At 44.5% G+C, this 288,358-nt stretch overlaps 1 protein-coding gene across 2 annotated transcripts; it reads left to right on the forward strand.

The window, feature by feature from the left end:
- The first annotated feature begins 8,968 nt into the window (after positions 1 to 8,968).
- PRDM6 (PR/SET domain 6) lies at positions 8,969 to 151,297 on the forward strand. 2 transcript variants are annotated; one of them, XM_075541445.1, is made up of 7 exons: positions 8,969 to 9,656; positions 18,494 to 18,801; positions 88,233 to 88,360; positions 91,815 to 91,939; positions 101,840 to 102,182; positions 111,316 to 111,492; positions 147,606 to 151,297. In XM_075541445.1, exons 1-7 carry the CDS (start codon positions 9,107 to 9,109, stop codon positions 147,637 to 147,639), a joined length of 1,665 nt encoding a protein of 554 aa, XP_075397560.1. In that variant the 5' UTR covers positions 8,969 to 9,106; the 3' UTR covers positions 147,640 to 151,297. The 2 variants fall into 2 exon arrangements, with proteins under 2 accessions (XP_075397560.1, XP_075397559.1); XM_075541444.1 differs by lacking the exon at positions 147,606 to 151,297 and adding an exon at positions 119,106 to 123,691.
- The last annotated feature ends 137,061 nt before the right edge of the window (positions 151,298 to 288,358 follow it).

The raw sequence follows: 288,358 nt of genomic DNA on the forward strand, positions 1-288,358 counted from the left end.
CCTACCCTTGTGGGTTTCTGAGACTATAATTCTTTATTGGAATAGAAATCCTCATTGTTCTCCCTTGGGAGAGGTTGGTGGTTTTGAACTGCTGAGTTTTCTGTGAGAAGTCCAAAGCATAACCTACTACACCATCAAGGTACTTTTTTTTTTTTTTTTGCAGTTATTTACAGCTTAGAAAGAGCAGATGAGAAAATGGTAGTGTGTGTCCTCCTGGGTCAAGGAATGGCAAGTCGAAGATAGAATAAATATGTCAGCCTGGTTCTGCAAGGGAGCCCTGGATGTGTAGTAGTTATCCATTGGGCTGCTAACTGCAAGGTGAGCAGTTCAAAGCCACCAGCCACTCTCAGGAGAAAGACGGCTTTCCACTCCCTTAAGGAGTTTCAGTCTCGGAAACTCACAGAGGCAGTTCTACCCTGTCCTATAGGGTCACTATGAGTCAGCATCCACTCATTAGCAATGAGTTTGGATTTTGGTTTTGGCTTTTAGAAATCGTTGCCAGGTACTCAGAGCAGGGGCCCTCCATGTCCTTAGAAAGTGAAAGGGCCCTAGTATTTATTCCAAATTTCAAATGGATACACTCTATCATATTGGTCTCACCCTGATGAAAATTCAAGGCCTACAGGATTCCGTTAACTGTGTAGCATTTGCTAAGGATTCAAAGGAACTTGGAGGAGATTCTTCCCAAGGAGATTGTCTCTTGCACACAGTATGTGCTTATTATACTTTTTAAAATGTATGTGATGGCATTTATCAAGCACCTACTCTATTCCTCTTATTGTGTTATATGTTTGGGTTTTTTGGCTTTGTTTTAACTTTTTATTGTGAACTATGTGAAGGTTTACAAAGCAAACCATCAGCTTTATATGAAACAATTCATACACCTTTGGTTATAACTCACCCGTTGCCACTCCCTCAATGCACCGTGACACATCCTACTACCTTCCTGTGTTTCCTGTTCCCATTTCTCCTTTCCCAGCCCTCTACAATTTGTCCTTGGGCAAATGCTGCCCTCTTCATCTTATACGGTTGATTATCCTACCCTGGGGATGAGTTCAATCCCTGACCTGAAAGGTGACCAAGTGCAATAGTCTTGGGAGCCCCACCAGTCTCAAGCTGCCCGTAATCCGGTGTCATGTACGATCCTGGGTTCTGTTCCTCCTTTTCCTCCCACTCTCTCCGGGTCCTTCGGAAGTGCTCCTTTGCAAAGCAACTGGTAGTGGTAGCTCTGCACCATCTCGTTCTTCTGGTCTCGGGAGCATGAAGGGTGATGCTTGAGTGGTCCTTTAGTCCACTGGCTTACGTGTGCCCATGTGTCTTTGGTTTTCATCACTCCTTTCCTCTGGAGGGGGGACCAAGAGTTGCACCTGAGGTGGCTGCTCCGAGGTTACCAGACTCCAGGCACTGGCAGGAGAACACAGAACATTGTCTTTGGAACTACTCCAGGCCAATTGGCCCTTGTGTCCCCTGAATGATCATCGTATCCTATGTATAACCTTTCCTTTGAAAGTGACTTCGGTTCAGCTTCTCTATTCTTATAGATGCTTCTAAAACCGGGTGAAAGACCCATGGAGGAGGTAGGGAAGGACACCCAGCATTCTCCATTAAGGGGTCATTCTTCACTTGTCAAGCCTTTGACACAGAGCAGCTCTCTGGCCTGGAGCAGCCCCTGCGAGGTTGTGGACTCTGAGGCTTTCGAAGTATCCTAGCGGGTTTCCCAGCCAGCGGAAAGGATGGTGGTTTTGCTGGGAGAAGGAGGTGGCTCTGGGCATGGGTAATGGACTGGGGAGCCTTCCTCTTCGAGGTCAGCAGGTCAAATCCAAAACAGGCCTGTGGTGACTGGGGAGCATTGTTGGAGTGACAGCTGTTGGGTGAGCAGGGTGAAAGCAGGGGAGGGTTCGGCTGCATTTCAAGTGAACAAGTGAACAGGTGCTGTCTGTGGCAGGCCTGACCGGCGGGTGGAGGGGTGGTGGTGAAAGGAAGTGGTCAGAAATAGGCTGAGTTTGGGTCTCTTTGACCTGGCAAAATGAGGAGCCTGCTTTCTGAGTATGGTTGTGACAGGAGGCAAACTACGGAGATGGCCTGGATGAACTGCCCAGGTCTCAGCAGAGGAGTGTGTGGCAGCAGAATGGTGCTGCTCAGGCGACTTCATCTGCAGGGAGAGCTCATTTCCTGTGCGCGCTACCCTGTGGCCTGCAGGCTTCACCCCTCACCTCTTTTCTCCCCTCTGAGTGGCTGCACTGTTTTCCATCACTGAGTAAGGACAACAGAGGAAAGATGCACAGGGATCGATGGCAAGACCGCACTGATTAACGCACATGGTGTCCCTTTTCTGGGGCTCCGTCTCTCTACACCAGTGGTTCTCAACCTTCCTCATGCCGCCACCCCTTAATACAGGGCTTCATGCTGTGGGGACCCCCCAACCATAAAATGGTTTTCGTTGCTACTTCACAACTGTAAATTTGCTACTGTTAAGTATCCTAATGTAGATATTTGATATGCAGGAGGTATTTTCATTGTTACAAACTGAACATAACCAAAGCATAGTGATTAATCACAAAAACAATATATACTGAAAATACTTGTACAAAAGCCGAGTTTTTCAACACATTTTTAATGCAGTTTTGTGGTAAAATTAGGTGCCTTGGCTGATATTTCGGTCGGCTTATACTCGAGTGTCTATGGTAATTATATATTGTGAAATATTTCTTTCTAATTACAAATAAATGAAATTCTGTCTTGAAGCATGGTGTAGCGTGGGTAACAGTCTTCACACCGGGTAATCGTATGTGGGCATATCTGTATGTGCTTCTGGTGGTCTTAGACCCCTGTGAAAGGGTCCTTCGACCCCCAAAGGAGTTGCGACCCACAGGTTGAGAACTACTACTTTAAATAGTTGGGGAGCCCTGGTGGCTTAGTGGTTCTTGTTGGGCTGTTAACCAAAAGGTCAACAGTTTGAAACCACCAGCTGCTCCTCTGGAGAAAGACAGGGCTTTCCTCTCGCATCAAGAGTCAGTCTCGGAAACTCCCAGGAGCAGTTCTACTCTGTCCTGTAGGGTCACTATGACTTGCATTGACTCGGTGGCACTGAGTGGCTCTACAGTTCAGGGAACTCTGATGATGTCGTTGTTTAGGCAAAGTCAGCAGTTCAAACTCCCCAGACTCTCTGTGCAAAAGCAGCAACTATTTGCTCCAGTAAAAATGTACAGGCTCAGAAACCCTAGAGAGCAGTTCTGCTCTGCTCTATGGGGTCACTAGCATTTGGGACCAACTCTGTGGCACAGCACACACATTGATACAGTAGACTCCCAGCATCTGGGATATAAAGTAGGTTGTGGAGAGGGAGGGAGGGTCAGATGCGGCAGCTTTTTCATAGAACATTGGAGCCCTGATGGTGTGGTGGTTAGCATTGGGTTGATAACCGCAAGGCCAGCAGTTTGAAACCCCCAGCCGCCCTGAGGGAGAAAGACATAAAGATTTGATGTCTAGGAAACTCACAGGGAAGTTCTACCCTGTCTTAGAGAGTCACTATGAATCAGCACTGACTCGATGGCAGCAAGTTTGCTTTTTGAGTTTTTATAGAACATACAGGATAGAAAGCAGCATTCATTCCACTGCCTTACTTGAAGGTTGAAAAACTGAAACCCGGATTGTTTGGCGATGGATCAGGTCACCGTGGCAGGCTGTATGGTGCCAGCAACAGGGATGATGCCAATGGATGTCAACTGTGACTGAATGCACCGACCGGTTATCCAGTCATTCCCAACATCTAAAGGGGACGAGGTGGAAATCACTCACACACTCACTGCCTTGAGTGGATGGTGACTCATAGTGATCCTTTAGGACAGGCTCTAAAACTGTCCCTGTGAGTTTCTGGGACAGTAACTCTTTATGTGATAAGAAAGCTCTGTCTTCCCCTTGGAGCACCTGGTGGTTTAAAACTGCTGACCTTGTGGCTGTAAGCCCAATGGGTAACCACTATTCTGCAGGATCTCCAACTTTCTATGATGGAGCTACCAAATCCGACCGTCCCTCCATACTTTACGTCCCGGACGGGGTGAGTCTACTGTGTCAAAGTGTGTGCTGTGCTACAGGGTTGGTTCCAACTGCTAGTGATGCTAGAGGCAGAGTCGAACTGCTCTCTAGGATTTCTGAGCCTGTGAACTTTTGCTCTTCACCCGTAAAGAGTCCCAGTCTTGGAAAGCCACTGGGCAGGTCTACCCTCTCCTACACTGCTGCTCTAAGTCAGTGTCAACTCAATGGCGGTGAGATGAGCTGTTGAGTTGATCATCTGATCATTAAATGAATAGTTATTGTTCACTATCTCGAACTACCTATGGAATATAACCTGCTTGAAGATCTGGGCTTTGTTTTGTCTTAATGCTATGTTTGGACTCCTTGTTGGGCTGCTAACAGCAAAATCAGCACAATGACGGTGCTTTCTACTCCATAAGGCTTTAGTCTCAGTAACCCGCCCAGGTAGTTCTAACTCGAGCTATAGGGGCGCTATGAGTGAGAATCCATTTAGAGGCAATGAGTTTGATTTGGGTTGCTATAGTCCCCTAGAATTCCATTTGAAGGGACAGAGTATGCCCCAGTGGCTGTCTGTGCCCTGCAGAGAGTTCATTTAGATACCAGCTCTGGGCAAGTTTCCAACAAACTCAAGAGGTGGGGATGTACTCTTTCTAGAGCTTTCTTCCTCTTTGCCTGCATGCCAACTCCCCAGTTGGATGGCTCTGCCCGGCTTCTAAAGATGGAGCTTAGTGCCTTCTCCACACGTGTGGCTCTAGTGATGAAGAAGGAGAAAAGACTACTGGAGACCAGAGTTCTTATGCTGTTTAAATGCCACGTTTTCACCCTTGTTTCCTATTCAGCAAGCAACAGGGACCTGCCCACCCATCCAACCAAGGGAGAATTTGACCTAGCTGTAGTGGTCCTGCCTCTCTTTCCCTCACCCTCCCCTATCCCCCTTGCACCTGCAGCCCTCCTCCCCATCCATTTCCCCAGAAAATAAATCTCTGGGAGGAGGCTAGAATAGTGGATCACAGAGAGCCCTTCTGAATAAATGTCTATATTAATGAATTATTAACTCGGCCACCCGTGACCTTAAACCTAGAAGCAGGCACGCCGAGGGCAGAGAGGAGCGCTGCTGAATCCTTTATCGGACTCCTGTCAAAGGCAGCAGACCATTTGTTCCCCTCCCCCACCAGAAAAAATTAATTAATATGAAAGGCAAACTTTTTAATTGTGTGTCAAACGAAATCAGATAGAGGCTCCCCCAGATAGAATCCCCTTCTGGTTCTCCTGCCCTTTCTGCCGTTCCTTGCCCCCTCTGGCCACCAGGCTCTCTTCTTCCCCTCAGAGGGAGCTCGGGGTGCAAAGAAATTCCCGAGGATAATTTTAGAGGGAAAAAAATTGCTTGCGAAAATGATGAATTTGGGTGGTTAATTTATCGATCCTGGCTCTTCTTCCCACTTGTTTTATTTTCGAGGTCATTAATCAATGAAGAAAAACACTACCGTGTCCCCCGTTTGCATTTAATACACTCACGCTTCTTATTTATTCCTCAGGAACAAATTCCCAGCAAATATTCACCCATCGATTTGGGAGCGATGGGTTTTTATAAAGGTTTGATCGCTTCCTAAGTAGTCGAAGTGATTTGTCTCCATGGTCATCTTCTAAGGAATGTAGAGAAGGGGGATGCAGTGAGTTCCTACTTTCTAACTCCCCTCTTGGGCACACTAAGGTCCTGGTGGTCCAGCCAGTCCAGGGTCAGCTGAGGGGGGAGCACCCTCCACCCCAGCATCCATCCAGTCTCCAGGCACCTGCGCTGCCACCTCCCAGCCCCCAGTGCAGATGTGGGTATGATGTGCTACCCTGTCCCAGCCATCACTGTCCCTGCAGGGGGTGGGGTGGGGGGGACACACCTAAGGGCCAGCCAGGAAGAACTGGGCATGCCCAGACTCTGGGAGCATCCTCTCGCTATTTTTCCAGGAACTCCTGGCTTTCTGGCCTCCGGCTGCCTGGGCTCTATAGTTGTTCAGTACTTTACTAGAAGCCAGTAGGCCGCTCCCTGGGCCCTGGGATCCTATCGCCTGGAGTTATAACCTGGGTCTGGGGCAGGCTTCGAATCTCATAGGTCTAGGACACCATCCGCAGGTATGAGCATTGGAGCTCTTCCTGGCCCTGGCAGCACCCCTTACCATCCACGGGGGCCCCTCCCTGCCGCCTCCCAGGGCCACATGCCCCAGGTCAGCCTAGATGGATCATCGAAGGCTGCCTGGGCTGGGCAGGCACTTCCCTGACCTCCAGCATTCGTTAATTGCATTACTTTGGGTCACATACTCAACCTTCCTGAGCCTCAGCACTTCCATCTGTAAGAGGGGTGTTAAGGAGAGGGTCTTTCTTCAGTGGTTCCTAGGCGGGCTGACGGGGGAGGCCCCCCCCCCCTCCCCAGCTCAGGACTTTGCCGGCACTTCCTGAGCGGTCAGCTAATCCTACTAAGAAGACATTTCCGGGCCTGTGAGCACCTAAGGCCTGGGGACATTTGCTGAGCCCAGACTCTCCAGGCCCCAGAGTTTTCAATTGTATGATGTTGGTAGTGGTGGAGTGTTTTGAGACGTCCATGGGGTGGGGGTGGGGGCCGGGGGCGGGGTAAGAGATCCAGTTCTTGGAACAATGGGACTTGGGAGAGACCTGGAAATGGGAGCAGGGCCCACTGTCACAGCATTAGGACTTGAACCACCCCGCACTCCTGGTCGCTGCCAGTGAGTGGAGAAATCCTCCTCTTTCTCAGCCGTGAGCCAAGAGAGGGTGAAAAGGCGAGCTGGCCTCTCCTCTGGGGCCCAACACCCATAGGAAATTCTGTGAGCACATGCATTGCAATGGGCCCTGAAGTTCATACTGGCCCTGGGTGGAGTGGCTCAAGACCCGCAAAGACCTCTCACTTGGCCTCGGGTCCACGGTACCCTGGGTTTTCCCTGGTGGTGTGTGCATTCAACTTAGGTGCTATCCATCTGCCTAGGGATGATGGATGACCTATCACAGCGACCAAACATTTTTCGTCCAGCTCTGTTCCAGCCAGCACCAGGGCATCCTGCGCGAGGCCGGGTGGAAATCTATGCAGTCCATTTTCTGGGCTCAGATTAGATGAGTGGCACGGAGCCCAAACGAAGGACGGTGAAATCAGGAGAGAAAGGCTGCTGCTTATTCAGAACAGTGCGGGCCACATCAGAGGAGCTACTGGGGGAAAGACAAATACCATTTCTTCGGCCGTGGAGCTCCGGTGACTGGAACCCGTTAGAGCCACCGGTCACTTTCGTTCACGTTTCCTCGCCCGCTACCGTACCCTCGTGTGCATCCCAGCGGAGCCGGAGAGGAAGTCAAATTTGTAGTTGTGTAAGCCATGCGCCCAGAAGTGTCCTTGTGGGCGGGGAGGGGGGCGCGGAGATCAGCAGCTACACGTCAGACGTGAGGTTGGGGGGCATAAGATTTGCACCTGGCTCAAGCCGGGTCAGCGAAAGGCCTGTGAGGAAGCAGTTTTGCCTCCAGACATAGCTGAGTGCCAACAAATAGAGGAGGCAGGTCCCGAAGAACACAACTCGAGGGGCTCCCTGAGCTCTAGACGAGGTGCAGACGGCGGCGGCGTCGTGGCCGCCTCCCAGCCCCGCGGCCAGGCGAGATGCCACCCGGACCCGCCACCCTCTGGAGCCCGTTGGCTCCACGGCTCACAGCTAGGGAAAGCCACTCCCCGGCCGCACCCGGCCTGCCTCACCCCGACTTTTCTCTCGCGAAGCTTTTTGGTGGGAGATGGGGTGGCGGGTGAGCCCCTCCTGGCACCCAGCGGCACTCCAGGAAAACCAAGCGGGGCAGGAGCGCAACCCCAGCCGGGAACGCCGCCCGCCCGCCCGGCCGCGAGCAGACTCGCTGGCAGAGATCGGCTTCCCGGGACAGCGTTGCCTCCGCTTTCACGGTTAGGACGCCGAGCGGGCACCTCGAAGAGCCAAGTCCAGGGGAGACAGCCAGCCAGCCAGCAGCAGACGTCCGGGCAAGGGGAAAAGAAAAAGAAATTAGGTGGGAGTTAAGGGGATGGGAGAGGTGTGTGCGCGCGCGGGGCGTCGGCAGAGCGGGGAGCCGCCGAGTTGGAACTTCCCTTTCCCTCTCCCCTCCCCGGGGCTCGGGGCTCTTCTCGCCGCCTTCCCACCTCCTCCCTCCCCCAGCTCTCTCTCTCTCTCTCTCTCTCTCTCTCTCTCTCTCTCTCTCTCTCTCTCTCTCTCTCTCTCTCTCTCTCTCTCTCTCTCTCTCCCTCCGCGCGCGCGCGCGCGCTCACACACACACACACACACACACACACACACACACACACACACACACACTTGTGTTTTGTGCTGTCGTAAAACCCACGTGTCCAGCCAGGAGGCTGCCAGAGCGTGGAGTGGAGGAGCCGGGGCGCAGCAGCCAGCCCCGGGCGGCTCGGTCCCGCGCTCGGCCACTCCCGCGCTCCGGTGCCCTCGGCCCAGCTCCGCTCGCGCTCTCGCCGGGTCCCCGCGCCCACCGCTCGGGGCGGCCGGAGAGCTCGGACTCGCCCCGGCTCTGCCCAGGGGCATGTAGCGCCGTCCGGGCGCCCCTCGCCCGCGCGCTCCCAGTGCTCAGGTGGCGCCAGGTTTGTCCGGCGGGGGACGCAGGGTCCGGCCCCCGGGCTGGGGGCCGGGGGCGGGGGCGGGGGGCGGGAGGAGAGACCGGCCCGCCTCCAGGCGCCGCAGGCCCGGGCGGCTCGGGCGCCGCGCCACTCCGGCGGGGGTCGGCCTGGGCGCGGGCTCCGGGCGGAGACCGGTCCAGTGGCCGAGGCCAGGGCGGGGAGGTGTCCTCGGGTCGGGCCGCGGGCGCGCAGGGTGAGCGCTGGGCGCGGCGGGCTCCGAGGCTGGGCACGGTGCCCGCTGCTGGCTCGCACGGTGCCGTGGCTCCGGAGAAAACTTTGCGCGCAGCGCAGTCGGAGTGAGGCGCGGGGTCCGGGCGCTGGCTCCGGGGTCCCGGCGGCCGCCTGGCCCTGGCCCGGCTCACGCGCGCCCTCCTGCCCGCCCTCTGCCCCCAGCTCGAGGCGTCGGACATGCTGAAGCCCGGCGACCCCGGCGGCTCGGCCTTCCTCAAAGTGGACCCAGCCTACCTGCAGCACTGGCAGCAACTCTTCCCGCACAGCGGCGGGGGCGGCCCGCTGAAGGGCGGCAGCGTCGCGGGCCCCTTGGGCGCGCCGCAGCCCCTGCAGCCGCCGCCGCCCGCCGAGCGTGCCGAGCCCGCTCCGGACAGCCTGCGCCCGCGACCCTCGCCGCTGTCCTCCGCCCCCTCCACGCCGGCCTCCTCGGCCGCGGCCTCCGCCGCCGCCGCCGCCGCGCTGGCTGGGCTCTCGGCCCTGCCCGTGGCCCAGCTGCCCGTGTTCGCGCCCCTGGCCGCTGCCGCCGTCGCGGCCGAGCCCCTGCCCCCCAAGGACCTGTGCCTCGGCGCCACCTCGGGTCCCGCGCCTACCAAATGCGGCGGCGGCGGGGACGGCCGGGGCGCCCCGCGCTTTCGCTGCAGCGCGGAGGAGCTGGACTATTACCTGTACGGGCAGCAGCGCATGGAGATCATCCCTCTTAACCAGCACACCAGCGACCCCAACAACCGTACGTAGCCGGGGCAGGCGCGCCGCGTCCCGGGGCGCGGGCGCTGGAGGGCGCCGGCCTGGGAGACGGGTTGGGGTGACCGCGCCTGACACGCTCTGCCAGGATGCAGGTCCCGAGCTTCCCGGGGCTTCGTTTCCAAAGCTTTCCTGCTACGAGAAGGAAGGGGCGCGGACGTGGTGGCCGGCGGCACCTGGCGGGAACTCTTCGTTCCCCCCGACAGCCTGAAGGATTTGGGAACTAGAGTAGCGGGCAGATGTGCACCCTGTCGCCGGAGCGTGGAGGCGCGGCTCGGTTTGTGCTTCTCTCCACCCAGCCTCCGCGTGGACGACGGCGTGCGCTCTGTTTCTGCCCTCTGAGTTACTTGACCACAGCCAGAACAGGGGCGGCTGCCTGCCCGAAACTCTCTCTCTCTCTCTGGATGGCAGTGGGTCTGCCTCTCTCTGCGGGCATTCATGATTCTAGGGGCTATTTCTTTGGAAAGGGAGTGAAGAGAAGGTGGCCCTTGTTTAGGTATAGGAAATCCTCTGACTTCTGAACAGACTTGTGCCCTGCGGAGCCCGGCAAGCTCCGGACCTTGCAAACCTTCTCAATTCAGGCCACCCTGTTTGGTTATTTCCCTTATAAAATTAGAGTGGCCTAGCAATTTAGGAACAGTAGTCTGCTACTCCCCACCTCTCAAGTAAGTGGCAAGTGCCTGCTTACGCTTTCGGACTGTCTGCTCTGATTCCTCTATTATTTTCACGTGCTCCTCACAAATGCAGCCGAGTTTTTCAGGTTTAAAGCAGCACTGGAGGAAAACCAACATGGGCACTGCGTTAGATCCGCTTCTTTTTGGTAATTTCCGAAGTTTAGGTGTGTTTACACCTAATGCTTTGGGATATGAAACATGCTAATGTGCCTCCGCTGGGAACAGTATTAAAGCAGGTTAGGGGTTGGGGGGGGTGGGGAGGGAAAGAAATCCAAGACTTGAAAAGTCGACTTGTATTCCACTGTTTCCTCTCTAGCTGTTTTAAGAGTGTAGAACGCGTTATCCAATTACGATTCTATTTTAAAGAAGTTGCTTCTTGCTGAAAGCCTCCTCTTCCACGAACTGCTAATTCGCTGTAAAAGCCAGAGCACTTCAAGGGAGAGAGCTCTTTGAAGGTTCCCCAACATTTCATTGATGAAAGATCTCGCCAGATAGCTTTTTATCACCTACTACGTTGATCTTCTTATGATTGTTGGAGATACTTGTGGTGGTGGTGGTGGTGGAGGTGGGGTGGGGAGAAATCATTTCCAACTAAAAGAATAGTTGTACCTACTTTTCCTTTTTTCCAACCTGAGGGCAATGCCCTGGTAAAAAACAAGGTTTTCAACCCTAGTTTTTGCTGTAGTTTAGGAAATTTCAGAGTTTCAGAAAATAGTATAAAATTTTATTATTTGAATGGATCTCAAACATTATCGAATGGGATTACTTGCATGCATTGCTTTCCAAAGCAGCTCTTTCAAATGTGAAATTAAAAGAAGAAATGCATTTCTAACTACTAAGTTTACCATTTAGCTGTGAAGGAATAGGGAGCTACACCAAGCTTGTGATTTCTCTTTGGAATTAAATCAAAGCTGGCAAAGACCAGGGCAGTGCATCCCAAAGCCCTGTGGTGTCCTGCGCTTCCTATATGGTTTCCAGTGCAGCCTACAGATTGGATGTTTTTTCACTAAGAGAAACCCTCCATTAGTCAGTGACGGAATTGAATAGATTCCCAACTAATACATGGGTATTGAACCCTGTAATTGGCTAGGTATCTTTTTTCCTTTGATTTGAGGAAATTAATTATGATTTTATTTAAGTTGTTCCTATGGTGTTCATCTTCTGACAGCTCATTCTGAGGGAAACTGGGCTGTTTCGCTGTGTAAAGTGCAGGGGGAATAGCGAAGGGACAGGAAACTGATGATCCTATTAGAGGTACACCTCGCTGTCGCTTACTAATGAAATAGCAATTGAGAAGAACCTGAAACACTGAGGTAGCCCCGATAATGCTGAGTGAGGAGGTCTCTTCTTGTTTTAGGAGTTTCTCTAGAAACACCAAACTAGAAGCACACATTTGAAAACAGAGCAAGTGATTTACAACGATGAGATGAAAAGTGATTGAGATTAATCCAAATAAGTGTTCAAAGCCAACCAGAAATGCAAAAGTTGAGAAACTTTCTCTCTCCCTTTGCTGGGGAAGTTGGTATGCTTGTTACTTGCAAGACCCTGAAAACAGAAGCGGTTCCTCATCCTGGAGGTTGAAGCTGACTGAGGAGGAGTGGAGTGGGGAGAGGCACCTATTAATTTACTATGCATTGATTTTCCCAGCTTTCCCTTTAGTCCTTTGTGAGAGTACTGGCGGAAAAAAATTCTGCCAGGATCTCTCAGTATTGCTTCATCTTGTTACATTGTATTTTAAAAGGAAAAATTAAATAACTTCTCTTTTTCTTACAAGCCAAAGAAAAGCGCCAGGCCATTTTGCCTGTGACCAGCAATTCATGATGTCATTGCTCTGTTAAAGAAAAAAAAAATCCCCACCAAAGGAACCAGAAGCACTCTTATCGTAGATAAGAGTATCATAGATACTTTGTTGGTATCTATGGCAAATGCCAGAATGAAGAGGCTTCTAGCTCTCTGTTCACACAAAAAATGCAAAAGGTTTAAAAACAGCAAAAGGGAACCACTAGCTGGGGGAGCTCTCCCAATAGCTGTCTGCGACCTAACTTCTATCAGTGGAATCTGTGAGTGAAGCAGGCTTTACCCTGAAGCTGCGAATACTTAGCTGTCCTTCTTCCTTCTCTAAAGTCAAACGATGTGTTGTGTTATGTAAGGGGGAGGGGGATCTTGCATCGCTATCCTCACTGGCGGCTGAGTTCCCTTTACTGATGGCGTCAGGCTGGGTTGCAGTGGCCTGTCCCTGGTTTCTGTGCGCGAGAGTGTTGTCTGAGGTTTCCACCCTTTGGAAGGTGGCCTGGTGTTTAATCACAGGTCCTGCACCAGCTGATGCAATTAGTTTTTCATACTGTGTGCATGAGAGACTCACACACAGACAGAAGGTGCACTTCTCTTTCATGTTTGCAAAGGAAAGACCTAAGCCCTAGCTCTATGGCTACTTGGAAAACTGAGCCACACTGCAACTTCTCCATGTAGGGGCCTTTCTCAGTCCCTTCGGATTGAAAGACCCCTGTAATATTATAACAGCCCTGGGAACCGCACTGGCCTGTGGATGGGTGGACAAGCAGGGTTGGAGAGCCTCCTGCTGGCAATATTGGCTTCGGAGACTGTGTTTTGTGTGTGTGTGTGGGGGGGGGGGGGGTGGAGGGAGGTGCGCCTGGAAAGAGAAGGACATTTGGACCCAGCCTTAGTTTGTCCTGGAAGAGTACAAAAAACAACCTGAGGGCAGGAGGAGAGTAAATTCCCGTCTTTCCCCAATTTGCCCCCACTGGTTGCAGTTGTGAAGTTATTCCACAGCCCTGAGCCCAACGACCAGGAAGCCTGCTCCCTCTGCCACTGAGGCACAGCGGCAGCGCCCCCTCTTCCCCTCCCCCGCGCCCCCTAGGTCAAAGGCTTGTCAGCGAGTTGGATTTCGGACCTGCTCCTTGTGGGAGGGAGGCTTGGGTCCCACGTCAGTGTCAGTGTGGGGGCTTTTGTGTTGTTCTATTTTTCTTTTTCTCTTTTTTATCTGTGTATGCCCTGCCCTGTCCCGTAACACACATGATTTAGCTATTTTACATCATTCGTTATCTAGCGCCCTGAAACGGAACATAGAGCCATATATTAGATTGAGGTTAGAAGAGGTGGCGACTGTTTATTTAAGGTGATAAAATGGTCCATCAGCAGTAATCTCCATCGATATGTGCCACCAGGAGATGAAGGATGAGGGGACAAGCCACAATTAATTGCCCTATAGTTTTGTAGGAGAGAGTGGAGCCAGCCCAGGCCCGCTTCGATCTCCTCTCGCGGCCCCTATTCATCATCTCCGCCTTGTATATGGCGGCCTCGAAGGGGCCGGGCGGGCGAGGTTTATCTGCACACAAGATTCTCTCGCCCTCACCTCCTGGAACCCCATTTAATTTATTAATACAGCCATCGGGAGACAAATAAACTCCACGTTTCTTCCCTCCCTCCTTTCCCCCTCTTCCTTTTGTTTCTTCCTCTCGCCTTCAGGGCCCAGCCCGCCGCCGGAGCGCGCGGGGACCGGCCCGCGTGGAGCGCGGAGCGCGGAGCTTTAAACGCCCGCGGAGCCGCCGGCCAAGTTCCCAGCGAGCTGCGCCGCCCCGCCGGGCGCGACCACCATCCCCTCCCCTTCCTGGAGGTTGGAGTCCCCCACCTCGCCTCCGGATCTGCCGCTGGCCCTGCGGGGCCCGGTGCCGTGCGGGGGCGGGGGGCGAGAAAGGGGGAAGCCGAGGGCGCTCCACCGTGTGGTGCTGGGGGTCCCACCGGGTCTCGGAAGAAAGCCTTTGGCCAGGCTGGAAGCGGGAGTGGTCTGCCAAGGGCAGCGTCAAGTGCGGGCTAGGCCTGCGCACCCCGCCTCGAGCACCCCGCTCCCATCCCACCAGGCCCGGGCGCGCGAAGCAGGACGCAGGCTAGAGCCCTAGGGGCTCGAACCCGAGGCCTGGAGGTTTCCCGACAGCTGCTCTGCCGGCCTCCGCACGGCCGGTACCCTCCCTCCCTGCCTTCCGTCCCTTCCCCCTCCCCCCACCGCGACCCTGCAGCCACCCGCAGAGCCCGGGGCGCACGCGAGGGGAGCGGGGCGGGGGCTGCCAGTGGGCTACACCCCTGGGGCCACCTCGCAGGCGGGGATCGATGAGCGCAGGCCTCGCCGGGCTCGGCCAGGGGGACTGCGGGCCTCGACCTAGGCGGCGGTCACCGAGGATTTACAAGCTTCAGCCTGCGCCAGCGAGCGGTCCGCCGCCCTGGCGGGGCCAGCTTGGTTCCCTAGCGGGGAGGGCGGGTGCCAGGGCTCTTCCGGGAGGCATCCACACGCGCCTAAGGTCCTCCCCAGTCAGCCAATGCCGTGGAGCAGTTTATATTGCTCCTTTGCTAGAAGAAGTGAAATCTCGGGAGAAAAGCCACGGCCTTCTGGGCCTTCTTTAGCATAAAATACAGTCACTTCAGACGACAAACGTAGTACATGCACATACAAACGCATGCACTGTAAAACATTCATAGGAAACAGAGGATGAAAGTCAGCTCCTCGCTGCCCCTTGGCCGAATCTTCTGAAGGCAGTAAATGCATAGATCTGTGACTCAATGCTCTCTCCTCCTTACCTGCCCCTCCCACTCGTCCCCAGAATGAACAGATCTATCCACGAAAGAAAAGCACCAGTGATCTCCGATATTTCCTTTCAAAGATCTTGCTCGGATACTATGGAAATATTTCTCACAGAGACAGAAACTTCTTTATGAACTTGTACCCAAACTTTTCCCCTCGATTTTAAGAGAAGGAAGGAACATGTATTTGCTTCCCCTTTATGAATCGAATAGAATCATACTGTGTATTGGTTTGTCTGGCATGCTGCGAATACATATACTTTATATAATTTACATGTGTCATTTGGGCACCTTGCCCACTTCTCCCTCAAACCTTTTCGTGAAGGTATTTAAGGCTCACTGGCCAGAGAACAGTGTTAGAATGTGTGTCCACTTGCTTCCTATTTGTAAACCTCAAGTAATAAGTTACTTGTTTTAAACATCGAAAGCTCCTCTGGGACTCTGATACCATTAGTCAGAAGTCAAATGCTTTCTGTTCCTGAGGTTTTGCATGTTATAAAACAATAGCATTAAAATATAACATGCAGTTTGATGGCAACGGGTCAACTTTTCTGGCAGAAAGTTTGGATAGAGCTCGAAGTGCTTTACAAATTAAGAAGACTTGTGTTTGGTGGACTAATTGAAGTTGACTGGCCTTGCCTACTTTGCTGTGGACCTAACAGACTTCCAGCTATTGGTATTGGGGCAAGTTCAGTTTTTCACTCTGCAAAATGCTACTATTACGTTTTTCATCACTTACTGGAAACAAAGAAAACTTGACAAGCTGAAGAGCGTTTCAGAGGACTTCTTTGAGAAAGGACTCAACCATGGTTTCATTAGTACACATTACAAATACTGGAAGTAAGTTTCTCGTCTGTCTGTGGCAGTGGTGGGTAAAATTGGGACTTCTGCCCTGATGTTATTACTGATGTAGTTGTGTGATGCTACAGGTTGTGGAGGTATTAGAAATGGGCATCTTTCGCCCAGGCTCTTGGGGAGTGAATGCTAAAATGCTTGCATCTCCCCCTTTGTTCCATTAAGTGACCCAGAAAGTGGAACTTTAAGCAACTCTATGGGGTGATCTATTTTATTCTCGAGGCTATTGCCTTTGCTTATTGTCACTTATTTTAAGCTATTTTTTGCCAAGGTGTCAAAGGCATTTTTGATCTTAGGCACTAACATAAAATTTTGAACATTCGCTATTTACTTCCTCATTCATTCTCTTATTTTAACCTTCCTTGGCCTTAGAGTGGTGGGGCCATTCTCATACACACACGTAGTCATTGCTATAGCCTATAAGGCATTGCTTGTAGACACTTAGTCAGAAGTCCTCCAAGCATGTTGGTTGTCTCAACTCAATCTTACTACAGCACTTTTTGTAACTCCAAAAATAGTAATAGTCCAGTTCAGGTGATTGAGTCACGAGTTTGGATGTAAAAGACTCAGATTTCACCAATCTCTCTGGATCTCTGGGTCTGAAGGCTTTGTGCTTAGGGAGACCTGGTGAATCCTTTCTCTGCCACTTTCTTGCTCTGTTCCTTGGCCACGCCCCAATACTCTTGAAACCTCAATTGGCTCATCTGAACAATGAAAATCATGATAATCCGACAATGTGGTAGCAGTTTGGAACAAAACAGGTGACTGGCACATAGTAAGCAACAACAAATTCACTGTCATTAAGTCAGTTCTGACTCAATAGTCACTTGATAACTGAATTCTTCCTGTGGTTCTTTCCATGCCGCTCATGGCTTCCCTTTGTGTGTGTGAGCGCGCGCATGCATGTGCGCGTGCTCGCGCCTTCAGAATCAAAAGCATGAGAGGGTGGAGGTTAACGTGGGCAAGGGTGAGAATACTCCCGGCCTGACCATGGGGTTGGCTCAGAAACAGCCTGCCGTGGCACACTTTACAGAGCTTGTCGTTGGTGTGAGGCAGGCCTACAAGCGGAATACTTAATGACCCACGGAAACAAGCTGTTGCTTTTCACCCGAGTGCCTGCGGACACCTCCAAGAAGCCTCTGCTCTGGGCAGGTCCCGGCATTCCCTGCTGCTCTCTGGGAGAAGTGGAGGAGCAGGAGGAACGGGACGCTCAGCCGGCTGGCGTCTGGGTTCTCAAAATGCCTCCTCTCAGGCAAATGGCGAGATGATGCTTCGCTCGCTATATTGGTTTGCGAGTGGATGTTTCTTTGTCCAGCGTAAGTAACTTAAAGACACTTAGTGCCAAGTCCTCGAAGCAGTCGGCCGTCTCAACACCGCTGCGGCCCACCGTGGCATATGCACCAGGCCTGGCAGGAGCAGGTGCTCAGAGCCCCCAGCGGCAACCCTCGGCCCTGCTCGCGCTCACCCTCCGGCGCTGGGCTCGTATTGGCCCTGCCAACCCAGTCTTGCCCGCGCCTGGACCCGTTCACTAGGCTTCCGTGCGCGGGGCGCCGCGGCTGCCCGGGAAGGCTGGGCCTGGGGGGGTGGGCTGGGTAGGTGGGGCTGGGGACCAGGTCGCGCTGCGGGCGCCTAGGGCGCGTCCCCGGGGCAGGCCCCTCGGGCCAGGGCGCAGACACCTCGGCTCCGCCAGACCCATTAATAACCCGAGGGCGCTGCAGTCGGACAGCGGCCAGCCCTGCTTCCCGCCGCCGCCGGGCCTCTTCCCATCCAACTCCGGTCGAAGGACACGGGGTGCCCACGGCCGCCCGGGCTCCGGAGGAGTGGGAGTCCCCTCGCAGGCCGGCGCCTTCGGAGGTGTCAGCCGCGTCTCGAGCTGGGTTTGGAGCTCCAGGCTGCCGCAGGTAGATCAACCTCGCGGCGGGAGCGGAGGCCAGCGTCGTGGACACTTCGCCCTAGTCCTTGGCACCCCAGGCGCAGCTGTCCGTTGCGGCGTCTGGGGACAGCTTGCTCACGAAACACGGCGACTTCGGGCTCGAGGGACCCCCGGGGCGTGGAAGGCAGTGGAGGTAGCCGGTGTATGCCTCCTCCCTTCCCCTGTCGCCTCCCTGTCCAAATGACTTAAAAATGTCTCCTCTCAAAATGTAGTAAGAGGAAAACCAAATACCCAGGCGCCCAGTGCAAATGTCTTGCGGGATGTCAGATGTGGGACTTGACCGAGATCTTCCGTGGTGCCACGACACTGATAAACACCCGATCACATCTGATAGAGAAACCGCAGGTGGGGGGGCGCTGGTTGCCGGGTCTGGGGGACAGCTCAGGGTGAGAGGGTCAGAGGGAATGGGAACTGGGAGAAGGAAGAGAGGGAAAGATGCAGAAAGACCAGGACACCACGTTGTCGCTCTCCTCCCCCAATTGGCGCCAGCCCCGTCCAGCTGCGGGGAAGGGGGTGTCCCAGGCGCCGCGACCCAGCTCCGGCCATTGGAGTTCGGCTGATTCCGAGGGAACCGGAGCGGCCGCGGGCCCCTCCTCGCGTGGCCCGGGAGCCGTCAGGGCGCCACGTCCTCTGTAGGTGGTGTTTTTGGGGCGAGGATTCGGTCAAGGATGATGTGCTCTAGGGGTGGGGTGGGCGGCTTAAATGAGGGTGGTCCGCCCCGGGCGGCCGGGTTAACTCTCTTTCCCCCTTCCCGCGTGTCCCCCGCAGGCTGCGACATGTGCGCGGACAACCGCAATGGCGAGTGCCCCATGCACGGGCCGCTGCACTCGCTGCGCCGGCTCGTGGGCACCAGCAGCGCCGCGGCGGCCGCGCCCCCGCCCGAGCTGCCCGAGTGGCTGCGGGACCTGCCGCGGGAGGTGTGCCTGTGCACCAGCACCGTGCCCGGCCTGGCCTACGGCATCTGCGCGGCGCAGAGGATCCAGCAGGGCACCTGGATCGGGCCCTTCCAGGGCGTGCTCTTGACCCCGGAGAAGGTGCAGGCGGGCGCCCTGAGGAACACGCAGCATCTCTGGGAGGTAAGTGACTGCCAGCCGCCAGCACACGTTACAGCCCGGCGGGCGGGAAGCTGGCTGGGCCAGCACAGAGCCTTGGTCCTTGTTTAAGGTCCTAACTGCGGGGAGTGGCACCTTTGCCCCCCAGAGGGTAGTGCAGAATAGAGTTCCCTGATCTTGCAAATGCCTGGTGTCTGCAGTAGCTATAGTGAAGAGGGAGCCACCTTAATCTGACTATTTCATCTGGGATGAGTTTGATCCTCTCTCCTCTCCTGGCTCTTGAGAACTAGAGAAACCAGTTGAAGAGACAGGACAGAGGAGGTTGGGCCTAGGTGACCTTTAAGTCCCATTCTAAGCAGTTCCCGTGCGATTCTGTGTGTTGGGCACAGAGGTACATTGACATGAAGGAGGGAGAGGAGTGCGGCTCATTTCCTCAGCTCCAAGTTTGTAAACACTGACATGAGAGGCTGCAACGTTTTTACACAACTTTCAGAGGACCAGAAGCAGAGTGTGGATCTGAAAATCACACATTCTGCTTGCTTTCTGACAAAGTGTTCAGTCATCAACATCATAGAAAATCAAAACAACACACCGCAATTGAAAACAAATTGAACAATGTGGTTTAACACAGTTGATGATACTATTTCCTGCCACCATCTTACTGGGTGCGATTACTTAAGGTAAACCCAACGGGAAAATACTGGCCTACCTTTCTTGTGACTGTTTCTCATGGTTGACTTGTGAAGTGCACTGTTGAACTGAGGCATTCCCACCAACTGTAACCACCCCTCTGAGGACCCATGCAGTATTACTTATGGAATACAGGAGGCTGGGCGTTGTTGGGTGCCATTCAGCTGATTCGTACCCGCAGGGATCTTGGGTGACGGAGTAGAATTGCCTGTGGGTAGTCTGGGTTCTCATTTGTTGGCAGGCCTTTCTCCATGGATCGGAACCAGCAATGTCTGCCTTAGCATCGGAGCTCCTAACTGTTGCACCACCGGGCCTCCTTCCAGAGCCATACCCTTGGCAATATTTAAATGCGACGAGCTGTGACCAGATAATATAATGGTGCGGGAGTAGCTAGGGAAAAAAAGTGTTTAGATGCCAGAGACCACGTTGGTATGGGCCTTAGGGCTGCAGCTAGGCCCTCACACTTGGCTGAGTGGTCTCTCAAGGTGGTCATTTTTCACTGTGAGCCATCTCATCAAATCAAACTCATGGGGCTCAATAATCCACCTGCACTTTTGCTAGGCACCCCTTCTGGCCAGAACTATGTTAGGGCCTGGAAATGCAGTGCCGGTGGGGGGGGGGGGGGGGACGGACAGACCTAGTCCCTGGTGCCTGCAGCAGACTGCTGACAGTTGTTCAGAAGTGAGGTCTCTGTTGACAAAGACTTCTTGGATGGGGGAGGAGCTGGATGTCTGAGTCCATAGTCTTGGGGTCCAAGTTAGCAATATGGCAGCCAACACACTTATCCCTTGGTGCTCAAGGCTCCAGTTTCTCAGGCTCCAACCACGTGACTCTCAAACTACTGTTGGAAAAAATGGAAAGATAATGGAAATTTTCCATGAAATTTTGAAGTCCCCTGGTCTACTTTCTTTCAGGACAGTATTCCTGACTCAGGGGCGGGGGTGGGGTGGTTGGGCATATCAGTGTGACCGAATGGTGCTCTTTAAACAGAAAACTTTAAAGGAAAACAGGGAAAGAGAAAACAGAGGAGGAGTAGATTAGAAGTCAGAACTTTTGGATAAGAAACCCGACAGAGGGAGACGGCATCTGGTTTTGCCACATTTGCCAGTTGGTTTTGTTCCTGACTAATGATTTTGTAACCTCCACTGTGGTTTAAAGTTATACAACACTTCCAGGCACTTTTCATGTTCTAATGGGGATATTAGGAACTCTGATACGGTCCAGTGAAAGGTCTGCCAATACTTTTCTGAGGAAATTGTGGAGTAATTGCTCAGTGGTACAGATTTGCTCTGTATGACAATGGTAAACCTGAACAGTAGTTTATTTCCCTCCAATGCCTTGGGTTGGGTTTGGTGCCCCTCCGTTTATAGAGTGCCAAGGGACACAGCCATACATATGAAAAAATGAAAAGTCCATAATTCCCAGCTTTTGTTTTATTTTTATGCACATGACTTTGACTGGTTGAACTGTTGGTATGAGGCCACTCTTCATATGCAATATATTAACAAATATTAGCACTGGAAAGCTGTGGGACCTTTCTTTTGCACCTTTATGCATAATTGATGAAGTTAACATTTTATTGTAGAAACCGAGCAAATCAACCGGTGTTTTCGTTTTGGCTCATATTTCGTCGGTAGCTCTAGAATGAGTTTTACCTGTTGTTAGGGATTTGTTGGTTGAGTGAGTGTGTGTGGATTCATAGATTTGTTTCTTTGATGTATAGAGATTTTCAAGTGTCTGGGTTTATGCTTGAACGATTGACAAGTCCCTGCTTCCACATTAAAAAATACTCCATCTATTTATTTTTCTCGTCTGTAACAACACTTAGAATAACAAACATTTGGGGGATTGAAGGCATATTAAGGCTTTAGCCATTCAAAATATATCAGTCTCCTGAGAGATCATATAAAAATGTGTGACTACGGCCAGGTAACTTAAGCCACTGCCCATTTGTAAGATAAAACACTTACTTTAATCGATTTCAGATTTTTACTAGTATCCTTATTCTTAAGAGAGAATGTGTGAATTTATTTTTACTTAAAAATATTCTGATTCATTACTTTTATACAACATGGCTATCTGACTTCAGCTAGAATTATAGCAAAGGATTAGAAAGATTGGGTTTGTTCCTTACGTCCTATCTTCTCTTGCAGACCTAAATGCTACTGTGAAAAAAATTAGCATGATATGATTTCTTTTAGAAGAAACTTGCAATTGGAAACTATTCTAGTTCCATAGGAAACTTTGGGCAATAATGGTTTGATGACTCACCTAATCATTTTCCATTAGAATTTTGGGTTGAAGTAAGGCAGATTATGCACACACATACACACAGGGCAATGGAGTCATGGCAGTCTCATTTTAAAAAACTGTAATTGTTTCTCATCTTCAAATTGCAGTTGTTTCCCTTCATCATCTATTTTCAAGTCACTTAGAGTTCAATACTTAGATCCTGATGGATATTACCTGGGTTACTTATCTTTATTTCCGTGCAATAAATGGATTGCTAATCTTGCGCTGTCACTATTTCCAAGTAGATGATGGATTTTTGTTTCAGTTTACACTTCATTGTTTTCAGTATAGTTGTACTTTATCATATACACGAAGACTCTTACAGAAACAACCAGAATCGCTTCAGTTACTACTTTTGTTTAATCATTAAAAGCTCTATTTTCTTTACAGAAAAGTGACTTTTTAACATTTAATGCACACCATCCACGGGCAGCCTCGCCTGGCTAATCTGTAAGCGTGCTATTGTTGTTACTATATAATTTAGGGGGGGGATGTATAATCTTTGCGTATAATTCTAGCTCTTCAAAATACAGCAGTTTGAGAGAGTAAAGTTTCATTGTGCCACCTGTAATATGTTTGACAATTAGTGGTGTTTGGAACAATTCTATGAATATTTCTTTTTTAGTCATAAGCCATTGTTTTTGTCATTTAAAGATATAAGCACCCCTTGGTGCCAAGTGACTAGCCCCTTTTTGGCCAATTTATTTTAGAACAGGAATTTTCATGTATTTTACAAAAATAATAAGCCCATCTAGTTTAAAACAAAAACATTACAGGGCATTTTAAGCCACTATTAATTTTGGTCATGTGCATTTAGTCCAACAAAATTTGGATGCATGATACATTTCTAGCTAGTTGGATGTAATGGGAAAATTTTTTCCTGACTGTTTCGCAAAGAAAACAGAGAGTTTCTCAGCAATTAGGTCTTATTGATGAGAGTGAGATAATTTGATCCTAATGCATTTTCTAATAAAGAAGTGAAAAAGGCACATTTGATTCTACCACATATGAAAACATTATCTAAATTATTAATGTGCCCCTTTTCCCTCGAGATAAATCAATCTAGTTGCACATGGTTTCCCCTTTCTGCTTAACATCAAAATTTAATATGACTGGACCTGAGGAATGTACAGAGCATATACTGAGAAATCTATTGGAATAAAATACGGAAGTTTAAAATAAAGTTGCCATTTGAGATAGGCTAGCAATAACTAAGGCCTTTCAACTGAAGGTCTTATTTGACAAGTCTTTTTAGCAACAATGACAAAACAAATTGTACTTGTTTTCACCTAGAAAAATTATTCTTCTAGTTGAAATTATGTAATGGTTTGTTAAGTACTGGTAAGGGCTTTCATTTTACAGAAGCTGTCTTCTCTTTGCCTGAGTCAATCGGAGAGTCTCATTTTCACTTGCAGTATATGGGAACCTTCATAATGTTTCTTAAGAAAATGAAAGGCTAACTTAATGTGATCCTTTTTGTGGTTTGATTTTATGCCATAATCTTTTGGATTTAATAAATGCTCTGCTTTTAAGGAACTGGTCTACTTTTCATCATTACCACTCAGTCTAGGTCAAAAGAGCTTAATGAAAACCAATATCAAAAATATATTACACATTGCTAAATATTTATATTTGAAATCCGTCATAGGTAATTGGTATTAGAAGGAAATAAATGGATCTCATATTTTAAATGCACTATGTATATTTTTGTAAATTACCCAGTCATGTGTGTGTGTGTCTCTGCATGTATTTAGATGTAAAATAGAAATCATTTTAAAATTAGGATCTTGTTGCACCTTGCTTTACAGAGTTTGGCTCATTTTGGCCAGCTCCACCAGAACACGGGGGATAGAATCATGGGGTTGTCAGAGCTACAGAGAAGCAAAAACTGTATTTATCAACAACTTAGCATTTAACATACTCGACTGCCTGGCAGCTTGGTTTTGAATATGTAAGTTTCATGAATTTAAAATAATGTCCAGTTAAGAACAAACTGTAGTCGCGTTACTATTGTGTTTTTAAATTATGCAGAGTCCTAGCAGCTGCATCTCTTTGGCTTTGCCATAATCCTTTGACTTGAAGATGTCGTTCATGGTGGTGCCTACTTGATAGAATGTGAGCATTTTGTAGTTTTACATAAACTGAAAAAGCATCTGCCGCATCTTGGAATGGTTTCCAGTGGTGTGCTAAAACTCAAAGCTTTGTGCTTTTCGTTGGCTTTGAGAAGGTCCATTTAGAGTCCGGGTGCGTTTTTGGTTTATGTGTCATCTGACACAATGCCATCCTTGGTTTTCCAGTCCCCGGAGGCCTCTCTTTCTCTTTCTGACATTCTAAAAGCCATTTGGAAATTGTCATACTGGTGAAGTTTTATCCAAACATGTGCGTCGGCAGCACTTTGGTTGCGAATAGTTTCTAAAACACTGGTGCATTCTGTATCCCAGCACTGTTTCCCTCATTAGTCTGTCCAGGTTAGCAGTCATTTACAGAGAGCTTCTTTTACTGAGGGCGTTGTTGTCCACGTGAGGAAAATAATTCACAAGTACTTCTGGTGAGTCCTGCATATTTTCTTCCATCAGGTCATTTGTCCTTTTCCACACGGACTTAAAGGTGGGGTGTAGCAAATGAGAAGAAGGCGTGAAGCGTGGCAGTTCCTGGGCAGATGGAATCTTCTCTCCATTGCTGCCTGGAAGCCAGCGATCAGATGCGAGTGTGGTGACGGCAATACTGACCCTGAGAAATTACAGGGGCCGGGCCGTCTCATTTCACTGTGTCAAGGAAGGCAGATTTAATTACGTGAGAAAAGGCTACTGTGTTGCCCAAGAAGCACAGCGTTGTAGTGCAATAGGACGGTTTTAAAATATGAAACACTGCCCATCTCTTAGCTGGGGGATTATGCCCACATTTTCAAAGTCCTCTTCTCAGAGGATGTATCTAATCTATGCTCTACGGAAGAATAAATGTACTGGTGGGAATAAAATGTCCTATCCTTCTAAAAAATGCACCCCTCAAACCACTCTGAGCATGCCCCTCCCTTCCCTTCTTTCATATTTAGAACTGCATATACCCCAGCGCTTCATGAGTTCAGCCAGTCCTTGTGTATTTACACAAGAAATGCAGGCTCCTGCATGACTACTTAGCATAAAAGCCCGAGAGTCAGAGCGGCATCTACTTTTCCTTGTAAGCATTTGCCACCTCGCTCAGATAAGTTACAGAATGCCATTATCCAAATTGTTACACATGTGTGACAGAGGTTGACCTTTCCTCATGTCAGTCCTTTTTGTGTAGGCCCCAGGCTCCAGCCTAATGGCTCAAACCCTGATTTACTCACTGTAATAAGGGCAGGAGGTCGAGCAATTGCCAGGCTGCCTGTTCGTACTCTGCTTGGAGCCTGGTTGAAGGCTGTTAACACAAAGCTTTTCAAAGTGAATTTACAACTGCACCACTGACAGAGGCCAATCAGTGCACCATAAATGTCAGGTTAGTGAGATGGAGCAGTAAGTAAAGGACTGACAGCACACTATTGGCTGGAATCAATTGGCCGAGGTTTAACTGCGAAGAGCAATCTACCAGTCGTGAGCTCAGGGAAAGAGCTAAGTGTGCAGGCTGGGTTTCCACGTGCTCTACCTGTGAGTTTACCTGTTAGTGGGAGCGGGTGGGTTGGGACATCACCCAGCATCATCCAGGTCCATGGGAGTTGAAAGTGGCAGCCTGCTGGCTCTGAGGTGCGGGGCCAGCACCAAACCAAACCAAGCCAAGAGGCGCACTGTTAGACTGAACAGAGTGAGGTAAAGACTGATAAAAATACAGGGCTGTCACGACGTGGAAGGGGTTGCTTTGGTGCATGACTGTAGAGGGAATGGTCACTTGTTCACATGCCCAATTTACCAGGATTTCCACAGAGGCACAGGTACTAATCAGCCCACTCCTGGCTGTTGGAAAGGCACAGCGGTGGAAACTTTCATGGACGTCGCTAATGAGTGATTATGGGTTGAGGGTCTGAATATCCATGAGATGTGTGGTTTCACCACGAGACAGAATGTTTTTATCATTTTGTGTAATGACAGTCCAGACAACAATTCATTTAGCTCCAAAGGCATCAGCATTAAAATAGAGGAATCCATTAAAATGCTGTATGCAAGGATTTATAAATTAGGCAATTTCCTTGATTATTGCAATCATTTACAGAATTGATTGTTCTAGTGTGGTATAGACAGATTTCAGCAATGACCATTGACAGCAAGCACGTTCTCTGATATCTATTGCTACTGGTCCTAGGCCTGGTCACCATTCCTCCCACCCCCGCCCCTCCCCACCATCCTGCCATTTTGGGACTCAAGGTGAGTCAGGCTTTCAAAGATGCTACCCCTTATAAAGTTGCGTTTGTCTTCAGGGGAAGCCCATCCAAGCGGCAAGGCACAATGCAAGTTGTTCTGAAGTGCTCAGCATTGTTTCTGAGTTCTGGGTGTAATTTTGTGGAAGGGTTTGATGATTCTGATATGCATCGAATCAATCCGTTTTTCAGATTTTGATAGTGTGCCATTTCAAAAGGAAACAATTTTTGCAAATTGTAGCTGTAAAGAAGTATTTGATTGGCAATCTAAACATCAATAGTGCCTTTTATTTGCTGGTCCTTAGAGTTCTAATTAACCAATAGATATATCGTAGAGTCCCTGGATTTCTGGTCAATTCATTCTGGAAGGCATAATAAAGACATTGTTACAAGTGTGAGTTGCTGAAAATACTCCAGATTTTCCTATATGAGAACGGGTACAACAAGCGCACTTGGTGCTGAATCACTAACCGCAAACCACAGAGTTGCTTTTCTTCCGGCAGTATCAGAGACGGCCTGCCACGCGTGTCTGCTCAGCTCTGTCCAGGGAAAGCTGGCAGGGAGGTGCAGGCTTAGTACAAATAACTGACTTTGGAACATTTGCTTTTAATCATAATTTTATTTTCAATCATCATTTTTCCCCTTGGAGATTTGAACACAAACTGGGACTTGTCAAAATAATGTTTCAGAAAGTTGTCTAATAGTGTTGAGAAGTGAACCCTTTTTGGTTTTTCTTAATTATGCATGCCTAATAATTTGCTCTCACGATCGTTCTTTGTTTACCAGTGGAAATATGTTTCAGGAAGTCTTATGATTTCATGGCAGCTTGCATTTATTTGGGTATTTGTTGCTTAGCCCACTAGAAGTTTGCTTTACTTTTAAATTAGCTGCAAAACTCACTGCTTAGAAATTCAGGAAGAGGCAATATTTTTACTGCAATAACTTGGCATTATTTCCCTATTTTTTGTAAGTAATGCACTGTCTCCCCCTGACCTGCCTTTCCCCCAGCCCCCCTCTCCCAGCAATAGCATTTCTGGTTTCTGTTAAGACTTAAAAGCCATGTGGCTAGTTTTGCCACGGGTGAACTGTGAGTGAGCTACTCAGTCTTATAAGGGCTCCAGTTCTTTTATTTAAGAAACCAAAATCTGCAGCATCCGATGGTGAAATAATTGTCTGGGAGTAAACCCATTAAAGAAAATGAACAGTGTTTTTCACTCTCTGTGATCACCTTCAACTAAAGCTGCCTCCAATAATGAGGTATCTTCTGCAGATACATTCCGTGGAATCTAATTCAGGAGAAACTTCTTAAGTGCTTTTTAATTGGAATCAAATTAAATGTAATCAAGTCATGTTTTCAGTGTCTTGTAAAGTACCAAGCGCTAAATGTTGTGAATCCACTTGGGGATATTAATGCTTATCACAGAAGTAGCACTACTAAATTCTCAAACATCCATGCATAGCCCCACCAAATGGTCAATATCCCTGAACTAATTCTAGTTCGTTATAAAATACTTTTGGAACTCATTTTGTTTTCTGCTAACGAATATTGAAATTTATTTAAGGTTAAACAAACAAACAGTATCTGGAGGAGCGGGTGCTGAAAAATAGCAGTCTCCTGAGGAAAGCAGTGGATCATTATTTACTGTAATTAATTGCAATGTAAAGGGTCACCCAAATAATCCACAAGGGCAGGGCATCAGATGCTTTAAAAAGTAGAAATGTTTTATTTATTTTATTTTATTGGATCACAGTTTCAGGAAGAGAGATTTTCGCTGTCTTCCGAATACTTATACCACAAAACATTTTACAAAAACAGTAATGAAAGGTCCTGCTTTCCTAATACGTCTTGCACTTGCTTGAGTTTGGCTTCCCTGGGGGTACGTTTTGACTTTACGTCTGAACGCATCCTCTTCTCCGCATGCCTTTTCTAGTGGGAAATGTCATTAGCAGTCTGCAGACCCTGCGATCTTACAGCAATGCTGCCATGGGTACTTTCAGGTGCTTGATAGCATACGACCAGGCGCTAAGGAGACCTGGTGGTGTCGTGGTTTCAAGTTGGGCTGCCAACCACAAGGGTAGCGGTTTGAGCCCACCAGCTGCTGGGCGGGAGAAAGACGAGGCTGTCTCCTTCTGTGAAGACTGACGACGACTGGCACACCTGGGAGCCGTTCTCCTCTGCCCTCTAGGGCTGCCCTGGAGTCGGGGCTGACTCAGGGCGTTTGGCTTGGTTTTCATAGGGAGAGAGTAAATATACCTTTATTTACACACGTGTTACCAAAAAAGGAGCAGATCTTTGAGAAGCGTTTGTCTAAGTCGGAAAGGTCTGTGAGACTTTAACAACAGCACTTCTTTCTCTCTCCGTTTCTTTGTGTAAAGGAGAGTAATATTGTACTCCTTCGAGTCGATTCCAGCTCACGGCTATCCTCTCCGTCAGGGTAGGCTAGCGGCCCAGAGGACTTCTGAGACTTGAGTCGTTCTGTAGGCAGCACACTGCCTCATCTTACTCTCCGGGAGCAGCTGTTGGGTCAGCAGCTGAGTGCTTTGTCCTGCACAGCCAGGGCTTCTGTTTACCATGTGTTACAGTTGAGCCTTCCAGCCCCTTCGAGCTGGGATCTTAGTAGTAATGTTCAGGTCTCTAGTGGGCACAGCACAAGTTATATAAAAAAAAATCTCATATTTTCGATATTAGTAAAATGATCAATTTCAGACTATATTTTTATTCTTATTCACTGGTGGCATCTGTGGGTTCTGTGCTGAGTTGCTAACCACAAGGTAGGTAGTTCAAACCCACCGGCCACTCCACAGGAGAGGCATGAGGCGTTTTGTTCCCTTAAAGGTTGATAGTCTCAGGCACCCAACCAAGATCGCTGTGAGCTGGAATCACCCTGAGAGCAGGAAGGTGTGTAACAACACGTTTGAGCTTCTTTGAACGTAAAATTTCTAACTGCAGCCTGTCACTTGGAATTCTTGCTTTTCCGAGAGTCAACATTGACACATCTCCTGAATTTGGGTGACGTATTGCTATCCTTGTATGCACACACACATTAATGGACTGTGCAAATGTGCCACATGTTGATTTGCTGTCATTTCATATTTATCGACAAGTCACAATATGCTAAGCACTGGGATGATGTTTCCATTCAGAGTTCAATAACGAGTGTCAAACCTACCTAACGAATTGCTCCTGGTTGAAGGTCCATGTTCAAAGGACCTTCTGAATCTAGGACTTCCTTGTGCTCTTTCCTCATGTGACTCGGCCATGCTCCTTCTCTTTTCCATTTCTGAGTCAGTCTTTGGTTAGGGGACCCCGAGTGCGTATTTCCCTAGCTGATTGGGTGCATCCAGGACACCTTTGCTGTGCATGACGTTGAATGGTTCCTCACTGCCCTGCTGTCAGAAGCAAAATGTTAAAATGAAAGCCAACCATGGATTTTATTTTTCCATCTACGGTGTAGGGTATACCTTAGTACATAAGCTATTCTTCCTTGTACGAAGGGTTAAGTAAATTTGAGTTCAACTATCATTTGAGCCTCCTGTTCTAAGAAGTAATTATATCAAACTGTTTTAATAAGTTATTAAATCCAAACGGTGCCCCATAGCCTCCTGTGTGCTAGATTTTTACTAATATGTAATTAATCTATATTTGGTTTATATGGATTATTCTTATTAAGGTGCCTGGAGATTTTATTCTGCTGGCAATCTAGGAAATGATATTAAAAATATTGGGCAACCTAGTCAGCTCAGACCCTGCCCCCCAAGCCTGGATACCTGCACGTGTGTCTGGAGTTCCACCAGCTGGTGATAAGGGCTGAACCCAGGATAGAGGCTGAATGGAAGCAAATTTAGGAAGCACCGAAATAGTAAGAATACGATGCATATTCAGTATTTTTCTTCAAACTCAGTTGTTTTTAAAATCTAGTGTACACAGAATTTCTAGGCAGAGGGGGCAAAGCAAAATGAAATCTGGGCACTGTTCTTAACATGTTCTTGTTCAGTAGTCCTGGGCTGGGGCCTGGAATCTATTTTCTTAACAAACATTCCAGGTAGTCCTGGAACTAAACGTGAAGAAACGATACTCTAGGCTAGAGAAATATGAAGGTACATATAGATATAAGTATTATAGAACTATTAAGAGCAACAGTATTCCCACGACTTCCATCATTTCTTTATCTCAGAACTCCTCTGGTCAGGTGTAAGGAAGCAGCCAAAAGGCAGAAAGTGTTATACTACATGCAAACCGTGGTGTGTCACCAAAAGCTTTCCGCCCGTGAGTCAGTTCAGACGCATCGCCACCCCATGAGTGTCAGAGTAGAATTGTCCTTCATTGGGTTTTCAGTGGGTGATCTTTTGAAAACAGATTCTTAACCGCTTCTTTCCAGGGCCCTTCTGGGTGGACTTGAACCACCAACATTTATTAGCGGTCAAGGGCATGAACAGTGAGTGTAATCAGGCCCTATGTGATCCAGGTGTGCTACAGTAGGTGTTGGCTCAGTGATGAGTTCAGGTCTGACCTGCTGTCCAGAGAGCTGCTTTCCCATTCTCACTGCGGCTCAGCTCTGTGACATAAACAGGACATCACAGCTCCCTAAGCGCTAACCCGCCCTACATATGGCCTCTCTGTCCTCTCCACTTCTCCCGCTGGTTCCTCTGCATGGGCCTTAATGCAGAGAGGGAGGCCATATGCTCATTGCATGATATTTAGGGCTTGCGATCTGGACATTTTCCACATGCCGTTTTCACCTGCCAATCTGCCCTCTTTTTCTGTCTTCCCGTTTCTGCATGGCAATGGGAGCACGCAGCTTGCTTTCTGGTCTTCCCTTAGAGGACTCGGCTCTTCTTAGCATTTCAGGTGTTCCCTCTGGTGGAGAGCTGTCAGACGCCCCATACTTATTTCTGTCTTCTTTTTTCACACTCATCTCCCTTCAATACTATCGCCTTCCTTATCTGTGGGACATCTCTGTTTGGATATTCCGATCTTGTTTGAAGTGGAGTTCACTCACTAGCTCCCCCCAAACTAAACCAAACTCACTGCCACTGAGTCAGTTCTGACTATAGGACATGGAGTCAATTCTCCCCTATAGAACCAGGTGGAACTGGCCCAGTGAGGTTCCAAGACGGTAACTATCTACAAGAGTAGAAAGCCTGGTCTTTCTCCCGAGGAGCTGGCTGGTGGCTTTAAACTGCTGATCTCAGGACTAACAGCCCAATGGGTAACTACTATGCCACGAAGGTGCCCACTAACTACCCCAAACCCCTCCAAATAGCTTTGCCTTTATTTTTGGCTTAACGAGTTCTCATATTTATTTTTGGTCTATGAGGCCAATACTTGCAGTTATTGTGATGACTTTTTAAAAATACTTTTATTGGGGGTTCTTACATCTCTTTATCACAATCCATACATTCCTCCAATGTGTCAAGTACATTTGCACATATGCCACCATCATCATTTTCAAAGCATTCTCTTCCCACTTGAACCCCTGATATCAGCTCCCATTTCTTTCCCCTCCATTCCATGTCCACTATCCCACATGAACCCTTGATAAGTTATAGATTATTTTTCCATATCTTACATTGTCCTCTGGTGCCCTTCACCCACTTTTCCGTTATTCATCCCCTTGAGAGGGGTTTCTAGGTTGATTCTTGTGATCGATTGCCCCTTTCTCCCCACACCCTCCCCTAATCCTCCTGGTATCTCTGCTCTCATTGTTGGCCCGAAGGGTTTATCTATCCCAGATTCCCCATGTTGTGGGCTCTTATCTGCAGCAGTGTGCATGCTCTGGCCTAATTCGACTTGTAAGGTAGAATTGAGGTCATGATGGGGTGAAGGAAGCACCAAAGAGCTAGAGGAAAGTTGTCTGTTTCATCTGTGCTCTTCTGTACCCTGACTGCCTCGTCTCTTCCCTGCGTGATGACTTTTAAAATGTTTGGTTTCCAGGAGCTAACAAAGTATCCAGCGCACAATTTCCTATTCACTGTCATCAAGTTGATACCGTCAGACCAGCGCTCTTTATGAGTTTGTGGGACTTTCACTCTTTATGCGAGCAGCTAGCCTCTTCTTTCTTCTGCAGAGTGACTGGTGGGTTCGAATCACCGGCCTTCTGGGTTAGCAGCTCATTGCATGACCCATGACCACCCTCAGGGAGCCTTTAGTCCATGGCAGGCACTTGGTAACACTATTGCTCTGATAATAATCATAACAACAGCAGTTAACATTATTAAGTGGGATCTATATGCCAAATACTCTACTAATAGCATTAGAGAACTTTTCAACGTATCGCCGATTATTCCAGTGATAGACATTTCCTTTGAACAGAGAGGTTAGGTGACTTGCCCAGAGTGTATGGAACAGCAGAATGTCCACAGAGGTGCCGTGGGCTCCAAAGTCATTGCTCTTAACTGACCTGTTGCTGTTCCGCCTCCCCCTATTTGACCTTAATGGCATGACATTGCGGGGTCCTGGTCTCTGATATAGACACCTCCACCCAGCTGCCCCTGGCCCCTGTTCTGCTGGTGGATACTGCATTTGTTCCTCAGTCACAGGCCAGCCACAGTTTCACAGACTAGCTCCACGGAGTTCTAGACCCTTGACATTAGTCTAACTTGTGTTCCAGAACCATGGGATTATTGTTCTTAGTCATTATTCCAGACAGTCTAAACTCCCCATCACTCAGTAAAACCAATTTCTCACACGTTTCCTGTGAAACTTGGAGCATTGTGTAGGTCACAAACACGGGCAGGAGCAACTCTGCCCTCAAGGACTGCAAGGCAGTGGAACTTGGAGTAACCCCCGATGAAAGCAGTGTTGGAACTGGTCTATCAGAGACGGGGCACCGTAAGATAATGGGCAGTTAGTTGACAGAGTGGGAGGGGGAGGTTGAGAGCAAGGACCTTGCTGCCCACAGCCTCTGTGGACATCACAGAGGAGGGAGAAGTGCCTTCCTGCTGGGAAGACCAGGGAGGGAGGGGGGTTTCCATCTTGAGGACAGGGATGCCTAGTTCCTAGAGAGTAGGGGATTGAGAGGATAGCTACTTACTCCGGTGGGGTCAGTCCCTTCACCCTGGGGCTCCACTGCCTTGCCAAGGCCAACGCCTCTTCCTTCTTTACTCACTAGGCGAACTGCTCTTGCTCTTCACCAATGTCTTGTGAATTCCCACTGTGATCAATTTGCCTAAGTGGTCCATTTGCTCAGAAGCTTCTCTCCCCGCATCCTGGCCAAGCTGTGTCTTTTCTGGCTCCTTTGGGGCGAACCCCATGTCCCACCTGCCCCTTTCACATTCTCTTTCCTTCAGCTAAGGAGTCCTGGTGGTGAAGTGGCTTAGGTCTTTTGGTCAAACCATCAGCTACTTCGAGGGAAAACGGTGAAACTATCTGCTCCTATAAAGATTTAAGATCTTGGGACCCCAAAGGGACAATTCTCCTCATTCATAGAGGGTCACTATCTATCGGAATAGACTCGATGGCAGAGCGTTTGGTTAGGTGTTTCCTTCAGCCACCCCTTGACAGTGGCACTAGCACCTGACCCTGCAGGAAGCCTGTCAGTGGAGCACCCTCCTATGGAAGAAGGCCTGGTGGAAGTGTTGTGTTTTTCTACTGCAGAGTCAGTGCCGCCGAAAGAACACTGGTAACTGCCCAGTAAGCCTGGCAAGCCTGGAAGCAGATCACATGACTTCCATTTGGGAAATGTTAACAGGACGACTGGGCTTTAAACCATTGCACTTTCCTCTACAGCCCCAGCCTAAGTCTGCACCGGAATAATCAATAATCGCTGTGTGATGGTGGGGCAGGGCGGCGGGATAGTGGGTGTGGGGGGTTGGGTGGGATGAGGTGGGGGAGGAGGTTATGGGTTTCTTTCATATCGGAGAGAAAAGGAAGACTTTAGCTATGAGAGACATCAAAAATTCTCCATTGGAAAATAAATAATAACCAATCCTTAGCTCACATATTGAAATCCTTAAACCAGTTTTCACTTATTAAAGCTCGTTTATTCAAGAGATTCTCCACGGTTGAATGTTGCCGCATGCCTGATGTCGACCTGTGGGAGGAACTGTGCTACGAACCAAGTCCTTTCTTCCTTCTTTGAACCTGGCATTCTATTGATAATAAGAAAAGCTAACAAGAAAGACAGTGCACCACCCCCCAAACCCCAGGTAGATAATAATAATAAACACATAAATTAGTAAAATGTGTCAGGTAATAAGGGCTATTGAGTCAGTCAGTCCAAGTAAGGTGGTGGAGAGCGAATGATACATGTGGGGGTCAGGGAATGCACCTTGTAAAGTAGGGGTGCCAGATGAAATATGAAAAGCCCCTTAAAGTTGAATTGCAGGTGAGCAGTGAATCATTGTTTTAAAACAGAGTGGCACCGATGGTTTGTGCTTGACTAGTGACCTAAAGGTTGATGGTTCAAGCTCCCCAGGGGCACCCTGGCAGACAGGCCTGGAGGGCTGCTTCCACCCAGATCGGTAACTGTTGGCAAGCTGATTTCGACTGTGTGCAGATTAGAGCGACTCCACAGGATTTTCATGGGTGTGGCCATTCCGAACGTCTCCCGATGAGCTTCCAGTGGGCTCGAACTACCAAATCTTTTGGTGAGTGGTCGTGAGTAGTGAGTAGTGTGTTACATCTTGGGCAGCTAACTACTCTCAGCAGTTAGAAACCACTAACTGCTCCTTGGGGAAAGATGAGGCTTTTGACTCCCAGAAAGAGTTAATAGCCTCAGAAACCCTCAGGGTCAGTTCTACCCTTCACTATCTATCAGATAGTGATGAGTCCGCATTGACTCGGTGACACTGCAGTGACACTGCGTTTGGTTGTGTTTGGAGCACTTAACCATCTTCCCCAGCCAGTCAAGAAACTCCTATGGAGCCAGTTCTACCTTGGCACACTTGGGGCAGCCAGGATACAGCATGAATTCAATGACAGGGTTTTTGTTGTTGTTTATATCACAATTATTGTGTTGGATATGCTTACACTAAATAGTATTGTTGTTCCCACATTGAAACTCAACTTTACCTGGGTGGCCTATATTTTTGTTGTTGATGTTGTCTTTACTATATCAGGCAGTCCCAAGAAGCTGACAATTAAGGAGAGACTTGATGCCCAAAAGAATGAACCTTGCCACAGTCTGGGGCGATAAGGTTCTAGGGAGGGGACCCCCAGGTGGGGGTGAGGGCGGGGCAGCGTTCAAGGAAGGGTCAGGTAGACTGTGCTGCCGGCAAAGGGTGAATTATGAGAATGACGAGTGCAACGAATGTATAAGGGTGCTTTGCTCAATTGATGTATGTACAGATTGTGATAAGAACCTTATGAGCCCCAATAAAAATATTTTTTAAAAAATAAAAATAAATAAATAAGAGTGGAAAAAAAAACGGAGTAGGGAGGAGCGTGGAGCTGGTGGCCACTTTGGAGTCAGATGAGTTAGACTGTGGGGAAGACTGACTTCATTCCGAGGGAAGTCAGTCTTGAGCAAGGAATAAAGTGAGCTGACTTCCATTTTTGAAGCACCACTGTGCGCTCTGTCCAGGGAGCAGCCTACGGTGGACGTGGACGTGTGGCAAGGGAAATGAGGGGTGAGTGGTGAGTGTGTGGTCACTCACCTCCACAGGGCTCCTTGCTGTCAGCATGGGCGTGAAGACTTTTGCCTGGGGAGGACTCAGGTGTCTCTACGTGGATACACTGGAGCCTCTGTAGGACCAGTGTGGCCCAATGACCGGGAGGCAGAATGGCCAGGGCAGACCAATAGTCCTTGCTTTAGGCTCCCTGGCTTTCGTGGCAGTGGGGTGGGGGGTGTAGTAGAGCCACTGGGGTGCTTCCATTTCTCCCTGTGCCAGAGTCTGGACCACGAGGCCTTACCTGTCCCAGCAGAGGAGGTGTTTACCAGAGCCCTTCCCCAAGGGGAGGGAGCTTTAATTAGACTCAGCCAAATGTTCTTCGGAAAGCTCATATGCCTCGGCTGGGCTTCTCTACAGGTTACTGCCCCTCTCCTTTTCCACTGTGCGTTGTGTGATACCTTCTTGATTTTATTTTTCTTTTCTGACCACAAGAGCTGAAAATATCTACTAATAAAAAAGGAGCTTTGGAAATGCACATGATGACTTTAAAAAGAAAAAAAAAAGGAGCCATAATGAATTGAACATTTTCTTTAAAAAATCATTTTATTAGGGGCTCATACAACTCTTATCATAATCCATACATACATCAATTGTGTAAAGCACGTTTGTACATTCATTGCCCTCCTCATTCTCAAAATGCTTGCTCTCCACCTAAGCCCCTGGCATCAGCTCTTCATTTTTCCCCTCCCTCCCCGCTCCTCCCTCCATCATGAACCCTAGATAACTTATAAATTATTATTTTGTCATATCTTGCACTGTCCGATGTGATTATTTCTTATTTCAATCAGCACTGTTAAAATCTGTGGGTGAAAGCATGCTCTCTGCCTCAGCATACAACCATGAGGCTTTGCCCACACTGAGAATTCTTGGGGACACAGCGTCCCTTGCCCTCCGTGCAGCCGGAGGTGGTTGGATTCCGTCGTTCTGCATTGAATCCATCCTTTCCACGCTCCCTTCCTCCCCTTGCTTCTGCTCCTTCCTTTTCTCCTCCTCTTATCCCACCTTCCTCACCTTGACTTGATTCTGGAATGATTTAATATCCTGAGTGTTTTGGATCATACTTGCCAAAAGAGCTGCAGGAGGGGGAAAAACTAAAAAAAAAAAACCCTACACATCAAGAAACTCACTTTGTACCAAAAGCAACGATGTGGGAACAACAGCGAACACACGTGTGTCTATTACCTTATCATTCACTGGGATTTCACCACCCGTACGCTCGCTCGCTCTGTTGTGGCCTGGGAGTGAGCTGGGGCAGCTGCATGTCAGCAGGCCCACAGTGGCTGGGAAGGCTGGGCAGACCTGCCTGCTGCATACTCCAGGGAGTTCTCCATCCAGAACGAAGTGCCTCCCCAGGGAGGAAACCCCTAACAAGTGCAGTGACCAGCAGGACGGCATCTCCTTCGAATTGCTTGCATTTACAGCCAATGCAGTTTGAGTTACAAGCTCCCTCCAGGGCAAAGAACTCACGTGCTCATCCTGAGCTTTGTTCTGTTTTGGAAAATAAAGCGAAAGGGACAGAAGTGCTTTGCAAACTGTGTCCGGTCAAGGTAGAACTGAACTGACTGGAGAGAAGTGCAGGAAGTGGTCTTAGATCATTGTCCACCTTGCGTCCCAGATCTGAGTTGGCAGAGAAAAGGGAAACGTCTGTTTGCCGGCACATTTGGGCCACCGTCAAAGTGGCAACCCATCAAACCTAATGATGCAGCACAAGTGAGAGAAGCATTCCCCTCCACGATTGCAAAACCTTTTGTATGAGGCCGGGGGCTGAGGGCCTTTCCAAAGTCCAGTCCTTTGGGGATACAGATAGATGACCCCCGGCAGGTTGTGACTGAATGAGCAAATGCTTTACACACTGCATGAAAGACAGGGCGGGGGCGGTGGGGGGGATGTCCAGAGACCAACCATATAAATAGATAATTGCTGAAATATTTGGATAATTTTGAGAATAAATGCTGGCTAACATTTTTGGACAGTGAAATCAGTTTTCCATAATAACTCTGCCTCCCAGCCAGTAATTTCCTTGTTCTCCCTAATTTATTTCACTTCTCTGGAGCTGGCGAATTTCTGTTCTCTGCACCTCAAACAAACCAGCTACCAAGTACCCTGTGCACAGGCCGCTGTGTCCTTCCCTGCTCTCAGGACCCTCAGCCGGCCACAACCACTGGGCAGGGACTCTTGAGAGTTGAGAAGCCTGTGGGCGTGTTGGTGACTTTCCTCAGGGTTGCCCAATAGCCCAACAGATCATTTAAATTCAAGCCCAGTGACTCCGTGACTCCGGGATTATGCAATCTTTGGTCTTAGGGCTCTTCATAAAGGGCAGGGGGCAGGGGAGAGGACAATAAACACAACCGCACCCAGGCTATTTCTGGGGGAATTTATGGCTCAAGTAGTTGCAGCCAAGGTCAGTTCTCCTTGTGGGCAGTGTGGCACCCGAGGAAGTGTTAGATTTGGGGCCTTTTATTCCCTGGCCAAGGGAGAGAGGCAATAGTGACTTCCGCTTCTCAAAACTCTGTCTGGTGGCCTGTCGTAAGGATGCTTCCTGACTTGGGACCGCAGCTAGTTTGTGTCTGCAAAGCTTAACGGGAATGTTCTCGGGACACAGTATAGCGGATTAGAGAACCAGCAGAAATCATGCAAGTGTCCTTCTGGAGTCCCCCCATACTCTCCTGTTTGATTGGAGTCACTGATAGATTTTTCTCAGACTCAAGAGTAAGACCCTGTGCGTCTAATGAAGGGGATTCCATTTAAGCCTGGCCTCGGATGCCAAGCAGGGGTTTCATTCAGAGGACACTGAATTGTGTCCACAGAGGATGAACGTGAAGTTCAATGTTGCCTGCATTGTGACTCTTGTATACTGGGAGTTGGACATAGACTTACAGAGGCGCTTCACGGCTTCCTGAAGGCAGTCTCTGTTTGGGGGGAAGGGGGCACGGTGGTTAGGGAGAGTCATTTATTCAGTTAGCATTCAATAAAATACTTGTAAACCTTGCCTATGCCCAAAGGAGCCCCCCAGGCTTTGGGCTGTTAACGAAGGTGAGTGGTTTGAAACCACAGCTGCTCTGCCAAAGAAAGAGGAGACTTTCTACTCATGTAAAGAAGTTACAACCTCAGAAACCCACGGGGGCAGTTCTGCAGTGCCTCTAGGGTCGCTGTGGGTCAGGCCAGCTCAGTGGCAGTGAGTTTGCTTTGGCCAGTGTGGAGCACTCAACAGGACCATTGTTGTATTGGAGAGGAACAATCTATGTCCTCAGGGAGCTTACGGTCGGTCAGGAGGGACACATTAAATACCCGAGGAAGTTATGTAAGTGGGATCCACAGAGTATAGTGGCGTAGCTCTTGATGTTGAAAATTCAGGATTACAGAGCGGAGGATCATTTGGGGAGGTGAGTCGCCGTACCTTTGGGTGTGACTTTGCACTCGTCTTTTTCAGGGATCTGTGAACAGGGACTAGTACACGGGGGAGTGTACACTGGAAGGAATACCAAGTGCAAAAGGCTAGAGGGGCAGTAAGCAGGTTGGTTTTACTTACAAGATTGCCGTGGTTAGTGGGTCTCTCTCAATGGGGTGATATTTAGAAACGAGATGGATGAACCAGGACGGCACTTCAATGAACTTCTTGAAGCTGAGAGTTGAGGATGTAAAGTGAGCGTAGGGAACTGCAGGATAATCTTCAGGAGGTTGACTTAGGAGAGCAAGTTGCAGACAATGAGGAGATGGGCTTGACTCACAGATAAAGTTTCAGTTGGTAATACTGTAGGTGAAGATGGTCTTGATCATATCGGAACTCTTCTCTTCATTTAGATTTTTAAACTTCCAAACCAGTGGTTCTCAACTTTCCTAATGCCGGGACCCTTTAATACAGCTCCTCATGTTGTGGTGACCCCCTAACCATAAATTTATTATTATTATTTTTCCCATAAAACTATTTTAGTTGCTATTTCATAACTGATTTTGCTACTGTTATGAACCGGGTGACCCCTGTGAAAGGGTCGTTTGACCCCCAAAGCAGTCGAGACCCACAGGTTGAAACCGCTGTTCCAAACCAATGTCATTGCCATTGAGTCTATTCCAATATAGAGCAACTCTATAGGATAGAGTAGAACTGCCCCTGTGGGTCTCTGAGACCGGAACTCTTCATGGGAGTAGAAAGCCAATTTTCTCCCATGGAGTGGCTGATGGTTCTGAACTGCTGACCTTGTGGTTAGCAGCCCAACCAGTAACCACTACTACCCCACCAGGGATCCTTGGATTTGTAAGGATTTAGCCAAGGGCTGTACTAAACCCATAAGACCAAAAACCACAGTTGATCTGGTACACAAACTGTCAAGTCAGATTGCCCAGCCCTCTGGGGCACTTGGATATTGGAATAGCTTAGATTTGGTACACATAGCTCATTAGAAGGACAAAAGGGTAACATGGAAATAAGTAGTAGAGTGGCCCTCCAGGGATCCCTGGTGGCACGTGGGTTAAGTGTTCAGCTCCCACCCAACAACTTGGCAGTGGCCCTGCAGGAGGAAGACCGGAAGAGCTGCTTCCACATCGCTTACAGCCTACAAAACCACCCAGGGCCGATCCACCTTGTCGCGGGGGACCACTGGGAGTCAAAATAGACGCTGGCATCTAACTATAGCAGCAAGCGCAGATACAGGGCAGTGCTCTGAGGGCTCTTTGGAGAAGGTAAAGAGGAATCCCTTGTGTTGGGAGCTCCCCCTGCCCCCGTGCTGTATTTTCTGATGGTCATGGTGGCGGGCTCAGGGGCGGGCATACAATCTTGGACTGGGACAGAGGAGTGCTTTACATTTGGTGACAATGCCTGCCTCCGTCCTTATACAGCCCTTCAACTGACGGCACTGAGCCGTACACAGAGATGGGTCAACAAACTCATAAACACCGCTGCCTGAGGGGCCCAGAGTCAAAGGCGGGGTGCTCCCTTCTAGGATCATGTACTGGCGTGGTCATTCCGAGTAAGTAGCCGTGCCTGTTATTACTTCCTACCCACGAGACAAGGAAACAGAAGCAAGACTAAACCAACTTCGAAAGGAACGAGGAAACTAAGGACTGGAATGGCATCCCTGGGTGGCATACGAACCGTGGTGTGTTTCAGCGCTCCACTACTGGCTGAAAGAGGGAGGGTGGGGCACCTGGAGAAACACGCTCAGAGATCTGCTCATCGCCAGGTGTGGGAACTAACTGCGTGACAGCCAGGAAGGACAGAGATTAGAATGGGGAAAGCTAAGGAGAGAGAGAGTTTAACAACGGAGGAAGCAAACCAAATGGACGGAAAGGTGAGGACTGGAGAGAAAGAGGGCCTTGGGGGAAGTGGCAGTGCGTCTGAGGCTCCGTGGAGGGAGCCCTGCACTCCTCAGAAAGGCCCTGAGAGACTTGGCCATTAGGTGCACACTGCAGGCGGAGCTGGTGGTCCTCCACCTTCCGGGCCACTCTGCCTCAGAGCACAACCTCCTGCTACTGGGGCCAGCAGCTTGTATGATGCCTGCCCCTGCCCCTCCTGGAATTAGAGGAATGTGTCTGTTTGTGGGCTGGAGATGGAGCATGGGGACTACAGGAAAGCTGTCTTTTTGGGTGGCCTCTCAAGACATGCTTCAGACCCTAAACTGATACATCTAAACTTCCTTTTCTGATAATCTATAATTTTCTGGTTTTAGAACTATGCTGTCAGCAGTGTCTAGGGGCCCTTCTCAGATGATTCATCCATTTAAGAGCAGCAGACATATCTTTTGTTTGGAAATTAAGCAACCGAAAGGAATTTAAGGGGGCAAGCTCAATGGAGACATTTTAAATTAAAATATAGCCATGGTAATTCAATCAAGTCAAGTCACTCTAGCTTTGTGTCATTGCTTTAAGAACAGCATGTGTGAGGGGGTGGGTTTAGCAGGAGAATTAGTTTATATTTCAACCTTTTTTTCCCCTGGAAATTTTTAAGTGGTTAAAATTTTTCAAATGGTTCTTACCTCACCACATTTTCTATGACTGATACACACTAGTTACTTTATAAAGAGTGACTGGCCAATGTAGAATATTTTTTTCATTTTGACAGGAGTGTTTCCTTATCCTCACTTCAGCCACCACACTCCCCCCAAATTAAAAGTGGTTCTGAGGATGTCTGCTTTGTGAAGATGGAAATGTGAATTTTAAATAGAAACAAGCATGCATAATTTAAAAATATCCTAGGTGTAGTTTTTGATAATGGAGTTTTATATAGCTTGGCCCAGGGAGTAGTCTACTATGAATTTGGTCATTCTAGTTTTCCCCAAATACTATTGTCTTGAGATGCTTACCTGGACCTTGCTGTGCCTGCACTCTGGATGATGTTTCCATCATCTGGAAACAGGGATATATATACATACAGCTGCCAGTGATGGATGGAGCTGAACATAGTGAAATGTGTTTGTCTGATGTAGTGGTGGGATTCTGGCCTTCTTTATTAAAACATTTTTAAAAATTGAGGTTCATTACCAAAAATTAAGAAAATAGAGAAAAATATTTAATGTTCATAAACTCACCACCTAGATACAAGTCTTTAAAATAGCTAATGTATTTTTTCTACAAAATTGTGCATAGATATATCGGTTTATATATTTTACTGAAAACATTTTACATTCTGCTTCTTTTTTTCCTTCCTCTTCAATTAAAAGCATTCCCTGAACATGTCCTAGTGAAACTAAAGGATTCCTGGTGGCATAATGGGCTAAGCGTTGGGCTGCTAGTCTAATTACTACTTTATCTAATCACTATTTGAATCTAAGGAGCCCTGGTGGCACACTGGTTAAACTTTTGGCTACTCACTGAAAGGCTACAGGTTTGAATCCACCAGCTGCTTCATGGAAGATGGGGTGATCTGCTTCAGTAAGATTTCAGCCTTGGGAATCCTAGTTTAACTCCGGTCTCTAAGGAATTAAACAAGGAATGCTTTGGGAATGGGTTTTTTATTTAATATATTGTTTACCAAACGAAGGTGTCAGAGTGTGTGCAATTGTCCTTGCTGTAGATATTCAGGTTGTTTGTAGTTTTTCATTATCTTAGCAAATGTCTTTGGACATGTTACGTAATCTTTTGGAGCCATATTTTGTCTTCTATATCCAAGTCTGCACCCCATCTTGATGCGCTTGCTGTGTACTCACAATTTCTTCTTGGGAAGGATGCAATGAACTGAAACCACTTAGCAAAGGGCCAGGTGAACAATGAAAAAGCCGCAAACGCACAGCCGTGGAGCTGAATCCAACTCACACCAACCCTAGATGGGTTTCTGAGGCTATCAATCTCTATGGGAACAGGCAGCCTCATTTTGGCCCACGTAGTGGCTGGTCGGTTCGCGCTTACATGGGTGATGGTGGACATGATTTGTGGCATCTTTCTCTGTGGACTGCTTTTCCTCTTGGCACGTACCAGGCTTCAAGCAGTTTGTTGAAATATTCCATTATCGTTTAATTCCATGAACTTTTTGAAGCCCTTCATTTTCTAGTCCTGGGTGTTTTTCTGCCTTCTTGTTGAATATGTTATATACACATTTGTCTGTCCATTTTCAGATCTGTTGTTATCTACCTTAACTTTGCAAGACCCATCCCCCCAAAAAAATCTTTTGTTGTAGAATATGCTTATAGAAAACTGGAAATAATGTAAGGGAGTGAAAAGTGGAAAATAAATCTTACCAAGAATTTTCTTATTTCATAGTAATCACTTTTAGTTTCCTCACTGTGGCAATCAACTGTTTGAAATACACAAACTAAAACCCTACTCCAAGTACTTTTATAATTTTCTAAACATAATGCATTGTAAACTATACTTTTCAATGACTAAATATTCTTTACTACAAGTCTAATGGCTATGACTATATTAGCATATTAATCTGGTCCACTTTTCAAAAACCCAAATAAGCCAAACTCCCTACCATCCTGCTCTATAGGATTGAGTAAAACTGCCTCTGTGGGTTTCTGAAGGCTGTAAATCTTTATGGGAGTAGAAAGTCCCATCTTTCTCCAGTAGAGTAGATGGAGGTTTTGAACCACTGACCTTGTAGTTAACAGCCCAATGTACAATCAACTGTGCCACCAAGGCTCTGTTTAATTGGCTAATTTTTGTTTCTGATCCTAATAATAAAAACAAACAAAAATAAATAAACCTGCTGCCATCAAGTAGATTCCGACTCAGAGTGACTCACGGAACAGAACTATTATTTGGGATTTCTGAGACTGCAATAGTTTCTAAAGGTAGACTGCCTCATAGTTCTCTTTCAATGTGGCTGGTGAGTCTGAACTTCAGACTGTTCAGTCAGTAGTCCCCTGCTTACTCCACTGTACAACCAGGGCTCATAAGAATCCTTATAGAGAAGTTTTGTGCTTTTTTACATTTCCATGTCTAATTTTTTGCCATAAATGTTAATATTTCCATGGGTTGAAATCTTGAGCTTTTTGCCTAATTTGCCTAAGAGAGGCTGCATGGCATTATGTACCCCTGACCGGGTGGGAGTGCCCACGTCCCTGCTAGCTGGTGCTTTTCTCTTCTCAGCCACTTCCCTGTTCTTAGCGCTTTCATCCTAGAGGTTTTCATCTCCGCCCCCGGCTGCCTCTGCTTTCGGATGCACAGCCACCTGCAGATTCAGCGTCTGCTCCGTGGGGCATTCTGATTGCTAGGAGAACGGACAGTCGTTAGACGTAGGAATACAGGATGTTCTGAACCAAGTGGCCACTTAATTTTTTTATGATTTCGTTTGACCAGTTTTAGATACTGCATTGGGACAGTGATAATGGAAATGCATTGATATTGAAAAGTGGCTACATTTCATGGGTAACCAACCTAGATTCCAAACTAAATGTTGTGGATTTCCTTTAGGATCCTTGGGCTGCATTAAAAGTACTTTATAATTGGTTGTATTGCTTTCATTTGCGCTATCCTTCGTTCCCGTGTGTGTGTGCGCGTGCGCGCGCGCACACTGTGGCAACTTCTTGTACTCCTCTGTGTGTCGCCTGTTTGATGCAGACCCTTCCAAGGGCCCCTGATTTCTCCCTGGCTTTCTGGGCCGCCCTTCGTCCACGCTTTGATCACAGAGAGGAGCTCGAGGGGCTGCTGGGAGGGTGTGATGGAGAAGGAAGGACAAGGAAAGAAGGGGGAGGTAACTATGCCTGGTTCAGAGGTTTGGGTGGAGGAAGAGGGAGCTGGTACCTTCAAGCTGGAGAAATCCCTGGTTTGGTCTGAATTGCATCCTGAAAGTAAAGCTCACCAGAGTGGCACCAGCTTGGGCTGAGCAGACAGGGTCCTTGCCAAATGGCAGCCTGGTCCTGGCCAGGCCAACCTTGGAAATTGGCACCGAGTATGCTGGGTGATTGCTTTTTCTCTGTTGATGAAAGTTCACCTCCCTTTTTGCTGCAATTACATCCACACCACGCTCTTTGCCTGGTGACTGTTTATGCAGCACACTAGTAAGAGCGAAATCTGGTTGTTTTCTAAATAACTAATACAGTGGAGATGGCCAGCAGGATAGTTCGGGCTTAAATGCAAGTTGTTGTATCTTGAATTATTCACTGTAGCCACTCACATTGGTAGAATTAACAGTGCCAAATCTCCGTTTATGTTTGTGCTGTGTGGACACACTTCAGATGGCGCTTTGCTTTAGCAAAAAGCCCCAAAGGACTTTCCATGGAACAGAGACAGCAGTGCGGCTTTCCGGGGCGAGGGCACACGCACGTATGAGTAACTCTTTGGGGAAGTATATCTAGCCGCATCAGCTCTGAAGCCAAGAGCTCAAATTTAGAACGGGCATTAAATTGGAGAGCTTGGCCCTTCCATAGAAACAGTACTAGTTAAAACTTTGCTGTGTTTGATAATCAAACTGCCTTGATGTCGGTTGGAGAGGGATCAGGGATCTTGGAAGGAGAGTAGAGAGCAGTGAAAACCAAGGATGGCCGCATCCTGAAAGTGTGTGGTAAAGAGAGAGACGTCTGGAAAGTGAGACAAGTGGGCATGCGTGACTGTATTGGCCCACGGGCCATGTTTCACTGTCGGAGACCAGTCTACAAACTCTGGGACGATGGCTTCACACTCTTATTCCCCCAATAAAATAAAGATTCTCCATTTACAGCTCTCCAAAAGAAAAGGACAATGCAGAGAAAATGAGGCCTACGTTGTTCCCTCCAGATCAGTGAAAAGTTTTTTCTTTCTCCATCTCCATTCTAGGCCCCTGGGAGCTAGAGCCTCAGCAAAGTGCACCTCCGATTTTCCGGAGTCTGAGAGCAGGAAGCTCCGCTGCATGTTCCTAAAGGCTCTCGCAGCGCTCTCCGCCCTCTACCCAGTAAACAGCTGCTCCCTCACTGGCCAGAGCTGCGAAGAGCCAGGCGCCCAGCACCCATTCGGTGCTGCTAACCCAGCTGGGCACGTAGTACAGTTTAAGACTTGGGGACTCTCAGTCTATTTGTTTTGTTGTCTCATTTAAATGGTGGTATCATAAATCACTCCATTTTTTAATCATTTGAGTAGCAAACACCCCAAAGCATTAAAGTTAAACAATGTTAATGGGGATTTACTTTGGATGCCATTGTTTCAATATGACAAAGAGCCGCGTGTCAAGCTGCGTAGCACAGTTTATTTATGCAGACATAATTAGGCCTTTGAAATGAAATACACAGGGAGCCATTTGCCAGAAATCCACAGTCTATTTGACACACTCCCTCCTCCAGTCTTTAGCTCTGGGCTGGATCTATTCGAGGGAAATGTAAATTAGAGGAATGCCCTTGGTTCCGGAGAATTGTCGGTGGGCATCAGTTACCTGATGCTCAAAATCAAATGGCTTCTCATTCTTTTTTTGGTCTTTTCTGTTTTTCTTCCCTTAAAGAGAAACTTGAAAAACAATTTCATTTGATTTTAGACATCTAAATAAGAAGATGCTTCCTAAAGTTTGGGAGTGAGGGAGTTGTATATTTTGAGATCGATTGAATCCCAGGTTCTGGAGAGAAACTGTAGGTTGTCATACCTTAGTGATGTTGAATATGTCCTTTCTCAGAGGATAAATATTGTCAGGACCCTGGGCGGTCTGGATGAGGTCTTTGTCCTTGTCACTGTGTGTTTACTCTGCTGTGTTCATGCATGCCTGTGTGCGTGTGTGCGCGTGCGCGCGTGCATGTGACGGAACAAGGGAATAGAAGATGGATTTGTTCATTGACCGTTGGACAAATATTAGGTCTTTGACAAATATTAGGTCTTTGAGAGGTTTTAATTACTTACATTTTAACAGCTAGGAAAGAGGGGCTAAGTGGACATAGCAGACAATTTCTGGGGATGGGAGTCTCACAAATGTCCCTCAGCTTCTACACTGCCTCATATTTGGCTAGCCCAGGCTTCCTCCTTAGACTGAGCACAGTGAGATTCGTGAAGGCGGGAAGGTGCTGGATCCATGACTTGTGACGGTCATTATGCTTCCCTTCCTTGGTGTAAGGAGTGAAGGAGGTGGCCACCCTTCTTAACAGTTTGGAAGGACACTGAAGCTTTGAATGCAGCCACTCTGTGGTAGGTAACACAAGACCAGGCTCCCAAGAAGGCACCGGAAACCCAGACCCTCTGCCGCTGGGTTGATTACAACTCCTAGTGACTTGGTCCAATGAGGGTTTCTGAGGTTGTAAATCTTTATGGGTGCAGATAGCCTCAATTTTCTCCACTTAAGCAGCTGGTGAGTTTGAACCACTGACCTTCGGTTAGCAGTCAAACACCTGACACTGCCACCAGGGCTCTTGGCAGCGACCAGTGGACCAGTGCTCTTTGGGAAACACATTTTTTTTTCTGGGCCCAGCTCATTAGCTCTGATTATTTTCTCTAGTTAGCCACCAACATACCTGGATTCTGACACCACCCTCAGGACTAGCCCAGACACCACCCTTAGGACTAGCCCAGATCATTAAAAAAGGTCACGCATTTCCTGGATTGTATTATAACCAAACTTTGTCTATTTAAGCAAGATATGTATATCTCTCTATATATAATAGATGGAAAACATTCTTATAGTTTCTTAGAATCAAGGAAATAAAAGTAATTTTAAAGAGAGCATTCCTAGATAATACCAACCATTTCCCAAGTTTCCCATCTGTCCCTTCCTTTGTGTTCAACCAAGGAGCATTCCAGCTGCTCACCAGATACCGGATCCTAGTTTCCAGGAACATCAGTAGCTTCTTCAGCAAGCCTGCATTTCACAGTGCAACGCCACATCACTTCTTCTTTGTGGCCGAGGGAAGCCGATGGGCATTTATGCTTGGTGTAAAATGTCCTAGAAGTGAGCATGGACCAGCCCAGCATCTAGACCTCACACGTACAGGGCTTATTTCCGTTTACTCTAATACACTCGGAGCACTGGGAAAACCTGCGAGTTGAGGTCGGAGGGAAAAGCCAAGAGTTTGGGGAAAAGGTCTTATTTCTAGTTGTTCCCGTGGTAAATTCTAGGATGCTGTCTCTGGACCCCACATTGGGGAGAGGAGTAAATGGAGAAACGACTCTTCTTTGGGGTTGAAAGAGCACACACATTACGTTTTGCGACTTTAGCCTTCTCTTTATTCTGTTCACCTTTAAAGCTTTGCCTACAGGACCTATGAATGGTGACAAAGTCAAGGACTCTGAGCCCCAAGCAGAGCTTTTGGAGAAAGGCTGTTCTATGGGCTCTCTCATGCAAAAAGACAAGGAGGGAAAACATGTACTTGTGTTGACTTGAAACCATGTAGGATCATACTGATCATAATTTGGTATATAGATTTCCATTGGCAAACAGCATCTTCAAATTCTAAGTCAGTCAGAATCTCACGACATGTTTATTAAGCCCATAGAATCAAGGTGCCTGCAGAGAACCCTGGGATCTGCCTTGTAAACACTCACAGGCAAGGTTGAGGGTATGAAATGTAGGTAATTGTGAGACCTTTCCATTCGTCCTTGCTTCCTGTGCTACACAAGACTGAGACACGTGGGATCATACAATGAATATGTCTCAGCAGGTATGCCAGCTGGCGCAATGACTGAATTCACTACAGGTGACTATGGGCAAGCCACAAAACATTTCTTACTAGTTCCGGTATTTTCATTTGTAAAGTGAGAAACACTAATCTCATTTAAGTTTAGTATAAGAATTAAAGTCATATCACTTTCATATCACACTACTTACCACAGACTTTCTATAATATTTCCTTTTTAATTATTAAAGCACTCATAGATTGTAAAGTTGTGTTATACTTTGGATTGAAGCCAGAGAGAATGAGAAGAAAAACTCCAGCATTTCAAATGTAAGAGGTTGCTACTTATAAAAACAACGTCAGCATGGCTACCCTTCCTCATTTGCCTCCCCTCGTTCCCTTCCCTCCTATCCTTCCCCTCCAGGTTTTCTCCCCACATTCTCCCTTTTCAATTCAAGTTAGTCCCGACTCACACCTTGGAGAATCAAGAAATCCTCAAGCATGGGGACTCTATCATTTTCTACACATTGGGTCGCTAACTTTCAGGTCATCAGTTCGAAACCACCAGTTGCTCTGGGAAAAAGACAGACTCGCCGTTTCCTGAAAGAGTGACAGTCTCGGAAACTGTTCTATAGGGTCGCCGAGTCAGCATCCACTTGACGGCAGCGAGTGGAGTTGAGTTCGATGTATGTTTTTGGATTAGAATGAAACACACGTGACCTCTTTTTGTATTGATTTTATTTAAATCCTGTCACATAGTTTGAAAAAATTTAAACAATAATGTCCATGTGTTCCATTAAAGTGTTTATGGTATTAAGAGATTAAACATTGCATCTGAGCCAAATGATAGTCAATCAGCAGTTACTAATTCTCTCGAGATTGTCTGAGACTTTGGCACAGTTGCAAATCAGCCCATATTTCTTCCTTCTCCCTCTCCCTCTCTTCCTTCCTAATTATGGGAAAATACAGAGGATACAAAACTAGCCAGGGCAACCATTTTTCCATGTACAATTCAGTGTCAATATGTTTCCGGTATTGTATGACCTTTGTTGTCAGTGTTTTTAAGTTCTTAATATCCTACAAAATTCCCAGCTATTATCCTCTTTTCATCATATTGAAAATTAGCCTTACTAATAAATATTCATAGCAATTCCTGTGTGCCCAGCACTGTGTGTGCGCTTCACACATACAATCCACCCGAATCCCCGAATCATCTCTTTTGAAGGATGCTTGCATATTCTCATATTATTGCTCAAACACTGCAGCCTTGCGAAGCCATAGCTCCCTGGTGCCTCTGTTGCTGCCCGTGTTAATAGCTCTCATCTCAGGAGTGTGAATGAAAGCAACTTGTGGGCAAAGATCGCGTCCAACGTGTCATCTCACGTTTGGAGACATATTAGCTTAATGAATAATGATGATAAAAGTTATTTGTTGATATTAGATCTTATGAAATGTCTGCTATAGTGTCAGGTATTTTGCATTTAGGCTGACCTGGGTTTGAATGTAAGCCCTGTCTACTACCAGAAATGTGTCTCTTTGCAGGTGGCTTAACCTTTGTCTGTGTATGTGTGTGTACAAGTGACACGATAGCAAGTAGTCATAAACATATTTTCCACATAGTGGATGAGGATCAAAGTAGTCAAGACATAGAAAGCAGTCGTAATAATGCCGGTCTGAGAGCAAGCCGCTTATAGATATTAGCCATTAGTATCTCTGCCTCGGCCATGCTGGACGCCACAGCGCTGTGCGTTCTTAAACCCATGCGGCTCGTGGCGTCATACTTAGAAATGTTCCTGCAGGGAGCTCTGTACTTCCTTTGCTGTTTGTAGGAGCTAAAATCCTGCCTTGTGATCATTAGAATGTTGTTTGAGAATCCCATCCATTTGCACATGTGGAGAAACACCACACAGGCCTTTTAGAAATTTGAATTACTGCTGGCTCAAATTTCACATTAGCGTGATAAACAAATCCCTCTGTGTAAGTTATAGTGAGCTGTATGTGTACTCTCTCCTTTGCTTATCAAAGGCACGTTTTCAAGTTGTAGACATTCTGTAAGCACATTTTAATGGGGTTCCTTGTTTAGTTACACCCCCCCCCACCCGTACCTACAGGAACAGGTACATCATTCCCATTATCTCTGGTGGAATCCTCTTAAAATATGTTGATATTTCAAGAAGCAACGACTGTTTCTAAATGCACCAGTGTTTGGAGCTGAGTGATTGGCTCATACTCTGAAAAATAAGACTGTTTTCAAGGATGATTTCTAACCCGATAAGCCAAACACACTGCCATTGAGTGGATGCGGCCTTGTCGTGACCCTATAGGACCGGGTAGAACTGCCTCTGAGTTTCCGAGACTGAAACTCCTTACAGGAGTAGAAAACGGTGTCTTTCTCCTATCGAGCATGATAGATGTCATTATAAACACATGCATATGTATGCAGAGCTATGCCTCCTAGGTCCCTTGGATTTTTCTTATCGTCATTATTTTAGAAGTTGTAATGATATACTAAAATCATTCCTTCCAAGACATTTTAGCTTTTTGCTTTTGATTTTCCCTACTTGGGCAGAATGTAGGTACTTTGTGTCCACAGTTGTTGAGGTTTGATAAGGTCTCCTGTAGTATTGTTACCACATATTATCTGGAAGACAATTCTCTCATTAACAGTACCTTTGATCTAGCCAATTCTCCTAGCCTCCCAGTGGGCTATATTCTTTAATTATCTTTAATTGCCACCCGAGCAAGTGACTTGTAGGAGAGGATATGTTCACATTGAATACCCATTTTAAGTTTGAGAAAGAAGATATAAAGTCAAGAATACCTGGTGTGGGATCGCTCTGAATAAAAAGTTAAAAAGAAACAGCTTCTTTCCAGAAGTAGTGTTAATCATCTTTAATATGATCTCCTTTTTCATTTAAAACAAGGTGTTCTTATTACTACATAGGTGGTGTGGTTCCCCATGACCAGACCCACTGCTGTCATCCGATTCCGTCTCTTGACTAGGGCAGGGTAGAACTGCCCGAGTGGGTTTCACAGTGGTCCTCTGCTCTAGCAAACTGCCACATTTTTGGCTCTGAGAGTACCTCGTGGTGGGGCCCACAGCTCACCTGTTGGTCAACAGCCTACGGCTTTAGCCAAGGTTTCGGTCGGGCTTCTTCGGACAACTGGGAATCTCATGTCAAGTGTTCCATTGCACACATGTATTTTTCCTACAACTAAATGGCTACCTTTGACAATTCTAGCAATCGTTTTTGAAACTCAGTCAGTCAAAGCTTCTATTAGTTCTGGTAGTTTCTTACATATTCCTGGAAGCAACCACCATCGCAACGAAAAGCAGGAAACCGAGAGAACCAAACCAAACCAAGACTCTCTTTTCCTTAAAAGTCAGAATTAGCATTGCAAATACAACCCAGAGCTTCAGACATGTCACTTTGAGTGAACCTTTTGATAAATTGGATCTTGATATTTACAAAATCTATTAAACCACAGCCAATAGTGTGTTTGTTTATATGTTGACAAGATGATATACACGCTGAAGGTCAAGGGTGATGTGAACTGTTATGGTGTGCTTGTCAGAGCAGCTTAAGAAAGGGGGGGTTATTGAGATAGTTTTGATGGAATAATGGCTGACCGCCAGTGTGACAGCAAATACAGGATCATCTTTCGGGGAGGAAAAGTTCCATTGATTTGAAACAAAAAGCTGTGATGTTTATCAATCAGAAGAAAAAGGAAAGAAAGAAGGAAGGTTTCCTCTTATTTCTGTATCGTGTTAGAAAATTGGCAGCTCAAATGGAAAAACAAATAGTGAAATTAAACAGAGAAGCATTGATTGAACTTCGTGGGTGGTTTATCAAATGCCACAACGAACTTCTCATTCTGTCTTATCATTTATTAATTACCCTCTTTTAATCAAACCAGTTAAGGATCAGTTTACAAACTTTTGGATTACTTCTATATAAATAGTCTAGCAACTCAAAGTCACTTTGTCCTTTTCCTTAAATATCTCCCCCCAGTCTCATTTATTTTTCCCTTATAAAAGCTAAAATTTATCTAGAAAAATAGATGTGCCTATTTTCCTTAACACAATTTTACCATTTGCTTTTGAGTTCCTTGCTCTTCCCACAGCCACTGTGGCCTTACTTGTGGGAGACTTAAACTCAAATGTGTGAGACTTAAGAAGAAAGCAGATGCATTCAGAGTTAGAAGTTTTCCAGTACGGATTTTAACTGTGCTCCTCCAGCCTGGGCCTCCGGGAAATGGGGTGGGGCGGGGATGGGGAGCCATGTTCGTGTTGACCCCATTATTACAGGTTGAGCTTGCTTTAATGAAAAAGGTTGGTGCTGTCTGTTAGCAAAGTCGAAGTCCATGTAAGTGGTTAGGTTTAGATGTTAAATGTTTCCCATCTATTTAAAAAACATTTTAATTTTTTATGTATTTTAAATGACTGCAGCAAACATTGAAAGCAAATTTGTGAAGATGTTTGAATTTATTTTTAAAGGGAATGGAAAATTTTCCATATGTTTGTCATGAAGCGAATTGATTAAATTAATTTAAGCCAGAAAAACTAAACAGACACAAAAAATATTAACCTCATCTCACCACCAATAATTTTTCCTATTAGATTTCTGCTAAGTGGTATATAGCTTTAACTCCCAGCAATTTTTTTAAACATACAGTTCAATAACTAGATCTTCTCCAGCATTTGTTAACTACATGGAGATAAGTAATGAGCACTTAGGTAAGACATCAGTGTTTTAAGAAGCGAATCACATCACCATGCAGTGACTTTTAACTTGCAATGGTTGACATATCCAGAGATAATAGGAACTACCATATCTGATCAAAACAATGCGTACAATGAGCAGAAATAGTCTTTGAAAAATATCCACATATAAACCCCCTCCCAGGGGGATGGACAACAGAAAAGCAGGTGAAGGGAAACAGTAGCCAGTAGAAGACATGAAAAAATAATAATAACATAAATTATCAAGGGTTCATGAAGGAGGGAAGGGGGGAAATGAGCTTATACCAAGGGCTCAAGTAGAAAGAAAACATACTGAAGAGGATGAGGGCAGCACATGTACAGATGTGCTCGACACAATGGATGAATGGATGGATGGATGGTGATAAGAGTTGTACGAGCCCCCAATAAAACGATATTTTTTTAAAAAGAAGAAAAATCCATCAACCCCTGCATTTCTTTACTGATTATTATTATTATTTTGCTGAAAACAAATACTCTCTGCGGTTGTCTTGAGTTTAATTCTATGGCCATTCTAGAATTAGAAGTTATGCAATGGCTTGCATGGCCTGGAAACAATGTCCAAACACCCAAATCCAATGTTGTCAAGGTGATTCAGAGTCGTTGGGACCCATAGAACAGGTACAACTGCACCATAAAGTTTCTGTGGCTGATGGTGACACGATGGGTTAAGCTCTGGGAGAAAGGGGACGCTCTCTGCTTCCGTACAGATTTCCAGCCATGTGAACCCCAGGGGTCAGTTCTACTCTGTCATTTAGGATCACTACGAGTCGAGTTGGAATCTAATGGATGGCAGTGAGAACCTTCATGGAAGTGGCCTGCCACACCAGTCTCCCACAGAGCAGCTGTGGGGAATGTGAGCCAAGTGCTCCCCCATTGCTCTCCCAGGGCTGGAGATTGTAGTGAGGTGATGGTGCCCGCCTACTGAGAGATATAGCGTCTGGGGACTTAAAGGCTTGAAAGCAAACAAGCAGCCATCTAGCCTAGAAGCAACAAAGCCCACATGGAAGCAGCACACCAACATGTGTGATCATAAAGGACTGAGGGAACCAGGTTTCGAGCACCAAAGGCGGGGCAGGGGGTCATCATATCATTGTGAATAAGGGGAATGCCTGATGGGGACCCAATGCCCATCTGTAGACAACTGGACATCCCTTGCAGAGGGGTAGTGGGGAGGAGATGAGTCACTCAGGGTTCAGTGTAGCAACAATGAAACTCATGACCTTCCTCTAGTTCTTAAACGCTTCCTCCCCTCCCAATTATCATGACCCTAATTCTACCTTGCAAACCTGGTTAGACCAGAGGATGCACAGTGGTACAGATGGGATCTGGAAACACAGGGAATCTAGGACGGATGAACCCCTCAGGACCAGTGGTGAGACTAGTGATACCGAAAGGGAAGGGGGGGGCGGGTAGAAAGGGGGAACTGATCATGGGCATTTACATATAACCTCTTCTCTGGGGGATGGGCAACAGAAAAGTGGGTGAAGGGAGATGCCAGGCAGTGTAAGATAAGATAAAATAATAATTTATAAATTATTAAGGTTTCATGAGGGAGGGGGAGTGGGTAGGGAGGACGAGGGAAAAAAGGAAAACGAGGAGCTGATTCCAGGAACCCAAGCAGAAGGCGAATTTTGAGAATGATGAGGGCAAGGAATGTATAAGTGTGCTTTACACAATTGATGTATGTGTGGATTGTGATAAGAGTTGTATGAGCCCCAATAAAATGATTAAAAAATAAATAAAATAAAAGCTTGAGAGAAAAAAAGGGAAGCCCTTTTATGGAAACACCCAGGCTACAGGTCTAAACTGTTGTCATGCGCAGGAAGCTACCTTTGCCGAGAGCAGTGGGAATAACCTTGCTGTTTTGATCCTATCCGAGGGGACTTTGAAAATCGGCAACGCAGGCTGAAGTGTTCGTGGAAGATCTTTAAGGTTTATGAACCTCCCCAGCCTGCAAAAGCTAAGGTCTTTTCTAGAAACAGAAATCAAACAAAACAGAAAGGCATCCTTTCTCCCAGGAGGCAGCTCTGCTCTGCCCACAAGTCACAGGACTGCAGCGGAGCTTCTTACAAAGACCTGTGGATTTAATAAACCCCGTGTGCGTACGCGCGCGCGTGTGTGTGCGTGGCCATAAATGGCTTCTGTAGACCGGTTATTGCTAATGTTTTGTTTTGCCAAACCACCACCGACTCCCTACCTCAGAGCCCCAAGAACTATTTTTAAGCCACTAAACTATTATCAAAGTTGATTAATCACCTTGACTGCTTTGAAATAAAACAAATGATTTAAGAATGAAAGTTTCTGTATCCTATTATCAGGCTCATTAAGTCATCTCAAACTGCTAAATTTTGGATGAATTTCTAAATTCCGAAGAATGTATTCATGCACATTCACGCCGCCTCCTTCGCATAGTTACCCCTTGATATATAAATATTAAAATAACCAGACCAATCCATTTGGACAGCAGAGCTCAACATATTTATTTTAGAGTTTCATTAGTCTGTTTTGTTAACTGTCACAGCCTTGGGATATATTTCTGTTTAAAATTTATTTCTTTCTCACTCCCACGGAGGAAAGGAAATTAAAGTAATAAAGTTATATTTGCAGATGGCTAAGATCTTACCCCAAAATGAAGCTTTCTTGTTTGGCCAACTTTACTGTTCTACTGAATATGGGTGGATTCTGCAGAGACCTCTGGAAGTGAGAGTGACCAGCTCGCTTGTGATCGCTTTCAGGAAGATTTCAGTTATAAAGCTGTATGTTCAGTGCCATCCTGTTCAGGTCAGACATTTATCTCCTTGTGGAACTCGGTCCATGACGAGTTTTAAGACGATGATGACATGACTGCAACGTTAAATGTGTTCTTTGGCGGCTTATGAGTGTAATGTGAGCTCCATGGGCGTACAGGGAACCTTAGCACTCTGGCTTTATTTTTGCCCAGATCGTTGTAATGTGTTTATAGGGTTCGTGTCGGCTGAGAGCATCAGTGAGATAGATGACATTATTCACCCAAAACAGTAGACTATTTTAAGAAGCAGAAATGTAAGAGGCCCGTTAAAGTGTTTCTAATTGTTATTTTTATTTGATGTTTTACACAGAGTGAAAAAAGAATAAATGACCCTAACTAGAAATTTAAGAAGATAGTAAATAAAAGCAAAAACCCATCATTGATGAGGAGTCCACCCCAACTCGTATTGCCTCCACAGGAGAGAGGAGGATCCCTCCCCGGGCTGCACGGTCTTCCCGGGAGCGGATTGTCAGATGCTTCTCCTGCGGGGCGACTACTGCGTTCAAACCTCTCACCTTTAGTTTAGCGGCCTAGCACTTTAGCCCCTGGGTCATCAGCGCTCCTAGAAAGTCTTAGAAATTGCAATGGCATGCTGTAGTACATTTGACATGATTTTTTTTTAATCATGTTATTGGGGGCTCGTACAACTCTTATCACAATCCATCCATTGTGTCCAGCACATTTGTACATTTGTTGCCCTCATCATTCTCAAAACATTTTCTTTCTACTTGAGCCCTTGGTATCAGCTCCTCATTTTCCCTCCTCCCTCCCTGCTCCCCCTCTCCCTCACGAACCCTTGATTATTTATAAATTAGTATTATTTTGTCATATCTTACACTGTCCGATGTCTCTCTTCACCCACTTTTCTGTTGTCCATCCCCCAAGGAGGAGGTTATATGTAGATCCTTGTAATCGGTTCCCCCTTTCTACCCCACTTTCCCTCCACCCTCCTGGTATCACCACTCACACCATCTGTCCTGAAGGGATCATCTGTCCTGGATTCCCTGTGTTTCCAGTTCCTATCTGTACCAGTGTGCGTCCTCTGGTCTAGCTGGATTTGTAAGGTACAACTGGGATCATGACAGTGGGGAGAAGGAAGCATTTAGGAACTAGAGGAAAGTTGTATGTTTCACAGTTGCTACCCTGCACCCTGACTGGCTCGTCTCCTCCCACTGACCCTTCTGGAAGGGGATTTGACTTGACTTTTGTAGTCCTGTATATTTTTTCTGAAGCTTTTCTTTCTTTTTAAAAATGTTAATCTTTATTTGGAAGGGGAAGGTTTGGGTTATAATATTGTTGGATTAAAAAAATAATTTTATTGGAGCTCATTACAACTCTAATCACAATCCATCCATCCATTGTGTCCAGCACATCCATACATATGTTGCCATCATCATTCTCAAAACATTTTCTTTCTACTGGAGCTCTTGATATCAGCTCCTCATTTCTCCCTTCCCCACCCTCCCTCCCTCATGAACTCTTGATCATTTATAAATGTTTTGCCCCCATGTCTTACACTGACCGCTGTCTCCCTTCACCCACTTTTCTGTTGTCCATCTCCCTAGGAAGGGGTTATACATAGATCGTAGTGACCGGTTCCCCCTCTCTTCCTCCACTGCTCCCTTTCCCTCTTGGTACTGGGGTATAATGTTAACCTCTGAATTTTCTTTCATCTGCTCAGAGTGATAGGAAACAGTTTCATGTGGCTTATGCTAAAGAGTACATAACCCAGTATATTTTGTCTCATTTGCTTAACATCTTCCAAGTGTCGTTCCCAGTTTTTGTGATTCTCTGTCCTCTCCCTTGCCTCCCTTGCTTTGTTCACGTGCTCAAGGGTTCTGCCCATCATGCGTGCCCGGAACCTCCCCAATGAACGGCTCCCTGAGTTCACTCGAGGGGTTGGTGGCAAAGAACCCACACCCTGCTGCCGCCAACCTTCTGGGGATTTGTGTCCCAGCTATGTCTCTTCTTTTCTGTTTATATGTTCTTATATTTGTCATTGTTTAAAGGGTGCTTTGGATGACAGTTCTGGTTTTCCATTCAACAATTCATACTCATTTTGTTTTGTGACCTGAATTGCAATTCCCACAAAGTAGCAGCACGGTGCTCTTCCTAGATCTGCCCTGGAGGGCTTACTGTTTCCATTTTTCCTTTGTCCCTGTCCTGAAGGCTTCAGAGCTGTATCCCTGGGCGAATGGTGTCCTTCTGCTCATGCGCGCTCAATGCTGTATGGAGCGTGTACCCTCCCTGGAGTTATGACTCACCTCAAAGGCCTTCGCTGGCTCCCTGCAAGTTGAGCTGTGGGCTGAGTTCAGTTTCAGGCCTTCTCTTCTAATGCGGTTGAGTTCTGTTTCACCTTTTCCTCCCAGTCTATCGAGGCCCTCCTATTGGTCGGCCCCAACCAGGCCCCATCTAGTTCTTCTGGTCTCAGGGTCGTGGAGGCTGAAGTTTACATGGTCCTTTAGTCTTTGAGGCACTTGGTTTGCTTGCTCGTCAACTTCACTCTTCTTAACAACATCTTGTTCAGGTTGCTTCTCTCCCCACCTCGGTTTTCTCATCTGTCAAGTAGGTCAACGATGGTTAAAAGAATCGGTCAGATAATCGATGGCACAGCTTTGGAGCCATCCCTGGCACATGTGAGCACGACTGCTATTTCCAGTGGGCTCGTTTCCAACTCACTGGCACAGTCTGTGCCCCGTCGCACGTGGAGGAAGGAACACAAGCCTGGCAGCCATCCAGGTCTGGCTCACCTTCCATTCACTTCCAAGGTGCTGGTCGTTCTCGGAGAGTCCTGGGAGGAGTGGGTTTAGAGATTAGAAGGGATGTCTGAGATCCCAAGGAAGCCGGTGGCACAGTGAGATAAGCACCAGGTTGGCATCCCCTTTCTTCCATCCCCTGAGAGGTGGACCACAAACAGCTGCCCCAGTCTGGAACATTCTCTGAGTATGTCTGCTTTGCTTTAATAAAATGTGACATTAAGAAAAGATAGAAGAGAGGTCAAGTGTTTCTCTTGCTTGACAGACAATCAAAACAACTCTACTAGTTTTCCTTGAAACAATTAACTTCCTCAGAGCCCCCCGCCCCTGCCCAAATGAGTCAGAAAACAAGGATTCTAATTTTTTATAGCAGTTCAAAAATATAGCGAGTAAAAATCCACTACTGGAAGGTTGTTAAACAAAATTGTGGTATACATGCAATGAATATCATCTAGTCATTGAAAGAAATAAAGTACTGCGACACCCTTCAACATGGGTCAACATGAAGAACATGGAAGTAAAAGAAGCCAGGCCATGAAAAGGGCCATTCTGGATAATTCTATGAATAAGGTATCCAGAATTTTTCTGCATGGAAGCAGAAAGCAAATTGGTGGCTGCCAGAAACTGGGGAAGGGGCCAGTGAGAATCAGGAGCAACTGAGTCCTGGGTGACATGTGTTCTGAAAGTAGCTAGCGGTGTGGTTTCTCGATAGCGTGAATGTATTTAATATTACTGAACTGTTAACTTTCAAATGGATCATGTTAATGGTATGAGAATTTCACCTCAATTTAAGAAGAACAATTTCAACTCATATAGACATGGAGCCTTGGCTTGATAGCAGCGGGTTGTACTTATGAGCAAGCCCGCCAGGCACGCTCCGATCACCGTGTTCGTCCAGATCACATGCGGCTAGAGCAGAGCTGCCTGGGAACCACTGCCGTGCTCTCGTTTCCTAAGCCACATTTCCCAAGTGCAGCCCAGGGCGCTGATCAAAGAGTTTAGGTCGTTTCCAGAAAGAAAAGATTGCAAATATATGCCCTGTACATCAAACTCATCATTTCTAAGATGTTATCACATAGGGAAAAATGAAGTAACATGAGCATATTAATTTCAAGTCATTTAAAGAAGAACATTAAATGCATCATGGCACAGGTAGTATGAATACATAGCAGAACTGCAAATGCTGACGCTGAGGCTTGGAAGGTCATGCCCACTCAAGGTCATTTTGATCATGATGGAGGCCAGAATTATATGACAGCCCCCATGGATTTTTAATTTAAGAATGTAAATCTATTCTTTTTTATTATCACAATTATGTGTCCAAAGATAAGAACCTTCACAATTCTAAGTGATTTTTCCTACTCTAATAACTTTTTTAAAAAAATGAATGAATATTGTCTAACATAAGATACATTGTTCTGACCTTGAGTGCCAAGACTAGGTCATCTGAGGGAAGCATTTGTTGGCAAAGATACCGAGGGAAGTGTGACGTGTGCTTTAGAAGGAAAAGGTAGATGTGAGAGCCATAATGTCAGGGATGGCTCTGATATCAGATTCTCTTAATCACATGGTATGAACATTCACCCGTTCACGTTCAACTAAGACTGCCAATCTTTATCAACTTTTCTCTTCATCTGTGTGTGTTACACAGGTAAATTCTATTTTACATGGTGTGTGTATATGTACATATATTAACTTAATTCACACACATATACTATATAACATAATTCATACATATATACACATTTGGAATATATTATGCATATATTTATATATATACATTCTCTGGTACATAAGGTCCTTTATGAGTGAGGATCTATTCAATATTGCCCAACAACATATAGGTAACATAGATGCATGTGTGTATGTGTTTGTCTATATGTATGTGTGTGTATCATATATATACATATTACACAACCTTAACTCCTTTGATCAGCGCCCTGGGCTGCACTTGGGAAATGTGGCTTAGGAAACGAGAGCACGGCAGTGGTTCCCAGACAGCTCTGCTCTAGCCGCACGTGATCTGGACGAGCTTCCTCGTTCATAAGTATGCACGCACGCACGCGCACACACACACACACACACACACACAACACCAAACCCACCACCTTGCCATCAACTTGACTCTGACTTTACCTGCCTTATGTAACAGAATAGAACTCTCCAGTAAGGTTTTTGAGACTGGAGAGTTCTACGGACTCCGATAGCTTCATCTTTCTCCTGAGGAGCAACTAGTAGATATGAAGCACTCACCTTGCAGCTAGTAGCCCAACACTTGACCCATGACGCCACCAGGGCATGTTGATCTATGGTCATCTCTCTATCCATCCATCCACCCATCCATTGCCTATCTATCATGATTGTTTTATTCATGGAAGCATAGAATATGGACCTTTGAGTGTGGTTTCTTTGACTTAAAGTCCTGGTGATGTAGTGGTTAAGAATTGGGCTGCTATCGACAAGGTAAGCAGTTTGAAACTACTAGCTGCTGTGTGGGAGAAAGACGAGGCTTTCTACACTCATAATGAGTTACAGTCTTGGAATCCCATAGGGGCAGTTTTCTCCTGTTCTGTAGGGTCACGGTGAGTCGGCATCAACTCGACGGCAGTCCGTTTGGTTTGGTTTCTTTCTCTTAGTGCTTTTGAGGTCTATCCTTGTCGTTGCACACACCGGTGCTTTGTTTCTTTTTGTCACATTTTATTAAAACAAAGCAGACATAGAGAACGTCTCAGATTTGACTGTGCTAGATAACCAAGTCTTGGTTTGGTTTCAGTTGTTTGTGGGCACCTTGTGAGGGTCTGGAAGGAAGGTGTTGGAAATGCCAGCTCTGGTGGAAAGGAGTGATAGGCACCCTCTCAATGCATCCTCTACCTTGGAAGGTATTACCAGTTATGTTTTCAATGAAGGAAAACCCTAAGTCTAACTTTGTAGATCTTGAAATGACAGAGGAGACATTTTATTATTCTTCCAGCCAGAGGCCAATCTGGTGCTTTAGAAATTTTTCTACCTCCTAGAAAAAGCATAAGACATAGCAGAACTGCCCCGGGGGTGGGGGGGGGGGGTTCAAAGCTTGCAAAGCCTCCCAGAAGCACATCGCCTCATCTTTGTTCCTCTAAGTCGCTGGTGAGTTTGAACCACTGGCCTTTTGGTCAGTGACCAAGCACTCAACCATGATGCCACCAACCTGGTGGAAATGAGGTTTGAAGTATACTAGAGACTCCCTTGGAGGATTCAGAAAGCCAGTCCTTTTTTAGATGAAACTGTGAACTCCTCACCTCATGCAAATAGTTGAGGTGAAATTCCAAATCTGTAGATGACCTTGAGTGAGATTCAGACCTTGCTGTTGTCTCATTAAATTAGCACCCATTTTTCATAATAGTTTTGAGCAGTTTAGCTTGAGCTTGAGAAAGGAAGATGTTGTTCATCGGGTCTTTGCCTTTCTTGAGAGAGTTTAGGAGAATCATTTCTGTCTGGAATGTGTGGCTTCTGAATGTACAGGCTGTGCTGAGCTCTGACATCTTACTCCTAGTGGGCCAGGGGGCTCCTGTTCTGATCCCATGGGTCAAGTCAACCAGCACTCAAACACAGGATTTGGGAATTTCACAAGTTCAAAATTAAGTTGACAGAAGTCAGAGACCTTCAACTGAGTTGAGGTCGAACTAAATAAGAGAAGCAGAAGCATGGAGTCGGGCATGGCTGGTGAGGGAGAATGGCCCAGAAGTAGGAAGGGTTGGTGGCAAAGAGAGGAATGCTGCAGACATGCCCCTGTTGGCTAGAAATGTTTCTATGCTTTGTTCGTGAAAAGATGCCAATAAAATTATAGCCCTTATTTTAAACTGCACTAAATCTTGGATTTGATATTTTTAAAAATATATTTTGGACTGGCATCTTAAAACTAGTAATAATTCATATCAAACCAGTCAAAACTTATTTCCAAGCACTACTGCAAGCTCATAGAGTTCCTAAGTGACATCATAATTTCAGATCATAATTATATCATAATTACTGTGGATTATGGAAAAATGGGTTAAGTTCTAAAATATAATAACATCTTTAATCTGAAATTATCTGTACTTGGCCAAATTGGCTTGCCTGTATTTGCTTTCAAAAAACATTTGGTCTCAATTGTAGTTTTCTTTTTTTCTTCCTTTTTTTAAAAAGGCAGGTCAAAAAAAGTTCAAAATGACATGATGGAATATATATTTGTTTGGAAAAATGATCTGGTTATTGCTATGGCAGCTATATTAAATTTTTAGGGTTATGTGATATAGTTTTTATATTAATACCATCTTTGAAATTTATTTACATGATGTAACAGCTCTGATGGTTACATTATATCCTTGAAAGTAAAAATGTACAAACCAGTCAAGATTTATGCTGCTCCTCAGCAAGACAAAATCATAAAATTGAGGGGGGAAAAAGGTATTTGTTAGATTTTAATGATGCCACTTAGAAGTTGACATATATTTAATCTATTACATACAAAGATGGGTTTTCAGAAAAAAAGTGACAATCTCATGTTCTAATAAAAAATGGTATATGTCTTGATATAAAAATGGTATATGTCTGTTCAGAGTGTTACAAGACACTGATTTGAGAGATGGTTTCAGAAATGAGGCAGAATCTATGTATGCACTTTTCCCTTTTGTACATAGAATTGACACACACATCTACTGTTGCTAGGGCTTTGGTTTGTAAATGGCTTACTGAACAAGAGAAAGTAAGTAATTAATTTTTTAAATTGCAGGTATTGTTTCTCAAGTTATATTTGGATTGATTCTTTCATCACACATGTCTCCCTTTTAAATTTAACCTCAGATTATAAATTTTAAAAAATGTTTCATGAAGTAAAATATTTTTTAGTATTAATTCTGGTAGTTGTTTCAAGGTTTATTCAAAGAATGAATTTGGTAGGAAAAAGCATAAGTCTTGTAAAGTTTATCCTGATTTTACTTTCTGGGTTTCAGAAACTCAATTTTTAGCAATGCTATCCTAAGCTCAGAGTTATTCTGTGAAATAAATATATAAAGTTCTGATTCTTTTGAGGATTTAGAATAATATTATTTTCCCTTTGAAAATATTGTTTAAGTTCAAAATGAAATGTGGTGTGATTAACTGAGATAGATCTGAGATGATTTGAAGATCTATTTTCGAGTTCCAATGTGCTAAGATAATTTGAATATTCCTTGGCATGTATGTTAATTCAAAATGATCACATGAAGGTTTTTCGGAATTTGTTAGTAGTGAAAAGTGCTCTGGGAACTCAAAACAATGGCGTCATTGCATCAGAGAGAGCACTTTCATTGTTACAGGGATTATTTGTGGTTGTGTGTCAGGATCCCTTCTCAGCCCTGTTATCTGCCTGATGTCTCTTAACCCGTGCGCTGTCTGTGGGGGAGTACTGGCTGCTTTATACCGGACAAAACAAGCTGGAGGAGAGTAGGCGATTTGTCCAAGGTGATAATAGAAACCTGACCCTGCTCTGCTCCTTTCCACTAGACAGACAGGAATGGGTCTAAACTTTACTTTTTTTTATTTAAACTCCCATCTTTTTAAAAATCATTTTATTAGGGGCTCATACATCTCTTATCACAATCCATACATACATCAGTTGTGTAAAGCACATTTGTACATTCATTGCCCTCATCATTCTCAAAACATTTGCTCTCCACTGAAGCCCCTGGCATCAGGTGCTCATTTTTCCCCTCCCTCCCCGCTCCCCCCTCCTTCATGAACCCTTGATAATTTATAAATTATTATTTTGTCATATCTTGCCCTTTCTGACGTCTCCCTTCACCCACTTTTCTATCACTTTCTTTTTTTTAACTTCTTTTTTTTGTTAACTAAATGCTTTTATTGGGTCATAATCCAAATATCAACGAGTTCAACAGTTCAAGCATATCAAGAGTTGTACAATCATTACCACAATCAGTTTTAGAACAGTTCCTTCTTTCTCGTTCTCTTTGGTTGTTTATTTGTTTTTGCTGTTGTTTTTTTTAATCAATAAATCTTTTTATTGGGGCTCACAAAGCTCTTATCACAATCCGTACATACATCAATTGAGCAAAGCACCCTTATACATTCGTTGCACTCGTCTTTCTCAAAATTCACCTTCCACTTGGGTTCCTGGAATCAGCTCGGTTTCTTTTTTTCCCTCTCCCCCTCCCTCCCCGCTACCCCCTTCTCCCTGGGCCCTTAATAGTTTATAAATAATTATTTTATCTTATCTTACACTGCCGGGCAGGCGTCTCCCCTCACCCACTTCCCCATTGCCCATCTCCCAGAGAGGAGGTTACACATAGATCTCCGAGATAGGTTCTCTCTTTCTACACCCCCTTCCCTCCTGGTGTCGCCACTCCCACCGCTGGTGTTGAGGGGTTCATCCGTCCTAGATTCCCTGTGTTTCCAGATCCCTACTGCACCGCTGTACATCCTCTGGTCTAACCAGGTCCGCAAGGCAAGGTAGAATTGGGGTCATGATAATTGGGAGGGGAGGAAGCGTTCAGGAACTAGAGGAAGGTTTTGAGTTTCATTGTACTTTCTAGAGAATAGTGCTGTCTATCGAGTACTTACTAGAGAATAGGGCTGTCTATTGAGTACTTACTAGAGAATAGAGCTGTCTATCGAGTACTTACTAGGTGGCAGGCTCCGACATGGATTTTCTCATTTTATCCTCACAGAAACCCTTTGAGGCTGGTATTAACAACTTCCTCCTTTTACAAATGACTTAAGTATTTTAGCCAGGATGACACTGCTTAGAATTGCTAAATCCAATCTTCAGGCCCTAGCTGTCTGATTCTATTCCGCTACCAGCACATCTCCTTTTCAGTTAAATCGAAGTGCTTAGATCATGTTTGTATAATTAAATTTATTTTGAATTCTATAGAATTACAAAAAATAATGCATTTTGGTGTGAAGCAAATTGTTATTTTACAGCACGGAAGTTATAAATTATAATTAAATTTTCACACGCTGAATAAAATTATTTAATTTTGAGTTATGTTATCCTATCCTGCTCCTTGGACATCAAAGTATTTTATATATGTTAAAAAATGGTTGCATTATGATTTTGAAACTTCTGGGTTCTAGCAGCCATGCACATATATTTAAGAAGGATTCTATATAGCCATCCACTCACGGGGTCACAGAAATTGAGCTGGAGGGTCCCCTACACCATCTCATTGAAAGCCCATGTTTCATAGTGGAGGATGTGGGCAGTCAGGTTATAAGAATTCCAAAGGTAGAATTTAGAACCCAGGGTTCCTAATTTGCAGCTCATTCCACAATGAAGGAATCAGGCAGTGAGGGCATAATCTGGAGGAGCCACACTGCGGTGGTGCTCCTGAACAACGGGCTATAAGTCTGAGTTCTCCCAGAAGGGCCTTGAGAGGCTGTCAGCCGCTGAACACGCCAGGACACACACAGCTCTACTGACATACATGTGTTAGCCATGAGCCCAAATCTACTACATGACAAACTTTCCCGCCACCACCCCCCGTCCAAATGCAGAGGACGCCATAAATCTATTATGGTTCTTTTTAAAGGAGCCCTTGTGGTGCAGTGGTTAAGCTCTCTTTGCTAACTGAAAGGTTGGTGGTTCGAATTCATCAGCCACTCGGAGGAAGAAAACTATGGCAGCCTACATCTGTACTGCATCTGTTTCCAGCCAGTGCCGCATGATGCTACATCCTGCTTCAGCGAACTGCGCGACTAAGGTCTTAAAAGCTTGCGAGTGGTGGTCTGAGGTCCAACTATTGGTTTCTCCCCATCCAGACAAGCCAGAGTGTAAAACAAAAACACCCAAACAATGCCTCCCCACCCCCACCTCAAAGACATGTGGAAGCAGTACCAAGGACTCTGCTTTCAGAAACTGAGTAGTGTGTGTCTACCCCTGAGGACTGCTCAAGAAGGATCACAAGAGGGTCGTAGAGGGAGTGGAGGAAAACGCACGACACAACTCAAAATCATAAACAGATGATGCTCAGGGTCTGGAGAGAGACCAACAGAAGCGCTGCAGACATCCTGCAGTCATCCTGCAGACCTGGAACTGAACTCACTTCGATGGCTCAACTTTTAGACAAGCAGTAGTCCTACAAGGGAACCAGTAATACCTGGGAGGTCCCCCCTCTTCACAACACCCAACCACGGGAGATCCAAAGGCAGCATGTGCCCAGGAGTTAAGCTCGGAAGGCAGAAACGGATCAGAGGGAGGAAGAGTGGAGGCAGAACAGTCTACACCGGGGAGAAACGGGAAGAGTGCTATTACATTATGGGGGCTGCGTTCAGTGCTCAAGGTGCTGGCTTTGCTCTGTAAACTTGCACTGTAATAACAATAAAAGTGGAGAGAGAGCGAGCGAGTGTGAGAGAGAGAGAGAGAGAGAGAGAGAGAGAGAGAGAGAGAGAGAGAGAGAGAGAGAGAGAGAGAGAGAGAGCGCACTGTCTTGGAAGCCCTATGGAGCAGTTCTACCATGTCCTGTAGGACCCCTCTGAGTCAGAATTGACTCTACGAGAGTGTCTTTTTGTTTCTGCTTGGTTTTATAGTTATACAAACTTTGTAGCTTACAAAGCAAGTTCTAGCGGGTGAACTAATTTCACATTTTCTTTTTAGTAGGAAAAAAGGGTGGCATCAGAAGGTTTGGTTAAAATCGAAAGTGAACACTTGGTGTGCAGGATCCATTGATTCACTAAGTCTAGCAATTGTTCTGATTAGTTGCGGTCGAATCGTCTCTGACTTACAGCAACCTTAGGTGCAACAGATGGAAATGCTGCTCAATTTGAAGCCATTATTGCAACTGTTTGTCAAACCAGGTCATTGAGAAGTTTCTTCATTTCTGCTCATCTCTTACCTTGCCTTTTCTAGTGCTTGATCTATGCTAAGGACATGTCCAGCGTAAGCAAGCAGCAGTTGGCAGGGTCACAGATTCATGAAACGAGGCAAGAAATTTGCCCAGTGTAATCTAGTGCAGTTATATGATTTTTAACCTAAACATATATATCTTTTGGAATGACTACTCTCTTCCAATTTGCTGGCTTGAGATTCAGGCAGAATTATTACATTGAAACCCACTTGTAATGAAATATTGTTCGTAGGTGCTTCCCAGTCAGCTCTGACTCACAGCAACCTGTGTGCACACCGGAAGGAAGCTTTGCCGGCCCTGCACCAGGTTCACCACGGCTAGATTGGAACCCATTGTTGCAGCCACGTGTCAGTCAATCTCGTACAGGATTGTCCTCTTTCTGGCTGCTCTTCTCCTATACCACACACAACAGGGACTGCTCTCTCCTGATAACATGTCCAAAGCCTCACTTTCCCTGCTTCGAAGCAGCAGTCTGGCTGCATTTCTTCCGAGGCAGGTTTGCTTGTTCTTCTGCCAGCCCATGGTGACTTACAGGAGTCTTCACTTAATGCCCTCACACTAACGCTCCTAGTCTCCTCTGGTCTTGCTTACTCACCGTCCAACTTGGACATAAATATGAGGTGACGGAGACTCCCACAACTGCACCAAGAGGTGGCAACGCGAGAAACAGAAAAAGACGAAGCTGTCAAGGATTTCATCGTGCTTGGATCCACACCAAGGCCGATGGGAGCAACAGTCACAAAAGCCGAAGAAGTCTTGCACTGGGTACATCTTCAGCACAGCTCTCTTTAACGTTGAATTAGTCTGGGTAGACTAGAGAAACAAAATTCATAGACACTCATATTTTATAAGAGAGTTATTTTAAAAACATTTTATTGGGAGCTCGTATAACTCTTATCACAATCCATACATACATCAATTGTGTAAAGCACATTTATACACTCATTACCCTCATCATTCTCAAGATATTTGCTCTCCACATAAGCCCCTGGCATCAGCTCCTCCTTTTGCCCCCTCCCTTCCTATTCTCCCTCCCTCATGAACCCTTGATAATTTATAAATTATTATTTTGTCATATCTTACACTGTCTGATGTCTCCCTTCACCCACTTTTATGTTGTCCATCCCCCAGGGAGGAGGTTATATGTAGATCCTTATAATCAGTTCCCCCTCTAAGAGAGAGTTTTATATAAAGGGTAAGTGTGCATTCAGAAAGCATCTCAACCCAGTGCAGTCCAAGCCTATAAGTCTGACATTAGCCCCTATGTCCAACACCAATCTACAAAGTCCTCCTCCATCTCACAAAACAGACACAATGATGCTGACTGCACCAGGAAAGCCGAATCAGTGAGTGTGTAAGTATCTCAGCACTTGCCGGGGTCTCCACACGGCTGCTCCAGCACCCAGGGCTGCATCAGGGTAGGTCCATGTGGCTTCTCCTCAGGGATGTCTTGCAGGAAGTGAGCCTTGCCAGCTGAAGCAGAGAACTGGCTAAGGCAGCTGCACCCTGGTCTGACCATAAGAGAGCAAGAGACTAGAAAGGCGAGGCTCATCGAGCCATTTATCTCTCTGCCCTTTAATTAATCCCACATGTGTTCATCGGCCAGGTAGGCACAATAAACCTTAACTATCTCAAAAGTAGTCAAGAGCAAGGATGTCACTTTGAGGAGTAGGTTTGCCTGACCAGAGCCTGTGATATGTTAAATCATAATGAAGTAGAAAATATAAATACAGTGAAGGAAAGGTTGGCGGCAGCCTCCAGGACAGAAGAACGAGGTGAGGCACTTCAGAAGTCACCAAAGCAATCCATTTTCGAGAGAACTTCTCTTCAAAAGTACTTAAAACACGAATTCTGGCTCATCGCAGATGTTCTCCCCTCCATTTCCCAATTTCATACTTGTGTTCTATGTTCACGAGTGAGGCTGGGCATCTGGTTTTAACCATCGTATGTGTGTGTGAACCCCCTCCCTTTGAGACTCTAGTCAATACAATGGACCTTTCCCCAAGAAGATTGCTGGGGCGCACCTCCCCAGGCTGTGTATAATTTCAGGGGGGTTGTCGCCTTGTTTGTAAGCCTACTTCAAGAGATGCCTTCCCATCCTTTCCTTTCAATCCACAGATGTTGTCTATGGGAAGAAGAGAAGCCTAAATCTTGTCTGAAAAGATTATGAAGCATCAAAATGTGGTAATTAGGCGGTTGTCATTTTTATCTTTCCTTTGAGGGCTGACACTTGTCATCACATCTGCTGATCAAAAAATGTGTGAGCCTGGTGTCACGGGCACTCAGGCTTCTTATGTGTCTTGCCTACATTTCATGAATGCCCATCCAGAAACATAGGGCTGCTGCTTTGTGGGAAAGCCCGGTGTACCAAAGTCTGGGTAAGCTTCCCAGCCTGCTGGCCCAGCTGTGTGAAAAGGACCTTTATTAACACATCCAGACCAGGGCTGGTTAGAGACCTGGGCCACTTCCATTTTTTGAAGGTCTTGAAAACTTGAGAAAATGAAAAAATGCCAAAGCAGGGTTACAAAAACTGTGGTATACTTTAAATGTTTACCCTTAACAACTTAATACTCTTAATACCAGAGACATATAATTGCGCCGTTCATAAGTTCATTACAACATTCATAAAATGTTAATTTATGGCTCACGGCAGGCGGTGTGGTCTGGTTATGGGACCCTGGTGTCGAGTGGTGGAAAGAAGGCCGTCTTCTTTCCATGCCGTCCGTGTATCTCAGCGACTGTGTGCATAACCTCATGTGGAAATGACCTCAAAGGGCTACATTCGAGGCTCTTTATGAAAGTGAGGCTAAATGGCCCCCCCTGGCATCCTGCAGAGAGGACCAGCAGAAAATGTCTCCGGGAGGACCTGTAGTCGCCCTGTTCCAGAATCCCATGCCTCCTCTGAGCCCCCGCTCTGCGGAGTCAGCCTCTGCCGCTCGCTCAGCTGAGGCGTAGGGGCTTAGAGCTCCACGGTCACCAGCCGCCCTCCCCCAGCACCTCTAGCGAGACTGAAACAAGACATAGGCTCCATAGGCAGAGTCTGTCCCGAGAATGGTCATCTGTCCCCCCCCCCCCGTTATCACATATATAAATATAAAAATAAAATATATAATATTGTAAAATGTAGTGCCCCAAAAGGAACTGACTAGACAGCGCCTAACAACAAAAGGGCATTGACACACACACACACACACACACACACACACACACACACGTCACTGTTATGTAAACTCCTGCTCCTGGTGACCTCCTATCTGTCAGAACTTGTTCAGAGGGTTTTTAATGGCTGTGTTTCCAGAAACATATTTTCTAGGCTTGTCTCCTGCGGTGCTTCTGAGTGGATTAGAACTTCCAACCTTTTAGTTAGTGTCAGAGGATTTCAACTGTTTGCACCACTTAGGGACTCTTAAAGGGCCCACACCCTTTCATGCTCCAGTTAGAAAGCTCCCAGTGCACAAGGTCTTTCTAGAAGTATAACTTTGACCTAATTGCAGTTACCTGGAAGGGAAGCCTTGAACCATGATAAACTACTGTGTTGAATTCCCTCAGACTCACAGCGACCCTATAGGAGAGGGTAAAACTGCTTGGAAATTAGGATTTCCAAGACTGTAAATCTTCACAGGAGCACAGAGGCCTGGCTTTCTCCCCTAGAGTGGCTGGTGGGTTTGAACCACAGATCTTGCAGTTATCAGCCCACAGCTTAATCCACAACGCCATCTCGGCTCCTCCTGTTGGAGAGTAGGAGAAGAGGCAGAGGCAGGGAAGACTAAGAAGAATAAAGAGTATCTTTCACCTGAGACAGCTTGGGGAGTAGAATGGGAGGAGAGTCCAGCTTTTAGACAGGGTGGATATGCTCCAGCTCTCCGTGGCTCCTGGTCTGACTCTTCACTGACGTCTCCATCCAACTTTGTTGAAACTGTGTTTTTAGAGGAACGTGCTGTTTTTAGCCAGAGTGTGGCAAGGCACATGCTCCCTAGAAATGGTGTCTGTCTTACAATGCGCCCAGCTGGATAGATATTCAACCCTGCCCACCCAAAGAACAGATCGGGTCCAGCCTTTAGTGCCGGGATGCCCAGAGGCATCGTTTCATCTGAATCCATCTGACTGTCTAGTCATCTACCCACCCACGCGCCCACCTAGCAAACATTTGCTGAACAGCAGGCTGTGCAGTGTCGTCAGCACTTTGTTAATCACTGAGAGTTGTATGGAAAACTTCTCGTTGAGGTTATTTGTAAGCATATATGCTTAAGAATATCCTCCCTCATTAGGCGCATTTGCTTAGCGTTGCCTCCGCAGTCCAACATAGTTAAAAAATGATTATGCTTGACTTTCTTGAAGTCCTGAACTCAGTGTTGCAACATTGTGATGGGTTACACATCTGCGGCCTCAAATGAGACTGGTTGGGAAAAATCTACAGATCAACTTCAGATGCCTTCTGAATTATTTTTGTGCACGTCTCCTTTTGAACTCTAAGTGACTTGAGGGGAGGAGACTGCAAATTCAATATTTAATGTCCACAGTGGAGGGTGCCCGGTGGCTGCTAACAAACTGCTTGTAAATGAGTGCAACCTGGGAGATCAGAGGTCTAAATTGGAGGCTCACCATACCACCATCACCTTCTGTCCTTGCTCTCTAACCACCTGGGTCCTGATGGCAAACAAATGGCTCTGTGCAGTATTCCCTGCACAGCGATGCAAACATTCCTTTAAGAAAAATGGTACAGAGAGCCCAACAGCCATCCCTCTCCTATGACTCTTCTAAACCGCCTCTCGGATGAACTTAGAATCTCACTCACTCCTCTGAGCAGTTAAGTCAGGATGAGAGCAGCCTCCAGGGGGACAGTGCCCGAACCAGATCCATACCAGAGCTGTGGTGGGCCACACACCCAGGGTCCTTGCCCTCTGGCATCTGAGGGTTAGCTTTGTCTTCTGTTCTCGTCCTCTGAGTCAGGGCACTAGACACTGGGAACTGAATGCATTCACAGCGGTGTCTGACTTGACTTAAGGAATGTCTCCTAAATTATTCACAATCTGAAAATATGTTTTCTGTCCTTGACAGATGGTCATTTCCCCTGTAATAAAGTGAGTCTGACAATCACACTTTATTGGTGTGGTTAGAAAAAGAATGTCGTAGACTTGGGAAAACATAATAATTTAAAGAGTGACACATTTCAGCAAAGAAATAAAGCTGTAGACTGCGCTGAGAAGAAGTCAAACCGTAGGAAACCATTACTTCATTGGGCTAAGCATTCTGTGTCTTCAGAAAGTTCTCGCTAGATGAAAAAAAAGAAGGTGGGTGAGCCCGAGGGCATGGTGTGTGCGTCTGCACATACATGGAAGTGTCCTCTCTCTGACTTTTTAGGGACAGTCCCTCGACAAACATTCCCTACTTAGTCCTTTGGAAATATTTCATAGGATTTCTGTCTAACATAGCAGTTTGCACCTAGGCTTTGGGCCAAGCTTCTTGGAAATTATTTTCTTCAGTAGCTACCATGCTGAGGTGTAAAATCAGTAATAGTTCTCCACCAAGGTCAACAAGGTTTTATACTCTCTATTTCCAGAACAGTGAAGGGTTAAATCATATTCCTAAACTGCTCTTGCACAGTCAAGAGAAGTTGAGTGTGTATCACAGCAGGTGAGATCAACTCTGCACTCACTTTTATGGGTTATGTCACAGTTCTCAAGTGCAGGACACTGTGGCATATTATTTATTACAAGTAATGTGCGAATCCCTTCACTTCACACGGGTACTATTTCTTGGATAATTTTAATAACAACAAAAAATTATGATCCCTCTTCCATTTTGGTGGATCTTGGAGTCTTGTTTGTTTGTTGTTGTTCTTGTTTCTGAGTGAATGCGCACACTAACTTCAAACTATTCTGTGGTTTATTTCCAAAAATAGATAAGTTCTCGCCGACAGCTTGTTTTTGTTGTTAACTTTTGTAAGAAGCCCAGCTTCTGACCTATGCAAGAAAAGCTGGGGAGGAGCCATGCATATGTGCTAGTTGGGTCTGACATGGGTCTGAGGCAGTGAGATCTCCTGTCAGGGATCCTTTCCCACCTCAGCAAAAATGAAAAAGGAGATTGCAGAGAGAGAGGAGAGGGGAGGGGAGGGGGGAGAAAGAGAGAGAAAGAGAGAGAGAGAGAGAGAGAGAGACAGAGAGAGAGAGACATGGAAAGGGGTTAGAAAAGGCCAGGTTTCACAGGATCATCTCCTCCCACAGAGGGAACCGCCCTGTGTTTGTAACTCGGCAGAGCCCCCACCCCACCCCCACCCCAAGTTGCACTAAATGAATACGAGAAGTAGGTTTTCTTGATTACTTAGATGGAAAAGGTTATGCGAGCTCTCATGAGAGTTTATCTTCATTTCACCAGAACTCTCTTCCCTGAAGGAATGCCCGTGTGTGGGCAGTGGGCTCAGTCCGCAGGAAAGCAGTTTTCCCAGGAAACACGTCCATTTCCCTTGCTCATGGATCCAGGAGGAGGGGAGACGGAGGAGGGGGAGGGGCCTCTTGTGGGTCGTTTTAATTAAAAGTGGATTGATGTAATTGGGATGTGTCTGGGTGTGTCAAAGACCTCTGCAGTTTGCAGAAGGCTGGCATGCTGATACTAGAAAACAAACAAACAAACAAAAGGCAGGGAGATGACGGGGAGAGAGGGCAGTGGCCCTTGCACGGGTCCCCAGGTTGTTCCCGCAGGGCGGGGCTGCGGGCGTTATCCGTGGGCGAGTCCACGCGTGTGCACGCTGCACACACTCGTGCACGGGCTCCCATTGCCCTGATGGAGAAGAAGGGAAAGAGGGGTTTGCGGCAGAGCCTGCCCATGGCACCGAGCCAGTGCCCTGAAAAATGGCAAACATGTCACGGCTAACAGCTGGATGCAGAAATATTTCTCTTTAATTTGGACGGATAAAATTTTTCCCCCAGCAGGGCACTCTCAAAAGACTGCAACATCAAAGAGGGCGGGTCTCGCCAGTCAGACATCATCTGGCTCAGGACGGAGCAGAATGAATGAACTGTCAGGACCGTCCAGCATACGAGCTTTTGCCAAGTGGAAAGCTAAAGGTTCAGTGGCTTGTTCAGATCACTGACAAAATCCTGATCGTGGAAGGCGGATTCCCCAAAGTCGCCCTCTGATCAACAGACAGGAGATGTCCCGAGAAGACTGCAGATGGATGGATAGCAGGCTTGCTAGGATGGCTGCCTCTGTGCTCAGAGATTAGTGGGATGTGCCAAATGCTGCCCTCTTCTCGATGCTCCGGGTCTCGCGTCTGGTCCTCAGAGGCCCCAGTCTCTTCTAGCCTGGCAGCGAGCAGCAGCCGACCCACGGAGTGAGCGCAATACCCATGGCTACTTTCTCCCCAGGACGCTCTCTGAGGAAGTCAAACGCCTCCGTGGGTGTTTTACGGTGTATTGACGCGTTTCAACTGTTTTTCTGATGACCATATTTCAGTCCTGACTTATATGTTAGTGTTATCTGCAAACTCAACATAAACCTCTAATGATTTTCTCATATTTCTGGAACTTGATGAATGCGCATTGACAAAGTACAGTATACAGCTTTATATCAGTGTTGCTGGAAATACTGCCACGGCCGGTAGAACCGGCCTCATTTATTTTATGGCGAATCTAGGACTTGACCTTTGAGGCATCGGCAGGGAAGCTTGGCATTCCAGGCATTCCAAATAGGCCAAACCCAGTGGAGAGGAAAGAGGCTACTTCTTAGAAGTCCTGATGAAATGAGTTCATTCTCATGGATAGGTTATTGAAATGCAGCATCCTTAGTGTTTTTGATATCGGAGTATGTGTAAACATTGTTGACTTGGCCATGGTTTTTCTTCATGTATGTGTATATGTACATCTATGTATCAAGGAATAGATGTGTAACATCACAAAGACCAACCCTCCCCTCAAAACCACCATAGTAGTGTGTGCTTGAGTACACAGAGGTGACAAAGAGCACAGTGTGGGCATGACAGTCGGTCTTTGCTTTAGTCAAGCAGCCTTGATTGGAAGCGACTCTCACCCACCAGACTGTGCCTTGCCTGTGTCCTGTGTTCATGGTGATGACACCTTGGCTCGTGGGAGGAGAGTGGGGTGACAGGGTCGGCAACGTGTATCTTCAAGTCATCGGCCTGGTTGTAGTCTGTGTAAATTTTGCTAATAGATTAAGTAATCCTCACTAAGATGACACTTGCTCTGAAAATAGGAATTTGTTTGATAAACGACATGATTAATCATCGTGAACATTTTTACGACCCTCCTTTGGAGACTTCCAGATGCTTTCCAGGGAAAAGCCAGGGACAAATGGGATGTGAAGGAAACAGAAGGGGTCCTCCTTGTCTCAGTCACTGACCAATTCTGTGACTCTGGTCCAGTCAGTCAACCTTACTCAGCCCATGGTCTCTTACCTACAAAATGCAGGAATATTTCCAGCAAGCCAATAGGGTCACATCGGCTCGTGAAATTGTTTTGTAAACTAAATCCCATGCAAGTGTGAACAATATTTCCCTGTTCTTCATGCTGAGGCAGAAGCTGGGCCTCTCTCATGCACTTAAAACACTTCACTTTGTGGTCTCTCTCCTTATGGAGCTCGCGTTGGGCATTTAAAAACAAAGGAGTTAGAAGAGCACACGGTGCGCTCTCACTGTCCGGCTTGATCTGAGACTCCTGGCTGCCAAGCACAAATACCCTGCTCCTCACCAGGGAGCCCTGGACTTCACAGACAGCATGTGAAGTGTTCTGTGGAAACACGGCGGCGCTGTAAGTTGGCACTTCCCCTGGCCACAAAGGTTAGTGACTTCCGGGGTCAACCTGTTCTGTCAAAGGGCTGTTGGAGTTCTGCAGCCACAATGAGTCCAAACACGTTTAATACTCATTAGGAGCCCCGATGGCATAGTGGGTTACAAGTTGGGCTGCTAACCACAAGATCAGCAGTTCGAAATCAGCAGCCTCTCCAAGGGAGAAGGATGAGGCCTTTTCTCCTCCACTAAAGAGCTACAGTCTGGGAACCCCGCAGGGACAGGTCTGTCCTGTTTGGAGGGTCACGATGAGTGGTAATCTGGAGTGAGTTGCTATTATTATTTAAATACTCAGCTGTGGTTATTACTCTGCTCCAGGAACCTCCCCCTAAGTGTACTGGATGCCTGTGTCTTTTGTATGACAAAGAACTCTGCCTTCTCCATCAAACTGAGGACTGACTAAATGCAGGAGCAGCAAGAGTCAAGACTGAGCAATGCTCCCTTCCTATGTTCTAGGGCAATTTCAGATTCATTCACGAGTTTTCATTTTATCGTGCCTTATTTTGTTTTAAGAACAGATTCATTTGGGTGGTGAAACAGGAACTTGAGTCAAGGTTTTAGTTCTACCCCTCCTTGATGTCATACCAATTTCTTTTTCATCCGCTTTTTCTTTCAATCAAAATTGATTTCCTGGGATATACAAAACTCTGTGAAGTGTATATGGGTAATTTAAAAAATACTTTAAGTGAATTCTGGCCCACAGGGGGTTTATAGTGTGATAGCTCTTTCGACTTCATTATTGCAGATGCCATATGTATTATGAGTCTGTGAGCAGTTTGTACCTGGGCTGACATTTCTCATCTACTCATACTGATGGCCGAGGGCTAGCTCACCACCACTTCTCTGTTGTTGTGTGGCGTGTATGGCTCGATGTCACAAGTATTTCAAATGCCAGCAGGGTCCCTCAAGTGAATAGATGGCAGTGAAGCCTCCAGACTGAAACAGATGATGGAGAAGGAATTGGCTGCCCACTTCAGACGAAGTAGCCGCTGAAAACTGAGCAGCCTTTCTTTCTGGTGTGCACAGGGCTGCTATGGGTCTAACCTGACTGGGTGACACCTAACGAAAATGGGTAGATAGCACTCAGATGTGCCCAGCTGATTTTAAATCCTTTACACACACAGCTTATTGGATCTTTAAAAAAATAATATTTGATATACAATCGATACCTTTCAGAAATAAGCTAAAGGGAGAGTATATTCAGAAACGCACGGATGTGACTAACAAAAAGCTGACTGGCTTCACTCGGGCAGAGTGAGAAGACGAGGGCAGGACGATGAAAGAAGGACACAGTAGTGCCCTTGTATTTTGTTTCTTAATTGGCAGTGGCCTCTGAGCCTTATTTCACTCTTATTGTTAAGGACTTCCACACAGGTCACAGAGACTCCCTTTGCAGACCAACTACTGCAGGATGAAACAGTGCCGGCCAAGCAGCCTTTATCGCTTTTGCAAACGGAACACAGATTTGTCAACATGGGCAACGACGTTGTCCAGCATTCTAAAGCACCCCCTCCTTATTTTCAACACCACAGCCTTCTTCACCCACTTCCCCCCAACTGCATTTTCATGTGATGTTTGCGGCGGTCCTCTGAGGGCGGGTTTGGCGGGTCTGTCATTCGTGCTAATTATTATTTGTAAGGTATAAGATTTTTGTTGAAACCAAAAAATAAATACACCAGAGCTTGGCTACTTGCAAAAACTTATAGAAACTGGTGGGTCAATGGAGAATGAATTCCTTTCTATAGAGAGCTATGGCAAGAAACCCACGGATCATCCTTACATCCAATGACATGAAACCACATGTGTATGAATTGCTAAATGGAAAACAGATCAGCTCCATAAACTGTCACCCAGTTCCCGATGCGAAACTCACAAGCAGACCAACGTGGAAATCCTCGTCGTGGAGTGGATTCCTCCTCACTGAAGTCGATCGCTTCGGTTGCCCAGCGTCTGGGCGCTTCTCTCCTTGTGACAGTATCCTGACTTTTCTCAAGAGCACAATCCCTTCCTGATTCAAAAAGCAGAACCCCCCACGTGTCGAACCCACGTGATGGATTCAGGACAAACAGGGCTCTGCTAGGGCCTGGGGGTGGGCTCTGTGCCTGTGGACTGTGCCTCTGTGCCCTCAGAACAGTTGTACAAAGTGAAGGCACCTTCAGACGTCTCTACTGACTCTCAGTCTGAACGGGCTCTGGGGAGTGTTTCAGGGGTGGCTGAATCTCTGGCCCTGAGAGAGAGAAAAGTGCCCACTGACTATGTATCAGGTGAGGGCCTTCTGGCAGCAGCCAGTCGCAAGGTAGAGCATGTACAAGTGTTAAGCAACCTAGGGCCAGTAAATAGATTCTGACTCTTAGTGACCCTAAAACACTAAACCCTAATTGCAACTGGCACGTTATCATTGCCACAAGTGATTATTTCTTCTACAGCTTTCAATAAAATCTAAGGGTCACATCGGCATGTATTGAGTTCTTCCTATGTGCTGAGCTCTGTGCTCCCAGACCTTGGCTGCCCTTTGGAGTTAGAAAGAGGCTGGTGCTTCAACACAGCTCAGTGCCCGTGTCTGGGGTGATGGCAGAGGGATGCACAAGGGGCAGGAGTGCAGGAGAGGCCGGAGATGTCTCCCCTAATGTTAACTGCAAGGTCAACAGTTTGCAACCACTAGCCTGCTCTGAAGAAGAAAGATGCTTTGTATTCTGTAATGAGTTATTGTCTCAGAAACTCACGGGGGGGGGGGCAGTTCTATAGGGTCGTTATAAGTCGGCATTGATTCCACGGCAGTGAACTTGGTTTGGGGGTTGATACAATGTCTGTGGCTGCGTGTGTTGGAGCATGTGTTAATGCTCGAATGCATGTATCTATTTCTGGGAGGAGCAAGTTAACATTTAAGTTCTGATTCAACTTTCTTTTGTTTGAAGTCACTGGGTCCCTTGATGGCATTTATAGGATTATTTGAGGTGGGGGGAGGCCCCAGCACACCCCAAGATGGGGCGGCAGACAGATGGGGGCTGGTGAGGAGGTCTGATTCTTTCACTGACTAGAAGCCTCACTCCGAGCCAGTCCTTGACACATCGGAGACCCAGGTTCCCTTCTATAGAAAATGTCTAGGTTGGGCAGATGGTTTCTGAGGTCCCTTTGAGAACCTGATTTTCCTAGCCTCTAAATGTAGCAAAGTACAGAGCATGTTAGCCAAAGAAGTGGTGACTTAAATCTTCATGGGACCCTTATCGTCCAGAGGAAATGCTCTCTCTTTCCTTTCTCAAACCAGTGAAGGAGAACGGCCCTTGGGGTGAGGTTGGCTGAGCTACCGACCCCTCTTGCTTTAACCAGAGCAGCCTCTTCTAAGCTGCTTTTGATAACTTAATTACACCTGAGATGTCTTTGAATTCAAATGAATCCTTTGCTCAAAGAAGAACTAAACTTTCTTTGCTCTTTCTCTCACTGGAAAGCAAATAGCAGAAAGCTTGGGTTTCAGGCCACACGAAGGCTTCTGGGCAGCATGACAGAGAAGAAGGTTCATTGGATCTCAAGGCTATCGGTTCAGGTCAAATAGTTTTCCTTGACATTCCCCCAAGAGGTGACAGTGATTTTCAGTGGTAGCAATAGGTCCAGGAGAGGTGGGGTAAGTGCTTTAATGAGGCCAGACAGGTGAGTGCATTAATAAAGTAAGCATACAATAGGAGACAAGAGGGGGTGGTAGGAAGTGTGGAGAACTGGAAAAGCACATACCCAATTTATAGGGGTTATTTTCAGCTCCAGTTCATTATTGCCATGAATTTGGGATCCACTATTATCGGAATTTTTATTTTTCAAGAGAAGGTAGGCATTTAAGTTGTTAAAATTTTGCAGACATAGCTGGTCTATTTCCTAAATCCAGCCCAAGAACCCAGAGCTTGGAAATCTTGATTTAAAGAATCACTTTGCTCAGAGCTACCAATATACACAAGTTCTTATCATTTGGAAAACCATTTTCTTGTTATTTAATGAAAATGAGCCCACATCAGTCCACTTGTTTGCATTGTGTCTCTGATTATTATTGATGTTAAAGTAAAATTGGTAGCACTGATCAGTGACAAAGCTCCGAACAAGCCACTCCAGACCAGCCTAAGAGATCCCGAGGGAGTATAAAAGATGGACTTTGGGGCTAGGACGTGGCACCACACAAGTTTCATCTGGAAAACACTCTTAAAGGCCAACAAACAGACCTTGAACTACTAGCGATTTTTCCCCTTTTTTTTAACCTTGTAAATTTTGTATGTTAACGGCTTTTCTGCTTATCAGCGTGTCGGTGTTGCTGCTGTCAAAGCCATGTTCATATGTGCCACTTGGGCGCTGTCAAAGCCATCTGCACTTGTATGCACATATTACTATATCAGCGGGTCCACCTAGACAAGATAGGCTTGACAAACAATGAGAGAAGAAAATAACGGGACCAACGGTCCTGGAGGGACATGAGAGTGTGGGAGGTAGGGGAAGGGAGGAGGTGTCGCCCAACACAGAGACAAGGGAACAGCGAGTGGTTCAAAACCAGAGGAGGGAGGGGAAGGGAGGACTGGAAGGGAGTGACCAAGGGCAAGGTAACTGAGAGGAATTACTGAAACCAGAATGAAGGCTAAACATGGTAATGGGTCGGGAGGAAAGCAAAAGGAAATAGAGGAAAGGAGTAGGAGGCAAAGTGCATACAGAGAAGCCTAAATAGAGACATGTACATATGTAAATATATTTATGATTATGGGGGAAATAGACTTATGTGCATATATTTATAGGTTCAGTAGTAGGGTAGCAGATGGATACTGGGCCTCCTCACGCACACTCCCCCAATATAATAGCACCTCGCCCTGCTAAACGGTCATTGCACCACCTTCCTGACATGATCACTGAAGACAGACGTGTGCGTTAGTAAACGTGGTGAAGACAGCTGATGGTGCCCGGCTATCAAAAAGATATAGCGTCTGGAGTTTTAAAGGCTTGAAGGCAAACAAGCGGCCATCTAGCTCAGAAGCAACAAAGCCCACAGAGAAGAAGCACACAGCCTAAGCGAATACAAGGTGTTGAATGGACCAGGTAGCAGACACCAAGGAACAAAAACAATCATTGTGTGATCACCTACCTCACATAAACGCTGAAGACGAATGTGTGCATAAGCAAGTGTGGTGAAGAAGGCTGATGGTACCCGGCTACTGAGAGATATAGCGTCTGGGGACTTAAAGGCTTGAAAGCAAACAAGCGGTCATCTAGCCCAGAAACAACAAAGCCCACACGGAAGCAGCACACCAATATGGGTGATCGTGAAGGGGAGAGGAGACCAGGTCTCAAACAACAAAGGTGGGGCGGGGGGGGGGGGAAATCACATCACCGTGAATCACATCTGCTGGACATCCCTTGCAGAGGGGTAGTGGGGAGGAGATGAGTCACTCAGGATTCAGTGTAGCAACAATGAAACTCAAAACCTTCCTCTAGTTCTTGAACGCTTCCTCCCTTCCCAATTATCATGACCCCAATTCTACCTCGTGAACCTGGTTATACCAGAGGATGTACAGCGGTGCAGTAGGGATCTGGAGACACAGGGAATCTAGGACAGACGAACCCCTCAACACCAGCGGTGGGAGTGGCGACACTGGGAGGGAAGGGGGTGTAGAAAGGGAGAACCGATCTTGGAGATCTATGTGTAACCTCCTCTCTGGGAGATGAGCAATGGGAGGGTGGGTGAGGGGAGACGTCCGGCAGTGTAAGATAAGATAAAATCATTATTTATAAACTATTAAGGGAGCAGGGGGAAGGGCAGAGCGGGGAGGGAGGGGGAGGGGGAAATAAAAGGAAACCGAGCTGATTCCAGGAACCCAAGTGGAAGGCGAATTTTGAGAATGACGGGTGCAACGAATGTATAAGGGTGCTTTGCTCAATTGATGTATGTATGGGTTGTGATAAGAGTTGTATGAGCCCCAATAAAAAGATGTATTAAATTAAAAAAAATAAGAGAAGATACATTTTACTGCGGGGTTCTCACTTAAAGCGGATGGCTATTGTAGCACAGTAAGACACGTCCTGAGATCCAGGATGGCAGCAATGCACCCACCTTTGGCGGCGTGACTCTCAGTGAGTGAATGCCACCCAACCCATGGTCTGGAATGGTCTCTGTCTCAGCCACATGGGTGGCCTCTCTGACAACATTGCTGGATTGAAAAACTGAGGGGGAAAAAGTCTCTTAACAAGGTAAGAATTCATGCTATCTGTTACTTATCTTTCTCCTCCCATTGACGCAAGATAGAAGAGAAAGCACAGAACAAACAGATGGTTTTAAAATAGCAACAGCAATCACAAAAGACATCACACGTTGGTAATGCAGGGATCCGTGGTACCAATACTTTCCCAGGACGAAAGCACAGAAGCAGTTTCTAACTCCTGGTAAGATAACGCGCTTCTCTGTTTAAAAATGCATACAAAGCTGGCCTACAACGGAAACCAAAAGGCTAGATTTTCTTTTCAATGATTTTCAATGGGAGGAGCAAGTTAACATTTAAGTTCTGATTCAACTTTCTTTTGTTTGAAGTCAATGATTATGGTGGCGGAGGGTGGGGGGTGGGGGTCAGAACCCAGGAAAGTACAAAATTTAGTATGGAGATACCTACATAAGGGCCTCAAAACTAAAAGTGATTAAAAAAACTTTTAAGTTTATTAGTAATTCTTTGCTGTATTTGCTTCATAGTGCTTTTTAAAGAAAGGAAGTGTTTTGCATAAAGTTAATATCCCTGGTTTTCTTCCATTCCCTGCCTCCCAAGGTCACGCTGCCGGAGTTGACTCCGATCCTTCTCCTCTGTCTTTTCTCGTTTTCCTGGGCACGCCTCCGCTTGCTGTGCCTGGGGCCGTCTAACACACAGTACTATAAAATAACAACAGAATGTTTCCGATACTTTGGGCATTTCCACAAACGGCCCAAGAATGCATCAAATTGCAACTGTTTCTCTCAATCAGTACTGTTTGATGTTTATATAATTTATCTAGACCAACTGTTATCTGACTACTAGTAGGTCTAGTTCATTCATTTGAAAGGTTTTATACTCTTGTGGAGTAAATAAATCACAGTTTATTTAATCTCCTGGCAATAGATCTTCCAGTTATTGCTAATCATCTGCTATGATTAAAACATGCTGCAATGGATGCTCTTGAAATTGTCTTAGGCACATATGTAAGAGTTCCATTTGGGGTAAGTGCCTAGAAATGAAAATGCTGGACTGGCAATTTATGCATTGCCAAGTTCATTGAGATATTGGGAAAATCTACTTAAAGTGGCCATCCTATTATATCCTCCTTTTTTGGCAATACTGAGACTAGTTTTCCAAAACAAATTCACCAGAGACACTTTCTACAGATGTGAGGGGATGTCTAGGGCAGAATTTAACCCCTTCCTTCTCAAGTACCCTGGGTTTCTTCAAATCCACTTCCCTGGCTCTGTCAAGTTCCTTTGTTCGGCTTTCTTTGAAAAACAAACAAACAAAAAACCAAGCAAGTATTAAAACCTTGTTGTTCATGGTCATAGAGAATAAAGGGCCCAGTGTTCAGCAAAACTTTACCTGTATGTAAGCGTTCTTTCAGGGTGAATCTTTTTCTTAATCTGAAGTGAATTCTCTTGCCTTCGTTCTCATTATCTGAACGAATAAGATGTTTTACTTTCTTCCTGCCTGACATTTTCAGAGACTCCAAGAGGAGGCGAGGAGGAGCCCTGGTGGTTATGTGTTGGCTGTTAACTTTGAGGCCAACTGTTTGAATCCACCGGCCGCTGGGAGAAAGACGGTCTCTTCCAGTGAGGAGTTACTGTCCTGAACTCCTGGGGCAGTTCTGCCCTGTCCTGCAGGCTTGCTATGGCAGTGGGTTTGCGTATTGGCTTTTTTTTTTTCAATAAAGGAGACTGTTTAAATACTTTGCATATAATTTGGACTTCTTTTAGCACTTATCTTCAATTTCTTGAAAGGTGATAAAGACAGACTCATTCTTGGTCTGGGCATTAGTTCATCTCCTTATAGTCCTTAACTTTTAAAAGGCATCTCAGAGAGCTAGTTTTAAGTGTTCATTTCGATGTCACACAATTTTAGGTGTTAATGTTCTTTCCAAGAACAACCCCTGCAGCTCACACTGTTGCGGATACTTCAGACCAAAGCCCTGGGGAACAGTGCTGCGTGGGAACAGCTCCAGCTCCTCGTCCACCACGTTAGGTGGATCCAGGCAAGATCGACCCTGAACGGTTAAGTCACATGCTGAATTTTTCCTCCACACCTCAGTTTTAAGAGCCAAACCCAAATCCGATCCGATCGTGGCAACTTCGCATGTGTCAGAGTAGAACATTGTTCCGCAGGGTTCTCAGGGTTGTGACTTTGGGAAGCAGATTGCCCGACCTTTCTTCTTAGGTGCCTCTGAGTAGGTTCATGCTACTACCTTTCCAGTAAGTAGTTGAGCCCTTAACCATTTGTATTCACCAGGCGTCACCCCCGCCCCCACCTGAAAAAATTGAGCTCTTAAATATAAATTGAGTTGCGCTGACAACGGGGAATAATGATGGGACCCAAATTAGTACCTAAAGGTTTTCTAAACTATCATCTTTAGTTCCAATTTGCCCTTCACATTTGGGAAAACTGTTTTTGTAAATTTTATTCTCCTTATACTAGAGCAGGGGTCCTCAAACTTTAAACAGGGGGCTAGTTCACTGTCCTTCAGACCCGTTGGAGGGCCGGACTATAGTTAAAAAAAAAAAAACTATGAACAAATTCCTATGCACACTCCACATATCTTATTTTGAAATAAAAAACCAAAGAGGGCCCAAAACACCTGGTGGGCCGGATAAATGTCCTCGGCGGGCCACATGCGGCCCGCGGGCCGTAGTTTGAGGACGCCTGTACTAGAGTAACAAACAGACAGCAGGGCCTTCTGGCCCATTGTGGCTCTTTAAAAAGACAGTGCATTTAACTGTTAACTCTTAGCATCAGCGAGCAGAATGTGCCAATGGCTGGCTTGGACCCAGTGCAAAGGCACGGTGCTTGGCAGGAGGAGCTGGCCACACTATATTAGCTGGATGGATCCCCTCAAGGGAAGCTCATAAGTTATGGTGACATGACATTTAAGAAATATAAATATATACGTATGTATCTGTGTATACACATATGTTTACTGGTGGGGAGGCTTGTATTAAAACAGATAGAATCAGGTTTATGTTTTGAAAGAACACTGGCTGGAGTTTAGAGAATGGGCTGGAGGGGGCCCACAGAGGCTTCAGGGGCTCTGTTAAGAGACTCTCACCATACTTCAGGGATGAAAACGAAGCTGGGAGACCGCAGTGAGAGCGATGGGAATGCAAGGGCACTGGGGGGTGGGGGTCGTGGGGGCAAGTTCAACTGAGCTTGAAGACGACTGTTCTCTGGGAGAGTACAGGCGGTATCGCGGTTGCATGGACGTGACTGGGTGCGCTTGGCCATGGCGGTGGCGCCTAAGTAGGGGCATGGCCTTCTCTTCCTAGTTTCATGTGAATGAATACCAAGATTCACTGAAGCCAGGGTCCTCACACCGTAGTTGGCAGGGTGGGTGGGAGACTTACGAATGAATAGCGGCCACCGTTTCCGCAAAGCAAGGAGCTGTTTGTAGGAGGCAGGCCAAGAAGTGTGCGCCTCCTCCGGGTCACGATAGACTTGCTTACGGGGGGCCTCACTGAAGGGAGATGCTGTTTATACTCATTTTACAGACTGACCAGCTAGTGGCTGGTGCTCAGAGGAAACCAGCGCCTCAGGGAGGACCCACCGTAGAGAGAGGTTAGAGAGGTTTCCTGTCTTTGGGAATGGTGACTGGAAGCACAAGGAGGGGCTGTTGTGTACACTTCTGGAACTGTTTCATGATTGCTTTCACCAGTAGCCCTTGTGCACGGTCTAGTGTGGACACGGAGGAAGGGTGGCACCGGGGACTGACTGGTCCTCAGCATTTTGGGCTCTGTTATAGGTAAACAGGGGCCTGAAAGGGAACCCAAGGGCTATGTTCAATGTCGCCTGGGCTGTTAGCAGCAGACTCAATTAAGATTTAGAATATTAATTGCCTTCCTTAAAAAAAAAAAGAACAAAGAATCACCTGACATAAATATAATGTCTGTCATTCCATAGCTCATGTAGCAGATGTAGCCACCTCATAAAGGTTTCTAATCTCCACCATCATCCAGAAGCTAAGCATTTAAAGAACTCTTTAACCTGGGCACTATCATGGTCTGGGAATGAAACGACCATCCAGGGATGGCTTCGTTCTTGATTCTCTCCTGTGATGACTGCTGCAGACGCACCCAGTCATAATTTCTCAAGCAGTTGTCTCCACCAGACTGGTGTTTGTCGTATTTGTGGGCTGGTGGAAAGGCGAGGGGGGGTTGCGGGGGAGAATAGGTTCAAGAAAACAGCAACCACCTCTCCAGCTGTTGTGAATGATCAGTGATAGTCAAGAGGAATCGTTACCACTACGCCCTAGAATAGAAACACTGAGCTAAATTCGTGTGAATGACCATACAACTTTCCAGCTCTAAATGTAGCGGGTGAGGGTCTCTGGTAAACCTTAGTCTTCGTGTCTATTTGGAACGAATGACAAGCAAGGCGAGAGACACGATTTTGGGGGGATCGCCTGAGGAGTGCCTTAGCAGCCACTGTCAGAAGTGCCCCAGGGCGGCTTCATTGGAAAAGATCTCGTACCATGGTCCTTCTGAGAGAGGTCATCCTAAGAGCCTGGTCTGGGGGATGTCCCCAAGCGTGGGCATGACCTTGAGAGTTGTTGTGCTCTGTGCCCCTCCTGTCCTGTTCCTCTAGCCTCAGCATTCACCCCCAAGCTGTCCTGGGGCTGAGCTGGCTTCCAGACAGGGAAGCTATTTCTCCTGCTGTCAGCACCGTCTCTGTGTTGGGTTGGCTGACTAGAGGTTTTGCCAGATTGGAAGCTCATTCATGCGCTTGAATTCTATCGTGAAAGAAAATCGGCTCGAGTTGATCTAAGACAATGATTATTAGACTGCCCTCAGTTCAAACAGCTCGGGTTCCCCCCACCCCTCTTTCCCTTCTTGGGGGTCTCTCTTTTTTGATGGCTCCTCTCCTGATAGTTTTAGATGCTGATGGTTGACGCCCTACATCTTCGGGGAGGGGCGGCAGAGGGGGCATTTATTTGATCTCAGAGTTCGTATCCCAGGTCTTCCAGCTGCATAGTGGCACCTGGCTGTTGGAGAGTCGGGTGCTTGAGCCTGGGGGCGGGGGGCTCTTCATGTGGACGGTCCGTCCAGGTCCCGGGGGCCTCTCCTGTCAGCTCACTTTGTTTCTCCAGGAGCTCATTACTTAAGTCTGGCTTGTCAAAATCGGTGACATAGTCTTTGGGAAGCAGGGTCACATCTTTGAAATGGCACCAATGTGTTTAATGCAGGAAAGATGGGTCCGATAAGGACAGTGCAAGCGACTTCTATCACCGCGAAATATTTTCTTGTTATTCTAGCTGAGTTTCCACAAGCATCGATAAGCGCCGGCAAACCAAGGGACCGTAAATGTCTACCCCCGACACATAACGACACCCAGGGAAGCAGGGAGAATGATTGCTGATGATTCCTTCTAACTACTTGACCTTCTGACCTCTTCTCTAGATATATGACCAAGATGGGACACTTCAGCACTTTATTGATGGTGGGGAACCTAGTAAGTCGAGCTGGATGAGGTATATCCGATGTGCAAGGCACTGCGGAGAGCAGAATCTAACGGTAGTTCAGTACAGGTAAAGTATACCTTCATTTACATTCTCGAACTGGAGCCCATTGCCATACACATGTGGACCTGCTGCTAGCTTTGGAAACAAACAAACGAAATCCTGCAGAAACCGGCAAGGGCTGGCAGACATTTTTTTTTTTTTTTGCTGAGTTTCTAAAACGGTTTTACCACTGTCCGTCATTTCTTAAAAATTCAGGAACAAAGGTGGAAGGCCTCTTTCACTCCGTGCACAGGGCAAAGTTCCTACGACTACCTCGTGCCAGTGTGTGAAGCGGCCAGCGGACCCCTTGATTCAGGGGTCTCCTCTTTGCAGCTGTCGAAGTAGTGATGCGGATCGAGTAGGCGTTGAGAGATCCAGCTCCCAGTGTCTTATATTCAGGGACCTCCAGGCTATCCCCTTGGGAAGAGGCCCAGAAATCACGGATGTTCAAAGCTCCCAAGATGGCCCCGTCTGTCTGGAGCTCTCAGAAGGTGCTAGAGAGCATGGGGTTTGGCCCGTTAACAATTCAGAGTATGTTTCTGGATAGAACAAAGTCACGGTGGTGCCACCGCTCTTTCCCAGATACTGGAAGCTTCTTGGAAGCTGAGCAGCAAGACGAGCTTTCAGGATGCTCAGCCACCTCTGTTCAATGCACCTGCTGGCCCAACGTTTCCCTTCGACCCAAAGACGAGTGCAGGGGAGAGGAGAAGGCAGAAACCAATTCAAATAGGGGCAAGGACACACACACACACACACACACACACACACACACACACACCCCAACCACTAAGTGTTCTTTTTTTGAAATCCCTCGAAAACATGTGCCCTGTAAATATATGACCTCAGTTATAAACAACCATGTTCCCTTTAGAATCAGAAGCAACTGTTTCCCTGTATTAGGCACTGCACACACATCAAAGCCCCAGTCCCTGTTCTCGGCCACTTGGAATCCGCCTATGGCTATTTATTTTCCTTTCCTTTTTTTTGGTTTTTAAATATGAAGCCATTAAAAAAAAATGCAAAACACAACCCTCCCCCCCCCCCTTATTGGTTAAGAAGCTGCACAAAGCTGGCTTGGTTTCCAACACTCCAAGTCAAAAGAACAGATCTCAGCAGCGTGTGACTCACTGCCTTACCTCCCTCTGCACTTTCATTTCATTAAAAGCAACGGCTCAAGCGATGAAATAGTGCAAGGCAGGCTGCGGAGGCACTGCTGGGTTCCCTTGACTGCAGCCGACTTTCTGGCGGGGAGCTTGTCTAAAACTCCGAGCTAGAAAAGGAGGACAGGGTGTGTTTGTCCATTTAATGAGACATGGTTTGGCCGCTTCGGCGATGAGTGCCCAGGGAACTCTGGGGCCAATTCTGGATCCGGGAAAACAAGGAAACCCTAAGGTGGGCCCGGGTAAGCTGCTCACAATGTATCTGTCAATATGAAGTGGCTTTTACCCTCCCTTCTCATGATGGCGCTTCCACTTCGAGTTTCCCTCTGCCGATCTGTTTTCGATTACTCCGGCCCTTTAGAAAATGAACTACAAAAACACAAGTTAGCGAACTGGCATCCATCACCGGTGACCGCGTCCAAGAGTAAGAAAATAGAAAAGTTGGACCCTGAAGAGCCAGCCTAATTTTTATTGTACATGAATGTCCTCTTCACAAAAAGTCAGCTGGTTTAAATTCATTCTGTTATGATTTGTAATATCTAAATGGAATTTTCTTCAAAGCGCCCTTGATTGATCGACCCTTAGCTGAACGTTTTGTTTTTATTTTGAGGCTGACAATAATGTTTGTTGGCATGTGTTCTGCTTCGACTGCGTTGGGACGCTATGAAGCTATCTTTATGAGTCATCCAACCACAATACTAAATACATGTCAGCAAAGGAAATATTATCTGAAAAGGGAAAAATCTCTTTGATGTGCTTCAACATGCAGAGATTTCTGCGAGTTTTGGACGCGCTGCCCGCTTGTAAGGAATGGTGTACGCTTACACATTTGTTCCCCCTTTCGGCCTTGTCCGTGCCTCAGGAGACCACCCAGTGCTCCGAAACAGTTCTTCTCTTTCAGCGGCAAAGTGTGTCGTTGGGTTTTAGCACATTCATTTGCTGGGCGCCGTGTTTATATTCAGGGAAGCCCAACCGAGGGATGAAATGTTACAAGGGCGAAGGACAAAGTAGACTCAATTTTTCTCAAGTTAGGAGATGCCAGTGATTTATAGCTGGGCTCCGATTTTGATTTTTTTTTTTATGTAGCAGTGGAAAGAATTAATAAAATGCACAGCTCTAGGAGATGTGGAGGGAGGACGGGTACGCGAGAGCCGGACAACTGGCTGGAGTTTTTGTCAGATATTCATAGAACCTTGGGAAAAATATTCTGCTTAGCTAGCAGTGCCCTCGTGAGACAGAATGGCAGCAAGGAAGGAAAATAACAAGATAAATGGAATTTTTGCAGCTGCAAGTAAAATATTGAGAACCTGCTGTTTTTTTATTGATCTTTATGATCCTATTGCCAAGAGCCACTTTGCGGTGACACAATCTGTTGGCAAGTGCATATCTCACTGCCATGAAAAATGCAGCAGAGGATTCGCCTTGTGTCTGCAGTGTTATATAAAGAAGCAAATTGCTCTGCTACAGCCAATTCCTTACAGAAAGGCTACATTTAAAGCCCCCCCCACCCTAAACACTTTTATCTTGAATTTGAGGCTAATACTTGTAGCAATTCTTCATTGAGGAAACCAGTCGCAATCTCCTCAGCTTTTTTGTTGTTTTTTTTCAAGACTGTAGATTTTCCTTTACGCTACCAAAGCTGTTATGAAATATATTTATTTCTTGTTACCTGCCTCGTATCATTTCACAGTGTCATCTTTTAGCCAGAGGAGAGTGCTCCTTTCGTATTTATTGAATTTCCATCTATTTCACATAACAGAGGTTTTTCTTCTCCTTTTCCATCAAACTTTAGAAGAATGGCGACGGGGAGGATTGGTGTTCCCGCAGGTTTTCTGTCACAAAGCTGCCTGGCTTTACTGCAGAGTCGGGGCCTCGCCATGCCAGCTTGCAGGAAAACATGGCATGCCTCCCTCTCAAATAAGAAATCAATAGGGTTAAGCTGTCTATGGCGTTGGCCCAGCAGTGGCAGCCATTTGCCAAGAGAGAATTTTCTCACTAGCGGGAGAGGGAGTTTGTTCCCTCCCCCCCACCCCCGCCTTTTTAATGAACTCTTGGTTTCTGCTTTCTTTCGGGCCAAATAACTGTCTCTTCACTTGAGGAGCTCTTTGGAGGGACACTGAGCATAAACCCTGAGCTGTTTATCAGGCTGAATTTTAGGCTCGAATTGGTGATTGGAGACAAGAAGGTGGGTGCAGATTTCTTACTAATAGAAACGGTCTAGGTGGGGCTGGGCAGAAGTTTTCTGGGGCTTTTGAAAAATGTGGATGGGGTCACCTGAGTCCTACCTTTTACTAAGCTGGGTTTTCTTTTGTTTTGAATAGGTCGAATATATTCTACCGAGCCTGTATAGATATTCCCAGGGGTACCGAGCTTCTGGTGTGGTACAATGACAGCTATACGTCTTTCTTTGGGATCCCTTTACAATGCATTGCCCAGGATGAAAACTGTAAGAATTTATTTTGGCTCTGAATTCACATCTCAAAGCACCTATTTCATAGTTACCCTGTATAAGAGTGTGCCTTGAAATGCCCCAGTGCGCTTCCCTGCGATGCCTATTCCGAGCGTGCACCAGCCTGGGCCATGAGTTCCTTTTTCCTGTCTGTCTTCTGCTTCTCTCACAGGGCATCTTAATCCGGACAGGCCAGACCTGCTCCACTGGTTCCCATATGTCCGTCTCTCTCACAGCCCCATTCACATGTCCCTCTGAGCCACCTCTCAAACCGCCAAGTGAGCTGGTACCACTGAGCATGTAGGCTCTGTCTGGCTCTAGCCTTGGCCTTGGGGAGTTGGAAGAGCAGCATAAGCGACAACTTCAGCTCTGAAGAGATGCACAGTCTCCCCACGCTGTGAGCAGAACTGAAACCAAGGGAAAGCAAGACCAGTTAGGTGGAGGGTACTACTTCTCCTCATCAGTGGGTTCACTGCATCCAAGTAGTTATTGAAGTGAAAAGTGATAGTAAAAATTCATAGACTTATGACTGAGGAATAGGTGTGTGTCTTTCGACATCACTCAGTGTAGTAGGGAGGAACACATAATCTTCTCTCTTTATTACGATGACATCCGGTATCTTAAAAAGAAAAAAGTAATGCCGAGGGACATTTGCAGCAATTTCCCATTTTTCTTCAATAATTTAAACATATTATAAGATGACTTTCGGTATTTGGAATGGATTCAGACTATTTTCACACTCCCGTAAAGATACACAGTCTCGGAAGCCCACAGGGGGAGTCCTCCTCCGTCCGGTAGGGCCACCAGAAGTCCGCCTGACTCCATGGCAGGAAGGTGGCTTCTCTTGGTCAGCGAGGAGCCTCAGTGGTGGCATGTTGTCGCCGACTTCGCGGCAGCCTGGGGAGCGATGACTGCTACAGAAGATAGGACCGGGAGAGCGAGGGTGGCTTGTTAGTGGACAAGGCGCTTTACTCTGCTGAAAGTTTTATTGTCCTTTTCTCTTCTCCGCTTGCTCTTCTTTCTCATAAATACACGCAGTCCCAATAAACGTGCTCATGTTCTGACCGATCAATATGCCAATAATCAGGTTTTTCTTTTCTATTAGCCTTACAAAAACAAAAAAAGAATCCTCAGATGATTACTACCATCTTTCCTTTTCTCTTACCCTAACTCCAAACCAATCTCACACAAACAAACAAAAAGAACTTTTGGACTTATATAGTATATTCCTTTGACTTCCCAACTTTCCATTGGAAAGTTCCTTTTCGGCAGTGATACTCCTGTTTGAGAGAGTATCTGTTTTCATGGGAGAAAACCTTCATATTGGACATAAATGTGCGGTCAGTGCTAGAGGCAGATATGGGGGTGGAAGCCAGTATGCTCTGTCTTGCCCAGAATGGCCCCATGCCCCTTACACTTCCACCCTCCGAAAGTCACTCGAGCTCCTTGCATTCAAAAGCACACGTCTCAGCCCACTGATCTGCTGACACGGGCCTTTCTGTACATTGGAACCTTCACATGACCTCTTCTGCTAACATGTGCAATCTGATCCAAAAGGATTCCAGACATGCTATAAGATCCTCTGCTTTGTCCCTTAGTATAACCTGCTGCTGGCCCTGAGGAGGCTGTGTGTGTGCGTGTGTGTGTGTGTGTGTGATGGAATGTCTGAGAGTAAACTTGACATCCTGGAGTTCAAACGTAGCTAGCATATAGTCCAAATCTACATTCATTCATTAGTGAGATATTTTTGAGCACCTACTGTGTGCCAGTATCTTTGCTAGGTGCTGCAAATACAACATTGAATACAGCAGACAAAACCCCCTGCCCTAGTCACACTCTAGTGGAAAGATAATTTAAAAATAAGAAATACTGTGCCAGATGGTGATAAGAGGGGGAGAATTAAGAGAGCAAGGAAGAAAGTGGATACGATTTGCCAGGGTCTGGAAGCTGCCGTTTTGGAGTATACTCAGGCTAGGCAACATTCGAGAGAGAGGTTTGTGCACAGACTAGGAAGTGAGGAAGTAAGCCGATTGGCGAGGTAAGAGAAGCGAGTTCCGTGCAGTTCAGAGGCCAAGATGAGCACGTTGCTGGTGTGTCGTGAGAGCATCACCAAGGCCCACATTGCCCACGGATGAGGGGAGAGATTCACTCAGGGAGGTGGGCGAGGGTAGGGTCTCTCCTGGCCCTAGAGGCCACTCTCAGAATCCTGTAGAAGGAAAAAGAGGAGGTTGTCTGTCTGCTCCATACAGTCTCAGAAACTTTACATAAGGTCACTCTAAGATGAAATGGATTTCAGAAGATGGAGGAGTTTGCAGAATTTTGAGAAAAGTGGCATGATCCAACCGAAGAGGATTTCTCTGGCTTCTGAGTTGAAAATAGGAAGTGGCGAGAGTAGAACAGGGAATCCAGTTAAAGTCTCTTTCTGGAATCTAGGGAAGAGTGACAGTGGTTTGGATCAGGATGGGAATGGTCGAGGTGGTGAGAGGGGTTTGGATTCTGGATATATTTTGAAAATAAAGTCAACAGCCTTTGCTGACACGTTGGATGCTGAGTGAGAGAGACAGAGGGGTCAATTATTACTCCAAGCTGTTTGGTCTGAGGAACTGGGAGGAGGGAATAACCATTTACTGAATTCTGAGTTGGAAATGGAAGCCAAGGAATGGCCACTTAGTGAGTATACTTCTAACCCTGGGCATGGGTCTTTGAATGGAAGTCATACACCCACCTCAAGATGCTGATAGTTGGGCAGATGGGGTTAAAGGATGACCTGCAGGATCTGAGGGTCCTCAGACTCAATGCTGTGACGCCATTGAAAACAGTACTTTCTGGAAATAACATGTAGTTTGCTTCTCCAGTCTCTAGACAGTATCCTTGAGGTTGCTGATTGGAATATTGAATGTGCTCTTCCAGGGCCTATGTCCATGTCATTTAGCACCTCCAATCCCTGGAAGAGCATTCACAAAGCCACAGAGGCTGGAAGTAGTGGGGATACCATAAGGGAAGTCAGGAACTCTTTAGGGTTTAATTCAGAGTTTGAAGTAAGGATTGAGGGAAGTTGACAGGGAATTAAGTCCTTGGCTCAAATGCTCAGCAGTGACAATCTCCCCTTTCCTCTAAGGGTTTTACAGGAATTTTATTTCAGTTCCTGTCTCAACGTCATATATCTGCCATGTGTTTGGCCACCCAAGAACCTGCAGAAAGTTTCATCAGCTAGTGTGGGGGCGATATATGACGGTGACTTGTGAGATGGATTCTCGTCCATGATTCACCAAGAGACCTGGCCATGCTTTCTAATGAGGGCTCCTTCATCTGTGCTGAGAAAGGACTCTGTGATTGAAGAGCAGGAATGTGTGAAAAGGCAGATAATTTAGCAGATAGCTCTCCACAGGCCTGAGTAATGTAAATCATTTCAACCAGATTAGCATTTCTAAAACACTTTTGATCTCCCAGAGCTCTTTTTATTTATATGATGCAATAAAAACAAACAAGCAACAAGAACACCCAAACTGCCATGGAGTTGGGAGTCCATTTAAAGTCACAGCCATCTGCTAGGACAGACACTAGAACTGCCCCAGGGGATTTCAGAGGTGGTGTCTCTCTGAGGTCACACTGCCACCTCTTTCATCCACAAGCTCTTGGCCACTGTACCAGCAGGGCTCCTTCAGTCACCTGAAGGGGAAAACCATGCTTCTGGAGACCCAAGACTTACTGGATAGAAGGCCTCCACAGAGTTTCTTGACAGTGCTGTGTCCACAGTAAATGACTGGATAAATACTGAGAATTAAAAATGTGTGTTGTGGTGAATGTCTGTGACACTTCAGTCATTTAAGGTCAGTAACCTGAGGCACATCCACCATGTTGTGCCGCTGTCACCAAATACTCAGAATTTTTGCTGCCATTATTTGGAGGGATTAAGTATGCCAGCCACATTTTTATTTGAAATGTAATCAATACTCGGACCAAGGTTTTCAAGGAGAATATGATTTTTCTTAGTGAATAATACTTAGTAAGCACTTTCATTTATAAAAATATACATTTCTTTCCATGGTTCTTTCAACACTGAAAGTACACATTTCCTATTGAGTGTGTGTGGCGGATTCTGACTTCAGTTGCAAGCCCCTCTGTCCGGGCCGCGAGGCCCTCTGCCCACTCACTCCCTGGACAAGCCACTGAAAGCTGCCTCCACTCAGAGAAGACAGCATTTCACCCAGGCATTTGGGTTCTGGAAGCAATTCCTAGGTTATTTTCTTTTTAAAAAGGCATAGTTATAAACGTAATGGAGCTCCAAAGAGAGCCACTCTGTCCACTGTGGGCCTTTCAAAGGAGCCTGAAGGAACTCCTGTGTCGACAGATTGCATCCGCAAGAAGGAATGAGATTCCCCAAAGCTTCCAGTGGGGGATTAGCTCCTGCCGAGTGTAAAGACCAGAGGGTATTCATATCCATTTCAGAGGAAATTAAAAAAAAGCCCAGGAATAAATGTTAAACAAGTCTTCCTGCTGCTTTTTCTGTCCCCGCATATGAAGCTGAGGTAGCAGAATGTGAAACTCGATGGCTTCACAGGAGGTTCTGCACTGGAGTAAACCTGCCTCAAGGAGGGCTGCCTTTCCCCCTTTGAGTTTAAAGAGCACAAAATAGAAAGGGGCACTTCTACAAAGGACCCCTCGCGCCTGCATCCCACCAACCATGAGAAAACAGCCAGCTCAAGCTTCATGCCTGTGACCTGCACAGGGGTCCTTGCCAGTTCAATTCTGCATGCGCACTAGACAGCTCTGGGCAGGGCCTATGGGAAGCGCGGGGACAGGGTACAAAAACCTAGTCCTTAGGCTTGTGCTCATGAATTGGGCCTGGAATAAAAGATTGCCGGGCCCTACAGTAAGAAAGAAATCAGAGGTGCTGGAAGAGAGGAGGAGCCGGCTCGTCGGAGCTCTGGGGGGCTGCTGCTGTTCCACCTCTGAGGGACCCTGTGTGCAGCGGACGGAGACACTGCCCAACCTGTGCAGTTCTTACACTGCTGTTGTCCTTGAGCCTGCAGTTGCAGCCACTGTGTCCGTCCACCTTGTGGACGTCATTCCTTGTCTTCACTGCCCCTCTCCATGGCCTAAGGACGTGAGACCCAGCCTCACCAGGCTTGCCTCTACGGGACATTCTGGCTATTCTTCTGAGACAGATGTTTTTGTTGCTGTTGTTAGTCCATGGCACTTTCATTGTTCTTCGGTCACATACCCTCATTCAAATGCATCAGTGTTTCTTTGCTCTTCCTCACTCAGCGTCCAACTGTCACATGCATGCGAGTGATCGAAAATAGCCTGGCTTGAGTCAGCGCATCTTCGTCCTCAAATGGCCACCGGTGCTCTCCAGCTCATCGCATAATGATTTCATACCTATGGGAGTGCTGGGCTGAGTGTTAAGGTCGGAGTGAGGCGTCAAGATCACAGGTTCCTTGGGTCCCCTGGAGGCTGGGATTATACGCTACATAAATTCAGGAACGAGAAGGCGCTTTCCTGTCCTTTATATGGGACATAGACAGCCTGTCCGCATGCTGAGTAGACCAGGCCCTTCTTGGGCCATTGGTGAGAAGACTCGATTCTAACAGGCAGACCCAGATGGGATCATGAATCCATCTTTGCTATAGGCCTTCCTGGCACTTCTGTCACCACACTGATCACTATCGTCGTGACTCTACTGTGTCATTTATGAAATTAATAATTGTTCACATTTTGACTTTTTCTGAAACCGGCAACTGTCTTACAATGAATAGTGACGCACAGTGATAATGGAGCAGCTTGTATGAGGAGAATGTTAGATCTGATGCAAGCGAGTCCAGTTTTCTGCAAGAACTGACGCCCAGTGTGCTGCCTCTCCCAGGAGAGCTCAGTGGCATGAGGGCAAGGAGTGCGACTTTCTTATTCACGTTGTGTCCACAGGACCTAGAACAGCACCAGACGTGAACTCGAGGTTCATCGTAAGTCGCTGTAGGCCGACTGAATGGGCAAGGGAGTGAATGCAGGGCTTAGTTTTATGGATCCTGAATTAGCTTCTCTCAATATTTTAATTGTCTGGGATTTGATGAGTTCAAGGTTTTGAGAATTTACCCCCTCTCGTTTGCTCTTGGTCTTTGCCTTTGAAGAGGCTTGAAATATCCATTCACCTAGAAACCACTGTCTTTGGGTCATTTTCAGGTAGCCAGTTTTGAGCCTTTTGTAGATCTAATGATTGTCTTTCTTTAGCTGGAACGAAATCATGTTTCCTGATTCATCTCTTGTTCCCTCTCTGCTCATTTCCTGATTTTGTTAGTAGTTTGATGGTCGTAGTCGATGAGGTTGATACTTAAGAAGAGGAATCTTTTGTTGTTTTTAAAAGTCTTACTTTGTAAGACCTCTGGAATCATGCAGAGGTTCTACAGACCCATTTGAAGATCAAATATGGTTGCTTTGTGAAAATGGTTTATTCCAATTCTTATTTTTCCTTCTCTTTGGATTATTTGCCACTTTTCTTTCCTAGAATCGAATTGACTCCCGAGTGTAAGGAATTGTGCCAAAAGCAAGATGTAGGGACCAGTGTTGTTACTACAGCGAGCCGAGAGACATGCGGCATCTGTTGGGTGCTGCCTCAGGGAAGAAGATAATAGAGCGGTCTTATTCCAATCACCCCTGTCCTTATTGCCTAAATACTACTGTTGTTACTATTATCATGAATTCAGGTCCCGTACATCCTGAATTATTGTACAGATTTGTATGATTTTCCCCTTTATTATCATTTTGGCTTTCATCATTAAACTTACAAAAATTTTTGCCCCACAGATTATTTTGTTCAATATCAAAGGTACCTGACCTTAGCAAGTTTTGAAAATTCATGTAGGAGATGACGTCCCAGTGGAATGAGCAAGAAGTCCGAGTCTATAACCTATCCTTGGAGCATCCTGTGTATTCTTTTACCCGCAGGGTTCTTAATCCTCTTCTCGACCGAGCAGCTCGGGCCGGCTCTCTCCGCTCCTGTGCGTGTCGAGGACACTCGTGGCCCAGGGCCTTCCCCCTGGGGGCTCTTTCCTGGCCCACTGGCTTCTCCGACCCACAAGAGCTTAGAGTCACCTGGCAACTGACAGGCCTCCCTGTGCTTTGCTTCTTCCGGGTTGGTTAGTAGCACAGGGCGAGTAGGCTTCTCGCCTGATCTCTGACAATGCTGCTCTCTATCTTTCGGTTAACAAGTGCCAGAACACGAATAAGTCTCTTTATCCTCCATGATCTATTTAAAAAGTAGTAACTGATGTGGAATAAAATGCCTTTTGAGAGTTGATAAAAATGCCCACAAATTCCATATTGAATATATATTTGTGTCCCAGAAGTGAAAATTGTACACATTTATATGCCAAAGCCATCTGGTGTATCCATGGGTCCAAACGTAGCAATTGCCAGGGGGACACAGCATTGGGCAGTGTTTCTTTCAGCTGCACACAGGCTCCCTCTGGACAACCAATGGAATGGAACCAACTTCATGCTACCTAACAATATGTAAAATATGAATATATTCATACATCCATGAATGGGTCTGTATGCATATGTACATCCAGCTGCTATCAAACCAACTTCAAATCAGATTTGAATATGTGGAGGCCACACATATTTCGGAATAGAACTATGCTCCACAGAATTTTCCTTGGCTGATTTTTTGGGAATTGGATTGCCAGGCTCTTTTTCTGCACCACTTCTGGGTGGACTTGAATCTCCAGCCTTTCAGTTAGCGGCTGAGTGAGTTAGCCCTTTGTTCACGCAGGGGCCCCCTGTGGACTTTCGCATACATGTGCATATGTATCTCCATTTGAGTACTGTTTTTTCTAATGAGCGCCCATGGCTTCGTGGTTAAAATGCTGTGCTGCTAACCAAAAGACCAGCAGTTCTATTCTACCTGCCGCTCTGCAGGAAAGAGATACAGCAATTTACTTCCAAAAAGATGTACACCTTTGGAAATCCTGGCAGGTCATTTAACTCAGTCCTAAAGGGTTGCTATGAATTGGAATTGACATGACAATAATGAAATGAGTGCGTGCGTGTGTGTGTGTGTGTGTGTGTGTGTGAGAGAGAGAGAGAGAGAGAGAGACAGAGAGAGAGAGAGAGATCAAGCTTTAAAAGTTTATGGAAAATTATTAAATGAAAAGATAATGGAATTCCACGAACTTTTAAAAGCCCCTCATAAGTATATGTGTGTACACTTTGTGTGTGTGTACATTTTACAGCTAATGGAGTTTAGGCACACACATATGAACCCTTTACGAACTGTAAACTGTTCTTGCTCATTTTGAACTGCAGCTACAGGGCATAGACAATCTAGGAACATGGTCAGCAACCTGGGGGGGCCTGGGAGTCAGGCTGCGTGGGGGAGTCTGGCTCTGTCCTTACCTCAACATGTGCCCTCGGACAAGTTCCTGGACCTTAGGGGGCCTCAGGTCTGTCCAGAATAAGAAAGGGCGACATCTGATCCATACCTTTCAACCCTGATTGCATAACTGTAGCACTTGGGGAACTTAAAACATGTCTCTAGGCTCCTTCCGGAACTCTCATTCTTTCGCTTTGTTGTCCCTTCCAAGACAGGATGGACCAAAGCCCTGTAAACACAGCCTGCCTTTTATTGGACCCACCTAGTGGAACACGTGCGTTCTAAGAAGAAGAGCACCGTGGGGAGGCAGCATGTCGTGGCCCCATAAAAACCATGGCATTATTTTTATAATTATTGTCACACTGTCCCCATTTTACAGATAAGGAAACTGAGGCATACAGAAACTTAGTCATCCTCCCAGGATTCCAACCAACAGGGGCAGCAATCCTCATGTGCCCCACCTAGGATGCCTACTTGCTCCCTCAAACCCTGAGCCCCTGCAGCCCGCTCCTGTCCCATGCATCCCCTGGGCACCATTGAAGGCATGTGTCTCTTCCCTCCGTGAGAGGCTTCTTGGTGGCCGGGCGCGGCAGGACGAGCCCTCACAGTGCACGTGCGGTCTTCCTTGTGCCGTGAGCCACTGACCAACGGCCTTAGTTAGTTTGCTTCATTCTGTTGCTTCCGGGCAGCTGTCTTCAGGCCATTCACCCTTTTGAACACCTTCAGTCTCTCTGGTTTCTTCCTGCTTGGCCACTCTGGAAACTTTACATTCTTTGACTCCCCCTGGTCCCTGCAGGCTCCCCCTCTCACCTTACCCACTGTGCACCCTGCTTCCAAGCCACGACACACCCCAACCCTCTGGGTACAGTCATCTTTTTTTTCCCGGTGTTCTTCTGTTTTTTCTCATGTGTCCTTTTGCACTTTTAAAGCCCTCAGAGACCTGCCCACCCCGGATCCCCTTATCCCCACAGTGTCCAGATCCATGCCTGCCCAGTCAGCTGTCTCCTCATTATGCCACCCGCGTGGCAGCAGACAGGCCCTGGCTCCGGCTGTCTTCCCCATCACCCCTCTCGTCTGCAGCCTGCCTTTCTCTTGAATAGCTCTTGGGTGCTGGGAAGGAAGGTGAAAGGCCTATGTAGCTAAGTGGAATTCACCTTTTCTGCTCTGCTCAAGACCACCTCCTTGCTCCCCGCCCACCCCTCCCAGGCTGTGCCTCCCAGCGAATGCCTTCAAGACCCCAAGGGCAGAGCAGAAGGAAGCGCATGATGGAGTCTCGCCCTCTCGGGGCTCAGCTGAACTCCATAAGGGCAAAGAGCACGTCAGATCAATTCTAGTGCCAAATAGCTAAGCATTGGATGATATATTGATTTCTGACCATAGTCACCAGCTGTGGGCTCTTACGTTAATTCTGAGACCAGAAAAACAAGTTTTAAAAATGTTGATTTCATGGAATTGAAAAGCAAATTATTTTTCTTATGTTAAGGCCTAGTAAAACTGATGGTCTAAAATTACTGCTGTTTCCCTAGTAAATGTCCCTTCCACGGTAATGGAAGCCATGTGCAGACAAGACGCCCTGCAGCCCTTCAGCAAGAGCAGCAAACTGTCCCCGGCCACCCAGCAGCGCTCTGTCGTCTTCCCACAGACACCGTGCAGCAGGAACTTCGCGCTCCTGGATAAGTCTGGGCCCATGGAACCAGGATTCAACCAAATCAACGTGAAAAACCAGCGCGTTCTCGCAAGCCCCACTTCCACCAGCCAGCTCCATTCGGAGTTCAGTGATTGGCACCTCTGGAAATGCGGGCAGTGCTTCAAGACTTTCACGCAGCGCATCCTCTTACAGATGCACGTGTGCACGCAGAACCCCGACAGGTAACGCTGGACCCCGGGGCCCTCGGGGTGTTTGCTTAGGGAGGCCCGCGGCTCGCATTGCAGAAGCCCGTGATGAGAAGGGTGTGTGTTCTGGAAGGTCAGAGAGTAACGCTAACTCCCACCCCCAACCCCAGCTGCTCCCATGGGCTTGGGCACCGAAGAGGAATCTGCCCGGGCTTAGGAGACAGTTCTTTCTTAGTCTACAGGGGAGCAACATAGGAGGAACATTTATGAATATCAGAGATGGAAAAATGAGGTCAGGATAATTAGAATCCTCTCTGTCTTCCAAAGATAATATAGCTGACTGCCTGCTGCTGTCCCAGTCATTTCAGGGTTCACCTCCAGTGTGCCGTGGGTATGAACTTAATTAAGTACGAAGAGGTAATGAATTGGAATTTTTTGCTTAGTACAATTTTTCTTCAGAGCATGCAAACCCATAAATCCTGTGGAGCTGTCAAAAGGAAATACCTACTCTGCTAGTGATGTGGAGGAAAACAGATGCCACTTATTCAATAAACTAATATCCACACAGAAGAAAAATGTTGACTAGATACCTCAGAGTCAAAGTTGGTTTGAAAGTTTGTCAATAAGGAATTTTATGGCCATGAACTGAGGATGAAATTTAGCTGAACAAGTGAATTAAAATTTCAGGTGCTCTGACGAGTGGCACAGTAGATATAATGGAACTATTATTTATGAATCAAAACTGGTTTATTCGACAGTCTTGATAGGTGGCAGCACGAAAGACAAAAATCAGATTAATTCAATAACAGAAGGCTTGCTTGTGTTTTATCTCTTCTCCATGTCCTAGGAAAATTTGATTAAAATGAAAATGTCTAAGAATAGCACTGAAAATGCACTTTGAATATAAAACAGAAAATATTTGCAACTAGAATAGAAGCTTTAGTAGCAGGAGTGCTGAAAGATTTCTTAATCTTGCCACTGATTAACCTTAAGCAAGACCCTTCGTTCTCCTTGTCTGGTAATATAGACCAGCTCTCCTGTCCTCATTCTGCAGGACATAGCACTATGCCTGGAAGAGTCATGCACCGATGGCAAGGATGGAGTGTGGTGGAAATGGGGGTGGTGACTAGCTTCTCAAATAATAATAATTCATTTTAGAGGACATATGTGCATTTATACCAGGAACCCTGGTGGCATATTGGGCTACTAGTTGGGATGCTCACCACAAGGTCAGCAGTTTGAAACCACCAGCTGCTCTGTGGGAGGAAGTCGAGGCTTTCCATTGCTGTAGAGGACGACAGTCTCAGAAACCCACAGGGGCAGTTCTAGGCGCTCCTGGAAGGGTGAGGAGGCGGCAGAATTGACTGGGGGAGAGACAGCGAGTCCGGCTTTCTTTTGTTTTTAGTTTTTATGCGCATTTATATGTATGGGTGCGCCTTCTGGTGCTCTTCGAGGAGGAAGGTGCTTCAGGTCAGACATGGCTGAAGAGAACGCTGAGGCATTGACCTGAGGGCTGCTCAGACAGCTGTGGGTCGTCACAGCTTTCACTTTCATCCAGAGGGCCTCTGTGTGGGAATCTCCACAGATTTCTGCACATCTGAAGCACTATTGGCTGGAGAGGTGATAGCAGACATTTTGGAAGTACTTCCTCATTCAGGAGCGATTTTAAATGTTTGCCTTCCTTGCAAACTATTTTAAGTTTGCAAAGCATTTTGATGTTTGTTTGTTTTTTTAAAAAACCACATATATGATACATTCCTATATGCTTCTTGTAAGCGTGCATGATAAACAGAGTGAGGGCAGTCGGAAGGCTGTTATGTACAAAGATTCATCGTAGACACAACCCCAGCAACTGGACAAGTGAGGAACCATAAACTCTTGGGTGGAAGTGGGTGAATTCTGCAAACCCCAGCTCTGCTTTGAGTTTGACATGATTTGGTGCTGAATGTCATGTAAGGGAATGGAAATATGGCAGCGTAAATAGATACTGAAGCAGACTACTTTGACGCCAGTTATACTTAGAAAATCGTATTTACATTATGGTCTAAGTCCCCTTAAAGTATTCTTTGTAAAATAACTGTGTAGAAAATGTACATGTACAAACTACACTTCCCAAAATGATTGTTGACAAACTGCTGATTTAAGGAAAATTTAGAATTACTGGCAAAACCGCAGGTAGCATGAGACCCCCCCACCCCCATCCCTGGTGGGCTTATGTGACACAGATACCTCAAGGTTTTGTGGCCAGGAGTTCTCCATCCCTGTGCTTGTTGGTGGAGATGAGAGGCGGTGGCCATCGTTCATGAATAAATTAAAACAAAGAGTGACCTCAGAAATGAGCCCCCTTCTAGGCAGCTCCACGAAGTGCTCAACTTATGAGTAATGATGCGGAGAGGCTTGAATCGCTGAGACGATTTCTGGAGATGACCTCTAACAATGTGCAGTCGCTTGGATTCACTCGCTCTAGAGAAGTGATTTGCTTTAGAGAATACAGCACTGGGGCAGCTTTTCATTTTGTTTATTTGTTTAAGAGCCTAGGATTTCTGCCTTTGTACCAGGAAGTTGGGACAGAAACATTTTATACACATACACACATATATATATAGTCCCACAATTATATGACTCCCTGACTCATGTACAGCCTGTCGTTACAAATCAATCCCATAAATCCTGTAATGTTAACATTTCTAGATAGCTACAATGGTTTGTAATAATAAACGATTTGTTATGGTGTGCATCAAAAAATCAGTATTACTATTAGTGTATTATTCTATTGTATTTTTTTTTTGCATCAGGAAGTGCTTCTTAAATGTTTAGGATGCGTGAAAAAGTGCACTCTATACTGTACCACAGTGCCTCCCAGAGAGGGCGAGATCACTCCCTGGGGGTGGGGGAGGGAGAGCACTCTACGGATCCCAGGAAGCTGCAAAAGCAGATTCCTGCACTTTATCCTGGATTCAGGGCTGTGGTACACACTTTTTTTTCCCTCTGAAAAGAGGGAAGTTGCTGTGGACTTTTGAACACTAAGACATTCGAATCACTGACGTTTGCTGGGAATCTGTCCTGAATTATGTTCAGATGAGGCCTCTAGAAAGGACCGGAGCACATTCGTCGTCCGGGCCTTCTTGTAAGCCTTCAAGGTGGGCTCCGTAGATCCGCTGGCGTTTAGTCCTTGCCGGCTTGCTCCCCTTCCATCAGAAACAGTCAAACAGTGTTCAACTAACAGTTTGGCTGTCTTTGAAAAACATCACCATGCCCCACTGCTGTGCCAGTCACCTGCATGCAGAGGGGGAATTGTGTGACTCCCAAGGTGGGAATCCGCCCCAAAGAGGAAAACACACTCCAAAGGGGCCAGGAGCTGCAGAAGGCTCCTTTCCTGCTTTTAATTTGTTCACATGAAACTGAAAAAAATGAATATCTCTTCCTCCTTCTCTCCAGGGTATTGATTTTTCCTTTTCCTGATCAAATTCAGAAGGAAGAAGCAACTGGAACCTAAAACAACCAAGATTGTGTTTAGGGACTTCGTGAATGCTTGGGGCTTTGCATAACCGTATTTACTGCCTAGGCCAGGGCAGCTTGCCTCACCTGTGCTTGAACCAGGAGTTAGAAATCCCTTCTCTCTCTCTTTCTCTCTTTTTTTTTCTGCTGCAGAAACTCCCAACAGTCCCATTGGGGGGCTCCAGAAAGGGGTAAGCAAAGCCGGTTGTCAGTCACAGTGGATTATTTTCTGATGAAAGTATGTTCTTTTCTTTTCCGCAGAAAGTGTTTTAGGGATGCTTATCTTTGTTGAGTTTGCATCCTCTCCTTTACTCCCTTTTGATTGTTTGGGCCAGCCGGGGAAAGCCTGCTTTCAGCATCCCAGACGGACGCCATGAGCTGCGGGCAGCTGTTTCAAGCCCCCTGGTTTGTAATGGGATGTTGGTACCTGAATGGAAAGTGACTCTACTGTTTGGTGGGAGGAGCCTGGAGATAACCCATCCCCATAACAACTTCTTTGGAATGGGCCCTATTCTGTGTCCTACAGTTCGTTCTTTCTTTTTATCCCCCTTCAAGTGTGAAGGTTATCTTCTTTTTAGCTTTCGGCATTTTCCAGGCCCTTTGGCTCCTCATTTTTGTAGCTTTCTTGAAAATCTCTTTCTCCTCACGCTCCCCACTCCACACAGTCAGCAGTGACCGGGGCCGTGCTCCCTCTGCAGCCTCTGGAGGTTTGCGCTTGGCCTGGCTGCAGAGGAACAAGGAGAGACTGAGGCCTGAACAGAACAGCTTCTGTCCCGGAGGCTTTCTTGCCATGAAGTAAAACGCAAAGAAGGCTTAATAATTTGAGACCAAAAGACACTTAATTGTGTTAAATGTTTCATCCTTTTCCTCTGCATTTCCCAAACCAATTACAGACTCAAAGCAAATGAATTGCACATTTTACTGGAGCGGTCCTCGGCCGAGGCGTTGTCGAGCACAGAAAATACGAGGGGATGTTCCAAATCATTTTACGGCTTTCTGTCCACCCGGCGCTGCCTGCTCGTTTTTGAATTTGGAGCTCTTTCTTTCCTGAGTATGGAGCATCTACTCGCTGTTCATGGCACTGGACATTTTTGTGTTGGAACTAGACACACGAGGTCATTTGACTTTTAATGAACCGCAATTAAGTAAAACAATGCTTCATTTCTCCGCGGTCCTAGCTGCATTTCACGTGTTCAGCAGCTGCACGTAACTCGTGGCTCCTGGATTGGGTCATTGCAGAAGCCGTTCCCTTAGACAACAGTGCGAGAGAGCTCCACTAGCGCAAAAGCCATAGCTCTTTCGGAGGGTCAGACGTGATCTCTCGGAGAGGCGTGCTCGTTTCTGTTGCTTTGAGAAGAGTGAGCCATTGTGTGTGTGTGGCCACGAGTGTTTTTAGAAAGGATACACCCCCTCAGGTGTGCAGTGACGTCAGCTCCTGGAGAGAGTAGTTAACCAGAGCCCTTCAGGGCATGGTCCTCCCAGGTTGCTTCCGGTAGGACACAGCCCAGCGGGACAGGATCTGCTGCCTGCCTGGTCAGTCTGGAGTGGAAATGAAGTGTCCCCTAAACTTTGATCCGTTAAGTCCTGCTTTTCTAGGAGACCGCCCTGGAAAAACAAATGGGGAAAATGAGTCATCAGAATAAAAAGCTGGACAATGGTAATGAATTCTATGCCTGGAAGACCATTCAGTTGGATATGCAGAGGAGGGAAGGCAATTCTGGTAAGGCCCCTGACGCCTTGGGCCTTGCAAACAGTTAAGCACTTGGTTCTGAACGTAAAGGTGGTGCCTTGAGTCCACTCAAGGGAAAAGCCTATAGATCAGTTTTCCGAAGGGCTTCTGCCTTGAAAACTCGGTGCAGAAGGGTTCCAACCTGACCTGCAGGGGCTCGCCATGACTTGGAATCGACTGCACAGCAACTGGTCTAGTTTAGGAGAAGCCTACACTGAATCACGAAGTCTTACGGCCTGTAGTCTTTAAAGCTGTCATGCCTGAGTTTCCAGACTGGTGATAAGTTTTCAAAGTTCTGTTCTTGAGCTTGAGGATTTCAGTCTGTCTCCAATGTATTTTTATGTATTCAGAGGAAGTCCTAGACATACAAAGTTGAAAATATTTGCGGGTTTTTAAAAATTCACTTTAAAAAATATATTGAAAGTACGAGAAGAGTTTAAAGGAGTCTTATCTACTCACAGTGCAGCTTCTGGACTTTCTCATGTTTAACTTCCCTTAAATGTCCAGGCTGAGAAAAATGATTTGTTACTACACTGGGAAATAGGACACACTATTTGATTTATGGGGATAAGCCAAAAAGAAGTGTTGCTATAAAATCATAGAAACCATTATTAAGCATGCATTTCAAAATGTGAAGCTGTTGTTTCTCAACGACATCCTCCACCTAAGTCTAGACACTTCAGATGGCAGTGTCTTCCTTTCTCTAACCCCTCCCTGGAGAATTCTCTGCTCCTATACCATGGGTGGGGGGAGGATCTCCAACAAAATTCTAGTAGGATGACCCTTGCTACCTGCCAGGAGTGAGCAGGGCCTTTGTCATGATGGAAAAGACAAAATTGTCAGCCTTTCCTGGCCTTTCCCCCACCAATGTAGTTTTCAATGCCCTTAAAAATTCTTTACCATAAGCTATCCCGGTTATCCTATGTCCTGTGTGTGTGTGTTGGGGAGGGGGTGGTCTATCAATATGATGGTGCCCTTGGAACTCCAAGAAACAGTCAGCATCCCATTTTGAATTGCCCTCTCTGCCTTTAGTTTAACTGGTTCAGCAGATCCCTTCTGAAGCCACTCTTTTGATGTTGCCTTTTTTGAAGGTCCCCTAATAAGACTAAGACAGGTTATAATTGAGAGAGCTCATCAACTGGTTGAAGAAGCACGTTTAACCAAGCTTTGTTTGAAATAAACCCATGCATGTAGGAATTGGAATCCGGGTAGCAATACTTTTTGACTCCTTCTTGTAGCTCTAATTCCACATCAAATGAGTTTCTGTGAAGGTGACTACAATCATAACATGTAAAATCTTACTCTTTGAGATACTTAAGAATAAAGATGTCTCACTTTGCTTTTTGAGATCAATTAAAATAAGGTTTGATTCTACGATTTGGTATGCGATTTACTTGTAGCTTTGTGTTCTCAACTGTTTGCAAATGAATTTAAACTCTGTTTTAAGTAGCACCTGCAAACCCAACCACACACTCACAGAAAGCTCTGTGGACACTGAGTTGGGTGGTACCAATGATCGAAGAGGGGGTCCTATTGTTGATGGAGTCTCTTGTGAGGTGTGTCCTGGACAGGTAGGTGCTCAGGCCGTGCACGTTTGCTGATTATCGGAGAAGCAGGAAGAGTGTGTGAAAGAGCGGGAGACACCATCTATTTCTGGCCACCTTCCTGGCCAAGTAGGTGAGAAAATGGTTTAGGGAATCTGCGTGGCTTGGACAAGTTCTTCAGCTGACAGAGGCTAGGGGCTGAAGCACACTCACTTTCCCTAATCTAGATCCTTCCATTTATTCAAGCATTTACTCAAGTTGAGTTCTGCCAAGTTTTAAAAAGTGCCACCGGGAACTGAATTCCTAGCAAGCACTTCTTGGGCAAAGGTGATGTTTTAGAATCCTATTAACTACATGTTGGTATTATCATGATGTACAAATTCAACCTAAGCTTCTCTGTGGGTATTTCTGCTCCTTGATATGTAAAGTCTTTGCCACTGTATTAACATAAAAAGAATGGATTGACTTCTGACTATAGGAAATAAATCACCCCAACTTTTGACAGCAGTGTTAGAAAAAAAGAAAAGATTTATTGGTTTTAGTTAGTGGCTTATTGTTTATTGTGATAGCTATTAAAAATAGATAACCAGAGGCTAATAAATGTTAATGGTCCCTTCACTATTAGAAAATCAATTGTCAGTGGATATAGCATATACTAATATATTATTTTGTTTATAATTTTCAATAACACTAAAATATTACCTCTGAGAGAATTATTTTTTTCAGGGACCCCACAACAAAAGGTTAATGTTGACTATGAAGAACAAATTTGGCAGGAGGACATTTTCATCTGCATATAATTTTAATGGCTTTCAAAGCATTATATTATCATGGTAATAAAACGCATGTGTAATTTGTCAAGATTGATAAACTCCTTACCAAGGACTCTTAAATATTTCTTTGAAACTTGTTTGAGAGCAGTTAGATAGATTTCTAAATGTAAGTAATTAAAATTGTATAGTATTGAGTTATTGACCAATGCCGGACTATTAATCAAGCTAAAAAATTCTACAATCAGTGCTCAGTGTGCTGAAGCCTGGTAAAATAATAGTATTTGTGTTCAGTGAGGCAAGTAGCCACAATTAAGCCCTTCACTTGACAAATGAGAGGGTACACTTTATTTTGCACTTAATTGAATTGTTGTACATGCTTGGCCACCATTGTCTCCTAACCCTTCATTTTGGTTTCTGGGCATTGGGAGCGGATGTGTTTGTTAAAGGTAAAACAATTAAGTCCGCTCTAGCCATTGGCTTTCTAAGCGCAGCCACGGAAGGTTTGGGCCACAGGCCAGCGCTCCACACAGGCGGAGACTGTCCCTCACACTGCACACACCCTACCAATTCAGTGTTCATTCCGTAACAAAAAAATGTGACAAACGAATGAGCGCCCTGACAAGGAATGATGTGAAGTAGCTTCGAAGCCGGAAAACTCTCCAGGTTTTCTATCGCTGGCCAGATTCTGCTTAGTGAAGCAGAAGAATTTTGGTAGGGAACACAGAATTTTAATCTGTTTTATGAAAACCCCAAATTGATTTCCTTCTCATGGGCTGGAAAGCACGTTCTCTAGTAATCCTGCTAATTATCAAGTATTCGTCACAACTTCCTTCCCTTTGCTTCTGCACCAGTCCCACCCTTCTGTGAGCGTAGTGGCTCACTGTGTTGGGGCTGCTCGGTACCCTTCTTGCTATCAGATTAAACTGGGAGCTGAGTTCCAGAACAAGAGCGTGGGTCAAGTGGGGTCAGAGGAGCACCTAGGAAAGAGAAGTTAGGATTCATCAGTGCCTTTCAGAACCCCGTTTCTTTTCCAGAGCGGCGTGCTCTGTGGTTGTGCGATGCCGGGGCCGAGGCTAGCGACAGCCCTCAATCTACTTTAGTACTTGTGGAAGCACCCAGGCAGTTTCTCATTTGTCGTTTATTCAAATGCCCTAGCGTGACCTTGACATCAAGCCCTACTTTCCTATGAGGACAATTCACCCTCAGCCTATGGAGATCAGACCTGCTGCCCCTGGTCCAGCGATGATTAAGATGACACTAGATAACTGATTTTAATACGCTTTGAAAAGTTGAAAGGGCCATGGAAGCCCGAGAGTCAAAGACGTCGTTTCTCTTAACCCGCTTCTTAGTCAAGTGTATGCTTCAGCGCGTGCACAAGCCTGCCCTCCGCCTGGGCCAGGAGGGGACTTGGGGTGCATTGGCGTGGTGTGACCCACCCTGCCAGGGGATCCTCCCTGGAGAGACTCAGCCCCGGCTCTTAGCTCCCGGAAAGCAGGGGGACCCGGTGCCCAAAGCTCTCTGCCCATCTTGAAAAGCAAGCCAATGGCCCCCAGGCGTCCTGCACCCCCGCCCCGCCCCCCACTGAGGCACAGCAACCGCTGAGGGCAGTGTCTTGTCTGTTGCAGACCCTACCAGTGCGGCCACTGCTCGCAGTCCTTCTCCCAGCCTTCCGAGCTGAGGAACCACGTGGTCACCCACTCCAGCGACCGGCCCTTCAAGTGCGGCTACTGTGGGCGTGCCTTCGCCGGGGCCACCACCCTCAACAACCACATCCGAACGCACACGGGAGAAAAGCCCTTCAAGTGAGTAAGGGGCCTTTCTCCTCGCTGTCTCCTCACCCGTGGGCAGCCCACCAACCGGCGGAGAGGGCGCGTTGGCAGGTTCACGTCCAGGCGGCGGAGGCACCGACTGGTTTCGTGGCGAACGCTTGGGGAAATGTAACCAGAAACGTACGCCTTGGTCGTGTTCCAGGTGGTGCAGTTGGGGACGGGAGATTCCGGGCTAGGTGTGTTTTCCCGTCCGGAAAACGAGGTTCGTTGTGGTTAGGTGCCATGCACAGGACCGCGACTCGCAGCGGCGCCGTGTAGACAGAGCAGAGCAGCGCCTGGCGCTGCGTCCCCTTCAGAACTGTTGTCACGCTTGGGCCCACTGCTGTGGCCACCGGGATAAGCCATCTCATTGCGGAGCTTCCTCCTTTTCGCTGACTCTCTACCAAGCACGATGTCCTCCAGGAGGACTTTGGAAGGTTCTTGTTCGTTCCAGAGGATCTGTCCCTCTAGAATGTGAGGTAGGATCTACAGGGTGTTCCGGCAGCCATCACCAGTAAGCCCATGACCTTCAGAAAGGTGGCCAAAATTTCAGGGCATCTGAATAATCAGTTCTTGGGGAGCCCGAACCTTTCAGGATTCAGATGAACTATTTCCTCTTGTTTCCTATCTATTATAGAAGGTTCAACACGTTACAGCAGCCAACTGGGGGCTTCTTAGTGCATCTCTTGGACCTCTGAATTACCATGTTGCTGTTAAAATAAACCAAGACATAGGACATGCCCAAGTTCATGAGGATTCAAGAAATGTGAGAAGAGGTAGAATTGAATTTCAAGAGGTTTGGCCCAATAAGGGCACCTGTGTTTCTAGATATATCATAGTCATGAAAAAAAAAGTCTGAGTTGTATTAGATTGTCTGCTCATTTCTTATGTGTTCATTCATGCATGCATCCGTGTATATATTTATTCCTTCAGCAAATGTTTATTGCTCACTAACTCATGTACAAGGCATTCTGCTAGGTACAAGAGATACAAACGTGAGTCAGATTGGCTCCAGTTTTTGGAGCCCTCATAATCTATGGGGAAACCCAGTTGTTAATTAGCAAGCATGAAAGCATAGGGCGAAAAGTACAGCAATAAAGTATATACAATATTTCAGGGTAACATAAAGATGTCAATGCTCTCTGGGTGAGATGATTTGTAAGACGTGTGTTGGATGATCAGGTGGGATACACAACGAAGGAGATACTTCTGGCAGCTCAGACAGCATGTGGGAAGACTTGGTACTGCAAGCCAGCACATACAACTGGTCAGTGGTCTCAGAGGTGTTTTTACAGCTTGTTCTGTTCAAATGCCTTACATCTTATTTGCTATACTGGCTTTTCTTGTGTAAGAAGGAATATTAAAAATCCAAAAATGTTCATCCTTTGTAACTTCTAAGTACAATATCCAGCAAGAGAGAAACAGAGTCAGGCAGTAGGAAGTGTTCAGCCTCAACCATGAAGTCGTCCTAAAGATTTGCCCACAGCCATCTAGCATGGTGTGCTCCAGCAGACCTCTAGCTGCCGCTTTCAGTCTGAGACCACACTCTCCTCTGGGTGAGATACTTGATTTGAGAGTGTGGTTGATCTGGTTCCTGAGTACCTCTGCTAGCCGATGAATGAGTATATAAAAGGTGATCGTCTTCATTCAGGTGCCCTTAAATTAGATACCCAGTGGCTTCTGTGGAGAAGGACAAGGCTTTCTACTCTAGTAGAGGGTCTCAGAAACCCACCGGGGGCAGTTCTGCCCTGCCCTATAGGGTTACGACGAGTTGGCAATGACTCATGGCATTGGGTTTGGTTTTAATTGCCATTCTAAAGGAGTATGCCTGGGGGCAGGGGTGAGCATTGAACTGCTAGCCTCAAGGTCAGTGCTCGAATCCCACCAACTACCCTATGAGAGAAAGATGAGGCAGTCAGCTACCATAATGATTTACATCCACGGAAACCCTACAGTGTAGTTCCACTCTGTCCTGTAGGGTCACTATGAGTTGGAATTGACTCAATGGCAGTGCCTTCGTGGATGGTTTATTCGTCATTCTGGAGTCCTTAGGTCACAAAAGGAGTCCAGATTGCATAGTGATTACTCGTTGGGCTGTGATCCACCAGGTCAGCAGTTCAAAACCACCAGTGGCTCCACAGGAAAAAGACGAGGCTTTCTACTCCCATAAAGAGTTACAGTCTTAGAAAGTCACAAGGGCCGTTCTGCTCTGTCCTAAAGGGTCGCTGTGAGTAGACATTAAGTCGATGGCAGTGAGTTTTAAGCCCCACAGAGAGTAAAGCAAAGGGTTATTTAACCAAAAAAGATGGGTTTGAGTCCACCCAGAGGTGCCTGGGAAGAAAGGTGTGGGGATTTACTTGCTCCTGAAAGGACACAGGTGTGAAAATCCCATGGGACAAAGTCTACGCCGCAGCACATGGGCCTTCATGATTCAGAATGAACTCAGTGGCAGCTGGTTTGTTTTTTATTTGGCTAGTTCATCATTCTTTACTCTCTTCCACCGGGGCTTAATTTGTATTATGAATTAACAATACACGTAGTGACACTTTTGTCTGTATACTTGGATGCAGCTTGTCCACCTAGCTGACAGGGCACAGTCGGCTCCCAGGTCTCACCTGCTTTGGCCAGCCAAGCTAGCCCGAGGGGCAGACTCTGTTCTAATCGCTCTAAGGTATACCCAGTGGACTAGCACAATCCAAGCACAACCTCCCCAGTGAACTCTGCCACTGTCCTTATCCCGACTGTCTGGGTTTCACAGTCTGCCTTCACCACGCCTCTGGATGCAGAGGAAGAAACTCATACATTTTCCACACCTCGGAGCAAGAGAGCTGCCCAAAAGCCGAGTTGCCAGAGAACTGAGCGCATCCCCCCTGGCCACTTATAAGAGAGAGGGCGGCCAGACAGATAGTGCCAGGAATCGGATTGATTTTTATCTTGTCGCTGTGTAAATAGATTTTAGTAATTAATTGAAGAGGTTTCAGGGTTAAGATGGGAAATAGATTTCTGTTAATGTTAAGGTGTTACTTATGTGTAACCTCGTTGACTCTACTCAACTTTTTCCCTTTAGCATCCTCCTTTTGTCATGTTTCCAATAGAGTTGCCATTTTAACTTAATTTGAAATGCATCAGATCAATCTTTGAAGGGCTTTAGTGATTGTGGTGGGTTTTTGTTTTTGACAACAGTGTTTTTCTCTGACTATCACATAATTTCCTTGGCGATTAAAGTGAACCACCAGGTGGGTTGGGTTGGTTTCTCTGTGCCCGTTTTCATGCCTCAGCTCCGGCTCAGATCAAGACAGCCACATGCTGGAGGCTTGCCCCTTGTACTTATCACATCGACCTTCCCAGGGGACAGTCGAGTGCATGCTTATGTTAAAAGTACACGATTTGAATGGCTTCTAGGAAACAGAAAGTTAATCCTTTAGTGTATACAACTCGGTCTTTTAGGATTGAATGGTCCCAAGGGAGTTTGGGAAATTTCCAACCATAGTTCATGGATATCTATCCTGTGGGCAATTGTATATATTATGAAGATATCCTGTTACACACATATAAAACAAACATTCCCCCCAAAAACTGGTTTCTGAAATGGGTTTTGCACAACAGTTAATTGTACAACGACTTCAACTGATGGGTATGGACTTAAAGGACGTTGCAAAGAAATAATCTTGTAGATGACGTATCCCCACTATTGTCCCGTCCACACAGGGATAGGGTGCCTATATAGAATTTGGGGAGTGGGGAAAATCCCAAGGGAATGAGAAAGTCCTTATAAATCCTCACCTGAAAAGTGATTTTTTCAAGGCAGAGCTGATAGTATTGCCAACTGAAGACTGCTGGCAAAGACTTGGCAGTATAAGATCAGAGTCCCAGGCCAGAGTTGACCCACCAATCTGATTAGCTGAAATCCCCAGGTCACAGCTTGTCAGCACCTTACCTAGGCTGGAGCCATAGACTTCCTTGTGTAAATGAGCACATAGGTAAATTCAACATGGAAGCTTCAGATTGGAGGTCTTGGCTTTGGGGTGGAGCTATGAAACGAGAAGCCATGGAGAACAAGGAACAAACACAAGTCAATTCTTAAAACAGCAATTGCCAATCACTTTATTGCCAAAAAGAAGAAAGAGACAGAAGACCGGTGGGAGGGAAGGAGGGAAAGGGAAAATTGTCAGTCAAAAAAATCTTCCTAGTGAGGACTCCTTTCTTCTCTGTCATTCAAAGCAATCTCTCAAGATCCCGGTAGGCTGAGCTATCTGTCTGGGGGGCTCATTCTGGGTTGCTTGGTGCCTGGTTCTGCTCGTGGAAGCTGTCAGAGCAAGCCAGGGCAGTCCTCAGGAGACATCCTTCTCTTCAACTTTGTTAGAAATAGGAGGGGCCACCCATCATTTGAGCTTTGCTTCACCTAAAGGCAGTTTGGGCTTGGTATAAAAGCGAGAGGAAATCCCCGAGGACCACTGATGCTTGAACAAGATCTAGACAGAATTCAAAACAAATATACATTGAGCATATCCTGTGTGCGAGGCCCAGCGCCATTTGGCTCCTTTCTGTGAGTGTTGTGTGATTGTAGAGGCACAGAAAGCATGCCTCAGTTTCTCCCCGGACCATAACTTTCTATGGTATTGCTCATCTGTCAGTCTCAGGTGGCAGTTGTTAAGGATCTTGTGCATATCATCCAATCAGAAATGGCAAGTAGCAAACAATGAACTCAAACCTAAAAGGAAATCGAATCTAATGAGATCTCCCATGCCGTTAGGAAGTTGGAGACACTCTGCTGAAAGATCTGGAAGACTTGCCTCTCGCGTCTTCCTGCAGTGTTGCTCCCAGGCTGTGGGGTCGACCCCGATGCCAAGGGAAGCTCTCTGTGTGCAGGCGCCCGTCCTTTTTCCACTCTCGTTTGCTCACACCTTTATTTCCCTCGGGTTCAAGTGTTGTTGATGGCTTTGCAGTGCGACCCACAGGCACCCACAGGAACAGGCACCCACAGGACAGACTAGAACTGCTCCCATGGGTGATCTGGGAGGTTTCATCTCCCACAGAGCTGCCGATGGGTTCAAACTGACAGACTTTTGGGAAGCAGCCTTTGGGCAGCAGGGCTTCTTGTCTTAGTGCATTGCTCCACACGAACCCAGGCTTACACACACCTACACCCAATCATGTGTTTGGGATTGTTATTTAGTGTTAATTATATGCTAAATGCCTGAAGCCAGGGATCTGACATGCTAGCACTTAGGCACTTCAGTTTTGATGAGTTTCATTAAACTATGGACATAGTTAATGAAGAGAAATTTTCTGAAATGGAAGATAGTAACAAAAAACCAAGACCTTTCCCATATTTAAAAAAGAGAGAAACATTTTTATACCTAGCTTCTCTCGCTTCCACAAACACACGATGTGTATTCTCGCAACTCCGCATCTTCTCAAGAAGATGGCAATTTCTGGGATAGGAACTGAAGCTAAGGTAATTTCCACACATCTCTGTGCATTTTTCCTCACTCTAGCTGAGCAGATGGCACTAGAGAGGATATTTTTCAGCAATCGTCTTCTTGCAAACCCTGTGAGTTGGATTTGTGCATTTTTTTGAGTTCTATAGTAAATTGTCCCATGTCTATAGCCATCTGTGAGGTATGTAAACAAACACGAGCAAAATTTAACTCTCACTTTACTATGTCCATTCAGTCTGGATGTATAAATATGACGTATAGGGTAAGTTTTTGTCCTTACGTCGGGTACTAAACTTCCGGCTTACGTGGATGCTTCCTAGTCTAACACCCAGGATTAGAGGAGCACAGTCATGGCCCAGGTGCATTGACATTCCTCACAATTGCTCAAGTTCCTCCCTGTCTTTGAAATTGATTCTAGAGCTTGAAAAAGGTTGGGGGGGGGGGCATATAATAATTTAAAAGTTTGTCAAGTAGTGAAAGGCAGTATATTTTGACACACTAATCCAGCAACTAATCAGTTTTCTAATAAATAATCAGCACTTCGCGAACGTGTCATCAGCACTTCGGGAGCTCTGGAGAGGGGATGAGCTGCCCATGGCCGTTAATGAATACACCAAAAATCATTAAGTGATCAATACTTCTGAGTTATTTTCATTGAGCTGATAGGTCTGACACATTGAGGCGGACATTATACATTTGTCAAGATCACACTGTAGTTTTTAACGGTGGAACAGCCTGCTAAAAGTACCCCTTGAAAGACAATGAAAGATACACAACTTCTCCACACTGACTCCCTCCAGGGTGCCGAGCCTGAGACAGCCAAGTGCGTGAGTCCAGCGCCAGCCTCCCCGCGTGCCGAGGCGTGCACAACTCGGTGGATGTGGGTTTTATGTTTGTAGTAATGATTTCTGCTGTGAGGCACCTGCCATAATTCAGCAAGGAGGAGGAATTGGAGGAATGCGTAGTGGGTAATGGGGCTTATGGCTTCTTTATCTATGGTTCTTGGGAGCACATGGTGGCTTTTGGCAGAGTCCCAGGAGGACGGGGACTAGAAAACCCCTTGTTGTGTCATTAGAAGAGGGACAGTTGTCTGCAGCGACGCCTGGATCCATTTCTCTTCCAAGGTTTGAGGAGAGGAATGCATGGGATGGCTCAGTTGGTCCCCAGCCTTGTGCTTAGCCAGCCCTGGTGATGGGGTCGCTGTCTGCGCTGAGCCGCTCGGCACCGTTCATCTCTGCACAGATGCATAGCACACCCCACCAGCCAGGACACAGCAGAGGCACTAGAGGCCAGCGGCAGGCTCTGCTTGTTTTGACCGCTTGTACAGCTACCACCCCAGACGTGCGTGTTTGGTGAGAGGAATAGACTGGAGAGAAAGACCCACAGTCTCTAGATTGCCTCTCTTTTCTTTTTTTTTTTTTTTTTTACGTTAAAGAGAGGCGATATTGTTGAGGTAGTGAAATTGGTTTTCTCCTCATCAGACAGCTTGGCCCACATGTATTCGCTGCCTTTTCTGGGGACGCGAACATCCCCACCTACACAGACATTCATGAGCTCCCTGTCGCCCCAGCATTGTTAACCATAAACATGGCTGGGCGGTGATGCTCTAGCTTTTGCCCAAAACGAACAAATAAACAACAACAAAAATTGGCCAGCAAAACCCACCCTCCCAGCACCACTGCAGACTAGTATCCGGCTTCCTCTAGTTTCCAAATTCAGAGCTGACCGCTCTTTGGCTGCTGTGCCGAGGCGAGTGGAGGCTGTTTATAAATGAGCAGCAGGTGAAATTCTATTTGTCATCAATTTCTCTTTGGGGTTACGGAGCAGAAAACTGCAGACAAGCTGCTGCTTTGATGGCTCACTCCTAAAAATCTCTTTTTGTTCTTTATCTATGTGAACTGACAGTGATCCGAGCTGCAGCAGGACAGGGCTCTCTGGAGAAATCACCTTCCCCCTGCCTATTGACAGATCCCTCTGTGCGCATCGCATGGGCTTTGTCCCATCGCAAGCATCCAGGCCTTGGAAGGAGCCACCAATTAAACCTCTTGAGCTAGTCAAATCTGAAGCCACTTTGGAGTGTCTGTTCTGATTAGGCAGGATGAGAGGAAGCCCGTCACCCTGCAGGCCCCGCTCCCCGGTCTCAATTTTCTCTCTTGCCTCCACCAGGTGCGAGAGGTGTGAGCGGAGCTTCACGCAGGCCACCCAGCTGAGCCGACACCAGCGGATGCCCAATGAGTGCAAGCCAATAACCGAGAGCCCAGAATCAATCGAAGTGGATTAACTGATTGACTGGTTGGAATTAAACTGCAAGGAAAGTCATGATTAAATGTCACGGACACTTAAGCAAAACCAAAGATTTCCTCTGAGCAACTTTCAATCAGTCCCAGAAAACCAAAAGCAGTAATAAAATAAGTAAGATGTTAAGAGATATTGATCCTGGCGTTGGGAGTCAGACCAGGAAATAGATTATTTATTTATGACTAGGGATGAGAGGACAACTAACCTGGGACGGCTACCATTTCCAGACCCACCATATCTTTGCTTTGTTTCTAAAAAGCTTTTTAAAAAACTGTTATTTAATACCAGAGAGAGGAACCGCGTGGGCTCCTCCGTCTACGGTCGTGACTGAGAACGCACAGGGACTGGTTTCTCGCTGCGCCTCGGGTTGGTTCTGTAGTAGCATGATCCGGGGGCCCGTTGTACAGCCTCTCTGCCTGCTGTTTCAGTTTGGCCCGGCCCGGGGCCCGCAGGGGACGGACGTGTGGAAGCAGGCGCGAGGCCCTCGCTGAGTCAGTGCCACCTTGGGCCGAGGGCAGTCCATTCTCCCGTTCTCCAGCTCGCGTGTCCTCCACTCTTCCCTCCGTCCGGCGGCCTGCCTAGAGGCGGGGCCCTGGCGAAAAGGAAGAGGATACTGGCTTCCTTTCCAAAATCCGATGGAGAAATAAAAAGCGGGGGCTGACTTTGTCCTGTCAGGATTTTGAAAACATTTAAAACATATGGAGCTTCATGACACACTATATGGTTCTGAAGCCGCTAGTTGAGAAAACTTTGTTTTCCATAACATTTTAGCTAATTGAGAAAAACAGGAACAAGCAAATAAAGTTGTTGGTGTGAAGCTGAGAATAAGGAATTAGGTTTCAAGTACGTTTCTTTGTTTCCCCTTGTTTTGAAAGGAGTTGACTATTTGCGTGCCCAGTCCAGCTGTCCAGGGTCTGTGGGCAGCTTCCTCATCCCTCCTGTGCTGGGCAGCCCAGGCAGGCCGTCTCCGTCTCCTGAGGGTGGGAGGGGCGCCTCCGTGGACAACAGGCCTGACCGGGCACACTGAGGGAAGGAACCGCAGACAGGGTTGTGTTAGAACAGACTACCCAAGAATTGCCTTGTGAACTCCTCCAGCCCTTGATAATATTAACCCCCTGAAGATTAGGACATTGAAAGAAAAAGAATTGTGTATACAATCTCATGATGCTTTGAGTGCAAGACAAGTGAATTCCACTTCCGCTTGCTCACTGGTGGTCTGACAGTGGGGCTCAGCACAGTTGGCTCACGTCCCATGGAATGAACTTCCGTCCCCAGAGAATGCCCGTTGGAACTCTCGGTCCATTAGCTCCCAACAGGGTCTCAGAGACTGAGTCCCCCTATGTGCCCAGTTCACACAAAGCCAGCTCGGGCCCTCTAAAGTGCATAAAGCAGCAGTTCCTGTTTGTAGAGTCTTGGCCATCAGATAGGAGGACACAGTCTCTTAAGGAATTCCCAGGCTTTTGGCTCTTTCGATAGAATTAGGTGGAAGGTCGAGACCATAGCTCCAGGCACGACTGAAAGGCAAGGATACGGGGTGGTTGCAATTTAATTTATAATCATCATGTATGTGGCTTCCAGGAAATCTTCCTTCCTTTCTATTTTAGCCCCCCAGCCTTTCACCCCCAACTGCCAATCCCTTTAAAACAGAATGAAACACGACCTCGATAAGGGTGGGCGCCCTGGTATGGCCGAGGCGAAGCACTTGGGTGCTAACTGAAAGGTGGACAGGTCAAATCTGTCAGCTGCTCCAGAGAAGGACACGCGTGGTGAATCTGTCCCTGTACAGGTTATAGCCTGGACAACCCCAGCGCTCGCCTAGTCTGTATTCGCTGTGAGTTGCCGTTGACTTTATGGCAATGAGTTCAATTTGGGAGGGCTTTTAATAATGGTGCTTGTAGTTGGGAATACTTACATATGAATATGTGTGAATCATCTGTAGGGTTGTGGGTCACCAAAGAGGCATGCTACCTCATTTTGACCTGTTTCACAATCTTAAGTCATTCACCTAGAATTTCTTCCCAGTTCTTACTGGCTCAGGATTATGGAAGTAAGCAAGCAATTTATGTATGCACTTATGTAACTGCTGCTGGTTGAAAATATTCTGTCTAGCAGAGAGCGATGGTCCAGTCGTACAGTGACTGCTGTAAGTGATGGAGAGGTTTAACCACAATCTATGTCCCTGGGGAGGGTGGAAAGACTAGATAGTCACATTAACCCTAAGCTGCAGGAAAATGACAGCTACACTACGCAGATGAGCCAGCTGAAGCCTCTGATTGCCTTTCTTGAGGACGAGAATAAGGTACTCATCTGCATGTTTCAAATATTTTTTCCAGTGAGAAAAATCAGTCCAGCCATTTGCCTCATTTTACAATTGAGCACATTTCGCCCCACTCCGTCCTCTGGGACTCCACGTGAGACAATGAGAGCCCTTCATGAGAAGCCTTTACCCCCGCTTGTGATCTGGCAAGGGAATCATGTTCGTAACACCAACCTCTGCCACTCAGGTGGCTGTGCTAGCTGATCCCAAACACCCACTGAATGGCGCCGTTAGAACTACATCAAAAGTTTCTTCCCACATTTTGCTCCTATAAGTCTTATTTTTCTCTACTACTATCAAGAGATTTTGAGCATATATTTTCCACCAAATTGGTAAAACAATTTTTTTCTAGTTAACAAATGAAAAATTGGATTTGTTTGTTTGTTTTTTAGACATTTGGGCATGTTCATAAACCTCACATACTGAGCCAATGCCAGATTCAAGCCATCCAGCCCTGGTCATATAGCCATGTTACAGGCCGGAAAAAAAAGAAAAGAAAAGTTATCATTCAGACAACCAATTTGTGGGACCCCACGTGTGTCATAGTAGAACTGTTCTATGTAGGTTTTTCAGTCGTAGTAATATTTTCAAAATAGATCACTGCCTTTGGTAGTCTTGAACCACCAACTTTTGGGATCATCTGGGTCCTCACTGTTTTTAATGGAAGGATGTGCTTGGGAAAGGACTCTTTTCAAGACATCCCCAACATTACTTTCACTGTTTTACTTAAAAATGGACAGAGAACCTCTTGGGTCACAGAAAATGGGTGACGAAAACCACAAGTAATAAAGATTTGTTCATTTTTCTTATTAGCAGCTTCCTAATTAGTAACCTTGTAAAGAGGATAAAGCTCTGTACCCTTCCGGAAAGAGACTATCTTAGACAGGAGAGATAGGCTATCAGGGTCTGAGCTGTGGTTGCCTCTTGACGCAATTCCTCGCTGGTCTCTTCTCTCACGCATTGCCTGCATATATATACCCGCCTCAGAAGACCCACTCGTCCTACCGCATGCTCATAGATCTAAGAGTGCAAACCAAATGTGACTCCAGACACATCAAGGACAATGAGGGGGTGTGTTTTTTCTAGAAACATCTCAGTGACCTGAAGTAAACTTGCATATTTCCCCCAAGGGATGGGTGCTTTAAGAGAAACTTTTTGTTTTGTTTTTTGTACTCTGCCTTTAAAATTTATCTCCTTGGACAAAGGTGTGTGTTTATTGTGAGGGTGCTGAAATTGTAAAACTTCATCTTGCATATATTATCTAATTGGATTCGTTGAGGAGATGCTTACTGGGCACCCACTCAAGCGCTACCCTGTAGTGGAAACTGTGCAGAATTAACCAAACTGACAGTCAGCCAGGTGATGCTCACTCATAGCGGCATGCTAAAACAGGGTGGAACTAGCTGTCCCCGTGAGTGGTGGAGTCTGTAACTCGACCGGAGTAGAAAGTATCACTTTCTCCCAAAGAGCTAGCTGGTAGTTCGGAACTGCTGACCTTGCAGTCGAAGGTTATAACACCACGTCTGACCTCTCGGCTTATGATTATTGGCTTGTGTTAGACAAACTTCATACTACTCATAGTGAAAAAGCTTTTCAAATATTTACCAAATCAACAGATTTTTTCCATCACTTGGTTGATTACTTCATTTGTTTGTTCAATAAATATTTATTACACTCTTTATTTTCTATAAGGTCCCATCTTGGGGGTTTTCCATAGTCAGCATTCTTCAGACAACTGGTAGAGAAGGAATCACAGTCTCCTTCTAAGTCACTTGCTAATCTAATCATAGCAAGGCTATCTCAGTCCTTAAGGCGCCATCTCGGAGATTGCTGCAACTGGGAGATTCAGAGTCATCGCTAGGTACTGAAAATTAGTGTCTTCCATAGCAAATAAAGACGCACCCCTCGATTGCTTTAGGTTGACCCACCAGACTTAGCGACTCTTAGTAGCAGTGTCAAGAGACCAGGATTAGAACCAGAGTATCAAGGAGACAAATGAAGGTGGAGCTGGATTTTCTGAGAGATGGGCCTTGGCAGACCCTGTGTGGGCTGGGGCTGCTTCCTCAGAGCCGAGCTTTCCCCTCGCAGCTCCTTTCTCCGGGCGTGGCCGCGAGGGTGGGACCACAAAGTGGTTTTCTTGAGAACATGCATAACTGCATTGGGGGGCTGCAGAGCACGTGGCCAGAGTGGGCATTCATCGTGGTTCAGAAGTGGAATAGTTTGATATTTTCATTGTCTTAGTCTCACTGCCAAACTCTTAATATACTACATCCAGAAATCCTTCCTCTTTACCCACGCCATTTGCTAAGGTCCAAAGTTTCCGGCAGGTCGTAGCAAACTGAGTTGTTAGTCAATGGTTTCTTGGCATTGTTCATGTAAAAGGACATTTCTTTTGTATATTAGAATAGCATCAGCGCAGTTGACACTCGGTGGCTAGCCTACGGTTTATAGTTTGAACGCACGCAGTTGGCACCATGTGAGGCCGTCTGGCCATGTTTCCTGATGCCTCTGGAGAAATTACACAGAGCAGTCTACTGTATCGAACACAGGATCGCTGTGTCTCAGAACTGAGCACAACTAATAACAATAATTTTCAATGACTCTCTGTTGAGTTGTTTCAAATGAGGACCAGAACAGCTCACAATGTGGGGCATGTCCGCAATAGGGAGGGGGCACCGAGTCACTCTGAGCATGCCCAGCAGGCCTGCATTTAGGAGCAAATCAGTTCTTCTTGTTTTATGTCCACACATATGTACAGACACCAGGCCAGGGCTAAGAAAATAAACACATTTTCAAAAATGTTTCTGTTTTCCTGTCTTAGTACGAACTTAACTTTATTTCTCATTGTGGTTGCGGTTCTTAAATGCATCCAGTTGCTTGTGACCCATAGTACCCGCATGCGCAATACACAAACCGCGCTCCAGTTCTGCACCTTGCGCACGGTCTCCCGTATGTTTGAGCCAGTGGTTGCGGAGGTGGTGCCAGTCCATCTCCATGTGGGCTTTCCCTGCTGATGCTCCTCATTGCCAAGTCTAATGGTTCTTCTCCAGGGCCTAGTTCCTTCTGGTAACGTTTGAGATGAAGTCTCACGATCCTTCCTTCTAAGGCAGGATCCTAATGCCATGACCATGACCTTTTAATAGAGTTCCTCATGTTGTGGTGACCCCCAACCATAAAATTATTTTATTGCTACTTCATAACTGTGATTTTGCTACCGTAATCAATCAGGCGACCCCCATGAAAGGGTCATTTGACCCCCCAAAGGGGTCATGGCCCACAGGTTGAGAATCGCTGTTCTAAGACTACTTCTGTAGTTTGTACTTCTTCCAACACAGATTTTTTTTAACTTCTGGCAGTCTATAGTCAATAATCTTTGCCAACACTGCAATTCAAAAGCATCAGTTCTTCCTTGTTCATTGTCCAGTTTTCACATGCATCTGACACACTTGAAAACACGGTGGCTTAGGTCAAGTTCACTTTAGTCTTCAAGATGGCATCTTAGCTTTTTAACAACTCAAACAGGTTCTCTGCAGAAAGTTTGCCAGATATGCCCAAATATCATTTCATTTCATGACCGATGCTGCCATGGGCATTGATCGTGGAGCCATGTAAAATGAAACTCGTGGAAATTTCAATACTTTCTTTCCAGTTTTTATTTTCCAATTCCTGACAACCAGATCCTGAGTGATAATTAACAGTTATCTCCTTGAAGTGAAAATAGGAGTTTCCAGAAAGGTTATTCATTTGCCAGGATCCTTTCAAGTAAAGAGCTTTCGAGGAATTTTATCAAGTGATTAGATATTTGGGCACTTACTCACTTAAGAGTTTGAGGTTTTCCCGCCACTAACCCTGATCTGAACTAGCACAGAATTTACAACACAACACGGTAGGAAGAGCTGCCCACCCCAGCCCTCCTTGAGTTTAAATTCTACAGACCCAGAGATCAAACTGCCAGGTATCCCCTGAACTGAAACGGCCAGACAGAAGAGAACATTGCATGATAGGACATTGCCTTTCTTTAAATGTCTTGTGTGTACTCCATAGTTGTGTCTAATGTAGACAATATCTCTTTACATCCTTTTAAGTTGATAGATGTAAGATGCTTCATCACACAAGTAAGTCAAATACAGAGGCACGTCAGTAAGCAGGCCAGAGATCAGACACTACTGAATTGTTGCCTTCCTTATTGTTGGAAGTGGCACCGTTGCATTTGGAATTAGTGAAGGATTACTGAGAACATTTTAGTGGAAAACTGAGGAAGCATCCAGCTGCGCTTATTCCCTTGGAGACTGCTGGGGAGATAACAATGATAGAACCTTACTCTGTGCAATTCCTGTCGGATACGATTCTGTTTAATGCAGATTATCTAATATAATCTCCAATAACTATAGCAGAGATGCTATCATCCTCCCTTCCTATGTATGCCTACCAATCGTATTGGTAGCTTCTCGTAGCAGCTTATTTCGTTTTTGCTTCCTCTACACCAGTGGTTCTCAACCTTCCGAATGCTGCGACCCTTTAATACAGTTCCTCGTGGTGTGGTGACCCACCTACCATAACATTATTATCATTGCTACTTCATCACTGTCATTTTGCTACTGTTATGAACCTGGAGACCCCTGAGAAAGGGTCATCTGACCCCCACAGGAGTCGTGACCCACAGGTTGAGAACCGCTGCTCTAAACCCACAGAACAGTGGTTTTTTAAAGAAAGGAATCAAAATACCTGTGAATAGAAAGTTTTATTTTTAGAACCAAGAGCTCTTTCTAATTAGCAAACAAATATAATTTATTAAATGTTTGCTGAAATAATGTTAAATATACACATCATTAGCATTATGATCTTGTAATCTCCGAAGGCCACTCTGCTGGCAGGCGTCCTTTTGGTTGTTCTAAAATGCCACATTAACAGGGGAAAGAAAGCTCTGAATTGTTCCCTACACATGAGGACAAATGGCAGCAGGGATGAAGGCGGGTTTGTTGGACGGTGGCCAAAAGAAAAGAGCCAGTCTTGGAACAATTGACCAGTGCAAGTGGGGCGAGGTGAAATCTGGCTTCTTTGTTCCGAGTGAATGCTAAGTGGGTTACTTTGGGCACCCATGGAGTAATTATGCAGTCGTGTCCTTTAAGAACGTGGGCTTGTGTAGTTTGCCTGCGGGTTGAAAGCGGAGGGATAAAAAGACTGGAGTCATTGCAGGTTTGGTTTGTCCCGGGCACAGATAATGCAGCTACATGCATGAAGTATACTACACACTTCTCAGGCGTGACCTACATGAGACAGGGGTGCTTGTTCTAAAAGAAACCCAGTAAAAGCCTGAACTCATTGTTCTGCAAGGCCATTAGTTACATGATGCTGAAACCATAGCACGTGCTACTCTTCAACAGATTCTGGTCCTAAGACACTGACAGGTACATTTGCTTGTCAAACAGATGCCTCTGTTTCCCCGACAAACATGGCCGCCCCCTGGCAGGCGTTCCTGTTCCAGCCCTGCAGCACGCCTCCTCTCAGCTTTTGCATACGCTTGTCAACTGGAAACCATCTTGACACGCGGTTGCCGAGTCGATTCCGATTCATAATCACCCACTCCTGGGCCATCCTCACAGTCATGGCTACGTTGGAGCCACTTTTACTGCCACGATGACCCTCCAGCTAATTGAGGGTCTCCCTTTTTTCCCATGAACCTTCTACTCCACCAAGCATGATGTCCTTCGCGAGGGACCTGTCCCTCATTATAATGCATCCAAAGTACCTGAGAAGAAGTCTCGCCGTATTTGCTTTTAAGGAGCAGGCAGACTGAACTTCTTCCAGGACAGATGTATTTGTTCTGGAAGTCCATGGGCTAATCGATACTCTGCCAACACTGACGTTCAAAGGCATCCTTTCTTTTGGGGACTTGTTCATTGTTCAGTTTTCACAAGTATATGAGCCCATAGAAAATACCATGACGTGGGTCAGGTCGTCCTCAGGGTGACGTCTTTGCGTTCTAACACAACCAAGAGGCCTTTCCCCACAGATTTTCCCAATCAGCATATGATTTCTTGACTGTGACTTCCATGAGTGCTGATTTTGGATCCAAGTAAAATGAAATCCTTGAGCACTCCAATCCTTTCTGCATTTAGCACGATGTTGCCTATTGGTCTGGTTGGGCGGAGTTTTATTTTCCTTTTGTGTGAGTGTAATCCAGATCGAAAGCTGTACTCTTTGATCTTCACCAGTAAATGTTTCAAGTCCTCTTCACTACCAGCAAGCAGACTAGCGTCATTTACACAGCACAGGCTGGCCATGAGTCTCGATTTTGCAGTTTTCCTATCTTCCAGCTTCTCAGACTGCTCAGCACACAGATTAAATAAGCACCATGAAATGATTCGACGCTGGTGCACACCTTTCCTGATGGTAAACTGCTCCGTGTTCCTTTGTCCTGTGTGAACACCGACTGCCTCTCAGTTTATGGATAGGTTCCTCATTAGCACAATGTAGTGTTCCGAAATCCCCATGCTTTGCAATGCTATCCATAATTTGTTATGATCCACACAGTTAAAAGCCTTCATGTAGTCAAAACAAGGCAAAACCCACAGGTAAGCATCTTTTCTTGGAGTCTCTGCTTTCAGCCAAGATTCATCTGACATCACCACCGGTATCCTTCATTCTCCATCCTCTTCGGAAGCCGGCTTACGTTTCTGGCAGGTCACTGTCCATGTCCTGCTGCGACCATTTAAAACCTGTCCTCACTACACTTCTACTTGAATGAAACATTAATAATATGGTTTGGTCATTTCTGCATTCCCTTTGATCACCTTTCTTTAGCGCAGGCACAAATATGGACCTCTTCCTGTTGGCTGGCCAGCTCTTCCGGATTTCTTGACATGGATGCATCTGCACGTCCAACGTGGCATGTATTTGTTGAAGCGTCACAATAGGTCTCCGGTCACTCCTGGACTCTTGTTCTTCACCAGTGCTGCTCTCGGTGCGGGTTGGACTTTCCGTTCCTTTCCATTGGTTCTTGCTTGTGTGCTGCTTTCTAAGAGGGTTGAACATCAACCCATCCAGTTTTGGCACAGGGGCTCTGTACAGTCCATCTTCCTTTGATGTATTTTTGTGTTGTGAAATATTGCCCACAAAATCCTTCCATCGTGCGACGGAAAGGTTAGCATCTTTTCATACGTTCCTTCACCTTGGGAGACGCTCAGTGTGCTCTTCTCGGTGTTCTGAGTCTTGACCTTTGCACTTTTATAATCCTTCAGTTCGTTTCTCCAGCAGCCCTTGATTTGGCTCTTTTACTTCATCTTTTCTTCCAGTTGCTTTAGCTCTTTAAAGTTCAACAGCAGGTTTCAAAGTCTCTTGTGACGTCTGTTTTGGTCTTTTCTTTCTCTTTAAATTCAGGTAGCATATGCGTATGACCTTAAGCAGAACAGGCTCTCTTGACCCTGTTTTAATTTTCTTCAGCTTCCTTTTGAATTTTGTAAATAAACAATCAATCTGTTTTTCCATTTTGTCCCTAGCTTAGTTTGGGCTGGTGATAGTGGGTTACTCCATTGTCTCTTTCCGCAGATGTAATCAATTTGATTCTATGTATCCCGTTCAGCCAGGTCTGTGGATACAGTCACCATTCATGCTCTCTAAAAACTGTATTTGCAATGAACATATCACTGGACTTGAAAAAAGTCTATCATGGGCTCCCCCACCCCATATTTTTTATTACCAAGGATATATTTTCCAACTGCTAATCCTTTTTAATTACAACTTTTGTACTCTCATCATCAGTAATTATCAATGCATCTTGATTGCATGTTTAATATATTTCAGATTGCAGAAGCTGGTGAAAAAAACGTTCAATTTCTTCATCTTTGGTGTAATGTCTGGTGCATAAATTTGAAAAATAGCGATATTAATTGGTTTTCCTTACAGATGAATGGATATTGTCCTATCACTACCGGTGTTGTATTTCAGGATAAATCTTGAAATGCTCATTTGGATGACAAATATGATGCTGTTCCACTTCAATTTTTCATTTCTAGCATAGTGGACCATAGGCTTGTCTGATTCAAAATTGTCAGTCAGCAACAGATCATTTCAGCTCTTTAATGCCCAGGATATTGATTCTCAAGCATTACATTGCATTCCCGACAATGTCCTTGATCCATGTGTCATGCATTCCCTGTCTGGTTTCAATGGCTGTTTGCAACCACCCTTCTCGTTCAGAGTCATGCCGTCACAGCAGATGCGGTCCCAGGGGCTTTCCTGCAGCCACAGCGTGAAGGTTGGCTCCACGAGGAGGAGGCAGTTCTCCCCAGAGTGGCTCTGAGTGCCTTTCAGCCCGAGATGCACATCTTCAGGCCCTCTATGAGGCGGCATGCCACGGCTGCCCAGAATATCCAGGTAGTCTCTGGCCAATTGTTTTCTGAAGCAGATCGTGAAGTTTGTCTTCCTCGCCCCTCCCAGACTGGAAGGTCCAATGGAACTGGTGTTCCACTCGTGAGCCTGCTGGTGTTTGAAACACTGGTGATGCCGTTTCCAGCCTCACAGCAACATACAGGCACCGCAGGACAATAAACTGACTGATGTGTGGTGAAACACAGATGGATAGAAATACAGATGCAGTTTCAATATTTACTTAAGATATTCTTTTGATTTCTCTTTTACTTTTTCTCAATATAGATGATGTAAGCATGACACGGGCGTCAACAAATTGGAATAGATGTCTGCAGCACAACACTGTCCAGTGTGTTTTAAAAATCTTGTGACAATAGATGATCGCCATCAAAAAGAGCAGTCATTTTAGACCAAATGTGCATCCAGCCACCGTTCTGCTGGACCCATAATCGAGCATTGTGTGATGCTAAACGTCAATAAACAAGCCGCTGTAGACTGACTTTCCCTGAGCTCTCTAGTAGATAGTACTCAAGTTGTCTCAACGTGGAGAGAATGCACTGGCAGGAACAGAGGCAGAGTGATCTTGGGAAGTTCTTAGTAGTTTATAAAAGAAGCTTCCCCTCATACGAACGCTAAAGTCAAAGTACACGATACAGATATTAAGGAAAAATTGTTCATTAAGCAACAAAATTATTTGGAAACCTACTGTATACAAGTTACTTTATTTTGAGACAGTAAACGGGAGATCCCAGCCTTGCTGTTTGTTGTTAGCTGCCCCAAATCGACCCTGTGCATGACAGCATGAACCATACACCGTCCTGCGCCATCCTGACCGTGTCCTGTGCTCATTGTGACAGCCGCTGTCGATCCATCTTGTCAAGGAGGGCCTTCCTCTTTACCAAACATGATGCTCTTCTCCTGACCATCTGTCCAAAGTATGTAAGATGAAGTCGTTGCATCTTTGCCTCTAAGGAGCCCTCTGGCCCTTACTTCTTCCAAGACAGATCGGCTTGTTCTCACAGCCCATGGTACTCTTGATGTTCTTCTCGGACACCACCATTCCAATGCACCAATTGCTTTGGCCTTCCCTATGCATACGAGGCCGTGAGGAATGTCGTGGCTTGGGTCAGGCACACCTTAGTCCTCAAAGTAACATCCTTGCTTTCCAATATTCTAAAGAGCTCTTGTGCAGCAGATTTACATAATACAATGTGTCTTTTGATCTCTCTCCCTTTAATCATTTTACTGGAGGCTTTTACAGCTCTTATCACAATCCATCTATCCATCCATCCATGTGTCGAGCACATTTGTACATATGTTGCCATCCTCATTTGTGTTTTGATCTCTTGACTGCTGCTTCCAGGAACATTGATTATGGGTCCAAGACAAAACCCTTGACAACGTCAACCTTCTCCGCATTGATCATGACATTGCCTATTGCTCCCAGTGGGAGGAGTCTGACCTTGCTCACATTGTGCTGTCACTGGCACTGAATGCTGCGCTCTGGTCGGCATCAGTATGCGCTTCAAGTCCTTCTCACTGTCAACAAGCAAGGTCGTGTCATCTGCAGCCACAGGGACTTAATAAGCCTCCCCCCAAACCTGATGCTGCGCTCGTCTTCATATAATCCAGCTTCTCTGATGGTTTGCTCAGGTTTCTAGTCCTGTGCCAAGTGCTTACTGCCACTGAGTCAATGCTGACTCGTAGTGACCCTGGAGGGCAGGTTAGAACTGCCCCTGTGAGTTCCTGATTCGGTAATTCTGTACAGAAGTAGAAAGTCCCATCTTTGTCCCAAGGAGTGACTGGTGACTTGGAACTGCTGACCATGACGATCACATCCCAACTCATAATCCCTACTCCACCATGGCTCCTTAGTGTGCTGATTGAAGTGTTCATTGGGTACATTTGCTTATTATGCTTAGTTAAAATTTACTATAGATGTTAGCTACTGGAATAGAAGTAAAGCTCCAATTTCTCACAAAATAAAATAATTAGAGTTAGTATTCGATTTTAATTTTTCTTTGCGAGGTTTGAGAGGTTTAAAGAAATCGGTTTAAAAGCATGGCAAGGAAGCTCTCTGGGTGGTGAGCAGCATGTGGGCAGTTTGCTGCGAAGGCCACTGATCCAGCAGAAATAACAATGATCCTGCAATTAGGAGGGTAAACAATTTGCCCACATTTTAAACTGTATTAAACTCACATCTTTAGAAAACATTGCCAAGGATTAGTGAGATCATGCACGCAGCTGATAGAATCCACCAGGATGCCCTTGTGTCTAAATGAAAAGCAGGATATGCATCTAAGGATAACTGACAATGAAATGTAAATATCTTTGATGAAGAAAACGTTTCTCTAATGACTTGATCTACGTGGTCCTGACTTTCCAGGCCCCCCTGGTTGTTGCCAGCACAAAGGGCCCCAGTCTAGCATGCAATTTGGGTGGTAGGCAGCCAGGCTCGCTTCTTCTTGTCTGTTAACAGTTGGGGGCAAGCCGGCTGAATTCAGGGGAAGGCTTCCTCTCTGGGCCAACTCTGGAGGAAGGCCTTGATCTCATTTTCATTGTCCGCGTCTTCTTTTTAAAGTTCTTTTTACAAATTAGGTGAGAGTGTTCAGAGCAGATAACTCACACGCATGTTGTCCCAACTCCTCTCCTACAGTTCCTTCAATGGAACTTCACTTATTTCCCGTTTCCATTCCCATTTTTGACCTAATCTTCACCGACACTAAGCATTCTGGTTGGTGAAGATTAGGTCAAAAATTGAGCGAGAAAACTTCTAGAACTGGCTAGCAGAGAGGGTGTTAAAATTCAGCCCCTGTGGTTTACTCAAATGTTTTTTCTTCTTTTTCACCTTATCCTCCTGCTCCCTCTCCTCCCCTCCCCCTCCTTCTCTTTTTCTTTAATGATTTTGGGGTTGATTAGGGACGTTAACAGTCCCCAAGTCTGAAGGAACACACTTTAAAGGTTGGGTCCTTTGCGTAGCACCCTGGCCGCACTCTGCCCCAAGCATTGGCTGTCCTTTGACCAGCCCATGGTGCTTCCAGCCGTCTCTGCCCACGCTGGCCCGCAAACCACTGGGCAGAAGCAGAGCGCTCTTGCTCAGAGCACGTCCTGGGTCTGTGGCTCTTCCGAACCTAAGGGGGCATACGGCTCTATCGTCAGGAAACCCAAGTCAGCTGTTGGATGAGCTCTTTTTGAATTCAAAAATAAAATTCCGCTTGACTCAGAGGAAAAACATGTGGGGATCTGGGACACCAAGGGTGTACTGGGTCCTAGGAGGTGAGACTGGGGGAGACGAGGTCAGGCATGGGAGGTGCAGTGCTCCTGCTGCATCAAGGAGGACTGGGTGAGCACTGGGCCTTCCTTCTGTGTGAACTGGGGGGCACTGGAGGCTTTCGCAGAGGAAGGCTCTGGCTTGAGCCGAGGGGTCATTCTGGCGGCTTTGCTGGGACCAGACCGTGAGGAGGAGGCTAGTTCTGTGACTATTGCTACACTGGTCCTGATCAAAGTGGCCCGCGTGGTTGAACTTTGTATTTCCCCGCTATCTCACAATTCATTGAAAGTTTGCTAAACAACGAGGGCTGCGTGCTTACTCCGAATGTTAAACACACACACGCATGGAGAGAGAGGACGATGTAGAGCTTCATTCTTGTTCACAACAAGCACCCTGTTACACGGTGCAAACCGCGCCCTGTCAGGGGAATGTCGCAGGCTTTCAAGGTTGGTAAGCACACCTCCTCACAGCAACCCAGTTGTAAAATTGCATGGTGACAAACAGTTGGAAGATTGAGCAAGATTTACTTATGGATTGGGCACGGGACATGAGATTAAAAAGAGGAGTCAAAGTGTTTTAGCCGGACCGACTGGAAGAATGGAGGCTTTAGACTTGAGGATTTAGACTATGCGTTAGGAGAATTGCCAGGGCCCTTCTGGTAAAATAAACATGAACATGACTGGGCACCACAAGCAGGTATCTGATGAAGCTCTTGACGCTCCCCTCGGGAGCCAAGCAGAGCAGCCAGCCTCCCCTTGGAAAAAAGGAGTTGGATGGGGTCCTGCTGCTTTGATCTGTTACAGCATGTGGACTGGCTATTGTCCAGTAATGCGATGCTAATGTTTCCTGAGGAAAATATTTCATTAGAAGTGAAAGCATACTTTTGAAATGGTAATGTTCTACAACAATGGGACACCCAAGTCTAATTCTGGGCATTCTTTAAAGATAGGGTGCTCCGAGAATGTACGCAGAAACCTTCTCTTGTGTAACTTGTTTCTTGGGTCTGGCTGTGAAGGCCGAGGAGAAGGCAGGGCCAGTCAGGTGGGTTGATGGTTTTGAAGAGCTTTACTTAGATATCTAAGTCATCGACAACTAGTGTTTGTCATTCATTCATCTATTCAACAGGAATTTTGAAACGCCAACTACGTGATAAGATGTTTATATACACAATGAGCACAACACGGGGTGGTACAATCTGGGAGGGGGAAGGGCACTTAGCCGAATAAAATACAGAGGAGGCTGTACAGGGACCAGTGGAGACAGATTGAAGGCAGTCGTTAACGCTCCCTGGGGAGGAGTTCAGGCACGTCCAAGGATGGGATTCCTGAGTGGGAGCTGAAATGAACAGTGACAAATATTTTAATTCCTTCCTAAACAGTTACCATGAAGAATTGTTGATTTGGGTTCATTTTCAAGATCCATCATCTACATTGACAGCTATCTGCCTTGTATTTGAGTTGAATTCTCTCTCTCTCTCTCTCTCTCTCTCTCTCTCTCTCTCTCTCTCTCTCATTGGATCTTTGTTGTCATCTCCTGTGTGGATAGCAGTTCTGCACACAGGAATTAAAGGACTTGCCAAGGTCAATAGCAAACTTATGGTTCATGCCATGTAGTGAACCTGCAGATTAGTCTTACCTTTGGGGGGTAATGGACTCTTAGGAAAGGTAATGAAAAAGTGGAGCATTCTACAGAAAATTCCACACGCATGTTAAACGTTACATTGAATTTCAGGGGGTTCTTCCTACTTCATGTTGATGCCAGATTGTAAGACCTTATATTTGGAGTTGGCATAAATTTTAAAAATAACAAGGCACTTTTTAATTAACCAGGGGTTTTCGTATGAGCTCTAAGAAGGATGGTCTCTCTAACCTCTCGCCCATGCTACATTCATTGAAAGTCAGTCTGATCTGGCTCTGAGACGGGTAACTTGAGCAGTAGGTCTATGTCCACACCCAGTCAGTTTCTCTCTCTCTCTCTTTTTTTTTTACTGCACAAACTCTTCATTTCCAATTATCCATTATTGGCATTGGCAGCAGATATTTGATGATTCTGTCAGAGTTTTAGACATTCAGATTGGACACAAATCCAGAAACTAAGGTGATTTCTTTTTTTTCTTTTCTTACTGAAAATCCCTTTCAACACTCTGTCAGACTCTAACTTGAAGAAATATACTGTTTCAGAGTTGGAAGTTACCATTTCCATGTGAGAGTTAAAGGCAAGCGGTTTCATAGTCACTCTGGTTTCACGTGCCTGTGGGGGGTAAATTTTCCTGCCTGCTTTACTCTCAGTATACAATTTTAAAATGTACTCAATATGCACCATTGACTGTTTCCCCCAACAAATGATCAAGATTGTCAATTACCAGAAAAGCTCTTGGCAATTAGACATTTGCATTCCAGTTTCGTTTCACAATGAAGTTGTGGTTTAACTTGAAAATCTTAATATCTTGGCACCAACTGTGGAATTGTTGATGCCAGGTGCCAAACCTTCGGCAATTTGAGTTCATGACAGTTCATAAACAGGCCACCCGACCCTGCATTCCTAGGATGGGGGGCAACATTTTGAATAATTGAAATGTTTTTTTTTCCTTTAAGTCTCTTGATACCTTTTCCCTTTGACATGTAATCTTCTATTTTGCTTACTATTGGGATAAAAAACGTGGGCTTGCTTTGAACTTATTTGGTCCCTAGGAGGTGGTGGATGTGATGGGGAGCTAATTCTGAGGCTAAGATTCAGGAGGTTTTGTACATTTCTGTTTTTACGTTGTACCTCATTCATGGCTGTGAGAAAATACCAAAGGATAAGTGAATGGAGGACAAGAGACACTTGGGGCTGAGCCAGGTGGGGCCAGTAGCCCCTGCTGATGACCAGTCAACTTCTAGACATTCGGCAAGCCCAGTCAAATGGAATAGTGCTGCCAAACAATCCCCGGATGATCCACACTCCATGAGCAATTGTGGGCTGCCACGAAATGTGTGGGTCTTTGTTACAGTGAATAATTGTTTCAATAGGTAATCGATACAGCAATCAGCACCCAGCACAACGTGGAGAGTCAGGATGCTGGGATTCACCCGTGCTTTTTCATAGAGCAAAATGAAGTGCAGGTCAACAGCTGAAAGTTGATTGTGTTCACAAGTTTCATGGTTTCCTCCAACAATTGATATTTGAAAGCCCACTTTGGGCACCAACACTTCTTTTGTGAATAATGCTGGGTACAGCTCAACACTTCTTTTTGAACATGAATTCACTTTTAAAAGCTTTTCGTTGTGATTTGAGTGAAGTGGATTGAAGTGTAAGGGCAATCGGTACTCAATCTAACTCCTCTTTTTCACTTACAGCTCCCAGAGTAATGATCAATTTACGCCCAGCCCCCACCAACTGGTTCTCTATAATATTAGCGTTCTGAGTTAAATAGAGCGGAAAAGTCTTAGTGTACTTCTCCCTCATATAAACATAGGTTGGGCTTGGTTCCACTGCAGGGCGAGAGATGCAAGCACATTCTCCGTGTGCTTACCTGACACACATTTAGATCACAGGGACTATGTGTCAGGCATTGTCCTAAGCATTTCATAACACTTATTGAACCGCCTTAACAGCTGTTTTATATGAGAGGAGACTGAGGCAGAAGACATGTAAATTCCTTCCTTGCTCCCAGCAATACTGCTACCAAGCGACAGAGCTGGGATGCAGTTCAGTCACCCTGGCTCTGAAGTCCACGTTCTCTGCCACGACGCATGAGAATCATTGCTCTTCCACACTTTAGGCTACGCTTATTATGTGACAACCAGAGTGCCAAATGAACTCCCCAAACCAAAATCACTACGGTCGGGTCCATGCCAACTCATAGTGACCCTACAAGACAAGGGAGAACCGTCCCTGCCTTTCCAAGACTACAACTTTTTGCAGGAATAGAAAGCCCATCTTTCTCCTGAGGAGAAGCTGGTGGTTTTGAACTGCTGACCTTGCAGTCAGCCCCACAAAGGGTAGCCACTATGCAGCTGTGGGTTTCTAGACTGTCACTTGTAATCGGAGGATGAAGCCTCATCTTTCTTCCTCTGCTCTGAACTGCTGACCTTGCGACCAGCAGTCCAGTGTGCCTCCACTCACCCTGCCATTTGAAAAGGGAGATCGTGCTGCTTTCTCACCAAGCAGAGTGTCGATCGCTAATTACACTGTTGGATTTACAAACTTATTAACAATGATGTGATTTGTTTTGCTGTGGAGAGTGAGACTTTAATTGGTCTCTTCTATAACTTCGTAACACAATTTTCAAATTTCCCGCTGGAAAGCCTGATTTTGCACTTGTTCTAGAAATCTGTGGTTTATCAGGAAGGTTGCTGTACTGTTTTTAAAAATAAGAGGAATGTGTAAGTTGCCCATGATCATACAGGACAAAGTTTCATAACAGGTACTGTAGTAGGGATGAGGATAAATGTGTAGATAGGTCTATAGTATCTAAGATTTGGATATTTATCAAATAATTGGATTGAATAGTCACAACCCATGTACATATGTAGCTTACATTTGTACTTGAGTTATGTTGAGCATTTACATTTATGTTCTGAGCTCCATATTTACATTGCTCTGTTTATCATACCTTTATGTTTCACTCTACCAATTTTGAGGTCCTTTCATGTGTGTGTGAATCGGAATGATGATAGTACATCATTGACAAAATGGGCCGAAGTTTATGGACTCAAGCTTTGGGCCAAATCAAGTTCAACCACTAAAGACATGCGTCTGTAAGCTAGTTACCAAATCTTTGTGTGACTCAGTTCCTCCTATGTAAATTGGAGTTAGCAATAGTAATGCCAACCTCATGAAGTCATTCTGAAGATTGAATGTGTTCACTTTGAATAGTACCTGGCATATAATAAATGCTTTGTAAATATTTGATTATATAAAAAAGAAAGCTATAAATTTTGCTACTGTAAATAATGATACGCAAATGTAACGGAGAACTGTGCCCCGCTAGCTGAAAACAATCCATGAAAACTGATCACATGTACTCCTAAGATTGCATGAGTCACTTTTTTTTTTAACATTTTATTAGGGGCTCATACAACTCTTATCACAATCCATACATATACATACATCAATTGTATAAAGCACATCCGTACATTCTTTGCCCTAATCATTTTCAAAGCATTTGTGCGTGGGTCACTTTTAAAGAGTAAAAACACTTATCAAGGGAGAGATGGGATTTTTATAAAAACCATAACTAAACTGGTATGGCAAATTTGCCACGTGTGTAAACCAATTTTCCTTCTCACCTTTTCTTCAGCAACCACCAACCCACCAGCAGCCTAGGTTCCTTCCGTAATCAATTGCCTCAAAACATAGTGCCTGAAATCAGCCTTCTTGTTGTGTTCATAATTTTGTGGATAAGAAATTTGGAACAGCTGACAGTTCTTGCTTGGAATCTCTCATGTGATTGCTGCCAGTCACTGGATGCGGTTGGTTCTTCTTAAGACTCCACTGGGCCAGGCATCCAGCTGGCTCTCTTGCTTGGCTGCCAACTGATGCTAGTTGTCTGTGGGGGCTCAGCTGCGGCTGTTGACCAGAGTGCCTAGACCGAGTCTCTCCAGCATGGCAGCCTTCGGCCAGTTCGACATCTCACATGGTGTCTGGCTTCCCCTAAAGTGAGCATCCAGGAGAACCAGGCAGAAGCCACATGGTCTTCATGATCTGGCTCTGGAAGTCACTAGCATCACACCTATCATGTTATGTTGGTTGCAGTCATTCAAGGGATTCAAGGGAGGGAGCATTGGTCTTCCTTCTCCACAGAAGAAATGTCGGCGAATTTTGGCACCATGGTTTTAAACTCCTAGAGATCACTTAGTAGAATTCCAGGAACTATGGCAGGAGCCCGAGTGGGGTGGGGGTTACACATTGGGCTGCTAACTATAAGATCAGAAGATCAAAACCAACAACTGCTCCACTGAAGAAAGATGAAGCTTTTTGCTCCTGTAAAGGTTTACTCTCTTGGAAACGCAAAGGGTCAGTTTTACCCTGCTTTATAGGACCAGAACATTGTAGGTTGATGCAACGATTTCTAAACATTGTCTTTCCTTGGATTTGGGAATGAATCACTGTTTCTTGGCTCTGCTGCTTCTCCAATTTGTGCATGCCAAATTGGAAAAAAAAATCCCTTTCCACTATGCTCTGTTTTTATCTCCCATCAGCCTCTCTTCACTCCTCAATAGCCCCTCCTCTGTGCAGAGCTTCCCTGACTGAGTGTTAGGGTCTCCTGGAGTCCCAGCTAGGAGGGCACCATCGCCCGTATAAAAAGGCAGAAAGGCAACCGCTGTAAGAAAAATTGTTCTCAGATGAATCCATATGGAAATAGGCCAAAGCCCACAGCTGGATGAGTTCTGTTTTCAAGTTTGGAAATAGTTTTGCTCTCTGAAAGTTGACTTTGACCATGAGACAAATATCTTTGATATCTCACAGTGCTACTGACTGGAGGTAACTTTGAGAAAGTCGTTTTGGTTCAAATCACAAAAGAAGGCCCTTGAATGAGTTCATAATTGGGATCTGGGACAGAGGTGTCTTTAGATTCACACAGTTAGATCAGAAGAAACAGAAGAAGATTTGGTCTATTTTTTAAAATTAACACAAAACCAAAAAACCACCCCCCTTCTACAGTTCTAAACTTTCCTCCTGCTTCCTGCTCTTGCCCCAGTTCTCAGCTTCCCCCCGCGCCCCCCACCCCGCCCCGCCCCTCTAAAGTCCCTTTTCTGGAAGGGGTTGTTTTGATCTGAGCCCTGAGCACTATCCTGGTGGGGCAGGTTGCCCTCCTACAGGCTGGGTCTCTGGGAACAGGACTCGCACAGCCACCAGACACGGTGAGGCCCTCGGCTTTCTGCCCTTCTCCTACTATTGCAGGGACATGCTGAAGAAGTTGCCCAGCTTATTTTGGTGGTACCCAGAGTTCTGCAACCTCCATTCTGCAGCATTGCCCTGCAGCCCTTTCCCTTTGGGACAAATGTAGACTATGCTCTACAGGCCTGATCACTGGATATAAACTTAGGGTTACTGGTTTTGTGGTCTCTGGCTAGTCACAAAGCCTCTTTGATGAAAAACAACGGAGTTAAGAAGAGGCGAACGGATTTTAGGACATCAACAGGCTCTTCAAAGCAACTTTTCAAAAAGTGCTAATAACTCAGACCAGATGGAGTCCATTTCGCTGGGGAAAAAAAAATACAAGTGTCTGAAAAAGCAGGAAGTGAAGCGTATGTAGAGCAGTGCCTTTGGTTCTTCCGAACTCTGGCCTCTTAGTGCTGCGTGTTCTGCCCCGAATGCCATCAGGCTGCGACTTGCCGCCTTTGCTGATGGGTTTGCTTGAATGCACACAACCTTTCTGCTTTTTCAAGAAACCTAACTTGATCCGTATGGAGAATAACTTCAGCCTGGGGATGAGTCCCTTCTACTTCTTTCATTACCAACATACTTTCAGTATACAGTAGTTATGGACTCACTGATTGATTGACGAGGCTGGACACTGGGCCCCCAGGATGTCCTAGCTGTCTTGACTCACCTCACAGTGTATTCATGGAAGAGTCATACTGCTGTTTCTAACTGGATGAGTTACAAAATTCTGGAAATGCTAGTGAACAGAGTGGGAGGGAGTATAGTGAACAAATGATCGTTTATGTGATATGTTTTGGAAAATGGGAAAACGGGGTGCCTTGGGTATATGTGAGATGAGCCCTGGTGGTGTAGTGGTTATACATTGGACTGCCATCCCCAAGGTCAGAAGTTCAAAACCACCAGTCACTCCGAGGGAGAAAGACAGGGCTTTCTACTGCTGTAAAGCGTTGCAGTTTTGGAAACTCACAGGGACAGTTCTAGCCTGTTGTTAGCATCACGATGAGTTGGTATTGACTTGGTGGCCATCAGTTTGGTTGTGGTTTTCTGGCATATATAAAAGTTATGGATTCTGGGATACTTCCATGACTAAGCAAAATTCAGTTAGGAACCAGGAGGATCAATAGGAGCTATTTTGATGGAGAGTTTGATGGAGATTTCGGGCAAGAGGATAGTTTGTTATGAAGTCTTTTCTGAGCTTCCAAATGTTTTTGACATTAAAAAGAGCCACAGAGAATTAAAATAATGTTTCCTTATATATACCACTCACAAGACTCGAAATTCCTTGAGGACAGGATGGCACGGTACCCTCCCTTGTACCTTTAGTGTGCAGCACAGTGTCTGTCTGGAATGTGGACGCAGTCACGTTTTCTTGGTCAGACAAAAGAACACTGAGCACGATTCTTTGGCTTCTGATAGCTTCTAACCCACATAGCCATTGAATGAAGCATTTTCCTCTGTGAAATCTTTGATTTTGCCGCCATAGAAACCCTATGAGAGAATCATTGTTACCCAGCTTAGAAATAAGAAAACCTATGTTCATAGATCATAGGAAAGCAGTTCATCCAAGGTCACATAGCTAGTGAGTGGAGAAGCAGAATTGGTTCTTGTAATGACTTCATGCTGCTAAATTTTGCATAAACCCATGTTATTAAAAATTAGAAGTAGGGAAGCACATTTTCATTGAAGTACTTGACATATGTTGTGATAATAACAGACAAAAACAAAATCTGAGTCAATGCTGACTCATAGGGACCCTACTTAGGGTTTCTGAGACTATAAGTCTTCATGGGAGTTGAGAGAGGCTGGTGGGCTTGAACTGTTGGCTTTGTGGTTTCTAGTCCAATGCTTACCTAACAGTGCCACCTAACTTTTAATCAGCAGGTAGTATACTGAGGTTCACTCACTGTGCAGACTCAATCAACCTATAGGACAGGTAGACCTGCCCCTGTGGGTTTCTGAGACTGTAAATCTTTATGGAGTAGGAAGTCTCATCTCTCTCCCAAGGAGTGGCAGCTTCTGTTGTTGAACTACTGACCTTGTTGTTAGCAACCCAAGTCATGACCCACTATGCCACCAGGATTCTAATCTCTTTGAATTTTCACAACAGCGCTTTACGGTTGTTGTTACTTAGATGCCATTGAGTCTTTTCCCACTCCTGGCAACCCCATGGACAGCAGAGCAAACCACTGCTCTGTCTTGCCCCGCCCCTTCCATTGTTCTTATGTTGGAGCCCATTGTTGCAACCATTGTGTTCCTTCATCTTCTTGAGGCCCTTGCTCTTTTTCACTACTTTACCAAGCATGATGTTTTTCTCCAAGGACTGGTCTCTCTTGACAATATGTCCAAAATACGTAAGACCAAATCTTGCCATCCTTGCCTCTAAGGAGCACTCTAGCCTTACTTTACCCAACATAGATCTTTTTGACCTTTGAGCAGTCCATGGTACTTTGAATATTCATCTCCAGCCCCACAATTCCAATGCATAGATTATTCTACAGTCTTCCTTATTCAACATCCAACTTTCACATGCATATGATGCAATGGACATTACCATGGCGTGGGGCAAGTGCACCTTAGTCCTCAAAGTAACATCCTTGCTTGTCAAGACTCTAAAGAGTTCCTGAGCAGCAGATTTACCCAACACAACTCGTGTTTGGATCTGTTGACAGCTGCAACCATGAGCATTGATTGTGGATCCAAGTAAGACAAAATCCTTGACAACTTCAACTTTTTCTCCATTTATCATATTGTTACCTATTCTTCCAGTTGTGAGGATTTTGATTTTCTTTATGTTGAGTCGTAATCTATAAAAGGCTGCCATCCTTGATCTTCGTCAACCGTACTCCGAGTCCTCCTCACTTTCAGCAAGCAAAGCTATGTCATCAGCATATCTCAGGTTGTTTATCAACCTTCCTCCAATCCTGATGCCACATTCTTCTTCATATAATCTTGTTTCTTGATTATTTGCTCAGCAAAGAGATTGAGTAGCATGGCAAGAAGATACAGCCCTGATACACACCTTTTCTGATTTTAAACCATGAAGTATTCCCCTGTTCTGTTTACACAGCTGCCTCCCCTTGATCAATGAAGATGTTCTGCAAAAGCACAATGTAGTGTTCTGGAATTCCCATTCTTCTCAAGGCTATCCTATCCATAGTTTGTTATAATTCGTATAGTGTAATGTCTTTGCATAGCCAGTGCAACACAAGTGAACATCTATCTAGTATACTATGCTCTCAGTCAAGATCCATCCAACAGCAGCAATGAGGCCCCTTGTTCCACATCCTTTTCTGACATCAGCCCAATCATCGGGCAGTGCCCTGTCAATATACTGCTACAAATGTTGTTGGATGATTATCAGCAAAATTTCATTTGCATGTGATTGCATGTAAATTTATCAATGAGGTCTTCTATAATTTGGTCATTCTGTTGGGTCACCTTTCTCTGGAATGGGTACAAATATGGATAGCTCCCAATCAGTTAGCAAGTAGCTGTCTTCCAAACTTCCTGGCATAGATGAGTGAGTGCTTCCAGAGATTCATCAGCTTGTTGAACAATAGCAATTGGTATGCCATCAATTCCTGGAGCCCTGTTTTTAGGCCAATGCTTTCAATCCAACTTGACCACCTTCTGTCCATACCGATAGGTTCTTGCTCATATGCTTCCTCCTGAAAGGGTAGCATGTGGACTAATTCTTTCTGGTAAAATACCTCTGTGTAGTCTTCTCATCTTCTTTGGATGCTTCCTGCATCATTCAATATTTTGCTCACAGAATCTTTCTTATATTGTAACTCAAGGCTTTCAGTTTGCTTGAGTTCTTCAGTTTAAACTATGTTGAGCGTGTTCTTCCTTTTTAGAGTTCTTTCGTCCTCACTGCCATCTGGTTGATGCCAACTCACAGCCGCCCCCCTATGGATTTCTGAGTCTATAACTGATGACAGGAGTAGAAAGCCCCATCTTTCTCCCTTAGAGTGGCTGGTGGTTTCGAACCCCTGACCTTGAAGATCATAGCCCAACATGTAACAAGGACACTATTAGGGCTCCGCCCTTTTTAGAGTTAGAAAACCAAAAAGGAAGAAAAGACTCAGCACTATAAGGTACGTACTGTAATTATCACGTATCTTGGACACATTATGTGGAAGGACCATTCCTGGAAAAGGACCAGTCTCTGGGAAAAGGACATCGCCTTGGTAAAGTAGAGGGCCAGCAAAAAACAAGGAAGCCCCTCAAAGACACGGACTGAGGCAATGGCTGCGACAGTGGGTTCAAACACAACAATTGTGAAGATGGGATGAGGCGGGCAATATTTCAATTGCTTTACATAGGATCACTAGGAGTTGGACCAGACTGGATACAATAACAACAGCAAAAATTATCACTATCTTACAGATTAGGAAAAAATGAGGCACAAAAAGTCAAGCAAGTTGACCAAAATCACGTAGTCTGTGGTGGAGGTCGAACCTGACTGGGGAGGCATCACACACCTCGCTGAACTGCTGTGCTCAACCCGTCTGAGGCTGCTCCCCAGCCCCGTGCTGGTTGTAGCAGGTCCGCGCTAACTCGGTGCCGGAGGTGTGTACTAGGGTAGAACATGTGCTATATAGGTTTCCCAGTGGCTGATGTTTCTCAGAAGTGAATCACATGGTATTTCTGCCAATCTGCCTCTGAGTGGACTTGAACCCCCAACTTGGTTAGCCACTGAACATATGAACAGTTGGCAGCACCCAGGGATTATTCTGGGATTCTAAGAAACAGATGGTTCCCATCTCTCCTTTAAAGAAGCTAGAACTCAGAGTGTTGGTTTTTACTAGCTTTTGCTCTGCATTTTGCATCATTGTATTGTTTGGAATGATCTCTCCATTCTCCCATCAGTCCCCCATCTGCCTCCAAATATTAAGAAAGATCAGTGATGGTGGGTCAGAATCTCTAAGAAGCCCTTTCTCTCAAGCAGAACCCAAGCCGTTTAAACCATCAGCCCTCCTCGAAGGTCACAGGTACCTGAGGTGCCTTCTACCTGTGGCAGGTGATTCAACACACAGGGCTCCTTGGTCCCAAGCACCAGGCATGGAGGGCCCAGTAAGCCAAGTAGGCTTCCTTGTGCTTCCTGCTGATTTGTAGTGAGCCAGGTCACATGGATAGCGTGAAACCCTTGTGAAAGTGTTCACCACAAATTAGGCGGTAAACCCATGCTTACCTTGTCAGGAAATGTACACTAGAAAAGATGCTTTGACTCTGTAGGAAGGTGCTCCATGGTTGGGAGAGAGATAGCTAGATACCAACCATACCTAGAAGCAGATCCTATGATGTGGTGGGGAAAATGTGAAATGGCTCACCACAGGATTAGTAAAGAAACACAGCAGACTCTGGTTCACCTTGCTTGGGCAATCTTGCCTGGCACCCAGAGGTGGGCCAGATGTGGTAGCTTGACTTACAGATGGGTTATGTACAGGGTGTGTCCCAAAGTGGGTGATACAGTCCCCTGGGAAGGCTCTGGAATGATTTTGGGGATAGGGTGCAAAAGCAGTTGCCTACACTTTATCCTGGATTATGGATTAAAAACAAAAGCTTTTTTTATTGCTGGTGGGGAATGGAATTTTTTTTCTGAAAAGGAGGCAGAAGTTATGTCCATTACATCTGGAGACCTCTGGATTAACAGAACTTTTATTCCTGGTGGCTAGTGGTTACTTTGGGGGCTGCAATCGACGTGGTTGACAGTTCAAAACCATTAGCAGTTCCTTGGGAGAACGACTGGGCTGTCTACTCCGGTAAACAGTTCCAGTCTCAGAAACCCACAGGAGTTCACTATGAGTCAGCGTTGACTCTGCGATGGTGTGAGGTTGGCTTTGGTTTTTGGTTTCTACCCACTTTGGTGGCATAGTGGTTACGCATTGGGCTGCTAACTACAAGGTCAGCAGTTCAAAACAACCAGCCACTCTGTGGGGAAAAAATTGGCTTTCTACTCCCACTGAGATTTACAGTCTTGGAAACTAATAGGGTCACCATGAGTTCTACCTACCCTCCAGGGTCACCATGAGTTGGCAAACACTGGATGGCAGTGAACTGAGTTTCCACAGGGACAGTTCTACTCTGCCCAGTAGTGTCGTTATGAGTCAGAATCAAGTTGTTTTTAAATTTCCAAACCACAGTTCCCCTCGTTCAAGGGAACAGCAATGAACTTTTCAAATGTAAAATCTATTTTTTGGTAGAACAATTTTATTTTGCTATTGAGAAAAGCCACCAAGATTTGGGGATGTTAGTGGAGTCTGAGCCAAGGATAACATGCAAAAATTAAGCGGGGTGAAAAGAGAGAGAGAGAGATGTAAAAATAAAACCCCCTGGGCACGAACACCACACAATGTGACATAAGAAGTTGGATCCCATCAAACCTTATTTGTGAATGTCCTTTCACAAGCCTCCTTTTCAGACAGGGACGGCTGGCTCAGGGGTTCCCCTAAGGAGAGAAAGGACACTTGTAGGAAATGTGATTCTCCTCACCTCCCACCTTCTTCCCCGCCCGCCCCCACCCCCATCCCAGCCGCCCACCACCCTCACCCCTCACCCCGCCAAGGTCGTCTTTGAGCACATGATGCAATCGGATTTTTCCCTTGACCGGAGGCACTGCAGTTGTTTTTGCTCCTCTCACTTCTGTTCCAAGACCTCACAACGCGTGGGGAGAATAACTTCCTGAGCGAAGAAAGCACTGGAGTGTCTGCAGCGAAAGGGACACGTGTTCAAGGACTCCATGGGAATGGGCGGGGCCACGAGCGATGGAAACAGAAGGGAGCCCGGAAGCCCAGACCTTTGTTCCCTTCTGCTTCCTTTCTTGCTTTCTTTCCCTATCCCCCATGTCTGTGAAGAATGCTGCAGGCTTCAAACAATTTAACTTCCCTCAGCTTAGGGGGAAAAAACCAAAACAAAAACCCAATGAAGCTGGAGTATGGAAGGCTCTTAGGAGATGTTATTCTAATAAATTCTAGTCTACCTTATGGGGTTGTTGACTTATAAATTCTATTAAAGCATATTTTCCTCCAGTTTCAACCCCAGCTAGTTCTCTCGACATAAAGTACTCATATTACACACAAGTGAGCACTAAAGTGGAGACGGGGCGGCAGGAGGCTAGATAAGGGCTAGGCGTCACATCCAGAAAATTCCTAAAGCTGGGAAGCTTCGGGCGCACAGTTAGCAGGCTCCCTGGGAAAGCTATCCATCGCGTCCGAACTTGACAGTAAGATGACGTTTTACTTGAGCCATTTGTTAGTCCATTACCAGTTCACAGATCAGATTGCATTTCATCTTGTATTAAATCAAGGTAACCTGGCATGTAAAAATAGGCTCCTTCATTGCACTTCCAAATCTCAGAAAGAGCAGAGAGTTTGCCTCCCAACCTTCCCTGAGGTCTGCAGAATCAGAACCGTCTCTTGCCCAAGGGTTCATTGCTAAACTTCGACCCCCAGAGAGTGGAGGGAGGAGAAGGATGAAGCGGACAATTGGCACATGAAGGTCTAATCATATGCTCCATTCTGATCTTTGTCTTCAGGGTTCAACTCTTCCTCCTCCAGCTACACCCCTGAAAGCACCAGCAATGGAGCGGCTCTCGGGGCCCATCCCACACCCATGACTGGTGCAAAAGGCAGAAGAGAGACCCAGAGCTGATTACAGAGGAACCTGCAGGAAAGAGCCACAGCCTTGCGTTTTGGAAGCCCACTGGATCTTCGCACAGAAGCTGCACTAGACCGACATTCGAAGCAACGTGTCCTTTTGGGGGACGGGCTGTTGGGAGTGGGGCAACCTGGCTAATGACTGATTCCATCTTCACTGGTAGGAAAGCTGAGCCTCCAGAGAATCCGCTCTGTACACGTCACAAAAGGGCTGTTGGGTTTGTGCACCGCCCACCAATCCACCACTGGCTACAGGGTTGGCGTGAAATCCTGCCCCATGAGGGCTCTGACCACATGTGTCACATCAATTATGTCCCTAATGCTCTTCCCTGGTACCCCTGTGTTTCCAAATGCTTAATGCTCCCCTGAGTAAATGATTTCTTTCCACTACTGCTTAAAGTGCCAGAAAGCAAGAGAAATTTAAACAGACCTAAGATCAACATTGCGAGTTTACTTGGCCTCCCCATCTAGCAACACTGCCATAAATTTCTTCAGCTTCTTAGTTGGGAATTTAAAAGGTCCACAGTCTTGGCAAGGTTTATATAACAATGTTTCTTCCATATGGATTATAAACTTGCAAAATCCTGAGCAGTGGTGAGGTATCATATTTGGTCAGTGGGTCAACCTGAGAAACCAACAGCAACACTCAACACCAAGTCCTGCTAAACACATGTTCTGGGGCTGGCCTGGTGGGTGGAAGCAGCTTGGTCAACTCCATTTCTGACAGGGTCAAAACCTGGGTCTTGAGGAGTCTTGTGCACCATTCTCCCCCCCTCCCCCCTTTGGGGCTGTGCTCAACATCTGTTTTTCTGTGACCCTTACCGACAGCAGGCCCCTAACCGAAGCTGTGGCTGGCAGATCGCAGGAGGAATGCCCCATTGAGCCACTCCAAGCTTTGTGCGGCACACTCGGGCAGCCCCTCCGAGAGAGACGCGGTCACTGCTGGAGGGTGCTGAGTGTGTGCCACGGGGGCTTGGGGTTCCTCAGCCAGCCAAGTGTGTCTGATTCTCTCAGTGGAGCCTTTGCAATAAGAAGATACCGTCTCCTCCCCTGCCGGACCACCTTTCCCTCTTCAGAAGGATCTGCTGTTGGTTATATATTCCTCTTCCTTGCTCATGGTAGCTAGCAGGGAAAACTTATGCACGAGTGGTAGGGGGTCTTGTAAGTGACTTAGTTCTAAGGAGTGCCCATGTGCCCCTCAATAAAGCCAAACAGCACGTCCTTAATCTCGAACTCTCCCCCAGTGAAACTCCTCCAGTGAAAATCTCTACGCTAGCCAAGTGTCAGCTTTTCTCTCTCTGATGAGGTCAGTCAGTTGACTTGACATTTTACATTATTCTCCATGGGCAAAGGGCCGTTTTGTCCGGAGATAAAGGCTAAAAGCGACGTAAAAATGGCCCCCAGTATCCCAGTGTCAGAGCGATGCAGATATGCACAAACCTTTTCCTTTCCCTGCTACCAGGAAAGAATAAACATAGCTTTCCCTTGAAGGGGCAATTGGGTTTTACTCTTAACAAGAAAAATGGTGAAGATTGCCCTCTCTTTCTAATTCGCCACCCAGAATGTACTAGGGGAAAGGCCCAAACCAACCCTGTTTCCGAGGGGCAAGGCTGGCCAGCAAGCAGCGGATAGAAGGCTCTGAGCTTCTTTGGCTCAAGAGCAGAAGGAAGCTACCTACACCTCTTAGCAAGGCTTATCTTATTAGACAGGAGGGCCTTACGTGGCATAAAGAATCACAGGCTACGAAGAGCAGGCAAGACTGGCAGCACCTCTCTCTCCATCCACGGGCATCTCAGAAGAAATACCTGGTGATCGCTTCCTAGAGGTGACAGCCATTGAAAAACTCATGGAACACAGCTCTCTTTGGCTCCTAGGGACTTGCCACAAGTCTCCGTCAACTCAATGGTCGCGATTTGCTTTTTTAATCTTAGAAGGAAACGGACGATCGAGTTGTGGATTCTCCAGATATGAAAATGATGCCAACGATCAAGAAGACGACCCCGGCATGTACCATTTAGCCCAAGGAGAAGTGTCTGTGGAGAAATGACAGTCATTGAAGCAAAGCCTAGCCACACAGGTGGTTCTGATTTGTTCTCTAATAACTCAAGATATGAGAGTATTCAATTAAGTCAAAAGGTCTCCTTTGAAAATTGATTCATCTATACACTCTTTAAGCAATGCATCATCAAGTATGAAACTCATCACCCGCAGCATTATTTAAGTCCACGTGAGAGGGGAGGGGAAATAGATGAGGAATTTAAAATGCTTTTGTCAGAGTGGAACTTTTTCCCCTTCTAAATAAATTATTACATGAAATCTCAATGCAGAGCCTGAATATTATAATGGTAGGGGCACCCACTGATCTTTCATTAGGCCCTCAAATAGGGGACTCCATAGAACAGAGGACAGAAATGTGTGTATTAGAATATACATATATGTATGTTTACTTTGTCAGTGTGGCAATAGTGAACCAGATATCCTCAACAAAACTAGTCCCAAGGAACCACGGCATTCCTCAGCCTCGGCATTCTGAGATGTGACGTGGCTGGGCATAGTTTTATCATGAAAGATGATGCTACCAGAATTAATGCTGTCAGCTGCCATCATTTTCTACCTGCCTCACTTGTTACGAGCAAGCTACCCTGTGCACCAACAAACCAAAGAAAGGTATATTGAATGTGCGCTGTTCTTTCACTTAGGGCATTTCCTGGGCTAGGAATACATGTTATAATCGCTCTCTAAGTCCAGAAATGTCCTTTGTTGGGGGTTAGTGGTAGCAACTGTATTTTTACGCATATAGCACGCACTAGATGTTTTTTGCCAACTGCCCCTTCCGTCGAGGTATTTCTGCAAACTCTCTGTGCTAACATTTTACAGCAACATGTAAAAACAATACAGCATGTTTATGAAAACACTTGTGGGGAGGGCATGGTTGGCATATGTAAAACGGGCATGTTAGATGCATAAAAATATGGAAGTCTGAACGACATCACACAGATTTTATCACAGTTTTGCCTATTGAAAATTTCAATAATTCCACTTCATTAAACTTCTGTAATTAGGTTCACCAAACATTCCATTGAGTCTCTAAAGATTGTCAGCAAAAGAGGACATTGAGGACTGGTGTCTAACTCAACCCCCTGCATGCACATGCCCTTCCTTAGCATTGCCTGTCTACCTTCCTCCTTTGGGATGTGATGAAAGTGGATTCATTTTAGCATTGGCTACCCATGCCATGTTTCAGACTTTGACCATGCTTGTGATGTATCTCTAGAAGCCAAGTCTCTTTGGATTTTGAAATACAAGTTTACTTTGAAATTGGGTGAACTGTATGTGAAATAAACAGGTTAGCAAAGGAGGTAAAAATCATATCTAAAGACCTGTCAATCTAGCATGGATAGTTGCTTCCAAATAAATTTTGAATCAGTTTATCTTCCCAAAGGAAACTGCATATCAATAAGATGCCTTTACCTTAGGGAGTTATACAATTCCTTTGTGTTGACATTTTTATTCATTGTACTCAGAAGTTACACTTAAAATGTGCAGTGAGGTCTAATGTGGATTAGATTCCAAAGTCATAATTTAAGGGGTCGGGGAGTGGGGGTGGGAATTGTGTAATTCAAGCACCCTGGAAGAACTCTTTAAAAATGCACATCTAGTGTGGTAGTCTGTGTGTACTTTATACAGGAAAGCACAAAAAATAATAAAGAGTACATATGCAAGAAAAAAATTTATAATGTTTCTGATTCCGTGCAAACACAGGCTCCAAAGTGTTTGTTGGTCAGGGCTGAATGATTCCCCTGGACTCACAGACCTTTACTCCTAACGATTGTTTATCCATCACCCCGTCCTGTCTTTTTACGGCCCCAGTTATTTGTAGTATCTAGTAGCTTCTTGGCCTCCCGTTTCCTTTCCTTGAGTTTCAGCATAAGAGGATTGACAATTCTTGTTTAGATTAGTTGCCAGATATTTAATAGGTTCTTCTGAAATGAAGAACTCATTTTACAGAGAGACTCAGAAGATCAACCTTGTAAAATAAAGATAAACACAATGTTTGGCGCAAAAGACAAATACATTAATACCAATTTCTAATTGCTGGTGGTTTTGTTTGCTAGTATTCTGAATTTTTGAGGGGAGAGGTGAAATGGAGAAGCATCTTGCCTTACACATTTATTGGTCTTAGATATGGTTACAATTACGGTGCTAGAGGAAAAATCCAACTACCAACTTTTTTCCTAATATGCCTGTGAAGAATGGTTTTACAGCCTCTCGGAACCCCTACAGAGTATCCTTGGAGAGTGCTTATGAGTCATCATGGACTTGATGGCAGTTGGTTTTGATTTTCGGTTTATTCGACATCTCAAGTGAGCTTTTGCTTCTTGAATCATGAGGTCAGATGGTAAGAAAAGACGAAGTATATACTGATGAATGTTCTGGTTGCTTCTTGGAACTGACCTTGCCAGATCCCTGCTCTCAGACATGCTTAAAATATCTTATGCTTTCACAGTATTTTGCGGTCTAAAAAGGTCACGTTCACATGTGACCTTGAGCATGACCTTATGTGAGTCACTGTGAGACAGCACCGTCCCTACTTCGCAGATGAGAAAGGAAGTAATTTACGGAAGTTTACATGACGAGTGTGAAGCGGCGCTGGGACTGCGGTCCAGCTTTCTGATGATTTCCCTCTCACCAAGCAAGCGTCTAACTTATGACCTTGCTAAGGCAAAGTGTGTTGCTTTTTGTTTTCCGTGTGGTATGTTGCTTAGCTATCATTTATCTGTCATTATCTCGTACTGCGGTGGCTTGCATATTACTAGGATGCTAAGTTATGCCACCGGGATTTCAAAAGCTAGTAGGGGCATCCATGATGGATAGTCGACAGTCAGGCTTCCAGATTAGCACAGGTGGTGAAGAAGGAACTGGCCGTCTCTTACTTTAAAAAATCCATCCGTGAAAAAGCTATGAGTCGCAGCTGAATATTGTCTGATATAGTACTGAACACTGAAGCCTTCGGCTTAGAAAGCACTCAAAATATGGCCTGTGAAGAGCTACCTCTTCAAAGAAGCATCAAGCTTAATGACATGAATGGAACAAAGCTGTCTAGACCTCCATTTGGTGTTGTGACATAACTAGTAAATGAAATGATAGTGTTGCAAACATCCATTAGTAATTGAGATGTGAAATTCATGAAATATAACTGATGTACTGATTTTGTAAAAAATGAAATGGAATGCATAAAGATCAATGCCCTCACCAGAACCAAAACAGACTGGCTTTGACCATCTAGAATCTATTCTGTTGAGAGTGACAAGTTGAGAAGAAATGGCTTCACATTCATGGTCAAAAAGAATATTTCAACATCTAGCCTGAAACAAAACTTGTCAGGGGTAAAACAATACCCATGTATCTACATGGAAGATCAATTAATACAATTGTTACTTAAATTTACACACCAACCACTAGTGCTAAAGGTCAAGAAATTGAAGATTTTTATCAACTTCGGTCATCTGAAATTCATTAAAAAAATACAATCAAGATGTATTGACAATTACTTATGATCCCAAAATTCAAAAGTTGGAAAGAAATAAACATTGGTAGTTGGAAAATATTGCTTTGATAATAGAAACCAGATGGGAGCTGCATGATAGGATTTTGCAAGACCGATAACTTATTCATAGCAAATACTTTTTTCAGTAACATCAATGGTGACCGTACACTTGGAGCCCTGGTGATGCGGTGGCTCGTCATTGGGCTGCTACCAGAAAAGTCAGCACGTTAAAACCACCAGCCCCTCCCGGGGAGAAAGATGAGTCCCAGGAGTGAGAGGAACAGCTCCACCTTGCTACGCAGGGTCGCCGCGAGTCGGGATCGACTCCATGGCAGTGCTTTGAACCGAACAAGGGGGAACTGCTTGGTTTAAAATCAGAAAAAGGTGTATCCATTCATCGTGTGTGCTGATTGCAAATAATTCAAGAAGCTGGCATCTGTGAAGACTGTCACTCCAGTTGGAAGCCAGCTGATTAGCATGAGGATTAGAGGAAGGCTTGTTAACTTCAAGGATCGCAGCCTTCCGTGAATTACAACTCAATACAAAGAGACCCAAATCCTCACAAGTGGACCAATAGGTAACCTCACGGTAAATGGAGAACAATTGAAGCTGTCGAGAATCTCATCTTGCTTGGATCCGCAAATAACGGCTGTGGGAGCAGCAGTCAGGAACGCAAAGGATATATTTACTCATTGGGCAAATCAGCAGCACGTGACTCCGTTAGAGCAACACTGTCACGTTGCGGACTAAGGTGCACCTATCTCAAACCATGGTATTTTCAGTCACCTCGAATGCATGTGAAAATTGGAGATTGAATGAGAAAGACCAACAAAGAATTGATGTGTTGGGATTTTTGTCCTGGCAAGGGATATTGACAATACCATGGACTGCCAAAAGAGAAAACAAAACAAAACAAATTTGTCTTGTTCAGTAAGTATAGTAAGAATTTGGAAGCGAGGATGGGGAGACGTTGTCTCACATATTTTGGACATGTTACCAGGAGCTACCAGTGCCTGGAGAAGGACATCATGCTTGATAACATAGAGAGGCAGTGGCAAAGAGGAAGACTCTCCGAGAGATGTATTAACACAGTGGCTGCAACAATGGGTGAAACACAGAAACACTCTTGAGGATGCCACAGTATTGGACACTATCTCATTTTGCTGTCCATACAGTCGCTATGAGTCAGAACTACTTGTCATCTAGCAACAACAACAACGGCACACTTGGACCTTGAAAATTGGGGTATGTAAGATTCAAATTGATTAGCCCCTGGCCCACTGCCATTGAGTCTATCACAACACATCAGTAACCCTGTCGGACAGAATAGAACTACTTCATAGAGATTCTGAGGCTGTAATCTTTATGGAAGCAAATTGCCTCATTTTTCTTCTATGGAGAAGTTGGTGGGTTCAAACTGGCAATCTTTCCATTAGCTGTCAGCGCTGTGCCAACACTCAACTCCTTGTGTCACCAGGGATCCATTTCAAATCCACTGCCTCATGAAAAGTGGCAATGGAGAAGCTCAATATCATCCATCAGTACAAGGCCAGGGACTGACAGTGGAATAGCACATCAATTGCTTATATGCAAGTTAAAGTTGCAGCTGGCGAAAATGAAGACTAGTCCACACACACAAAGAAAATGCAATCTTGAGTATATCCCACCTGAATATCTCAAGAGTAGGTCTGATGCATTGAACACTAACGAGTGAGGATAGATCAGACCAGTTGGGGGATGACATCAAAGACACCATTCAAGAAGAAACAGATAGAAAGACAGGAAAGTTAGAAAAGACCAAAATCTCTCAGAAGAAACTTTGAGATTGGCTCTTGAATATAGAATAACTAAAGCAAGTGGAAAAAATAAAGTTTAAAAATCCAGAAAATTTCAAAGAGCAATTCAAGCAGATAAAGTGAAGTATTATGAAGCGAGTGAAGACTCAGAATTGGAACACCAAGAGGGAAGCCTACGCTTGGCATTTCCCAAGGTGGAAAAACGGAAGAGAAAAAATGGAAGGGAAGCTCCGTGCTACAGTATTGAAGGAGTCTGTGGATACAACATCAAGCGACATAGGAAGCCTCAAAAGGAGGTGGACAGAATGCACAGTCCCAACAAAGAAATGATGCGTGCTCAAGCACTTCCTGGGGAAGCTTCTGTTCTAGAACTGGCAATGGGACTGAAGGGAGAAGTCCACGTTGCACTGACGGCATGTACTAAAGCAAGTCTCCAGGAATTCCAAAATACCAACTGAGATGTTTGCACAATGGATGGAATGCTGGTTGTTGTTGCTATTAGGTGCCCTGTGTACAACAGAACAAAGCCCTGCCCGGCCCTTGGCCATTCTCACACTTGTTCTTGTGTTTGAGCCTGTAGTCACTGTATCGACCCATCCTGCCAAGGGCCTATGTCTTTCCACGGGCATCCACCAAGCATGGCATCCTTCTCCAGAGGGTCTCTCCAGACAACTTGACCAAACTCGATTTGCAAGACTGGTAGTGCTCACCTAGGCCAAGAAATGAGGCAGGCAAACAACTAAAAGATATCCCTATTGGTGCCCCTTCCGAAGAAAGATGGTACAACAGAATACAGAAATGCGGGTGGACCAGCTCCCTCTCACTCCTCTCTGACAAACAGCGTCACCACCACCACATGCAAGTAAAGTCATGCTGAGGACACTGGAGAAATGGTTGCAGCAGGACAGTGACAGGGAACACCCAGAAATTCAAGCCAGATTCAGAAGAGGATTTAAAACAAGGCATATCATTACTGATATCAGCTGAATCTGATCTCTGATGGCAGAGAATACCAGAAAGACATTTACCAGTGCTATACTAACTAAGCATTCAATTGTTGAATCATAATAAGTCATAGATAAAATTATGAATACTGGGAATTCCAGAATACTTAATTTTAATCGTGAGACACCTGCACATAGATCAAGAACCAGTCATTCTACCTGAATTGGGGTTCAGAGTGAGGGGTGGGTACTGCATGGTGTAAAATCAGAAAATGTGTGAGTCAGGGTTATAGCTTTTCATTATATGTTCACAATCTGTATCCTGAGCAAATCATTTGAGAAGATGGACTCATACTAATGACACATAATCAGGACTGGAGGAAGATGATTGACAGCCTATGATGTGCACATGATTCAAAATCAAACACTGCTGTTTTCAGAATGGATTACAATTCAAAATAAATAAAACAGAAGGCCTCACAACTAGACTGATTGCAGCATCATGATAAGCAGAAAATATATTGAAGTTGTCAAGGATTTCCGTTTGACTGAATTCAAATTCAACACCCATGGAAGCAGCATGCAAGCAATCTAAGAGCCTCTTTCAGCTGGAAAGCAGCCGCAAACGACTTCCTTCATGCTATATAAAATAAGGACCACCTGGCACAGGTTATGGTATTTTCAATCACTTCATGTCTATGTGAAAACAGGTGTCTGAGGAAGACCAAAGAATGGATGCCTTTCAATTGTTCTGTTGACAAAGAACATTAGAGAGACCATGAGCTGCCAGAAGAACAAACAGATCTATCTTGGAAGAAGTGCAGACTTAATATTCCTTAGAAGTGAGAATGAAGACATTTTGCTCACACGTTTTGAACGTGTCATTGGGTGGAATCAATCCCTTGAGAGAGTCATCGTGCTTGGCAAAGTAGAGGATCCATGAAAAACGAGGAAGCATTGAGATGAATTGAAGTGACTAACGGGGAAATGACACTAACAGTGTTTCCATCATAGCAAGGATGGTAAAGGGCTGGAGGGGGCCGTATCCAGGGTAGCTATTAGTTGGAAGTAAATGCACCTATGAACAAAAACATGTTGTTCGTGTAAGTACAGGCAATGAGAGTATTTCTTTCATATTATACTACTGAGTATATTAATTGTATGTTGTGATATGTTATAATATTTTTCAGGTCACAAACATAAAAAAAAATCGCCTCATTTCTTAAATCTAATTTTTCTCTCTCCATCTGACAGCCAGAGGATATCTAGTCAATTCTAATATTTTGTTAGTAATCTAAAGGCTAGACGCCATCATTTAGGGCTTTGGTTTCTTCTTTTCCTCCTCTTGTGAGGACTTAATAGGTTCAAGAGGTCTTATTTTGCAACAAGTCACTTGGGGTGGGCTTGTGGGGGCCTTCTTCAGTAGCAAAGCACCTGGGTGGGTTTTAAGGGCCTTCCTAGGCAACCTGACATCTGGTGTGGGCTGGTGGCAATGAGGTTTCTGGTGTGAGTTGCAGAGGTGGGAGGTGTGTGGGTCTCTTTGTGTCTATTGCTGCTGGTATCTGCTGAGATGTGCCATCTATGTTGGGTCTCAGCCAGTCTCCACCTTTCCAAGCTGGCATGGGCTACGGTGGATGGTGCTTCTTCAGAAGCCTGCCTGGAAACTCTTGGCCATAGCTCTTTGTGCAGCGGCTGCTTGCCTGGCCTTCAGGCCTCTTGAACACGCTCTTTCTCTCCTTGCTCTCCCATTTCCACTTAGAGCTACACCCTACCTAGCTTACTTTGCAGAGACAGAATAACTTGCGGATTTTTGTGGGGATTGGCTCTGTCTCAGAACCCAAGATGGAAACTAGGTCCAATTTATTATATCCCAATGGCCCTCTTTCAGCCTACGCACAGTATTCACTCCCAAATTAGGGCCTTTTACCAATTTTTCAGTCACTTTTCTCTTTATTAGCTCAATAGATCATTATCTGGGATGGGGGTAAACAATGGAATCCCAGGAGATTAGTTCTAATTACCATCACTTTTTTTTATTTCAAGGTTAAGTGGCTTATAAATTTAAAAACTCATAATTTGCCCCTTTGTTCACCCATCTCTGAAATTGCCCCCAGTGGAAGCTGTATGTCCAATGCTCCGAATGGGAGATGCCCATGAGGTCACAGGCTAAAAAAATATGAAGGTTAAAAAAATCTCACATGGCTAATATATCAATTTGTTATCCCACCACACTAAAGAGAATGTGGGGATTTGATACATGGCTATTAAAGAGAAAATATATGTGATCATGTAGCTTCAGTTCCCTTCTCTAAGAGCCAAAGACAAATGGTCCATTGCTGTCTATAAAGTTACAACTAGAACAGTCTTGAAACTCGTGTGTGCCCAAGGGACCATTAAAACATGCATCCTTTTAAAGAGCGGCGTAAAGCGGGAACCCGGAGGAGTTCATTTCCCAATCAGGGAAACCTCAGTCTTCTGAGCTGAAATGTAGGTGATCTTTGTTGTAATGTCTGTGTTTAAAAGTTGTTAGCAGTGTGTCAGCCATCGCAGTACATCTTTGGTGTTCTCTGCCTCAATACCCAGAGGTAACATTTATAATGTATGCATCTCTCAATAAACAAGGCAGACGCTCATATTTGAAGCATCCTGATTGTTGTAAATTTGAGTCAAATAAATGCAGTATGTGACTATTTCCCAGTGAATGCTTTCAAAGAATCCAAGGCGATCGATTTCCTTTTACAAATCTCATCCATTTTTATTCGGAGCATTTTGGGGGCGTGGGGGGAGGGAAATAGAGCCACCGGCTTCCTGGTGATCATTTAAGTGTATTTTTTCCATGAAGTTGTAAAAGTCTGATTGTCATGTGGCAGGGTCTCATAAGTGGTCTGAAAATGACAGGTCCCAGAGGTGCCGACGGGGGTGCCGTCTCAGTTGCTGTGAAAAGAAAGAAAGAGAACCGAAGACAGCAGCCAAACAAAGCACAACAAAAACCCAAACTTTTCCTAGAGTTTGGAATCACATCATTTGGAAGAGAGAGACAGGCCTTTGGCCAAAACTCCTTCCTTGACTGCATATTTGGAACAGGAAACTTCTCTCTGGCTGGAGAAGTGATTGATTGCTTGATATTTATTGAGCACCCATGGTGAGTTTTGTTCTCAAAAGATATGAACACATCCATAGTTTTCCTTTCCAATCAGGTGCATACGGCTTCAAGATGCTGCCGCCAGTACTTCCAAAACATGTCTACCTGTAGTTGTTCCTATGTCTTTCCAAGATAAAGTTGATTTTCCCAGAAATTTTTTGTCCTTCACATGCAGACCCTGTGTGCTTCCTAGCACGGAGTCCAGCCTGTGAATAAAATTAGAACGACCTTTCTTCATAGGTGGAGTCTGTGGGAACCAAGCTCTCCATGACCTCCACTGGTATATTTCAGAGCAAAGGTCAGCTGAAATCGGGAGGAATCTTGCCATTTCTATCACCAGTGAGAATAAAAGCTCCAGGCTTGGCAAGCCTAGTGGATGGTCTCTGCTTCCAAAATGCCTGCCCTGGAGGAGTGCTCCTCTCTGGGTTAGATGATTTCATCAATTGGTGTCTAACTCATAAGTCTGAGTTATTTATTGTACATCTAAATAGAGACCATATGACTTTGAAGGCTTGATCAGACCAGGCTGTGTGGGCCAGATACTGAGTAGATCAAGCCTCCCCACATTAATCTGTCGCAGGCCATTTTTCACTTGCTAAATCAGCCTTATACAAATCTTCCCCTGGGAGGGCTCCCCTAGTCAAGGACTCTCTCTTTCACCTTCACCACCCGTGGATGTTGTTGAAATATGGACACGTGAGTCTTCGGATATGCACTTAGAATTGTAGAGCGAGGAAGGATGTTAGCAGTGTGCTTTGGGGAGCCCCAATTTACCATATGATGAAATGGAAATGAAATGACTTGTCCAAGCTCACAGAGCCAAAGTCACACCAGCAGGAGAAAACTGGTATGACCTAACTCATCCATAGAAACAGCCCGCTCTTATTGTGTCCCCAGAACATTGTTATTAAACTCCCTTGTTTGAAGATGTTGTAAAAGTGAAGTGCAAACAAGCAAGCGAGCAAGCAAAACATAATACGTATTTTTGGAAAATGCAGAAACTTCCACCTCTCCTATTCAAATAACTACTATTAATATTGGGATACAAATATCTCCACTCTCTCCTAAAACCTAGACCTCGAAGGCACATGACATTATACAAAGGTTGGAGCGGATTTAATATGAGAAAAGTAAATCGACTGTGATGGAATGCCTTTACTTTAGCGAAAAAACAACTGCACTGCTTCTACACATTCCGCTCTCAGGTATATGGGTCACTAGTTCGTCGTCCAACCCTTTTTTGCTTATGGAGGTCCAGGTCTCTGTATTTAGGAATTATATCTACTGTCAAGTCTTCCCAGTGGCTATCTGTTAGCCTGGATTAGTTCCATTCCTTCCCCCACCATATATCTTCCCCCAAAGTGTACATTCACATTGGATAAAGAAATGGTTTTAATGGATAGATATACACATATGGGTACAGGTAAGTAGCTAACAAACCAAGATCTGATGGGCCACAGATTAGAGGAACCAAGAGTTGGTCAGTTTGATGGAGATTCTGAATCCCTAAAGTGAAATCATGCAAGCGTGGGGGGCGGGGGGCAACATCTGAAATTGGTTCCGATTTCAGGGTCCCTGGAAGATGAGGCTAAGGATAACAGGGATTCAGTGATCTGTATTCTGTTTATTCTGAAATGGAGTGCTTTGTCCTTCAATGTCCAAGGACTGTGGGACTAACCCTGTTTGTTTCTCCTCCACTGAATAGAATCATACACAAACTGTCCTAGGTGAAGGGATGTTTATTCCATGATCTCAAAGTCATTTAGGAAAGGCAGTCTTATACAATCACAAAATGCCTTTGAATCCATGCTGTGGATTTGTTTTTGGTCCTTTTTGTTTGTGTATGTGAAAAAGTATAAAATTGGACACTGATAACATTTGACCATTCCATTTCTATATATATAAAAAGTAGCCCACTTAATTCTGTTTTGATTTCTCATCATGTGTTTCTTGATCTGTGGGTTGGATTTCCAGAGCCACAATTGTGCCAAGCCTCATTAGTTTTTAAAGCATACTCATGCCCAAATATGGACCTCTTGGTGTTTCGTGTTGATCATGTGCTTGGGTCCAACTGTCCAATCCAGAACAGACTCCTTGCCAGGGCTCTGACAGACACAACATAGACGAGCATTATGTGATGTATGAACAATGTTGCCCGAAACGACAGCATGTGACGAGCTCAGCTTGTAGATTTGTTAGCAGCAAGTACAATCTAGCCTGTGACTGGATGCTCCCAAAATCACCTTCTCATTTTCCCCTGCCACCTCTAATCTCAACTTCCAAAGTAAGGACAAGAAGGTGCTGAACTTCTCTTTGGGGGTTCTACATTTCACTGTTCTCTAGAAAGAGACAGGGAGAGGATGGTGTGAGAGACCAGAACAGAGAGATTGAAAAAGAAGATTAAAAATATCAGGAAGAGAGTGGGGAAAGAAATGAGTAAGAAAAGAGGAAAAATACACAAAACAAAGATGGAAACTCTGAAGGAAGGAAAGAGAGTGGGAGAAAAAGAGACAAGAAGAGCATGGAAACACTTGGAAGAGGTACATGCAAGGACGTAGGAAGCTGTAGGAATTGGAAAAATCTCTAGGAACAAGGGCCACCCCTGAAGAGAATCAATCAAATGTGGCTCACTGTCTAATTTGTGTAACAGAAATTCCTCTAGTGTATGTTTCTGGGAAGTGGGTACATTATTTCATCACCCACAGCCTAGTATGGTGATGCTTAAATAATTCTAATGCAATCAAATAATTGCTAAAATTAACTTGAGAGGGTAAAGCCCCTCACTTGACTAAGCCTGGGTGTGTGCTTGTATCGCATTGAAATGCAGGGCTCTCTAGAACTGTCGTCTGCATGTCTACTTCATGACGCCCTCACCCCAGGGGTCAGTTTGCTCTATGACACTCGGGAAAGTTGGTCAGAGGCAGTCAATCTCTATATTTTGTTAGTGTTCTGATGTTTTTTTTTTTAATAATTTGGGTTATTTTTCTGTTATCTTTAAGTTATTCCTCCTAGAAAAAAGTATTCCCCCTCAAAGTCTTATACATATTAGTTGTCTGATAAATAGGTGTTGCATGAGTGGAATCTTCATGCTGTGTAGAGTTGTGTATCTGCCCTCGAAGGCCCCACATTCACTCATTTATCCATTTCGACAAACATTTTTGAGCATTTACTCTGGGCCAGAAAGTGTCGGGTTGTTCGGTGGTGTTGAGTTGGCTCTGATTCGAAGCAACCCTGTGTACAATAGGAGGGAGCCTTACATGGTCTTGCAATCTCCTCACAAGCCAAGCCCATTTTCTCTGCCACGTGTCGGACTGTCTCACTGAGGGTGGTCCTTGTTTGCTTTTTCCAGGGTAATAAATAAAAAACAAGCCGAGAGTACGTGAGACAGTCTCACTGTCCTTGCTTCTCAAGCACCTTCCTTGGGCTTTCCATTAGCCTATGGTGCTTTCCAGGCTGGCGCCATAATTCAAATGCATCAATTGTTCTCTGGTTTTTCTTATTCATTGGACAACCTTCACTTTCATACGAGGCGATTAAAATTCCCGGGCAGACACCACATCGTGGAACTGACTTCTTCGCCCTTCAACACTTTTAAGAAGTCTTGTGCAGCAGATTTGCCCAATTCAATATGTTTTGATTTCTTGCTGACTGCTTTCCTTGAGTATTGATTGTGGATCCAAGGAAAAGAAATCCTTCAATCTTTTCTCCATTTCTCATGATATTGTCTACTGGTCCAGTTGTGAGGCTTTGGGTCTGTTTTACATAGAGTTGTAGTCCACACTGAAGGCTGCCATCCTCGAACTTCATCAGCAAGTGCCTCAGGTCCTCCTCACTTTCAGCAAGCAAGGTTGGGTTATTTGCATACAGAAGATTGTTTAAAAAAATCATTCCACCAATCCTGATGCCTTATTCTTCTCCATATAATCCAGCTTCTCTGATGATTTGCTCAGCATGCAGATTGAAAAGGTATAGTGAGAGGATACAGTCCTGATGCGTAACTGTCCAGCTTTTAGACCACGTTGTAATCCCTTGCTCTGTTTGCACAACTGCGTCTCATTCCGTGTATAGCGTCCTCGTGACACGATGAAGTGTTCAGGGATGCCCAGTTTTCTAAAGGCTATCCACAGTTTGTGGCAATCCACATGGTCGAATGCCTTTGCATAGTCAATGAAACACAAGGAAGCATCTTTCTGCTTTCAAAAAGATGCATCTGATGGCAACATTGATAACCAGCCCTCTTCTGAATCCAGCCTGCCCCTCTGGCAGCTCCCTGCGAGTGTACTGTTGCAGCCGTTGTTTGACGATCTTCAGCAAACTTGTACTTGCTGTGATATTGAGGTGGTTCTACACCGAGCATTCTGTTGGGCCACTTTTCTTTGGCATGAGTACAAATATGGATCTCTTCTAGTCAATCGGCTGAGTAGCTGTTCCTCCAAATGCCCTGGCATGGACGAGTAAGTGTTTCTAGTGTTTCATCAGCGTGCCGAAACATTTCAACTGGTGTTGCATCAATTCTGGAGCCTTGTTTCTGGCTAATACTTTTAGTGCAACTTGAACATCTTCTTTCAGTACCACTTATATCTATGAACCCTCTAAGTATTTCTTCGCTAAAGGATAGATTAGATGAAATAGGATAAAATGAAGGATTAATTATGAGGATTAAGTGTAGTAGAGTAGATAAAAAGTCTTATATTGAATTCCAAAATAACAAAACCACCGCCATTCAATTGATTCCAACTCACAGTGGCCATATGAAACAGAGTAACATTTCTCCCATAAAATCATTCATGAACCCAGAACTATTATATCTTGTACCACTTCCTGCAGACTTGGAGATAAAATTTTCAAATAAAATTAAATAGGACTTGCTCTGAAATTGATTGTGGTGATTATTGTATAAATCTAATCAAATGATTGAACTCTAATCAAATGATATGTGAATTATATACCAAATAAAACTTTTTTACACTACAGTAAGTACAATATAAAAAAATTAAACAAGACTGATTATAAAATCCTGCCTTTAAAATAAATTTTCCTCTAGTTCTTGAATGCTTCCTCCCCCACTATCATGATCCCAGTTCTACCTTACATATCCAGTTGGACTGGAGGATGTACACTGGTACAGATAGGAACTGGAAATACAGGGAATCCAGGACAGATGAACCCCTCAGGACTAGTGGTAAGAGTGGCAGTATCGGGAGGGTGGAGGGACTGAGGGAGAAAGAGGGAACAGATGACAAGGATCTATATATAACCTCCTCCCTGGGGACAGACAGCAGAGAAGTGGGTGAAGGGAGACATAGGACAGTGTAAGATATGACAAAATAATAATAACTTATAAATTATCAAGGGTTCAGTGGGGAGTGGGGAACAGGGAGGGAGGGGAAAATGAGGAACTGATACCAAGGGCTCAAGTAAAAAGCAGGTGTTTTGAGATTGATGATGGCAACATATGTACGAATGTGCAGGACACAATTGACGTATGTATGGATTGTGATAAGAGTTGTATGAGCCCCTAATAAAATGATTAAAAAAAGAAATGAAAATATAAAAAAAATTAAAAATCACTCAATTTCCAACTGAGTAATCGAGGTTTCCCATGTGAAGCCTCATCCTTGGCAGAGGTGAGAAAGTCTAGGGATGTTTGTTGATTAAAGTCGATGGTAGAAAGTAAACAAATAAATAGATAGATAAAGTCAATGGTGAGGCTTGGCTACTAAAGTAAGAATTCCAAAGCCAAATGTATAGATGCAGACTACAGAAAAAAGAGGTTATTTAGGTCACATCGCACCTAAAATATTGCTATCCTCAGCTTTGGAAAACATGGACTAAATATGACAAAGAAGGTGAAAGCTCTAGAGAGCTGATCTGAGGAAGAGTGTAACTTCTTGATTTAATGCAGGAGCATCAGAACCAGATCAACCTGGCTTCCAGGAGTAAATGTCCCTTCTATTAAATGAGTCATTCAGAACAAGTTTGATTAGCTTCTTTACTGTCTCCATCTATAAAGTGACCATAAGGAGACAAGCCCTTGAAGTTCATACAATAAGCAATAGAGTCTCACTACGAAAATACTAATCAAGAACACAATGATTCAATAGTACTAAAGTTTATTTCTTGCCCAATTCAGTGCAGGCATGGCTGTCATGGGTCCTCCTATGACGTCATTCAAGGACCCAGAATTCTTTCATCTTGTGGATCTACCTGCAGACTTGGAGAGAATCCAGTTTTTTCTTAGCCACTGAGCAGTGATGTAAGTCATTTCCACTCACATTTTATTGCCAAGAATTTAGTCTGGTGGACATACAGAAATGCAAGGTGTTCTAGAGAAAATACTACCTGTAACCAGGAGGGGAAAAGTGGATTAGCATTCTGGTTGCCAGTAAGAGATTCCATTTTTTCCTTTATTTCACCCCTTTGCCAAAAGGACAGCCCCAAAACTCATCTAATAATGGCACCTCGCCGAACTCCAAGATCGCTGGATTATACCAAACTATAGATCATAGTACAGAGAATAGAAATTCTAGACACTTTAATTGTGCTTCTAAGAAATATGTACCAAGAGACAGTTGTACAAACAGAATAAAGGGACATTGCATTGCTTCAGATTAGGAAAGGTGTAAATCCGGGTTGTGTCCTTTCACCATAATTATTCAATAGATGTGTTGAGCAAATAATTTGAGGATGGACTATATGAAAAAGAATGTGAAATGGGAACGGAAGGACTATTCATTAACAACCCGTGGGGTTCAGTAATAGAGCCTTGCTTTCTGGGCAGGAAAAGCACCTGAAGCACTTAATGACGAAAATCAGACTCCAGTATCCAGTATACATTGCACCTCAAAGTAGAGAAAAGAACTTTTCTCACAACTTGACTAATAACATCATGATAGAGAAAATTTTCAAGGATTTCATTTTACTTGATCCACAATCAATGCTCACGGAAGCGACAATCAAGAAATCAAACAATTTATTGCAGTGGGTAAATTTCTTGCACAGGCCTCTTAAAGTGTCAAAGAGCAAAGATGTCATTTGAAGGACAAAGTTGTGCCTGACTCGAGCTGCAGTATTCTCACCTTTGCATGGGAAAGCGGACGGTGAGTAAGGAAGTGAGAAAGGGAACCGATGCACTGGAATTAGGATGTTGGCCAAGAATCTCAAATATACCACAGCCTACCAGAAGAATGAATAATTCTTGTCTTGGAAGAAATATAGCTAAAATGCAAGGATGATGAGACTGTACCTTATATATTTTGGCATGTTATCCGGAGGAAGCAGTTCCTGGAAAATGACGTCATGTTTAGTCAAGTAGAGGCTCGGTGAAAAGAGGAAGAACTTCAGTGAGATGACTTGCCCCTGGGGCAGCAACAACATCTCAAGCATAGAGCAACTGTGAGACTGGGTAGTGTTTTGTTCTGTTGTCCTGAACCTGAACCAACTTGACAGTGCACCTCATGATCACACAGGCTGGTGTGCTTCTTCCACGTGGGCTTATTTGCTTCCCTGCTAGATGGCTGCGTGTTTAACTGCAAGCCTTTAAGACCCCAGATGCTGTTTCTTTCGGTAGCCGGGCAGCATCCCCTTTCTTCACATTTGTTTATGCACCCATTTTGTCTGCAGTGATCATGTTGGGAAAGTGACTATCAAAGAGCGCCAGGTTAGTAGAACAAAGTGCTCTTGTGTTTGGGTCTTGAGTAGAGGCCCAAAGTCCATCTGCTATCTTAATACTTAACATACGAATATGTGTACATTATAAATTGGTACATTATATAGCCTATAGCTACACCTCTATAAATAGCTTTTGCCTCCTCCTTCCTTCCTCTGTTTCCTTTCCCCTTCCTCCTGTCCCACTCTCATGCCCACCCTCATTCGGCTCTCAGTAATTCCTCTTGGATACATTGCACTTGATCAAACCCCACCAGGTATTATAGGTCCCTGCTCACAGTCAGTTTTTGACCTCTTATTGTTCCCTTTCTCGGACATGTAGGAGGCTTCAGATCTATTTATTTCAGTCAATTCTTTGTGCTAGTAACCATACACAAATGTCTTTCCTAGATCGCATTCTCAATCCTTCATATCTTTCTTTTCTTGTCTCTGTGGCTCTCTCTCAGTTAATTGGCACCTGCCTGGATGCTCTACAATATGTGGGGTGGCAAACTTTAGTATTTGAGGCTTAAAGGATGAGTCACTTTGTTCAACTGAGAAGTGTTGCTGGACTACTGACACCAAAGCTCTTTTCAGTCTTATTTTCTACACTTGGGGGTCCAAAAGCAGTTGACCTTTCACCTTTGTCACATTCTCTTAGTCCTGGAGTTTCTCCATTCCCTTCCATCTTGCTTGAAAATTGGCCAATTCTTTCCCGAGCTCATCTCTTCCCCAGCCAGCTGCCAAGATGCACAATCACTCTGACCCTATCTACCACTTCTTCTAGAACTTCCTGGCTGCTGAGACACTGCCACATAGTTCCGATATGTGTTATGGAAGCGCCTGACTGCTACCATTAATTTAGGTATCAGTTAAGGTAGCACTCGTTACTATGACAGCTAAACTCCGAATTCTCAATGGCTTCTTAAAAGAAAGCTTATTTCTTTTTTTAACAGTTTTATGGGCCTATAATTGACATATCATATAATTCAGTAATTTAGATGTATTAAAAGAGTTGTGTAATCATCACCACAATCTGTTTCTAACATTTGCTTTTTTTAAGCTCCCCCTTCCCCGCCAGCCCTTCCTGCCATAAACCCAAGAGACTGTTTTAATCCAGTTGCTGACTCTCAAGATTTACCTATCCTGGATTTCATACAAACAAAAACAAATGCTTAGTGCTTGCATCGAATTCTAAAGCAGATGCTGCGACCTTCTCCAAGCAGGCCATCAAGCACTCCCCCATCTGTGTGCTTACACTTTTTTTTTGGTCTTCAGCATGCTCTCCCTTCAGCCAGCCAGTGGGGAAAATACCCGGTAATGTGAGGATGACGTTACCGCTTTGAAACCATTTCTACTCACATCTGCTAGCTTGATTCATTCACATGCACCACCACGTGAAAGGTGAGACTCCACCATTGACCCTCTAGTGATAGTGGTACATTACATCCCCAATATATGACAGCTGCAGATCATCCTAGTAACATCTTCAAGTAAACTTCTTCCAATGCCACTGCCCAGTTAACCACTCCAGGAAATGGACTCTGTGTAACCCTGTCCACCTAATGGTTCTGACCAGACATCCTTCGATCCTCCATCTCACTCATTGCCAAATCTATCCAATCACCAGGCAAATCCTCCTCAGTTTCCTCTTAATATCCTATAAATTCATACACTTCTTTCCATTCTCATTTATATCACTTCACTATGGTTCACTGTTATCTCGCCAATCCATTTTTTTAATATACAGCAGTCAGAATAAGCCTTTAAATGTGTATAAATGGCATGAATCCATCTGCAATGTCAGCAGTGGACAAGATGTTGCAGTACTTTATTTTTCATATTTCAACTTTCTCTCTCTTTGAAGGCCCCTTTGTCCAGGCTGATGGGAAACACTGTCCTCCAGTCTTCTTAAGCTTTCTCTGGCCTCCTAGAATTGGGTCAGATTTCCTGGGGCTTGTGCGTTCTAGATTTTGGGGGTTCGCAAGGGAGGTCTCTGGATACCCAAATAGGTGTTCACTGGGCTGATCACTGCCTCGTCTGTACGGCTCTTTCAGGCCAGTCTAGCAAGCTAGGATCTGGTCAAGCTCTTTCTTGAAGCTGCTGCCAAGAGCTCCACAGACCTACTGGAGGCATCCGCATACCTGCAGCTCTAGGACTGACAAGCTCTACTGCTCTCTGGCCCACTTCATAGAAGGTGACTTTTCGAATCTCCATCCTCTGCATCCTTCTCCATTCTTTGTAAATGCCCAAGTCCCCCTATGAGAGACTGCATTTTAAGCTTTTGAAAATAAAAGCCAAAATTTCTTGCAGAGTGCATCTTCTTTTGACCCTGTGACATACGTCCTTAAAATAATGAAACCGCAGAGGCCAATATCTGTCTGGAAAAGCAGGTGAAGAAGAAAGTGCAGGGAGAGGAAAAGCATGGAAATATTCCAAAGTATTCTCCAGTCCCACCTGTGACCCTCGTGTTCCACTCCCCTATTTCATTGCTTCCGCTTTCCCTGGGGGGCCAATTTCAAACTTCTCTCTAATCGTCTCAGAGGTCTTTTCATGATATCATTCCTGCCCATCTCTGTAGCCCCTTTGGTCTCTTTCTGTCCTTTGCCTCAGTCCATTGGAAGCCTCTCTCTCTGCCTCTGGAATCTCCCTTTTGATCACTCATCCTCGGTCTGGAATGTTTTTCTCCCAATCCTCTCCCCATATGGCCAGGTTCTATATACACTTCAGGTGTGGTTTTCCAGGGAGGTTTTCCTGGCCTCTTATTCTGTGATCTCACAGAGGCACCAATTTTTCTCCTTTCTCCTCCTTCTTGCTCACAATGTTTTGTTCTGTGTCTGTTCAAAGCCTGTAAATTCCCCGAGAGAGGTGATGGTGTCTGTCATGTACGCTGTTGTACCTGCAGTGTCCCAGACAAACCCCTAGACTGCTATCTTTCACTCTTACCTGGTGCACTGGAAAGCTGATATATATGCACGTGCCTACATGTGTGGGTGATTTTTCCTTCTCTGTGCATTCATTTCTCCCACATGGAGCCGTAATAAGGATTTGCATTTAAACTGAGCCATTTATGAAGCATTTTACAAACGTATTCATTGTTGGCAGAGATTTGCCTTTCATTCAAAATCTTCTCATGTTTTTTGTTGGGCTTCTTCCTACAAATAACTTCACATCCTAGTTACTGTAGGAGCAGTGGGGAGAGGGACAAGGAGGAGAGCGACTGCATTTTTAAGAAACTTGATTCGCAGAAGCAATGGATCCCAGACTAGCAGGGTTCTGGGAGCAAAGACATTAAACGATACTACTTTTATATTTGTTTTTTCACACATCGGGAGTTTGTTTGAGAGATGCCACTGCATGTAAAAAAATGGGGGTGGGGGTGGAGTGGGGTTATTTAAGAAAGAAAAGAAATAGGAAATGAGAAAGCCAGCATACAGGTCAGACAAAGTTCCAAACATCATTATATATACATATTTTTTAAAGGGGAAAAAAGCCAACTTTTTTTCATGAAAAGAAAACTCTGTGTTATTAACTGATGATAGCTTTACGACAGCTGTGTGATCTGGTCTAGAATTTCTAAGTCCTTCTTGAACTTGTCCCACTGGGACCTCCCTTGCAGTTGCTCAGTCACTGAACCTCGACATCCTGATTTCTCTGCCGAAAATGATCATCCGGGCTCTGTGTGCAGGTAGATTCATATGACTAGACCAACGTGAGATGGGTGCATGTGGACATGCCCATACCCCTATGTCACATGCTTCCAGGGAACTATACAACATCCTGGGACAAACACAAAGTAAAATCATCCTGGTCCTGACATGTAAATAATACTTAAATAAAACCAAGAGAAGTCATCTCTCTTCTATTCTCTTTATCTCCCCCCACCCCACAGGTTTCTAATGAGTTCCTCTCTGTGGGCTAAAAACTAGATGAACCCTGCATGTTTCCAGAATCAGAAACAGAGATGCAGAATTTGAAAAAGGGCAGTTCAGTCTTGCTAACATGGGATTTCCCTAAAAATATAAATATTTCCTAAAGAGATCCCTCTGAAGTTATGACACTCAACGGTGTAGACTTGTGATCATTCTTCTTCCACTACACATGAGTGAGTGGTCCTCATAGCAGGGACACAAGTCCTATATATGTAAAAATAATCATGAAATTCTGGTCAGATGACAGCCTAAACCAGTTATAACACTGAACCTCCCCCTCCAAATGCAACAAGGAGGCCATTCTTGGTGTTGAGGGCCCTGAACTGAGAGACAGCGGGATGCAGTAGTGAACTACATACAAGCAAGGTTCAGCAGGCACTTATGTGCGGCAGGAAAGCTCCTTCTCACACTCTCCCTCCCCTCCCCCAGCCGAGTGGGCTGCCAGCTCACAAAGTAGAGCCTTGCCTGAGAAAAACAGTCTGCCCTGTCTGTGCAAAGTCGCCTCCAGAAAAGAGTACTCCCTGCTTGTAAAGAGACAGGTCCCCAAACTTCTACACTACAGTCAACCAAGTGGACTTGCCTGAGGATCTGCTTGGACTGTGCCACCAGGTACCTCCCGCACCTGGTCACGACTGGGGACACGCCCACTAAACTGCTACTGAAGGTCTGTCAATGGAGTCTGCCCCCACAGGAAGCTCTGCACCAGTTTCACCACACAGTTCATGCTCAGCCCTTGGCAGCCACAGGCCGGCTCTCGTGGGGAGTCAGTGCAGGTGTCTCTGCTCCTCCTTTTAATCAGTACCGGAGACAGCTCCCCAAGGCAGGTAGGCAAAGATCAGCAACTTTAGTGGAGACTACACTACCAGAGGTGGGCTCTGGTAACAATAACGAGGACTCAGTAGAGGTTTGTTTGGAGTGTGACAGCCCCGCCCGCCCCGGACATTGTTACCTGTAAGTTGGTTGTGACTTGATACTGAAGGGACCTGAAGTAGAGTCTGTTCCATAATCACCACTACTGGCCTCCTGCTCACACCACAACTTTCACCTCTGAAACCAGCAAGACAACCCCCCTAGGGTCGGTCATTTAGGGTTTGTCCCTACCCACTTCCAGGCGATGCTGACTGAGGCTGTTTGCATGTTAGACAGCAGAAATATTGAGTGGAGTCTGAACTCACATCCAACAATTTACCAAGGCGACGCTGATAACTGCAAAGCAGACTTCCATTGGCTGCCAGATTGATGCAAACTCTTACAGATGGTTCCCTGGAGTAGAGTTAAGAGGTGGATGACCTAGTGGAAATTTCTCCCCAATTACCACTGAGTGACTCCAAAGACATAGATCTCCTATAGGTTCTTCTAGGGGATACCAGTCTCTCCTCCTCCAGAGTGCAGAAAAGGCAGCCGGTGCGCCCCCTGGGGCCAGCGTCGCTTACTCAGCTCCTAAAAGACCACCAGGGAAGGAAACCTTGGGAAAAACTGGAAAGCAGCTCCCAGGGGTGCTTTCTGGATATGTGTTTTCTAACAACACACACACACGCACACACACACACACACACACACAGTAATTGCAAAAGCAGAGAAACGAAGAGTAATAACCGAAAAAGAGAAGAAGACTCTGCTCCCTGGTGGGCACACTGCTGAGCACACAGCGTGTGGCTACATGGCAGTGCCCCCTGGCGGACGGCCTGATCACGGTGTGTGCTCTGGTGGGTTTGGACCCCCTGGAGGACAGACGGCCTGATGACAGTGTGTGCTCTGGTGGGTTTGGACCCCCTGGAGGACAGACGGCCTGATGACAGTGTGTGCTCTGGTGGGTTTGGACCCCCTGGAGGACAGACGGCCTGATGACAGTGTGTGCTCTGGTGGGTTTGGACCCCTTGGAGGACAGACGGCCTGATGACAGTGTGTGCTCTGGTGGGTTTGGACCCCCTGGAGGACAGACGGCCTGATGACAGTGTGTGCTCTGGTGGGTTTGGAGGGATGAAAACTTGAAAACCAGGTATCTGGAACGCTCGAATCTCAAACTAGAATGGTGACAGAGCTCTCATCGAAATGGACAGGGAATGGCGGGCAGCAGTGAAAAGCTCTGCCAACCAGAGTTTCTTGCAGAAAGTAGTATGGGCAAAAACACCAAATACTGGGGAAACTAAAGAACGGACACTCTAAAAAGTTACAATGGCCCAACAACAACAAACAGGACAGAGAAACAAAGGCTCTTTCAGATGAACATGGCAAAGGAGCGAGCGTTTCTATGAATGATCAAATAATGGGGGGGCGGGGGGTGGAAGATTATAATACAAAAAACATTAAACATAATTAAAGAACTAGTGGAGAACTGACAAAGAACACAGATAAATAAGGAAAACAATGCAAGAATAAAATGAGAATCTTAAAAAAATGTTGCAACTTAAAGTGATAATAAAATGAAATACACAATATAAAGATTTACCAATGAATTTAACCAGGCAAATGAAAGAATTAGTGCAGCAGAGCATAAGACAGTTTAAATTACAGATGTGAAGAGTAACAACAGAGGTTCAGGAAAATGGTTGAATACAATTGATGTATGGGATGCTATAAGAACTGTAAGAGCCCCCAGTAAAATGATTCTTTTTAAAAGAAAGAGAGAAAATGGTTGACCACCGTTTATTGAAAATATAGGACAGCAAGAGACCTAATATATGCATCCTAGGTATTCCAGAAGAATTGAGAGAAGGGTACAGAAAGAAATATTTGAAGGAATAATAATAGAAATTTCCTCAATCCAATGAAGGACATAAATCTACAAATCCAATAAGCTCAAAGACTCCCAAGCAGGATAAACTCTGAAATATACACTAAGACACATCATAAATAAGTGCTCAAAAATTAAATATGAAAAAGAATCCTGGAATAGAGAGGTCACAATAGAGATTCTCCAGTAAGACTAAAGATCCATTTTCCCTCAAAAACATTAAAAGCCAGAAGACAATGGAATGATATATTTTAAATGCTGGAGAAAAAAAACCAAACAAACCAATCAACCAAGAATACTATATCCAGAAAAACTGTTCTTCAAGAATGCGGATGCAATGAACACATTCCCAATAAACAAAAGCTGAGATCATTCATATTCACCAGAGAGACCCTAAAAAATACTAACGGGAGTTCTGTAGAAAAGGGAAACCCCTAGACACGTAATCAAAGTTACCCATAGGAAGAAAGATTCCTCCACCCACGTTTGATAATTCTGATTTTAGCCTTCACTTGTTTATAAAGAATGTATAAAAGGGAAGGATTAATAATGTGTTTAGTACTCCCATTTTGTCTCCCAGTTTGTTGAGTAGCATGTAAGATCTGGTCTCCATTTATCTGAAGCAATAGAGGAATAAGAAGAATAAGAGGAGGATGTAACGTGTATGACTAAGTGCCCCCACAAGCAGTTATCTCCTTGGCCATGAGGCCAGAGGCACTGGGTGCTACCTGGCTGCCATTACCGAATATTTTGATCAAAGATTTTATAGAAGAATTCTGATCCAAAGGGAGCAAATGTAAAACATGATTTAAAATATTTATGAAATCTAGATTTTCTAGAGCCCCGGTGGTGGTGGTGGCGGCGGCAGCGGCGGTGGCGGCGGTGTGTGTGATTGAACTGAAACAAATGCCCTGACATAGATAATCTTCAAACCTTAAACTAAAAATATTTCCTGAAGTTTTCTTAAAACCAAACATTATTCTAACCTAACTAATTTTTTTTAAAGTGTGCCTTGAGTATTGTGCTCTTTTAAGTGCTTTCCATATGGGAACAACAATAACTCAAAAGCTTAGTTAGGATCTGATCATAGGTGCTAGTGTGTTTATATTAATATACTCAGAAAAGGAGGGTGAGAATGGATGTACAACCAATATAATGCAATTAATATTACTAAAGTGTATGTGTAGAAATAAATGAATCAATATCTATTTTTCTTAGCGTATTCTCAGCACAACAAAATAAAATTCAGAAACAAAACAAATGGACTTAAGAAAATGGCATGGAGGACACACGGACCTCCTCCTACTTCATTCAGTAGGAAGATAGAGAATTCATCTCCACACCAAGCCAAGGCCAATTGCCTCAAGGCAGAAGTCAGACATGTCTCTACCCTCCATCTTTCTTTACCCTATTCTGATACAACCATTCCTCCCATGACACTCCACTTTTCTACTGGGTTCAGTAATGCATTGCAATGACCACCCAGAACTCACAGGCAACACTTAAAATGATGAGGGTTTATGAGGGAAGCTAAGAGGTTATCGCAAGTCAGAATTAGAAAACATTAAGGCTAGAGTGATTGGTCCACAGCACCTCTCCTCGGTCAGCAGCCAAGCGGTTAGTCTTTCAGTCAGGTGGTACCTTGGCTCTGCCTCTGTGGGCCAAGCAGCCTGGGCTGCTGCTCTGCTTTTCAGTCTCAGAGTCTCAGCCCTGATCTTGTGCGCTAGCTCCTGGCCTTGGTATCTCACGGTCTACTGCTTCTGCCACTGCCACGCAGGAGTTGCAAACATGCTCTACTGGTGACTCTTCTTCCTTGACGATCCCAGGAATTGTCTCTCTCTGTGCTTCTGAGATGCATCTCTTATAGACAGAGGAATGGCAACCCAAATGGACCCATCCCCTTGATTAGTGTTTCACACATCCTATTTGCCTCATTCCGCAGGAGCTACAGACACAGGATAGAAGAGCCACAGCAAGAAATTTCACGTCAGTAACTGGATTAATACTTCCTTGGGGAAACGACAGTGGAGTTTGGGGAAAATTTGGGGAGCTAATCATAAAGAGTATCAAAAAATGTTCTAAAGTTCATTGGGGCAATGATTGTACAACACTTCTTTTTTTTTGTAGTTCATTCAAGGATCGTTTGCTGGCCCTTAGGAGCGTTTTCCAGTCCAGTCTGTTGGGGCACCACGCCCTGGCCCCAAAGTCCACTTTCAGCATTCCCTGGGGACCTTGCCACTCCATTCCCTTGCTGTTCCGCTGCACTCCCCCAGTGCTTTGCCTCGGTGTGGTGGGATCAGGTCAGGTGCAATTCCCACACCATGTCTCCGGTGCTGTCCCCTGTATCGCCCTTAGTCACTGAGGGGCATCATGTCTCATAGTAGGGCCAGCCATGTTGTTCTCTCTGTGGACTGGCTGCTCTACTCAGGAACATCATCCTCATGGCCTGGTGGGCCAGGCTGTGTTCCACTGTCTCCTCCTGCCCCTTCATCTGCTCCCGTGTGCTCTGATCAGATATGTCCATCTCCTGGAGCTGCAGAATCAATGTCATCCTTTGAAACAAATTCTTTTTGGGGGAGGGGCAGGAATCCACTTAATTTTTGGTGCTGGGGCCAGCCTCCCATGTACAACACTTCTTGTTATGATTGAACTATTGAATTATATGGTATTTGGATTCCTTCCCAATAAAGCTGTTTATAAATAAATAAAATGCCCATCCCCCCAACACAAAAAAGAAAGCAAGAAAAGAAATGTCACTTCATCACAAGGCTTTAAACAGGCTTGTAAATAAATACAAAAACCCTGCATACTTTCACTCCTGAAAATGTTTATAGTGGAAATTGATGCTAAAAATTGGAAAAGCTTCAAGCACAATGGTGTACAACATAATTTTATTTTAATGAGCAAAACAATCAAATGCTTTTAAGTAAATTATTCATTTAATGCATTATTATATATTTGTTAAAATAATGTTTACAAGGAATTAATAAAGGCATGGGAAGTTTTCATGGTGCAATACTGAATAATAATACAAAATTTTAACTATACAGTCTTGTGTCACAAAGTGTTCTGTTGTGCAACATCTGACAACATATATTTCCATAGTCCCATAAGGCTATAATAAAATGCAGAAATCCTGGTTGGAGAATGTGACACAGTAAATGCAACAGATGTAGAGAATGCAAGATATTTCTGCATACAACACTTGTATCTCATGTCTCTTGCATACAAACTGACTGTATCATAGATACATAACCCATAATATATAAGTATGTCTTGATAGTCATGGTAAATGTCTGTTACTGCTTATGTATGTACCGTACTGAACTTTCTATAATTTTAATGGCAACTTTGCCTACTTTCAAAATAGTCTACTGTATAAATGTGTCCTTTGGCTCAAAGCAGCAGCCTCCAATCTCATGTATTGCATGTCTCTTGCGTGTTGTATTGTTATTTCTTTGCTTACTCTTCCGTAGTATCTTTCCTGTTTCCATGAAGTGCATCCGGGCTCCCAACTGCAGGAACACCAGTGCTAGTGATGGCAATAGCAAGAGGCAAGCAGAGGTATTGATTTGGAAGTGAAACAAACGGTTATTAAACAAAAAGGCAGACGTTCAGTAAGTTCCATTGCTCATGATTTTGGCATGTTTGCACAATGTCCAAGTCACATAATTTCTTATTTCGCAAACACATCATGAACGTTAAGTGATGCATGACTGTACTGTGATCCCATATATTCACAAAACAATAACCATGACACAGTTTTATTAACATCATAACTATGTTCTTAGTGATTGACTTATGGTTGGGTTTCCTCTATTTTTCGATGGTAAGTATCTCATCTTTACAATAAAGAGGGGAAATTCTTTTTGGTCATAAAAACAAAAAAAAGAATCAGCCTAAACTTTTCTTCTACCACCCATTGTAGGCATATGACCCCTAACATGAATTAGTATCATAAATTCTATCTAATTAGAAAGTTAAAGAGTGAAAAAGTAATCGTATGAGAATAACTGCAGACCTACTTCTTCCGCTCCAGCTGCTTTGGATGAAATAACATTCACACATCTATTTTTCAAAAGAAGCAATGTCTTCTTGGTAGTTTAAATCTTCAGTAATGGAGCAGAGTTCCACATTCACTATTGAAGAACTTCCTATGTTGATAACTTTCATAATTTCTAATTTCTAGGTTGGAGAAACAAGCTGAGTCAGAATAATTATAATAAAGACCATAAGAATAACAGTAACAAAATTTCAAATGCTAATTATTTTTAACCAGATCCTTTCCAAGCCGTTTCTATACAATTCCTTATGTAATGTCACAAAATAGGTAGAATTGTTCCCATTTTGTAGGTGCTAAACCTGAATTTCAGTGTACAAGTTATCAGCCTTTGAAAGGAAGCCCTTTGATAGCCATGTAATTTCATTTCCCCCCTAAATAACATAGATATAATCCAAACACGTGTGGCTACTGCATGATAAATACAGCATATACTTGGCTTTAATAAGTGTATGTGACCACATCAAAGAAATAATATTGAGTCATTGTGATTGAGATGGAGAGGCAAGTGGGAAGGCGGCAAGTTTCCAGCAATCCCAAGTACTTTATCCATGCGAAGAACTAATCCCTTCCAGAGTGCTCTGCTCACATGTTGGCGCGGTCCTTTTAGGCAGCTTTGAGGTTTTCTTTCAAACTTGGCTGACTTTGTAGGTGAAGTTGTGAAATCGCTTAGATTAAGGCATCGTTTGCCTTTTTTCCTGCTTTCTTTCTGTCTGTCTTTATTTTTTTAGGGGGGGGGTGTCTAAGAACAGCTTGGAGCCCTGGTGTCGCAGTGGTTACGTGTTGGGCTGCTAACTGCAAGGTTACCATTTTGAAGTCACTAGCTAGTCTGAGAGAAAGACAGGGCTCTCTCTTGTGCAAGAAAGCTCAAGCGGGGGAGGAAAGAAGCTAGACCGCGTGCAGATCTTTAAGAAACCAAGAAACCGAAGCTGAAGAGACAAAGACCTCTTCTCGCGCCAACAGAGAAAGAAGGCCTTCCTCTAGAGCTGGCCCCCTGAATCTGGAGGTCCCGCCTCCTAAAGGAGGAGAAAGTAAAGTTGTTTGTGAATTTCATTCTAGCAGCACTAGATAATCCAACCACAATCCTGGACAAGACTGTCCTTTCTCCTGATAACTGTGATAGGCTCAGGTGGGAGAACAGCAGGTACCTCTCAGAGCTGCCACTGGATTCGTGACAGTCAAGCAGAGGGAAGAATAAAGGGGATGACATGGAGAAGGAGAGGCTCAAGATAGAGACCCATCAACGTCCAAACCATAGCTCCCTGGGAGAGGCTCTGAGCAGGCTAAGACTCTGGGTGTTATGGCTCATGTGCCTTCTAGACTAACGGGAGGGAACTGGAAGACATGACCTCTTGAGGTAGGTCCTTTTAACCTCTGTGAGGTCTTCTTAACCTTCAAATTCAGAGTCTGACGCCGGCTACTTTCTCAGTCAATGCCACTGCCAAACACCTGGCAGAAAAAATTGTCCCTCGAAGTCTCTGGCAAAGAATTTTGAAAGCGTCAGGGACTGCCAAAAGAACAACAACAAATTTTGTCTTGCATCAGGCCCAGCCAGAACTCCCCCTAGAAGGAAGAACGGCCAGACGTCGCTTCGTGTACTTTGGACACGTTCTCAGGAGAGACCAGTCCCTGGAGGAGGCATCCTGTGTGGTCAAGCAGCAGGGCAGCGAGGAAGAGGAAGGTCCTTGAGGGGATGGGTTGACACAGAAGCTGCGATATTGGGCTCAAGCGTAGGAGTAGTTGGAAGGATAGCACAGGACCAGTGAGTGCTCGTTCTGTGGAGGGTACCTGTGGGTCGGAACCGACTCGGCAACCCCGAGCAGCACAACAGGACTCCGTGGATTTCGTGGGAGTAACTGGGCTTATGATGAAGCCTCCGGAGTAAGTGGCGATTTAGCACAGGGGTCGCCAGGAAATTCTCCTAATAATGGACCTTTTACATGAGCGCGATTCAGCCGTCTCCAAAGGATTGCCTGGGAAGCAGACGGAAAGAAAGCCACTGGCGGAGCGAAAAGCGCCGGCCCTGTGCTGTGAATGAGGCTTTGACTGCCAGGCCTCACCAGTGGACCTTCAGGCAGGGAAAACATTTCCCGTTTGCTGTTGTAAGCTCCCCAAGGGCCTGGGCTGCGACAGACCTACTTACTTACATAGCCCCCGAGCCATGCTTAATAAATATTGTTTAAGAACGATCACTCTCCCAGCATGAGTGTGTGAAGCACTCAGCTTGCCCCCAGGAGCAGTGAGCTTGCTGAGGCTCACCAAGACGGGCTCACAGACTGCCTACAGTCAATATTTCCTGAACTTGCCTGTCGGGCAGCACAGGCCTGCCTCAGCTTTTGTGGCTGATGATGAGAAAATACAACTTTTGATCTTTTCTTGAAGCCTGCTTATGATCTAATAAATCCTTGCCTTAGAGTTTGCAAGAAATGGAGATACGCGTTAAGAAAATGCAAGGGAGCGTCAACATTTGTAGAAAAAATGTCACAATACTTACAGGGTCCCCCCTTTTGTCTAACATCCTCCTCTCCCCTCCAAACAAACATAACCCTGCTCCCCACAAGTCGATTCCAAATTGTAACCATATTATTATCCAGTGCCGCAGAATTGATTCCAATTCATAGTCACAGCGTTTTTGAGACTGTGAATCTTTACCGGAGCAGACAGCTTCATCTTTCATGGAGCGTCTGGTGGATTTGAACTTGGGGTCTCAAAAGAGCAACCCAATACCTAACCCACAATGCCACCGACCTCCTGCCTCTAATATCTAGGTATAAAAATATTTTAACAAAACAAATCTTCATGTGATCAGTGATGGTGTCTTCAGACAGCTTCTGGGTATTAGCTCACCCTATCTTCTCATTAAGAAGTAGAAAAGCATTTTTGAGATGTCACCAATAAATCTGTGTTTAACCTTACTTGTGGGAAGTGAAAGGAGCCCTATTGGCACAGTGATTAAATATTCAGCTGCCAACCAAGAGGTCAGCAGTTCAAATCCACCACCCACTCTGCGGCAGAAAAATGTGGCCATCTGCTTCCATGAAGATTTACAGCCTTAGAAACCCTATGGAACAGCTCTAGTCTCTCCTATAGGCTTACTCTGAGTTGGGATCAATTCGATGGCAATAGGTTTGGGTTTTGAGTAGGAAGTGAAGTGTTTTGGAAGAAGTGCCTTTTTCTCTGAATTCAATTATTTCACCAAAGAAATACTTATGTAGTTGCCATGTTTGTACTGAAGGTATCTCCATACAAATATTTTAAGTTATGTTTTAAAAATAATTCACAGAAATAAAGTTTTTAAATGTTTATTTCTGGTGTCCAGAAAGCTCATGTCTTCATGCCCACCTGACAGTCTGGGGACGGTGGAAATATGACAGTTCTCTGCTGGCCCAGTCACATCTACTTCCAAGAGGAAGCCGAATGCAAGATGGTTCTTTGCTTCTCTTCTTTCCTAACTTTACAATGGTTTGATTTTGTTTAAGGTCCTTTATATTGTTTGGTGTAAGTTTTCAAAGTCAGCATCTCTGGAAACATTTTTTTTAATTTGGCTGACAAGAACACAAAAAGAAACTTGCTAGCACGTCTAGCGACTTACTGGTCAGAAATGCTCTATTAATTTTCCCCAAATGATTTCACATCCCTCATATTATGAAATTAAGCCTCCAGAAACAGATCTATGGGATGGCGTGTTCACTGGGTGTCACTTGGCTGGAGGCACCACAGACCAGTTTCTATTAACGCATCATGGACCACCACCTTTCCTCAAGCACCAGACCTGTAGTGAGGAGCCTGAAAAGAGCAACTTGGTCCTGGGCACCAGTCCAAAGGTGCACCAGAGGAGGAGTGGAATGCCATTCTGAGATGCCACAGACATGAATGGTGCCGGATTGAAGCAGCTGAACAAGAGGGGGAGGGTTTCTACGGCCTCTTCACTCTTCTCAACATGTATTCACCTGGAAAGTTGAGGGGCTGGGCCCTGCAACTGAGAGATTATCCTGCTGAAGACACTGCGCCCTGCTGAGCTCTGAGGTCCTCCGCAATGCCAGGCTCTATGCTGAGAATTTCAGAATTGTTAGCTCACCTTTTTCATCACAATAATCCTTAGCACAAGGGGACTGAATGGATATTCTCTGTGAACTCTGTTCCTCTTGAAGTGTTTCCCACCCGGAGCCTGGTTCGAAACAAAGACTCACTGCCTTCGTTGTAGGACTTGAACCTCGCCTTCCCAGAATCTCTTGCAGTTAGGCTGTCAACACATAACTTGGGTCTCATCAGTTATGTGGAACCTGGACCACAGTACTAATGACACAAAGCAGCAGGGATGGCCAGGAGGCTGCTGTGTCTAGGTGGCCACATTTAGACTCCCACCGCAGGAGTGGTTTTAGCAGCAGCAGCAGCAGCCTGTAGTGAACACTGTCAGCAGTAGCATCTCCGTGGGGCCAGTGGAGTTTTGGAACATGATTCTTGGCTTTGCATCCTGGGGAGACCATATCTAATTAATAACCTTAGTCTATGCCTATTGAATACCACGAACACATTTCTTACACTAGCCGGAAGCAGTCTCTGCTGTTGGAACTAAGAATCTTGACCAGTACTCAGGTACTGTTACTCGTTTCCTCTGCAAATGTAAAGGGTGAGGCCAGAAATGCTAACTAGCATGCCCAAGGTTCCACAGCGAACACACTTGCCTGACGTCAGAGCCACGCTCCTGTGTCTACTTCCAAGTGCTCGGGGATATCACATATGACCACGGAACTCCCATGCTTCGCAGTTTCCCAGAGTGTGCAGGACACAGGGAACCATGTCTCCAATGCACACAAGATCTTACCTTTCAGAGCAAGTGAGTTAACCTCTTTTCTCAAATTTTAATTAATCATTTTATTGGGAGCTTTGACAGATATCATAACATTCCATAGTGAAATTACATCAAGCAACATTGCACAATTGCTACCACAACCAGTTTCAAAACATTTTCTTTCTTCTTGAATTCCTTGACATCAGCTCCCCTTTATCCCCTCCCTCCTTCTCCTTACCCCCAGGAACCTTTTCCCCCTATAATAGTTGAGGGTCTTTTTGCCATATCTTACATGATCCAATATATGCATTCACATACAATTCTGTTGTTTGACCCATCAAGTGGGGTTATATGGTCATCAATGTTATCAGCTCACTATTTCCTCCTTCCCCCCTCTCTCCCCATGCCCCCAGAGAATCATTACTCCTGTTACTATTTCTGAAAGATTATTATGTACCAAAAGATCTTAAATGCACAAATGAACATACATGAATCTAATATGATTAATGAGGTAAAACAAATAAAAATCATAATAGTAAGGGGAGGAAATATAAAGGACTAGAGGACAGTTATGTGGTTTCTCAGTGCTATACTGCACCCTGGATTTTTCATCCCTTCTATTTGGCCCTTCTGAGAGGGACTGTCCATTTATCTTCCAGGAGGATTTTGGGTCCTGACTACATCAATGCCCTTCACATTGATCAATTTGGTTGCCTCTTTTTAGCTGTTGATACCTCTTCCCCTTGACACCTCGTGATCGCACAGGCTGGTGTGCTTCTTCCACGTGGGCTTTGCTGCTTCTCTGCTAGGTGGCCACTTGAGTTAGCATCCTTTGAACACTTGGTGAGGGAGGCATTGATAGTTCAGTGGTGGAATTCTCGAATTTTGGGCAGAGGGCAGATAATTCCTGGACGATGCACCTTATGTGCAAGCACCTACTGCCAGTCAAGGAGGCTTGTGTGTACTGTGATGCTTGTGCTAGTCCAGATAGACTAGAGAAATAAATCCATAGAAACTCATATGGGTAGCAGAGAGTTTTACATAAAGGGTAATTGTACATTAAGAAAACATTCCAACCCAGTCCAGTCCATGCCCATAAGTCTGATATTAGCCTATATGTCCATTACCAATTATAATAGTCCTCTTCAGACTCACAAAACACATTCGATGACACCAAATGCAGGACGATCACAGGCCAGTGGGTAGAAAGTCTTTGGATCCAGTGGTGGCATTAGCATCTCAGCACTGACAGGGTTCTCCATGTGGCTTCTCCAGCTAAGGGCACTAGTGTACTTCTACACGTCTTGTCATGAGAGCGTCTTCCAGGGAGTGAATAGAGAGAGTGCGTCTCCCGCCTTCAAGGAGGAAATACAGGAGTCTCCAGAATCCTCAGGAGAAGGCCATGCCCACAAAGAGGCCTCATTGGTTGTATCTTGATTGGCAGACCAGACTCCACCCCTTCACTCGCAATCCTCTCAAATTGACACTATATTATGTAACTACCACACTGCTAGAGAGGTTTTAGAGGAGCTTCTAGACAAGGACAAAGTAAGAAGAATGACGTAGTGATCTACTCCTAAAAATCAGCCAATGAAACCCTGGTAATCACTACTGTCCAATGGACAGCTGATCGTGGGGATGGTACAGTATGGGGCAGCAGTCCAGTCCACGGACTGTCATTCACTGGGGGCCGTCCAGCAACATCAGCGATAAGAACAACAGGCCCTTTATGTGCTTTCTCTTTGAACTCCTGTCCATGCCTGTGCTGTAGGCATAGCCATCACCATTTTACAGTTAAGGAAATGAAGACGACACAGCTAAGGTTATTTCTTGCACAAAGTCACATTCAGTTCAGGTGACTACAAGCCTGAGCACTTTGCTAACTAGAGGTGCCTCTACAAACCTTAGACACATACCCAAACCCAAACCCACTGTCACCAAACCAATCACAACCTATCGTGACTCTATAGCATTAAGTAGACTTATCTCCTGGGTCATAAGTCTTTACAGAATAGTCCTGAGTGATCAGCAGCACAGTTTTAGGGGACACCAAAGAACTATGGGCACAACAGTTTACAAAGAGTATGAGTAGAGACTAATGTCTTCAGAAGTTGTAAGCAGTCATGTAAGGGACAATCATAGAGCTCTCTCCATCCTGATGAAAAAACGAGTGATGGAGATGGAAAGGAAGAGGGAAACAATTAGTCCAGTAGATCCCACACACATCATTGTCCACAACCAGAATGAAATGGTGCTTCGCTACCACTATCAACTGCTCTAAAAAGAATCCCATTGCAAGGTCCTGGATTGAGTGGGAGGAAAATGTGGAAGAAAACTCAAAGTCATGAAGGAGATAAGGTTTGTGGTCAGGTTGGTATCGATGGGACCCTCAAGATGACCTGAAATCACTTGAATCACCAAAAAAAAATTTTTACTTTATGAACTCAAAAATATCAAAGTTCAGAGGGTTAAGAAAGAAGGGGGAAGGGAAATAGGAAACACAGGGAGATGAGTAAAGGTACGTTGAAGGGATTGTGATGGATGGGTTGAAGCAATGTATGTATTAATTGTTGAATGATAAGCTGATGATTTGCTCTGTAAACCTTCATATACTTTACAGTAAAAGTTGAGAAAAAAAAAGAAAATTCCTCGCAGTGCCAGACTACCGTGTCTTTCTCTTTGGGAGCCCCTGGGGCTTTGAACTGCTGGCTTTTCAGTTAGCAGCTCAGCACTTCCATCACTGCACCCAACGGGACTTCTTTCTTACTGGTTAAAATTCCTGACCCTATATATATTTCCTGAACAATTTCCCATAGTAAAATGGGAAATTAGGATGTAATTGTTGAACATTTTTGGCTAGAAATAATTTTAGGGGGCCTGATATAGGATTTCTACTACATAAACAGTTTGATATGGTTGTCCAGATGAAAATATTTTCTATATGCCTAACAAAAATTCATTTTACACTTCCTTTTCCACATAGGAAACCAGGAAATGTCAAGTCAAGTCATTCATGATTGTATCACTTAAAATGATTATTTTCAATTATGAAATATTTCAAATACATATAAAAATTCCAGCACACAAAAAACATGCAGTATATATGCTCATGTAAATACCACTTACAGTTTAATACATAATATTTTATTTGTTTCTAATGTTCCCTTTCTTTTTCTTTTAATAAAACCTTTTATTGGAGGCTCTTACAACTCATAACAATTTGTATATCAATTGTATCAATCATATTTGTATATATGTTTCCAAAACATTTTTTTTCTACTTAAGCCCTTGGTCTTAGCTCCTCTTTTTCCCTCTCCTTCCCTCACCCTCCCACCCTCATGAACCCTTGATAATTTATAAATTATTTTTATTTTCATATTTTACACCATCCTCTGTCTCCCTTCACCCACATTTCCGATGTTCATCCCCCTGGGGTGGAGTTGGGGGTGGTGTTCATCAATCGTTGCGATTGGTTCCCCCTTTCTGTAATTTTTACTTTAATAAGAGGCAAAAACATGATGGTATAGCAGCCCTTGGACACTACTATCTTTTCATTTTTGCCTCCACAAAAGCTACTACACCCATAAAATTCCTTAGCTGTCAAATGGTGATAGTAACATGGGTATAAACAATACACATGATACTTCTATGGGGGTTAAATTAAATACATAATTGAACCATTCTTATGGTTATAAAACTTAATTTTGTCACTCATTTGTCCTTGAAATTTATTCATATAAATAAATCAAGAATGAGTACAATTATTTTAATTGCATATATGGTGTACAAGAATCAAAGTACAAACTTAGGTCAATCCCATCTGAATTTAGAGATCACCCCAAGTATAGATCCACCACACGAATGACTGGAGAAAAGATGAACTGTGAGATGAACAACAAGGACATCAGGCACGAACAAAACAGCATTAAAAAGACAGGAAAGAAAAAAGGCCCAAATGGATATAAGAAGAGAATTGTGAAACTTGTTCAAGGACATTAACTAAAAATAGTGGAAGAAATGAAGTTAAAAAGATGAATAAATGATTTCAAAAGGTGACCTGAGAAGTATTATTATGAAATCTACAAAGACCTAGAGTTAGAAAACCAGAAGACTAAAATACTCATGATGTTTCTCAAGTTGAAAAAAAGATGAAAAAGATTACCACGGCCTCTGGTGGTAATATTTAAGGATTCCATGGGCAAATTATTGAACGATACAGAAAGTTTCAACAACTACAACGGATAAAAGAAATACAAAGAGTTGGCTTGTTCACCTATCTCGAGAGCTAGTATATGATCAAGAAATGACGGCACTGAAGGAAGAAGCACAAATTAAACCGACGGCACTGGCGACAGCAAGGCTCCAGAATGCGACGCATGCAATGCTGGAAGCACTTAGCCAACTCAGACAAGCAGACAGCTACCTGGCCAAATGACTAGATGATATCAATATGTGTGCCTCCCCACGCCCACGCCCCAAAAAGAGATGCAACAAGCAAATAAAATGTTGCCTAAGAGAATTAAAAAATGCTTACAGCAGTACATCCACGGGGGAATTACAAGAAAATTATGCCAGATTCAGAAGAGGATGTGGAACAAGTATTATTATTGCTGATGCCAAATGGATATGAGCTGAAAGCAGAAGATATCAGGAAAATATTTACTTTTATCTTATTGGCTATGCTAAGGCATTTGACTATGTCGAATTATGGATAAAATCGCAAAGGATGGGAATTCCAGAACACTTCATTGCGCTCGTGTGGCAAGTCTACGTAGACCAAAAGGTATTCGTCCAAACAAAACAAGGGACTCCTGCAAGGTTCCAAATCAGGAAAGGTGTGGGTCAGAGTTCTATCTTCTCACTGTATTTATTCAATCTGCGTGCTGAGCAAGTAATCTAAGAAACTGCACTATCTAGAGATGAATATGGTGTTGGGATCATAGGAAGAGTCAACCTGCAATATGCAAATTATATAATCTTGCTAATTAAAATTAAAGAGCACTTGAAGCACTTCTTTATGAAGATCAAACACTACAGTTTTCAGTATGGGTTATGCCTCAACTCAAAAACAAAAACAAAAATCACAACTTTTCTTCTAAATGACGAAAAGATTGACGTAGTCAAGGATTTCACTTTTATTTGGATCCATAAGCAATACCTAGGGAAGCAGCAATCAAGAAACCAAATGAGAAATTGCATTGGGTAAATTCATTAAAGTGTTTAAAGTCAGAGATGTCACCTGTGGTAGATGATTTTATGTCAACTTGAATTTTTATGCAAGTGTAGGGGTGGAGTCCAACCTGTCATTCAGACCACAGCCAGATGATAGATACTTTCTTGAGGTGTGGCCTTATTATAAGACAAAACTAGCTCTCTCTCTTTCTTTTCTCTCTCTGCCTTCCTGCCTGCTGGCACTCTGCTTGCCTCCAGGGTGGCTCCATGTTTGGCCGCCCGACCCTGAGAGCTGTCAGTGCCTGCCATCTTCCCACTGACCTTGAATCCACTGACTCTGCACCCACTGGTGTGTGATCTTCCTGCTTCACTATTCTGTGTCTCCTGCTTGCAGTGGTGTGAATGTGAAGAGAGATTTATGGATTAGCATCAGAATTATGTATCTGAATTAGACTGGGCTGGGCTATGTAAGGTTATTTCTTGATATAAAGTTCTTTCTTGTACATAGATGAATGTCAGTGGATTTATTTCCCTAGACAGCCCAGCCAAACACAAGGACCACGAGCAAAGCCAAACATCTGTCAATCACCTTGTATGCACGCGAAAGCTAAACAACACCCACGGAAGACTGCGGAGCACTCGCATTGAATTATGGTGTTGGTGAAGAATATTGACTGGCGGGAAGCGTGGGCCGTCTTGAAAGAAGCACAACCGAATGCTCCTTTGACGCGGGGTGGTTAGACTTGGTCTCATACGTTTGGTGGAAGTGATCAGGGGGACTGGTCTCTGAGCAGCCTCTAACCACCACGATACAATAGTCACACGGTGTCAACTTCAGAACTTCTTTTACTGTTGCTGAACGTTGGGAGGATTTTAAAATTTGTTTTGATTTCCTTTTCCCTTTCTCCTTCTCTTTTGTCATTATAAACACTAGGGTATAAATGCAAGGAGACATATTGCCGCCTTGAGTATGAAGCCAAACCAACTCTTCTCCCATCAAGTTGATTCCAACTCATAACATCCCAGAGACCGGGAATCGGTTTCCCACACTGTCCTATTACGGAAGCTGACTGTGTCTTTCTCCCGAGTAGCCGCTCGTGGGTTTCAACCACTGACCTTTCGGCTGGCAGTCAAGCCCTTAATCGCTGCCCCATTCGAGTTTCAACATTTTCCTGAATTTTATGGAAAAGTGGATAACTGAATTGTTTTAGGTATATGCATGTTTCATTTTACTAGACAAGTCAGTTCAGTTGGCTTTAAATCCTAATGGCTCCTATAAGCAGTTAGGAACATTGCTATTTCTCCACATAGGTGCTAACCTTTTGAATAACAAGACTAATGTTCTTGTCAGTCTCATGGATGTTACCAGCATTTGTTACTACTATGTTACAAATTACTCACATATATTTTATGGGATGAAAACTTTTTGCCAATTCATTTGCTGGGTGCAAATTGAAATATTTAATTCTTGATGTGTAGCTTTAATTCTCGATACCCCCAAACTTAGTGGCTTAGCACACCATTGTGTTATATCTCATGAAAGTATAGGTGAGCAATTCAGGCAAGGCTAGCTGGCGATTCCTCTATTCTGTGCAGCTGTGACTGGAGTCACCTCGGTATCAGGCCTCCCAGGTGATGGATGGGCTAGTATGAAGGATCCAGGAGGGCTTCCATCCAGGCCCAGCACTCCTGGGGTTACTACAAGGTTACTCCTCTCCTGCTCGCCACCAAATCGACAAAACTCTTTAGGATGTCGCTCCTCTATGACTGCTGTTGTTGCATGCCATTGGATCAGTTCTGACTCATAGTGACCCTCTGGACAATAGAGCCGTCGTGCACCACGCTCAGAATTGTTCTTCGGTTTGAACTTACAGCTGCAGCCACTATGCCAACCCATCTCGTTGAGGAGCTTCCTCTTTTTCACTGCCCCTCATCTTTGCCAAGTATATTACTTTTCCAGGGACTTATTTCTCCAGATTACGTGTCCAAAGCACAGGAGACAAAGTCTCAGCAGCCTGGCCTCTAAGGAACATTCTGGCTGTACTTCTTCCAAGACAGACTTGTTGATTCTTTTGACAGTCCATGTTATCTTCAATATTCTTTGCCATCATTCAAATGCCTCAATTCTTATTTGGGCTTCCTTATTCAATGTTCAAGTTTCGCCTGCATATGAAGAAATAGAAAATACAATGGCTTGGATTAGGTACACTTTATTTGTGAAAGTAACAACCTTGCTTTTAAACACTTTACCTAGGTCTTATACAACAAAGTTGTCCAATGCAATGCATCATTTGATGAAGTATCACTGATACTTCCATGTGTTTTGTGGATCCAACTAAGACAAAAATCCTTAGCAGTTTTGCTCTTTTTTCCATTTATCATGCTTTGAACCTATTAGTCTAGTTGGGAGGTTTGTTGGTCTTCTTTACGCTGAGTTGTAATCCATACTGCAGTCCTTGATCTTCATCAGCAAGGGCTTTAAGTTGCCTTCACTTTCAGCAAGCAAACTTGTGTCACCTGCATGTTACAGGTTGTTAATAAGATTTCCTCCATTCCTGATGCCACATTCTTCCTCATATAATTCAGATTCTTTGATTACTTTCTCAGCATGCAGATTGAATAAGTATAGTGAGAGGATTCAACCCTGATGTACACCTTTCCTGATTTCAAACCATGCAATATTCCCTGTTCACACAATTGCCTCTCGATAAATGTGCAATTTCTGCATGACCACGGTGAAGTGTTCTGGAATTCCCATTCTTCTCAAGGTCATCCGTAGTTTGCTATGATCCACACGTTGAATGTCTTTGAAAAGCCAACAAAACAAAAGTAATCGTTGTTCCGATATTCACTGCTTTCAGACAGATCCACTTGACATTGGCAATGATAACCTTATCCTACCATGTCTCCTGAATCCAGCCTGAACCTCTGGCAGCATCCTGTCAATGTACTGTTGCAACCATTGGTGAAGGGACATCAGCAACATTTTACTTGCATGGGATATTAATGATATTGTTCTATAATTTGAACATTCTGTTGGGTGACCACCTTTTGGGGAATGGGTACAAATATGGATCTCTTCCAGGCAGTTTACCAAGTAACACTTCCAAATTTCATAACACAGACAAGCGAGTGCTTCCATTGTTTCATTAGCTTGCTGAAATATTTCAGTTAGAACTGCATCAATTCCTAAAACTGTGTTTGAGTCTAATGCTCTCATGGCAGCTTGACCTTCCTCCTTCAGTGCCTTTGGTTCTTGCTCATTCGCTACCCCTTGAAATGGATGAACGGCAACTGGTCTTTTTTGGTTTAGTGATGATGTAGTCTTTCCATCATCTCTTGATGCTTTCTGCACCATTCCATATTTTGCCCATAGAATCTTTCAGTATTGCAACTTAAAGTTTCAGGTTTTTTTCTTGAGTTCTTTCAAAATGAAGAATAATGATGAATTTATTATTATGCATTTGTGAAAATTTTATTAAAGCTGCCTTCTTACTCTATTGATATTTTATTAGCTATTAATTGATATGCAAACATGTGTCTCTTAGTTTTCAACTATAATTGTAACCAACACTCTATTAAAACGATCTTATGATGATAATTTAGTTCCATACTGTCCTCTCTGAATTCCTTATCTGGACCAATATGTTCATTGTGATAAATGAAGAAAAGCTTGAAGTGGTCAAGGATTTCATCTTGCTTGGATCTACATAAACGCTCTTGGAAGTAGAAGTCAAGAAATCACTATATTGGGTAAATGTGCTGCATACGGTCTTTTTAAACTCTTCAAGAGCAAGAATGCCATGTTGAGAGCTAAGGTGTACTTGACCCAAGCCATCATCTTTTCACTTACCTGAAATGCACATGACAGTTGGACAATGAGTAAGGAAGACTAAAGAAGAATGGATGCATTTGAATTATGGTGCTGCCGAAGAATATTGAAAATATCATAGACCGCCCAAAGAACAAGCAAATCGATGGTGGTATAAGTACAGTCAAAATGATCCTTAGAAGCAATGATGGCAAGTTTGTATCTAATGTGCATTGGACATGTTATCAGGTGAGATCAGTCTCTGGAAAAGAACATCATGTTTGATAAATGAAGGATCAAAGAAAAAGATGAAGATCCTCAGTGTGGTGGATTGACATGGTGGCTGCAACCATAACAATTGTGAGCATGGCACAGAACCAACGTTCGGTTGAACTGGGCAGTATTTCATTCTGTTATGTATGGAGCGACTCCAAGGTGGATTCTACTTGACAACACCAACAACGCCATTACATGTATGCTGGTTTGGAATGGAGATGTATGCTGGACTTTTGCTTTCTGTCTGAGTGATTTGTAAACTCCTATTTTCCTATCTTTTTATCGTCATGTGCTACTATTTATCATCTAGGCTATTCCCATATCTATCTCTGAATTCATTACCTTTTTTTAGCATTAGCTGATCTGCTTTTAATGCAGCCATTGTTTTCAATTTGTCTTTCTGGTTTTGTTTTTATCGTTTCTTAGGGGCTCATACAACTTACCACAATCCATACATACATCAATTGTGTAAAGTACATCTGTGCATTCACTGCCCTCATAATTCTCAAAACATTTGCTCTCCAGTTAAGCCCCCAGCATCAGGTCCTTATTTTTGCCCTCCCTCCCCCACTCCGCCCTTCCTCGTGAGCCCTTGATAATTTATAAATTATTATTTTGTCATATCTTGCCCTGTCCGACTTCTCCCTTCACCCACTTTTTTGCTGTCCATCCCCCAGGGAGGAGGTTACATGTAAGTCCTTGTAATCAGTTCCTTCTTTCCAATCCATTCTCCCTCTACCCTCCCAGTATCGCTACTCACATCACTGGTCCTGAAGGGATTATCCTCCCTGGATTCCCTGTGTTCCAGTTCCTATCTGTACCAGTGTACATTCTCTGATCTAGCCAAACTTGCAAGGTAGAATTTGGATCGTGATAGTGGGGGGAGGGGAAAGCATTTAGGAACTAGAGGAAAGTTGTTTTTTGCATTGTTGCTACATTGCACCTTGACTGGCTCGTCTCCTCCCCTAGACCCCTCTGCAAGGGGCTATCTAGTGGCTGACAAATGGGCTTTGGGTCTCCACTCTGCACTCCGCCCCCCACCCCATTCATTATGGTAAGATTTTTTTTTATTCTGATGATGCCTTATACCTGATCCCTTCAACACCTCGTGATCGCACAGGCTGGTGTGCTTCTTTCATGTGGACTTTGTTTCTTCTGAGTTAGATGGCCGCTTGTTTACTTTCAAGCCTTTAAAATCCCAGATGCTATACCTTTTGATAGCTGGGCACCATCAGCTTTCTTCACCACATTTGTTTATGTACCCATTTGTCTTCAGCAATCATATCATGGAGGTGTGCACCCAATGATATGATTCTTTTGTTCTTTGATGCCTGATAACTGATCCCTTTGGCACCTCATGATTACACAGGCTGGTGTGTTCTTCCATGTGGACTTTATTGCTTCTGAGCTAGATGGCCGCTTGTTTGTCCTCAAGCTTTTAAGACGCAAGAAGCTATATATTTTTATATCTGGGCCCCACCAGCTTTCTTCACCACATTTGCTTATTTACCCACTTTGTCTTTAGCGGTTATGTCGGGAAGGTGAGCATCATAAAATGCCAATTTAATAGAAGAACGTATTCTTGCATTGAGGGAGTACTTGAGTGGTGGACCAATGTCCTTCTGCTACCTTAATCTTAAACTGATAAATATAGGCACATAGATATATTTCTCCATCCTCATATATAAATATATTTGCACATGTACATGTTTTTATCTAGACCTCTACAAATACCCTTTGCCTCCCAGCTATTTCCTCTATTTCCCTTGACTTTCCTCCTGTCCCACTATCACGTTCAGTCCCCACCTGGGCTTCAGCAATTCCTCTTGGTTACATTACCCTTGATTATGCCCTACCAGGCCTCCTACACCCACCTCACCACCAATTTGGATCACTTGTTGTTCCCTTGTCCCTGGGTTTGTTAACACCACTTCCTTTCTCCCCACCTCTCCTTATCCCATGTCCCCCCAGAATTGTCAGTCCCGTTGTTTTCTCCTCCAGATTGTTTATCCAGTCTATCTTATTTAGATCTGTGGAGATAATAACATGCACAAAACCAAGACAGAGTAAAACCAAGCAACAATATACAACACAACAACAAACGACTGACAAAGAACAAAACAAAACACAACAAGAAAGAAAAGCTTGTAGTTAGTTCAAGGATCATTTATTGGCCTTTACGAGTGTTTTCCAGTCCAGTCTGTTGGGGCACCACGTCCTGGCCCCAAAGTCCACCTTCATCATCCATGGGGACCTTGCTGCTCCATTCCTTTGCTGTTGTGCTGCACTTCCCCAGTGTTTTGCCTTGGCATGACGGGATCAGATTGGGCGCAATTCCCACACTGTGTCTCCGGTGCTGTCCCCCGCAGGGCCATGGGTCAGTGAGGGGCGCCATGTCTCATAGAGGGGCTGGCCATGTGGTCCTCTCTGTGGACTGACTGCTCTAATTGGGGTCATCGTCCTCTAGGCCTGGTGGGCCAGGGTGTACTCCACTCTCTCCTCCTCCCCCTTCATCTGCTCCGGTGTGCTCTGATCAGATATGTCCCTCTCCCGGAGCTGCAGATTCAATGCCGTCCTTTGAAATAAATTCTTCTGGGGGGAGGGGCAGGCATCCACTTAGTATTTGGGACTGGGGCCAGCCCCCCAGACCTCTCCACTGGTTTTCTAAAAATTTTATTGAAATTTCTTAGCTATAACTAAACAGCTTGAGTTTATGGACTTGAACATCTGCACCATAGTCTTAGGAGAATACCAAGGTGTGTTGGCATAACATAGCTCCCAAAGGCAATTGTCTACAGCCTGCTTTGCTGAGTAGTGACTGAAGTCTTAAAAGTTTCATTTAAGGTGCAACTATTAATCTTTTCTTGTCCAGAGGAAGAAGAGTCATGACAATTGAAAGGCAGATGGAAATAATTAGTCCAATGGACTAATGGATATGCAAACATCTGTCTTCACAACCCTAAAACCAGAAGAACTAGATGGTGCCCAGCTACCATTACCAATTACTTTGAAAAGGATCACATTCAAAAGTCATACATAGAGTGTGAGGAAAATGTGGCACAACATCCAAAAGTATAAAATAAACCAGGCTTTCTTGTAGATCAATACTAGTAGAAGCCCCCCAAATCTTTAATTACTCTCAGGCCTGGAACTGAACTCACATCCATGTTAGAAAAATGAAACACTGTAGATCAGAACAGCAGCATTTGCCCAAACATAGCTCAGAGAATTCGAAAAGAAGGAATACTGAAAACAGAAAATCTAGAGAATAGTTAGAATGATGGTACATTGAGGGGTTGTAGAGAATGAGATAAAACCAGATGTGTATGAATTACTGATTATAAAATTAATGTTATGTTCTATAAATCTTCACCTAATTGACATTTAAAAAAATTAATTTGGATCTGTTCCCAGGGGCTAGCTATTTTTAATATACTTATTTTATCATTGTGGTTTCTATCACTTCCTTTATTTAGCCATTTAAAAAGTATACTTATTTTAGAGTTTCATTTAACATTACTGAGTTATAATTATCCTATTTGTTATATCTGCTCACTATCACTTCTTGTGAATTGTTTCATTTCTTTTTAGTTTTTTAAAGGAAACTTAGCATTTGTGGGGTTAGTTTTTCTTTTTTAAGAGTCAGAAATAGCCTAAATAATGGGGCTACTCCTACAAAATAATTTGCTTCTGCCCCTGGAAGTTCATATGCTATAAGCCAGTTTTTTATTAAATTTTCAGGTTGAGATTTTCACAGTATTTAATGGGACAAATTCATATAGAATGTTTTCAAGTGACCTATTGTTTTTTAAACAAATAGTCCTAATAATGGGGGAGGGAGCACGGGAAAGGTTTGTGATTGCATAAATTATCTTAAAGGCAGTTTAACCATGGGGGAGGGGGCGCGTTGCTCTAAAATTGATGTGGGGGTGATTGTACAATGTTCCTTGATATGATTGTAAGATTGAGCTATTGAACTATATGAAATGGAAATTACTTGCCAATAAAACCATTGGGGGGAAAGGTTTAGGTTAAAAAATAGGAACTGCAGCTTTGAAAAAAGTTCTCAAAAATTACTCTTTAGTTCATAAAGTCACATCTAAAATATCCATCCTAGGAATTTAAAGATATTCAAACTCACTGCCGTCAAGGTGATTCCATAATCAATGCTCATAGACACAGCAGTCGAGAGATCATCACATGATGCATTGCACTGGGCAAATCTGCTGCACAACTTCTTCATTGAGTTAAAGGGCAAGGATGTCACCTGGGGGATTAAGGTGAGCCTGGCTCCAGCTGTGATGTTTGCTTTCTTTAAAAAAATTTGATTGGGACATAATTTACTTAGCATACAATTCACTAGTTCAATCATATCAAGTAGAGTTGTGCAATCATATCATACTCAGTTTTAAGACATTTTCTTTTTTCTTGAACTGCTTGTTAGTAGCTCTCCACTTTCCTCCAATCTCCCCTGCCATACCTTCAAGAAACCATCAATCCATTTACCGTCTCTATAGATTCACCCATCCCAGGTTTCATATCCTGAAAATCATTAAAAATATATATATAAAGAAAAGAAAATATAGGAAAACTTCAATGTTTTAAAAGAGGACAGAAAACATTAGAAATTCAAACAACTTTAATATGGACCAAAAGGAAGATGAAGTGAAAAGGTGTTACATTTTGACCTAACTACACCCATCGTTGTCCAGTTTTCACTGTACACTGCACTATAGTGAGGCTATTTACACCCCTGCTCTGTGTTCACAGGGCATTCTCTGGAGGTTCCATCCGTGTGCATTTTAATCCCTTTCCTTTTTTTTAATTGATACAACATTTAAATGGTATCAAACCAGATGTTACATTTTAACCTACCTATATCTACTATAATCATCTCTACAATACTTTCTGCCTGATAACAAGGCTATCCACACCCTCCTACCAGTTCACAGGGAAGTCAGTAGAGGTTTAATCCATGTGGTGATCTTGCACGTGGATTTGGGGCTTGCCCTGCAATTCACAGCCTTCTGCAAACCGGGTTCACAATATAAGCTCTGATACCATTTCCTCCTTCAGATTTGGGTTATATTATTTATAATCATTGGATCACACAGACTGGTGTTTTGTTTTGTTTGGTTTCTGTGTGGAATTAGTTATCGCCTCACTTAAATGGCTTCATGTTTAAAAATAAACTTTTAAGACCTTAGATCCTATTCTTGCTGATAGGCAGGCAGCATGTAGTTTCTTCACATTTTGCTATAGTTTTTTATCTTCAATGATCTCTTCATAAAGGTGAGTGTCAAGTAGGGCCATGTCATTAGAACTGATTGCTTTTTTTGTTGTTGCAGGTTTTGTTTCTTTTTTTTAAAACATTTTATTAGGGGCTCATACAACTCTTATCACAATCCATATATATACATACATCAATTGTATAAAGCACATCTGTGCATTCTTTGGCCTAATCATTTTCTTTTTTTTTCCTTTTCTTTTTTTACATTTTATTAGGGGCTCATACAACTCTTATCACAATCCATACATATACATACATCAATTGTATAGAGCACATCCCCACACTCCCTGCCCCAATCAGTCTCAAAGCATTTGCTCTCCACTTAAGCCCTCTGCATCAGGTCCTCTTTTTTTTCTCCCTCCCTCCCCACTCCCCACTCCCTCATGTGCACTTGGTAATTTATACATTGTTATTTTGTCATATCTTGCCCTATCTGGAGTCTTCCTTCCCCCCCTTCTCTGCTGTCCATCTCCCAGGGAGGAGGTCACATGTGGATCCTTATAATCAGTTCCCCCTTTCCAACCCACTCACCCTCCACTCTCCCAGCATCGCCCCTCACACCCTTGGTCCTGAAGGTATCATCCACCCTGGATTCCCTGTGCCTCCAGGCCCCATATGCACCAGTGTACAACCTCTGCCCTATCCAGTCCTGCAAGGTAGAATTCGGATCATGGTAGTTGTGGGGAGGAAGCATCCAGGATCTGGGGGAAAGTTGTGTTCTTCATCGGTACTACCTCGCACCCTGACTGACCCATCTCCTCTCCTAAACCCCTCTATGAGGGGATCTCCAGTGGCTGACACTTGGGCCTTGGGTCTCCACTGTGCACTTCCCCCTTCATTCAATATGGTATATATATATATATACACATACACACATATATCTTTTTTTTTTGCATGATGCCTTATACCTGATCCCTTTGACACCTCGTGATCGCACAGGCTGGTGTGCTTCTTCCATGTGAGCTTTTTTGCTTCTGAGCTAGATGGCCGCTTGTTCACCTTCAAGCCTTTAAGACCCCAGACACTATCTCTTTTGATAGCCGGGCACCATCAGCTTTCTTCGCCACTTTTGATTGCTTTTATATTGGGGCTATAATTAAGTGCAAGCCCAAGATCCCTTCATATATCTATGGTTTATATATATCTGTCTCTGGTTCGCCATAGAGACATCACTGTCCTTTTTTGTTAGAAAACATTATCAATCCTCTACCTGGGGCACAAGGTAATTCTACAATAGTACCATTAATCTAACCAATGGTATAGAATTTAAAATAAAGTTGATAAAAGGAGATTATGTAAGTGCAAGTTGGATATGAACTGAAACATGAATTATTGACTTGTACTGATTAAACTCTTATTTATTTATTTGTTTACTGCTTAAACTCTTAAGTGTCACTGGACACTATTTACACAAGCAATGGAGATTGGAGATAACATAAACTTTCAATAAAATTCATTGGTAGTGGCAGAACCAAGCCTACCGGATTAATACTTATCTTAATAAAGCACGGATGACACACAACCCTATTTTAAAATGGACAAGGGACCCAAATAGACAGTTCTCCAGAGAATATCTACAAATGGCCAACCCACACATGAAAAAATAGGCTCAACCTCATTATCTATTAGATCATAAATGTAAATGAAACACACAATGAAATTTGACTTCATACTCATGAGGCAGGCTATTATCAGAACAACAGAATCAATTACTGGTGGGAATATAAAAAAAGTTGCAGATAGTATGGAAAACAGTTTGGAAGTTCCTTCCAAAGTTAAACATAAAATTACTACATAATCCAACAATTCTAGCCCTGGTAGTTATCATCAGTTCCAGCTCAGGGGTCTGCACAGCGACACTATTCAAAACAGCAAAAGAGAGAGAAAAGCAATTCAACTCTACGTTAACTGGTAGTGGAGGAACAAAATGTGGATATTCAATGGGATATTATCCAGCTATTAAAAAAATGAAATTCTGATATATGCTACAATGTGGGTAACCCTTAAAAAAATATGTCGAGCAATTCAAGTCAGATACACAAAGGTTTCATTTTCATCAAATTCTTTAATAGGCAGATGTTTTATTTATTTTTAATAATCATTTTATTGGGGAGCTCCTACAAATCTTATGACAACCCATCATTCAATTGTATTAAACACACTTGTACATATGTTGTCCTCAACATTTCCAAAATATTTTCTTTCTACTTGAGCCCTTGGTATCAGCTTCTCTTTTTTCCCCTCCCTCCCCACCCTCCCATGCTCATGAATTATATATTATTTAGTGATCAGTTATATAGTATTGTTATTTCGAGTCTTGCACTGTCTCCTGTCTCCCTTCACCCACATTTCTGTTATTTATCCTCCTGGGAGTTGGCTATATATTCAACCTTGTGATGGGTTTCCCTTGTCTCCTCCTTCACCCCTCCACCCTGCCCCTACCATCCCCCTACCCTTGTGATATCACTACTCCCACTACTATTCCTGAGGGTTTATCTGTGCTGAATTCCATGTGTCAAGAGCTATTATCTGTACCAATGTGTGTACTCCGGTCTAGCTGGTTTGTAAGGTAGAACTGGGTCATGGTAGTGGAGAGGGGTGGGAGTGGGGGGAGGAAGCATTCAGGACCTGGAGGAATAATGCGTGTTTCCTTGGTGCTATATTGCACCCTGGTTGAATTGCGCCTTCCTTGTGACCCTTCTGCGGGGGGTGTGCAATTGTCTACAGATGGGCTTTGGGCCTCCTCTCCAACCCCCCTCATTCACATCGATATAATAATTTGTTTTGGATCTTTTGATACCTGATCCTGTTGACACCTTGTGATCACACAGGCTGGCGTGCTTCTTCCATGTGGGCTTAGTTGCTTCTCTGCTAGATGACTGCTTGTTTAATTTCAAGCCTTTAAGACCCTAGCCACTGTATCTTTTCATAGCCAGAAACCATCTATTTCTTCACCAGATTTGCTTATGCACCCATTTTTGTCTTCAATGATTGTGTCTGGAAAGTGAATATCAAAGAGTGCCAGGTTATTAGAACAAAGTGTTCTTGTGTTTAGGGAGATCTTGAGTAGAGTCCCAACGTCCATCTTAATACTTAACATATAAATATATGTACATTGGCCTTATTCCTTTCATTATAAATTAATATATTTACATATATACAAGCCTATAGTTATACTTCTGTAAATAGCTTTTGCTTCCTACTTCTTTCCTCTAATAGACAGATGGTTAAAGACAGCATTTTATTAATGTTTACCTGAGAGTAAGTGGAGAAGGAAATGGGAAGGTTTTAGTGAATGGCGATGGAGTTGTGGTGGAGGTGGTGGTGGTGGTGGTGATGGTGGTGGAGGTGGTGGTGGTGGTGGTGGTGGTGGTGGTGATGGTGGTGGTGGTGGTGGTGGAGGTGGTGGAGGTGGTGGTGGAGGTGGTTGTGGAGGTGGTGGTGGTGGTGGTGGTGGTGGTGGTGGTGGTGGTTTTGGTGGTGGAGGTGGAGGTGGAGGTGGTGGTGGTGGTGGTGGTGGTGGTGGTGGTGGTGGTGGTGGTGGTGGAGATGGTGGTGGAGGTGGTGGTGGTGGAGGTGGTGGTGGTGGTGGTGGTGGAGGTGGTGGTGGTGGTGGTGGTGGAGGTGGTGGTGGTTGTGGTGGTGGAGGTGGTGGTTGTGGTGTGGTGTGGTGGTTGTGGTGGTGGAGGTGATTGTGGTGGAGGTCGTGGTGGTGGTGGTGGTAGGGTGCTGTTGAGTGTGTTTGGACTCATAGTGACCCTATGCACAACAGAATGGGACATTCCCCTGTCCTGGGCCATTCCTACAAGTGTGACGTTTGATCCCATTTTTTTTAAGTAATAGAAAAAAAACACTGAAATGAATAGTGATGATGGTAACACAACATGATTATTGCAATAAATGTCACTGGTTTTACATTTAAAGTGATTGAGATGGACAATGTTTGGATATATATATATATATATATATATATATATATATATATATATATATACCAGTAAAACTTTAAGGATTAGTAAACAATTGTGACTTTTGATTCATCACTTATAAAGTCAATGTTGTTTTTTCTTATTACTCTTTCTCTTTCATCCTTTCTTCATTTCTTTGGTGTTTCCTTTTCCTGAAGTTGTGACTCTAATATCTGATTCCAACTAAGCTTTGGGTACCCCAAATCAAAGCAAACTCACAGCCATCAAATTGATTCTGACTCTGTAGGACAGTATAGAGCTGCCCCTGTGGGTTTCAGAGACTGTAGCCCTTTGTGGACGTTGGAAGCCTGTCTTTCTCCCACTGAGTGCTGCTTCCGAGCTGCCAGCCTTGCAGGGAGCAGCCACATGTGTGACCATTATGCCATCCAAAAGGAGCAGAAAAGAAGTAATCAGAAACTCTTCTTAACAACCATTAAAACAAAACAAAACAAAAAATTAAAGACATCTTCCCCAGTGTATGTAGTGTATAGAATTAGTATTGTGTGTGAAAATTAGTATTGTGTATGAGAATTAGTATTGTGCACTGAGAATTTTTAAGAAGCCCTGTTGGCTGCTAACTTCAAGGCAAGCAGTTTGTAACCACCACCCATTCAGTGGGATAAAGAAGAGGCTTTCTAGTCCCGTGAAGTATTACATTCCCAGAAACCCTCTCAGGGGCCGTTCTACCTTGTCCTTTTGGCTAGCTGTGAGTCAGAATGGACTCAATGGCAGTGAACTTGGTTTTGGACTTTGGTGAGAATTTTCCCATCAAACATTATTTTACTGTGTATTTCTACATGGTTGGTTCTAAAAAAATGAAAGAAAAAAATCATCATTGAGCAGTGTCTCTAGGATTCCAGCTATTCGTTTCAAAGAGCAGCAGTTTAATAAATTGTAAGGCCAGAAACTCAACTCATTAACGTTCACTCTTCCTAACTGCATGAAAGTACCCCTACCGTAATTAGAACAGAATTACTTACGTCCTAATGATATGACACAATTATTCCCAAGAGAATCAAACAAATTTGCAAGACAAATATAGTTGAAAGTTCAGATATCAATCTCTTTTTTTGTTTTTACCATAGTCTGGGAATAAGGGAGTTATGAAATATAATTTTACCCCTAGGTCCAACAACTGACTGCATGAACATGATTTCCTGTCTGCAAAAAAGTAAAAGAAAAATAAAGAAGGAAAAGAAAAAAAAACCCAAAACTTTATTTTGGTATATAGCATAATATTTGTGCAGGGTGTTGTTTTGTTTAAACAGTATAAATTCCCTGAAGAAGAAAAAAGAGTCATTCTCTTCCAAACAGAGATTTAAAAATAAATTCAGAATGTATTTTAGACCATCCTCTCTCTGCTAGTCCACATTTCAGACTTAATCTTCTGTCAATTCCATTTGTAACCAATAGAATATTGCATCTTGCCTTTGATTTAGCATAGCATTTGGCAGGTTGAATCTCTTCCACCTCCCCAGTAAAGCTCACATGAAGACATTGGAGAAAGTCAAAGACACATACCATCACTAGGAAGTGGAACTTGGATTCAACCCACAGACAAAATCTGAGAGGAAAGGGTTTTTTTAATATTCAAAACCGATTATCCTAAATTTTAAAATGAATAGATCACCTTCCACAAGAACAGGTTCTTGTAGAAACAGAAAAATAAAAACACTCCCTCCGTATGAATCCAAAAATCTCGGAAGCAACTCCTTTAATGTGCGGAGCCTGCCGAGCTGGTGTGCAGAAGCTTAGTTTCTAAGAGACAGTCCTTCTAGTAAAGCGCGCCTGGTTGAAATGTGGGGCACTTCAGCAATATCTACTTTTGGGGGGAGATTCACAAAGTCCTCCAGTGATACTAAAACTTGAGAGTTCCTGTAGTAGAGACTTACTTAATTCTGGTTCTTTAACTTAACCCTTCTGGAAGACATTTAAGCATCCCGTCTCCTATCTTTTTCAGTTTAGTAAAAACCTGCTGACATTCCGTAGCTCCTGGGCTCTAAGAATCGTACTTGGGAATCCTGCATAATATTTAGTTGCATGCATAAGGATTTTTCAAGCACCAGCATATTATTATCCTCCTCTTTTTTTATATGAAGTTTGAGAACAATTTTTCCAACATAACTGGGTAGTTATCAGGAGTAAGGGAACGTATGTTAGGAAAAACCATCAGGAACAGTTTTGAGTCCACTCTCTGTCGTGGTGATTCTGTGTATAGCAGAGTGAAACTGTGCTGCAGAGGGTTTTCAATGTCTGTTTATTTGTTTTGTTTTTCAGAAGTCAACCATTAAATCCTACTGGGTAGGTTTGAACTTCCAAACTTTTGTTTAGTGGCCAACTGCATTAACTGTTTGCCCCACTCAGCAAGTCTAGAGTAGAGGAAGATAAAAATAAAACATGATCTAATGAAAATGAGCAGCAGAAAGTAATGGGTCATCAATTCATGCATTGAAATATTCAGTAAGTATACCTTGAATGCAAATAGGAGATAATTTTAAGGAGGAAAGCTATTCTGACGTTCACATGGAAAAAAAGAGCAAGTAAGTATAGACAGAGCAATTCTGAAAGAGAAGTGGAATGAAGGGGATTAGCCTAAGCAGTTTGGCCTCCTCATTAAAAGTCAATATTTAAAACAGGCAGATTCTTCTCAAAAGAAGAAAATTTTTTAAATCTACAAGTTGACTCCATATGTAAGGAACGTTTTTATATGGCAAAAATAACTTCAGGTTATTAGAGAAGAAATGACTTCAGATCTCTATAGTTAAAGAGCTTACTGTGTGCCTGGAGGACTCTAAGCACTTCGTTGGTTTGGCTGTTGAGTTTCATCACATGGATTTTAACTCCTTGGATCCCCTGTGATTTGTCCGCTGAGACTTTCTCGACTTTAATCTTTATTGAAGCACTTGAGGAAGTGTTCTTCCTGTGGAGCATCGAGGTGGATTTGAACTGCCCACTCTTTGGTTAGCAGCCAAGTGCATAGCCATTTGTGCCTTCAGGGCTCCTTAAACACTTCAAGGCTCTCTTAAATTATGTCATCCTCTCCTCCAAGAAGCTGCACTACTTAACTTGGCATCAGAAGAACTAACAATTGTGTCTCGAAAGAAGTCCGGCCAGATTTTTCCTTAGAAGCAAAGATGGCAAAGACTTTAGGGGGCCCAGACCCAAGACAAGTACATCGTGCTTGGTAAAGTAGAGGGTCAGTGGAAAAGAGAAAGACCCTCCACAAGAGGCATTGACACGGTGAACTCCACTTAACCAAGTGGACATGATGCAGAGCCGCACTAGTTCTCCCTGCTCTCTAGAGACTTGCTGAGGCCGAGCAAACTCGCAAGCACTTATGAACACCCTGTGCCTGAAGCAATATTATCAACTCCAGTGTAGAGAGGTGGAAGCAAGTCCAGTAAATAGGTAGAATTTGGATTCCTGCTTGAGCTGTGGATTTTGTACTCTAAACCTATAGTCTCATCAAATTGTTACCAAAAAGTATGCATTGAGTTATTACTGTTAAGTGAAATGTAGATTGTGACTCTACATTGCATGTGTATCCGCACACATGTCAAACACTAAACTCAACTGCCCAGGGAGTTAATTCTGAGTCTTGGCGACGCTAAGTCAAGCTAGCAATGCCCTTGTGGGTTTCGATGATGAACTCTTGGTGGGAGTAGAAAGCCTCATCTTTCTCCCATCGGGCAGCTGGGGATTTTGAACTGCTGACCTTCCAGTTGGTAGCCCAACCCATAACCACTACGCCACCAGGACTCTTGAATCACAAGTAAGCTTAATCTTATTATTTTTATTATGGCATAGTTTTGCAATTTTCTACAATGATGTTGCCTTTATGATTTAATAAAGACAGAAATATTAATAGCACAAGATTTGTGGGAGAACTAATCTTGTCGTAGAAGATATAATCTTATATGAAAAGAAATACACTTAACTTACGATGCAAAATTCACATTCATTTGTAGGATAAAAAGTAAAACTTCAAAACAAAGTTTGCTTGTGGATGATTCTCAGCTCTCCTGGGCCCTTCAATGGCATTTGGCTTCTCTCCATTGCCTTTCGTGACACTTTAAAACATTGAGAACGGGGCTAACACTTGGAAGAGGTGGAATTAGAGAGACATCTTGAGTGTTAAGACTCGCTATTATGATTCTATAATTCCTCCTGGTTAGTGCCAAGTTATTACAGTATCTGATGAGAGAATGATCATAGACTCTTTTTTCCGAAGTCTATTCTAAGAAACCCAGCCTTTATTTTCTTCCTGCCAAAACAAATTGAAAAGATTATGGTGACTTCTCATTTTTTTATATCATTCATGTCTGAATAGCATTATAATAAGGTCTGTGAAATGCAGAATCTAGGTAAAGCAGAAACCTCTCAGAGAATGAAAATTCAGAAAATTTTCACTAAAAGGAGCAACAGACAAACTGTTAGATTGTGCCCTTTCAGAGGCAGAGAACTGGTGAAACCTGTAAAAACATGGTGGTTTCCAAGAGTTCCAGCTCCCACCTGGCTCACTGTACATGGAAACTCTTTGCGAGACCTGAAGTATCGTCTCCATTGCCAGCAAACCATCCAAAGACGCCAGAGACAACGGCATGCACAGAAAGTGAAGATGAGGATTCGGATCAGGCGTTTGTTTGGGGACAAAACTTCATAGCCATCAAGTCAATTCTGAACCAAGGACAGGGGAGAACTGCTCCTGTGGGTTTCCAATAGTATTAACTCTCTACAGGAGTAGAAAGCCTTCTCTTTCTTCCAAGATGTGGATGGTGGTTTCAAACTGCTGACCTTGGCCCAACTAAGTCACTAGGGCTCCTATTTTGGGACCCGGTGCTGTTCAATGTTACATTCCTCTTAAACCTTCCGTGGTCCCTCTGCACACTGGAAGTTGTCCCAATTGCTCCCGGCTACCTTCTTTAAACCCATCAGTGATAGCACTTAAGACACTGTGTCTTCAACATTGGTTTTCTTGCCTGTCTGTAATGGAAGATTCCAAACTTTTTGAAAACGCATACCTATACGTTCTTCTCCAAATCCTCTCTCTTAGCAAAGATGATATGCTTGGTTAATATTTATTGGGAGCATAAACTATGGAATGTCTTTTAGTTCCTCATGCAAATGGACATAAGGCAATTCAGAAGCGGGTCTCATGATATCTGTGAGGGCTAGTTCCAAATTCAAGAGTCATAAAAGCCTGACAAATTTCTCTATAATCGTATCATTCCAAAACTGTTTTCATTTCCTTATATAAGATTATTTTTATGGGACCTTTAAGGTAAGCAGACGTTATCACCAGCATTTTCTTAGGAGAAAACAATGAAGTTCAGCGAATTTAAGTGCTTTGTTTTATACACTTCAGCTAGGTAATAAAACGAATGTTAAGAATAAATACTTGGGGAGCATTTATTAGGTGCTAGGCATTGTACCTGCGCTAGTTACTTACATTAACTCCTTTGAGCCACTCACAACTCCGGCATCGTTCATTTTCATTTAAATTGGTGAGGTAGAGGAGGGTAGAAAGATTAAGTAACGTGCCTAAGACCAGAGAACGGGTAGGTGGTGCATCCAGCAGCAGTGGCGGTGGATGTATCTGACCTCTTCTGGGTTCCCTAGTGCCATGTGGTAGAATCAGACAGACCTCTGGACTTCATTGTTCTCTCCCTATTCTGACGCCTACTGTTCCTCCCCTGGCAGTCTAGCTGCTACGCTGGGTTCAACCATTCGTCCCAGCGGTCACACAGAATTCCCAGGCAATACTCACAATTAAGGGGGGTTACTATGAAGGCTAAGAGGTTACCACAAGGCAGGATCAGCACACTTCAAGGATACGATTTTTGGTCCAAACCAACACCCTCCTCAGTCAGCAGCCAAGGCTCTTTCCTGTCCTGTCTTTGAGCCATGTACTCTCTTGGTCTTTGCCTCCTTGGGCCAGGGAGGCAGCCGCCTGGTGCGTTGCCTCCCAATTCCATAGTCTTGGGTTAGATGAGGCAAAGGAACTGCACAGATGGAGATGAACTTCAAGGGCAAGCAGACCGGCTCTGGCTCCCTCTAGCTTTACCTCTGAGCTGTGGTGCCTATAGAACGAGTCAGACTCGAAAACTAATGTTATTTTCACGAATGACAGGTTTTCCCCTCAGCTAGCACTTCCATGCTCTCATCACATGTCTTGTGACTTGTTGGAGTGAATGAATTAGATAAATGCTTGTAGAGAAGAGCGATATGCATGATGTCTTGTATGTACATAGCAGAGACTCCAAAATGTTGGCTGTTGCTGTCATAGAATTTGCACCACAGCAGTTGAGGACTCTCCAGGGACTCTGTCAAGTAAGAGTCAGTGGAGAATCTGTTGGGCATTGCTATCCCTAAGTCAGTAGTACGAACACTCCCCTCCTCCCATGATGGATTGCTCTCTGGATAAAAGGTAACAAGATAAAGATTTGAAACCAATATAAATACTCACTCTTCCATGCAAATACAAGAGGCTGGTGATGTCCTATATGCACCCCACCTTCCCCAAATATGACTTTAGACCATCCCCCTTACTCAGCCTTCAGCAAAACGTGGATGACTGATGTTCTGCTTGCTAGTCTTACCTCTTCACGGGTGTACCGCAGCTCATGGACCAGATGGGACCCTTGCTTTAGCACCTGCCCCACATCCTGGCTGAGGAGCCTCGCTACCCATCTGCACGTGGATATTTTGATTGCACACGAAGTCAAATCTGAGGTTGAGAGGCACAGCGTGATTAGACAATGCTTTAATTCCGTGGACAACGCATCGACCAGGTAAGTTATCACATCCTTTGTTTTCCATCCTCTCCTCGTGGTAAACTTCCCTAGAGCTGGAGTTCAGGTTTGGTGGGAGTGGGTTCAGAGGTTGAAGTCTATCTCATTCTAAAGCCTACTGCTGAATCTGTGAAGAAAGTTCTGGATGCAACTCCAGTCAACAGTGATGGGGAGGGAGTCCTGACCCTATTTTATAACCCTTGGGGTTTTTTGGAGGATGGAGTTTATAGCTTTACAGTGAAATCTTCTCATTCACCATCAGGGTGCAACCCTGCTGGGACTCGGGGCGAGGGCCCCTTGGAAGATATCATCAGAAGGTAACCATAAGGGGGAACCAATCACAATGATCAATTCTCCCCCTGCCCCATCCCCACTCCCTGCTTCTGAGGGGGCGCACAAGAGAGACATGGGTGAAGGGAGACAGCAGCTGGTGTCAGATATGAAAATAACAATACTTCACTATTTATCAAGGGTCCATGAGGGTGGGAGATTGAGGGAGGGAGGGAGGGAGGGAAAAAAGAGGAGCTGATACCAAGTAGAGAGAAAATGCGTTGTACAGGATGATGCCAATATCTGCACAAATGTGATTGCTACAATTGAGGAATGGATAGTTATACGAGCTGCATGAGATCCCCATAAAATGATTTTTTTAAAGAAGGTAATCCCTGCAGGCATCTTACAGAGGAGAGATGATGTGCCCATGCCTGCGTCGCTTAGGAAGCCTGGCTGCAACATAACCCTGTTTTCAAAGAGGACGGGTTTCCGGCACACCCAGCGTCAGGAGACACGCGAGTCCCGGGGGGGATTTTCCCGAAACCCCTGTATACCAGCCGTCCTTTAAAAATAACATTTCTCTGTGGGAATTGCAGGTTCAGTCCCATGTCAGTAAATGGTCCCCTAATAGCCCTCTGTGGCAAAGTTATGACTTATCCCCAAAGAAAATGCTGCCTTGTGAGCATGTTTTATCGAGGTTAAATGTCAAGTCATAAAACATCAGCCCTCGCTTTTGAGAGTCTGTTTGCTAAAGCACTATTTATTTGTACAAAAATATTTATCTTTTCTTTGTTGTAGTATATTTGCTTGCATATTCAAGTAGACCATTTGTATAAATTGAAAGTGTTCTAAATGTGATAATGGGAATAAAGATTATCAGCAAATTATTTTGGCCACTATATATTGAACGGTGTCTTACTACATCGAAAGAATACATAAAAATATAGCTCTCATATTCAAGGCTGAAAAATAATGTAAAGTTTTGTGTACTTAGTTAAAACATGATAGATTACATAACCCTTAACTGTATTTCACGCTGCAAAATTGAAATGTATGCAGTCATGTTAGATTTGTTCTCAGAATAGAACATTGTTGTTGTTGGATGACATTGAGTCTGTCCCGACCCATAGCAACCCTGTGAACAGTAGAATGAACCACTGCCATTCCCACTGCCCATTGATGCAACCACTGTGTCCATCTATCTTATCAAGGGCCTTCCTCTGTTTTGCTGCCCCTCTACTTTGCCAAGCATAATGCCCTTCTCCAGAGCCTCGTCTCCCGACAACATGCCCAAGGTATGTACAACAAAGGCTTGCAGCCTTGCCTCTAAGGAGCATTCTGGCTGTATTTCCTCAAAGACAGATTTGTTGGTTCTTGAGGCAATATTCTTTGGCAGTGCCACAGTTCAAATACTTTGGTTCTGCTTCGGTCTTCCTTATTTAATGTGCAACATTCACAAGCTTATGAGACAACTAAAAATTCCATGACTTGAGTCAAGTGCACCTTAGTCCTCAAAGTAACATCCTTGCTTGTCAATACCTACAAGTGGTCTTGTCAAAGGGAAAAGTATCAGAGCTTAAATTGTAACACCCAATTTGTAGAAGGTTATGGAGGACAGAGGGAGCCCAAAGTCCATCCGCAGTGTACCGAGTCAGATCACGCCTCTGGCAGACCCCCTGAAGCCACAGGCAAGGGACTAGAACAGCTTTGCTGGCAAACAAAGATCATTGTAATCTTGACTATGCTGGATGGAACGTGAGACTTGGTCAACTGACCTCCCACTTGGCCCAACCTGAGTTTGTTCTAGGCGCACGTATTTCTTACTTGTTCCGGAACAAAAATATCTTCCCTGGCTATTTAAATATTGATGGTGGTCTTTTCTTTCCTTTTTGTTATTTGTAATTTTATCTTTATATTATTATTATTTTATTCTTGCCAAGAAAAATGGTCTTTTGTAGCAGATTTACCCAATGTAATGTGTCATTTGATGGTGCTTGATGGTGCTTCACGAGCATTGATTGTGGATCGGGCTTATAACTTCCTATTGGGTTCATTCCAATGCAAAGCAACCCTATGTACGGGTTTGAGGCTATAAATCTTCCTAGGAGCAGACAGCCTCATCTTTCTCTGGCTGAATGACAGATGGGCTTGAACTGCTGACTTAGTGGTTAGCAGCTTATAGCTTAACCAACCGTGTCACCAGGGAGCCATCCTGACTCCCCAGAGCCACCCAGGCTCCCCGATGTGGACACTGGGTGTTAAAAAAAAAAAGGGTTAGATGGACAGGAAGTCATTGTATCCGTCTGTCTATCTCCGGACTGCTAACTCATCTTGGCTCTGGTCTCTGCCTCTGGGTTTGTTTCCAATGGTGGAGTCCACAGCCTTGCTGTGTAGAAATGTTGCCTAATAAAAAGACGAAAGCTACCTCTCAAAGCCGGCACATAGGGGGAGTTGTTGTTTCCACTCTCCATTTCACTTTCCCCCTTCCACAATGACTGTAGCATCGAGCCATTTTTCTCAGAACGTCTAGCAAAGGCACCAAGGTAGATTACGGAAATGATATTCATGAAGAGTAGACGGAAACAATCGGCACTGTGCTTTCCTAAGGAAACACCTGACAAGAGGGTGTTGGAATATATTCATGACTATGCTCTTTTCTTGTCAGGTGTTGATAACAAGCTCATTACGGTTCAGTTGGAGCTTAAAGGTGGAATGTGGAATTTGAAAAGAAGGTGCTGAAAGCAATTTTAAAACGTCTTTCTGTCTCTGCTAAAAATAATTAAATGGAACAGAAGAAGAAAAGATCTCCTGTCACCTTCATGTCAAATCAGCTTACTGGGGGCTCTGACAGAAAATAGACACCGGAAAGGAAATGCTGTTTAGTCCTTCAGAGCGAAATAAATTTGGTGGTGGTTCATTCTGCACCCTGCCCAGGTATGTTGACAGAGATTGCAAGCGAGATTCTAGTGGCGGGATATGAGCTGCAATTAGCTCTCTGTGGGAGAACTATGTGAAGCCCACTTACACACACAAAAAAGGATCCGTAAATTAGAAGCAATCTGCCGACGCTTTGGATCTGATGTCTTTGGGGCCTGAACTATCCAGCAGCAACTGTAGGTAGGATAAGAAACGACTGTTGACTCCCATCTGGTTTGAGGGAAGGCGCCCGCTGGCACAAAGGGTTAAGGAGTTGGCTGATAGCCAAGCCGGTGGCTCTTCTGGGGAAGAAAGGTGAGGCCGGCTGCTTCCATGGAGATCGCGTCCTCAGCATCCTGTGGGACAGTGGCGCTCTGTCGTACAGGGTTGTTCTGATGGGAATTGACTCGGTGATGTTCGTTTTCCCTTTTGTCTTTGCAGGGTGGGAGGGCTAGTTTACAGGGAAGCAGGTTGTGCTCATCAGACAATTGGTGTGAGGTGGTGAGGTGCCGCCCTGTCGGTTCTGACTCTTGAGGACCAGAATGAAGCACTGCCAGGCCTAGTGCCAGGCGGACAATTTTTCTTCTTTTGACGTCAGTCCATCGTGTCAAGGGTCTTCCTCTTTTTCACTGCCCCTCTGCTGCACTGCACACGATGTCCTCCTTCAGGGACCTGTTTCTCCTGACAACACGTCCAAAGCGTGTGTGCTAGACGCACCCTTGCCATCCTTGCCTCTAAGGAGCCTTCTAGCTGTACTTCTTCCAAGACAGACTTGGTGGTTCTCGTGGCAGTGTGTTAGTCCAGTTAGACTAGAGAAACAAATTCACAGTGATGCATATGTGTATAATAAAGAGGCTTATATATATGAGAAATTTAATCTTTTATTATTATTAATTAAAAGATCATGTTATCGGGGGCTCTTACGACTCTTGTTACAATGCACACATCAATTGTATCTGACATATTTGTACATATGTTGCCATCATTCTTTCCTAGACAGTTACTTTCTCTTGAGCCCTTGGGATCAGCTCCTCTTTCCTTCCCTCCCCACCCCCACCCTGGTGGCCCCTTGATAGATTATGAATTGTTATGATTTTCATGTCTCACACTGACCGCTGTCTCCCTTCCCCTCCAGTTTCTGTTGTTCTTCTCCCTGGAGGGGAGTGTGTGGGTATGTGCCAGTCATTGCGATTGGATCCCTCTTCCTCCCATCTTCTCCCCGCATTCCCCCTACCCTTTTGGTATAGCTATTCCCATTCCTGTTCCTGGATTCCACGTGTTGTAAGCTGTATCTCTTGTCTATACCTATGTACATGTTCCGGTCCAGTTCAGAGTGGGAAGCAAAGCTGGGCATGACAGTGGGGAGTGATGAAGGCTCAAGGAACCAGAGGGATATTGCATAATCCATCGGTGCTCTACTGCACCCTGATTGACTTATCCCTTCCCTGCCACCCCTCTGTGGGGGCATGTCCCATTGTCTACAGATGCAGTTTGGGTCTCTGCTCAGACCCCCCTCATTCTCAACAACATGTTTTTGTTTGTTTGTTTATTGTTTGTTATGAATCTTCTGAAGATTGTTACCCAGGCCCAGTGACACCTCATGATCTCACCAACTGGTGTGCTTTTTCTAAGTGGGCTTGTTGTTTCATGCTGGATGGCTGCTTGTTTAAATTCAAGCCTTTAAGACCCCAGATGCTATATCTTTTAAGAGCAAGGCACCATCTGCTTTCTTCACCACATTTGCTTATGCACCCATTTAGTCTTCAGTGATCATGTGTGTGTTTGTGCATCACAGCATGCCAGTTTGTTAGAATAAAGTGTTCTTGTATTGAGGAAGGGTATGAGCCGAGGCCCAAGGCCCTTCTGCAGCCTCAGTGTATTGCCTTATAAATATATGTACATAGGTGAACACCTCTATTTTTATGGATTAACATATTTACATATGTATACACCTCTGTTAATACCTCTATCTATAGCTTTGCTTCCTAGAGCTTTCCTCTGTTTCCTTTTGCCTCCTCCTGTCCCACCATCAAGTTCCCCCTTCTTCCACCTCTTAGTACTTACTCTCAGCTAGTTGCTGTTGCTCTAATACCCACAGGGTCTCTACAGCCTCCTAGTTGTTGGTTTTAATTCCCTAGTTGTTTCCCTGTCTATGGTGTTGTTTGCTCACCACACCCTTCCCTTCCCCGCACCCCCACCTTCTCCCCCGCAAGACCCTCCAGGGTCATTTCTCCCTGAGCTTGCTTCCCATGCCTGTCTTATACAAGTAGGCAAACCAACAATGTCCTGGACCAAACAATAGTAAAACAAAGATTGAAAAAAGAAGAAAATAAAAAGGGTGAGAAATAAAAACAAACATACACAGTTCCAAGTCTGTCCACTGGCCTTTATGAATGTCTCCCTCCTGGTCCTAGGGGAGTTCTGAGGGCTGCCCCTCCTAGCCCGGATCTATTTTAGGGGCCCTTTAGGGGCCTTGTGGACTGGCTTTGCTACAATTACTGATCTGTTATGCTCCCTTCTTGGTTTGTCCCAGTGTGGGGGATTCAGCCGACACTATCTCCCCACCGTGTGTCCCCATTATTGTCCTCTGTCCACAGTGTGATCCAGTTAGGGGACAGCATGTCTTGAGTTGTTGGTCCTACAGTCCTCTCTGTGCCTTAGCAGCTCCGTGCAGGGACATCATCCTCTGAGCTAGGTGTGCCAACATGGAGTCCAGGCCAACTTTCCCTTTCTCTTTTCCTTCCTGGTTTGCTTCTGTGTGGGCATGGTAAGTCGGCTCCTTTCCCCCACCTGAAGATTTAGAGTTGTTCTCTGTTGTACATACTTCTAGGACAGGGGTTAGATTGGCTTTGGTTTGGGCCGGTCCTGTAGCCCAATCCCTTGAGAAAACATCCCAGCTCAGTCCAGATCAAGTCTGTAAGTCTTATATTAGCCCATATATCTTATATCCATCTATGAAATTCTCTTCAGACTCATGAAACACATGCAATTACACCGAATGGAGGAAGATCACAGGTCAGTGGGTGGGAAGTCTTGTGGATCCAGTGGCATTGTAAGCATCTCAGCACTGGCAGAGGTCTCCACATGGTTTCTCCAGCTCCAGAAGTGTCGCTCCATCAGCGTCTCTCCATGTGTCTTCTCCACAGGGATGTCTCACAGATAGAGAGAGTGTGTGTCTCCTGCCTCCACAAGGAGGAATACTAGAGTCCCCAGAATCCCCAGGAGAAGGTCACGCCCATACAGAGGCTTCATTGGCTGTATCCTGATTGACAACCTAGACTCCACCCCTTCACTCTGAATCCTCAAATTGACACCAGATCATGTAACTACCACAGGCAGTCCATAATACTTTCAATATTCTTCACCAGCACCCGAGTTGAAACACATGGATTCTTCTTCTGTCTTCCTTCTTCAGTGTCCAATTTTCACATTTACATGAGGTGATTGAAAATACCATGGTTTGGGTCATGTGCACCTTAATCCTCAAAGTCTCATCTTTGCTTTTCAACACTTTAATGAAGTGTCATGTAACAGGTTTATCCAATACAATGCATTATTTGACCTCTGCTGCTTTCACTGTGGACCCAAACAAGAAAAAAATCCTTGACAACTTCAATCCTTTCTCTTTTTATCATGATGATACCTATTAGTCCAGTTGTGAGCATTTTGGTCTTCTTTACATTGAGTTATAAGCCATTCTGAGCTGAAATTCTTGCTCTTCAGTAGCAAGTGGTTCAAGTCCTGCTCACTTTCAACAAACAATGTTGTGGCATCTGCATATAAGCTCCAATCCTAATGCTACATTCTTTTTCCTATAATCCAGCCTCTCTGATTATTTGCTCAGCATACAGATTAAATAAGTACAGTAAGAGGATACAACGATGATGCACACCTTTCCTGATTTTAAACCACGCACTATTCCCCTGTTCTCTTCATGCAACTGCCTCTTGATCCATGGACAAGTTCCACATGACCAAAATGTAGTGTTCTAGAATTCCCTTTCTTCTCAAAGCTATCCATAATTTGCAATGGTCCACACAGTTGTATCATCAATAACACACAAACGTCTTTCCGCTACTCTGTGCTTTGATCTAAGAGTCATTCAACATCAGCAATGATTTCCCTTCTGAATCCGGCTTCAGTCTTTGACAACTCCCAAGGTACTGCTGCAATCGTTGTTGGATGATCTTCAGCAAAATTTTACTCGCATGTGATGTTAATGAGATCATGCTGTAATTTAAACATTTTGTTGGCTCACCTTTCTTTGGAATGGGGACACATATGGATCTCTTCCAATTAGTTGGCTAAGTAGCTGTCTTCCAAATTTCCTGTAATAGACAAGTAAGTGTTTCCAGTGTTTTACCAGCTTGTTAAACATTGCCATTGGTAGTCCATGAATTCCTGGAGCCTTGTTTTTGGCTATGTCTGCAGCGCAATTTGAACTTCTTCCTTCGATACTATTGGTTCTTAACCATATGCTATCTCCTGAAATGATTGAACAACGACTAGTTCTTTTTTGGTACAGTCGTTTTCTGTATTCTTTCTATCTTTTTTTGATGTTTCCTGCTTGAATATTTTGCCTATATAATTTTTCAAAATTGCAACTCAGTTCTAACAGTTTAAGATATGATGAGTATGTTATTTACTTTTGGCTTCGTAACTCTAGGTCTTTACACATTTCATTAAAATATTTTACTTTGTCTTCTTGAACTGCCCTTTGAAATTTTCTCTTCAGCTCTTTGACTTCGTTTCTTCTGTTTGTCTTAGCTATTCTATGATTTCAGTGTCTTTTCTGACATCCACTTTGATGCATTCTATCCTTCCTGTCTTTTAAAATACCTTTTGCTTCCCTCATGTATGATGTTCTTGATGTCATCCCACAGCTCATCAGGTCTTCTGTCATTAGTGTTCAATGTGTTAAGTCTGTTCTTGAAATGCTTTCAAATTTCAGATAGGCGATACTCGAGGACAGGCCAGTGTTTCTGTCTGTTGTGCATGGGGTCAATTCAATGGCATCTAAAAACAACACACTTGAAGCACTATTTTGGCTCTCATGGATTCGTTTTCATTTCTTCAGGTCCAACCTGAGCTTATGAACAAGTGATGCTCTGCTCTGTTCCACACTCGGCCACTGGCCTGGTTTTAGCTGCTGATATCGAGTTTCTCCCGCCTCTCTTTCCACAGATGTAGTCAATGTGATTTCACTGTATTCTAGCTGGAAAGTCCAAGTGTATAATCGCCATTTGTGCTGTTGAAAAAAAAGTATTTGCTTTGAACAAGTCATTGGTCTTGCAAAATTCTGTCATGTGATCTCTAGTTTCGTTTCTATGGCCAAGAAAATATATTCCTATTACTGTTCCTTCTTTTTTGCTTCCAACTTTTGCATTTCAATCACCAATAATTATCAATGCATCTTGATGGTGTGTTTTGATCAATTTCTGAGTGAAGATGTTAATAGAAGTCTTCAATTTCTGCATCACTAGCTTTCATGGTTTGTGCATAAATACAAATGATATTTGTTTTGATTGGATTTCCTTGAATTCAGATAGATATTACCCTACCACAGACAGCATTATATTTCAAGATGGATCTTGAAATGTCCATTGTGAGGATGAATGCAACACCACTGCTCTTGCTTGTTTCATTTCCAGCATAGTGAACCATTTGATTTTCTGACTGAAAATGGTCACTACCAGTCCATTGCCTCGGATGTCAATCTTCATGTGTTCCCTCTCAATTTTCCCTCTCAATTTCTGAGTTTCCTAGATTCACAGAATGCGTACATTCTGAGTTCCAATTATTAATTGATATTTACAGCTGTTTCTTTTCATTTTGAGTTATCCCCCATCAGCAAATGAAGGTCCCAGAGGCCTAGAAAACCTCCCATAGGTTTTCCTTCATCCTCGTCATTATGGTTGATTCTACTTCAAGAAGGCCGCTCTGCCTCACCTATTTCGAATGCCTTATGATCCGAGAGACTCATCTTCTGCTGCTTTCTCGGACACTGTTCTACTCCTTGTCATGAACAGTTCAGTGTCTCACAATGGCTCAATGCTGTCCATAAGGTTTTAAGTGGGTAATTCGTCAGAAGTGGACAGCTGATTCCTTCTCCATAGTCTGTTCTTAGTCTGTGAGGTAGTTAGTTTATTGTGTCAGCCTGGCCGATAGACACATGTGGGATTAATTGAAGGACGGAGAGAGAAATGGCTTAGCGAGCTTCGCCTTTCCTGTCTCTTGCTCTTTGATGATCTGACCAGTATGCAGTTGCCTTAGCTTGTTCTCTGCCTCGATTTGCAAGCCACACTACCTGTGGGACACCTAACCTGTGGACTGTGTAGCTGTAATTTGAGGTTCCTTCAAGACCTGCTTCGCCATGCAATTGGAATTTACATCTCTTGAGCTTGGGACTGACTGTGGGTGACCTGCCTTACTGTTTGCTGCCTGTGCAGGATAGCCTGAATCTTTCTACAGAGGACTACCTGGTGGCCCTCAAGACTTGAAGGACTGCCAGTGTCTCACAGGAGTGTGTTGCACTGAGCCATTTGTACTGCTTTATAATTTAACTGTTCAATTCTTGTATTATCTATCTCTATATAATTTAACTGTTCTTGTGTTATCTATCTATCTATCTGTGTATATATATAATTATTAGCAATCTGGCTTTGTCTCTCTAGAGAACCTTGTCTAACACAGTCTGGAAACTCTGCTGAAACCTGTTCCCCCTGGGTGACCCCGCTGGCATCTGAAGTACCAGTGACGGTGCTTCCAGCACGACAGCTACACACAAGCTACCACAGTTCGACAAACTGACAAGTGTTGTCTCATGCTTAGAGGCCAGGAAATAAAAAGCACCTGAAAAAACATTTCAAATATCTCTGTAAGTGACGATATAGCAGCTATAATAATATATTGGGAAAGGCAAAATTAGAAGGACAGCCAAGGGCTGAGTAGAGGGGCTGACTTCAAAAGATGATGGAATTAGTCAGTATCTTGACTGTGGTGGTGGAGAAAGACTCAGTATTGCCAAAATACATCCAAAAGAGAGTTGCTGTCACTACATGTGAACTAAAAAAAATTTTTTTAATTACTCTAACCAAAAGTAAATTTAGTTAAAATTTAAAGGGTAAGTTCCTCTTTTAAAAAAAATCTCTTGACACATTTATTCCATTCAAGGCAAGGGGAGGCAAGAAGCATAAGTCAGAGAGAAACTACTTTGTGCCTATTTGAAGTCCTCAGCAGAACTTATGTTTATATTTTAAAGGAAAAATAATTTCAAATGTAAACTATGTAAGGAAGCAAATACAACAAGTCCTAGACTACCCACCACTGAGAATTAACACAGGTTAATATTTGATCCTGTGTTGCATGAGAGTTTTACTTGTAAATAAAATAGAACTTCAGAGATAAGGCAGAGTCCCTTTATTTTCCTCTCCTAGCTCATTCTACTACTGCCTAACCCGGTCTTGAGAAACAAAACTTACTGGCATTGAGTTCGTCCTGATTCATGATGATCCTCTAGGACTGGGTACAACTGTCCCCAGGGGTTTCTGAGACTGCAACTCTTTATGGAAGCAGAAAGCCTCGTCTTTCTCACTCCCACCAGGTTTGTGGTTTTTAAACGCTAACCTTTTGGATCGCAGCCCAACTCATAACCACCATGCCACCATGCTCCGCTGAGAAACAAACGCACAGACCAAAAGGGTGAGGAGAAAACTCCGAGTGATTTTCTCAGCGAATGGACCGAGTTAATCACGTTTGTCACATAATCACTGGGTGCATATCTTCACAAAGGGTGCCCTTAGGAAGCATGATTGACACACACGTGTAAACCTATAGCAGACATATAAACACAGAGAAATGAATTGGCTCGACTGTTAAATGTGATTCTGGGATTTGTTCATTTCATTCGAAGGGCGAGAGTGGATGGAATAAGTAAAGCCCTAGTGGCTATTAGCAAACTTCCCCTAAGAACGCTCACAATAGAGTGGAGCCAGTTTAGGGGTACATGGCAAGACACACAGGTCTGCACGCAGCAGGGTTAAGGAAGTGCTGTGCCCGAAAGGTATCACACCAAAAAAACACCAAGAGAAAACAAAGTTGGTGTGAATGCTGAATCTGCCACGTTAATTTAAAAGAAAATAGCCCTCGATGGCTTTTCAAATAGCAAAAACGACCTGGGCTGTCCAAATCCCCCCACTCCCTTTCTCCAGCACGCGTGTCTTTGACAGGAAAATTGCTCGTCTTAATCTGAAAGAAAGCAATTACCGAACAGAGAGGGTCATATTTATGGCTGCCCTCAGTCCCAGGAATGACTTGCTTGCTGCTTTGAGGAAGTCCCTCAAATGTGCTTAATTGAATGTGCTATGGAATTGTGTACGTCCGCGAGTAGTAGCTTATATTGTTTTACAGTTGTCGTGGTATAAACTGTGTGTGATGTGACTACATGAGACTGACGGCATCGCACCATCAGCTCTATGGACAACTCAGAACACGGATTGTTTCTTCAGGTCCAAGTTCCCACCATGGCATCTGAGCGCCCTTCCAACTTGACGACCACCTAGGCCTCTTCATTATTCTTCACAGCTCTCAAAAGGAGCCTCTTGTCCCGCCATATTTGCCTTCATGAACTCTCTGGTCTTCATCCTCCATATTCACCGTCTTGGTGACTCCATCCAGTCCCGTAGCTTTAAATGCCACCCTTATGTCTGTAACTCCCCCAATCTATGTCCTCGCTCTCTTTCTCTCTCCAGCAATTCCACAGACACATCTACGCAGTGGCCTAATTGACATCTGAACATGGCTGTCCCCTCTCAAACCCATTGCCATCGAGTTGGCTTCACGTCTTCGCCACCTTCTCGGACATCCTGTGGGCTTCCGAGACTGTGACTCTTTAGAGAGGTGACTTTAGTAGAAAGCCACCATCATTCCCTTGCAGAGGTGCTGGGGGTTTTGAAGTGCTGACCTTGAGTTTAGGAACCCAATGTGTAACCCATCACGCTACCAGGGCTCCTTCTGTAGCTGCTCGGGGCCTTGTTATTGCAAGTGTGAACTTCACATCCTCACCAGTGCTTCACGGGGAGTTCGTTAGAAAGGAATCTTGGGCCCCATCTGAAGATGGCTGTCTCAGAATCTGCATGATAACAAGATTTTCAGATTCCTATTTGCATTAAAATTTGAGGAGCACCGGTCTATGTCACAATTGGGGATTTAGCACATCCTTCCCTTATGGTGTTATTTATTTCACAGAACTCCTCTATCAGATTATAAACTCGGCTGGGTCAGACAACACAATTTATTTATCTCTATACTTGCACCAACTAGCAGAGGAAACACTGCACATCTTAGATCCACAAATGTTCAATTTCATTAAAATGCAAATGCATAGAGTTCGATATCATTTTAAGCTTGGGGTCGAGGAAGGTTGACTATCTTGTGATGTAAGCTGTTCATGGACAAAGGCCTCATTGCTTATATGGCCATGGCTTCTAAAGCAAGTGGCACTTCGTGACAAGTTCTAAAAGGGATTATATTGTTTTAGGATGGAATTAGGTGATTTATTTGTTTTCTTTTAAGGAAGTTACCACTTAACAATGCTACCACAATCTCAGTCTTTCTTGACTCATTCAAAATTTGAATTTGTCCAAGGAGCCAATTAGAGTCACTGGCTCATTTGTCCTGCTCTAACCTGGACATCTGTACAATAATTGAGACTTGTTGTTAAAATATGTGTTTACCAAGAGTTGGCCTGGGCCTAAGTGGATCACACTGGACCTGTGTTTTTCAGTGGAATGGAGGAACATTCTCGTTTCACTTTGAGATATGGCCTTTTCTATTCAATTTCCCAGTTTTGTTCCTGTGTCGGATACTCATTCAAGAGGATTTCACAGCACCCACAGGGTTTGTGAAAATCAATGAGCAGTAAATTCGCCTCACAGACAACCTCAGAATGGCCCTCATTTACATCAGGCACTGAAGGAAGGCAGTGGCAACAGGGCTACTAGGGTCTGGTGATCTCCGAAAGTGGAACTTCGGGCCTCCAAGCACGCCGGCAGAGTCAAAAGCATTCCTGGTCTGCCACAGTGGAGAGAAGAGATGGCTTTGAGGCAGCACTTCGATTCACATGGATAATGATGACCATGAGCTTAACGTGTTTTTATTTTCTATTATTTATTTATTTTTAAGTCACTTTATTAGGGGCTGATACAACTCTTATCACAATCAACACATACGTCAATTGTGTAGAGCACTTTTGTACACTCATTGCTCTGCTTAAGTTGTTTTTAATGTGTGTGACATTCCAGAGCTTATTGTCCACACAAGCAAGGCTCCAGTGAAACACTCCTTTTTTCAGTGTATCTTGTATTTGAATCGCCTACCTTTTACTTCAGGACAGTTCTCCAAATGTTCCTGAGGAGAGGCACCTGGGGATCTTGGTAAGTGCTTGTATGCTTGAGCCTTGGCTCACTTACGGATGAAGATCAAAGGTGACAGCCTTCAGTAGAAACTGTGAGTCCATGTGAAGAAACCCCAGTCCTTACCACTGGCCCAACAGCCAACATCATGAGAAACCGGGAAAGCACTGACGTCATGGATTCAATTTTACTTGGATACATAATCAACCCTCATAGTAGTCAAGAAATCAAATACCATATTTGATTGGGCAAAATGGTTGCATAAATCCTCTTTGAAGTGTTATAGAGTACAGATTCCACTTTGGAGACTACGGGGTACTAAGTCAAGGTGTTGTCACTCACTTGGTATGCACGTGGAAGCAACACATGGAGGAGGGAACTCTAGAAGAGCCAAGACATTTACATGACGATGTGGGTGAAGAATACTTACAGGATCATGAATTGCCAGAAGAACAAGCAGATCTTTCTTGAATGACTTTTAAGGTATCAAGGAGACCCTAGATCTCAAATACAATTTAGGAACATTTATTAAGTCTTTGTGGTAGTTGAATGATGTTATGTCAATTAAGCAATCCTGGCTATGGGTGGAATCAAAGGAGTCAATCACATGGTAGCTTGAAGACACCTTGTAAGGGACCGAAATACCCTGGGAACTGCCTTTCTCTCTGTTTTACCTTCCCCTTGTTGGGATGTCACTGGGGCTCTGTGTCTGCCTGTAGGGGTGGCCCCATTTGAGCCATCGACCCTGAGAGCTGTGGGTGCCCTTCCATGCTTCTTCTGACCTGCGATCCACAAAACGGTACCAACTGGCCTATGATCACCCTGCTTCACCTTTCTGTGTCATCAGCCTGAGGGTCCGTGAGTCTGAAGAGGACCGGCTAACACCGGGTCGATGGACTTGAGCTGGACTGGGATGGAGCGCCTTCTAGATGTAAAGTTGTTTTTCATTTAAAGTTCTTTCTTGTACGTAGAGCAGTGTCACTAGTTCATTTCTCTAGGTGAGCTAGCCTGACACGGTCTTAAACAGGAAAAGACAAGACAAAGACACGTCATCTGGATGATGGAGACTGGTAGCACAAGGCTGTAATGGCATCCATAGATTTGCAGAGATCCTGAGGCTTTAAGAGGTCATGGAAGAGCAAAGGAAACTATCACAAAATTATGATGGTCGACAGATCAATACATGCCAGTTACAGGTGGGACTATAAAAATGGGAACGGATTATAATTGGGACATGCACATTAGGTTAGAAGAGCTCACCGATTGGTTTAGGGCCATCTGGTCTACGGAGTTAGGATCTGACTCATGGTTATATGGTCCTAGCACCCAATTTCTTTAAGGGCACACCCAAGCAAGTCCCTGAGGGTCATGCTGTGCCTCCCTGGCCGGGTGAGCGGAGTGAGAGTAATCCATCCACTAATGCATTATGCCCAAGGGCAAAGAGAGTCATCCTCTGGGTCAATGGTCAGAAGGCATTCAATTCAGGGGGCTGAATTTAGGTGCAGACTCATAAATGGATTTAGTGCTTCCACTGTCAAGCATGATTTTTATAAACTTGGTGCTCAGAAATTTAAACTGTAATACAGCAGAAATAAACCAGAATGTTCCTTAGAAGTGAGGAATGTGATACTTTATCTTATTTATTTGGGGGCATTATTAGTAGAAAGGAGCCCTAGTTGCTAGTAGTTATGTGTTGGGCTCTTAACTTGAAGGTCAGCGGTTCAAACCCATCAGCTGCTCCAAGGGAGAAAGATAGGGCTTTCTACTCCAGTCAAGAGTTATGCTCCCCAGAATTCCCAAGGGGCAGTTCTATCCTGACTTATAAGTCAGCATCAACTCATTGGCACTGAGTTTAGTTTGGGGCTTTATTAGTGAAAAACGACATCATGCTTGGTAAGGTAGAGGGTCATTGGAAAGGAGGAAGACCCCCCCAACAAGATAGAGTGGCGCAGTGACTGCAAAAATTGTGAGGACAGCACATGACCGGGCAACGTTGTGTTCTGTTACACAAAGGTCCACATGAGTCAGAGCTGACTTGTTGCTGACCCGCAACAACAAGAATATTTCTTGAGACCCACTCCTGACCTAATTATAACTTTCTGGAAATGTGCATGTAAAATCAAGGCTCCGGGTGATTCTTAGTTACATCACCATCTACTAAGCGTTGATTTCTATAAGTATTTCTAATAAGACCACTCTGTTCCTGTTCATTTATCTATTCAAGAATTTTTGAGTAATGTCTGTGTCCCAGGTCCTGTGCTAAGTCCTGGGGAGACACAGATCCATAAGACCATCCCCATCCGTCCAAGAGATCCAATCCCACGGAGAGCAGGAACTAATAGAGAGCACACAGTACCGTGTGGTGTAGGCTGGGCAAGAAAGGCACAAAACAAACTCCAGAGTTTCTCATCTCCATTTAGCAGGAATAACACTACTGTGGATTTAAAAATACAGCGCAGATGAAATTCTCATGGAACAAACATGCCTACCATTCCACATGGAAATGGAATTCTATTTTTTTATGATGAAGCCAAAAGAAAAGTTTCATGTGTATGAAGCTTGGCACAGCACCTGGCACAAATTTGGCACTGGCTAAATATGCATTGGACAAATTAAGGAAAAGAATGCCTTCAAAATTATGTATTAAAAGCAGCCCAAAGGGATTCCTTCCATCTACCCACTCTTGATTCACACTGGCAAGGCTGCAGAGTGCTTGCTCCAGGAAGTCGCATGGCAGGGAGCCCGACACTGCCGTCTCTCTATATTCCACCACGTAATCGCCTCGATTCAGTGCCATGGAGTGAAAAAGTATGTCCTTCCCATGAGCCTCTACGATCTATTACCCTCCGCATGGCAAAGGGAGGCTACCCTTACGCAAGCAACATTTTTCTCTTCCCCTCCTCCTCTTTGCTCTATACTGTTTCTTCTTCTTACCTTTTGTTGTCCCCTCTGCTTCTCAATGCACACCATTTAATCTGGCTGATTCTTTTCACACGGTGAATGATGTCTAATATTGGGCTTTCTGCCAGGGGAATTTACTAAATAGGGCTTAGTGCTGTGTATTTTTTAGGCACTGGAATTAGTTTTCCTGGAAAAAATTTCTAATCTGCTCTGGAGGGACTTCAGGTTGAAAAGTCTTCCTGATAAAAATAAATACATAAATAATAAAAGATAAATAAATCTAATGCTGGTTTCTCTACTGTCTACTTTCCCATTCAAAGAACCCCATTTGAGCAAGAAGTGAGCAGAAGAATAATATTTGTGCCTTGTCATGTTCTCCCTAATTTTCTAAATACTGCATTCAACACGTCAAAATTATAAATGGAAAGCAATTCAATATGACAGATGCCCACAGGCAGCTTTCTAGAAGCTAAAATAGAGCAAGCGTTCCTCTTGTTGAAGGCCTTGTCTGATGTGTGGCAGAATACGGCGCCATTACTCTTGAACTTCATAGCAGATCTATTCATATAAAAATTGTGCCCAGGCTCTCTGGGAAATCACGGTTGAGTTGTGATGGGCAAATTCACCGCAGACAGCTAATCAGGCTCTGTGTGGGAGTCACAGTACCACCAGGCCAATCAGGCAGCTGATGTCTGATGGTGCCAGTTTGCCATAAAGCAAATGGCCTTCCAAACAGAAACACCTGCTGCTAGGTGACAGCAAATAGCAACCCCGTGTTACAGACCAGAAGCAGAGTGATACGTGTTTCTCCTGCAGAGCCCCTGAGTGGATTCAAAACACCAATATTTGGGGTAATCGCCAAGCACTGAGCTATCTGTGTGCCACTAGAAGTCCTTACAAGAAGTTCTAGGGTAGGGTGGGGTAGTGGGTTGAGAATAAAATGTTCTCTCAGGTTATGTGGTCACCATATTTATTGCTATTCTTTTTTTGATATCAAAGAAAATCAAAATTATGATTAAAAAGTCTTAAGAAGACCGAATATTAACAACACCAAGGATGATAATAGCATTAAAACACTAAACCGAAACCACTGGCATGGAGTCAACTCAACTCAGAGCAACACTAAGTCATGTTTCGAGGGTCGTAAATCTCAGTAGGAACATAGAGCCGCAACTCTCCTTTGTGGTTGGCTGGTGGGTTTGAACCACCAATCTTGAAGTTAGCAATCCAATGGTTACCCACCATTACTCCCACAGCTCCTTAATAATGGCCATGGCGGGCATTAATGAAATGTAACCTGCAGTGCTAAGTGCTATAAATACTTTATCATGGACTCTCACAGACCTGACATTGTGCCAAAGAAGCAAGACCCAAAAAGTCTGACTTTTTACACAGCAGACCATCACTTTTGTGTTCAATGTCTTAACCCACATTAGGGCCCCTGAGTGGGTTTCCATTTGCCGTGGATGGCACTTGTGGTTCTAGGGTTTACACTGAGCTCTTGACTTGATCTTGAGTTCATTTGCGTGTACAAAGGGAGGCGCATGTCCTGGCTCATCCTTCTGCAAATGGGAGCACCATTTGAAGAACAGACCATCTCTCATGCCATTTAATGTATGTTGGTCCTTCATCAAAAGTCAGTAGTTATCTGTAGGTGGATGGCTTTATTTCTGAGTTCTCTATTCTGTTCCAATGGTCTACGTATCTATTGTTGGACCGGCTTTGACTACTGTGGTCCCCTAGTAGGCTTTGGAATTGGGAAGTGAGAGGCCCCCTACCCTGTTCTTCTGTAGTAGGACTTTGCTTATCCTGGGAAAACGTCACCCATTGTTATGATTTCACTTGCACAGAATTCTAGAACGAGCGAAACTAACCTACGGTGATAAAAATCTAATCAGTGTTTGTCTGGTCAGGCAGTGAGGCAGGACAGCCACTGGGTTTAAGGGGGCTTTCCAGGGGAAGGAAAATGCTTTCTATCTTGTTTGGAATAGGTTGTTCTGGGGTGTATATACTTCAGGAAGGCCAAGTATCCGTAATATTAATGACTTTTCTGACCATAGGCCATGCCTCTTACAAGAATGGTTCTCAGCCTTTCTTTTTATGTGACCCCCACCTGCTTAAAATGCGGACTCCGGGGTGTTCTCAGCGTGGTAAAACAAGATGCGGGAAATGGGTCCCAGAATTTTAAACTGGAAGCCTCACCGAAGCCGCTGAAGCAGATATTCAAGGTTCTCAGGACCCACTTTCAAAGCAGGATACATTTCCTACCTTTCCTCACTCATCCTACAGGACAGGTTAGAACCTGCCCCTGTGAGCTGTGGAGACTGGAACTGCTTACAGAAGCAGAAAGCTGCATCTTTCTGCCATCCCTGCCTTTACTGGTTACCTGAGAAACCAGGTGTCTATAGTTGGTTCTGTAAAAATCCATCTGGCTCCTAGAAAAATCACTGGGGCCACACTGAGAATGGCGTTTTTGTCTTTGAAGGGGAGAATTTTTTCTATGACTAAAGGAGCATGCATAGAAGCGACCGGTCAGTTCGAGGCTTTTGCCTCCGCAGTGCCCTCCCGCTCCTCCTTCGTTTCATTATTCGTCCTCCTTTGATAACCTGGTGACGCTGGCTATTTACCTGGGCCAACTGATTTTTAATTGATTTTTTAATAAAGTTATTTCTTGCTCTCTTTCACTCTGATTAAGAACCAAGGCATGATCTAATCAGGCCTGGACCAGTATTGATGGGCTGGGGCGGCATGGGGCTAATAAAGATTGTTATCCAGTATTTTCACTGACACATAAAAACTCCCTCATGAAAGATACAGAAGGCAATATGGCCGGACATTAGTGTTTTCATTAATGCATTACCACAGGCCTCCCCAGGGATTCATGGGGGGTGAGCGGACACGGGAGGTCAGAGGAAGGCAAAGGGGAAGCCAGCACACAACAAAGCAAGCCTGCAGGCTGCTCAGTCTCCCTCGATCTGCTGCCACAGTCAAGTTAAGAATCTCCAGCTGCGGAGCAGACGAGGCCCTCCATTCAACTCTCTGTTGCCAGGCCTTCCCTGTGCTTCTCTCCGAAACACTGCTGGAGAGCCCTGGCAGGGGGCGTTGAAAGCCTGGCGTGCTTTTGGGTCTCTCTTCTTTCATTCCCTAAATCTTTCAATTCAATGAGATTCTCTCAACTCTTTGGATTACGGAGGGGAAGGAGGACTGAAGGTCTGTGACAGAAATGGTTGGGGGCATTCCCAGCTGTTGTGTGTGTGTTTCATTTCATTCACAAGGATTCGGCGAGGCGCAAAGGAAGCAGCCTGGTATTAATGCAAAGAGGCTCAGCTGTGCCGTGAATGACTGGCTGCCTCTGGAGAGGCCAGGAAAGCCTCCTAGAGATTAGGAAGCTTTTTGCAAGACTAAAATGTGGTTATTCTGAGATATCACATCTCATTAACTCTCCTAGGGCCACAGGAAACAGAAAATATTTAAGCCCATCAATTTGCCTTCTAGGAAGACCCTGGTTGGGGGACGCAAGCTGCCTAGGGAAGGAAACACAGGGCGCACATTCTTGTTGGTAGGTGTCACTGAGCCGGGTCTGAGCCATAGCTTTCCTACAGCCAACAGAGCGGCCCTGGGCCATCTGCACAGGTGTTCTTGGGTTGGAGACCATTCGCTGGACTCAGATTTAAAAGGCAAAAGCGTTTATTAGTCCTCCCAAAGAGTACATTTTGAAAGTTATTTAATTCAACTAAGAAAAATGCCATTAAAGACAACAGAACAGAAGTTCCTTTTTATAGTGTCTCCACTTTTCCATTAGCCATTGACTTCACTGCCTGCAGAGGAGTCTGTGTCTAACAGAGGTACAAGTGTCAGTGGAATGTGAATTATACTGTTACTGTAATTCCATCTGTACCTACAGGTTGTGTGTCAGATTGGGTTGACTAGAGAAACAAATCCAGGGACACTCATATATGTGTAAAAGAGAGCTTTGTGTCGTGAAGTAGTTATATATATATATATATATATCAGGAAACCACCCAGCCTAGCCCAGATCAAGTCCATAAGTCTAAAACTGGTCCATAAAGTCCTCTGTAGACTCACATAGTCACAGTAATGATGCAGAAAGCAGGGAGATCACAGGCTAGTAGGTGCAAAGTCTTGTGGATCCAGTGGTGGTGGATGCAACTCCAGGTGTCTGGCAGGTCTCCAGCAGGTATCTGAGTGGTTCACCAGCAGGAAAGGGAAGCTCTCAGAATCCTCATGAGGAGGCCACGCCCACATAGAGGCATCATCAAGCTGTGACTTGATTGACAGGATGAGCTCCCCCTCTACACTTATTTATTAAGTTGACATGAAATTATGCAGCTACCACAGGTTTCTACGGCCGATCAAGATTCAGAATGGTTATGTGTGTGAGGGTGGGTGCATTCCATTGCAAAATTGGTCTCAGATGATATTATGCTAAGAAGTGAGAATCCATCCTATGTTATATAATCAATTGTATGTTATGAAATCCTACCCATGGTATAATCTCATCTATGCAGTTATTTAACAAATAACTATTATACTGTACATTCTCCTCATGTTTTAATTTCCTACTGACACATTTTTGGGGGTTTTGTTGTTGCAACTAGAGGTTCCAAAAAAGTTGTAAGAATTACTTCCAAATGAAAAAGTACAGAATGACTCAGAGACTTAGATAATGAATAATGCTTACGTATAATAAAATCATTGATAAGAACTTGATTTATTTTGTCCCTTTCCTCTGATTGTAAGATTGAGAAAACAGCATTTGCTTTCACAAAACAATATATATTTGCTGAATACATTTCGCAAACACAAATAGCAAATGAGAAACATAACAGAGAATATAAACCACCATTGGTCCAACCTTCAACATCCCTCTGTCTCGCACCTAGAAATGTATTAGAGTAAGTGAAAATTCTGCAAAATGAAATCAAACTATATGAACTGTCAGGAACTTCCTTATTTACATATTAGCTCTGAGTACTGTCCCCTTTATACAGTTTAAATACAAATGGCACCTGGGGAATGATCCTTTTCCTTCTGTATGTAAGTGGCCACGATCCTTTGATTCTTTGTGATCCAACTCTTTCCTGGGTATGTTATCCCTGTGCTCAATGATAATATAACACACAAACTCACTGTCATTGTGTCAGTTCTGACTCGTAGGGCCCCTACCCCTGGGCATTCCCGAGGCTGTCATGGTTTATGGGAGTAGAAAGCCCTTCCTCCCTCGGAGCTGCTGATGGTTTCCAACTGCCAGCCTTGTGGATCACGGCCCAATGCATAACCACTAAGCCACCAGGGTTCCTCATTGAGCACTTATTGTGTACTAGCCACTTTAACAGATAGATCCTGTGTGGTGATGGGACGGGAGCGGGGGTGGAGGAAGGGAGGGAGGGAGAGAGTGAGAACAGAGGAGAGAGAGATGTTACCGAGTTGACTCCGACTCGTGGCAGTTTTCTGTCCAACAGAATGAAACTCCCCGGTCTTGCATCATCCTCTCCGTGACCCGCATGTTTGAATCCACTGTTGTAACGATTACGCCAAGCCATCTCACTGAGGGTCTTGATCGCCCTCCATAGTCCTCTAGTTCCCTAAGCACGATACCCTCCTCTAGTCATTGTGTCCTCCTGACGGCATGTCTAATGTGAGCAATTTGGGCAGTGATCTAATATGATCCATAAGTTTGCCATGGACTACTGTGATTTTTAGAATTATATCATCATCTGTCTTAGTCTGGAAGCTCCACTGAATCTTGTCCCCCATGAGTGAGTGACCCTACTAGAAGCTGAAATACTGTGGACCTAGCTTCCTGGGGCATGGCAACACAGATGCCACCACAACGCAAGCTGAAAGAGGTGGTCATTTCAAACAAATTGTTCCTCTTACCCTTCAAAATAGCCCTTGGAAGACCATGTGACAGATGAAGAAACTGAGGCACAAAGGGCAGAAAAGTATTGACGGACTTTCTGACCCCGTCATTGGAGCAGAGCCTGTTGTCTGCAAACATCTTCAGATTCCCGATATGACCAGAACTCACAATCCTCAAACCCACTCACAGAGCTGTAGATGGCTTGGAGGTCGCAAAGGCCAAGCCTTTCCATTTTGGCTCAGGAACTTGAGACCAAATCTTCCCTACCACACTGCCTTTCTGACATCCTGCTTTATTTTTCCTTCTCAAAACTCTGGGACTTGAGTGTTTGGGGACATGAAAGATTAATAACCTTGGTCTGGATCAGGCTGGCTGTGGGCAGGCTTTGTGAGAGCATTTCCCACACTTTTGTGCCAACAGGTCTCAGGCCTGAACTGCACACCCCTGTTATTCTTTCTGACTGCGAACCTCTCTGGAGCCAACCAGACCCAGTGTGACAAACAGAACCGAGGTTTTGAGCGAGAGACCCACGGGACATTGCCACCCAACATGTCAGGGATTTAGCTCTGGATGTCTTTACCTTCACTCTGAACACCAGCGTCAAATCAGAGACATGCTGGAACCTTACCAAGCTGACACTAAATCCATCAGTTAAATTCGAATGTTGCCTACATTATTTTCCTTTCCTCGTCAGTTATTAGCAGCTCAAAAAAGTTTGTCTCAAGGAATTCATTTCCTCCAGGACCTTATTCAAGCACCCCAGATATGAGTGTGGAGAATGTGAGGATTTATCTTCAGGACCAGAGGTGGGACCTGCTGGTAGTAGCTCAGTGATTCTAGACAAGAGAGTATAGGTAAATCACTCTAGACAAGACTCTAGAAGATCCTCCTGGAATTTGACCAATAAGTCAAGTAGCTTGACTTACAGGAAATTCAAATCTCTTCCAACTTTAAAGTTTCTGTAAATCATTGCCAATTCAAGCAAGTAAACTGTAAGTTTGCTTCAATATTCATTGATTTATACATTCATTCAATTGCCCCCACCACCCAGTAACTAGCTTGGGCTCAGTCCCGGGGATAGAGTGGTTAATAAAGAAACACAAAAATCAATTCACTTCTACTGTGACAAGTACTTGTTGTTGTTATGTGCTATCCAGTTGGTTCTGACCCATGAAGACCCCATGCACAACAGAATGAAACCCTATGGGGTCCTTCTCTATCGTCACAATTGTTCCTATGTTTCAGGCCATTTTTGCAGCCATTGTGTCAATCCATCTCCTTGAAGATCTTCCTCTTTTTCTCTGACCCTCTACTTGACTAAGCCTGATGTCCTTCTCCAGGACTGATTTCTCCTGACAACATAGCCGAAGTATGTAAAGTGAAGTCTTCTCCATCCTTACTGCTGAGGAACACTTAGGCCTTACTTCTTCCAAAATTTGTTTGTTTCACAACCCATGGTACTTACAATATTCTTTGCCAGCACTACAATTCAACTGTGGCCATTCTTCTTCCTTATTCATTGTACAACTTTCACATTCATATGAGGCCATTGAAAATCCCATGGCTTAGGTCAAGTGTAGCTGAGTCCTCAAGTTAACATCTTTGCCTTTCAATACTCTAAAACAGGGGTCCTCAAACTACGGCCCACGGGCCACATGCGATCCACCGAGGACATTTATCCGGCCTGCCAGGTGGTTTTGCCGCAGCCACCTGTCCTGCTGGCAGCAGACTCATCCAGTGGGCATATGACATAGTTCATAGTTTTTTTAAACTATAGTCCGGCCCTCCAACAATCTGAGGGACAGTGAACTGGCTCCATGTTTAAAATGTTTGAGGACCCCTGCTCTAAAGAATCTTGTGCAGCAGATTTACACAGTGCATCACGTCTTTTGATCTCTTGGCTGCTGTTTCCAGGAGCACTGATTGTGGATCCAAGCAAGATGACATCCTTAACAAGGTCAACCTTTTCTTTATTTATCGTGATGTTACCTATTGGTCCAATTGTGAGGATTTGGGTCTTCTTGACATTGAGCTGTAACCCATACTGAAAGCTACCATCCTTGATGTTCATCAGCAAATGCTTCAGGTCCTCCTCACCTTCAGCAAGCAAGGTGTGTCACCTGCGTATCTCAGGTTGTTAATAAGCCTTCCTCCAACGCCATATTCTTCTTTGTGTAAGCCAGCTTCTCTGATGGTTTGCGCAGCATACAGACTGAATGAGTATGGTGAGAGGATACAACCCTGGCCTACTCTTTTCTGATTTTAAACTATGTAGTATTCCATTTTCTGTTACCATGACTGCCTCTTGATCTATGGACATGTTCCTCGTGAGCACAATGCAGTGTTCTGGAATTCCCATTCTTCTCAAAGTTACCCATAGTTTGTTATGATCCACACAGTTGAATGCCTTGCCAAAGTCACGAAAGCACAAGTAAACAAATTTCTGGTATTCTCTGCTTTGAGTCAAGATGTATCTTATGCCAGCAATGATATCCCTTGTTCCATATCTTCTTCTGAATCTGGCCTGAGCCTTTGGCAGCTCTTTGTCCACGTAACATACACATAAGGCATTTGAAAACACTGTGCCTTGGGTCAGACTTACCTTAGTCCCAAGTAGCTTCCTTGGACAAAGATGAAACTTTCTGTTTCCATTTATAGCCCCAGAAACCCCACAGGCTAGTTCTACTTTTCCCTAGAGGACCAAAACACCTGGTGACAGCGAGGTCTCTTTGTGGTTTTGATTTTAGATGGCGGTCCCTGGGTCTGTGTCCCCAGGTAGGTTCGGACTCTGCTTCACTCTGGTTTGCTCTCCAGGACTCATTACTAGGTAAGCATGTGAATTTGTAGTTTGGAGAAGAAATCAAATGAGGACATGGGTATGCTCACTTTTCTTTGTTTCAGTTATTTTCAAAGAGTAAAAGTCATGTGAGCTGGTTGCAGAAAATTTAGGTAATAGAAAGGGAAACAAATCCCCCCATAATTCTATCTCCACATCACAAACTATTATAGTCCAGTGGCCTTCTATTCCTTTCATTGTCATGAGAAGTTTTATTATTTTGAAATTTTTAACATCTTGAAATTTGACATTTTGACAAGTTTAACATCTTGACTACTTCCTGTTACCACTAAAGTTTCCATAACTGACTCGTCGAGTTGCTGCATTACAGCAAGATCACATGCTTCTGGTGGTTCCTCTAGACAATGTTTCACACCCTGCTGTGGTGTATAGCTCCTGGGGTTTCCAAGCTGGCGAGCAGGCAGCTCCAGGGCAGATATTGGTCCTTACCTGGCTATAGGAGAAAAGAGGGATGAAAATCAAAATACAGAGGGAAACAACTAGTCCAATAGATAAAGGGACTGTGGAGAAGGTGCCGAGGTGATATCTGCCATCCTCTGGGCACATACAGGAGAATCCAACTCTTGAGCAGCCCAAGGCCATCATCATGAAGCAGAGGCCAGACTTGCCTCCACACAGCATCTTTCTTTTACTCTATTCAGTCACCAATTGTTCCTCCCAAGACACTCTACTTTTCTGCTGGATTTGATCATCCATTCTCAGCCCAACCCCCCCCCAAGACAAGCAAACAAACAAACAAACCTAACAGACTATTCTTATGATTAAGAGAGCTTATTCAGGAACTTAACAGGTTAACACAAGCCAGGATCAGAAAATTAAGAACACCATCATAGATCCACAATAACTAATATAATTGCTCTCTCCTCTCCCCAGCCTGCAGCCAAGTCTCTTCATTCTTCAGCCTCTCAGTATGTGGCCTCTTGGCCTCTGCCTCTCCTGTGCTAAAAAGCCCACCCGTGACTCCCTCTCACTGGCCCTAGGGTCTCGGTGGCAGAGATCCTTTGCCTATCTTGTGGTGACTCCTTTGGCAATCAAAACTGACCAAACTCCTCTGTTATTGTTTCACACACCCTATTTGTATAATCCCACCAAAGCTTGTGGTGGGAGTTACATAGACATGGATAGAAGAGTCGTATTAAGAAATTTTACTCATTGACCATGCAAATGTATCTCCACAAGCCTGCAACAAGAACTAGATGATGCCTGGCCACCACTGCTAACTTCTCTGTAAGGGATCCCATGGCAAGATCTCAAGGAGAGTAGGCCAAAAATGAGCAATGGAACTCCTCAGAATATTTCATGACCAGGCTCATGGTCGGAGACAGACTGGGGGACCACAAGACGTGACCTCTTCAGGTCCAGAATGGAATTCACCCCCAAGTTCTAATAATCCATCATTTAGGATCAAAGTGGCAGCATTTACCCAAGGACAGAGGGTTAGCGAAGAAGGAAGAATGGAGACAGGAATCATTCAGAGCAAGTGGAATAAGCAATAGTACATTAAGGAAATTGAAACAAAATGAATCAAAATTGTTGAATGTAATACTCATGATCTGCTCTATAAGCCTTCAACTAAATCACCATAGCATATTTTTCAAATGTAATACATGTTTGTCTTGATTGTTCAGGGTGTAAAATTATAGCAAGCCAAAGGTGACCTCCATCTGAGACTCCCCTCCACAGTCCCTCTCTGAGAGTCCATGCATGAGAGCTAGTATGCGAATCCTTCCCCACACCGTCTATGAACTTTCAGGCACAAATACATGTATCTATATATCTCTGGAATGGGCTCAAACATAAAAGTAACTGAGGATGGCACAGAGCTGGGCGCTGTTTCATTTTCTCATACATAGGGTGGTTAGAAGTCAGAACCAAATCAATGGCACCTAACAATAACAGCAGATATCTCTCGACCACTAGTTATGGTGATAAACAGAGAAAAGATTAAAGTTGTTAAGGATTTCATCTTGCTTGAATCCACAATCATTGCTCATAGAAGCAGCAGTCAAGGGATCAACCTATGCATTACATTGGGTAAATTTTCTATAAAAGACCTCTTCAAAGTATGCCATTGAAAAACAAGGATGTTACTCTGAGGATTAAGGAATACTCTGACCTAAGCCATGGCCTTTGCTATCACCTCATATGCATGTGAAAGTTGAGCATTGAAGAAGGAAGGCCAGAGAAGAATGTGTGCATTTGAAGTACTGTGCTGTCAAAAATGTTGAAAGTACCAGTAACTGACAAGAGAACAGCCAAATCTGTCATGGAAAAAGGACAGCTCCAGAGAGGCAAAGGACGGCGAGACTTGGTCTCATGTTGATTGGACATGTTATCAGAAGACACCAGTCCCTGGAAAAGGACAGCATGGTGGGTAGCGTGGAGGGGAAGTGGAAAAGAGGAAGTCATTCAAAGAGATGGATGGACACAGTGGCTGCAGCAATAGGCTCAAACATGCAAACAATCGTGAGGATGGTGCAGGACTGGGTGGTGTTTTCTTATACAGAGGGAACCCGCCCGATAGTACCTAACAGCAACAACATATATCTCTCTATTTGGGGGGAGGCTATCCACCTTCTTGGTGAATCACAGATAGACCCTCATGTCAGTAGACACAGAGTTGTCTCATTTTGTTAATCCTTGCATAATGTTTCTTTAAATCTAACAGTTGCCATCAAGTTGATTCTGTTGGCCACTACGTCTGTGTCAGCATAGAAATGTGCACCATAGGGCTGTCAATGGATGGATTTGGGAAGTTGATCCCTAGGCCTTTCCTTAAGGCACCACTGGGTGGACTTGAAAATCCAACCTTTCAATTAACAGCCAAACCTGTTAACCATTTGCAAAGCAGTGACTTCTTTCTTATATGTTGTTAGATTTTGTCATGGCAACTCATAGAAATCCCCTGTAAAACAGAATGAATAGGTGGCCCAATCCCACGTCATCCTAACCATCATTCATCACTGCTATCTCTGAGCCCACTGTGGCTATGACTAGGGCAATTCATTTTATGTGTCTTCTGATTTTTTTTCTGACCCTCTATTTTAGCAAGTGTGATGTTCTTTTGCAGGAATTGGTCTCTCCTGGTTCCACGGATGGATACAAAATCTTGCCATCCTCACATCCAAGGAGCATGCTGGCTATACTTCCTCCAAGAGATATTTGTTGGTTATTCTGGAGGTTCGTGGTGTATCCCACATTCTTTGCCAACACCATCACTCAGATGTATTAATTCTCCTCTACCAAGCCTCGGTGATAGAGGTCTAAGAAGCTGCCACTTAGACCATTGCCTGGAGTTGATTCTGAGTCAACGTGACAGAGCAGAACTGCCCCTGTAGGTTTCTAAGATTGTAACTCTTGACAGGAGTAAAATGCTTCATCTTTCTCCCATGGAGTAGCTGGAGGTTTCAAACTGCCAACCTTGTGTTTAGCAGCCTAATTCGCAACCCACTATGCCATAAGGCACCAACTCCTCCACACACAATCCTTCACACACATGCACAAACGCAAGCACACACACACACACACACACACACACACCTTCATATCTGTAAAGTATCTCTGTAACTATCACCCTGGAAACCCTGAGTGAAAAGGAATGTGCAATTTAAATTTGGATAAAACCCAAAAAGCAGATGTTACTGTTGTGATGAGGGCCTTTATAGACCAGAATAGAATGCCTCATAGGATTTCAAAGGCTACACATCTGTACAGCAGTGGAATGCCAGGTCTTTCTTTTACTGAGCAGCTAGTAGGCTCCAACAGCCACCCTTTTGATCAGCATCTTAGTGCTATTCCACTGTACCACCAGGGCTCCTCAGGTCGATAGATCGTGTCCGACTATGCTCTGCAAATGTTATACCCGTTTGTGCTTTTACCAACAGTTCTTTTTCCTTCAAACGTCTCCTCACTCTTTAGATCTTTGTCACCTGCTGAGTGACTCACGTTATTTCATTTTAACTGGAGTTAGGCATTTCTTCAACTCTGAGAACATTTGGCATTGTTTCATACGTCAACCCCTTATATTTCACCTTCTGTGAAATGGTAGTCTTCAGCACTCCCACTTTTATTACATTATTGTGTGTGGGGTGTGTGTGGGGGATTCTTGCTGCTGTGGCTTCATATTAGTGCACTGTATTTTATTTTTGTCGTAGTTACATAATCTGGTGTCAACTTGGGACTATTAAGAGTGAAGGGGTGGAGTTTAGCCTGTCAATCAGGTCGCAGCTGGATGACATCATTTGGAGCATGAAGGAGGTAAATAACTCACTGGAGTCCAGATATACTCTTCTTCATCTTCCTGTTGACAAGCCACATGGAGTTATGCTGATGGAGCCAGAGCCTTGAAACTGGAGGAGCCATATAGAGAACCACACCAGCTCTGAAATTCTTCCACCACCACTGGATCCGCAAGACTTTCCACCCACTGGCCTGTGATCTTCCTGCATTCAGCATCATTGCTTGTGTGAGTCTGAAGAGGAATTTAATGACTGGTATTGGACGTATGGTCTAATCTCAGACTTAAGGACTTAATCTGGACTGGGCTGGGATGTTTTCTTAATATACAATTACTCTTAACCCTCAGGTCCAGTGGTGAGAGGGGTGATACTGAAAGGGTGGAGGGAAGGTGGGGTAGAAAGGAGGAACCAATTACAAGGATCTACATATAACCTCCTCTCTGGTTTTCAACAGAAAAGTGGGTGAAGGGAGACATTGGACAGTGTAAGATATGACAAAATAATAATGACTTGTAAATTATCAAAGGTTCATGAGGGAGGGGGAATGGGGAGGGAGGAGAAAATGAGGAGCTGATGCCAGGGGCTCAAGTAGAAAGCAGTGTTTTGAGAATGATGATGGCAACAAATGTGCAAATGTACTTGACACAATAGCTATATGTATGGATTCTGATAAGCATTGTACAAGCCCCCAATAAAATGATTCAAAAAAGAAAACTACATACAATTACTCTTTGATATAAAGCTCTTTCTTATACACATATGAGTGTCTATGAATTTGATTCTGTAGTCCACCCGGACTAACACAATGAAGATTGATAATTGGGATGTGTTTCAAAGATTTTGCTAGGTTTGTCAATATTCTTGTTGTAGTCCAAGGTTGTGGTCCTTGTCCTGCTCTATTAGCCAGTCGCAAGAATGCAGACACGGGGTGCAAGACTGACAGAAAGGGATTTTATTGCCCCAGCAGATAAGAACCTGCTTGATATCTCATGACCAAAATAGTGAGGGCAGTGGAGTGGGAGGAAGCTGGGTCTTTTATCCCCTAGACTTCTAAGATTCAGACTTCTTCCCATCCCACTCAGCCCTCTAGCTATTGAGTCATATTCTGTGTTCTCTAGGTGCGTGCCTCCTTCTAAAATGGGTCTGAGCAGAGTACACCAAAAAGTAGATCAATGCAAATATAGTTAGGGCAGACTTTAACACATTATCATTTGTTCTCCCTTTGGACCCATTTAAAATTTGTTCTAGTTTTATTATCTTCTGCTTTCTTTTGGATTGAGAATTTTCTGGATTTTATTTTCATACCATTGTTGGGGTGTTTCTTTGGGGAGGTGTTCTGTTTTTCATTATATGTAATCCAGGCTAGATAAATCTAGAGAAAAAGTAACTGGGTTTGACAGGGGAGGCTGAGGGAAATGGAGAGCTGATAGTCATGAGTACAGGAGTGAAGAAAGTATTCTAAAATTGATGGTGGTGATCATTTCACAACTCTTTTAATATGTTTAAACTATCAAGTTGTATGATATATGAATTATATGTCCATAACACTTTTAAAATAAAAAAATTTAAAATGGGTATTAGGAGAATGGTGGTCCGATAAGGTGTTGTTCCTTTCTGGGACTTTTGAGTCTGGGATTGGTTGGAAGACATTGATGTACTGACCGTACATTCTTTTGGACCTGATTCAAGTTGAAGGGCCCTGTGATTATTCTTGGAAGAATCAGCAATGGGATGCTGATGACCAGGATGTGCAAGATGGAAGAATTAGATAATAGTATCGTGGGTAGCCAAGAAACATACCAAGCAGAGTGTAATAGAAATGTGGATCTTTGCCTAAAAGGTTTATTCTGGTTGTTTGTTTTTGTTTTCTATCAAAATCCTAAATGCTCATGTGAAGAAATATCTTGAAGTTTCACATTATGGCATATCTCTAGTGGGTTATAGTATTTTCCATAATTCAGGTAATACCATCATTTAACTATTTTATAATTGAACATGTGTCTGAAGAGCCTTCAAATTTTTTGTGGAATAATTCTACAGTGATAAGCAACCTTCTACTCATAATTTTTCACATACTGAGGAAGAATATATCTTTAAAGTAGAAGTACTACCTGGTGTGATTTAGTAAATATTATCAAATAATTTTCCAAAAAGAAAACACATTACCAGCAGTTTATAAAATTACAAAGAAAGTTGTCTTTCTGTATTTCCAAAAGCTGGACACCTGGGGGTCTGACATTCAGTAGTAGTATGCCATTTATACAAATGGTCCTCAGGCTTCCTTGTAAAGGACACACAAAGACATGTACACATGCAAATATATTTTTATATGAGGATAGGGAAATAGATCTGTGTGTATATATTTATAGGTTTAGGTATTAAGGTAGTAGAAGGGCATTTGGCCTCCACTCAAGTACTCCCTCAATGCAAGAATACTTTCATCTATTAAATTGGCATTCTATAATGCTCACCTTCCCGGCAAAACCGCTGAAGACAAAGAGGGTGAACAACCAAATGTGGTGAAGAAAGCGGATGGTGCCCAGCTATTAAAAGATATAGCTTCTGAGGTCTTAAAGACTTGAAGGTAAACAAGCGGCCATCTGGCTCAGAAGCAATAAAGCCCACATGGAAGAAGCACACCAGCCTGTATGATCACGAGGTGTCAAAGGGATCAGGTATGAGGCATCAAAGAACCAAAAATCTTACCATAGTGAATGAGTGGGGAGTGCGGAGTGGAGACCCAAAGCCCATTTGTAGGCCACTGGACATCCCCTTAAATAAGGGTCTTGGGGAGGAGACGAGCCAGTCAGGGTGCAATGTAGCAATGATGAAAAATACAACGTTCCTCTAGTTCCTAAATGCTTCCTCTCCCCTCCCACCCACCCATCCCCACCCCGCCCTGTCATGATCCGAATTTTACCTTGCAAGTCTGGCTAGACCAGAAAATGTACACTGGTACAGATGGGAACTGGAAACACAGGGAATCCAGGGTGGATGATCCCTTCAGGACCAGTGGTGTGAGTGGAGACACTGGGAGGGCATAGGGAGAGGGGGTTAGAAAGGGGGAACCCATTTCAAGGATCTACATGGGACCTCTTCCCTGGGGGACAGACAACAGAAAAGTGGGTGAAGGGAGACGTGGGACAGAGCAAGATATGACAAAATAACAATTGATAAATTATCAAGGGTTCATAAGGCAGGGAGGTATGGGGAGGGAGGGGGAAAATAAGGAGCTGATGTCAGGGGCTTGGGTGGAGAGCAAATGTATTGTGAATGATGAGGGTAATGAATGTACAAATGTGCTTTACACAATTGATGTATGTATGGATTGTGATAAGAGTTGTATGAGCCCCTAAAAAATGATTTTAAAAAAATGGCGGTGGAACATTCTTTAAAAAGTGGCCAGTGGGGCTTAAAATTATCTTGAAAATTATTCAAAGTAATCCCCTGCTCAAAAAGCAATGAAAGTAGGAAAGAAGGAAGGACGGGAAAAGGAGAGAAAATAACTAAGCAGATATAGCCAATATAGTTTTTCCACCAAGCGGCCCCTCCACACCCAGTCTCTCTGGGAAGAGCTTAGCTCCTCTCCTCTTGGAATGTAAACACTTCTAACTTTGGCGTGATCTTTTCACATCATAAAACACATAATCCTCCTAAAGTGGGATCTTAGGGCTGGAGGCCTGCTGTGCTTATCGAATGACCGAAACAAATAAATCAACTTATTTGGGTTAAGGTCAGTGCCTGTGCGATTCTGTTGGGGAAGAGCAGGGAGAGAGAGAGGAAGAGGTCAGGCTCACAGGTTACTGCTTTGTGTATTAGCAAAAATACTGCCTAAGCACAACTGAAAAGTCCTTTTATTTATAAAAATTCTATCAGGAAAATGTCCATAAATACTCCAACATAAAACAATAGCATATGAATCCCCTAGTGCCCATCACCTAGATTAAAAAATGATCTATAGATGGCTAATTGGGTTTCTGTCATCTCTAAATATTTTTTCTGGGATTGTTAATACAAATCCTTTACATTCTATATCATTTCACAGGTGAATACTTCAGTTTGCATCTCTAAGAACTTTTTTTTAAAGCATATTCATTAGGCTACTATTTTACCTAAAAACTAACAAATATTTATGATCTACCACCAATGCCATCTTCAAATTTTCCCCCTTGTCTCTAAGAAAGTATTGCTGATCTATTTGTTTGTTTATAGATCGTTTGGATCTAAATTTGAATCCTATGTCTATTTGGCTGTGACTTCTCTTAAATCTCTTTTATTCTAAAACAAACCTTGGCTCCTTCCCTTTCTTAGTGGTATTAATTTAAGCCAGAAAAAATAGCCTGTTTGGTCTACAGAACACCCTATATTCTAAATTTGACTTACTGTTTTCAGAATTTAGTTCTTCTCCTCCCTGGATGTTCTATACTTTGGTGGTTAGATTTAGAGGCTTGATTAGATTCATGTTTAGTATTCTAGGCAGGAATATTTAATATAGATAGAATTTTGGATTTGACAATTATGAACTAGCCAACTGTTTAATGTCCTTCCACTGCCCATCATATAACAATTTTCATCCACAGAGACTGACTGATTTTACATACCAAACATCCACATGAGAAAAAGAAGATAAAAATAAGAGAAAAAATGCAGAATATGTCAACATCTCATTTTCACAAAGAGCATGCCACTGAATCAGACAACCAACCTCACTGCCATCAGTTGATGCCAACTCATAGCAACCCTCTAGGACAGGGCAGAACTGCCCCTGTGGGGCTCCGAGACCATAACTCTTTATGGGAGTAGAAAGTTGTATCATTCTCAGCTGGAATGGCATGTAGATTTGAATTGCTGATCTTGTCATTAGCACACTGCTTTGTAACCTACTATGCCAGGAGAGCTCCCTAAAACATGCCAATGGCAGGAACCACCACCATACTCCTGAGGATAAAAAGAGTGTGTATCAAATTATTTTGTTTTTCTCATTCATGTGAGAAATATGTTGGTGTGGTTTGGCAGCCAACCCCCTTGCCATTGACTAAAATCATCGTAACCTTATAGAACAAAGTAGGATGTCCCCATAGGGCTGTCAGTGCTATCGCCCTTACACGAGCACGGCGCTGTGTCTTTCTCCGGCTGAGTGACCGATGGGTTGGAACTGTAACAGCCTTAGCGACTGCGCCTCCAAAGCTCCTTGTGTGGCAGCCACACCGTCATAAAGACGAAGCCTCCAAACAAATGTACCGCATGCCCAGGCCACCAGCCCTCCACTCTATTGTTTTGTTTTAGGCCTTACCAGGTAACATATGATCAAATTTTACCTTTGTTGTTTCCTTAAGCTTTCAGAGTTTTTTTTCTTTTATTAGAAATGAATAATTGGCATTCCATGATGCACACCTTCCCGACACGATCGCTCAAGACAAATGTGTGCATAAGCAAATGTGGTGAAGAAAGCTGATGGTGCCCGGCTATCAAAAGATAGCAAAAGACTTGCAGGTAAACAAGCAGCCATCTAGCTCAGAAGCATCAAGGCCCACATGGAAGAAGCACACCAGCCTGTGTGACCACAAGGTGTCGAATGGATCAGGCATCAGGCATCAAAGAACAAAAATCATCATTGTAAATGAGGGTGAGTGCAGAGTGGAGACCCAAAGCCCATCTGTAGGCAACTGGACACTCCCTTACTGAGGGGTTGTGGGGAGGAGATGAGCCAGTCAGGGTGCAGGGTAGCAACAATGAAACATACAACTTTCCTCTAGTTCTTAAATGCTTCCTTCCCCGCCCTCCCCCCGCCCCCAACTATTATGATCCCAATTCTAGCTTACAAATCTGGCTAGACCAGAGGATGTACATTGGTACAACTAGGAACTGTAAAAACAGGGAATCCAGGATCCAGGAATGAAGGACAGATGATCCCTTCAGGGAAAGTGGTGAGAGTGGAGATAGCAGGAGGGTGAAGGGAAGTTGGGGTAGAAAGGGAGAACCAATTATAAGGATCTACATCTAACCTCCTCCCTGGGGGACGGAAACCAGAAAAGTGGGTAAAGGGAGATGTCAGACAGTGTAAGATATAACAAAATAATAATGTATAGATTATCAAGGGTTCATGAGGGAGGGAGTAGGCAGGGGGCAAAAAGAAAATGTTTTGAGAATGATGATGGCAATAAATATACAAATGTGCTTGACACCATGGATGGATGTATGGATTGTGATAAGAATGGTACAAGCCCACAATAAAATGATCTTTTAAAAGCAAAATGAATAATAGAGATAATAAATCCTTAGGTTTTTAAGGCTGCAAGCCAGCAGGAGCCTGGATTTCCTACCCCATGCTTTCAAAAGTCCTTCCCCTCCCTGAGCATCTGGGTTTCTTGAGAGCACTCTTTTACATGGCAGAAGGCTGGAAACAACAGATATGGCCATTGAAAGGGAACTAATTAATTAAGTTAGAAATAGGAATTGGCTTTCGAGAGCACTGCTATAGAGGTGTATGTGCTAATATGACACCATCTCCCAGATATGTTGTGCAGTGAAAAATAAAGCAAGACTTAAAACCGCATGCAGACAAGCCTTTACACACACACACACGCACACACGCGTGCGGATTGAAAACTAGGGGCTCAGATATTTGTATGCCAGTGTTCACAGAAACACTATTCACACTAGCCAAATGGTAGAAACAACAGAAGAAGAGATAAAATGTGGGACATGAACAGGAATGGAATCTGATACATGTTGCCACATGGAGGAACTTCAAAAAATGTATGCTGAAATATGAGGCACTAACAGACAAATATTGCAAAATTCCACTTACCTGAGGTCTGTAGAATAAGCAAATTCAGAGACATAAAATAGAATAAAACTCCCCAGGGGCTGCAGGAAGGAAGAAATGGGGAGTTTCATGGGCACAATGTTTCTGTTTGGAGTGACAAAAACGTTCCGGAAAGAGTGGTGATGGCTACATAACATTATGAATGTACTTAATGTCCCTGAATTTCATACTGAAGTTTGCTTAAAATGCATACTTTATCACATTTCGTAATGCATAGAGTCAGCTACTACTGCATGTGCAATGCAATGTCTATATTCTTGTACGAATACCCAAGAAACTGGCCCTTGGGGGATCAAGAGACTGGTGGAAGACAGATGAACTTTTCTCTGTAAGCCCTTTTGTGTTATTTGAAAATTTAACTATGGTGTAAAAGACTTAATAAAAAGTAAAAAGTTCAGCAGTGGGGGGGGGGGGATGAGAGGCATGGCATGGCGGCCAGTGATAAGGCCAAGGTGAGCCAGTTCGTTTTCAGGTCTTGCCTGTGTTTATCAAGCCTGTGAGGCGACACACAGCAGCAGTGGGGTTTTCAGCTGAAACACTTTTCCACTTGCATGTGACCACTCTGAAGAGGGAAACCAAGCCGACTTTTGGAAGGGTTTTCAAGAATCAAACATGTTCTGGGTTTCAAAGGGTTTCAACTCACAAATAGAGCTCTCTCTGCCCCGACATCCCCTCCTTTCAGAAATGAAAACAAGCATCGTGTACAAAAATGTATATAAATTATGATGCCTTCTGATCAAATAGGTAATGTCAAGTCTGGAAGAAAGAGAAAGAAGCTTCCCCAACAGGGTCTGTTAGTGTTTCCATAAAGCACGCCTGCGCCATCCATTGCAGGGCACCCGCTGAGGAAGGCTATTAATAGACCTGAGAAAACAATAACAGGGGCTCACAGAGGCCTGGTCATTTTAAAGATATGAGAATGAGCTCTTTGGCATTATAACTTTAGAGCTGTTAAAACACCTGCCAGCAGGACGTCTATTTGTATGGCTATTTTTTTCCCATTACACTCTGTGTGGAGAGACCTTTTCAAACAAAGTATAAAAGCCATTCAAGAAAACCCAAATAAAGCCCCAGTTATGAAGCTTGATAAAGTGGTCTAGGGGAAAAAAACATGGTTTGCGATCTGAAAGCAATCCTTGGGTACATTTCTTAACCCTCAACCCCCCATTTCATGCAAGGAAGCCTAACTACAGAGATGATCTCAACAGAAAGGAACCGAACGGAAATATCATCACATCAGGCAGGGAAAAATTTCAACTAATGGATTTCAAACTACTTATCACAGAGTTAGCCCACCAGGACCCTAAACCTCATCCATCAGCGTGACAAAGGCACATAGTCTCTGCCGGGAGACACTTCTTGCTTCTAGGCTTCTGGAGTCACTCTGATGTTAGGTGTCACAATCCCAAATAACGAAAGCTGAACTCAGCTACACCTAGAGGGGGTGTTGATTCTAAACTCAAGAATGGAACCATGGGAGCAATGGAACTTGGGAAACTTTCTGCAATTCTTTTCCCCACTAGCTGCTCCCACAAATTGATGGATTTAAATTATGGGTCAAAGAGTATTAGTAGAGAATATTGACTCATCTGTGGGCTGCCAGAGTACAAACGCATCCATCTGGGAGTAAGAGCAGCCAGAATGCTCTTAGAAACACGGATGGCAAGATTTCAACTCACATCCTTCGGACCTATTCTCAGGAGGAGCAGACTCTGGACTCAGAGCAGCCCTATGCACACCAGACCGAAGCACTGCCCAGTCCTGGGGCATCCTCAGAAGTTGTTCTGATACTTGAGCCCGTTGATGCATCCACTGTGCCCATTCTTCTTGACGGAGAGCCCATGTGAGCCAGCCCCACTGGAAGCCACCCAACAACAGCATACCACCATGCATGATATTAGGAAGCATTGTAGGAAAAGAGAGCTCCCTTGTGAAGCCACAGAGACATGGGCAGAATCTCAGCATCGCCAACCTTTAGCTGTTAAGAGAGCTTAGAGGCTGTCCTGAAGGTCGAAAACTTCAAAGGCTTCTTCAGTCCAGAACCCGTGGTCTCAGAATACAGTCGGTTGGACAGGCATGTGGTCTAGTGATTACGTAGCTAGAGCATACAGTAAATGTGACCTAGGTTTCTGAGAAACACACATGGAAAAGGCAGGAAACTGACTTGGGAAGATTGGGGTAGGGTTTTAGGAAGAGGAAACGAATGGAGTCTTGAAGCCAAGCTTCCAGGAGCACAAGAAAAGATAGCGTATAGCTCAACCCACTGGCAGCAAGTCAATCCAACTCCCAGCGACCCTACAGAACAAGGCAGAACCGCCCCTGTGGATTTCTGAGGCTATAACCCTTTTATGGTAGTAGAAAGCCAAGTCTTTATATAGGAAGGGACAGGAAACCCCAGTGGGAAGTTATAACACACTTTCAACCCCTAGCATGCAAAGTTACATCCAATCATCTACCACCTTGCGTAGTTACGTACTTTGGGAGGCATCGGGTAAGTCCCTGTGTGCTGTGATACCTGCACACGAGTACTTCTGGCGAGGGCTTGCCACGGTGGGGCTGTAGCTGGGCAGAATTCACCAGCCCTTCCTCGCCTGCAAGACAGGGTCTGCTCCTTTCTTCTCAGCCATTCCCTGAGTCGTTTCCTCTCAACAAAAGAAACTGTTCCGAAAAGAGACGGAAACACAGGGAATCCAGGACAGATAAACTCCCCGGGAGCAATATTGAGAGTAGCCATACCAGGAGGGTGGGGGTAAAAAGGGGGAACCGATCACAACGACCTATCTATAACCCCCTCCCAGGGGGATGGACAACAGACAAGGGGGTAAAGGCAGGCAACGGATGGTGCAAGACATGAAAGAAATAATAATTTATAAATTATCAAGGGTTCATGGGGAAGGGAAGGGAAGGAAGGGGAAAAATGAGGAGCTGATACCAAAGGCTCAAGTAGAAAGAAAATGATTTGAAAATGATGGCAACAATGTACAAATGTGCTTGACACAATGCATGGATGAATGGATTGTGATAAGAGTTGTATGAGGCCCCAATAAAATGATTTATAATGAAAAAGACACTGAAACAGTTCAGCTTACTGAGATGAAGGAACTTCTAGGGCAGAAATCTGAGTAAGTTGTCTCTGAAGTCACAGTCTCGCAATTGTCCTGTGTAAGAGGAACTCATAAATGCTGACTGAATTGAACAGTGCTCTAGCTAAAAGAAACCCCATTCTCTAGTTTAAAAATATTTGTGTTTGATGCATAAATACATAAAAATACTTATGCTAGATGCAGACACCAGTTTCAACATATTTATGTTAGATAATGAGTTTTCTTGGAAGCCGCTAGTGGCGTCAAACCCGGATGATGAGAAATTTGGAGTTATCCACTTGTATCACCGTGGGAAGATTTGACATGATTAATATACATGACTCAATCAAGTCTTTCCAGCAACACACCTTTCCCGTGTTTACAGAACCTGCCTGAGTCTTTGATGAGGTGCCTACAACCTTGGAGCACCTACTTTCCTGCAGGCTTATTTGGGTTCAAAAAGACTTAGGAATTTACCAGTTCGGGGTCTGGGGAACTTTATCTGGTACCTCCCTGGCCCTGGCATCAGGAGGGGTTCCATGGTTAGCAAGGTACCTGGAGCAGATGGGGTAGATTTCTACTGCTGTGACTTGGTTCTGGAGCCAGCAACTGTGGTGACAGCCCTGGTTCCACATGGCAAGCCACAGCTCAAAGGGTGGCTTTGGGGTTCATTCTTGGAAACTCACTCCATATTCTACCTCTTTAATCCTCCCAAAATTTTGAAGAAACATATGAAAGTCTCTGTACTTTATGACAGAAGAAATTGAAAAGCACTGAAAATGAATTTTAAAAATCCATAGCCATCAAGTTGGCCTTGACTATTGGTTCCCCAACATGCGTCAGAGGGTTCCAATGGATGATTGATTTTTCAGCAGTAGACAGCTAACCTTGTCTTCCAGGAGCCTCTGACTTGCGGTGTAGAAGAACGGTGACAGAACTGTGGCCTGACGGCCAAAGAATAAACACATGTTCTTGTGTTCCATTTTACTTCAGCGCCACATGTACGTGCTGAAAGACAGAGTGTGACTCTTGGAGGAGGAGAGCCAGAGGCTCCTTTGTCTCAGGATGCCAGACTTCATCGTATGTACTTTAGACATGTGATCAGGAGGGAACAGTCCCTTTAAAAGGATATCACGCTCGGCAAGTCGAAGGGGCAGTGGAGAAGGGAAAGTGCCTTTCAGCTAGCATCTAAATATGTCAACTGTGCGTCTCACATAGACGTCATGATAAAGAATAGGCACACCAAATGACAGAGACTGAGTCAAAAGAAAGAAGATCTGGCACAAAGAATGACAATTCTAGACCTCTGGGATTTCTAGCTCATGATACTGACCTTCAGCTTCTTGCAGATTGCTTCCAGTCGTGACTCACTCACGCTCCTCAGGTCTCTACTTACTGCAAACTGCGCTCTCGGGCCACTCTGCTCTCTCAGTACGTACATGTGGCTCCAAAGTAAAATGGAAAGATTTTAAAGGCTATTATTCAGAAAAGTATGATTTCATTAGTTTGTAAAAAATGTATTTATGGCTCTCAGATCATTTTTAACTTGTTGTAAAGGACAGGATTGGCTCAGCCATCGCAAAAGTTTGCCGACTCCAGCTCTAGACCGATGACTTCATCCTTATTGTTTACTGATTCTGACTTAGGGTCACCTGTTAACCCCTAATAAACCCTTTTTAGGTATTGTGTATGAGTTCTGTGTGGCCAGTGCAACAGGTTAGCAAAGCTAGTGCGGCAGGAGCGTGTTGTGGGAGAAAAGGTTGGCATTAGACCAGGTGAGGAAGGATGGAGGGACGGAGCCATGTCTGGCCTTAGAGGAGGTCAGCTGGTGGGGGGAGTGGGCGGGGGGACTGCACCATTTTCCCAGTTAGTGGCAGATGCTTGTCTGACCTCCACCTTGAGGCCATTCTCATTCCTTGTGTAGGCAGAGGAGGCTCTATGTAGGATGTGGCCCTCCCTCCGAGCCATTTTCTCAAGGGTATGAAGTTGGGGGGTGGGAGACAGGGGAAGTGGGGGGGTGTTAAAATATTCACAAAGGTTTATGACCTTAAGAAAACTTTTCATCATGTTTTTAATGATTAATTGAAATGACTGGCTAGCTTGAGATAGACAAGTTAGCTGACACATGGGAAACCCTCAAGCAATTTTGAAAGGAATCGTACAGAAACTGGTACTTGTCTGTGGGTTTCCCTCAGGTGGCATCCGCACGAACCCCCCACCTGCCAAATGTGCCTACAATTCTGTTAACAACTCTTGACTGTCCCCGGATGAAATACATCACCTGTGGGTGATGACGCTTCAGTCTTCTCAAATTTTATGTGATTGTATCCAATTGTTCATGCTAACAGGTTTTGTTTGTTTGTTTTTTAATTTGAGAGCAGGTGGAACGAACCAGAAGACCTGCATTTCTTTTGTGAGGACAGGGATTAGAAAACAGGGAGAAAGGAAATGAATCCTGCCTCCATGTGACAGCACACTTCAAGTTGGGGCTGAAATGTGTCTGGCAGAAAAAATACTCCTTTCTAGTAAGTTTTTTTAATGACTGCCCTTTATTCAATCTGTGTGCCCACCACCTAGTACTGTGCTTGGGATATGGTTTGCCAGTTTCCCTTGGTCTCTTCTGACTGATGCTCACCCTGCGGGTCAGAGTAGAATTGAGCTTCATGAAGTTGTCAATCGCTGTAATCCATGGGAGTAGATCACTAGATCTTTCTTCCAGGTGTCTATGGGTGGATTCAAACCAGCACCCTTTCTATTAGTAGTCGAGAACTTAACTGGATTCCTGAGTCACTCAGGGATTCCTTGGCATGTAGTGGAAACTCAGTATATATTTGTTGGGTGGAGAAATGAACCTTCCCCGCTGAAAGACACTTCAGACCTTTACCCCCTCCTTCCTTCCCATCTTTCAAGCAAGCTTTTGTCTTCTCTCTTCCAGTAACCTCCACACGTTCAAGTAAATATCTCTTGATTTTTTTCTGCAAATATAATTTCTGCAGTTTTAAGAATGAGATATATATAAACAGCAATAGCACTTGAAATATTTTGTTGAAGATATTTGTAGTGAAATGCGCTACACCTTATCTCATCTAGATTGTTAGTCTTTTGTTGTTGTTGTTGTTAAATGCCATACAGTCTGGTCCAACTCACAGTGACCCAATGTACAGCAGAACCAAACACAGCCTGGCCCTGTGCCATCCTCCCCTTGTTCCCTCGGCTTCAGCCCACTGTGGCAGCCACCGTGTCAGTCCATTTTGTCAATGGTCTTATTTTTGACCACCGTCTTTTCTCCCCCAAACACGATGGCTCCTCTAGCTAGAGATTTCACACCTTTTCTTCTCCAATGCTTACTACAAAGACATCACCGATGATTGGATTTTCCTGAGGAAATTTCAGTTTTAAATTCAAGCAAACAAAAACTCAAACAAACAAACAAACACATTGCCATGGATTTAATACCAACTCACAGTGGGCCTGGAGGACAGGGTAGGATGGCGGGTCTCTGGGTCTGTAACTCTTTACAGGAGCAGAAAGCCTTGTCTGTCTCCCTCAGAGAAGCAGGTTGTTTTCTACTGCTGACCTTGAGCTTAGCAGCCCAATAACCATTGTTCCACCAGGGCTTCGTCAGCAAACTAAAGGAAGAAGGGGGAGGGGGCACTAGACACATTATCTTACTGTTTCATAGGTCTTATGTGGTACTTATATAATCTCCTGTCAACTTGCTTGAGGGTATTTAGAGTGAAGGGGTGTTTAAACCGGTCAGTCAGATCCCAGCTTGATGGCCTCCTTCGGAGGCTGAAGGGAGATAAAGAGCTCACAGGATGCTGGGCCTCTCTCTCTCTCTCTCTCTCTCTCTCTCTCTCTCTCTCTCTCTCTCTCTCCTACACATTCCACATTCCTATTGACAAGCCACATGAAGCCACGCTGATGGCAGCAAGATCCCTGGAGATGTGTCCACTGCCATGGGATCCACAGGACTGTCCATCCAGTGGCCTGTGATCTTCCTGCATTTGGCATCTTTGTACGTGCTGCGTGAGTCTGAAGAGGAATTCATGGGCTAATATCGGACTTATGGGCTAATATTGAACTTATGGACTAGCTCTGGACTGAGCTGGGATGTTTTATTAATGCATAATTACATAATTACTTCTTAATATAAAGTTCTCTCTTACATATATATGAATGTCAATGAATTTGTTTCTTTTGTATATGTCTAACACATCTTAAAAACATGAATTTTAAATTATTGAATCAAACCCATACATGTCTTAATAATATACTGGTCTCAACAGAAAAAAAATCATTAATTTGAAAACACCAGAGTAATCCTTATTTAACTGGAGAGGCAATGCACACTCTCACACTCTGACTTTATCTGGGAGAATGAAGACAAAAAGGCATGCGCTGTGAGGGCCACGGGCCTAGCACTCTAGTGGCCCTTCAGAAATGTAAGGTGGGAAATGGGTTCATAGGCTCCCTTCACTGGTCCACATCTGACACCAATGAAACCGATAAAATAGCACTCACTCTCCCGTTGAGTTTCATATTGGGATTATTATTAACATTCTTAAAAATGACATAATTTTAAGATTTTTTTGTTTTACATTTCGTTCTATTTTCCTCTCGTGTATTCTCTTCCAAAGCATCAGCTTTCAGCACTACCAATTAACTTATGGTCTTTTTCTATAGACTGTTACTTGAGATGTGTTTGCATCTCCATGAAATGTGTGAACACAGAGAGCTCTACTGTATGTGAACATCTGCATACTAAAATGAACCTCCCAGCACTTTCTCGATTGGGTTATGATAGGGTTGAAAGTTCAAAGCCACAGTGCATCGGGGTGTTACTCCTCTTCACAATCAAATCCGTCAATGAGGAGGACAGGAAAGGAAAGCCACTGCCACATCGATTGCCAGCAGGATATTGTGACTCGATGGACACAGCTTTTAAGATATTGCTACAGGTCGTGCGTGGACCTATTGGCGTTGGCGGTACTGCTCTAGAGAAGTTCGGTTTGCGTGTGATCATACAATGAGCAATCGTGACGATCCGCAATGTATTTGAAAGGCTTGTAGTGGGTGCACAGCAATTGTATGGCCTAACTTCTTAGTAGAGTTCAAAGAAAATAGTGCACCATTTAAAGGGCCTTGAATGCTTATAAATTAGGGTGTGCCCTGGCTCCATACAGCACGGTTCGGGTACACTGCAGAAACCAAGTGGAAACCTTTCACATCAGGAACAATTTATGAATAAATTCCCACCCTCCTTCCTTCTCCTCCTCCTCCTCCTCCTCCTCCTCCTCCTCCTCTACCTCCTCTTTCTCCGTCCTCCCTGCCTTCTCTCCTTCACTCCTCTCTCCCTCTTGCGGGTGCCCAGGATGCCGTCTGCAGGAAAAGTCACTCTTTTCTCATCCACCACGCCTTTCCTAAGCATCTGGTGAACCGCCCCCTTGTTTGCTGGTTTGCTGTGTGTTCTGCCCAGAGACACGTGGAAGGTACCTCTTTTCAATCCATCAATGCTTCTTCACAGAACTGGGGCACCAGCTACGCACTGTGCACAATTCCATTCGCACAACAATTCTCTGGGGCTTTTTCATCAGGCTATTTTACAGATGAGGAGATTCAGGGAGCGTCCCGAGGAGGGTCCTGGCTATTCTTCTGGGAAGAGATAGAGTCAGTATTCAAACCCAGACTGCCTGAAGTCAGAGCCCATCTAAGCGCTGCATCCCTGCCCTACTGCTCCCCTTAGCCCAGTGTTTGGCAACCTTCCTAATGCCGTGACCCTTTCATACAGCTAATGTGGTGGTGACCCCCAATCATAAAATTATTTTCTTTCTTTTTTTTTCCATAAAATTATTTTCGTTGCTACTTCATAACCGTAATTTTTCTACTGTTATGAATCATGATGGAAATATCTGATATGCAGAATGTATTGTCACTGATACAAAGTGAACACAATTAAACATAATTAAAACAGAGTGGTTAATCACAAAACAATATGTAATTATATATTATGCGATATTTATGTGTTTTCTGATGGTCTTAGGCGACCCCGATGAAAGGGTCGTTCGACCCCTAAAGGGGAGCGACTCAAAGGTTGAGAGCCGCTGCCTTAACCCCAAACACCAGAGCCCAGCAACCAATCCTCCTGGCCTGCACCCCCAGCTCAACCATTTTATTTCCTTATTTATGTTGGAAGTCAAGTGAAGGATGAGATCAACTGGGATATATCATTCAACTCAGACGAAAGCATATCTCTTCATTTTCCTCTCTTCACAGCCCCATAGATTATGTGTAACCCAATACCTTCTCAGAGAACTATTTTTAAAATATCAAAGGTTCGCGTTACTGCCGCATTACCCTCCCAGAGATGATCATTTTCCCCACAAGCCAATTTGCAAAGGAGGCCATTTGTCTTTTGGCTCTTGAATGCTGCTCGCCTCTGAAGCTCATTACGACAAGTCACTTTCTGAAGCTGGGCTCTAGCCCTGGACAAATGAGCACATGACATTTTAAATAAACATACAACATTTACGTTATGCTCTTTCTGGAAATGATTGATCATCAATTTATTCTTTCAGTCCTGCTCTCCGCACATAAAAGACACGAGCTTTTGTTGTTTATATAAACCAAATCCTCTGTTTGCTCTGATTAGGCATTCATAGGTCTTTAATATAGTACAGGCATTTGATTTGGGATTATTCCCTGCGGGAGTGCTGGAATGAGATACATTAGCCAACAGAGATAAGGCAGGGCACCAGAGTTTAATTGCCATTAAAGTAGACATCGTGGGCAACCAAAATAGAAGGCAGGAAAACAGTCTGCAGTCTCTTTTTCAGACGTGGAAGTCCGAGGATCAGGTGACTTGCAGCCTCTTGGAAGTCTCCCAAAATGATAGCCTGGGAAGAGATATGAAATAAGGCCTCGGGACAAGTTAATCCCAAGTTCCTAAACGGGCCGGGGTTTAAGAAGCAGGAACCTCTGAGTGGCCCACTCTGGAGAGTCTTCTTTCAGCTTGACCTGAATTGGGTACAGCTGTCCATCAGGGGCCTCCAATGACATCATCCCACACGCCCTTGCCTCTCAGAAGTCATGTCAGAAATGTGGAGACAGAAACCTTCTCCCACTGTGGCTCCAATTAGTGACGGGATTTTCATAGGTAATTCCACTTGGCAACTTCTTTATTTTTCACTATTTCATAATTGGCTAATCTGTCAGCTTTTTCTTTTCCTCTCAGTCCCTGGACATTGTAAGTGGGTCTTGTCAGACTCCCCCAGGAGCAGACACTTGTGGCCGGCTGGGGGTTTGAGCAATTTAGCCTATTAACGCATTAAGTGCGGGATTTTTGTGTTTTGTTTTTAATCACTATGGGAGTCCTGAATCTTTTCACTTCAATTTAAAAATCATTGACTTCTCTTGATTTTCTTATTAAAATCGGAGGGGGAGAGACCAAGACAACATTTGCCATTTTGAACAGTGAGAAAACACCTCAGAACATAGCTGTTTGTCAGCATGGGAAAACCCAGAGTTAAAAATGAGAAATCTGCTGGCTGATTGCATGTATCTAGAATTCTAGAAAAAGAAAATTAGATCTATAGTCACAGAAAGCAGATCAGAGGTTTTCTGGGGTCTCAGATGGGGTGGGGTTCAGGTTGACTGGGAAAGTGGCAGAAGCAACATCATGGGGGCAATTGAAATGGTGTATATCTTCATTGTCATATTTGCACAAATTAAAGTCATCAGGGTGTACACTTAAAATGAGTGCGTTCACCTCCATGATACGATCGCCGAGGACAAACGGGTGCATAAGCAAATGTGGCGAAGAAAGCTGATGGTGCCCAGCTATCAAAAGAGATAGTGTCTGGGGTCTTAAAGGTTTGAAGGTGAACAAGCGGCCATCTAGCTCAGAAGCAACAAAGCCCACATGGAAGAAGCACACCAGCCTGTGCGATCACGAGGTGTCAAAGGGATCAGGTATAAGGCATCATCAAAACAAAAAAAATCTTACCATAGTGAATGAAGGTGGAAGTGCAGAGTGGAGACCCAAAGCCCATTTGTCGGCCACTGGAGATACCTTCACAGATGGGTGTGGGGGAGAAGATGAGTCAGTCAGGGTGCGATGTAGCACCAATAAAGGATACAGCTTTCCTCCAGTTCCTAAATGCTTCTTCCCCCCCACCCCCACTACCATGATCCAAATTCTACCTTGCAAGTCTGGATAGAACAGAGGTTGAACACTGGTGCAGATAGGAGCTGGAGGCATAGGGAATCCAGGGTGGATGATACCTCTAGGACCAGGGGTGTGAGGGGTGATACTGGGAGGGTAGAGGGTGAGTGGGTTGGAAAGATGGAACCGATTACAAGGATCTACATGTGACCTCCTCCCTGGGGGACGGACAACAGAAAAGGAGGTGAAGGGAGATGCCGGATAGGGCAAGATATGACAAAATAATAATTTATAAATTATCAAGAGCTCATGAGGGAGGGGGGAGCGGGGAGGGAGGGGAAAAATGGGACTTGATGCAAAGGGCTTAAGTGGAGAGCAAATGCTTTGAAAATGATTAGGGCAAAGAATGTACAGATGTGCTTTATACAATTGATGTATGTATACGTATGGATTGTGATAATAGTTGTATGAGTCCCTAATAAAATGTTAATAAATAAATGAGTGCATTTTATTGTTATGTAAATTTTAGCTCCATAAAGTTTATATATATATGTGTGTGTGTGTGTATGTGTGTATGTATATACTGGCGTGCTACTGAGGAGCCACAGGAAATCTTTCTAAATCATCTTTCATTTTACTATTAAAAATTATTGAGCTAATACTTCAGGAGTCATTTAATGGTTGGATGGATTTTTCCCCAAACAAAGATTTTATATATATATATATATATATATATATCCATCAGCTCTAAGTACAATGGCTGACAGGCTGAGCCTCTGACTGCCAAGGTGCTATCTGAGAAGTTTGGGGCTGGCTCTGACTGAAGAGCCGCAGATGCCTGTTCTCCCCCAAAACCTGCAGGGCGTTACCTTCCCGAACACGGTCTGGTGTCTTTCTGTAATGGATGGCAAGGCAAGCAAATTTAATTGCCTGCCTTATGATCCAGGACATGTTTCTATCTCCTACACGGACATGGAAAGAGGTGTCCAGGAACGGTGTGCCCAGTGCGGGTCGTTCTCATTGCTGAGTGACCGTGCCGGAATACGGTTCTTGGTGAAGTAGAAGGGCAGCGAAGAAGAGGAAGATGTTGGTGAGATGGATCGACACAGTGGCTGCGACCCGGGTCCCGACAATGACAACTGGGAGGTGGGCGCAGGCCCGGACAGGGTTTCCTCCTGCTGTCCACAGGGTCACTTCGACTCAGAGGCGACTGGGTGACACCTAATAGCCACCACCATTGCCAGGCCATATGCTGGGTAGGCTGGTGCTTCTGGTCCGTCTCAGCTGCTAAAAGTGCATTTCGTCTGCAAGAGCAAGGCAGCCGACCAGAAGGAAAGACCTGCATCAGCTAGCTCCATGGGGCCACAGAGCAACGTCTGGGCCCCTTACAGACCCTCACCCCTCAGCTCCCCTCCCGAGTGCTCCCCGACCAGATACTGCCCCCGGCCTGGGCCAGAGCACACTGCCCTTGATCGATGAGGCGGTTTAGGTTTTGTGATTCAGCAGTTGATAGTGAACACACACACGTACATACACAGCCCTAACCCCCAAGGAAAAGCAGCCAGAACCCAGCCATTTCTTGCTCCCTCTGTGGTCCCGCAGGCTCTTGGAGTGTTTACACTAAACTCCAGGCCAGAGAGGAGAATTTACAGCCTTATCACTGGAATTGCAGCCCATGCCGGGCGGGGCTGTTGCTTGTCTCCTCTGCTCTTTTTCCAAGGAAGGCTTTGGCTTCCTTGCGAAGGGGCTATTTTGTTTCCTTCCTTCTCCTCTGCCCGACGTTTTTCTTTGAAGACTTTCTGTCATGTTTGTTGGAATAATGAGGATTTAGAGGGAAAAACACATCTATTTTCTTTTCCAATATTAATTCCGAGAAATGATTTCTATAAGGAAGTATTCTCTTAAAATGGCAAGTCAGATGGAATCAGCATTTAAAAAAGTATTTCAGGGTAAATATGTGTTTTAAAAAGACTGACTATCAAGACCATACGAAGAACGATTTTAGAGAGAATAACACCATGGGAAGACCTGTGCACCCATTTCCTCGGGGTCAATAACGAACCAGTGTCATGAGCCCACACTTCCCCAATCCCATGCCCCTTCATGGACCGCCACCTCGGAATTTTCCAGGAGCAGTCCCTGAGACTTTGAATACAGAATTTTATCATGTGTTTGCATATTTTATTTTTGCTTGTTTTCGAACTTCCTAGAATATCCTATTATATATGTATATATATATACATATATATATTCTTTGTGGCTATAATAGATATATATTTTCTTTGTGGCTATAATATATATTTATATATATTCTTTGTGGCTCACATTCTGCAAGTAGCATTATATCCCCATGTTGCTGACTATGTACTGACAGCTTTATTCAGGCTATTGTTGGTGGACATTGGCTTATTTCCTTTTTTTCTTCTTCTTCTATTACAAACCATATTGTGAACATGCGTGCATCTCTCTCTTGGTAAACACTCTGGAATGTCTCTAGGTTTAGGGTAAAATGCTGGGAGTGGAGTTACTGGGGCTGGGTGTCTTTACTTACTGATAATGACCAACTGTTTTCTACACTGGAAGTCCTCTCACTAGCCGTGTATTCACATATATGTATCATTTTTGTGGGTGCCAATGTAGTGGTAGCAAAGTGGTTTCTCATCGTGATTTTAACTTGCATTTTTCCAATTAATAATGAGGTTCCGCCCCGTTTCATATGCTTATTGGCCATCTGGGTTTCCTCTTCTATGGAGGGTCTGTTTCCCATTGCCCATTTCCGCTTGCTAGCTATGTGTGTTGCAGATATCTTCTCTCGATTTGTGGCTTGTCATTTCACTATCTTGATGGTGGATTTTGATAAACAGAGGTTCTGAGTTTTAATGAAGTTTAATTTATCAATCTTTGTCTACATAGTTTGTGGTTTCTGTGTCTTATTTAAGAAATTTTTCTCTAATCCTGAGCTATAAAGAGAATCTCCTAGATTGTCTTCTAAGAGTTTTATAATTTCTTTCTTTTTTAAAAAGAGTTTTATAATTTCATCGTACATATTGAAATCTCTATCCACCTGGAGTTCATTTTTATATGTGACTTAAGGTTCAGACCAAGTATCAAGTACTTTCTCTTTTTTTTGAGAAGGGGTATCATTAATTAAAAAGCCCCTGAATGTAATGGCAGCTACCAGGAACTAAGTATCTATTTGTATATATTAGTTTAGTTTATCTTTTTCCCCTCTAAGCTCTGTATTCTGTTCCTTTGATCAATTTGTTTATTTCTAAACTGATACCATACTAAATCAATTCTACTTTGATTATAAGTGGTGATATCAAATACATTAGATTCCCCTTGGCCCCTAATATTCCTTGTAAATATTAGAATCAGCTAGTCAATTTCACAGAAAAGAGAAAAAGTACATTTGGAATTTTTATTGGGATTCTATTAAATCTAAATATCAGTTTTAGGAATGCTACTATCTTAATGATAATGAACTTTCCAATCCATACACCTGGCAAATGTTGTGATTTAAATCTTCTCTAATATATCCCAATAAAGCTCTAACATTTTCTTCATAGAAGTTTTACATATCTTTTTACATCCATTTATTCCTAGAATCTTTATATTTTGATATAATTGAGGTCTTTAAAATTACATTTTTATTTATTTTTATTTTTTTAAATCTTTTTATTGGGGCTCATAAAGCTCTTATCACAATCTGTACATACATCAATTGAGCAAAGCACCCTTATACATTCATTGCACTCGTCATTCTCATAATTCACCTTCCACTTGGGTTCCTGGAATCAGCTTGGTTTCCCTTTTTTCCCCCCTCCCTGCTCCCCCCTGGTCCCTTGATAGTTTATAAATAATTATTATATTTTATCTTACACTCCCCAGCGAAAATTACATTTTAAAATATAAAGTGCAGTATTGAAGTGCAATAAAAATTTTATAACTTTTTGTTGTGAATTGAGTTCAAAAGCAGATAGATTTTCTTTTTTTTTACCAAATTCCATGGGATTTTATTAGTTTCTTATTATATTCTCTTTCATTTTCATATACTTATGCATTTTACATTTAATCCTAAACACTTAGTATAATAATTTTACCATGAATTTGAAAATATCCTATTTCTAGATTACATTATCTGGTTGTAATATGTCATTCTTCTCTCTCTTTTTTTTTTTTTAACATTTTACTAGGGGCCCACGCAACTCTCATCACAATCCACACATATACATACATCAATTCTATGAAGCACATCTGCACATTCCCCACCCCAATCATTCCCAAAGCATTTGCTCTCCACCTAAGCCCCCAGCATCAGGTCCTCCTTTTTTTCCCCTCCCTCCCCGCTCCCCACTCCTTCATGAGCCCCCGTTAATTTATAGATTATTATTTTGTCATATCTTGCCCTATCCGGCGTCTCCCTTCACCCCCTTCTCTGTTGTCCGTCCCCCAGGGAGGAGGTCACATGTAGATCCTTGTAATCAGTTCCCCCTTTCCAACCCACTCACCCTCTACTCTCCTAGTATCCTAGGACCCCTGGTCTTGAAGGTATCATCCACCCTGGATTCCCTGTGCCTCCAGCTCCTATATGCACCAGTGTACAACCTCTGCTCTATCCAGATTTGCAATGTAGAATTCGGATTATGGTAGTTGGGGTAGAGGGGAGGAAGCATCCAGGATCTGGGGGAAAGCTGTATTCTTCATCGGTGCTACATCACACCCTGACTCATCTCCTCCCTTAGGCTCCTCTGTGAGGGGATCTCCAGTGGCCGACAAATGGGCTTTGGGTCTCCACTCTGCACTTCCCCCTTCATTCACTATGGTAAGATTTTTTATTTTTGCATGATGCCTTAAACCTGATCCCTTTGGCACCTCGTGATCGCACAGCTGGTGTGCTTCTTCCATGTGGGTTTTGTTGTTTCTGAACTAGATGGCCGCTTGTTTACCTTCAAGCCTTTAAGACCCCAGACACTATCTCTTTTGATAGCCAGGCATCATCAGCTTTCTTCGCCACATTTGCTTATGCACCCGTTTGTCCTCGGCGATCCTATCACAGAGGTATGCCGCCAATGCTATGATATTTTGTTCTTTGATGCCTGATAACAATCCATACACATTTTGTTTTGTGTCATTAATAGCAATTATCATAATATAACATCATTTATCCCACTTCCCCGGGTTCCCTATTTCTATTCTTGATTCTTCCCAAACCCTTCTGAAATTTGTCCTTGGTTAAATGTCACCCTTTTTTATTGCATCGTCAATTATTGTAAGGTGCGCCTAGCTCACTTGTGCTGTAGAGTAACCTGAGGCCATAGTTTCTGGTGATCTACCTGTAAGGCTGGCCTCTCCCAGCACTCCCCTAATATCTCTCTCTCTCTCTCTCTCTCTCTCTCTCTCTCTCTCTCTCTCTCTCTCTCTGTCTCTCTCTCTTGGTCTATAATTGTCTCTTGCTCTAACCAGACAATGATCCCTTTCAGAGTAGTTGGTCGTGGTAGTCAAGCACCATCTAATTCTTCTGGTCGCAGGGTGTGTCAGTTGATGTTCTCAGGATCCACTGCACTAATTGCTTCCATATGCATTTGACTTTCATCGCTATTCATTTCTCCTGACAGTAACCAGCAGCCTTAAATGGTCACTCAGGCTTTTAAGACGCCAATTGCTATTCACCCAAGTATGATGCACAATATTGTCTTTGTGGACTATGTTATGTTCATTGACCTTGGTGTCTCCCAAGACCATGGTGCTGAGTTTCCACGTCCAGTGACTGCTTCCTTCCAAATGTTTTGTTGTGTCTAAGAGGCTTTCATAACTTTGCCACCTGTATACTCCACCACATTCATGAATGTAGTTGCAGCAAAGGTAAATACACAAGTAGAAATCCCCTCTGTCAAATTTATATTACTGGTGTGTACCCCTTGTCTCCATCATTTTTTTGCTGACTTCTGTCTTACTGTATATTGACTTCCCCTTGTCCAACTTACCAGATGTCTATCCTCTGGACAGTAATTCACCCTCCCTCTGCTCCTACCCCTGGTAGTGACCAAAGAACATTTCTTTAATGTAATCAACTGGTTACACCTTTATTATTTAGAAACTTGTCAGTATACTTTATCTGTAATCTTGTTGTACACATATTTGCTCTTCTGTAAATAATGATAGCTTTGTTACTTTCTGACCGTTGTACCTTTTATTTCTCTCATTTTGCCTGCACTGGAGAAGACGCCCTTTTCCTGCCTTTGCCTCTAAAGGACCGGCTCCCCACCCTTCACCGCGAGCGGCACTATTTGCTGCAGTTACCCTTTATCCAGTTCTCCAAGTATGCTTCTATGCCTTCTTTAAAAATACGTTTTCGTCATGACTGGATATGCAGTTTTATCAAACGCTTTTTCGTTATTGAAGTAATCACATGATTTTTATTACTGTGATGAATTTCTGTAATTGATTTTTCTAATGCTAAATTAAGCTTTCATTTTGGGATAAACTCAACGTGGCCATGATGTATAATCTTATTTTACATTATTGGGTTTGGTTTGCTAATATTTTTCTTAGAATTATTCCATTTAATGTTCCAAGTCAGTATTTCTTGGAAGCAAAATAATTTCACCAGTCTTTTCCCAGCCTTCAATGATATTGAACTTTAGAAGAATTCTATTAAACCCACATTCCATTGTATAATATTGAAACATAAGCTTCCAAATAAAAATCCCTTTCATGAGCATCACAGAAGCACTACACAAAACTTGCATGTCCAACCCCCAAGTGTATTCAGTGTCCTTTGAATTTAAAATCTTGATTTACTCCATAGAGTTTTCAAGTAGCGTCAGGAAAATCTGAATTTATTAAACTACATGAAAGTGATAGAAGGAAACATTTTTACCAGGTTTATAAATATCTTTAGCAATCTAAGAGGCTTAATTTTTTTTAATCCACCAATAACAGTAAGACCCAATGTGTCTGCTTCTACTCCTGGCAACCCCGCGTGTTGCCGAGTAGAATGCCGCCCACTGGGTTCTCAAAGCTGTGGCCTTTCGGAAGATCACCGGGCCTTCCCTTAGAGGCATTTCTGGACGCATTCAGCCACCTTTCTGCTTAGTTGCTGAGGACTTAACGGTTTGCACCAATCAGTGACTCTTATCTACAGTAAAGTCAGTGTGTGTGTGTGTGTGTGTGTGTGTGTGTGTGTTTCCCTGCAACTATTATTGGATTGCCATGCCCACCTGGCTTTCCCCCAAAGCTGTTTGAGGAGAAGCAGCACAGTGTCCATCTAGCCGTCCTCTATTCCCCAGCAGAGCACGGCGAGACCCCCTCACCCACAGGGCTGTGTGCCCTTGGGCAGACAGGGCTCGTCTCCCTCCCTAGTGGTGTGGGCAGTACTTAAGACCTGACTGCCTCGGGCCTTCATGTTTCTCAAGAATCACTTAAAGATTCAGAAATGTTTGTCTAGTTTCACAGGCAGGATTCCCACCAGGCTGGGGTTCAGAGACATGCTCCAGAAAACCAGGTACATAGCAGATCCATCATGTGAATTTCTGAAATAAGAGATGTGCTCAATTGGAAGTTTCTCTTTCTCTACCTTCCGCTGGAAGTTTGACCTTTCATTTTGTCAGCGATCCCTTTTTGTTTAGGACATTATTATTGTTATTATTGGTCCTCTGTTCTATTAGCTGTGTCAGGGGACATGGTTGTTTGGAAATGAACGTGATTGAACATGCCATTGTGAGGGGGGGGAATTTTTGTAAAATGAGAGCATAGTAAAACAAACACTTTAAGATCGGATCTCCTGCTCTCGGGAACAGACAGAAATCGCCATGTATAGGCAAGGCTTCCCAGCTTGCTAATGCTCGTCTGCACGCTGAGGCAAAGCACAAAGCTCTCACTGGCCTCCAACTGGCTAGCAATGGGGCCCCGTGTTCCCAGTTTAAATCTAGTCTCAGCCTTCTAGGTTTCCTAGGACAGAATGAAAGCTCAGCACTTCCTGAGAAACCTTTGAAATGAACTTATGGAGGAAAAAAACCCTCATGAAGCTATATGTTATTGATATTATGATTAAAAATAATATTCTAATCAATGAAAACCTATGAAATTATGGAGCCATAAATAATTTATATTATTTTGAATGCAATCAACCATCAGTGATATATCTTGGGTTTACTTTAAATTACTTTAGCAGCGGGGAATGTGTATAGGTAGGGACTACATGATTTAAGGACGGGGGAGTATGGATCGTCAAGGCTAGGAATGGATAGTGGGAGCTTGTTATGATTTCCTCCTCATTTATGGAAGCTTGAACATTTCCATAATGAAACTTTAAAAAAAAAGTCAGTGTTTAACGTGGAAGGCAATATGAAGGGGCTTCAAAAAATTCATGAAAAAAAAGGGGAATTTCCCCGTGGCTTTTCGAAGCCCCCTTGTGTGTCAGCCTTTAGCTGCTCCCACAGGAAAACGTATTCCTCTCCTGCATGCGTGCGTGCTGTGCTGCCCCACCGCCCCTGCACAGATGATGGTCTATTGGCCCCTGTTAGAAGGGCTGCTGACTGAAAGCCTGCACTTATGGGGACAAAGATTGTCTCAGCTCGGGGGACTGAGCCTCTTTCCCCAAGGCTGGACGCCCTTCATGGGGCAACGACTGACTGGTGTGAGGATAGAAAAGTCCCCCAGTTTCACAAGGCCTCCATCAAGGCAGCGTTGCTCTTCCTCCTCCTCCTGTTGCTTCGGCCTCTCCCTGCTGCAGATGGCGATCTAAGAGCACTTCCTAATAGCTCACCCTTGTCTCATCGTTCAGATATGATGCTTCCTGGGCGTCCCCAACTGTGACACTACTGTTGTTTTCGTCAGGTGCTGGTGAGCCCATTCCAACTCACTGTTGGACAGAACTGTTGAACAGAACGCAATGCTGGCCGCTCCTGTGCCATCCTCGCAAGCGCAGGGGTAGCTGAGCCCATTGTTGCAACCACTGTGGTCAATCCATCTCAGTTAGAGCCTTCCACCTAGTGATGGAGCCTAAGTGCTTTCTCCACCCAAACCCCTCCCTCTACAGGTAAGTGCCCTCTAGGGCGGTTAGGGGGCTGAACCAATATCAGCCATCTAGTCAGTTGATAGCCAGATTCTCCGATTATTTCCTTTGCATACAGATGAACTAAGTATGGTGAGCAGGTACAAGCCTGATGAATGCCTTTCCTGATTTCAAACCATGCAGGACTCTTGCTCTGTCCACGTGACTCCCTCTTGATCCACGTACAAACTCTGCATGAACACATGGAAGGGCTCTGGAATGCCATTCTGCTCAAGGCTGTCCAGAGCTTGGTATGATCCACACACCCTAGGATAACCTTCTGGGACCTAAGACTGCCACAGAAAGTCTCAACAGAGCCAATGAAACACAAGGAAACATCTTGCTGGCATTCTCTGCTTTCAGAGAAGAGCCATCTGAGATCAGCATGTTAGCCTTGTTACACATCCTCTCCTGAATTCAGCCTGCATATCTGGCAGCTCCGCCACCATTCTGCTGCAACCGTTGTTGGATGGTCTTCAGCAAAGTTTTCCTGCACAGCCACAATGGCACACTGGTCCCCGCCGCCGTGAGGAAGGTGAGTGTAGAGCGTGGGGACGTCACCAGGAGACCAGGTTCTTGCTACTCTATGCCGAGCATGTTGGCTTTCACCTTTAATTCTCAAAAAGGTTGCTAGGGCGTCAGGCACCACCATGTCACCACGCGGAGGCCGAAAACAAAGGATGCTCACTAATTTTTCTTCTTCATCACAGACCAAAGCCTTTCCCTTCCGCCTTTGACTTCCCCTCAGATCCCAGTGCCCATGCTCTGGCTGGAAGGCCTGCCGGGAATCCCGGAGCTGGACATGGCATTCTCTAGGGAAGGGAAATGGGCACTCATGATACGTTGTGTTGAGGGGTCACCATTTAGGCAATACAGTGACAGCCACATCTGATTTAATTTGTATTCCCTAACCCACCTGCTCAACTAAGAAAAGGTATTCACCAGGTATAATTTTGCCCAGTGAGCACCTTTATGACGGCTCCTTGTCTAGAAGACGTAATTGTCCAAATTGGCTTATTTTAAAACTTAAAACGACACATTTCTTTTCATACGTCACTGAAACAGAGGCCCAGTTACATTTAAACAAAAGAGGATGAACATGCATTATACATGGACTAATTAAGAGATAACTGGCTACTTCAATGTGAACGTCATTTTACATTTACGATCGTTAGACTGTCTTGCTTTCTCTGCCGAAGTAAATTGATACCACAGAAATGATGAAAGAACGGACTTGTTTATTTCCATAAAGCTTTAGAGCAAACAATGAGATTTGAAAAATAGGAAATAAAAGCATCATAGTTTTACACAAATAACACACATTTTCTATATCTGCTTGCCAATTGATTCCTCCCCCCAGAGATATTTTTATAAATGTATTATGCTTTCTCTTTTCAGAGCAACATGTAAAACCAAATGCCATAGAACTGAGCAATGTTTTCAAAATTACTTGGGGATGAGAGAAGAGGTCGCGATTGACAAACAAGTAGAGAAGGCGTGTTGTTTGCGCACACACAAAATACAGAAATTTCACTCATTTCACATTTTGTCAGAATGACGGATATGTTGAGGGGAGAACCAACCAAGAACATCACGGATTCATGGTGTTGTTGTAATAGAAGCAGTACAGTGGGTTCTTTCCAACACATAAATTTATTGTCTTACAATTGTTGTTTCATGCCTGCGTTGAAGACAATTAATATGACCCTACTAGCTATAATTTCTTATGTGATGTATTATAAGTCTGGACTCGATGCCTGTGGTCTCTGCTACTCCAATGGATAGGAGCAGGGTGGCCTTAGACCTGACTTTAGTAGAGGGTATGAACCAAGGTTCCTTGGGGGCATCTTTAAAGATAACTTTGTCAGAGGCGTGGCTTCAGACACCACTCTTGGATGGCGATCATTTGCTGATACCGTTGTACCGTTCTCACACACACCACCTCACCAGAAAAGCTAGTCTTGAGCTTCAGTGGAAGCAAGAAAACCTGCTGTGACGTTTGGACATTTTTGGCCACCGACTCTGGACTTGCATTCGGCTTGCCTCTGCCTGACCTTCAGTTTGGGGACTGAACAGCACCCAGAGCCGTGTACGCGAGACGTTTCCTTAAAGTTTGTGAGGTTCTGTGGGAGGCTGCAGTGATTCCCAGAGCTCAGGGGCATGAGAGAGTGTCACCACGGACGCGTGGGGGGATGTGGAGCATAGCAACCACTCAGAAGAGATGGACGTTGCGGACATCTTTGCTCTCCAAGTGCTTGGGTGCAGGCTAGTGTGAATTATGCTAAAAGAAAGGATTTCCACAGCGCCATCCATTGCTCTGAGGCCGAATTGACTCGATGGATTGAGCTTGTTGTTTGCCAGCCTGTCAGTTCTGACTTCGAGTGACCTGATACACGAAACACTGCCCTGTCCGGTGCCTTCCTCACAATTATTGCTACGCCGGGGCCTGTTGCTGCAGTCCCTGTGTCAGTGCATCTTTTTACAGGCCTTCCTTTTCACCAGCTGTGCCATTCTTGTCCAGGGGCTGGGCCTCATAACATGCCCAAGGTACCTGAGATGAGAGCTCAGCAGTTTTGCTTTTAAGAAGCATTTGGCTATAGTTCTTTTTCAATCTTCTTCACAATGACCACGATTCAAAGGCATCAGTGTTTATTTTGTTGTTGCTGTTTTATGATGTTGTTAGGTGCCTTCACGTCTGCTCCGTCTCATAAGGGCTCTATAGTCAACAGAATGAAGCACTGCCCAGTCCCCCCCTCCATCCCCACAATTGTTCGATTTAAGTCCATTGTTGTAGCCACCATGCCAATCCATCTGAGGGTCTTCCTTCACCCCGCCCCCTGCCCCCGCTGACCAAACACGATGTCCGTTTCCCTTCTCTCCTGACGACATCTGTCCAAATCGGTGAAACCACGCCTCACCCTCCTCGCTTCCGAGGGCAGTTCTCACTGCGATTCCTCTCCCACAGGCTCGTGTGTCCTTCTGCCAATCCATGGCACTTCCACGGCATAGTCTGACCGCATCTCTTCTTCTCGGGGCTCCTGTATTCACTGTCCGCTTTTCACATGCCTATGACACGACGGAAAATGCCAGGGCTTGGGTCAGGCACACCTTTGTCCTTCAAAGAATAGATTTACTCTTAGACCTTTTAGAGAGGACCCAAGCAGCAGGTGTGCCCCGTGAACTATGCCATTTGATGTTTAGAGGAGCATTGATGGTAGATCCAGGCAGAATGAATTCCCTGACAACTCTCATCTTTTTCCCACCTATCCCCAGGTGGCTCATTGGTCTGGGTGTGAGGATTTCCTGCAGGTGGATGTGCCAGTGCCGTCTGTACTGAAGGCTTTGGCCTTGGGGGCCCATCACGACATGCTTCGAGTCCTCTTCACGCCATCAAGCCCAGTCGAGTCATCTGCATAGCACAGGCTGGCCAGCGAGCAGTCCCAGCACAGGCACCAGCGCCAGCTCTGTCTGTCTGTCTGGAGACAACTGCTATCTCTTGAGACGCCTCTTCCTCGTTCCGGGTGGTCTGCATGCGGCATCAGCATCTCTGTGTGTGCGCCTTGCTTCTATACCCAAATGATTTCTTTAAACTCTCAAAAATGATAGCTCTAAGGCACATTTGACATTACTAAAACCTTATTAATCTATCAAAGGAAAAGATGGGATCATACCCTTATATATTGGGGTTAGGGTTGACCATGCAACATTTTAAGTAGACATGGGTCAATCCATTAAAATAAATCATTTAGAATTTGCATCTTCTTTGACCTGCAACTGAAAGTTGTCTGTCATTTCCAAACATCAGCTAGAACTTGCCTACTTCTCATTTGGTATTTTTGTCAAAAGGAGGCCTGATTGGTACCATAATAGATGGTCTGTTGTCATTTCTTGAATCTTGAAGGGATAGTAATTCATTCTTGTAGTATCCAAAACATCTAGCAGAATTCTTCATACACCGGTAAATGTTTGTTAATTATTGTTTGCTACCCCACAGCTGACTAACGAGATAGAACCCACCTGAGAACATTCAGCGCATTCAAATAGCCAGCAGAAATTTAGCTGTAACTCAGGGGGAAAATCATTTTCCTAAAGACGTGGTTTTTAAGCCTTTCGCTTTTTAACATTTACATGATTTAATGTGACATGGATAATGGAATAGAAAGCATGATCCCAGCAATTTAAGATGACAGGTTTAGAATTTAACCCCATTAATTCAATTATTCATTATTACTTTCAACCAATCTTTATTAAGCACTTATTCTAAGCCAGGCACCATGCGTGTAGCTGAAAGAGAGGGCGTGGTCTGAATGGGGCTTCTCTAGAGGTGGATGCTGACTTACAAAGGAATCCTCGCCTTTACAGGCAAGCAGCAGCTCCTCGGGGTTGGCCGCAAGCTTGGCACGGCATCCATCGGTCTCACATGCATTTGCTTCGCCCAGCAGTTCTGAGGGGCAGATGCAGCACTTGTTCCTGGGGCAGAAACAGAGGCAGGGAGAGTGGCCGCATGCTCCAGGTAAGTGTCAGCTGAATCCAGGCAGCTGCCTCCAGAGCGTTCAGAAATAAATCATTTCATAAACCAACAGAAAGCTCTAACAACCTCCAGAGCCAAGGAGGTGAAGGTGAAGTTGGTAGGTAGCAAGACAGGGGGTTGCTCCCCTCCATGCCCAGGGGCCCCTACAGGAAGTTGGAAGTCAATAAAGTATAAAGGACCTGAGCAAATTCAGGCCCTTGAACCTGGAAGGCAGGACACCTGGGTGGGCCGCAAACTAGGCCAGGTGGGCTTAATGTAGCCAGCGGGGTCAAGAAGTACCGCCTTGAGCCGGAAAAACTCAACAAGGCCAGAACCGGGAGACCACTCTCCTTTACTTGCTGCTCTTCTGCCTTCGGCTCGGCCTTCCTGTGGTCTCTCTCTCTCTCTCTCTCTCTCTCTCTCTCTCTCTCTCTCTCTCTCTCTCTCTCTCTCTCTCTCTCTCTCTCTCTCTCCCCTCCCCCCTCTCCTCACCTCTCCCTCTTTCTCTGCCTCACTGTAAAACCTGAAACTTCTTCTATCCTTTATATACAAACTCAAGTGGATCACAAACCAGGCTTCACCGTGAATTCTTTCTTGTGCGAAGCCAAGGACGGAGATATTCCCACCCAAGGAATCTAACAAAGTCTGTGGTACTGAAAATCACATTTTAAGGGGTCAATATTGTATTGGAACTTACCTTTCTGAACACACAGGTGGCCGTAGAAGCCCTAAACCTATCTGTAAGTCATCAATTCAGCTGCCATTGAACTCTTTCTGAGCATTTAACTTGCATTGTGAATGGCCTTGCTCTTAGGCAGAGTGCAATAGCCAGTTGATGACTACCTCTCTCCTGGCCAACCCAAGAGGGGTGGCCTGGCCTGGCCTGGCCTGGCCTTTAGAGACTGGTCTGAATGTGTGCCTAATGGAATTGGAGTGCTAGGATCACGTGGTCATGAGTCATGACTGCCTTAGTGAGAGGGCCCTGAACCAAACTTGTAAACTCTTCTGTATGGCACAATATCCATGTCCCAACCATGGGCCCCATTCCTGCTTCTGCAGTCCTGCCTGCAACGGGGAGGTATTGATCTGTTGTCAATTATGCTTTGGTGACAGTTTCCTTCCCTCTCTCCTGTCCCAATAAGGGGCAAAGTTGCTAAGGATCTCCTTTATCCATATGATATCTTTGCCTTTGTCCTGGTAATAACTTCATAAAGGTTCTCCTGTGTTATATTTGAGACTTGGGGTCTCTCGTATCCCTTAGAGTAGTACTCAGTTAAAAAGTCAGGAGTAGTTTGCCTGTGGTGGGACCATGACCGTGGCATATGAGGGCAGAGTAGGCCTTAATCAGGTAAAAGAAAAGACCAACCGAAACTCACCTCCATCAAGTCAATCCCGATTCAGAGGGCCCTGCAAGGCTAAGTGGTTCTGCAAGCAAGTTTGTGTCATCTGGAAATTGCATACTCAGGGTACTCACTCCACAGGAAGGCTCTCTACTGTCCAGTTTTTTTTTTCTAGTTTCCAAAGCATTCTTACATTGGACCTCATACTGAATGCGCTCAGTCACACAGTGCAGGTACAGAGAACATAACCAATTTAACCAAGACCACCAAACAAGTAAACCAGGGAAACTCACTGTCATCCAGTCGATGATGACTCCTAGTGACTCTATAGGACAGGAAGAACTTGCCTAGTGTATTTCAGAGACTGTAACTTGTTATGGGAATAGAAATCCCGGGAGCGGTTGGTGGTTTCGAACTACGGTCCTTGTGGATTGCAGCCCAATGCACAGAGAGAGTAAACATCAAAGCGAGAGGTTAAACTACTTCCCCTGACTATGCTGCCAAGCCACCATGGCTTCTCAGTAGGGGAGGAACAAAGCTGTGTGTAGAGTGAAACAGGTTAGGTGAGATGCTGGGTTCTTCCACCCCATGTTCCAAGTTCGGATAATGTTAAGGAATTTCCCCAGACCCACACCTACCAATGGGCTTAACCGCACAGAGCATCTAGTCAACTTTAAACGTGTAGCGTATTACAATAATCTAAAGCAAACAAACTCACTGCCATCAAGTCCATGTTGACGCATGGCGACCTCCCTTTGGGTTTCCGAGACTGTAACTGTTTACAGGAGTAGAAAGCCCAGTCTTCCTCCTGAAAAGCTGGTGCTGGTTTTGAACTGCAGACCATGCGGATTGCAGCCCAACTCGTAACCACTGCCATTTTCAATTTCATACTTCCCGTGCAAGAACAAAGTGTTTTTAGTCCTATTCCCTCGCCCTACAGCACTGAGCATTTGGCCAGCTCAGACTGGACACAAGAGCGTTCAGCAACCAGACACCCGTAACCTTGAGCTAAACCCAGCAGCTGAGAACACCTGGGAAGAGGCCATGAACCTGAGGAACAGCCTCCCGCCCATGTGCGCCATTCCATAATAAGTGATGCCACCCCATCCAGAAGCTTCTGCCTTAGTCCCCGTTTTGAACCCCGATTATGTTTGTCCCCAATTACCAAAACCCCACCCATGTGGGTTCAATTCCCAGAACTCTCAACCTCTTTACATGAATAAATATCATGTTTTCCTGCCTAAACTCCCTTGAAAACCTCTCCTTTTCTCTAGTTCAGAGGGACAGGGTCTGTGTTGCCTTATGTCTCTCAAGCCAAGAAACCTTTTCCATGTCTTCCTTTGCAAGGCCCACTTTGCTCTAGCAAATCTTCTTGCTTGCACGGTCAGCTTGGCTTCCTGCGGGGCCATTCTGACCGAGCAGGGAGAGCACTTCAATGGTGAGCGTACTCCAGCGGCAGCAAGAGCATGCGTATCAACATGGCCAAAAAGCGAGGTCACAAATGATTCAAAAGAGCATATTTATCAGCTGTAATGTTGGGAACCCTAATCCTAAAGAAACCTATTTTATCGGCATGTAAAAACAGAAGAATAATTTAAAATCAAAACCAAAAAATAATCAACTCTTGGGAACTGACAAAATTCAAACACTAATGTTAGCCATGGGGCCTGTGGTGTCAGGAGGGTGAGAAGCACTAGCGATTGTTTCTGGAAGAAATAATAGTGTTGGAAAATACAGGCTCACGAGGAAAATTCAAAGAAATCTGAGTTATTATTTTTTGGCGGGGGAGGGGGTTGGGGGACTGTCAAAGGTTGTTTATCGAGAAAGAACATTCTATGACAGAGAATGACCAGCTGAGTTTTCATTATGTCCTAGAAGGAAGAAAGCAAGAATTAGCACCAGCTTTGCAAACAGTGCTGCCTTGCCTGGAGAGAAAGAGGCACCCTAGGACCAAATACCTCAAACAACGCAGGGAAAAATTATTGATGTTTGGCACTGGGATTGTAATATGACTCTCTTTCCTATCTCAGATTTGCCTATTTCTGTTTCACCTCGGTCTATCTTCTAGTTATTCTGAAATCTTCTAAGCACGTGGCATGCTGTGCTGAAGGAAAAGTTAGTAAAGGATTAAAATCCGCCAAAAAGACACTACTGATCAAATACAACTACAGATAATGCGTAAGGGGATAATCCACATAAGAATAATGTAAAGTATTCAGCCCTTTTTGCAATATCAAAAGTTGTATTCCACTGAGGAGTCCATGCACTCCTCTTTGGCAGGATACTCTCGAGTTCCTGCCGGGGTTACAGATGAAGTCCTGGTAGCACAATGGTTAGGGGCCCAGCTAGTAACCCAAAGCTTGATGGTTTGACGCCACCCAGCAACTATGCAGGAGGAAGTCTGGCGATATGCTTCTGTAGAGACTGCAGCCAAGAAAATTCATTGGGGCAGTTGAATTCTGTCCTATGGAATTGCTAGGAGACAAAATCAATTCAGCGGCACCGGTATTGAGCTGGGTTGTTTAGAGAAACAAATCCAGTGACATTCATATATGTATAAGAGAGCACTTTATATTGAGAAGTAATTATATATCAAGTAAACATCCCAGCTCAGTCCAGATCAAATCCATATGTCTGATACTACTCTGTAAGTTCAACACTAGTCCATAAATCCCGCTTCTCACCCCCAGTCACTTGCAGTGATGCAGAATGCAGGAAGATCACAGGCTGCTGGATGTAAAGCCTTGCAGATCCAATGGCAGTGGATGCATCTTCAGGACTCTGGCTGCCATCAGCATGCCTTGAAGTGGCTCGTCAACAGAAGGTGAAGTAGAAGAGAGAGGGGTCAGCCTCTAGCAAGCCATTTATCTCAGTCACCCTCCAAACAAGCTGTGACCTGATTGACAAGCTAAACTCTGCCCACATGTTCCTAGAAGAGCCATGCTGGCACAGGAAACCTAACCATCACATCTCCCAACAACAGCTGGTCTCCTTGGTAGGAACGAGACAATGAGCAGATATTAGTCTGTGAGTTCCTCTATGAGAAACTTCTTGAGCACAGAGATCAATAATCACTCTTCTGTGTTGTGGCACTTAGCATGGGTGCTAGTCCAGAAGACTCAGGAAATATTTGAAACTTTTTTGTAGTGTCTTTCCCTCTTTTCCCTCTCTCTAGTAACCTTTCCATTGCCATCACTTTGTCTTTCATCATTTAAAAAAATGTGTCACTCCTGCTCCTTTGTTATTGTCTCCAACACAGGCTTAAACGCCTGACCCACAGATATTATTTAACCCTGATTCACAGACACATCCAACCTTGCCTGGAGCAAGTAGAAGCAAGTCAGATAGAAGGACATATACCTTAACTCTCATGTCTGGGATTGCTAGCTTGATGAGAAAGACTAGAATCATTTCTCAGGAGGTCTTTGGAAAGGTAGATTATCTGGAGCGATCCAGAGGTAAAGATTTGCCTAGAGGTCACGTTTAATGTTCCTTAAACACATACACACATGTTCACATTATTAGAAGGTACAGGTTTGCAAGTATTAGTTTGTTTTAATTCATTAAGTACATTTTCTCTGAACACTGTACTTTCCCAAAGAGTCACCTCTGTAATATCCTTCTGCAAAGACTGGCATCTACTCAAAACATGTCCAAAATGCATGAGACAAGTCTCGCCATCTTCGCTTCCAAAGAACATTCTGACAGTACTTCTCCCAAGACAGTTGCTCTTTCTTCTAAGCCAATATTCTTCACCAACTTGACAATTCAAAGACAATCAATTTTTCTTTTTTTGGCTTTTATTCACTGGTCAGCTTTCACATGCATGTGAGACAATTTAAAATATCATGGCTTGGGGCAGGCACACCATCATCCTTAAGATGACATCTCTGCTTAGTTAACACTTGAAAGAGAGACGCTGGAGCAGATTTATCCATTGCAATCATGATACAATGAAATGCCTTAATATGGCGCTTCTGCCTAAGTTTCTATAACTCCCACCAAATAATTGAGTGGGACTATGCAAATAAGGTATGCATAACCTAAGAGAGGAGATTGGTCAGTTTTTATTACCATCCCCTGGCTACATGGGAGGTGAGCCATCTTTGATGGGTCATCACTGAAGGCACAAAAGGGGAAGGGGAAACCCCAAGGACCTTGGAAAAGCACATTCAAGATCTCTGGAGTGGGAGAGGCCAGTGAGACCAGATGCATCCAAGACTGTGACATGGAGACTCAGAGGAGTGGCCATGAGACTGTCACACCTTCCCCTCCTCTGACCCACGGCTATAGAGCCGTGGGACCTAATGGCCAGCGGGCTGCTTTCCTGGCCCATGGAACCAGAGAGCAGGAGACCATGTGGCTACTGAGAATTGGAGAGAGACTTGGCTATTAGGTGGCTGAGAAGCTGAGAACTGGCAAGAGAGACTAGGCTGCTGGCTGAGGAACCAATGCCTGTGTCTTTACTATCATTGATCCTGACTTGTAGGAACCGATGGATTTCCCTAAGAACTCCCTTGACGGTAAGGATTGTATGTGAGTTCTGTGATGGTTGCGAAGAGTGATCAGACTCAGTGTTGATGTTGAGTTGGTGTCAGACAAGGTAAAGACGGATGGCGTGTGGAGGCAGGTCTGACCCCTGCCTCGTGGCAGTGGTAACAGAGGAGGTCAGGCGTGTCCGAGACCATTGTCGTTTACTAAAGTACATGTTGTTTGGCTGCTTCATTCACTGCTGTCTCCATGGGCACTGATTGTGGATGCAAGTAACAGGAAACCCTTGACAACTTCAATCTTTTTTCCATGGATCATGATCTTGCTTATTGGCCCGGTATGAAGATTTTAATTTTTTTTAGATTGAAGTTTAATTCAAACTCAAGATAGTTGCTCTTCACCTGTAAGTACTTCAAGCCCTTTCCACTTTCAGAAACCAAGCTTGTGTCGTTTATATATTATATTACACGTTAGTATTAAGCCTTCCTCTAATTTTGATGTGGAGGTCTTCATAGAATTCAGCTTTTCAGATGAATTGCTTAGCATAGAAAAAAAAACTACCCCTGACTGCCACATCAGTCCCAGTTCTGAGCAACTCGTAGGGCAGGGTCGAATAGCCCCTGTGGGGTCCTAAAACAGTACATCTCCACAGGAATAGAAAGTCCCATTTTTCTGCAAACTGGCTGGTCATTTCAAACGACTGACCTTGTGGTTAGCAGTCAAACATGTGAGCCGCTCTGCCACCAGGGCTCCGTGTGGTAAAATATGACAACCCTGACAGAAACCGTTCCTGATTGTATATGACCTAATGTCTCTTTTTCTACTGAAACAATTCACAAGCACAGGGTTAGGGCTCCAACATACCTTTTGTGGAGACAGAATTTAATCCATAAAAAGGATTAACGCTCCAGTGTTGTCCTCCCCTAAATCGGTCACTTAAAATTCTAAAACTCTCCTCCTCCGTAGTCCCCCCATCTCCTATATAACAGAGTTGGGTATAATAGGGAGAGTTCTGCTCATTCTTATTAATGTGTGTGTGTGTGTGTGTGTGTGGTGTGTGTGTGTGTGGTGTGTGTGTGTGTGTGTGGTGTGTGTGTGGTGTGTGTGTGGTGTGTGTGTGTGTGGTGTGTGTGTGTGTGGTGTGTGTGTGTGTGTGTGTGGTGTGTGTGTGTGTGTGGTGTGTGTGTGTGTGGTGTGTGTGTGTGGTGTGTGTGTGTGTGTGGTGTGTGTGTGTGTTACTCTGTGAAATGTCACTGTATGAGCAACCCAATGTAGAATGGCTTTCTAGTTGAGTGCTTTTCAAGTGCTACTGTGCATACCATGTCCCTAGGTATCACTATTTTTTAAAAAAATGCAAACTCAGATTCCGTTAATCTTGGTGGGGCCTGAAATTCTGCATGTGTAATAAGCTCTCAGGTGACACTGATGCTCCGGTTCTACAAACCACAGTTCAAATAGCAAGATTATTTAGAAGATATCTGAACATTGAATCTGGTGATGGGAGTGGTTACAAGTTGGGTTGCTAACCACAAGGTGGGTCAGCAGTTCCAAACCACCAGCTGCTCTACTGAAGAAAGACATAGCTTTCTATTTCTGTAAAGACTTACAATCTCAGAAACCCACAAGGGCAGTTCTACCGTGTTCTATAGAGTCTCCGTGATTCAAAATTGACTCGGCAGTTTTTTATTATTCCATTATGTTTACTGAGTTCAAGTCTTCCATTCTGAGGCTCTGAAAGTCAAATTTGACTTAGGGTGTCATGCTGTGCATACTATATTTGCAAATATTTTATACGCAATTATGCAAATATATTATATGGTATTGTATTATATTTTTCTGCCTGTTGCTCCTAATCATTGAGTCTTATTAGCATATGTAAGATTGACCTAGGGTGGAACACTTACCTTTGCTTCTGTGGGTCGCAAACAGTAGTAGAAATTAGAATCACCCAGAGAGCTTGTTAAATCACAGGATATTGTACTATCACTATCCCCCCAGCGATTCTCATGGGGTAGACCTGGGGCAGGGACCCAGAATGGTGCACTTCCCAGGTGGAGTTAATGCTACAAAGAACAGAGAGCTGCTACTTTAATGCACTCCTTTTAATTGTTGTATCCTATCCCACTCTGAAATCAGTGCACAATATCGTGTGCATTGTATAAAATACCTTTTGTTTTGGAATGAACATTTAAACCACTTCCTACTTCAAAATAACACCACTGAAATGATATAATTTTTAAATAGTGTGGCAAAAGATTTGAACATGTCTCTCCAATCACCTTATGAGCTTTTCTAGGCAAGAGTTCGCATCCCCATCACATCCATTTTACCACATGATAGATTCGGATATGATTGTACACAGGCATTTATGAATTGAAATAGACACCAATTTAATGAAAATTACCTTTTAGTCATCCTTCACATTACCACTGGGGCTTTGCCTTGATTTTCTAAAATATGTCTTTAGGTTGGTAATATTTTCTAAGACGTTCATTTCAAGGTAGTAAAGGAAGAGTTACAAACTGATCTGTTTAGATGACTGACAGCACCTCCTTCATGTTTTTCTTCACCTTTTCTGTCATCAAATCATGATCCTTTCCTATCCTTCTTCACTCATGGAAACAAAAAGAAGTTGCACAGAGCAAGGTCAGGTGAGTAAGGTGGGACAAGAGAGGCAGGCTATTTTTTGCCAAAAACCGGTGCATTGAGATGGTTGTGTGAACAGGTGCATTGTCATGGTGGCAAAACCTGTCTCCCGTCTGTCACAAATCGGGCCTTTTTTGTCATACAGTTACACTATCTTTTCAGAACCTCTAAACAGAGTGCTTGATTAGTAGTCCGACCTGGTGGAATGTACTCCAAACGCACTGCAAGTTGACATTGTTGTCTGTTAGGGAAGTTGACAGACATCTAGAATGAAGTTTGTCATCAATCGACATTTCACCTTTTTTGAAATGAGAAAACCACTCGTACTTTTGAGTTTTTCCAATAGTGCTGTCCTTGTAACCTGTGTTCAGCATCACAACAGTTTCTGCAGCATTTTTCCTGATCAGGAAGCAGAATTTCACAGTTGTCAGCTGTTTTCTTAAATCAGCCAACAAAAAACGAGGTTTGAGCAAAATGCTTTTACAAAGATTCACTGTGACCAGAGAGAGAAAAAAATCCACTAACCAGAGAGCACCTTCCCAGACAACACCACTGGGTGCACTACCTCAGAGCAGGTTGCCTGATGCTTACCTAGTGGGAGGAATGCATACTACACAAAGCTCTGCCCAATGAAGCCCTGTTCCAGGGTGGGTGTTTTGTTTTTTTGTTTTTGCTGTTGTTTTGTATCCCCTCATATTTGATCATTTCAGACTGAGAAACTTGGTAGACTTCTTCAATTTTTCATCACTAGATTTAGTAGTTGGTAAATCTGACTAACAGTTGTATTAACTGGTCTTCCTTTAGGCATATAGATATTACAGTATCACAAACAGCATTGCATTTCAAGCTAGATCTTGAAATATTCTTTTTGATGACTGATGCAACACTATTTCTTGCGAATTTCTCATTCTTGGCATAGTAAACCATATGATTGTCCAATTTAATAAAGCCAATACTTCATTTCAGCCAACTAATGGCTGGGATATTGATATCTGTGTGTTCTATTGGAGTTTTGACAACTTCTATTCCCCTGTGTTTGTAATTCATAGTCCACATTCAGAATGTTATGACACTTTCCAGCTTTTTCTTTTTCTTTTGAGTCATGTCCATCCTTCAATATTGCAACTGGAATATATATATATTTGTATATATATAATTTTTTTCAACTTGAAAAGCTTTGGTTGCACAGTGGCTACTTAGTGAGCTAACTGTGAAGCTAGTTGTCCCCCACCACCTGCCTTCTGAAGGAGAAAAATGAAGCTTTCAACCCCCTTAAAGAGCTACAGTTTCGGAAACTCATAGAAGCAATCTACACTGTCCTACAGGGTCACAAGGAGTTGGAATCAACACAATGGTAGAGTTTGGTTTTTGGTTCCAACTTCAGAAATGCTGAGTTATATGGTTATTGAGTTCTTCTTAGATTTACTAAATGGTGAAATCTAGATAGATTTTCTAGTAATGAAAGATCCTAAGTATTTACTTAATTGTGGTGACATATTCTTTGGGTATGCTGTTGGATTCTGTTACCTAATAATTGTCATTGATATTCACAAGTGAGATTTAGCTCTTTATCTTTCTTTCCTATTTTCCTTTTACCAAGCACTGGCATCAGTATTATTTCATATATTTTAAATGTCTGTCTATATTTTTATGCTCTGAAAATTATTTAAATTGTTTTGAAATGATCGATTTCATAAAATCTGGTAGCAATACCCCCTGAAGCATTTGGGTCTATACTAATTTTGCAGAGGTTAGATGTGTGGCAACTTGCTCAACTTCTCTCTTTATAATTGGTTTCTTAAACTTTTTATCCAGGTTACAAATGTGCTTTCTTTAATAGTTTTATTAGGGGCTCATACAACTCTTATCACAATCCATACATACATCAATTGTGTAAAGCACATTTGTACATTCATTGTCCTCATCATTCTCCAAACAGTTGCTCTCCATTTAAGTCCCTGGCATCAGCTCCTCATTTTCCCCTCTCTCCCCACACCTCCCTGCCTCATGAACCCTTGATAATTTAAAAATTATTTTGTCATATCATGCACTGTCTGACGTCTCCCTTCACCCACTTTTCTGTTGTCTGTCCCCCAATGAGGAGGTCACATGTAGATCCTTGTAATCAGTTCCCCCTTTCCAACCCACCCTCCCTCTACGCTCCCAGCATCGCCGCACACACCACTGGTCCTGAAGGGATCATCTGCCCTGGATTCCCTGCGCTTCTGGTTCCTATCTGTACCAGTGTACATCTCTGGTCTAGCCAGACTTGCAAAGGAGAATGGGGATCATGATATTCGGAAGAGGAAAGTTGTATTTTTCATCAGTGCTATATCGCACCCTGACTGATTCATCTCCTCCCCTAGACCTCTCTGCAAGGGGACCTCCAGTGGCCGACAAATGGGCTTTAAGTCTCCACTCTGCACTTCCCACTTCATTCACTGTGGTAAGATTGTTTTGTTCTGATGATCCCTTATACCTGATCCCTTCGACATCTCATGATAGCACAGGCTGCTGTGCTTCTTCCATGTGGGCTTTGTTGCTTCTGAGCTAGATGGCCGCTTGTTCACCTTCAAGTCTTTAAGACCCTAGATGCTATACCTTTTGATAGCTGGGCACCATCAGCTTCCTTCGCCACATTTGCTTATGCACCCGTGTTTTCATCATTGCTACATCGCACCCTGACTGGCTCATCTCCTCCCCAAGACACCTCTGCCAGGGGATCTCCAGTGGCCTACAAATGGGCTTTGGGTCTCCACACCGCACTCCCCACCTCATTCACTATGGTAAAATTTTTTGTTCTGATGATGCCTGGTACCTGATCCCTTTGACACCTCATGATTGAACAGGCTGCTGTGCTTCTTCCATGTGGGCTTTATTGCTTCTGAGCTAGATGGCCGCTTGTTTACCTTCAAGCCTTTAAGACCCCAGAAGCTATATCTTTTGATAGCCGGGAACCATCAGCTTTCTTCGTCACGTTTGCTTATGCACTCATTTGTCTTCAGCAATCGTATCATGGAGGTGTGCAGCCAATGTTATGATTTTTCTTTCTTTGATGCCTGATAACTGATCCCTTTAGCACCTCGTGATCACACAGGCTGGTGTGTTTCTTCCATGTGAGCTTTGTTGCTTCTGAGCCAGATGGCCACTTGTTTACCTTCAAGCTTTTTTTTAAAAATCTTTTTATTGGGGCTCATAAGGCTCTTATCACAATCTGTACATACATCAATTGAGCAAAGCACCCTTATACATTCGTTGCACTCGTCACTCTCATAATTCACCTTCCACTTGGGTTCCTGGAATCAGCTCAGTTTCCCTTTTTTTCCCCCCATGACCCGCCCTCCCCATTCCCACCCCTGGTCCCTTGATAGTTTATAAATAATTATTATATCTTATCTTACACTCCCCCGCATCTCCCCTCACCTGCCTCCACATTGCCCATCTCCCAGAGAGGAGGTTACACATAGATCTCCGAGATCGGTTCTCCCTTTCTACACGCCCTTCCCTCCAGGTGTCGCCACTCCCACCGCTGGTGTTGAGGGGTTCGTCTGTCCTAGATTCCCTGTGCCTCCAGATCCCCACTGCACCGCTGTACATCCTCTGGTATAACCAGGTCCGCACAGCAAGGTAGAATTGGGGTCATGATGATTGGGAGGGGAGGAAGCGTTCAGGAACTAGAGGAAGGTTTTGAGTTTCATTGTTGCTACACTGAACCCTGAGTGGCCCATCTCCTCCTCACTACCCCTCTGGAAGGGGTGTCCAGCTGTCTACAGATGGGCATTGGGTCCCCATCATGCACTCCCCCTCTTTCACGGTGATGTGATTCTCACCACCACCCCACCTTTGTTGTTGGAGACCTGGTCTCCTCTGTCCTTCATGGTCACCTATGTTGGTGTGCTGCTTCCGTGTGGGCTCGGTTGCTTCTGGGCTAGATGGCCGCTTGTTTGCTTTCAAGCCTTTAAGTCCCCAGATGCTATATCTCTCAGTAGCTAGGCACCAGCAGCCTTCTTCACCACACTTGCTTATGCACACTTTCGTCTTCAGCGATTATGTGAGAAAGGTGATCACACAATGATTGTTTTTGTTCCTTTGTATCTGCTACATGGTCCATTCAACACCTTGTATTCGCTTAGGCCGTGTGCTTCTTCTCTGTGGGCTTTGTTGCTTCTGAGCTAGATGGCCGCTTATTTGCCTTCAAGCCTTTAAGACCCCAGATGCTATATCTTTTTGATAGCCGGGCACCATCAGCTTTCTTCACCACATTTGCTTACACACACGTCTGTCTTCAGTGATCATGTCGGGAAGATGGGTATCCTGCAATGGCTGTTTAGCAAGGCAAGGTGCTATTGTATTGGGGGATTATGCATGAGGAGGCCCAATGTCCATCTGCTACCCTCCAACTGAACCTATAAATATATGCATATAAATCTATTGCCCCCATAATCATAAATATATTTACATATGTACATGTCTGTATTTAGGCTTCTCTGTATGCACTTTGCCTCCTACTCCTTTCCTCTATTTCCTTTCGCTTTCCTCCCGACCCTTTACCATGTTTAGCCTTCATTCTGGATTCAGTAAGTCCTCTCAGTTACCTTGCTCTTGGTCACTCCCTACCAGTCCTCCCCTCCCCTCCCTCCTCTGGTTTGGAACCACTCGCTGTTCCCTTGTCCCTGTGTTGGGCGACACCTCTTCCCTTCCCCTACCTCCCACGCTCTCATGTCCCTCCAGGACCGTTGGTCCTGTTGTTTTCTTTTCTCATTATTTGTCTAGCCTATCTTGTCTAGGTGGACCTGCTGATATAGTAATGTGTGCATACTAATGCAGATGACTTTGATAGTGCCCAAGTGGCACATAAGAACATGGCTTTGACAGAAGCAACATCGACACGCTGATAAGCAGAAAAGCCACGAACATACAAAATTTACAAGGTAAAAAACAAAACAAATAAAAAAAAGACAAAAGAAAGAGATAGCAAATATTAAAAGAAAAATTGCTAGTAGTTCAAGGTCAGTTCGTTGGACTTTAGGAGTGTTTTCTAGGTGTAGCTTGTGAGGTGCCACATCCTGGCCCGGAAGTCCATCCATTATACTCCCTTGGGGTCCCTTTGCTCTGCTTCCTCCGCTGCTCCATTGCATGCCCCCAGTGTTTGCCTCAGTGTGGCGGGGTCAGCTCAGTCGCACATCCCCCACTGTGTCTCAGGTGCTGTCCCATGTAGGGCCATGTGTTGGTGCAGGATGTCGCATCTCATAGTGTGGTCAGCTGAATGGTCCTCTCTGTATGATGGGCCCTTCTAGATGGTCTATCGACCTTGGACTTGGTGGACCCAGGTGTACTCCACTACATCCTTTCTCCTTCTTTTGTTTCAGCATCCTTCTGGATGTGGTGTGGTGGGTCAGTTCCTTTCCCACTCCAGACGATCTATTTTTGTTTTCTGTGGTATTCCCTTCGAGTGTGGGGGTCGGCCTAATTCTGGTTTGGGCCAGCTTGTCGTCCAGCCTCTTTGTGTAGACCTCTGGACTTTGCATTGCCCTCCTTGTTTGGTGTGTCGTGTTGGGGTCCGTATGCGTGTTCCAGATCTGTGGGGACACAACCGATACTCTCCCCCGGGTGGGTTAGTACCCTGCCCCCCCCATACCATCCATTCGGATTCTCCCCCTCCCGGTTCTCCCTCTCCCTACCCCACTACTCCTTCTTTATGCTGGGCTCTCATGTACCTCCCTAGGTGTGGCCTGCCCTCCCTCCAACTATATATGCTTCCTAATGTTTATTGTGGGATGGATGTTTATTCTTCTATTTCTGTCATGCTGATTGTACTTACCTCAGGGGACTCATGTTGTACCTGTCCCTTTGGGTCTGGCTTACCTCGCTTAACATAATTTCTTCCAGCTCTTCACATGAAATAACGTGTATTATGTGCTCATCGGTGCTTTTCAGTGCTGCATAATACTCCATTGTGTGTATGTGCCAAAGTTTGCTAATCCACTCGTCTATCGATGGAAACTTAGGCTGTTTCCAAGTCTTTGCTATTGTGATTGTGCCGCAATAAACATTGGAGCGCATATGACTGGTCGTGTTTTATTTGCTGCTTCAACCGGGTATATGCCCAGTAGAGGGATGGCTGGGTCATAAGGTAGATCAATTTCCATTTTCTTTAGGTATTGCCAGATTGCTTTCCACAGTGGCTGTACAAATCTGCACGACCACCAGCAGTGTAGGAGGGTTCCTACTTCACCACAGCCCCTCCAACACTTGTTGCTCTCTGATTTACTGATCTGGGCTAGCCTCAGGGGTGTTAGGTGGTATCTCATGGTTGTTTTGATTTGCATTTCTCTTATGGCAAGGGACTTTGAGCACTTTCTCATATGTTTATTGGCCATATTGATCTCCTCTCTAGTGAAAGTTCTTCTCAGTTCTTTTGCCCACTTCCTTAGGGGGTTAACTGTTTTCCTCTTTTTGCAGGTCACGATGGTGTTGTAGATTTTAGTAATAATCCCTTTGTCTGATGTGTCATTACTAAAAATCTTCTCCCAGTCTGTGGGTTGCCTTGTCACCCTCTTGGCGAAGTCTTTCGAGGTGCACAGGTGTTTTATTCTTATTAGATCCCATTTATCGATTTCCAGTTCACCTGTGTGTGTCCCCTTCCCTGTTGCAGTGAGCCTATGTGCTCCCTGGGCCAGTGCTCTGAGATTAGTCCCGATTCCCTCCTTAATGGTCCTGATGGTTTGGGGTTTGACTTCTAGATCTGTGATCCACCTTGAGTGTATTCTTGTGCATGGGGTGAGGTAGACGTATTGTTTCATCTTTCTACTGGTGGATATCCATTGTTTCCAGCACCACTTATTAAAGAGGGCATCTGCTTCCCACTTGACGTTTTTGGGACCCTTGTCGAAGATCAGTTGTCTATATGCTGATGATTTTACTCCTGGGCTTTCTATTCTTTTCCACTGGTCTGAGTGTCTATAATTGTGCCAGTACCATGCTGTTTTGACCACTGTAGCTGTGTAGTAGGCATTAAAATCACGTAGGGCAAGTCCTCCAATTGTGTCCTTCTTCTTGAGGAGTTCTCTGCTAATTCTGGGTTTCTTCCCTCTCCATATGAAGTTGGTGGTCAGTTTTTTCAATTCTTTGAAGAAGGTTGATGGTAATTGGATTGGTATAGCATTGAACTTGTAGAGAACTTTAGGGAGAACTATCATCTTTACTATGTTCAGCCTACCTAACCATGAGCAGGGGAGGGTCATCCATTTGTGGAGGTCACTTTTGGTTTCCTGTAATAGGGTTTTATAATTATGCTTATAAAGGTCTTTAGTATTTTTTGTTAAATATATTCCTAGGTATTTCAGTTTGTTCTTGGCTACTGTGAAGGGTACTTCCCTCTTAATCGCCTCTTCCATGGCCCTGTCCGATGTGTATAGAAACCCTACCGACTTCTGTTTATTGATCTTGTATCCTGCTACTCTTCCACATTCTTCCATTGCTGTAAGTACTCCAACTGTGGAGTTTTGGGGGTCTTCAATGTATAGGATCATGTCATCTGCAAGTAGCGATAGTTTCACCTCCTCCTCTCCCAACTGGATCCCTTTAATGTCCTTCCACTGTCTTATGTTGTTAGCCAAAACCTCCAAATCGATATTGAATAGAAGAGGGCACAGAGGGCATCCTTGTCTTATACCCTTTTTCAGTGGGATTGTTCTTGTCTTTTCTCCATTGACTATGATGTTGGCTGTTGGTCTTTCATAGACAGCTTGTATGAGCTCGAGGAACTTACCTTCCAATCCTATCTTCATGAGTGTTTTGATTAGGAATGGGTGCTGGATGTTGTCAAATGCTTTTTCTGCATCTATGGATATTATCATATGGTTTTTATCCTTTTTCTTCTCGATGTGGTGTATGATATTGATGGATTTTCGGATGTTAAACCATCCCTGCATCGCTGGGATGAATCCTACTTGGTCGTGGTGAATGATATGTTTGATGTTCCTTTGTATTCTATTGGCCAATATTTTGTTAAGGATTTTTGCATCTATGTTCATTAGAGATACTGGTCTATAATTCTCTACACCTGTGGGGTCTTTTCCCTGTTTGGGTATCAAAGTAATGCTGGCTTCGTAAAATGAGTTTGGGAGCTTGCCGTTCTTTTCTATGTTATGGAATACTTTGTGGAGGATCGGTGTCAGCTCTTCCCTGAATGTTTGGTAAAATTCTGCTGTGTAGCCATCTGGCCCTGGGGCCTTTTTCCTTGGTAGGTTTTTGATGACACTCTCTATTTCTTCCTTCGCTATGGGTTTATTGAGGTTCTTGATCTCTGTCTCAGATAATCTAGGGAGAGATTGTTTTTCTAAATATTTATCCATGTCTTCCAGGTTTCTGAATTCATTAGAACACAAACCGTCATAGTACTTTGTGATTATCTTTTTATCTCATTGGGGTCTGTTTTTATTGCCCCCGATTCATCCCTCCTCCTGGCTATTGATGTTTTCTCCTTTCTATCTTTGGTAAGCTTTGCCAGAGGAGTGTCAATTTTATTAATTCGTTCATAAAACCAGCTTCTAGTTGCGTTAATCCTTTGCATTGTTCTTTTGTCTTCCCACTGGTTTAACTCCGCCTTGATTTTTATTATTTCTTTTCTCTTGCTATTGGAGGGGTAGTTCTGTTGACTCTGTTCTTGTTGTTGGAGGTTTTGTGTTAACATATCTGTCATACGCCTTTCTTCTTTTTTCATGTATGCATTCAGTGATATCAAGCTACCTCTGATAACTGCCTTTGCAGTGTCCCATAAGTTTTGATATGTTGTATGCTCGTTCTCATTAGTTTCTAGAAACTTCCTGATATCCTCTCTGATCTGGACCTTAACCCATTCATGTCGCAGGAGATCGTTTTTTATTCTCCACTTGGTGGCCCTTGCTTTTCTGGGTGCCCTCCTATTAATCTCCAGCTTTATGGCATGGTGGTCTGAGAAAGACGTCTGGATAATATCTATGTGTTTGAATTTACTCAGGCTGGCCTTGTGTCCCAGCATGTGATCTATTCTTGAGAAAGATCCGTGTGGTTGGAGAAGAATGTGAAACCTTTTGCTTTTGGATGAAAGGCTCTATGGATGTCTATCAGGCCCTGTTGCCTAATTACATTCTTTAGCTCTCTGGCCTCTTTGCTGAGCTTCTTTCCCTATGACCTGTCTTTCTCTGATAGTGGAGTGTTGAAGTCCCCCACTATTATTGTTGTTTCCGTGATTTCTTCTGTCATTTTTTTAATAGTTTGTTTGACGAAATTTGCCTCGCCATTATTAGGTGCGTAAATTTTCAGTATGCTAAGTGCTTCCTGGCTTACTGAACCTTTGAGCATTATGTAGTGTCCCTCTTTGTCTCTTTTTATGTTTTGGATCTTGATATCCATTTTGTCGGAGATTAAGATAGCCACTCCTGCCTTCTTGGAGTTACCATTTGCTTGGTAAACTTTCTGCCAGCCCTTTATTCTCAGCATATGCTTGTCTGCTCGCTTAAGGTGTGTCTCTTTCAGGCAGCAGATTGATGGGTTATGTTTTCTAATTCAGTCCTGTAGCCTCTTTCTTTTAATGTATGAATTGAGCCCATTTGTATTCAGAGTGATTATTACTATCACTGGCTTCAGAGTTGCCATATTCTGTTTTGTGTTTTGGGTCTTTGCCTATCTTCCTTCATATCAGTGTACTGCGTTTGAGTGGAGGGCTTCTATCCTGTCCTCTTTTCCATCTGAGACCCTGTTGTCCTGGTACGTGTTGCTGGCATGTTGGCTTCTAGATGGAGATGGGCTATATGGTGGTCTCCTGGTGGTTCTAGTTGAAGCTTGATCTTCTGGCCATAGTGAGTCAGCCAGTATGTTCTGTAGGGTCGGGTGACTTGCAGTATATTTTTTGAGTTCTTCCTTGTTCTGGAAGACCCTTATCTTACCGTCTATCTTAATGGATAACTTGGCAGGGTATAGGATTCTGGGGAGGCATTTTTATCTTTCAGTTTTTGGAAGATGTTGCTCCATTCTCTCCTCCTCTTCATGGTTTCTGCTGATAAGTCTGAGCATATTCTTACCTGCGCTCCTTTGTATGTGACTGTCTTCCTTTCTCTTGATGCTCGTAAAATTTTCTCCTTTTCCTCTAAGTTGGATAATTTTACAATTATATGTCTTGGCGTGTTCTTTTTGGTGTTTAGCTTAGCCAGCGTCCTCTCTGCTTCCTGTATGAGAGTCGGATTCTCCTTTGTTAGGTTGGGAAAATTTTCTTCCAGAAATTCCTTTGCTATCTTGGCAGTCGATTTGTGTGTTATGTTGTGTTCCGGTAGACCGATTATTCGAATATTATTCCTCTTCATAGCATCTGTCATTGATCTCAGGCTGTCTTCTGTTTCTTTAATTTTCCTATCTGATTGTTTTTCTCGATTGCTTCGTTTGGTTTGAGCGTCCTCAAGTTCACTGATAAGGTTCTCAGCCTCCTCAAGCCTAGATGTAGCTTCTGTGACCTTTTGTGTGGCCTCTGCTACCTCCTCTGTTAGTTTCTGCAGTTCCTTTTGGTGGGTAGAATTCATCCCCTCTATTGTGGACTTCATCCCCTCTATTGTGCATTTCATCCCCTCTATCGTTGCATCCTTATTTTGGTTTGCTTCTCTTAGCTCCTATATTACTGCAAGCAGAGTTCTGAAGATTTCCTTTTGTGGCTGATCTATATCTGTTTTTTCTATGAGTGACGTTAGGTCTGTTAAAGTGCCTCGTTTCTCTGATTTTTTTGTTGGGAGTGATGTGGTCTGTTGATTTTTCCTTGATCCTTTCATAGGCCCCAAGCTTCTGGGAGATAGGAGTAACCTTATCTATGTTGTTGTTAAGGATTCTTTCAGGCGATTGCCTATGACCTACTGTAAGGGTGGGCCAGACTGCTGTGTAGACAGAGTTCCCTGTCGGGTTGGTGACCCGCAGTGCCGAGATGTTTCAGCATCTGGAGTGGGGGCTGGGGCCTCAGTGAGTGCCCTCAGGCTGCTTTGACCAGGTGTGACATGGTACCCTTAACAGCCCCCTTTATGTGGAGGGGGGTTAGTAATAAAAAGGATTTAAAAGGTTAATGATATAAAAATAGTTTTTAACATAATATTGGGCAGAGGAAGA

The sequence above is a fragment of the Tenrec ecaudatus genome, chromosome 2 (genome assembly GCF_050624435.1).
Source record: "Tenrec ecaudatus isolate mTenEca1 chromosome 2, mTenEca1.hap1, whole genome shotgun sequence".
Classification (NCBI taxonomy): domain Eukaryota; kingdom Metazoa; phylum Chordata; class Mammalia; order Afrosoricida; family Tenrecidae; genus Tenrec; species Tenrec ecaudatus.

Coding starts and splice junctions, on each gene's coding strand:
- PRDM6 (XM_075541444.1), top strand. CDS start 9,107: ATGCTGAAGCCCGGCGACCCCGGCGGCTCGGCCTTCCTCAAAGTGGAC. Junction 18,802..88,232: donor ACACGCAGCATCTCTGGGAG/GTAAGTGACTGC, acceptor CCTCTTCTCTAG/ATATATGACCAAGATGGGAC. Junction 91,940..101,839: donor CATTGCCCAGGATGAAAACT/GTAAGAATTTAT, acceptor CTGTTTCCCTAG/TAAATGTCCCTTCCACGGTA.